Here is a 243049-nt window from a genome sequence, read left to right as displayed (position 1 = left end):
CATGTTCAATTAGTTACGATGGATTTTAACTTTGAGCTTCCATGTGTTTACTTCATCCAAGTCAGTGTAGGACTCTGTTTCCCCATTTTTCTTGACAGCGTGTTATTATTGGGGTGTAACAGCATTACCTCATTCGTTCTCTGACAGTTTGCTCCAAGCTTTCAGTGATTTCCAGAGATGTTCATGCAGGGTGTGTTGTGGCAGCTGAAGTTCACATGTTCAAACTATATCCCCCGGAGAATGCACATGCTGTTACGTTAGACTCTCTTTCAAAGAACTACCCTGTGTTGTCATGAAGCTTTTAAAACAGAGAGTGTGAATTGATATCTCGCTTCTACGTATGGCTCTTTGCAAAACACCAACATTTTGTACAGCATTGACTTGAAGGTGTTGCACACACATTCCACAGGATTGTAGGAAAAGCATGTGAACTATGATGGCAGTGTGAATGCTACAGTGGGGTCAGAGTGTCTCAAGAATCCCACTCAAGTGAGGGGTTTAATATAGCCGAGGTCGCTCTCACCCCCTGATGAGAGACCAGTTATTCCCACAGGGGCTTCCTCCTTCATGACACACTGCTCCACAGCCCCCTGGACCAAGTTCTCGTGCCTATTTCAGGGTTCACAGCTCAAGATAGGTTTGTTCAGGAGTGTCCAGTGTCAAATGTGTGAGAGGTGGCAGACAGACTGTCCACAGACAGACAAGAAAAGGGAAGAGACGTCTTTTTTGACAACTTGTTAATAACCTCAACACATGCAGACCGTCATGGAGGTTCTACATTTGTACCATGTGAATAAAGAAAGACAGAATAAAACACTTGAAGACAGAGTCAGAGAAGTTCACGAATATTTCAACCAGCCTGCAGTTCAAAGTGAGACCTCTGTGATGGCTGAAGTACACTCCCACTCTGTAGCAAGATGAATAACACTTGAGGAAAAATATATCTGAACATTCTTTTGAATGCTGCACTTGATTTGATTACTTGAGTGCATATAGCTTACTTTATTTATATTCAGCCAACCTTAAAATGTCTTTTTTTATTTTTTTTACATGGTCTCTTATTTAACGTTTCTGTAATGTTTAATGATTTTGACAAATTATTCACCAGTTTGGTGATTTGAAGTGTACAGCCAGCAATACCACACACTCAGCAAGAGCGGTAACTGTTAGGTACATGACAACATATGCATGAGAGTTAAGATGATGGGACTGATCCTGGACAACTGGACTTTTGCTTTACAACACACACTAAGACTTGTATAAATCTGATATTCTAATATGTGTCTTTTAACATCCATTTGTATGAAAGCTGACTTTTCGTGTCCTATTTCGTGGTTTATTTGCACCAACACACCCTGAGCCTCCCACCATGCATCAACCTTTTAAGGGTTTATTGGTAAAAAGCAATGATGATGTAACATCAGCTACCTTTTAATTACTTAAGCACTTTGATCAGTGAATACAGACACTGAACAACTTGAACAAGCAGCAATTCAATCACTACTACATTACTACATAATAGGTCCTTCTGAGACTATTTATGTTTTATCTTGAGGGTGAAAAGTTCTCATTGTGATAAGCTCTTTTCAATAGCCCCAATAAGCATTATTGACTTGATAGATGTAATTAAGTCACAACAGAATCAAAGTTATAATCATTAAAGTAACAGTTCCCCATAAAATCAGAAACACATACAGTGTTTTGATTCTTACATATTACTTCTTCTTAAGGTAAAATATGTATTCTGGATTTTAGGATGAACTGTCCCTTTAAGATTTTAGTCTCTGATTTGGCGACCCGCTCGGTTACTGTTGCAACAACAAAAGCAGTTTATTACTATAATGAAAGATAGCAGTTCTCGCCGGAGCCATTAAATGAGAATCTTTTTATAGGGCTATATTTACCGTTAACCTCAGTGACAAATACGGAGTATTTCCTTTTGATTTTCATAATAAAAGTTCACCCCAATTTCACCAGTTGAACACTTTTGATACAAAGAAGCAGCAGTAACTTAATACAGTTCTGACACGATGCAGAGAGCAAACAGTGATGTTATGCTGGATTACATTACTGCATTGTTTACTGTGAATCCCACCTTTGCATTGAAGGCAATTTAAATCCAGTGTGTGGATTGTGAAGTTTACCAATAACAATAAAAACTACTAGGCTCAAGCTGAATACATAAAAAAAAGCATCAAAACAAAGTATGATTTAATGAACACAACTTCAGAATTATTACTTAATTAGCAATAGTTGTTATTCCACTTTAATTGTGTTGTTGTACTCTGCTTCTTGGCAGGCCAACGGCGCACTGTATTACAGCTAATGTTGCTGTTTTCTTTTCACTTGGAAATGTGGAAATGTGTTCACGTCTGTGAAGGATATCCTCATTACATGGAGCTCGAAATGGCACTGACCCGTCAAGTTTCCTCTAAAGCTGCACTTTTAATCAGCATGGAAACCAGACCACCAAACACTTCATTGTTCTTGTGCCACTTTCTCCCTCGCAGAGCCTGCTGGTCATTTCCAGTTGTGTTGACAGACCTGTCCAGAACCACGGCATTCCTGCTTAATTCAATACCGATACATCTGTTAGAGTGTTGGGCATTATTGATAAACAAAAACATTAAGATATTTTCAAAGGCTAGTATTGAATTTTACTGAATTCAGCAAAGAACCAAATATTTCACATGCTTGTTGCTCCTTGTCCAGTTGAACACTTGCAAGATCGATACACCTCCCCAGAAGCAGAGAACAGCTTTTATGTCTTGTTCATCTGGGAGAGAAGACATTTCACTGAGGTTGTTGGTTTTCTATCCATCTCCAGTGCAAAGCTTTGATTTGGTGGATGGGAGGATGTAAGCCGTGCACCTGTAAGGGGTTTCTCCCCTGCTCCTTGAAAAGGAGAGTGTTTTGTAGCCCGAGGTGAGCGGCTAGCACAGGTGCTGCCTCTGTTTGATGAAAACCCTCAGACTGGGGGAAATCCACCCACCTGTATCCATCTGAGTTATTGAAAACTTTCTCTCTTCTGAATCTACGTGGACTTTAAGGTACCTTTTGACATCAAGGGTAAGTCTTTGGCACTTAAGTGAAGAGATAGATATTGTTCAGGGACATATCGCTGCAGTTTGAAAAGGGAATGAGATGTTAAACCATGGGTTTCTTTACTACAGGTGGCCTGAAGTGTCAGCTATATTTCATGGATTTTATACTTTATATCACAAAGGGTATTGGATTTTTTTTCAATAAACAACCTCACTCTGGCAAAACTACTCGTACATTGATTTAGCCAATCGATGAAATATTGACCATTTCTCTTCTTAAGTGGTTCTGTTGCAGTGGGAAGGCACACACATACTTAAAGAAGATTGCAATGTTGGTGTATTGTCCACAGTTAATAACAAACACATTTTTTTCTAGCGAGTTCTGTTGCAGTTAAGCTTTTCAACTGTAGTTTTTCAATACTTCAATACTTTGGAATACTGGAAAATGATCTCCGCCCTAGGTGTGCTGGGGCTGCACCACATGTCTCTGCAGTGGATATCTTAAAGTTTCAACAAATAAAAACAACACTTTCTGCATGGCTAACCCATATCCATATGTCGGAAAATATGCTTTTCTGTTGCAAATTTGGTGAACCTTTAATCAAGCTTTCTTGTTACGTTAAGGTCAAACAGATGACAACTGTTCATAACATTCAGATGCACTTGAAAAGAGATCTGGTCAGTGTCCAGTTCTTTATTGTTTCATAGATGTAGCAGGAGGAGAAAAGATGGTAAGAACTTGCAGCTGGCAAGTGAAGTGTCACAGAGGCCACATTTACCGCGTGGCAAAAAATATGGGATGGATCTTTGAACTGACTGAATACAGCTGTACTTCATTCTCAGGAGATCTCAAGTGTCTGAAGGAACTTGCACAACCTGTTGATACTATCATTCAGCTGTTAGTAGAGAAAAACAAAACTCTTTGGAAAGCTGCTTTGCAAAAACTACTTACATACTCTAATTTGTTAATTACCTTCCTTGAGTTTGAATTTTGCCGTCCCTTCTATTTCTGCAAACTTTTTAGATTTTTAGCTTTTTAGTAGACTTGAAAGAAAAGTTTCAAAGAGATAAACTGAACTTAAAACTGGACAGAAAAGGAAAAACTTTAACCTTACCAGCTCACATCAGTGAGAAGCTCATCCATTAGAAGTCATTAAAGCGTGACACATGGCCACTTACTCATATGTCACTGAGAAACATTCCCGTGTGATAGTTTCACAGATGCTTTAATGCATCAATTAAATCCCATCAGTTAAAGGTTATCTGGAACTGAGCGGGTCAAAAGATGAGCCTGGGATGAAGCTTAAGCACATCCTGTTAGCGGTGACTCACTTTAACACTGAAAGACCAATTGTATTCATTTAAGAGAAGCAATGGTCACATCTCCCTGACGCTACTGTGGGCAGTGATGGGTTCTTCTTCTTCTACTCTCTCAAAGGAGCTTTAATACAGGCGTTCTCAATCTAATGTTATTTATGGCCCACTTGGGATTGTTAAAAAATCTAAGAGAAACATTCAAATAAAGGAGAAAAAACATAACTTTACAACAAAAGGAAAAAAGTAAACTGGGCTGTCAGAATGTGTGAGGTCAGAGATGTTGTAAATGTCACTTTGGATGAAATAGGATTAAAACTGGCAACAAGAGAACTGTTTCTGCGATAAACCTTTTTTTTTCAGTTGCTTTTAGTAACAAATGTTTGAACATTCTGGGAAAAGTCTTTAGTATTTTTTGGAAAAGCATGTTTCTACAAATACTAATGAGTCAGATTTTTTTTTGATGTGACACGCCATGTGAATCAAGCTTTTGATTCATTGATTCAATCTCTTTCTTGCCTAGAGGCCTTTGGAGGACTGATACCACCTGCAAACTGCTCAGTATGTTTAGCTATAAATCAAGTCCAGATATGTATGCTTTGTTTTATGGATGGATAAGATTTTATTCATCTTTCCCATCAGTGTAAATTATTAATTAAGTTGGACTACAAGGAAGACACCCATTGAATATATCCCCTGACTGAAACATTCACCCATGATGTTATGGTATATCCATAAATTAAGGCATCCTGTAGAATTTGTAAGGTAAAAAAATTGTTTGCTTGTATTCAATATTAAAGCGGCACTAATTAATATTCTTTATATTAGAAATTAATCAAATTACAATGTGTAATATGAAAAGACCCTCATAGTCGCTATTCCACAGACGAATATCAAACCGATTTGGAGGTTTTTTTGCCTCTTATAGCTTTTCTTTTAGACAGGCAATGTTCATGGCTCCCTGGTGAACCTAGAGGAGTAATTAGAAGCTAAAGAGACACGTATTTTTTTCTTCTTCTTTTTTAAAGAGCTAAAAGGAGATGAAGTATTGGATTTACATTTGTCAGGTGTCCAGAAACAAAACTCCAAGTGAATCCCCTTAAGAATGCGTTTTAAACTGTCTTCTGAATGGGTAAGCACTCACCAACATTTCTGATTCCTTCTTTGTATCCTTCAGTATCGTCATCATAGACCAACAACGCTGCGAACCATAAATCATTTTCATAGTGCAGTATAATGTATAATCCCGTGCAAAATTGGAAGCAAACATGTGAGTTTGTACATCGTTATCCAGAAGACCAATAAGGCACCCAGGGATCTGCAAAAATCAAAGTTTTGGCATTAATAAGACATTGATTGGCAGAATGATGTTTAAATACAGGATATGACACATGTTTCTGGAAAAAGACTGTTTATTGTCATGGCCTCTGTCAGATGTTGCATCACATCCTTTCCTCCCCCTATGGGCTGAGCGGATTCATATGTGCTGGGACGGGCTTGGGTGTGCCGGACAGCAATGACTCTCCTACTTCTCAACAAGGTCAGAACTCAACGGTGTAAGAGTGTGTTTGTTGTCTGCTCTCTCTCCTGGCTCCCCTTCCTACTCCCTCTGTCTCTGTCTTTCTTCTCAGATGTGTCAGTCCTTTAATGATTGATGTCTCCCCCTCGGACTTGACTCATCTTTCACCTGCAGCCTGCCTCACAGCTGTTCAGTGAGCTCAGCACAGGCCCACATGCATGAACACACAGCTCTGCACAACATAAGCTCCTCGGAGGCTATGTGGTTTTTGGAGAGTCCGAGGCTGATGTATCACATGACTCTGCCTCCACATGAATCATCTCACATCCAGTATTTCTCTCCCCGCTGAGTTTCTTCCTCTGCATTCTTTGTTTTTTTTCTTTATACATTGGGAGGAGATTCGGGAGTGACAGATCAGTGAAGATGCTAGCTTTGCCTCCTTTTTGCCAGTTGCCTTCTTTGTATGAGAATCAATGCTATTATTCAATATGTGTCGCACCCTTATTGCCATTCCCAGGAGCACAGAAATAAAAAGCCACTTTTCAGAAGCAGAGGCTGTAATTCCATGTTGTCAGAGCCCATTGTATTGCAAAAGCTGCATCTGCTCTTGTCTTGTATTGTCTATTGATGGTGTGGGAGCGGCAGGCGCCTCGATGGGCACAATTATGCTCCCTCACAAACCAGCGAAACTGCATTTCCCTACACATGGATCAGCGTTTTCTTCAAGCCAAAGGTGAGGAAAAGCTGAATAAATGTATTTATCCGATGGACCTCGAAGCTTTATGCTAACGCTCAGCTCCACAGTGCCCACAGTAACATATTCAAATTCACATTTATATTCACAAATATGATGAGCAGGTCCTATACTCAGCAATGCCTCAGCCTCGGTATGGTTTCTGTCTGTTTGGCCTTGGTTTTTGCTTTAGGGCAGAGATTATGCTTGCAGAAAGTTTAAAACCAAAATCCTTGCTTTAAACAGACGACAGGCATGTGTTAGGAAAGAAGTCTGCAGAGATTTTGGAGGATGTGAATGCTATTGACAGCAAGTTTTTTTGTCTCTTAATACAATGTGCAGAGCTCAATGTTTTTGGTTGTTGTTGTATTGAAGTGAAGTCCACCAACTTAACAAATGTAAGTCTGTTTACAGGTCTTGGGAAGGACTACTGCAATATGTGAAAAAAAAGTTGTGTAAAGCCTTTTGTAGCTGCAGAGGGGGCGCTCCGTAGATAAATTGCCTCAGGTGATGTCACTTGACTCAGCATCAGTTAGGGATAAAGCCTGAAAGATGAATATGAAAAAAATCTTGGGCTGTGCAGTTAGAAATAAGTGATAATACCAGACTTCTACTGCGCACTCCTCGTTTCACATTATGGTAACATGTTCTCACAGAATCAGGTGAAATGAAAACGACTAAAAAGCATTAACAATGCATGCCAATTGAATTACGGTTCTACATGGCTGGTTCTGTATCAATTGCTTCCGAGAAAACTGACACAATCCTTTAGTCCAGCTGGGAAGAAATTACTGCTCTGACTGCTGTGCTCAGTCCCTGAAGCCAAATAAAAAATAAAACTCTACTTTACATTCTCACTAGACTTGTCATGTTAGTGTTTGTCTCAATTTTCTTTTTTCCTTTTATCCCCATAGCCTTTTGTATGCACAAGGAGAAGTATCCCTTTAATTAAAATGTTTGACATTGATAAATTCTGTTGTGGAAGAATAATCATTTCTAATTTTATTTATAACAAACTACTTATTTCTCCACTAATAAACCTCAAAAAGCTTTATTTTCCTTTTCAGTCTCTTTTTATTGAAGAAAATGCTGTTTAAGATAATGTCAGGGGGAAGTGAACAGAACAATAGAGGGAAGCTCTTGGAGCTATTATGACTGAATAGCGCTAGCCCGACAAGATAGCTAGCTCGTCAGTAAAACAGTTCATCCACTAGCCCTGCTAGCAGTCACTACGTCACCAATTTTTCTGCCCCATCTGTTTCACGTGGACGAGCACTTCTGTAGTCTGTCAGCAGGTGTTTTGGCATTCTCACCATTATAATGGGACAAGGTTTTTCATGTCACATATGCATGTTTTCTGATCTATTCGCTGCCTGAAACAGAATATTGGGACACAATGGAAATTTTGCAACAACTTCTTTTTTACTTGAAATAAAATTGTATCTGAACTTGTTAAAGCATCCACCCTCCTCTGCCAAATGCAGTATTGATTACATTCTTTCCCCGTGCACACATGTTCTGACAGTAGATGGAGAAAAGAGCCAAAACAAAGAAATTTGCTGGATGTTGACAGAGATTTTAATTTACTGCATACACCACAGTTCTGTTGGAATCATATTTGTAACTTGAATACTGCGTTACTAAGAAAAACAATGTGATTTCACTTGCACATTAATCCCAAGCGGCTGATCGATTCAATCTGTTCACTTATTGGCGATATTTGAAAGCATAGAAGAGGACGTCAACTTGCCAACATTACCAAACTGATTAAGTAATATACTTTTTTTTACATATTATATATTTTCTCTTTGAGGCGAAAAAAGTTATCCCATGTTATGAACTGAACAGATAATCATATTGGTTGGCAAATGTCTTTTGATGACTTTAATGCTGAAATGGTTAATAAACAGACCGTTTATAATTAACATTATATTAAGCATTTGAAATGAAAATGTTCCACCATTTGTCAACATATTAAATTGAGGAAAAAGTACAGCTGCCACAAAACTGAACTCACAATACCGATGTAAGAAAACTCTCCACCCTTGGTATAAAGTCAAAAGATTGTTTGAAAAGGCATACGCAGCCAAGAGCAGCCAGAATCTGTTCCCATTTACCAGGAGGAAGCTGACCTCATCAACATGAGAGTCGTCAGATGGCTGACATCACCACGGCACTAATAGTCCCCCTGTCACATCTCAAAGACTTTCCCTCCCCCCCTTGTTGGTGTGTTTAGTGCAGAATATATGTGTGTATTCATTCCTGGACTGGCCCTTGCACAAAACACTATTGAGAAGCATCAAGGGTGTCCACCTCAGGCTCCCCTTGACGTCACATTAGTTACAATAAGACAATCAATTGTACGGCCTTCCCCCACAGGGCTGTGAATGGACGTCTGCCACTGCTTGACAGGTCTTCTTGGTTCTTGGGAGTTTAATGCCCTTAACATTTAACCAGGCCTAATGTGGCCAAGCTGACATTTGCACAAGACTCTGGCAGATTATATACAGCCAATCACAGATGGGGGGGAACAATGAGGTTTTCATGGTGCTTTTTCCAATTGAATGGAAGATTTACTGTATATGATCTCTCTTGTTATTGGTGGCGAGTAGGGGGAGTTGAGGAAAACATGAACCAATGGAGTACGACTTCAGGATGTGCAGCAAACCTTTACACCAATAACACACAACTTAAAGGAACAGTGTTTAGGATTTCCGGGGATTCATTGGCAGAAATGGAATATAATATTCATAACTTTGTTTTCATCAGTGTATAATGAGCTGAAACTACGAATTGTACCCGGAGTGGACAAACCAAAAACTGGTTCTAGTGAGAGCTTTTTGTATTTTTTTTTACCGAAAGGCCACCGTCGTTTTTTAACATGCTTGGAAAGGGAGGGTTGAGCGGCTGGGAATTCAGTTGGATGCAACTTTACCACTAGATGCCACTGAATCCAACACACTGCTCCTTCACTTCATACAGGAACTCATTTTCACATTAATTAATTTGCTCATTCATTAATTTACAGCCAGCCAATTTCTTCCTCTCTGCAGTCCTGCTGAAGGGTGTAAAGTGCTTCAGATCTATGACAATATTTATCCTCATCGAAGGAAAACCTTTCGTCAGCTTTTTCGTCAGCTTTTTCCCCATTTCCTTTATGTTCCCAATATGTCATCAGTCTTGTGGATGACTGGCTCCCGAGCTGATTAATTGGCTGGCTGGCTGCTTTGCAGTCTGACCGTGATTGTGTGACTGACTGACTGGCAGACGTGCAGAATGAATGATTGACTAACTGTTCAATTAGTTGGCTCTTTTGCCTGATTGACCGCCAAGGTGACCAACTGGTTTGCTGGCTGACTCTCATCAGTTGCTTTCACTTATGACTCATAGATTGTCAACTGAGTTAAAGGAAAAGGATGGAGTGATTCTATATTTTACTTATTCTCAAATTTGAACAACAGTGTGTTAGTCTGTCCCTCAATACTTCCCCAGACTTCCCCAGCTCTCTGTGTCTCTCAGCACTAAACCAATTGGTCCCAACTGAACACATAATACTGTTAAAAATGGGTAATGAATGTACCTTCATGTTTTGAAACTGTAAAAAGAATTCCTTAAACAGCTGGGCGCTGTAGTTTTTAGAAGATGTTACTAAAACAGGAGTAAATAGAGTATTTGTTAGGTACTTATTTAAAGCAGCGGATTAGTATGGATTTCGTGCTATAGTGAGTTTTCCGGCAGCAGAACTGTGTGTGGGATTGACTCAAAATAAACTACTGTGTGTGTGTTAATGGTAATTAAGGAGTATGTCAGCTGTTGATATTTTTGGATTTGGTTTTTGTGCCCTCTTTGAAGTGGATGGAGGTCAATCGGAAGAAGGTTATAAATATTGCTTTGCAACATTAAAATAAAAATGTGTTGATGGTTGTCGGTTTATTTGAGGCTATTTGCTTGGTTTAGTAAACTGATTAAACCACACACACTCAGTCCTGATGAAGTAGATTAGATGAGATTTGTTAACACCTGATAAATTATACCTAAAGAGTTTTTTTATTCTGATCATTGATTGTTGCTTATATAGTAATAGAAAATGTACGATTTAAAACCATGTTTTCTGGAGCATTAAAACAAGGGAAACAAACTAGCTGACTAAAGTAATTTAAATTATGATATTTTCTATTGTGCTACCCACAAAAGGGAACAATCCGTGCATCCGTGGGCTAAGGGCCATAAACTAGATAATATCATGCAGGGATCAGGTTTAAGGAACCCATATAAGGTTTGGGAGCAAAGCTTGGGAGTTCTCAGTTGTTGTGAAAGATCTGTCAAGCTGGTGGAAGCAGATTAAAGAGGTCAGGAGGGGGCAGATTATCTCATTCTCACAAAGTTTTTACTTCAGCCATTGTTTGCATTTATGATTGATAAACTATCTAATTAGGTTACTCGAGCGATTTGTGTCTCTCATTGCCAGTGTCAACAAAAGCTGTTCCAGAGGATCTATCTGCCTTTCACCCGGGGCGGTCACACTCAGGGATCTCTCCAAGAAAACTCCATATTAGTCCCTTTGCTTTTCCTCCTCAGCTGCCTCATGAAACCGGGTTAAGTGATGGTAAAAGGCCAAGAGACATCCTGTTTCTGTCTCCATTACAATCTCTTTCACTCACTCAATCATTAAAACCAGTTAATGGTTCTGCGTCTGTATTGACTCTCACTGTATCTGGCAGCTGATAAATGCCGACTATTTGTTCAGAGTATTTGCATGCTCCAACTGACAACGGGTTTAATACACCAGTAACATGGCAGGTTAAACCCTTCAGTGTATTGTTTCTGAGATACAGGATGAACCTCAAGGTGCACCTGACTCTCTCATTCTTTGTCCTCCTAAGCTCTGAGAGGCCCTTGACCAGACAGACCATGAAACTGGAAGATCTTGTTAAGAACAGAACAATTTGTTCTGCCAAACGGGAGACACACACACACACGCTCACACACGCAAACACACACACCAAACAAGTAAAAGTTCCTTCAAGACAAAACCAGGCAATTAAGGCTGATGAGTTACAGCTGAGGAGACAAAGTGATAACCATTCTCTTGACACTTCATTAAATCATTGGAATCAGAGCATGGGAAAAGGCCCCTCGGCCTGTACGTATTTCATTGTATGGTGTTGATTTTCTGGTGAAATGGGACGACAACAACTGCCCTCCACTTGTCAACCTAACATCTCTTTATCTCTAGATTAAGTGTTTTGCTATCATAGTGCTTAAAAACCTGTGTTGTTTGTTTGAACACTGTGGCAGACAAGGTGTCTGTGCTCGGTTTTTTTCATTTTGCTTTTAAAGTTTACCAGATGGACAGTCTTTGTGTTTCCCGTTCTGTTCTGTTAGAAAATGTACTTGATGTCTTCACAGAGGAGAGCAGTTGACATCAGACTGCTGATGTTGCTTAAGTTATTGTGTCTGTTTGGGACCGAGCAGCAAGTCACAGGACGCAGGTTTTTGGATTTAAAAAAATTCAATAACATTGTTTACTCAAAAAAGGATAATTGGCAAAAGCAAATGTGATTATTTACTAAATTGGGCCCTAAAAGAAGTCAATGGAAGGGAGCTTGAATTAGATTACAGCAAACTGCACTGCAGCAGAATGGAGTGATATTTAATATACTGTATAAACTATATTATATCTCAGGGATCAGGAATAGGCATTTAACATCGTAATTGCATCCAACAATCTCTTACGGTGGAGGCCAGAGGTCCGCTGGACCAGCAGCATGCTAACTCAAAGGAAAGACCAATTATATTAATGAAACTTTAAAAGCTTTAAAAATTACATGTTGACAATAAAAAATCAACTAAACGTGTATGCTTGGTTTTCAGAAATTATAAATACAAAAACCAAATGCTAATAACCCTAAATGCACCTTATGAACTTTCTTTCTGTGAAACGGTTGAGAACATTGAGTAATTTCTATCTCTTCAATCTTCTCATCTAACTCTGAAAGAAAACAAATACGCTCATTTCCTGAAAATGTTTAACTATTCAAAGCTGAACCTTTTTGTCCTGCACAACAGTGGATGAAGACACAATGTCTGTCCTCACGCTTTATCGTAATGGACACTAATCTGAGACAACACATCATTGTATTCCTGTTCTCCGATCCGTTTGGGTTGGAACAGATTGCCCCTCTTTGACCTAAAACTCATGGGTGTTGAGCCTTAAAAGCATTTGACCTTTATGTCCTGGTTTTCAGAATATATGTGCAGTGCAGTGTTCGGCACCACATATATTTGCTCAGGCTTTATTCAGTGGAGCTATTTTTCCTGTTTCTGGTCATGCAGGTGTCTCAATGGGGGGGAGAAGAAAAAGGACAAGCATGTACCTTATCCTCTGCACAACCTCAGCGAGTCCTTCTTCAGCTGCTTGGGGGCAAGAACAGAAGTCCCTGTGTATCCAGAGAGAGTGAGGTCTGGCCGTAGGGTTGCCAAGGCAACAGGGAACAGTGCAGGCATGGTGGTGAAAGAAGAGGGGGTCTGCACTGATAGGGATAACTGGAGACGCCAGGGGACACCTTTGTGCATTAAGATACTCCACACTCCCGTTTGAGGGAGAAAGAGACAAGTTCCTATTAAAAAAAAAAAAAGAATGAAACCATAAATAGTGCTGCTTAGGCAGTGTCTGAAATTGAGGAGCCCAATATCAGGAAATGTGCCTCAGGGGCGGACACAGAGCATTTTCCGGTATCCAGACCACGGTGAAAGGATACTTTGATCTATTCTCACGTCTGTTTTATTAGATATATGGTCTCCAGTGCATTGAAAATGAACAAGATTGAAATTATGCAGTTATTGGTAACAGAGTAAAATACATCCCGTGAGAATTTTTAACTGATCATTCTATTTATCAATAATCAGATATATCTGCTGATGAACTGTTGTGTCTGTATGTAAATGTTTTGTGAATGAACTGCAATTGGTTGTCTTTTTCAAGGAAACAAATACAGACACATTTACATAAATGATTAACAAATGAGGATGTATTGGAATTATGTGGCTATTAAGAACCCCCTAATCTCATTGACAATAGATCTGCCACCATCTGGTGACCAAGATCTTTTAACTTTTATCTTTTAATATTGATGTTTTTGTCATAAATTATACTTTCAGAGGGATAAACCATTTCTGAAAATGTTTTTCCAACGGCAAGTTCTAACCTGGCCAAGTGGCTTAGTTTTTTTTAGACGTGTACCATGTATTTGCAACATCCCAGGTCAAATTCCAGCTGGGTACATATGTAATGTTGCATGTGTTCCCATTTACTCCCGACTCTATTCACCATGAGATTTCATATATAACCAAAATACCGTCAAAGTCATCTTAGATAAAAGAAAACGGGCACATGTCCATTGGACTTAAGTACACATACATTATGTATGTTACATTCCAGGTTTATATATCAAAAACATCTGTTCACTGTGCTATCTGACATCTTACTTGTGCCAAACATCTTCTCAAGGTGTTTGCAGGAAATGCTGGTAATTCTTATTGATCTAGCTGTGCCTTCACTGAGAGACAAAGCCACAGCTACATCAACTGTAGAACCACTGGATTCTATCTTTCCTTCGACCCAATTGTCCAAATGTCTGTGGAGGACTGTTTTCAGGTATGACACTTTATCGTACAAATGTTATGGTGTCTTTACAGTAGCCTTCATATTGCAGTGTAAATAATTGATAGACCTTTTTCACAGAAGACATTTTGACTACTGTCACAGTAGAAAAAGCACAGGTGTGAGTATTACAATGAATGATGGCTGAACTTGGTTTAGTTGATTAAACATTCAGGTTCCTGGTGCATGCTGGGTTTCTGGGACACTTGAATAAAACAAAGCCATTGTTATTGTTATGTACACTGTGCTATTTCTACTATGGAATCTCTGCTGTGAGAAAGGCCCATCAACACAGTCATTATCTGCACATACTGTAATTTCATTCATTTAATTGATTAACTGCACAGTAAACTATATGTCATACAGCCAGTGGAGCTTTGTATGTGCACATGCCGCATACAGTTTGGTCTGCCATTCACATGTCAGCAGTATTAATTAGTGCTTAGTTTCCAGAGCCTGGGAACCCTGCCACCATGTTGACTTTAGATGTGGCCCCTTCCCAACCGGGCATGATTTTGTTTTTGTAAGACCAGAAAGATACAGCTTTACTGGAACTTACAAAATACAAGCTGACCACTTAAGGCAAGAAATGAGCATTACTTTAAAGTAATTGAAACAGCCTTAGGGTGCTTTTTTTATATTTCAATTAAAGTGAAAATGTTACATACTTTTGCAGACTATACCAATCATTGAATAGCCATGAATTTTGCTTATTTGATCCAATATTCTGTCACCATAATCCTGACACTTAATTTCACACTGCGTTTATCTAGATTGAATGGATGTGTTAACTGTATAGTATATTAATGTCACTTTCAGTTCTTCACAGTGGTTTCTACAATAAACAGGCACCAGCCTAGAAAGTATACATATTATGGGCAAACATGAGTCACATCCACTTTGTCACATTTCATTAGTGAGTCAAGAGGATATCTAATGGGTTGTGACAAATAAAAGGTCAAACGTATTTAGAACATCCTCCCATGTTGATGTGACCAATTTAAAAAAAGATGTTGCTGAAATGAAAAGTCACATGGTGGTTACCTTTGATAATGACCAATGCTGTCAGTTTCCTTTTCATTCCGCATTGACTGACAAATGCCTTGAAATTAGAACAAAATTAGGCACTTTTCTGATCTTTTCAGCCCACTTCACAGAAGATTGATGAAGCATTCCAAGTCAGCAATTTCTGTGTGGGAGATGAGAGGACAGAGGCGTAAAAGGAGGAGATTCTTTAGCCAGTTACTGATTATGGACAAAATCTGCCTTAACTTGGAACATCAGCAAGAATCATTATGGGAAGGCTTGTGTGTGTGAATATATCCAATGCGGCATAAAATTATACTCACAAGAGAAGCGTGAGTGGCAGCACTTCTAAAAGCTGCAACAATAAATGTGCCAGAAATATGTTAAATAGAAAACAATCATCAATCATTTAGACTCAGTGGAACCTTTTATTGTTTATTTACTGTACTTTAAAAGTATGGCTACTGCGTTGTTGTCGCATTAAGCTGTGTCACTGCTGAGTGCTGAATCATTGTGCTTTTCTCTTTCAAACAAAGCCCCGCTGCCACTCCTGAGGTATTCACACGTAATGAACAAGTCTTTGGTCAGTAACATCTAAAGGCCTGTACACACCATAAAGGTGAAACTTGCACCATTCACCGACAACAAGCCGCCTTGACAATGCTAACATTTGAGGGGACAGAAAGCAGGAGAGTCCCAAATAGAGAAAGCCATGTTGTTAGCTTTGTTGCACTATTCATTTAATGTAGTCTGTTGGAGTAAAAACTGTTGCACAGCAGAGTCTGATTAAGATGAGATGGAATTTGATGGTACAAATAATATTTTTGAATAAAATCATTGTGCCATTAGCAACCAAGCTGACCTAACAAACCCTACCCAATATCCTCCTAATAGGACACATTAAGGAAATATTTTCAAAGATCTTATGTTCTCTGCAATGTTTTTTTCCTATACGTCAGATGTTCTATGTTTGTTTCCCGGGTCAATATGTTGTAATGATCCACCTATAACTTGTTGCCTACTGATGTTATACTCCTTGAAACCTACGCCCTAAAATTTGCTATCAAAACAGTTTTAATGATTTAAGACATTGATATCTCCACAGATGCTGAATGGATTTTTACCATTCAGACTGTATTTGAATCGTCCATCTCCATTCTTTTTCAGTTGTAACTGAATAGATAGCCCTTACCAAATGCTGATAATGCGTATTCTGGGAATTTAGGGATAACCCTGTGACTAGCCAGCACTAACCCCCCAGGCAGCCAAGGCTGTTTGCTCATCAGCTACAGTAGTTCACCAATGAGTAGTCACTGTGTGAGCAAGCTTTCTGCCCCACCTGCCTTGTGTTGCCACTTTGCAGTGTGACCGCCTCCAACAAGAAAAGACATGCCGTGGATGTAGCTGCATCCGGATTAAGAGTACACTATAAAGATGTGCTTTAAGTCACTCAAAGCAGAGATCAACACAGACCTTTATGGAAATTAACGACGACAGCTGGGAGGAAAGACTTCCTTATCAACGTGATTCTGCCACCTGCATCCCTCCTATCTCGTTTTCTGCCTGTCTGGTGCCAGATTGGTACAGACAGAGCAGAGGTGCAAGGATGACCCTGAGCTGTCTTTGTTTTCCTATACTGACGCCTTCCCCCCCTCTTTCTCTCCTTCTCCCTCTCTGTTCCTTTTTAGGGATGGCAGGCTGCACAAAGACAGGTGATTGCTGCTGCTATAAGGTGAAAGAAGGAGTGTGTGTATGTGTTTTTTCTCCTCCATTTAGAGTTGTGCTATGTCGCAGCCGGCAGAAAGTGTTTGAAATCACTCATCTGAAATGTCAGTGACTTCCTAACAGGGTGTCCATCAGTGCTTTTTCAAACTGACAAGGGAGCCATTAGTTTGTGTCTCTGGCTGTGTGGTGGGAAGGGGCAGGTTTGAGATTCTTTTTTTTTTTAATGTCTATCTGCAGCCAACTGTTAGCCTCTATGACATGGAAGTAATGGAAAAACAAGAAAGGAAAATCAGCATCTGGAACATATCTGGACATGAAAGCTGTGAGAATGCTTATTTATAGTTACCAGGAGGTATGGGTACATGATCTATGAAATGTGGTGTGATAATTATATATATCCTGATTATAGCTGTTGTATTTGTTTTTCTCAAATGTACACAACCACAAGCGCACATCACAGACACACACACACACAGGTGCAGCGACCGTGACGACACTGCACTGTATGCAGCATGGACACAATCTTTAATCATCCTGTGGTCCGCTGCAGAGGGAGAATATACAGTGATGGTGATGCAGACACAAACACAAACACAAACACAAGGACACACACACACACACACACACACACACACACACACACACACACACACACACACACACACACACACACACACACACACACCTTCCCCCACCCGTAGCCCCCCCACACCCCTCCTGCAAACCTACCCTTCCCTAGTCCATGATGTAATGCTATCAGACCCCTCCTCTGCTGCCTCTCCCTCCCTCCGTCTCTCACACACTCCTCTCTCTCTCCTTCTCCTCATTCTATTGGTGGCTCCCGCCTGCATCTGCTGGATCAGCTCTGACTCCTTGCACACACACACATACACACACACACACACACACACACACACACACACACACACACACACACACACACACACACACACACCCCCACTCCCTCTCACACACTTTTACACATACACTACCGGGGGATTCCTCCGCCACTGCAGCCTGTGCTCGCTCCACCTGCCTCCTGTCTTCCGCCGTGGGGAAAGCATGGTGAGTCCCTCCTTTTCTCTTATGACAGCAGGCGATAGTGGGTCACAATAAGACAATAGGATCAGAGAAAGCTAGGGGGGGGTTTCTGCAGAGAGTGGCGAACAAACACCGGGAGGCATTGCTGCCACTGCAGCCTGGGAGGAAGGGCTCGCAGCTGAGTTTGTGCGTGGAGTGATGGAGTGGTGTGAGGTTGCTCAGTTACTACAGATACCGGTCATCTAGGCGCCGGGTGCCATGGCAATAGATTGCATTCAGTCAGGGTCTTGGCTGATTGTGCGTCTGTGTCCTAGTAAGGTGCCGGCGAGGTGCACGTGTTTGTGTGTGTGTGTGTGTGTGTGTGTGTGTGTGTGTGTGTGTGTGTGTGTGTGTATGAATTATGAAAACTAAACATGCTCCAGGGTGTTGTGAGTTATCTGGTTGTACCTTGCTTTCAGATAACACAGGGAAGGAATGTCACAAATATAAACCAATGCTGCTCTTCCATTAAGTTCCTGTGATGGTTTAGTTTATTCTGACTCTTGCTTTCTAAATAGGGAGTTTATTTTGGCTACAATAAAGCCCTGACAGTCTCATTATGTATGTATAAATTGTTCCTGTTGTGTCACTGAAAAAAACAGGGTGTGTTCATGTGGTGTGAACTTGTGCACCTGTGACATTTGGACACTTGCAGTGCTCTCTCTGTCTTCTCCTCCACATTATTTGCCCTGGGCTCTTTCACTGTGAGGCTCAATGACATTGAGTCTAATAGGAAAAGTAATTCTATTATTGCCACGGCTTTTGACTGCTAAATGGCACATTAATGATAATGTAACTGAGGAGTTAAGTCACTGCTGCATTTTTCTTTCTTGAGGTTGACCAAATTGAATTTTGTGTATTCACTGTACTGCAACCTAACCTTTTATATCCAGTGTGTTGAAATGTTAATATTTTATAATGGTTGGTCTACTCCACATGTGGACACTCTCATAACTTATTCATCCAGATGTTTTTTCCATTTCTATATCACATGGATCTGAGAGGAAGCCAGACATGAGTCACTGCTTTTCCATTTCAAAATAAATGCCCTATTTTTTCATTCATTTTTAAGTATCTCCATCCTGTTTAGTTGATTAGTGCATCACAGGGATCCATAATTCAATCTAGTCAAATCTGTAAGGAATAATCCGTCAGAGTCATTGGCAGAACACCAAACAATATGTTTTCTATGCTAGCTAATCTGCATGCTGTTCTTCAATTAACCAACACACAAATTAGCAAAGGCTGCAATGCCTTTCAACTGGCTCATTATTATCATTGATTGCAGCTATAACCACATAGAAAGGATGAAACCCACAAAGATATTTTGGAAGTCAGCTGGCCTTGTTCAATTCCTCCACAGGCCCTCATGGAACAGTGTGTGCAAATATGTTGGTGGATTGTTTTTAATCAATGATTAGCACATGAAACAGCTCTTCCCCAAGGCTGTTTAACTCTGACATACTCTCTGTAGGCATAAATGGAAAGTAATTAGGATGGTGGTCCAAGAACAAACTAATAAACCATCGGGGATTGAGAAAGCACAGTGCAAAGCCAGTTCCCATTGGCTGTTAAAGCATTATTAGGGGGCTTAAAAGGTTAGTGTGTGGTCATACTGAGATAGTTTATTGATTTCTTACTGTTTGAATGCCGTTACAGCCGAAAAAACAGACATTGTGTTTCCCCACTGCCCCAAAGACCTTTAGAAGTAAGACTGGGAGCTAATCTTGCACTCATACGCTGCACCTTGTGACCCGGCAGAAAATCTAAATATTAATATTCTCCCTTAAGCAGTTCATCTCTGACTAGATCATCCTCTGATGGCGAGGAGTCTCTTCTCTCATCTGTTCTGTCACACAGTCTGGCTTTGTGAAGTTGAGGTTGCAGAACCTGTGCTGTTGCTTTTATTATGAATTAGAGGTGCTAGAGACGCTGACTGAACCTGTTCGTTTTTGTGAATGCCCTCACTGGGTGTGCTGACGTCAAACCAATCATCTGAAGTGAATATGAATATTTGAACTCATCTCAAAGTAGAATTGTGAAAGAGTGGGAGAGTAAAAAAGGTCGATTCAATCAATATTTCATCGGCTCTGCTGGCTGTGTGACCAATTTGGATCCTGAATACAGCACAGAAAAAGATTCACATACCTTTCAGTCACTGTTTTGTTGTACTCACATGAACACTGTCAGCTGTTAGAGAGTGTTTTGGGTTATTTTTCCGAATTGCTCTAAACAGAAACACCACAAGTATTCCCAAGAATAAAACATGTGATGATGTGGGGCTTTCTTGTGGAAAAAAACAGATCCAGGATAGCTGCTCTGGTTCTTATGAAAGCAATGAAAACATTGAAGATATTTTTCATCCAAACTGTCCACCAAATGTCAGGAATAATACCTAATCAGGAACAGATTTTTAACATAAAAACTTCTTCTAACTTTCAAAATCTAATTCAGTTCAATGTGTAACTGCATTGGAAAAAAAACAATAGATACTTCCAAACTAAACGGCTGTGTATCTGAAAATGGAGGTCAGTGGTTTAACAGTGAATAAATACAGAACACAAGGTTGAAAGCAAAGAAAAATATGGATGATCCCTGTTTAACGGATGAAAACTAGTTTGTTTCTGCGCTTTCAATTTGTGCAGTTGTCACTACTACAACTACCAAAATATCTGTTTTCAATAACATTCCACAAACCTCGACGGTGAAAATGGCGCAGGTTCAAATTTAAATTTTCTGGCTTTTCAATTTTTCAAATTTTTTTCAATTCATTTCAATTTTTAATGGATAAACCAGCCATTAGACCTAAGTAACACCAAGGCAATTTGTTACATTTAATGTTATTCCCCTTTAACGCTGTACTATATATTTAATGTCAAGATTAATCAAGTTCTTTGTGCTGATAAATTCATAAAAAAATCAGAAACCCATTAATTCATCCCTGTTGCCTGGAGGCTTTCTTCACACAGCCTTCCCCCTTCCGCTGTGCAGCTGTGCAGGACCTTCACCTATGGCCTCCTACTGCGGCGTCCATAGCCTCCCTGCTTCAAAAACCATGAAGAAAGAGCCAGACAAAGAAAATCCATGTATTGAGCAAACACTGACTTCTTCATTTTAACTGCACTGGCCGTCACTAACGTCACTTCCCCCCAAAGCCCTCAGGAGAAAACCGGACCACATTTATATGCAATAATCTCATAACATCTTCCCCCGGTGTCTGCACAGAAGCTGTCAGACAGCAGATATTGGTATTCATTCATTATGAAAGATAAAGATGCATCCAAACAGTTCAGCTAGCTCCAGTATCTCCTTGTGGCGTCAAGGGTTCAATACCATTTCTAAATCTTTGCCACATGTCAGGCTCTCTCTCTATCTGTTTTTCTATTTGTCTTTCTTTGTTTGTGTGTATTTCTGTCTGGAATTTTACCACCTCTGGTCTGTGGAGCAGAAATGATGCTTATCCTAAAATATTTGTGTCCTTCTTTCCTGCCACATCTTAAGATTCAGTCAAGTTTTTCCTTTTGTCAACTTTTACCAAGCAGGCCACCTTAAAGAACAATCAAACATTGGTCACAACATGACATATAACACAGTAAAATCAAGTATTTTCATTAGTTGTTTCAATCCATCAGTCTTAAGCTCTTACTCTGATGAACTGTGTTGACAAGTTAGCTGGTAAACCTCTAAGCTTTAATTACGTGGAGGAACCAAAAACCATTAAAAACTCACTCTGAAATTATTGAACATGTCAGGAACGAAAGAGCCAGTTAAAGCAGATGCAATGATTTGCATCTCCTGTTTAATTTGTTTCCCTGTCACTATAAACAAAGGGCTACTTGTGACATGTTTAAGATGGAGAAAGAGACAGGAGAGGTGGCTATGAGACTGCAGGGATGGATGGCTAAGGCTGTCTTTAATATGGACATGAGCTGCCACCTGCGGCAACAGTGTTTTACTCTCTTTTTCTTATTGATGCGGTCACACCAGCTGTTACCAACAACTCGACCACAGCATGAGTGCATTGTCTGGTTTCTTTAAGGGTCTGTTCATACAAATTACAAAAAAATAAAACATATTCTCTCACGCACTTCTAATGGTTTCTAGACATTCGTTCAGTTTTGTGTGCTCAGATCTCGGGTTAATTGGTCCTGATATTGCTGCCTTGACCCAAATACAATAAAGGTGAAAGGAATTTTATTTGTGGTGATCACAGCATGGAAAAATGACATTAGAAAAACTAATCTTTTTCAGCTGTGGGCTGCTCCTCCATTTCCTTTGTGAATTGCATTTGGGAAATTAGTCCTAAGGTTTAGGAACAGATCTTTGTTTGGGTTAAAAAAAATCCTAAATAAAATCATCAATCAAAATGTCATCATTGAACACAACTATCTGCATGACTAGATACTACAATAGGTAAGTGAGAAAAAAGAAAAAAAGAAAAAAGAAACATTAGTTTCCGTTGGTTTCCCAAATGTGCATAAAACAAATGGTCACAGCCAACAGCAGTTTCAGTTTGATTTAAAGATATCAAAACAGCAAGGCATTCCTATCCATGATATATGACCAACCTGTCAAAGTACTGGACTCAAGATCATTTATAGAGGAAGCAAATGGGACACTTTCAGACCGGTGTGCTGCATCAGTTGAATAGTCATGAATCATCAGGGTGAAGAGAGAAGGCCTCCTGCATAGAGAGAGAGAGATAGAGACACAGAGAGGGCAAGTAAGACGTGGGGACATTTTTGGGACTGTCAGAGTGGGACAAGGTGTGGACACGGGGATGAGTCACAGTGCTGTTAGCTCGATGGGAGGCACTGTGGCTTGGCGGCTCTGGCTTCACCACAGTCTGCAGGATTGGAGCCCACTAGTCAGGGGGAGAACACCTTACGCTCAAGGGAGTTCTCATCCCCTCTAAGAGATACTACTCGCATTACATACAGTTTTTGTACAATAACCTACTTTTCATTGTAGGTATAAAGGCATAAAATATGTCTATTAACATTCAGTTTACCACCAAATCAGTAATCAATGAAGATTAAGTCAGTCAACAGCCATGCTTCCACACTGTGAGGCTGTACTGTAGTAGCATAATGCTAACGTCAGCATGCTAACATGTTGATGTTTAGTGTAAGGTTTACTGATTTTACCATCTTAGCATGTTAGCATGCTAACAGCTGCTTAACATCACTCAACACAAAGTAGGCCTACAGAAAGCACTATATGAAAATCCAGAAGATCATCAAAGTAATTTGAATTTACCTCTTGGGACCATGAATCCATACCAGATTTCAAGGCATCCATCCAGTAGTTGTTGAGATATTTCAGACTTGGGACCAAAGCGGTGGACTGACCAACAGAACAACCGACCAACATTGCATAACCCTAAACCTACCATAGCTAAAAATTATACTTCATAACTACCTAACCAAGTAATTTTAAAAACCTCTCAATCTCAATTTTTACTTTTGCAAGTTTTATTTTTTGTTGCCCATGCAGTTGACACTAATCAATGCACACAATCAAGGTCATCTAACCTTAGAGTGCATTTGAGCTTCAAATGTAAAAAAAAAAAGAACCAATGACTTGATCTAATTGACAAAAGCTTATTGGGTGGATACATTCACAAAACACTCTCCAAATCTTGTGTTGTGTATTACTGAAAGAGTCTGTCATACACTTAACCCCAGTAAAAGCTCCACGGGGGGCTATGGCCTTAATATGATCCATGGTGCGTTCGCATGCCACCGCAAGAGGACATTATTTGTGTGCAGCGGCAGATTAAGGGTGATGTGATCAAGAACCACCGAAGCGTTTGTAAATTCAACCTTCAGGACTTAAAAACAGCTCTAATTGATGATTTTTCTCTTCTTCCTTTTCTAAGTCGTAAAATTATTTCTTCAAAGTGTAAAATGCTCCAAATAAACCTCGGCGTGCTCATTACCAGGAGGCCACTTAATTCTTATCAAAGTGCTTCACCCAGAGCTGCAGAGCTACTCAGCATCTTGTTTTCGCATCTTCCGTTTGGGAGAGCCAACGTCTGGCTGCATGCCACTTTATTTTTTTCTCCTTTTTTCAGTGTGAGATAGAGGCCAATTTGCACTTATAATTTTCCATTCATTTGTTTTTGAATAATTAAATCAATATTTGGAGGACTGGGTATCTTAATGTATTTGTATATTAATAAAACACAAATCACTGGAGAACAAATAGAAAAGCAATTGAGTAAATTCCCCCCATTTTTTGGGGAAGTCATACTGCTGAGTCATACTACCTCCCTTTTGTTGCAAACCTGACTTTTGTACAAGTTGGATGATTTTAATCTTCTCAGAAGTAATCCTTGATTGAATTTGAGGGATTACTGAGGGCTTGGCAGATAAAGGAGAGCAACCTTGATTTGGCGTCTGTCTATCAGAGAACATATAATAAAGAGAGAGAGAGAGAGAGAGAGAGAGAGAGAGACATGCCTATAGTCAAAGAAAAAGAAAGACAGGGCGAGACAGAATGAAGTGCCATTGATTTAACCCCCACCTGTCACATATTTTTCCAGTTGGGAGTGGTTGGCCTTTGCTTTATCCATGGCACAGTCAAGCAAAACCAGTCAGAGAGTGACAACATTCCCAGAATAAAGTGTCAGGGTTCTGTCAGACCGGGCCGTCACGATGCAGCCTCAAGCGCTCAGCGGCCGGCTGGGTTACTGTCATCGCATTTCTTGGTGTTAACAGTCAAAATATCTGACAAATTCTCACATTGTGGCATGTCACTGAAAGCAAGGAGCTAGAGACTAATTATTAATGTCATCTTCTCCCCTGCGGGTGTGAAGAGTGGTTGTGTGTTATGCATGATAATTTGTTTTGTGTAGTGATCATTTTGATTGGACGTCCAGAGCAGAAGTTGAGGCCAGGCTGTCTGTTCGTTTCGAGCTTTTGAAGGAGAAACTACATGACTAAGTGTCCACAGCTCTTATTATTCTTTAGGGGGCAAAAAAAAAGGAGATTACATGAATGGGCGAGTCTGGTTGTGTTCAAGTCTTTGCCTTCGTACATAATCCCTTGTAATTCTCTTTGTGGTGGACGCTCTCGGTTGTCATTCATTGTTTGATGACTGCGGGGTAGCCCTGAGAAAAGAGAAAAGGAACAACACTGACACCAAAGACAAGAGAGCAGGAGAAGTTTTTCTCAGAAAAGAAACCTATCACTGACAGAATCTGAGTGGCTATAAGATTTGAGTGTCTTTACTTCTCTTACGCCATATAATGCAAACCACATTTGATATATTCTTTATGAATTTCTTTCAAAACAAAGATGCATAGCTTGATCCACTACTCCTATACATTGTTGACAACGTACTGTCTGCTTTTACTTAACATATTATGCCTATTCACATTATTTTGTCCAGGAAAATTAATTTGTTGCATTTTTGGCCAACCTTTGCATTTGTGAACAGGCTTTTATTATGATGGGACATAAAACCCTCTGTGCCCCACTGTTATTTGGGGGCATTTTTACACTTGTATTAAGTGTAAAAAAAAACTATAATGCAATAAATAAATGAAAAAACAAACATCAAAACATGTTTTTTTTTCTCAAATTTCAAGTTTGGACGAGGGTCTTCACAATATTGACATAAATACTTGCAGCTCTTGGCAAAAAAATTGATTTCTAATAAGAAATTGTTACATTACCCATGATTTAAATACACACATATTGTTTCTGCTATTGTGTGTGTATTTTGACCTGCTATTGCATAGCTCACAAACACTTGTAGATTACTTTATGCTTTTTCTCTCCGACAAAAGAGGGAAAGCTGGACATATAATCAGAAACGTAGGTGATGTTTCCTCGCTTTGGTTCACTAGATGTCACTTTTGGAGGTAATGAGTGACCATGTGCGTGTCGGGCTCTTTATATATACAGTCTGCTGCTGCAGGCAGCGTGTGCTGTGGGAGGAGCTAAAGTTTAGCAGCTTGAAAGCGAGCAGCCTCTTCAGTCCGTAGTAAAAGAAGGCTCGTCTTCAAATGATCGGATGATGGACTTCACCTCACGCACACGCTGACGGACTCTACGCGCTCTCCTGAACGCACTTTGCGGATTGAAATGGTTTACGTTCCTGTTCGTCGACTGTTTGTTTTTTTCCCCTCAGCGATTGTGAAGACTTGATCGGTGACCGAGTTTTTTTTTTTTTTTTTTTATTGCGCTGCAGCTCGTGGATGGTAAGGTCTTTCTGCCTGCTCGGTGCTTTTCGGTTTCACATTTGAACACCTTTGTGAATGAATCACATCTAATTCTAGTGCATTCGTGTTTTTTTTGGTGGGGAAAGATTGCTTTGTGGGTGTCTTTATATGTATGGCATGTATGTAAATTATGGAATCAATCAATTTATTCCATTTTTTTTTTTTTTTTTTTTTTTTTTGAGAACCTGCTAGTGTTTCGTCTCATGATAGTCGATATGAACACATACATTTAATTTTTTCCTTCATAGGCTGCTCAGTTTGTGGTTTTCACCTCAGAGCTGCTTCCATGTCATTTCCATCAGGGATGGGCTGAATGGGGGTCTCATGTGCACACTGCCTGCTTGCATACTGAGCAAAATCTAATTTATAAATTTGAGTTTAAACTAATTAAATTGCAGCATTATCACTGATTTAAAGCAATGTTTGGAAGTAGGTCTGAATTACCTATGTGGGTAAACAGCTGCTATTTGCATTCAGCCCAAAGAAACTACAAACAAGAAACACTTCTGTTGCATTGGCTGTGCCTTTTTTTTTTTTTTTTTTTTTTTTTACACACCACACTTCAAGTAACATTGGCTTAATTGCTGCTGTTTCGTCCTGTTTAATCACACAGGTCTCTGAGCACCAAGTGGAGCCTTTTGGAATTGACTCTTTCCAACTTTACTCTTGCTTAATGACACCATGTTTGTTTTCTGTAATTCTCCTCCAAATAGCAACCTCCTCTTATCTCAGCTGGCATCTGTTATGCCTCCCATATCACTCTGCATTGCTATGAAACAAACACAGATCCACTTTGGATAAAGCGTCTTTTTTTCTCTCTCTTTCTCTGAGTGCTTCTAAAATTCGTACTTTATCCTAAACTGATGGACCAAAATCTGGAGGTTATGACGCGTGTGTGTGTGCCGAAGCCTGGTTCAGTGTTTTGGATGATGCTGATATGCTTTGCTGGAATCTGACTGCAAATGACCCGTGAAACTGTCTTACCCCTTTGGGCCTCTGCTGTTCTTCTGCTCCCCTTACCAGAGTGCGTGATGTTGTATCAGGAACACCAATAACACTGATAGTCCCCGCCTCCTCTTACTGTAAACAAACCTTTTCTCTGGAAGCACTTAAAAAAAGCATCTTGTATGCTTCCGCCCCATCCTCCCTCTCTTGCCCTGAAAAACACTCACAGACCCCCGCCCACACAATCACGCACACATTCAAACACTCAAAACAAACACACAGACTCCACCCAGCACTCCACCCACTGTAACAACTTCAGAGGAATGGTCAGCATGTGGAGAGGTTGTGGTGAAAGAGTTGGAAGGAGAAGGGGAGTACACTCTGGTTGTATTTAACCCCCAGAAGGTTAGTGATAGCCCATGTTTTGTCCAGAGGGGCTGGATGTGCTCAGTACAAACTGATGGGAACTTGAAACGTCCAGGGTCCCTGTGCTGCCTCCTATTTAGTGCCGAGATGTGGCAAAACAGTCAAAAGCCAGCCACACTGCCTTTTCTATCAGCTGAGTTGAGTGAATGCAGATGGGTCTCATAGGGTTTGTTGTCCATCCCAAATAAAATAAAAAAGCAACGTGTAAAATAAAATTGCATGTAGGTTTTGTTTCCTTCAACTATAACATTTAGCAGCTAAAGGTACGTCAGTCTGAGGAATCTGCAAGAATGCAACCTAAACTGTGAAAAGTCGCACCTTGCTTTTACACATGGGCGATAAGGTTTAATGGTTCCCATTTGCATTCACTAAAACCTGGCTGTAGCCAGTTTGCTACGCATAGCTTTGTCTGCCAGTTTGCAAGGCCATTCATATTCAGTATGACCTGCAGGTCCTGTGGAAGGGCTGGCCAGGCCTGCAGGGGTTTAGATGTTGGGCCAACAGAGGGCTCTGAGTGCAGGTGATACCCCTCTGGGGCCATGCAGATGAGCCTGAAATTTATTTCCCTAAATTGCCTTTTCTACCTTCCTCTGGTGCTTTTTTTTTTTTTAGCCCACTCTGGCATTACTTCATAAACAAATCTGTTTTTGATAGTTACAACATGTGTTCCACTTGCATTTGACTCATCTGTATGAGACTGCTGTCATGCCTGGTCATCACTGTTCACACACGACCGGAGACTGTAGCTGCAAGTCCACACACGCTCAACCACAGGATTATACGGGACCTGAAAGACACACTGTATATTTGCTTAACGCTATCCAGCGTGTGTGGAGAACAGATTGTCATTCACTGAGTGTGGTTTCTGCTCTGTTTAAACTGGAGACTCAACATGGTATCTATCTTAATATTGTTTGTATTCTTTATTTGGGCACCTTTTTCTTTTATAAAAGGTTAATGCAATAATCTACAGTAATCTAATAATGTTCAAGTACGTCTGATATTGAGCAGAGAAAAAAGGGTTGAGAGAACCAGAATATCAACTATAAACTTAAATTAGTGCAATTACATCTATTATTCCTGTAGTTGTGTGGTTATGGAGAAGCGTGTTCACACTCGCATAATAAAGGTGAGACGTGACAGACCTGTGTTTAACTGTATTTGGGAGCAGCCTGTAAGGCAGGTTTATATCCCTTCATGTGTCGGTCTGACAAGCGTTTAGTCAGAAGTGCCCTCTGCATCAACTTGGATCAGGCCTAAACTGAGGTGGCTGTCTTTGGATGGAAATATATTATGTAACATGTTCCTCTTCAGAGAGAAATGAACGTCTTACTCGTTTTCCTTCTCTTGTTTTGACAGAAATGTAGAGAAAAAGATAAACTGTGACATTTGTAATGGAAACCAGACTTTCTCTGTGCCTGGAATGTTTTTCCTTGTGAATTTTCCGATAACTATATAGTCTATTTCAATTTCAGTGGTATTGATTCAGTTATTGTGTTTTTTATTTTTGCCCACAAGATGGTCTTGAGATTCAGTATTTACATGGAAAATTACAAAATAAAACTGTTATTTTGCTATACAAACAAATAACTTGTATTCCTACATGTGGCAGGAGAGGGATATTATTATACACTTGAAGTTATAGACAAGGTGTCCTTTATTGCTTAGAAGAGATAAGCAAGTCATTTACTGAAGGGAATACAGCAGTTTTATTTATTTTTTAAACGTCCTTCTTAAAGTGACAGTTCAGCCCAAAATCAAAATGCATATTTTCTTTCTCTTACCTGTTGTGTTATTTATTAATCTAGTTTGTTTTGGTTTGAGTTGCCTATTTTTGGAGATATCTGCCATCTGTTGAACATAATGAGATTATATGGCTCACAGTTTGACCTTGTTGAGTTCCTACACGAAACTGCTCACAACAAGATCTGTGGAGTAACCAGGTCATGATTTCATACATAAACATGGCTGTGGAGTTTTTTTTTTTTTTGGCACCACACGTGCCTTATAGTCCCATTAAATTCAAAAGAAGGCAGACATGTCTATGACCAATATCTACAAACTATGCAACTCAATTCAAAACAATCTATATGGACAACAGGTGAGAGGAAAGTATCATTTTTATTTTATTTTCGGGTGGAAGCTTCTATTCTAACACATGAGCAAACTGTGTGCTTCCATCCATGTAACAACTTTGATTTCCTACTTGTTGGGCATCAGGTAATCAGTAATTTTATGTGAAGCAATATTAAACTACACACATGTCACTGCATGTGAAGAATACGTGCAGGCAGGTGGCCCATCCAACTATGATTTGACGGGCTTATAACAGTCATAACAGAACATTTGACTTATTGATTGCTGGCAGGGTGTAATGAGAATTTAAACAAAAAATATCAAAATGTTTTTGAAGATTACCAACCTTACCTTTTTAATGTTTGAATAAGGGTGGAGGATCAAATGAGTTGTACAGATTTAAAGTTTACAGTTTAGGTATCATGATTTATTTGGGGAGGGGAAATATTGCAATTTAATTATTCCATATTTCAGTATTCCCATTTCACAGAAGGATCAAAAGAAAATATTGACGCTGGGGAGGGAAACTTAATTACACTTCTATTGCATTTTCATTGGAAATCATTTCAGCACATTCTATCCATCTTTCTTATCATCTCCAATTATTTTATTAGCACGGTTAACTGTTGTAGGTGAATACGTTCATTATGATACTATTCCTTATCTGTTCTGTGTATCAGCTATTATCAGTGGGATTGTTGCCAGGAGGGACCACACTGTTGACTTATTACTTCCTTTATTGGCGGAGACTGGTCACAAAGACAAAGACGGAGCCCCCGACAGTAAACAAAGCAGAAGTGCTTCAGCTGTTCCTTTTGATGTTGACATATTTGTAGAGAGTAAACAGCCATGAGGCGGCAAACCAGACAAACGGCTCCAACAAACTGTGTCATGTTTCCACTTGTGAAGTGAGAAACAGTTTTGTGGTCAAGGCTTTGTCATTAAGATCATCTGCGTTTATACCTGAACACGTTGACGTGATTTCACTGTGTGGGGCTGACGAGGTGAACCAAGGGCCAGAAACTAAATATTGTCATCTGATACACTTTTAAATCCTATCACCCTGCTTGTCAACTCGAGTCAAGAAATGAGTCTTCACATCGGTTTAACTGCAGGGATTTATCGTGCCCTCCCCGACTCGATGTTTAAGTCATGAGAGGAACAGCCTACTATGGATCGCCAAGTCTCTGGGTTTGATGGCATAATTAGCAGATGAACTGTGATGCTAACACAGCGTGGTCCAGACCTCACAAAGGCCTCTATTGTGTGATTACATGATTGTAAATCTTCCACTCTTCTTTGTCACGCCACAGAGTTTGTTCACAGACAGGACTGACATCATCATCATCATCATTTCAGCAGATGAATGCGATGTTGTTCTCTGTTGTGGCCATTTGCAGCTTTGATGGCAACATTGTTCCCTTTACCTCTCTGCTAGAACATCACAAGGTGGCCAAAGTGGAATGGAAATAAATGCTTTTTCTTTTTTTCTCTCTCCTCACTGCTGACGCCTTTTTAGAAAGTCATTAAGTTGCAGTTTTTGGAGCTGTAGAGCTTTAAGCAAGTGGAAATCTAAATTCCTCTGTCTCTATGTTTTGTTCCCAGCGGAAGCAAAATGTTCGACTCTAATCATGAGGATTTCCTGACTGGTCAGCGCACTTCATTAGTCTTAATGGATCATCGGGTTAAAAGTGTTGAGAGCTTTTTCCAACCCAGACGCACATAATAAACAAAAGGAGATTAGTGAAATCTGTTTTCTGGTGAGTTTGTAGATTAATATCAACCATTTTTAGATGCAGAAGAGTGACTTTCCTTATAAGTGGCTTGCGCATCTCCAGAGATTCGCGTAGTTCCTGCAACCGGGTAGAGATCAAGTGAGACTCTGGGAAATCATGCCTCCTATCACACTGTATTCTGACTGACACGCAGAGCTCATTATTGACGCTTTGGGAGTTTTTCAAAGACCGATCTCCCACTGTTCCCCCACCAGGCTTGAATAATTCGAGGCAAGGGCAACTCTGTATCATAGGGAATAAGGTGACCCTAACTCAGCGTTAAGCACTTATCTCCTCTGCCAGTTCTGCTTCACTCGCTCGTTTGAAATGATAATTGCTCCTACCTGCGTGGCGACGATGAGCAGTATGTGCATAAATGTAAGAGGGAGTTGGAATATTCCTCAAAGCCTATTCCAGCTTTGGAGCAACCTTTAAGTGGCGTCACATCTCAATCTTTGTTCTTGATTTTAACTATGTGTGTATACAGCATTTATAGCAAACGTTGCAGAAAGTCAAGTCCCATTGCCAACCTGAGTGTAACACAGAGGGATGTAGAATCTGAGTTCATCGCTGCATTTTAATGAACGCCTTTGACTCAGAGACACGGGCACGATGGGATCATGGGAACAGTGCACGTAGTGTAGTTAAACAATTAACACAGACCTGTCTGGTGGCTCAGGGTCACACAAAGCCAATTAGGGCATATTCAATGTTCAGCCATGTACCTGATTATCAAAAGGAAGCTCGATGCAAAGAGGTGGAACAGAGAGTCAGTGCGGTAATATGCATTCAAATAACTTGGTTAGGAGCAGATTAACACCTACACCAGGCTGTCTTACTCGCATAAGGATTGGAATTTAAACATACCTTGATCTACTCTAGTTATTAAAACTGTTGTTTAAGTGAAAAATGGCATTCTGTTTTATTATTTGTATTTCCTGTTAGCATAGCGACCACACATCTTTCTGGACATTGATTCAGATCTTCGGGAAGCAGATCAAGCAATTGTACACATTGTCTGTTCCTAAAATAGCACCTTGAACATGCCATCACTGAGTGCTCTCTAGTTTAGTAAGTACACTTTGTCTCTGTTATTCTGAAAGGAAACTTTGATCCATATTGACTTTTACCGGATGGCAGTTTGAAACACCAGTGAGTGAGTCATTTTGAGGTTGTGGGAAGTGACTAGCTTATGACCGGAATTGCCATTAGCTTCTTAGAAAGTTCGATGCCTTTTGAGTAAAATCGTCATTAGTAATACAGCATTTTCCCATAATTTTGTTGTCATAATCATTTGAATGCACCAGGGACATACGGAAGCAGGATGCTTTACAGCCAGTCATCAATAGAAAGATGATCCAATGAATAATTGATAATACATTCAGGAAACATCAGTATCCTGATATTATCACACTGGGATCACACATGTGAATCAATTATTCAGTAAATGCTGTCGGTTTCAATTCTCAAACACTTTCGTATTACTGTCAAATAAATTCAGGATGGCAGATAATGATGTGTCCAGGAAATAAAGCCCACAATCTAAAGATTTCTGCCTCTTTTTTTTTTTTAAGCAAACCAACTATAAAGTATTTTAATGTGCATTCAGGAGTTGGTCATTTTGGCTGAATAAAAGGTCAAGACGTGTAATTTTTATTTGCATCAAAATATACAGTGAGTCTGATATCTGTCAAAAAGGTTTTGAGATATTTCTATTTTTAATCTGTCTTTATCTTTTTCTGTAAAACCCTATAGTAAAGAAGTGGGAAAGTGTGTTGCAACATACACATTATCAGCTGCTTGCTATCGTTAACAGAAACACATTTGCATAAAGGAAACAGAGAGGGATATGTTAAACTGATGGCTCTTGATTAGGTTTTTTTGTGCCATTTGTACAGATTTGTCTCTTTTACACAGTTTGCCTTCTGGCGTCAGGATAATAAATCTGTGCAGCTGCCCATATAAGAGACCTAAAGTTGGAGCATGCATAAATGTTTTTATTTTATCCTGGGTTAGAGTCTTGTCTGTTGAGTACTGACACACAGAGGCCTTGGCTGCTTTCTACCTGCAGGGTACAAATGATATTGAAGAGACACTAAATTAACAATTTTCTCTCTCTGGTTGTATTGTGTGTGTGTGTGTCTGTGTGTGTTTGTTATTTCTGTAACATGGGAGAAAAAGTGAAAGCAGAAAATGATCTGCTTTCGCTCAATTTGTAATAGTTGATGTCCTATTGATTCCTTCACTCCTGTTGACATTTTAAAGTAAAAAACTCTCTGTAAAATGTTAACTTTAGCATTTGATTTCCCGCTCTATATGAATTTGCTACAAGAAGCAAAATCAAAACAATGTCTGGCTGGAGAGATGTTTTCATAAGGGCTGTATTGTGTTCAGCTTGTTTTTACAAAGTAGTTCATATTAAAAACTACTCGCTGGCCTCTGTGAGAGGATATCCTGGAGATTTGTCTCTGATAGATGTATAACCTGTAAGCTTCTGTACATTCCTACGAAAGCATGAGCCGTTTTGGCACCAGTGTAGACAAACTTATACAGTTACGGTTTATTTTTAACCCGGTCGTGATTTATTTAGGAGTCTGCTTTCTTGGTGCTGGGAGCAGTCTCTCAGCTTAAACCTTCCTCTTTAATCCCCCCTGTCCCATTCCCAGGTGGGTTGGATGAGAGGAAATGATGTACCCCCATGTTCACACAAAGTACATAGCCCTTTATTTTATAGACTTGAAAATAACAGTACTACTTTACCTTCCCCTGACTAAGGAATACACTTTAAAGGTTTAGTTTAGTTAGTCTACAAAGCAAGAGTACCTGTTTTTGTTCTAAATCATCTTTTTATTTGATATTTATCAGATGGACTAAAATGTCTGCAAGTTTTGTTGTGGGGAAAAAAGACAATTTTGGAACTTATGATGCTGTAAAAATGGAATTTATTCCTCAAAACGTAGCGTATATCAAGCTATGTGAAGGGTTGTTGCACTGTGTCAGCAGATCGCTCTGTCTTTAGCATTGGACCCCTAATCGTCCCCTTGCCAGCATGCTGCTCCGAATGCAATTGAAACAATGCTTTCATGGAGCTTAATGAAAGTAAAACCGATTTCATGGAGCATGAGGCTCATTGCTTTTACTGTCTGTTTTTTTCCATTATTGAAATTTCCTATTGGAGCAGATGATACCAGCACAGCCCTACTGCTAGAAAAGACAATAATAAGCTGTATTTTCAACATATAACAGGTTCTATGTAATCTCTTGGACAGTTTCCTGGCCTTAATATACTTACATTAAAGTGTTGTACGCAGATTTACAGTCAGGTGTCACTGGTTGAAATCGGTTATCTGTGCGTTCAGTAGAGAGACCGGCCCAGGACATGCTAGCTAGCTTGGCTATTGGTGTAAAAAAGCCGATGTATGGCATCTACCAGAATGGTAGAATTTGGTTTATTTACATGTTGTGTATTTATTTACAGATTGCTTGCTATTGCGTTCCACTTTTAAACCCATATTTAGCACCTGGTTTCATTCAGAGTCTGGGTGAGTATGTGAACTCCTGTGAGGACAGGACTTCAAGCTAGCTGTTGATGTTCAGTATGATGAATGATGAAGGCTTCCAAACTCTTCCAAAAGCTGGACTAAGATGATTAAACACTTATGCTTGTGAGTTATTGTTAAAGTTTCAATGAGGAACACGAGATGAGTAATGGATTACATTTTTCTAGTGACATGGCCAACACTGCTTCATAATATCTTCTAGTAATAAATAAACAAACAAGTCAAAGTCTATGAAAAGCCAATCATTGATTCTTTGGGGGAGATGGTTTACCCCCCCCCCCGCCATCCCCCTTGGTTGAATTTAAACCAATCATGCACAGCTCACTCAGCTAAGCCGGCTGCTATAAGTGAGAGTTATAATGGCAGCTCAGAGGGCAGTCTCTGCCTTGTCAGTCACCTATTGAGGTCTTTTCTGCTCAACATAATGGCTCCATAAATCTCTCTGAATAGTGACCCACGTTGACCCATGTTGTTTTTAGGGTCAGACTTTGGGGGGGGGTAAACAATCAACCTAACATTATTGCAAGACAAGGACAAATATTTCACCCTCCAATAAATCCTGTTGATTCCTTTTTTTTTATATTTGTTTGGAGCAGGTACTGACTTTCAGATGCAGTCTTACAAAGTCACCCTTAAACCTGGAAAAAAAATCTGAGTGCTGCCTAATTAAATGCCAACGCTTTTATAGTTCTCTTTCTCTTTGGACTTTAGACATACTCATGATACCGTTAATGGATTGGACGTCGTCCTAATCTAGCCTCATGTCGAGCTCTGTGATAGCGCTCTCATCACAGGGTGCTGCCCAGCCGATGATTATCTCCATAAGTGCCTCCGTCTGTGCCAAAGACTAAATGAGAAACGAGTCACTTTGCCGGGATGAGTTATTGGGAGCTGGTTGCCGAGCACAAAGCCCAGTCGTTTACACAAAGCTAGCCAAATGGTTAGCATTCATCTGACTCCCTGTCCAGTGAACTTGCCATGACCTGGCCGAGTGTATCGTCCAATGTGTCTGTCACTTCCTTTCTCTCCCTCAACAGATGCAGGTATTAATACGGAGCCCGAGGGAGGTTCGAAAGGTTAATGAATCTGTAGCCTTAAGCAATATGGCACCAGATTCCCCCTTCATAGATACATGGAGCAGCAGACCTTCTCCTAGATGAGCAGATGGGTCCTGTGGCACCGAGCGTAGTGGGTCGCCTGTACTGTTACAGCTCCAGTTGAATAGAGCTCTGATCCTATAAGTGATATAATTGTTGCTTCTAATAAGATCACTTTCTTTGGTCGAGTACTTGCTGTCAAATATGATTTAATGCTTATTAATATTTAATTTCTCTTCAGATCCATGCCTAGTTTTTCTTCAGGATGGATTAGGACACTACATGATTAATTTGACAAAAATATTCATGTACTTGACATGGTATTCAAGGTAAAATAATGTAAAAGAAAACAGGATAAGTGTGTCATTATAGCCGTTTACCAAGCCTCTAAGCCTCTGCGGATTCGCCTCTTGGGTGTCGAACATCAGTCTTGTCCTCCTCAGGTGCCGGCCTTAGTTAAATGAATATTGTAGGCTTCACACCCGTGAGTCATCCTGTATTTTGGATTCCCCAGATACCTTAAGTTTCCCAGTCTGCTGCAGGGGCCTCTTCCTATTGACATAACTACGAGTAAGACTGAGAACTCCAACTTTTTTTGTTCTTGCTTCAAAGTACAATTTGTGTTTTCTGTGAATAGGCAGCTGAGAGCAGTTTTCAAATTCAAGAGGCTAGAAGGTATAAAACTATAGGATGAAGATGTATTGAATTTTTTACAAGACTTAGTTGTAGTAGTTTTAACTTTCACTAAGAAGCTCTGATTTGGTTTATACTACTTACTATTTTTTTTTTATATATATACATTTCTAAAAATACAAAGAGTAATGATTGTTATAGCAATTTGGACCAAATCAGACCTCAATATGTTTACCATTCATTCAGTTCTTTAACACTCTCTGTTAACTACTCGTTATCTTTTATCTAGTGCCCATAGTGACCATTTATAACCTGTGACTTTGCACGGCGACCACCATCAACCTTTTTGGTCACTGAAGGGTCAATGCAACAGTGTTGGGATATTTATTCTTATTCTTATAATTAGCCAAAAAGCGTCCTAATTTTGTGCCAGCAAACCCTCTGAGCAGCACCTCTTTTCTTTCCATTAAAATTTAAAGGACCTCTAGAGTTGCACAAGGATAAGCCCTGAGAACATGGAGACCTGGGGTGTGTGACACACGCTGGGCTGCCATGCTTGTTGTTGCCGTCTCAGCAGGTATGAGAGGCACCAGCCGAGGAGGAGGGAGATGCTACCGGATCAAGACTGGTGTTTTAGCCTCCCGCTCGGCTTGCTTCAGTGTAGCAGCAGGAGCCAAAGCAGGCTGCTAGTGAATTGAAAAGTGACACAGACATGTTGGTCCACTGGTTGAGACCAACGGACGGACAGAGACAAGGGGGAAGCACAGATAAAGATATAAGTGAAATAAGTTTTATGCAGTAAAACTACAGTAATCTGTATTGTCATAGCAAATGTGATACGGATGAGCCTTCACCTACCTACAAAAATGGCAGATACCCAGGCATTATGCAAGATGGGCAGCTTGCCAGCGAGCTACAATACAAGCCATAAACTCAACAAGCCATTCAGTTAGCAAGCTGCTAACGGTGCCGTTCTGTATGTGTGTTAACCAACTGGTCTGTCTAGTGGCGGTGAGAAAGGGTTGTAAATCTCAGTTTGTCCCTCAAATCTTTTTGTATGACCAAGTTGATCAGAAGTTTTAAAATGGTGCTGTCTCAGTAGACAACCTGGGGCCACTAACCGAGCCCCCCGGTCGTATGGATTTATTGGCGACTATAAATATTTGAATGAGGTCCTGTGGGAGTTGTAGCAGTGACGTAAGCTCTCGACCAGAAACTCTCCACTGTTTACTTTCTAAACGTCACCACCTAAGTGAGAGCTCAGGGGGGAGACATCCAGCGCTGTCGTGCAATAAATAGTAGTGAGTTGTGTTCGAATGTTACAGGAACAGGCTGTGCTTTGTTTACTGACTTAAGTATCTGTACTATTAAGATATCGGTAAAATCCTGAGAATCAAGTAACAATTTGTCCCCCATTCTCAGGGTGAATTTGAGTTATTTTGGTAATCTTCTCATTTCTCATTTAGCACCATCAACAGGTCAACGTATTGATTTGTCAGCACAAGCAAAACGTGTCATTCCCAACAGCCTTAACTATGCTTTGTCTTTAGTTTAGTACCGCCTCGCAGACATCTTAAGCATGGCTGATTTTAAACTATAATCAGTTTATTTACTTTATCATGGAAGGGCTGTGCAACATGAAAAGAGCCACCCGGAACAAACCCACATATAATTTAGACCGTACTCTCCACTCAGTGAGTTAGTTAGCAACTAGCTGGTGACCATAAAACATTTAGAAGCTTAAGAGACAGATATTTCCCTTAAGTGTTAGTGGAGACCAAAAACAGCTAAAAGAGTGTTTTTAGCTGAATGTGTAAATAAGCAGCTGTTTGCTAAAAAAAATCACCATACCAACCTAAAAGGTCCATTGACATGGTGTTTACAGCTTGTTCCCACCACCCCCAAGTGGCAAATTGTTTTTTTAATTGCTGTTAAAGAACTACAGTTTATTTTATTCATAGATATTTATGATTATTTTTGTATATTTATTTTAATCAAATGTCCTGTGTTTGTTTAGCAAAGAGGGGAGTAGTTTCTTATTTCAAATGTTTTCCAAGAAAGGCAACCCCCTACTAAATAAAAGATCTCAGCATAAATCTACATAACCGGGACCTTATCTGCACACTCATGCTGAGGCCAATAAAAGTCAGAGAGCAGATGTGTTCATTGCTCCTCTTTGAGACAAATTACAGACTTGTCTTGGGAGTCACTGTTCTTTCATTTATTTCCCAACATAGCCACAAAATTGGAGCCAAGCTGCCATATTATCTTCTCAGGGATCTCTCACCGATTGTTGATGACAGCAAAATTAAATACAGGGGTTAAAAAAGAGTCCAACATGTGTTTTATCTCTGAGAGAAACGCTGTGGGCTTCAGTGCAAATTGGACATTCACTTAGACTATACAGTTTGTAAAACCTTTAAGCTACCACATGATGTGTGTGTTCATTTAAGCTGGCTGGTGGTCTGAATGGTCTGTTTAGTTGAGTTTTTCTTTGGCAGTGTGGTGAAAGAGTGAACAGTAGGAGCATAAATATTTGTTTGTATCATTAAGGCTTTAGCTGAAGCCATCAGTGTGCTACATTTAGTCTAAAGACAGAGAGATGAAGTGTGATTTCTGGGTGATAAACACCTTAACTCTTGAATTCTCAATGCTTTGTTTGGAGTAAAATCTGTACCATCCGCCAGAATGAACCGCTTCCAAATGTATCAGTTCTTTTGCTTTTGTAGTTGTGGGTTATAGTGTCAGTAGTTGGATCTGGATCTGTTATTCTAGCCTGTGTTTCATCTTTTATTTTTATAATTTTTTTAATGTTCTTGGATCAAACATAAAGCAACAACTTCTCTCTCTTCTCTCCACAGATCCAAAATGACTTTTACTAAATGGCCGCTGGTTGGAGCTTAGTGCTGATCTATTGAAGAGCACTATGAGAAGATGACAACAAGCAGCCTTTAATCCAGGAAGAATTCCTCTTCTCTGTGTACAGAGTCTACTAACCGCGTGTAAGGACCACTGGGAGTACAAGAATCAAGTCAAGGACACGTTCACTCCTCCTCAGCCTGCAGGAAGATGGGAGTGAGAAAATAAAGCTCTGCGGATTCGAGGGAGGCTTAATGAATTCCGTGGAAATTTAAAACAAACGGTGTACATTTGTGTTTGTCCGTGTGAGAGGATCAGGCAACCATGTGGACATTAGCTGCGACTGTCCACTGTCTTCTGGCTGCTGCGCTGCTATTGGCTGGCTGCCTCCAATCACTGAAGGCCACTGAGGATGATGTCACACCACGCATCAGTTTCCCTTACAGTAAGTCGAAAATACTTACCTGACACCTTTTTCTATGTAATGACACTGCAAGAGACATGAGATTCCAGTGTTAAGTTTGTATTTTTTTGTTTAATTATTGATCGCTCACTGAACCCCTTCCCAAAAAGCAATTGTCAAATCATAGCTAAGCAACCAATACTAGGCTCGGCAGGTTTGTCAAGTTTAGGATTGCTAAAAAACTAGTGCAGATCGATAGCTTGGCCCGTGAAAGTCGTTCTTGCAATGTTGTTGAGAACAGCTCATTGCCTGTTGACTCCAGGGCAGTGAAGAAGATAAGTGTGTAAAGGTTGTAACAATATCATGGTCGACTCAGCCCACAAAGCGCCCTCACTGCTTCACAAAGCGCTGTCCCTTGTTTATTCAAAGTTTTTTAATACCAAATGTGTTACATGTCCAAATTGTACAAACTACATGTCCCCAGAAACACAACCGGCAGGTGTGAAGTAGATCCAGAAACACAACCGGCAGGTGTGAAGTAGATCAGATGAATGGTTCTCTAGATATGCGAAGGGCTTAACCAATAAGAGATTCTTCATTCTTTAGTCAGATGCTAAAGTGTTGTGTGTGGGGCTGTAAGACAGTACTCTGTATATAAAATGTTTGGTTGATGGTTTCTTCTTTTTATCCTTAAAAAAAAAAATACTTGAAAAACGTGCGGAATGGATTTAAGATTCTGTTTATCTGCTTTAATGTAACTAGTCAGAGAAAAATGTCAGACTGATCTTATGGTTTCTAATTCATACTAGGAACTAGAACTAACTACTTCCACACTGCAATAAAACAACTATTTCTTTATTTCAATGTCTTCAACATGGATTATTATCAGTTGAGGATCTTAACTTTTTGCCTCAGACATGCAGGTTTAGCTTTGGTCTTCGAGCACAATATCATGTATGTAGCCATCAAGTGCATACTTACGCCCTTTTAATAGGGTTAGCTAACGTTAGGTTAATTAGCTTGCTAAATTCAACTGAGAAACCGGCTACAGTACTTGTAATTTCAGCTGACGAAATGAACTGTCGCTACCTAGCAATTAGTATCCTGCTTTTGTCTACCCCTGTCGGCATCGGTAATTTAGGGCGATGGAGTTTAGCGATCTGTCAATTCCACACAAAATAACGTAATTTAGGTCAACCGTGAACAATGAAAACAAACACAGCAGCAAACAAGTGTGTGGTGAAGCAACCTTTGTAGCAATGTACTCACAGAGACATGTCACAGATCACAAGTGCTTGCAGGCTCAAATGTACGTGTGCCAACTTGAAGATGCCTGAAACTAAAAGCACCACTTCTCATAAATACATGCACTTATATGTTTGTACCCTGAAGGTCTTTTTTAATATTAGCTATCACTTGTGTGGCTCCTCAGAGTGATACTATTTTTGGCCTATGAAATATTGTGCAGTGCATATAGTCGTAGTTTTTAGTTTGTTACTTTAAAAGCACTTGGCTTTTCCTCCATTTTTTTGTTGCTAATTGACCTGTTTGTATTGTACAGCTGAATGCAACAGTTTATCTCACAAATATAAACTAAATGTCTCTCCTGGCAAATCCCCTGATTGAGACCTTTTTTGCACCTGACTTGCATGTAATTACTCACACCGCAGCGCTCCTCTTATTATAATGACTGTGGATTAAGCTTTTACAATACAAAGACATGGTGCTGTTTTTCCCTATTTGCTCAGCTAACAGCTTTTTGGTAATTGATTGATGCATTCTGGGAGTGTATGACAAATGAGGAGAGAGAAAAATAAGGATGCTGTTTAGAAAATTGCCTGCTATCGGGGAAGTGTTGCTTAACACCTATTATTCAACATCTTGTGTTGTAGCTGTTGGAAAAAGGAAAGTTTACAATTTGATTCTTAAAATTAGCTCCCTGGCTCCTACAATGTATTTTTCATCCTGTCCTCATCTTTGTTTTGCAACATTGCTCACACAGGCAAATATGCCGATCCAGCAGCAAGTAAAGTACAGGCTTGTGTGTATGCAGGGTGCGTCGGCTCCTGTAAACACTACCTGTCTGAAATTGATGTTCCTACCTCTGAAAACAACAATCTGATGTTTCTTTTCTTCACTCCTCAGCCAACTCAGCAAGGCTTCATGCGGTAATTCACATGCATCTCTAAATTGGCATCGCTCAAACCCCAGAACAACTTGAGCCATTTAACTTTTTCTCAAAGAATTAAATGGATTAAATTGGCCCAAGGCTGGTTCCCAGCAAAGTGTTTTGCAAACCACTGATGTTCCTTTTTCCCCTCGCTTTCTTTTGCTCCACTCAGCATTCATAATCTAAATTTCATGTATTTTGACGGTAGCAGTTGGTTAGTGAGATTTTCTCAACGGGAGAGCATAAGTAGTAGTGTGAGACAACATGCTTTTCAGCTGATAATAGGGCGTAGAAAATCGTATTTAAACGTCACTGACACTGATTGTGTCCTATTCATTAAGATTACAGCTTTGCATAAACAGCTTCACTGACATGCTAAACGTTTTGTATATAAACTAGCCTCAATTCAACTCGCGCCATTGATGCAAAATGTGTAAAGCAGGTCACTGTTTTAAACCTCCGTTCTGGTTTGTGTAGTCTGTAAGAAAGGGGGGACCAGGACTGTTTTCTCTCGAGAGGACCCTTGCCTCAACATGGCCTTTTTCCTGGAAAGGAGTCCCTGTTTCTTTTTGTCTTCCTTCCCTCTACTCTCGCTCCTTCCTTCTCTCCTAATGAGCAGGCTAATCTCTCATGTGTAGTGAGTGGAGGTTTTTGTGGTCGCTGCAGTTGGAGAGCCTTGTCTGTTTTTCATTACGGCTCTTGTGCAGAGAGACGGCACAAAGGATCATGGGACTTGAAGCAGCAAGCATCGGTTAGGCATGCGGCACGTATCACTGTTTAGTTATCAGAAACATCTCAGGCAGGATGTTACTGTCTCTCTCCAGATATGCGCTGAGGAGATGATTTATTTTTCCTCTTTTCTATTTCTTGCACTTGGAACATGAAGGAGAAATTCAAGTCATGCACTTAATAAGAACAGTTTACATTAATGCGCTGCCAAGGGGCATTTGGCAACTGGTTCGAGTGCATGAGCTGTATTGTATGTCACTCTTCTTCTTCTGTGATTCAGCAGTGTAGCTTATTTTATTGTATATGTTTATATGCAAGTTTTTCTTTTAAAGATTGGGGACAGATGCAGCCAAATCTTTTTGAATATCTTGTACATGCTGTATGCCATTTTTTTCTTCCCCCCCCCCATGAAAGGGAAATTAAGAACAACATGTGTCATTAGTCAGAAAGAATCATTGTCAAATCTGTGTCTTTTATCAGGTCAATTTAACATAGTGACAGGTTTCCTGGAAGAGAGAAGAAATTAAATACGACAAAGCTCACGTCGAACTGATTTTAAACCCAGCTTCACAAGTAGGCATCCAGAGACTCTGTCACTTACCATTTGGTTATACAAGGTTTGTAGGATATTAACTGAATGTATAACAAAGGAGATTTTCCGAATAGATTTTCCGTTTTAATACTTTCCCACAGTCTGCTAGTAAAGAAGCAAATCAAAATGCCCCTTTTTAAACGGAGCTACCCAGCATGCTGCGTGGGCTCTGTGTACCCGGTGTCCGTTCCTGTTTACGTTTGGTTCATGCTCTGCGAATATTGTGCGCTTTCTCTCATGCATGCTAATCCAGTGACCTTGGCAGTGTGTGGATCGCAGTGTAGAAACAGGGGAGGGGCGGGCGAGAGAGGGGGGTCAAGCCAAATGCTCGGTACATGCTCCGATGCCCACCTAAAAACCCGGCAAGGACACGCCTCTGATCCTGAAAGAAAAGCGGTCTGAGGCTTCCAGCAGAGGTGGCACTCACAAGTGCCTGCATATAATGCCATAACAGCCGCAACAATGCAACATAATTACAGCACATCAACTCGGTCTGTTTCAGACGCTTTAATGGCTTCATCACTTGCACGCTCCAGGGAATGTACAGAAAAGTTCCGTCTGAGCAGATTTCAACTAGGAACATTTGATTTGAAGACAATGGCAAGCAGCGAGGAATAACGGTGCAGCTGTTAATTAAGATGGACAGAGAGGAATGCGAGGTTAAGAAAGTCATTAGGTATTTTTTTGGGCTTACTGGGATGTAGTGTGGATTTGTCCAAAACCAAAATGTAGTTTTATCTCATCTTTCAGCAGAGATTTTTTCAGTTTTACAGTAACTGTGACACAAAAACCGCACCTACAATGGACTGAATTTAACTTTTCATAGCGTGATAAATAGCATTAATTATTGGTGCTTCTAGCTGTAAATCAAATAAGTAAATTAAGTCTTTATTATATCATACAAAAACAAATGTTTTCTGTCACACTTCAGTGTCCACATTGCTGTAAAAAATTACTTTCATTTTGGTTTCTATAAAATTCAAACCAAGTGTAAATGTATCTAAAAGGCATTCAAAACATATTAAAAACTATTGTACAAATCACCTCAAGAGGTCGAAAAGGTGTAAATGCATTCCTCGTTTCAAGAAGTAAATTTTCTTTGTATTGCAGAAGTAGTAATGCTGGAGTAGGTAAAAATACATGCTGGCAGTAATCATGTTTTTCTAAACTTATTTACGTAATTTTTATGACAAATGACTACGATGTTTTGGTAATTTGTAAAACTCAACAAACTAAGTTGATACGCATGATGAAAAATGAAATTAAATCTTTTTATGCACTTAAAAATACATCAGTACCATTCACCATCATAATCTGAAAACAACAACGCACTACATTTGAGTTGAAGCAGAACTTAAATGGTTAAAAGTAGTCATCTCATGTATCTTTCATTAAAAGTCAGAACTTTCCTGATTTGGTTCCAGTATGTTAATGCACTCCACATGCGTCTTATTCCGACTTGTGGGTGTATGTAAATGGAGAGAGTGAGGCTGACTGTATGTTATATAGACTGAGCTGAAGGATTCAGTTACAGTGTCTGATTTTACAGCTAGTAGCACTCCTGGATTCCTTGTCCTTATCAATATGATTGACACCAGTGACGGAAATAGATATGATTTTTTTTATTATTTCAAATTTTGTGAGGGCAGAATAACCATTATGAGCCAAAATATGGAGGCTAATGCAGCAGGTATGGAGGTCCTCACCCCACCAGGATCCTGATGGTAGCATGACGACATTAGATACATGTGACAGTGAGGAGGTGTGTGTGTGTGTGTGTGTGTGTGTGTGTGTGTGTGTGTGTGTGTGTGTGTGTGTGTGTGTGTGTGTGTGTGTGTGTGTGTGTGTGTGTGTGTGTGTGTGTGTGTGTGTGTGTGTGTGTGTGTGTGTGTGTGTGTGTGTGTGTGTGTGTGAAGAACCATTAGCAAGGAGCATAAAACCGATGTGCTTGACCACTTCTCGTCGTTACTACTTTACATTGTGGTGGATGAGTAGAGAGCAGCAGACTCTGTGCGCCTGCTCTTCTCATCAAGGGCCTCTGCAGAGACACGCACATGCACGCAGACACACATGCAGGGTAGAGGGTTGTGTCTTCATGCTGTGGTCCCACTTAAAGGCCTTTAACACATGCCAGTCCAAAGTGAGTGCACTTAGCAAACTGCACACAGCTCCACTGGTGCCCTAAAAATTGACAAGTGTGCAAGCTAGAAAATGGCAGAGGAGATTATCGAAGTGTACTTTGATGGGATTCTAGCTGTAGCAGAAACCATCTGTAAGCATGTGCAAGCCAGCTGGATTTGGCCATCTTTTATTTTTTTTATCTTCAAGTCCACTTGGCTGAGACATAGACATCATGTCATTCATCAAGGCAATCTTTCTTGGTGTTTTCTGTGAGGCCATAAGTACCAAAATAAAGAACACTTGAAGTAGAGGAAGGCGGTTTAGGATGTGGAGAGTCAGATACTTCATTAAAGTCACAATTTTGAAGATTATCAACAAAGAACGCTCCTCGAGCAGCTACTTTATAAGAAAGAGCAGCTAGTGTGTTCTAATCTGTTCAAAAGAATGCAGATATTACAGATGCATTTTTGACGAACGATCATGTCGGTGCTGATCTCAGTAACAAACACTATACTGCTTTACAATAAAAGTCCCTTTGTGTAGAAGTGTTGAGTTTGCATAAGCAGCAACTTAACACAGCTGTGATACAGCAGTGATGCAATCAGGAATTCTGGATTACACTCAGAATCCTTTCCTGTGGATCTCTCATTCGTGTGAATCCAATTTGAATTCCTCCCATGCGAGAATGGCGGACCTCCCCACTAACAAATAAAATCTACTATTTAAGGATGTTAATATCATATAAAACGTTAAACCATTAACTGCTAGAGGAAAGGGAGAACCAGAACCAGAACCAGGACTGACTGGAGTAGATTTCAGACCCTGTTCCAGTAAAATTAAATGTTTTCTAAAGGGATTCTGGTGTGCAGAAATTCTACTGCTTTCATCCACAGGGACTGTGGAAATTGACACAAATTGAAGTTCCTTGTAGTAACTTTTTTATAAGCTGTAAGAAGAATAACTGGTCCAACTTTAAGGTCGGCCAACCATAAGTTTGCCTGAGCCGGAGTTGTTGCTAACTTTGGAGCTAACCCCGTTCACTTTTATCAGCAGGTTGCAGGCGGCTGGCTAACACAAGGCTTGGTGGGAAGGCTTGGTTCTTGGTTGTTGAGTTATTCCTGGACAAATAAGCTGAACACACATTGCACTACTTAAAATTCAAAATGAACGTCCTTACAACTACTTTAGTAAAGCACAGAATGCAAATACACTGAATCACTTATGCTTTGAAAATGCTGACTATAAGTTACCTGAATTAATTCTAAGTTAAACCCCCCTTTAACACACTTTTTAATGAATAATGAGTTTTTGGTATTCAGAAGGTTGAACGAAAGTTGGCAGATTTATTTTCACTTTTAGAAGCCAAAGAATATGCATATCTTAAAATCTGAGTCTGTGTGCGTCAGATTCCTGTGACATCTACTGTCTTTAGTGAGAGGGTAGGAGGAGGATGGAGAGAGAGAGAGAGGTTGAAGAGGCATCCCACACATGACGAGCACAGGCACGTCTATTTTGAATTGTATGTGTGAGGAAATTATATCAACTCTCTCTCTCTCTCTCTCTCTCTCTCTCTCTCTCTCTCTCTCTCTCTCTCTCTCTCTCTCTCTGTATTTCAGCCTGTGTTTGAATAACCCACTCAGATACCACATAGAGTGTCTCGCCTAGCTAATATCCAGGATTTTGTAGGCTTTCAGCCATGATAGACCACTGCGCTCCATCGCTCCACTGCTTTGAGTGTTGGGTGGGTGCGTGCCAATCTAGAGTGCAGCAGGATGACACCTAAGAGCCAATAATTACAGGGCAGAGCACCATGCCTGTCAGCCCCTTGTTCTTTGCTTTTAGAGGTATGGCAGCGTTATATGCACTCGTGTTGTTTTTTCTTCAGAGGGTAAAGGGGATATTTTCCAGTATTTCATGGATTTTACAGTACACAAAAGTGATCGACATTGCTAACAAATATTCAATCATTTCATGGTTTTTCTGTTGTTCCCCTGATTCCGAGGCCACCTTTCTTTTGCTGCATAATCCTCACACACAGCAAACACTGCACTTACCCACTGTCAGGCTCTGGTTATTATCTGCAAGGTGCAGCTGTCCCTCAGTATGATGTGTACACTCCTGACTCATATACACAGCGTGTACAGTACACACAAAATAGCAGCAAAGCCACACCGTCATATCCAGTGATTACAAACAACACAACACATCTGTGAGCCCTCATTGCCCGGCCTTACAGATACTGTGGGTGTCACATTCAAACTGATTCAGTGCTGTTAGCTTTTATTTACAGCCTATTAAAGTGTGATTTTCTTAGCCCCAATTTCTCTCTGCCTTTGTCCTTGTCTTTATCAGCTTTTGTAGTTTTTACTTACAGTACCTTAATTTAGGAGTGTACCCTTTTAAATATAACAGAATCCACTCACATAACTATAGTGATTTCTTTGTTGACAGTTCAATAAAGATTGGGTAAACCATATAAAGGAATTATGTGAAGTTTGCTCCAACCTGTCTGTGTCCTCTAACTGTGCAGACAAACAGTGTTTCTGTGCAGACTTGGCTGGCATACTACATCATCTTGGTTGCCAGCAGTCACAGACAATGTAATAACCATCCTTTTGCCCAAATATCACGAGGTTCAGTGCTGCGATGACCTTGAAGCGACTCCTGTCGGCTTCTGTCAGGAGCTCCTGCGCGGCTATCAAGTCCATTGTCAAATCACGTCAAACAGAGAGCCTTGAAGCTGTGCGCTCTTGTGTAGCCTCAGCTTGCAAAGGGCAGAGATGGATAGTGTTTTTTGGGGGGGAGATAAATGTGTGTTGTGCATGTAAGATAAGCAGAACTCGCGGTGAGATTAATATCGGCTGTGCTGCACTCTCTTCGCCCGGCTGCAAGCGAACCCTTCTGTCCCCGTTGCCCCCTTGTCTTGTGACTTGGCTCACACTGCTTTAGCAAATCTGGGGCATGTTTACGGTCAGGGCTTTTAGGAGTGTCTTGGCAGGCGTATACCTACCAAGCAGCCAATCAATCGCTCCACCCTTGAAGTACTATTAAACCTGGGAAAAATAGTTTAATCCTGCTCCGGTTTCTGTGAAATATGATGCCTGCCAAAGCGCTGCCATGTATTTTATTTCTCAGTGACACTGTGTCTGCAAGCTGGCACCCTCTGATGATATCTTAGTTACCTCAATGGTGAGTAAGCACACACTGAACTCTCAGCTGTGATGTGAATGAAGGGGATTCAGAGAAAATCTAAATTGATGTCACTGAGCTATTTTGGAGGTCTCTCAACGCTCAGTGAGTTATCAAGAATCCTAAAAAAGATTTAATTGATGTGTCTGGAACATTTAGTATTTTGATGATTCATAAGCATTTTCCCTGACGATTACTCACTTTTATATCCACTCTCATTACAGCCACTTATTTGTCTCAAAGTATTAGAAAATAAATAGTAGTATGTACAGAAAAAGTGACGCTACAGCCAGCAGCCAGTTAGTTTAGCTTACAGTATATAAATAAAGACCTGGAAATGGCAAACCTGGCTCTGTCCAAAAGTAACACAATTTGGGTACCAACATCTCTAAAAGTCCCAAATGAAGATGATATATCTGGTTTAAATGTAAAAAATAACTATTTCTGCTTTTGGTCGATCTATGTGCTCGTCTATTTGGTGTTTTTTTTCGGCCTCTTATGCAAAATGATCGTGTGTATCCCAGCAGACAAGCACCTGTTTGAGTCATTGCATGTTGCATCATCAGTAAGGCAGCTCACATTAACACAAGCATCTGTAGGCCGTGACTATAACATACTGTACATATGGAAGAAGATGTAAGGCTTCCCCTTATGTGTGTCTGTTTTAATTCAAGAAGTTTGTAGCTGTTCATTGTTTGTTCACAGATTTAGTCTGAGTCTCTCACAAACATTGCTGTGATCACAGAGCGGTTGCTCTCTGAAATCCTCCGCACTATGATTTGTTCCTTCAATATTTACCTCAAAAACATCACAAACAATGAATACAATGAATACACTGCCAACATTGAATTTCAACCAATTAATTGCTGAGCAGTTATTCCCAGTGGTGAAAAGACATTCACTTTCTAAATGTCAGTATGTCATGCAGACCCTGATCTGTTCTCAAACAATGCATCTTTTGAATTGTGTCGCTGCGGTCTAGTTTGGACCATTGGCCAATTTTCTTTTGCAGCTTGTAAGCTTTCACAACCACAGAGACATGAGGGCAAATATACACAGTTTGTTTGCCTTCAAAGAACCTGTGCTACTGACTAATTCAGCGTGTTAAAAGTGGCAATAAAGCAGCCATATTGATGGGAGGTGTGATGTGATGAGCATTAGCCGAGGTTGAGGTTTTGGTGACAGCCAACTGATTAAACAGGCGGGTGATGAATGGACCTGGTGCCTGGCTGTGAAATGGCCTGCAGATGCCTGGCATTCTGCTGCAAGCATGTCAAAACACACAGCTGATCTGCAGCATTGGGAAGCGTAAAAAAAAAATCTCCCAAAGAACCAACTGCTTTAGATGAAAAAAGAGAGAGAAGTTTGACACAACTGACGTTTGTTACTGGCTTGACCTTCTGCTCTTATCAGAAATCCATCTCAGAGTGCTTTGAAAATAACATTTTCTTCCCGTTGTCTGCATGTTTCTTTATAGGTCAACATCTCAATCCAATCTTCCTGGTTACCACAACTCCCACTCAGTATAACGACCCCGTCACACACACACACACACACACACACACACACACGTACACACACGTGCACACTATCACTAAGTAGCCCCGGACCGCTCTCTGAGTAAAAGTTTCATGAGTTTGCTCTCCTTTGCTCGTTATTCCATTGTCTGTCTAAGAGGATGTCACTGTGATTTATGTCAGAGAGTTTTAATATGCTGAGGAAAGGCTGTTTTTGGTTCCAGTAAATGGCAAAAACTCAGGGGAGCCATGACAGTCAGGCTATGATATGTTCCCCTGTTGAGAGGAGGGATGGCACTCCTTTGTCTGCCATCGGCTGGGTCCACTGAGACCGAGTATAGCTCTCCTTATGAGCATTTAGGACATTTGTTAACAGACTTAATTCACATTGAATAAAACCAGTTTCTGCTTCTTGGAACTTTATTTTCTCCTGTCCTGAATGACTAAAGGAAGTATTTTTTTTATTTTGTATCCCCTCGCTGAAGTTTAAATCCAGGCCCTCCTCTTCATTGACTCCAGATGTCACAAAGTTTTAAACAGAAATAGGGCTGTTGATCTGGAAAGGGCCTTAGATTTGATTTTGGACAAGATTGGTTCTGTGCAGCTGGTTTTCACTCCCATAAGGGGAAAAGCGATCATCTGCCAAAAGTGCCTTGAGTGTTGGAGGAACCATTTGTTTGTGAGCATATTGGAAAGTTTAAGTCGTGGGCTGTAAACATTTATTGCTGTTTACTGGCTCCCTTTTGCATTATGCACCACCTGGAGTGTTGGAGATAAACTGACCGCTGATGTCTTTCTCTTACTGTCAGAAGTCTCTAAATTTGAAGTTTGCTGGTTATACACAAGGGAGATGCTGCAAACGGTTTAACTGCAGCAAATAGTCATGTTGACGACTCCAGAAACGAGACCCGTAGTCTTATTTGGAGTAGCAAATGTGTTTTGGCTTTGGGTAGCACATCAAGTGTGTTTAATATGTTTGGAATGAGAGGCAATAGATAAACATTTACAAAGATGGTCAAAAACTGCAAAGGTTAAGAAGTATGTGAGCAATGAACGCACAAATATTTGATTGCATAGATCCTGTGTCTTTGGTGACCTCAAGAAGATTGTTAGTCGTGTTGAAAGATATCAAGTGATAAGATCCTCCGGTCCAGATCCACATGGACACCAACTCGGCTATTATTTCTCAAAGGTCACAATAGTTGAAGGTCTTGAATAAACCAGAGTCCTGACTTCCTGGAAGCCTTTGTTGGCTTTTTTTATTGGGTCGTTTGAGCAAGTCATCACACAGTAGGTCAAACTGAAAATTGTACAATTGTCAGAGCCATTGCCTGTTACAAAAAAAAAATCAATCCAAACCTCTTGAAACTCCACTTTCACAGTGAAAAACAGTACCAAAAAAAACTGCTGCTGATGCCTCCGTAGTGGATGATCCTGACTCGTTTTTGATGCCAAGAGAATTGCCTTAAAGGGAGCAAAGTGTACATTGAATCTCTATTTAATCACTGTATCTATTTGAGGCTGCAGGGAAGGGAAAGACATAGGAAAAAAAACAACTAATTTGACTCGTGGCCCACTGCTAAAGAGATTCATTTGAAGAGGGTTGGCGAGCAGCAGAATGAAGGAGTTTTAGATTGGCATTGAGTGGAAGAGGCTTTTTTTTTTCTTTCTTTTTTTTTACACTGCTGCCAGTACAGCACAGAGCAAAGAGAGAGCCAGCCAGCACAGAACGGTTACAGACGTGGCTCACTGGCGTTCTCGTGGAGCTACAGTAGCTGCTAGAGGGATAAACAGAGAGGCGTTCAGAAATGACAACATGCTCAGTGAGAGCTTCCCCCCTTTGTATCATAAATCGATTTGACTGAGGCTCACCACTTTGTGTTGTGCTGCGCTGTGCGTCGGATGTAATGTGATGTCTGTCCACTTGATCTTGTTTCCTGCTAGATTTGTGGCTTTCTGTGAGGCCTTGACGGAGACTCACGGATTTCCTTGGAGTACTGGAAGTAGTAAAACATGTGTTTAGATGTTGTTACCTTTCCGATCGTATATTTGTGTTTGGTCAACACATTGGAGTGGGAGTTATTTTTGTGTTTATGTGGTACTCAGTTGTGGTCTTTCAGGGTTTAATAATGTGTGATTAATTAAAAGTAGTTTTTGGATTCAACATAAAACTAAACATCAGCATATGGTTAGTTCTTTCTTCATTCATTTATTTATATTAATCACTTTTATGTCTTCAGTTTAACTTGTGGCCTGATTATTGTAAAGCAGGAACTTGCATTCTCTCTTTTTTTTTTTAAGAATGATAATAATTTACATATGATGCATAGATCCAATTGATTAAAAATGATGACTTCATCCATTTGGCTAATTTACAAGTCAGACCCATAGACTTGCATACGATTCAGTTTATGGCACTTTGTCATATCTCTGCATTGGACAATCTCCCAGCAAGTTGTTGTACTTTTCTTCAAATATTTTAAGTTCTGTGAACCAATAATTATAAAGTAGTGATCTTATCACTTGAGAAAGCTTGGGCATTGTATGACAGTAACCAGATTAAATTAGTTTTTAACGTCACCATTTATGGCATGTCTGGTTGGATATGAAAAACTCATCATACTTATCATACAAAGACTGTTATCAGCATCATCTCAAAATGAATCCTTTTGCCAGGTATTTTGTGTAAAAAAACCAAAAAAAAAACAAGAATAAAAAACCTAAACCGTCATACAACATGTATCCTAAATCCTAGCACTGTAATATGGAAATCTCTGATTGTTTTTCTCCCTGCAGAAAGCAAAATCAACTTGATATTGTGAATTGTTTTAAATTGGGGACTATTTGTGTTAGTTCTTGTTCTTCCAGCATCAGGATATGTTCTGTTCCAGTCTGTCCTTCTCTGTTCTGTCCTGCTCTGTGATGATAATCTCCAGAGTGTGTTTTTTCCTGCTGTTTCACCAGATGCAAAGGAGAGGTCAGCCAAGAGATTCTCAGTGGACGGCGTCTTCAATTACACCTCCTTGCTGCTCAGCCAGGAGGACGACATGCTGTACGTCGGAGCCAGGGAGGCGCTGTTTGCCCTCAGCCTCTCGGACATCAGCAAGACCAAGCTCCAGAAGAACGTGAGTATGACAATACGACAGGTGGATTATCAGTGGATATATTGCAATAAAGAAGTGGCCGGGCAGATAATTTACTCTCACTTCTGTTTGTTAATGTTCTGTTGACATTTAAAGACATTTTAATGAGTCTTAAAATTAATTTTTCGGACTCATCAATAATGGTTTTATCTGAGTTAATAATGCAGTTTGTAAATACAAAATATTCAGAATAAAATACCCACATATCCTTTGCTGCATCATCAGAGGTAATTTTGTTTATTTCAATACCACACACCAGTTCTTTGTATACATTTTTGATATTAGAGAAACAGTCCTCAGCAGAATCAGCATGGTTCCCTGAATTTGTCATGACTTATTCAGGCTTTCTTTTTTCATCTTCAGCTGACGTGGGGCACTCCTGCTGGAAAAAGAGAGGAATGCAGCTTCAAAGGGAAGAACCTGGAGGTGAGAGGCAACTTTTTTTCTACTGCTCCAGCAAAAACGCCAAATAATGAAAATGCCTCAGGAAGGATACTTGCACGATGACAATATCCAGAAAATGGATTTCCTTTTTACAGGGTGTTTGTTCTTTCTTTGCAGTCGTCTCTGAATCGTTTCACTTGTGTTGTGAGACGATGAAATAAGCATTGAGTGCTGTGTTGACAAACCTTTTCAGCAGTTACAAATGGATTCATCAAGTGTGCAAACTCGCCAGGGAATTGCTCTTTTCTGTGCACTGCTACTTTCTCTCTGTCTGTCTGTTACCTTGTTGTCATACCAGATGTTGTATCCCTAGGCGACAAACCTTGGTAATCTTTATACTGCGGTGTACAACTCGGGTCCGTGTATTACAGAAAGCCCACCAGGCAACTGCTGTGTGATGCTGGGAGGTTTTCCCAACAACGTTTCAGGACATGTTTTTTTTTTTTTCTAACCATTTCTATCCAGTTTCACAGTTTCTGAAGTAATGTTGTTTTTTCTTTTTTGCTCTGACTGATTTACTTCTGGTTATGAGTTCCAGAAAAGCACATTCAGTTGTAAGAATATCTTGTGGACTCATGGACCTCACACTCTCTCCGTTTGTTCCCCATCCAGACTGATTGCTTCAATTACATCAAAATCCTCCTGCGGCTGAACAGCACTCATCTCTATGTGTGTGGCACCTATGCCTTCAGTCCTATTTGCGCCTACATAGTAAGTAATTACCTCTCAATCTACCCATTGTTCGCTTCCAAGAGTTGATTTTTCTTCTGCCTCTCTTGATTTTTCTTTCTCTCCACTCATTATCGAGCTTTAGACCTTTTTTGTGTGTGTGTTCTGGAGGAATCAAGCTCTTTTATCCACCATGTCAGTATTGGATCTGCTGTTATCCAAGCGTAACCAAATGCTGCTGAGGCACTTTAGCCAGACAACTCAACAGGGGGTACAAGAGCTGTATGGTTTCCAGCAAGAGGGACGCAGGAGAGCTGTTTATCTAGCGGAGGAGTACATCTGGAGTGACGGTAACATGCAGCAGGATGACATTGATTTCAGTGATAGAGGGCCAATCAAGCTTGGCGACAGCTCGGCCCTTAAAGCGGAGCATTAAACTCTCCCCGTTGACGTCAGAGTGAAAGAAAAACACGGGATGTCTCAGACTGTATATAACTTGGCAGGACTTTAGGCCATGAACTGGGATTCCAAGCAACTCTGAGCCCGGTTGGTCCGGGTGAACACTCATCATGTTGACTGAGACCAGAAGAGTGTGTGTTGTGTGTGTGTGTGTGTGTGTGTGTGTGTGTGTGTGTGTGTGTGTGTGTGTGTGTGTGTGTGTGTGTGTGTGTGTGTTGTGTGTGTGTGTGTGTGTGTGTGCCATCCAGAGCGGGCCAGACTCTTTCTGAGATGCATAATATTAACATTAATAAATGTTGTATTTTTATAGCTCTTCTCAAAACAGTCTCGGAGGGTTTAACGATAGAGTAACAGGACACTGAAGCCAAGAAGATACACTAAACAATCAGCTGACAGACGTGAATTAAAACAAGCACTGAGAATAATAACTCACAATGAAGAAGCTTGGGAAGATTTTTCTTGCAGCGGAGGCTTTTGACACTGTCCTGTTTGGTTTGATTTGATCTACAGAACAAGTTATTGCTATTGCTGAAAATGTCCACATCATTTTCATGTCTATATTAACTGAATACTCACTTTCCCATATATACGAGCGCTTTATTGCTCAATGTAATTGTTCCTCCTCTCTAAACTGGCTCCAAAGAGATCCCCTCTATCAGCAATTTCAATGCAAGTAATGGAGAACGAAATCTGTTGTCCCTGTTATGTGTTGAAAAATCCATTGATCTTAGCAGAAGCTAACATAAATCCGGAAATTATATATCTATTACGATATATCTATCTATAAAGTTTTGGTCTTTATTATTACCAAATCCCTACTCTTTCAAATATAGGCATGTCAGTTTTGTTTTAAGACCATATGAAAGGATAGATTCACATTTTTAAATTGCGTGACTCATTTGATCCTGCACTTTACAGTTGAAACGATTAGGCGATCACTCTTATTGTCTAAGAACATAATTAGTGACAATTATCGTGTTGGTCAAGTTTCCAGCTCTTCAAATGTGAGAATTTTCTGCTTTTCTATATTCTATGTCATCATAAATTGTTTTTAGGATTTGCACTTGTCGGACTAACATCACCCACGCTTTTATTTAAGCGATGTCATTGTTTCTCAGACTTGCCAAAGAAGACGTTGTACAACCGTTTTCAGAGGCTGAATATTGAGCCACATACTTGCCCATAGATCTGCGTGGCATATACACATGAGCAAACAATATTTTATGTCCATTTACTAGCCTAGAATTACATAAAGTATGTTCTGGGGCCTGTTAATTAACAAGGTCTGGAACAAAATCTCAGTTTGTATCATCAGTGATGTCCTATCATGAATCAAGTTTTTCGTCCTGCGTTAACCATTTAAACTGCCTGGAGCCAGATCGTATGAAAAATACCTTTTAACAGGCTAATTTAAAGGATCCCTTCTTTTTATTATTGTCAATAAATCCAATTAAGGACCGAAAACAACGGTACTTAAGTCCGTCCCTTAATACTTTCAGCTTGTCTCACTCAGCCCAAAGTCTATTTGTTCCCAATCATGACATACATCTTTGTAGAATTTCACTTTTTTTGTTCTTTCGTGAAGGCTTATCCGTTACAAAAAAATCATGAAACAGCTGGACGCTTTAGTTTTTAGCAAACTGTACTTAACTTAAGGAGTAAAGATTGAATTTCAGAGACTATTTTGAGCAAAGGATTAATACACATTAGCAAACATTTATGGCAACAGGACGGTGCATGCAGGGTTTACCCACAATAAACTGTAGCTGTGTTCATAAAAACAGTAAACAGTGAAGCTCAGTGATGTGTTTTTTAACAACAGCTTTATGGCAAACTTTTACTTCAATATCTGTTCAACAAGCCTAGTCCTTTTTAGAAGGATTTTCATAGTTGCCTATGAAGTACTGTATCCTGACAGACAGAGCTACTGTGTGTTCAAAGAGACCAAACTTAACTTAAAGTCAGTGCTCTGTCTATATTGTAATGGCGGAGTGGAGAGAACAAGCTTGAGGTCGCTGAGCTCCTTTTTTACTGTAAGTAGAATTTAATTGGACTGTGCCTGAGGGACATTTGCCTTTTTGTGTCTTGTCTCCAGAACACGTCAACATTCACACTGGAGAGAGATGACGTGGGTGAGGTCGTGATGGAAGATGGGCGCAGTCGCTGCCCCTTTAATCCAGAGTATAAATCCACTGCCATCATTGTTGGTATGTAGTTATACACTCATTTTTCCCCTCTTCATGTCACTTCAACATTTTGGCATGCAAAGGTATTATTATGAGCCGTTTATGAATGGGAGGTTTGATTTAATTTGATTTAGTAAGGAGTCATGATGTGCCTGCTAATGTTGTTTGTCTGCAGCTGTCCTTCTGATAAATAGCCAGGCACCAACAGACAACATTTGTGTTCGACTTCTTTAACAAGCAATTAATAAATCATTTGGCTGGATATGAATGGAAGAAATTGTTTGTCTAATCCCTTAACTCATTCTGCTCTGATGCTCTCATTTCACTCTAAACTACAACTGACATTATCTGTTATAAAAGCTTCCTGTACAACAATACTTTGAACCTTATTATATTTAATTCATAGAAAATCAAGTTCTTAATTTTAAATCTTGCAATTGTTTCCTCCGTTTTCTTCCAGATGGTGAATTGTACACTGGCACTGTCAGCAACTTCCAGGGGAATGAGCCAGTCATTTACAAGAGTTTGGGTCAGGGAACTGCTCTGAAGACAGAAAACTCTTTAAAATGGCTGCAAGGTAAACTCCATCAGATGGCAGACCGTTTTTCCCTCTACTCATTTTCCATTATGTACTCAACAGAGCAGATTAGCTCTAAAAAAGTAGCGTTCATTAGCGAGGCGCAGTGGCTAATGCAGCAGACGGAGAGCAAAGACAAGCCCTCTTAGATCGCATGAGCCCGGTCTTATCAGTCGCTGCACATGCATTTTTTAATTTACCACGATGGAAAAAGTTATACTAAAAAAATATTCCCTTACGTAGATTATGAATTGTCCCTCTAACCAAAATATTTTCTTTGTTTTTATTTCTATTTTTAACAGATCCAGTCTTTGTCGGGTCAGCTTACATAGAGGAGAGTCAGCCAATAGGAAACCCCGTGGGAGACGACGACAAAATTTACTTCTTCTTTAGCGAGGCGGGGAAAGAATTCGACTTCTTTGACAACACCATTGTGTCGAGGATTGCTCGCGTGTGTAAGGTAAGACACCTGGGGTTAGGGTGAGGTCAGTATAACAAGACGGCCATGCAAAAAAACTAAATATGAGGCGAAGCAGCGCGGCAAGCTTCCTCTCCTTAATCCTGATACAATTGCCTCAAAAACAAGGCGGGACGCTCCCATGTCAAAGCACGTTTGGCCACATGTAACTGTACGTCATGTTCGTGTCGATGCAATGGAAATTTGTCACTGGCACGTGAAAGCCTATTTACTACTTGACTGTGAAAACATGTTTTCAACAGATTTGGTTTCCCCCTTGCCTGAATCATCTGCTCCTCCTCACCACACCCCCCTCCCCTCCCCTCACCCTTTTCTCTGCAATGTCATCTCCCCCTCTCCCTCCTCCATCTCCCTCACAATGTCAGCTGCACTCGTCCATCCCTCCAGCTCTTTGCCTTTCTCCACCAGCGCCTTGAGCTTTGCAGGACATATTAGTATTCAAGGGTGCTTCGCAGCAATATGAAATGCTTTTTTCCACTCTACTATATGGCCTGTTTTTTGTTGCAGGCAAGGCACGCAAACTGTAGCAACTGCAGAATTTACTCGCATCATTTAAACTTCTGACGTCATTCCCCTCCTCCGCCTCCTCCTCCTCCTCCTCTTTCTTCTTCGAGAGTTCAGTTTGGTCGATCATCCTGAATAATCACCGGCAGACTTTATCCCTTTTCACCTGTAATCAGATCAATTAAACGGCTGCCTGATATACATGCACTCAGCATCCCTCCCTGACTGATGTCTCTTGTTCATGGAGGCAGTAATGTGAATAATCGTGGGGACAGCATGTAATCTTAAGTGACGGCTTAATGACTTAGTCCTGCTAGGCTCTGGCAGTCGGTGCTGCGACACCTCTCGCAGCGGGCGGAGCACCGCCTGGGTTCTATATATGGAAATCATTGACAGAAAGGCCCCAGACTGTGGCGACTTGCTGCAGACGAACTGTGCAATAGAGACAGAAGAATGGCTTTCTCTGCTCTATAAAGCGCCTTTATATATCTGGAATGCAGTAGCCCTCTTTTTCCTGACTGACATCTTTTCAGATGCTTTTCTGTGGCAGTACAGTAGTGATGCAGGTGGTTTGTTCGCCCAATTAACTGGGGAGTACTAATTAACTTTCCCAAATCAAGGTATTGAGACGAATGCTTAGGAAATTTTACATATTGAACAGCAGTTTTTTGCAAAGGGGGGAACACATGAGGGACAACACCCGTCATGTATTGTGCTTAACAGACATTCAGATATATTCAGATATATCATCTGTTGCACAAAGCTGTCTAGGTTCATAAGTAGGAGTAATTTTCCATGAATTATGGGTAAATTAAGACTTTAAAAAACAGACGTCAGTTATTGTTGCCATGGAAACATCAGAAATAGCCTGGGGGTAAGGTGGCTAACATAATTAGTCAGTTTTTATTCTTATGAAACTTGCATTATACGGACAGGTGGGCTGCCCCTTGGACAAAATTAAGACAACTATACCCCATCCCAAAACCACAATGTTTGGGGGATGCTTACAGGAAGTATAATGTTGCCATGGATTCAGTAAGTTATGCTGTGGTCTACAACTTGAACCCTGTTTTCATAAGCTCAAATTTGTTTACATTTGGGAAATTGGTACCATTAAAAGTATGCCGAATTAACTACCAGTAGTCTCTGTTTGCAATATGCTCCTGAATGTACAGAAAACTATCCCCGGATTACGTTGATAATTAAGACATTTTAAAAATATGAGAGACAAGAATTCTAAGAGGCATCTTCTAATGATTTATAAGCAGATTTATGGACGTTTATGTTTGATGGACATCACAGAAAATGACATCCTCTGAATGTGCATCTTAAAATATGCGTATCATGTCTGTGTTTTTAGATTTGACTGAGTTATGACTCAGAGAACGAGACACAAATTGCTGCAATCAGGCTCTAAGGGTTTTAAAGTACCATAATTGCCTCCGTGAGCTGTTTGACGCTGCTGATCATGTTGGTGAGCTGGCAAAACTACAATAACTAACTTCCTACATGCACCTGTCCACCTCTCACAGTATCCCTCCCTTCTCCAAAATTAGAAACTATTCGTGAGAAACCAGCCCCTCAGTTGCTGCAGGCTAACATCCCCCAAACTAGTACCATGTTCACCTCTTTTATTTTCTCAGTATGGTGTCTCACATCTGAACACGTACCCTGTGTACTCCTTCAGAGAGCAGAAAGTGCTGAACTCAGACAAGAGTTTAGGTAACAGCGAGGTATTCAGGCCTCTCCCTGTTAGTGGTTTATTATCTATTACACACTCTTGCAGACTGACAGAAAGCATGTACTCCCTTTTCTCTCTGTGTACCAGGCCAAGGACACAATTAGTTTGGATGTGCTTTAATTTTGATATCTGAAATATTTCAGACGTGTTGGTTGATCTTGCCAGACATTTTGCTACATTTTAAAGAGGACAAGTTTCTCGTATGATAAGATAAATCAAAGCCCTTTTTAGCTTTTTCATGCAGGTCTAACTACTGTTTTTACTTGGGTTCGCCAAGTAATTCTGCTTCCGAAGTTGTTCTTTCTCCCCCCTCTTTCCTTTCGGTCCCCCTCCCTTCTTCCACTCCCTCTTTCTTTTGTTTATTCAGGTGTGCACACTGAGGGACTGTGGAAAGCAGGCCGATTCCGAACATTTGTGTGGCACCGTTTTCTTTACTTATTTTTCATCTACTTCAGGTTGACAAAGACGAGGAGTTATGAAATGTGAAGTTCAGATAAAATGTGAGCGAGCGAAAGAACGAGTATGTTTTTGGAGGGCAGCTATCAGGATTGGGGGGGGGGGGGGTTGTGGTCGATGCTATTGAGAGTACAAGCGGTGCAGTGGAGCACAGCAACAACGGCGATGAACAGCTGAGAGAGCAGGAATGTGGTCTCCTCATTATGTGGACAGGCTACTACCACAGCCTAGTAATTGGCTCGCAGGCCCTGCATCTGTCCCGCACGGTTTCTCCTCACCGTCATTGAGCAACATGATTGTTTGTGTGTAACAGCGCACACAGAGGAGGAAATAGTTTTAGTTTTTTTTGCATTTTATTATCTCGTCAAGGGTGATTCAGTCCTTGTGCTGTTATGTAGGAGTTGTTCAGGGGTTTGGAGGCCATCCTGATGGGATAGTTGGGGTTTGAGGCAGGAAAAGTGTCTTGAGATTGGGCGAGACCACTTGTTTTGGTTGTGTTCTTCCTCTGCGTCCTCCTCCTCCTCCTCCTCCTCCTGTGTTTTTGAGCTTGCTTGCTGAATTTGGGAGGTCAGCAAAGTTGTCTGATAACTGTTTACGTGAATATTTAGTGACGGCCTTAAAAGGAGTAAATTCCTCCTCTGTATCTCGGAAGAGAAGCGAACCACGATTGCTGGTTTGAAAGCTGTAATTAATAAACAGCAATTGTTTATTTTCCATTTCACCATCTCCTCTCGTTCAAAGAGCAACAAGAATGTCGTGCTGAGGCGTCATTTTATGTGGACTTTTTTTGTTACCCACATTTTATTGTCAAAATGTCCTTTGTAGTTTAGTTTAAAGGCACCACACATATGCTGCACCAAAGGATTTCAATACTTGGATTTGCATCAGAACGTTAAAATCGTGGTTGGTTGTGATTACTTGTCCGGTTTATTTCATCTTTTAAAAAAAGGGATCATAACTGTCACAGCAACAACTTTCAGATTCCCTTACCTCAACAGTGTCCTCTAAAGCAAAGAGGAGGGATTGCAGCTGCAGGTCTTTTCTAACTTTTCTGACAGCTAAGAAATTGCAGCAAATGTAAAGTCCTCCTCCAAACAGAAAATGTATTTTGCTTATTGTTCCTTCTCTTGGATGTGAGAGCTCTGCTGTGCATAATGATATACGAGTTCCTTCTGCTGAAGGAGGAAAGTTTCTCTGTGCTCATCATAAATTTGAGTTTAACACGTGCGTGCGCCACTTGAAACCAAACCTCCAGTGCAAACACACTGACAGAAGAAGGAGACATCTTGTGTTCAGCAATACACATTTTGAAATGAAAATGATTTGCATATTAATTGAGACGGATGTTTTTGTAGTTGTATTATTAGTGTAGAGCATTTTTAAACAACTTAAACATGTCTGGAGGGGATCTTTAAGTGAATATATAGTTTGTTCTAATGAGACTGCAACTGTAAGAGAAATTTAAGGCGGCCTTTAAAATCTTCAAAAGCCGGGGGTTGTGTTCTGGTCTACTTCTTTCACCCTGTGAATGACATGTTCTGTTCTTCTTTTTACGATAACTGTAAAAAGGGAGTTAATAAATGATAGTTTAATGAGACATAAAGTCTTCTGTAACATAATATAACATACTTTGTTTGCAGGGTGATAAAGGCGGCGAACGGGTGCTGCAGAAAAAATGGACGACCTTCCTAAAGGCCCAGCTCCTGTGTTCCCTCCCCGATGACGGCTTCCCCTTCAACATCCTCCAGGACATGTTTGTCCTGAAGCCCATGGGAGACAGCTGGGAGAGCACCGTCTTTTACGGCGTCTTCACCTCGCAGTGGTAAGAAACCAAGGGAGGAGTTTGTTCAGATCGCCTCAACAGTGTCAGAGAAGCGTTTGAAATGGATCTGATTTATGGAGCTGTTTCAGTTTGTGGGTGTGCATGTTTATGCACAAACACACAGACACTGTAATCAACATAGCTCACACACACCATCTTGAGACGGGTTTTTATTTAATATCTGCACTCAAACTTGGCAAGTTGCCTTTTTCTTACTTGGCTCCTCTGAATTTGGAGCAGCTGTAATGAGCTTAAACACTAACACAAGCTCATGCAACCCCAATGTCTAATTAATGTTTCAACAAAATAAAGGTTTTAATATGGAGATCATTCAAGCACCCACTCAACAACTGTTCTTCAGTTAGAAGTTGCTGCTCCACTTCCTTGAATAAATTGACAGCTGCAGAAAGGATATGTTGGGTAAAAAAATGGTCACATGCATTTTGTTTGTGTTCACAGGTATAAAGGAGCATCAGGCAGCTCGGCTGTGTGCGCTTTCACCATGGCACAGGTGGAGAGGGCCTTCAACGGGCGCTACCGAGAGGTCAACCGGGAGACCCAGCAGTGGTACACATACAACCACCCAGTGCCAGAACCACGGCCAGGAGCGGTGAGTGGTGCAGGATATTATACAATATGTCTCTACTCTGTCCAGAAAAAACAGATAAAAAATACCAACAATGCAAATATCTGTTTCGTTATCACACGGACAAACAATGTATATTACTGTCTCCAGCAACACATTTCTTCTTCTAACCCTAAACTGATTTTCTTTCCAGTGCTGCTCAGCAAGTGAGCTTGATGTAAAGCAGATGTTCTCCTTTTATTTGCCAAAAGTTCTGTCTTGATAATGATCTGCTTAACTCTTCCCCCTGGAGCAAAACAAATGCCTAAAAGTAGAGATAACTTTAAGAAAAACATGGTTAAAACGTATATATCAGCAATGTCTGCTAGTGTACATACCATTTTGTTTAGTCTTTGTTTCCAATGATACCTCATCCCCAAAATGAATTCACTTCATAAGTAAAGAAAGGGTACATATAGGTCACTACGATATCCTGTCTTCTTGTATATTTGTTCTTCCAAGTCTACTTGAATAAGCAGAGATTAATTTTTCATTTCTTATTGACTCCCCACAGTGTGTGACCAACCACGCCAGGCAAATGGGTATCCAGTCGTCCTTGCACATGCCTGATAAAGTGCTCAACTTTGTCAAGGACCATTTCCTGATGGACAGCGTGATCCGTAGCGCTCCCCTGCTGCTGAAACGCAGCGTGCGCTACACACAGATCACCGTTCACAAGATCCAAGGCATGGAGAGGGCCTATGACGTGCTCTTCATCGGAACAGGTACGGCCCATTGCACAGAAGCAGCAAGTTATTTGTTATTTTGTGGGTCTCTCCATAAATCTTTAATGGAAAAAATAACATTACAAAAGCATACTCTTGCTTTTTTTAAACATAAACCAGCTTTTCTCATTGATACACTAGATGTTGCTTTTATCCCCCACAAACTGTCCCCTGCCTTCAGTAAAAGTCACTTCCACTTGTCCCCTGTGTCTTACAGATGATGGAAAGCTCCATAAGGCCATCAATGTCAACGATAAGATGCACATCATAGAGGAGATGATCCTGTTTCCTGAGCCTCAGCCAGTGCAACACATCGAACTCGATCCTCAGAGGGTAAATTGCAACTCGTTCATTTCAATAGACACTCATAACCATTATTGTCATACGGTTTCGTGTCGGTTTGTATTTAATGTCATGTTTACTGTTTTCATACTAATATTCAAGTAATAAAAATGTGGAAGAGACTAGATTTACCTTAGAACAAGTTGGCTACAGACATTTTATTTCCAGAGAATCTCTGTTGATTTTTTCTTTTAAGTTATGGAACAGTCTGGAAGAGTGTTTCTGATCCTCTCTGGCGTTTTCCCCAGAGCTGAATTTCATTACCTGTCCCTCTTTATTACATAATGGCCTCTCCCTGGGCCAAAGCAGCCAAACTGCAATCTTAAGATTATGTAATTCTAATAAAGTTATTGATATAGTTACACAGTTTTTGTGTGTATATTCTTAGCTCCAAATAGGGATATGAGAGACGGACATAATCCACATGATGTCTATCTAATAAAGTGGTAGATGGCCTAAATATAGACTGCACTTTTGGGAACACAGGGCTGTGCTGTACATCAGTATCAACGTCACATTCCTGGTAAACATGCATTTCTGGATAAAAGTTATTCTACACGATGATACATACTGTCTGAAAAGTGATGCAAATGCAAAAGAATGAATACAAATGGAGACAATGCTGTGTAGCAACCACTTTTTGTTATGTGTTTTTGACCTCAATCAAATTACTCAGCTGGCATCAAGTAAAAGAACAGCTGGCCAGAGTTAGAACTTTATTTAGGTTATATCTCTCTGTTTGTCTTCAGTAATTGTCTTAGCATGGTTTCCCCTTTTTGAAAAATCAGAAATAAGTAACCAAAAGCAGAAGTTGGGTTTGGCACTTCAACCTTTTTGATGAGAAATTTGTACCACACGGACTCACACACATTTCTTCTCTTCTGCAGGGTCTGTTGTTTGTGTCGTCCAACTCCGGGCTGGTGGAGGTTCCTGTGGCCAACTGCTCCAACTACCTCAGCTGTGGAGAGTGTGTGTTGTCCAGAGACCCGTACTGCGCCTGGACCGGACGTCTGTGTCGGGACGTCAGGATGGCTCCACCTGACAGGTGAGAGATCACACAGCCACAAATACATAACCTGTTCCTAAACATTCACTTTTAATTTGTTCTTCTGCTTTAGCCCACAGGCTGTATTTGTTCATCAATCCACCTTGATAGATTACATTTTACATTCCTTAATATCCCTAGATAAATGTGTTTTTGTTATGTCAGATGTACGGTTAAAACGGTCCTTGTTCCTTGTTGTTGTACCGTGAAAATCTCATACAATTACAACCCTTGTTTGTTGTAAACAAACTTGTAAAAAAAGCATGCAAAGCTCCTCATAACGTGCTTGAACAGAAGCTTTTGAAAAAAAGATCCTCTTAGTCATAGTGATGAAGCTATACTCATAGGTGTTACAATAACAGACCTTGGGAGAGTCAAATGAGTGCATCCATCCAAGGTTCCTCTCATTACAGCTGCTCTCCCTCACCCTGTTGTTTTGTTTGGTATGCTTTGTCTCAGTCACTGGCAGCAGGATGTGGAGGAGGCCGATACGTCAGCGATTTGTAACAAGACGTTCCCCAGCACCAGATCTGCCAGACCAGCAGCTTCTCGTAAGTGTGTTCTCTTTGTATAGTCAGTAATTAAAGTGTTGTCACCAAACAAACACCACAACAGCATGCACGTAGAGCGGTCAGAGAAGAATCAGTCACATGTTGTTGCAGTTTTCTATGACAGCAGGTAGATGCGAGCAGTTCTGAATGTTAGAATTCATGTGAATTATAGTTTGATTTCAAAATTGTACTTTATGCAGTGATCTAGTTGCTGTTCCCACACACAGACTTATGACTTATCCACCAACTCTTTTAAAGGACTTCCTTTTTGGCAAGAGTAACATTAGAGAGATGATCAATATAAATCTCACATGGGTGATTTTTACTTTTTACTTTTAATTTGTGAGCTTAGGTACTGGTAGGTGGATTTTGTTTCCTTAGGCATAGAAAGGCTAGCTGTTTTCCTCCATTTCCATTATTTTTGCTAAGCTAAGCTTGCGGTTTCCTAGCTCTACCTTCTTATTTAACAGACAGATGTGAGAGTAGTAACAGTCTCATTCCATATGCAATTAGTAAAATATTTCTTGAATTGAATCTTAAGTGTTTGAAGCAACATTGTTTTGTCTTTTTATATGTAGGTGTCTCCCAATGCAAGCTCATTATAATCCCAGCCAACACATTCAGAGTCCTGCCTTGTAAGCTGCGATCCAACCTAGCACAGAGAAGGTGGCGTTACAGTGACAGCGCCAGCCAGTTCCTCTACGCTACACCTGAGGGAAACCTGGTCGTGGTGGCGCAAGCCGACAGGATGGAGACCTACGAGTGCTGGTCAGAAGAGGAGGGTTTCAGCCAGCTGTTAGCCAACTACTGTGTGAGGGCGGAGCCCCGCCAGGAAAGCACCACTCTGATTGGTCACTCCCGCACACCGCACATTGAGCAAGAACAGTCCATCATCTTTCCCGGCGAGTCTCGTTCTGAGCAGCTCCACACGAAGACGTACTGGAACGAGCTGATTGTGGTGTGCGCCCTGCTGGCGTTCTCCCTGGTGGTGTTCTCCTTGTTCGTCATCTACAGGAACCGAGATCATATGAAGTCCATGCTGAAGCAGGGCGAGTGCCCCAACATGCAGCAGAAGAAGCCGAGGATTGTGGGAAAGCCAGCTGAGAGCTTGCCCCTCAACGGTAACACCATCCCTGTATCCACCTCTGATCACAAGGGCTACCAGACATTAAATGACAATTACATCTGCAGCACGCCCACCCACGAGTCCTCGCCGGACAACAGCAAGAGCTTCTCCGAGTCCTCCGACAGGCGGCCACTTAACGTGAAGGAGAGCCACGTGGAATACTCCCCGACCTGCCCTCGGCCCAGAGTGAGGCTAGGCTCCGAGATCAAAGACTCTATCGTTTGAGAGCACAGTATTTTGCTAAAAAGATGCCACCCTGTATCTCCATGAAGGATACAGGCCACTGAGCAAAGGAGAGGAGACCCTGACACCCCTCTACATCACAGCACATCTTTTTTTTTTTGTCATCTTTTGTTCTGTGATCAGTGCAGAGGTCATTTACATCCTTTAATCATTTCCGCTCCGAAGCCAGAGGTTGGTCTGGTTTGCTGCACAGGGCAGGAAGAGGAAGCAGCACTTTGGTTTCAACCAGGCTCAACCACCATGGCTGCTGCTCAGAATAGTTAGTTTATTTGAGTCATCCTCATGGCCACTAATGTGTGTGAGTGTAGGGCTGGGCAATATGAGGAACAAATAATGACACAATAAACAGAAGACCTTCTCCTGATATCAATATTCATCACAGTATCCAACGTTAAAATTTTTAGTTAATGTCTATCACATGATATGATTAAAAAAAAACAATAAATTATGAATATCAATAGGTTTCCCAGCCCTATTTGAGCATGTTACCTTCCACATGCTCTGCACAAGATGGATGCCACAGAGGCCACACTTCAGTTTTTCCAAGTTACAGCTACATGGTGACCTAGAGTTCAGGTTTAGGAGATTATATTATACATGCATTGCATATTCATTTTGATCCAAACATTATGGAGGCAAGTCAGAAGCACATTTGTTCCTTTTGCTGGATAAATGTCCTGACTGTATGAGGATAAAGCTGCTGAACGATGAGACCGACTGGGAGACGACGCCACCCGCGGTTGGAACAGGAATTAAAAGGAGTGAAGGAAAGATGATCAAAAAATGTGATCATAAATTATGCTCCAGGGCCTAAATACTGACATAAACCACCTGAATGTATGTTGTTCAAAGATTTCATTCACACGTCACTGTACCACGGACAATTTAGGGAACCCGTTGCTCCACAGCTCTGCTCATCTGAGACGGCCCTGTTCTTCAGTATTGACCTGCAGGAACTATGAAAAGGAGACACTGATGACCCTGGTTTTGGAGGTGAATATGGAAAAGAGACCTCAGATTATGTCTGTCAAGGTGGACATTATAAGCACAGAGAGCCAAGAAAAAAAGGAGGACGTCCACTCCTCTACCATCTTCAGGGCAGCACCGAAATCATCACGTGCACTGTGCCAAAACACAAAAACACGATTGTCTTATCTAAATGCAATAGTGCCATTCTGTTATGACCACTCCCATGCTTTGCAATAGCATTGATCACTGTCGAAGAGCACATGGTGACGGGCCCAGAGGTGGGTTTCACAAAGGGTTTAATGGCACTAATAATAAACAAATGTGAAGTGCAAGGTTGGAAATTTCTCTTAAGACTGTTAGCTCATAACAAAGACTGTGTTTCAGACTGTGTTGGGCAAAAATAATTGACTTTCAAAGGATATGGCATGGCGAATACTTCAAGTGAAAACTTGTCTTGTTGTAATCAGGTGAGAAAATATTCCAGTTTTCCTTCAGCCACCCTTAGAGGAGTCTAATATCTTCTTAGCATACACTGAAACAAACCGGTACAACCAGTTTTGAAACCTTTGAGCTTGATGAGCGCTAAAAACACAAACTATCTATTTAATTAATTGCTAATAACTCAATATGAAAAATCACAGAACAATCAATAACTGTCAGCATACTGGAGAGATAGTATTTAATATTATCTTATCCAGACTGCAGCTGCACTACGTAGTGATGTAGTTGCACAAAGCGCTGTATCGGCTTAATATAACCCCTCTCCACCAGGTTACATTTCTTACATTCATCGAGTTCCCCACACTCACTCGGCTGTCATTGCGACGTTAATGTGAAAGCACAAGTTATCAGGGTCTTGAATACTCACAGGTTTGCACACGTCAGTGAAATCGGCTCGTACTTTTAAGAAATGCAACTACTGAGAGACAGGTGTGGCTGCTGAGAAAAAATGATTTTTTTAAGAACGCTGTTATTACAGGGACCAGTGCAGCCATTACGAACACAAACTTGCACCCACATTGCTTCAACACTTGAGACTTAACAAGCAGAATTTCCCAAAGATGTAGGAAGCTGATGGTGTCGTGTTAATCGGAATGAGAAACATTTAAACCGCCATAGGGACTATATGGCACGACATGTCTTAGAATACTCCACCAACTCACTGTATTGATCAAATAAGCCTACAGTATACAGTATATTCCAGTATCCTACAGAATAAACATTTTGCTATTTCCAACGCTGAGCAGATGACGTAATGCTATGTAACTGCTACAAGTTGACAAAGTGCACAGCATACTGCGCAACAGTGGTCAGTGTTTCCTTTTGTTCATTATTTTATGTTGTGTATATACAGTATCTGTGCTAAATATTGTGTGTTTTTCAAGGGACCTTGTGCAAGATGTGTTGTAGAGATAGTCTTGAAACTAGAGAGTGAACACTGCTGATATTTTGTTTTCATAGTGCTTCAATGCCTACTTCAGCATACATTTCAAATCTTGCACAGAATACTGCGCATGTCTCACCATGCTGTCAGTTGAGCACCTGGACTGGTTTTTTTTATCAAGCATGTCCAAGCAGGAGGGGAAACTTGTTTTTATTTTCATGCGAAACTGAATTAGAGGGGTGGTTTGATCTTGTAGGAAATATGCTTATTCATTTGCCACTCATGACTGCACGCTTAATTTGAAGCTAACACCAGCAGCTGGCTAGATTCCCTTGAAGACTTCTCATTATGCTTGTCTTTGTGCTAAGCTAAGTGGTTGTTGGCTGTAGCTTATTCACCGTACAGACATGGGTGGTGTCAATCTTCTCATCTAACTCTTGGCAACAACAAACATAAGTGTATTTCCAAAAAGGTCTATCTATTCCTTTAATCTTGTTTGCTGAGACTAACCAAATAAACAAGAGTATAACATTTGCCAACAAATGTATAAATAGAATAAATCAGACTCTAAAAGCCTCGGTGCAAAGCATTGTTTGCCACCACTGCTAAGACAGATTTTCTAAACTATAAAATGTCTCTCTGGAGGCTGAAACCCCTGCTTCAGATGCTTGGTGGATAACCTCACAACATATTTTCAAAAAATGCCTTTAGGTTTCAAGTTGTTCTGCCTTTAGCCACGCGCCACATCGTACACTACCCAACAGAGATGTGGTGACCGGCGTGATTGTAGCCCTCCATGGGCACACTTAACTCCACAACACGGGTCAACAGTAGATTTACAGATTCATCCAAGCCATCAATAACTTTACCTGCAAACTACAATACTGGGAGCTGCTCAAAATTATATACCATTCTGCAGTCTTTGCTTGTGTCAGAAGTGATACTGTGCACATAGGAAACATCTTTCTGAAGTGGTCAATATTTAATAATAATAATATATGTAATAATGCTGAAGCTACAATACCATTAGACCTTCATAATTAATAATGCCAAAAAGGTAAATACTATAAATGCATATTTATTAATGACGTGCTTTTCATTTAAAAGCAGATAATGCCATGGTGATGATGCTTCATTTTGAGTGGCTCCTCAGTAATGCAACATACTGTACTGGACATGAATGTAGCCAACTATTACATATTTTGTAGAACATCTACCGCAGTCTATTTTCCTAAAACTGCTTAAGTAGGTAATCCATTGCAACATCTTTTTAGGATTTTGTTCAAAGGGTCATACTACAAAGAAATGACACAATAGAAGTATTTAATCATTTGTGCTACACAATGTAGTGCCGCAGTAGGATGCAAGCACAGCTCCAAATCCTCCATATCGTCTCAGCCATGAGATACACCAACAGCTTTGCCTCGGCATACTGAACACCATAAGCTTAGTTGACTGAATAACTATTAGACAAATGTGGTCTTGCCTGCATGATTTCCTTTTTTATTTGTTGTGTACAAATAACATTGTGAACTGTATTTTTTGTATCATTGAGATTGTGACTGTTGTTTTTATTATATTGTACATAAAAAGCACTTTATTTTAATTTTTTAAGATAAATGAATAAAATACATGTTTTGACACATGCATGTGTCGGCCTATTTTATGCTGTTATTTGCTGTTTAGGCCTGGAAATTTGCATAGAAGGCATGTTTTAGGGTAAAAAAGTGAAAATGGACAAAACGTTTTTTTGAATTAAGTTTTTAAAATTCATATATATATATATATATATACTGTATACATACACAATTCATTTTAGGGACTTTGGCTCAGGCCCATATTAGAAAATGACATGACCAGGATACACTTGTGAGATTTCTGCAGAGGTGTAAGGTGTAACACTGCATAAATTAAATATTTGATTGCCAAACAAAACTGTACAGTTTAACAGTTAATATCACTTTGGAATGACGCAATTGCAGCCCAAAATCTCTAGCAGACCATATCACAAGATCTGAGCTTTACCTGTGCACAGACTTATGCTAATAGAGTGAAGCAGAGCATAATAAAAGAGGTTTCAGTAGAGCCATGTTAAGGTGGAATCTTCACATTGGACATTTGGGTGCATAAATTGGGTACCATCTGTGCAATTTTTTTATTTCCCCAGGTAATAGTTTTTGGCTTTATTTTGAAAAAATCAATCAATCAGACCCTATACATGTTCCCATTCAGAGAAACAAAACAATAGCCCATTGCACTATGAGGACAGATCATGTCTTCATTGAAGGCTAATGCCTGAAGGAGGCGTACAGTACCACAAATCATCCACCACAAGGAGACACAGACCGTGATTTCACATGCAAGGCTGAAGACAAGCTGGTCGATGCTGGAGGAGTGCAAATGGATGCAAGTGAATGCAGACGGTTGGGTCAGACCCTAAAAACGATCCATCACATTAGCCAATAGCGTTAGAAGTGTTGACATTCCCTCTTTGATCACAAAACAGAAAAGATAAGACATAATTTATGATTATAGCTGTAAAAAAAAAAGTTAATTTTTTCTCCTCTTCGGCTGCTGGTTCAGTGAGTTTTGGTCGTAGACTGATAAACCCGTTGGAATCAGTTGAGTCTCAGCTTTCATAAACGACATTTTGTTTGTGTTGCAGTTAAGTAGCAACATCGCCAACACTGTTTTTTGCTGTGTGTCTTAGAAAGTTGCTTGGTGTTGGAATTGTGTTTCGTTTATGTTAAAAATGGTTACCATGAGCTTTCAGACAAACTTTTTCCCGTTGTGTGGGTGTGTAGGATGAATATGTAGCTTCATGTTAAATATGTCTTATCTGGTGTTTGTTGCCATGTGCTAAAATCAGGATCAAGAAAATTGATTTAGCCTATTGCTGCTTTTAAAATCCAATTAATCAAGTGATTGAGTACATTTGCATTTTTTAATTTAATTTGGCAGTTATTTATATATATATTTTTTATAATTATTGTTGTTGATTCAATGAAGATAAATCTAATTGTTCGCTGATTATGGTGATGAGATAGCCTCTTCCTCACAACACTAAAGATGATGGATATGAGAAAGGCCTTGAGCTCCTCACCCCCAGTTACAGCATATCCCTTTAGTGGCACACTGGTCATAAACACACACAGTTTGGGGCGGTCCTGTCATAAAAGTCAGCTGTGTGAATCAATACATAGTTATTTTTGGACAGTGTGTGTAGCTGCCAGCCAGTGCTGAATGATGTTTACTCCGTAGGGACAGTTAGAGCATGACACTGGGGCCGTGTGTCACACTGCTGCTCTGTTTGATTACAACCATACTGGTAAAGACTGGGTTTTGGTTTTCTTTCCAGTGTCAACCACCAGTACTGTCCTCCTATCAAACCATATGTCATCTGACGATTACCTGAATATCAAGCTCCTGGCCTTAAAAGAGGTCACTCTGCGAGATCTGTCGATGCCCTGACTCACAGTTCATACATCTTTAAATGTATTATTTCTACTTTTAACAACAGTCTATTATTATGTTTTCTTCATCTATTCCTGACCACAGCGGCTGCAAACAAAATTAAGCAACTCTTCTTTTCCTCAGACGCTTGTTTACTGCGTATCATTGACCAACATTTGCAAAAGACATTGCAAACATCCAGCCTGTTTTGGATGATTCACATTTTACTGTATTATATTAAGGCCAGGTTACAGATGGTCTCTGAAGATGAAATTGAATCATCTGTCATGGATTTTGTAATGACAGATGTTATCTGACCATTTGATGATCCTCTGGAAAATGCTAAAGTGCTTTTAAAGAAACCAGAGCGAGTGCAGTTTTTAATGCATTTTTTGTATCCATCTGGCCTCATAAACAAATACCAGACTCTCACAAGAACATGTTTTATTTTCAGTTCCTGACAACATCAGAACCAGGTTTATTACTCATCGTTCACAGATATTTACACATGAAGTCAAATGTAACACATTAGGCTCCCATGCGGTTTCTGAGACCTTCTTCTTTGTAAAAGCAACATTATAGACCTCTTCACTGTCTTACCATCATACCTTCATTCTCACATTCAAATTACTACATTTAATAAGTGTCTATCAAAAAAAATGGCTATGGTCAGAGCTATTGGGAGCCCACTCTGCTTCCACTCGTGCTTTAAACTTGCATTCTTTCTACTGGTCAGCAGGGGGCGACTCCTTTGGTTGCAAAAAGAAGTCCGGTTGTATAGAGGTCTATGATTCAGTCTTGATTTACTACCTCAGTAAACGTTTCAAGTCTTCTTCAATACAGCATGATGTGTATTTAGTAAATTATGGTCCCATTTAGAGTAAAATTGACGATAAAGCAGGGTATGATTTAGAGCATTTGTGATTAACTGGTTACTACCGCAGCGTTGTCCAGTCTGTGTTGTCTGTGTTTTCGTCTTACAACTTTAACCCTTTCACAGTGTGTTTTCAGTTGATGAAAGTTGATTGTAACATTTTTGGTCGCCAAAAAATAGGGTCAGATGGAGAGTAAAAACAAATGAGGAAGATGAGGGAGATGGAGTTCATGACATTGTCAGCAGCTCTTCTCTGTGTAAAGTGCTTGGCCCTGGTTTAATATTGTGTATTTGATTAGTGATAAACAGTCTTGATGAGAGATTTTCATCTCCTGATTTTCTTAATTTGTTTGGGACAGTTTAAATAAAGATGAATTGGGACTTTTTTTCCCAATATACTGTGCCAATTATCTAGACTAATTTGTTTAGCATTCATGTCTGCTGTTGAAAAGGGCAGGTGAGACCAGAGAGAAGAGAGCAAGCAATATTATTCATTTTTCTCTGCAGATGTGGTTCCCAAAGCAACAGTTTAATCATTGCACTTCAAACAGATAACTTTCTGCTTCTGTTTGCTGTTGACTCCCTCTATTGCTTGTGTGCCAAAGAAAAATGATGTATCACTTGTAGAAATTGGCAAGAAAATGTTTTGATGAATGTAGGTTTCACTCTGAATACATTCACTATGATACGTAAATGAGTCCAAAATAAAGTGAAAAAAATAAGGCCATAAAATATAAATGGTATTTAATTATGTCTTGCTGTATAAAGAAATGACAGATGCTCAAACTTACATCCAGACATTACTGACGGTCTGTCTATCCAAGTTAAAATCTTGTGGTGGATACAACTTTTCACATCCACCAGTTGTTTACCATGACGCCTTACCCTTGTAAACAAGCCTGGGAAATTACATCTTCACGTACTTGCATCAGGATTTGTAATTACAATTTATTTCACTTTATGCACTAATGACAAAGTGCACATTCGTGGCCAGGGTTCTGTCGAGCCTCCGACCCAAAACCAGACAAATGTTCTGCAGGAAACCCTGCTGAGACAGGACAGTACACCGTGAATAAATCACACCTTGTTGATGTCCCAACACTCCTGCTGAGACACGGATCAGTTGACAGCAGGAATAATGTAACAGTCTTTCCTCGCAGCCTGCCCATGTGTGTGAAAGCTCTGATGGTCTGGGATAGCACTGAGTGGATAACCAGAGCTGACTGGGTGAATATGTAGAGGACTCTGATCCAGCATCTCTCCTCAGAAGGACTCAGTGTTAATAAAAACAAAAATATTCTCTTTTTTCTCATACTTTCAGCCCATGTCTTTCTGTTTGTCAGTCTCTTCTGAATCCAGATAAATCTAGACATGTCCTCTCTCTTTTGATTGTGTGTGACAGATCCCATTGACTTCCAACACCAGCCGCTCGTCTGCTGTCACCGACCGTTTGATGAAGAGCAAAGATGGTAATTTGCTATTCATTATTAACAAATCACTGCGCTGTGAAAAAAAGCCTTTTTGTTTGCCTCAGCCGCGAAAACAATTACAGTCAGGTGCATTTCAGCTGTGATTGCATTGCATATTTCATGGCAACGCTTCGTTGATGGTGAAATTGAAAAGCAGATTAACTTTTTTCACAGTGAATGAAAGAAGCTGGAAGATCCTTTAAATCTGTCCAAACCTGACCTCCCGGGTCACACACCAACTCATCTCTCCAGAACTGGTTATTCACATGATAGTTCATTTTTATTGAATGGATGCTGATTTTAATTCATCTAGTAATAATTCAAAAACATTTCCTAATTAAAGAGAAACTTCATTCAGAAATAGTACAAATGTTCCCTCTCTGCCATTCATTATGGCTCAATGTAGATTTCAGAGTATAAGACATAGATTTTGTGGACACAATAGAATTAAAGACACTTTGAGTGTTTGTGTATAGTGTAGTGTTACATAGTAGGCCGGTTATGGATAGATCTTTAGTCTATATTGTCCCAGGGGGGATTTGTTTTCACAGCGTGCACAAGCTTTTGTCAATATACAAAAAAAATGTTTAGAGAGCAGTTCAAATTCCTCCTCTAATTTAGCTCCTTTTTATATTTGTCAAATAAGAGGAATATATATATTTTATATTTTGGGAAATATGCTTTTTTACTTACCCTCATGTCTGTTTGATAGACATAATTCTAGCTAAGCACAAAGATTGTTAACATTGGGAAACAGTCAGCCTGGCTCTCTCCAAAGCTATCAAAATCCACATACGAGCACCTCCAAATCTTACTTATTAAGATGTTATATCAAACAGTGTAAGTGTAAAAACGTAAACTAGACATTTTACAGGGGGTTATGTTCCGACAGATTCCTGGCAGTAACTTCCTGGAGTTACTAGACATACAGCGTAGGCCAGGAAATAAGCCGGCACATTTCCCAGAGTGTCAAACTATTCCTTTAAATTCCTATTTGATTCGGATAAGGACAGCTTTTTTTTTTTTTTTACTAATAACAGTTGAATAACAGTTGGAAAGAGGTTACCAAATATTGCATGAACTCTTAAAGTATAAGCCTTGTGTGTGAACTGTGTTTTCATATTTAATTCTTAAGCTCCAAAGTTCCACGATCAATTACAATTTTCATGTGGACTAATATATACACATATGCATTATACTGTTGGTGTGTACATGCACAAATTATTCTACGTGCATGCACACAATGATCTTACATGTGTGCAGGCATGTAGACATTTTGCATTTGCTTTCATGGAGCTGGCGGATTCTCTATTTCAGAAATATACATACAGCAGTTAAATGAGCTTCTGGGTTGCCGTCATAAGAAGCATTCATGTGTGCAAGGGTTAAGAGGTGCAAGACCATTAAAAAAGAGTGAAGCCGGGCAGGAAAAGCACATTTTCTTCATTCCTTCACAAACACACAGCATCGATTGAAACCGTGTTCTGTGAATGTGTTCTAGGTCACTACAGTCATTATCGTCTTGAAAGCATTTTATGAATTATTTTTCCTACTGTTCATTAAACTTTAAGTGCCAATATAGAATTATATAGACATTTGATATTAAAATTACAATTGTATTATTAAATATTAACAGACGTATCAAATTTAATTAGCGTTGGGTGAGTCAAAATGCAGCAGCCTGAGACATAAAATATAAAAAAAAGAACAGCATCTAATCGTTAACTTTGATGTATGTACCTCCTGCCAGATCATTATTTATTGCAGTACAACTACGAAGAGACAGTTTCTGTGATAAGGCGTTGTGTGTGTTCACACTGTGCCAGGAACATGTTTTATAACATCCATCACTCATTGTCTAAGTGGATGCAGCCGTGTCACAGATTTATTCTTTACAGAAAACAGGCATTATTAAAACACGTTGCTGCCTTCGCCATCAGCTTAATGAAACCAGTGCCTGTCCGAGGCTTTATTTAACAACCATATGAGGAACATGGTAGACAAGTCAGGCTTTATTGGATATTTAAAAAAATTGAGATGGTGAATCAGAATCAGTTTAATTGGCCGGTATGAGTACACATTACGGGAGTTTGACTGGTTATAAATTCCCTTATTATACACAGAAATAGAAATACTGCAACAAAAAGGACAAACATAAACATGTAGCTATTATGTAAATACCAGTGGGTGAAAGAAGATAAATATATAGACAAATGGGTCTGTGTTTGTTTATGTACTGTATATACATATATATACAGACACACACAATGTAAACAAAAATAGAGGAGTGCAAATTTGCTGAAATAAATATTTAATGACAAATGTAACTTAATATACATAACGAGTGGATTCGTGCAATACATGCATGTATATGTATCAGTATATACTATATGTCAGTTTACAGTATATTCATTATATACGTCAGCTTAGATTTCTATTTAGCAGTTATATGGACATGTCCCGTAGGAGTATACATGTAAAGGATAAACATATTAGATATATAGTGTAAGTTAACTGATGTTAAGTGTTCATCAGAGGGAGGGCCTGTGGGAATGAACTCAGATTGTTTTTGCGTACAGTGCTCTGTAGCGCCTACCAGAAGGGAAAAGTTGTAACAGGTTGTGTCCAGGGTGTGAAGGGTCTGCAGTGATTTTTTGTTGTCGTCTGTTCCTGTCCTGTTTGGTGGCAGATCCAAAGCACACAGTGATGGACATGCAGAGAACAGACTGGATTTTTGCAGTGTAGAACTTGAATGATCCAGTTTGCTTAGTACGTACAAAAAAAAGGCCCCAAACCCAAGACAAATAGTGTTATTGTTTATGCATTGGCTACAGATTCACCAGGATTCCCTACAGATTTAAATCCGTATCACAGCAGCAGCATGGTGGAGGTCTAATCTGGGGAAATTGGGTTTTTGACACTCTGAGACGTTTTAGTCAGCCCACGTGACAAAAGGTAGATCGATAGCAGTGTCTATCCAGAGACTCCTACCTGAGCTCCCCAGTACAACCGTAGTGTTACACTGTTGGCTACTGACCTTGTAATTATGGGGTAGCATGTTACACATTCTATCAGAGATAGACTAAATCAGAACAAGACATCTAACCTGTGGATTTATCCTGAACCATCATACAAATGTAATGTTCTTTTAAGTAGGTTTAGCACTGGATAGCATTCAGAATGTCTCATCAGACATGGACATTTTCTGGTGTCTTTGACCCAACTTTTTAATTCTCTCTGCTTTTTTAATTCAGATTTCACTAGAAGGTTATTTTGGATATACAATGACAGCTTCTATTTAACCTATACATCTATATTGTACCCTCGCCTACACAAAGTGCGTAGCTGACACTGACTGGATTTTTGAAGTTCAAGCGTAAATAGGATTACATTTTGCTTGGATTACATGACTACACCCATCGCTGCTGTGGGTAATTTTAAACTGTATTTAACGTGTAAGAAGCCAAACAGCTAGAGTACATTGTTGTCCATCTCCTCCCGAATTTGTTCTTTGACACTGGACTATTCAACATCTCAAATAACATAGCAACAGCTCTGCTACAACAATGCATTTTGACGCAGTCCTCCACTATTCAACAAATTCAGCAGAGAAGGCATAAAGAGACGAGGATTCTTGTATGAATTTAATTAGACAAGCTGACTCCCGTCTTCTCTTCGCATTCTGCGTCTCTCATTACCACTGAGCTCCTCTCTTGGTCTGTTTTTAAGAAAACTTGCCAAAATCCACAGACAAGTCTGTTGGGCCTTATGCTTGAATTTAAGTGAGATCTCCCCAAAGCTGCAAGCAGAGTATTACGGATGATAGCGGATAAGGTTGGAATTTTCTCGAATTTAAGCATTTGCTGATTCTGCATTTGTTCCTCATCACTATTCAACTCTTCAGCTACTTTCACTGCTATCTGAGATGGGGAAAAAGCTTAACTTTTGACTTAATTATAGGCCCTGTAATCTGAGAATTGAGGACACAAACTCACTAGATTTCAGTAAGTAGAGACACAGCTTATTGACTATAAATAGGCTGAGCTGTAGCTTACTGAAAACTATAAAAATATCAGAAATATGCACTTTGTGCTTATGCTGGAGAACAGTCATAATACAAATGTTCTGCAATAGCAAAAAATGTGTGTGCTCGCCTAATATCAATAGTAATAATGCCATGTTAATGAAAGGCCTTTTTCCACTTCAAAAGACCCTTTCAATCTAGAATTGACACATAACTCACGTACTGTATGTACTCTTATATCTGTAGCTATCATTCAGCAAGGTCCAATGTTCACCAGTAATAATACAGTTTCAAAAATATACCTTGGTGTGTGCTTCCACCTAGTGGTCAGAGTGCCACTAGAGTATTATCCCGTCTGCTGGAACACTTGGTCTAATAAAAGTCAATTTGACAGACTCCAGTGTTACACAACCCAGACCGAGCAGAGACAGAACACAGATGTTTCCTTTCATTAAACACAAGTTGTTAGGGCATGATGCTATATCGTGTGTTATTTATGGGAAACAGGGCCTTTGATAAGAGCTATTGTTTACTACTAATATTTTTTATTTTGCGTTTTATCTTATGTAGCAAAATGGGATTATCAATGGAATTTTTGGTTGTGCAACCCTGTTGTACAATGATAAATGAACTTTGTAGGGAAATCTATTGAATGTGATTATGTCCTGTTGTTTGCCACCTGTCAAAAAAACTATTTCAGAGTTCTTGAAGGCAGTTTCCTCTCAGGAGACTAAACTTTGATGGGCTGGTTAACTGTGCAACGTGTCTCGTTGCCCTCTTGACTATGATATGGGATGAATATCTTCTTGTGTGCTAAATTAGTTTTGCATTCATTTTTCTACTTAGTACTGTGCCCATAATGGCCACTGTACAATTTTTCTGGGATGCACACATCGCAGAGCCTGACACCAAAGACGGTTCATAATAAAACAGACAAATTATTGTCTATCTGTAAGTTAATTGGCTCTTTTGTCAGATTGTTGAATGCGTTGATGATTCCTTATCAGCTAAATGCCAAATTAGGATTCTGTGAGTTGCATGTCAATGTGGCGCCATCAAAAAAGATGCTACAAAATTAAGAAGTAAACGTCAACCCTTGATTGCAGAATTACAGATCATGGGAAAATAATTTTACACAAGCTGTCTTCAACGTTCATAATAACTCAAGCAAGCATGAACTAAAAAGATACACTTTATTTGAAACCAGCAGGGGACATTTTTGTACAAAAATACACAACTGTTAAGTAGGTGCTTGTGTCCAGAATTGTTCTTTCTCCTGCTGCTTACACACCACTGATGCTTCCATGCATGCAGCACCAACGTGGGACAACCGTTAACTTGCTCAGACAAAAGTAAAAATAACAAATCCAACAAGCAATGTCATTTGCCATAGGGAAGAATATGGGATCCTAGATTCTTGAGGCTAGACAAAAATGACCATTCTTATAAATATCAGGAAGAATGCTGAAAATGGGATGTTATTGAAGCGCTGAGTTGAATTTGTCTCCGACTTCATCCTTTACTTGGCGTCTTCTTTCCCCTTGGTTTCTTCTTTCCCCCCTCCACCCGCCTTTTTCTGCTTCTCTTGCATTATCTCGGCATCCCTTGGGGAGAAAGGGAAATTTAAAGAGAGGGAGAACAGACTCAGTACTTTAAAAACACACATAGACGCACCCAATATGTCCCTGCTTTGAAGAACACAGGTTTAAAAATCTGGTTTTATTTAGCTGGATTAGATTCTCCAGCAAAACAACTTGCCTTGCTTTTTTTTTTTTCTTTTTAACCAAATATGTACTGTAAAGTAGATTCTTGCAGCACTGGTAAAATCCAGAGTTATATAGATAATGTATAGCTGTATTATGAGGGGTTTCAAGAATGTGTTTCTATCTGACAAAAAAAGCGCAACTGCATGAGAGACCCAGGAGTGGAATAGTCCAGAGAGCCCTAAATTCAAGTCATGATAAAAACACAATTTGTTTTGATGCTGCAAAAATCTCCTGCTCAAGTTTTTTGGTGTACATCCCATGTCTTTATTCTCGTGCAGAGCTCTGCGTACCTCTGCTTCCGAGCAGCAGCAGACAGTCCATCATCGCCCCTCTTCCCTTTGCCGTGATCATTGTTTTTTTTAGCAGCCTTCAGACGTGCAAGCTCACGTTGGTTTCCTCCTGCATGACAGACAAAAAGGAAAAAAAACAAAAACAATTAACAGAACAAACTGCATTTAAATGAGCAACTCATCGGGGAATGTGAGCTACACCTTTAAAACACGTCCACAACAAATTCACAACTTTAAATATACAGTACCAGTCAAAAGTTTGGACACAACTTCTGAGTCAACTACTTTGAAGAATCTAAAATATAAAACATATTCTGGTTTGTTGAGCATTTGTTTGTTTACCACATAATTCCATATGTGTTCCTTCATAGTTTGGATGTCTTCAATATTAATCTACAATGTAGAAAAAAAATAAATAAATAAATAAAGAAAAACCATTGAATGAGAAGGCGTGTCCAAACTTTTGACTGGTACTGTACATAACATATTAAGACATTTTAAATTTCTTTTTAAAAAAATGTACAATTTGTTATTATCACATTGCCACGTATTTACATGATGTATTATTTACATTAATAAAGAAAAACCATTGAATGAGAAGGTGGGTCCAAACTTTTGACTGGTGCTGTACATTTTGTAACTGTCTCTCAAGACAAGATTTAAAGTGACACAAGGTCAGTTCACATTACAAGACTGTATGGTGGCAGAAATCCAAAAATGGTGCAAAAACAAAAAGCAGCCGACGTGGCAGGGGGGCGCTAGAGAGCCGCTCAGCCTCCTCCGCCGCAGTACGTCCACCACTAACAATCAAAGCACAGCAATGAAGTCAAGATGCCTCAAATAAAACAAAACGTTCATTCTTTCGTCAACAGGCCGCATTGATACACACATATCCGAGTTAAGTGTTGATTTAAAGCGCGGGCCCAGACTAACAGCTGGACAGTGATCGACCCATTGGCACATCGTTGTTGACAAACCTTCACCGCACGTCACATGGCGTTAAAAAGCCTTTTGAAACGCGCAGTAAACACCATCCCATCTACTCATTTCACCCCCTGCAAAAACAACACGTGTTTTTACAAAAACCAACGTGACGACACTGCCACGCATCCCGTGGATAGACGTAACCCGAGGTCGGCGGTGGCTAATAGTCGGTGTAAACAACGCGCACAGACTACACACAAGGCCAACAAAGTGCACGAGTGCCTTACAATCATAATATACGTCGATACCCACTGGTCATTTTATTGATAGCCGCTTCTTTCGCCCGAAATCCAAATAGTTCAGCTCAGCCAAAGGGCCGTCGGTTCCCTTCTCGTAGCTCCAGTCGCTGTTTCGTTGCGCCTATGTCTGAGGCTGCCAAATACACGCGAGACTTCCGAGCGAGAACCAGAACATTCCGTCTCTCTCATATTGTACTGCGCATGCGCAGAAGCGACTGGTGCACAATAATAAAGACTGAGGATGGAGGATAATTCATTCAAATCCTTTACATACAGTACCAGTCAAAAGTTTGGACACACCTTCTCATTCAATGTTTATTTATTTATTTATTTATTTATTTATTTATTTATTTATTTATTTATTTATTTATTTATTTATTTATTTATTTATTTATTTTGGAAGACATCCAAACTATGAAGGAACACATATGGAATGTCTTAATATGTTATGTACAGTACCAGTCAAAAGTTTGGACACACCTTCTCATTCAATGGTTTTTCTTTATTTTTATTTTTATTTTTTTCTACATTGTAGATTAATATTGAAGACATCCAAACTATGAAGGAACACATATGGAATTATGTGGTAAACAAACAAATGCTCAACAAACCAGAATATGTTTTGTATTTTAGATTCTTCAAAGTAGTTGAATGAGAAGTTGTGTCCAAACTTTTGACTGGTACTGTAAATAATACATCATGTAAATACGTGGCAATGTGATAATAACAAATTGTACATTTTTTAAAGAAATTTAAAATGTCTTAATATGTTATGTACAGTACCAGTCAAAAGTTTGGACACACCTTCTCATTCAATGGTTTTTCTTTATTTTTTTTTCATTTTTTTCTACATTGTAGATTAATATTGAAGACATCCAAACTATGAAGGAACACATATGGAATTATGTGGTAAACAAACAAATGCTCAACAAACCAGAATATGTTTTATATTTTAGATTCTTCAACCGTGATATAATATTAATAACTTTTTTCTATTTTTAACCAAATAAGTACATAGATTTGATACGTTTGACATACTTCCAAAGCTCAAAGCTATATAAAAAATACTATGCAGCAGAATACAATCATGACTGTAACTGCATAATTACAATTTCATAATTATTTACTTAGTTTGTTTTGTATCTATTACATTACATTACATTACATTACAGTCATTTAGCAGACGCTTTTATCCAAAGCGACTTACAATAAGTGTATTCAACATAGGTATTCAAGAGAACTACTAGTCACTAGAAGTCATAAGTGCATCTCCTTTCTTAAACAAGCATCTAAGAGCATAAACCAGAGCAAAAGTACAGTGCAGAAACAAACTAATACAAATACAATAAGTGCTACGAGGAAGGCTCAGGGTATTACTTCATGAAGAGGTGAGTTTTCAGCCTGCGCCAAAAGATGGGCAGCGACTCTGCTGTCCTGACGTCAGTGGGGAGTTCATTCCACCACTGTGGGGCCAGGACAGAAAAAAGCTGTGACCGGGTGGATCGGCCGCAGGGACCTCTGACCTACGGGGCAACCAATCGCCTCAAGGCAGCAGAGCGAAGTGGTCCGGCGGGGGTGTAGGGCTTGACCATGGCCTGTAGTATATTTGTTAGTGTTCTATGGCCATCACACACAGAGGGTTTGTCAAACTGTTATCAAGCCTACTGAGTGGAAAGCTTTGATTTTAGGACATGGAGCCTGGCACTGTCTTATCCTGGGTCAACGCCAGGGTGGGAGACCAATAAAGACAGACACATAGAGGCCAACATGCTTTGTACCCAGGCCACATTTGTAATGTAGATTCAATAAACGTAATTCAATGAGATCACAATCCAAAGCTATCTCCTTAAAAGTTTAGTACAAAAGAGCCAGCAGGTGGCAGACCATGCCAGAGTAAATTTAGAAATGAAGACACTGAGGCTGCCATCTACATTGACGTTCTTGACACAGAAGCTAGAACAACCAATTATTTGAAAAGTGTGTAATAATAAAAGTCAAATCAAATGCTAAAATAGAAGGAATACAATTAAAAATAACTGGTGATCAGTGATCAAGTGTGTTCCATTGTTGTGTATTACACCAGACAAACCTCACACTAGTTAAATAATAACTAAAATATCAGATTTTCTCACAGTTTAATACAAAATGCGTGGACAATTTACATAAATATGTATAACAATTTGAGTGAAAATATTGAATTATTGCCTTGCCCTGGGTTAAAGTGCGAAATGGAATGTTGTTAATTGTTTTATTTCTGTTCTACACTAAGAACCACATGATGTTTTCATTGCAGTTTTGGTACAGAGATTTTATGGACTGTCTGGCAATTAAATGAGCTAGATGACTGAGTCATGTCTGACCAAAACTGAACTACTACCCAGACACTGAAACTATTAATAGAAGACAACCTCCTGTGTGCCTAATGCAATAGACCATGCCGCTGTCAACAAAACAACTGCATAAGGAGGATTTTTTAAGTCAGCACACCTGTTTCATCTGGAGGGAATCTACTGATTGTCTGCAGCTCCATTTAGTTAAATGACATGACAGGTTTAAAAACAAGATATTTTTCTAAATGTCATCAGAATCAACAAAAACATCAAAAAGTGAATGTATGCTTTAAAGAAGGACTGGATACATAAGTTCACGGTTGTCGAGACGATAACAACTTTACAGCCTGCATATTGCATCTGAAATAGAAATCCTAAAATGTGTTCATAGTGGTGGAAGTGAGCTGTAGGGGGAGAAGGAAGACAGGGCTGTGTTTCTTTGCTGGAAGAAAAATACTGTATTTTAAGGACATAATTACTGTTTGAATACAATGAGCCGTCATGATTGTCTAGCCACCAGTCTATTTGGGTTAAGAAAAAGGTCTTCTTTGAATTTAATGATATGCTGTATGTTTATTCTGGCCTGCAGCACTTTGGATATTATTTATTTAAGGATGTTCAGCCCAAAACTTACTTTAACTGATAAAAGTAGAGCCCAAACACTTTTTTTGGTCATTTCTTTTATTAAAGAGGTCAAAACCATGTATCCTCAAACATAATGAGCAATCATTTATAAATGTCCTTTTGACAGGTGGTCACACATCCCTGACAGGAATGCACTATAAACACATTGTCGCTGAACATTTTGACCTACCAAAAGAGACTGGAGCTGAAACTGCTGTAAAAAGTAAGGAATGCAGTTAAATACTAGCAGCCACATGGTTGATAGGAGAAGGATGTATATAATAATCATCAACTTCTCTGAATTATTTGGTTTTAAACTAATCAATACTGAAACTCCTCTATGTCTTGTTATAAAGTGCAGGTACAAACAACATATTTTGTATGACTTGTTGGAAACTTAGATAATTCAGTATATATAAGCAAGACTTGGCGTCTAAAGCCATGCTAGTAGATCTGTGAGGCTTTACTCAGCTGCTCTTTGAGCTAAATGCTAACATCAGTATGCTAACATGCTTAACATGCCTATGCTAACATGCTAATGTTTAGCAGGTCAACATATCCTCATACAACGGTTCATGCAATATCTTACTTAAAAGTTACTCCACATTTGTAATGCTTTTTTTCTACAAAAGCAAGCAACACCTGTCAATTTCGTCTTTTTACATGCAGACAATCTTTTTTTTTTAAAAACTTCCATCTTCACAGGAAACTACTCAGTTAGGTTTTAGCCAAGAAAACTACTTGGTTATGTTTAGGAAAAGATTGTGAAATATTTAATAAGGTTAGGGTAACAAAACAGCTTTTTTATGTTTAGGAAAATATCGTCATTTGGGTTAAAATAACCACAGAAGTGCCGAAACTATATTAGGAAAGTTACGTGGAAAAAAAAATCAACATGACTTCTCGTTTCACGTGGGGAATGAACAGTGGTCTCCTAGAGGAAAGATCGTTGGTTATTTGAAGGAAACAACAACCAACACGCTGCTAGCATTTCTAAAAACATGACCTGCTTCCATTTCAATTGTTCAACAAATCATCATTGTTTTTAACAATTTCAAGAGTAGAATTATTCACCTTATAGATATCTAGTTTTTATGAAATATCTTTCTTTTGCAAAAATGATGACCCATCCAACAGCTAATTTCTAATTATGACCACTGACATCTGAGGCATAATCCCTTTCTGATTGCTCTGACTTGTCAGGACATTCATGATTTCCATTACCCATAAACAGCACTTTTATATTCTTGCATACATTTGATATTGTTTATTTGACACATTTTCTCAAAGGATTGTGAAAGGAACTTTACCAAGGATCTATTTCTGTGAAATAGACTCATATTACTCTCCTTCTAGTTTCAGTCATTCATAAGGGGTCAGCTATTCCTGACGACCTTGTATTTTAGAAATAGAGTGAGAAAGTGAGAACTTCAGTAAACCTACAGAGGATTGAGTGGATACAGAGCAATAGCTTTTCATACCACTTGCGTGCTGGAGCATGACGACTTTAACAGCGTGTTGAACAGCATGTCAAACACTGTGGTCAGTTTATTGGGCTGCTGGCGACACAGCACACCCTAGGATGTCTGCCTTTGACTTGTTTTTCCCCACAGCTGCTTTCAGTGACAAGCATCCTGCTTAAAGCTAACTATTTTGGTCTCCATGCACAATTATCACCACCTGGTAATTTTGACAATGTTGACTGCTTCTGCTTTTACAAAGCCTCCGAATGTTAATGCCGTCCTCGTGTGACTGCAGCTGCAGCTGCAGTTGTGTCTGCAATTTAATCAAATGGAGATGATGAGGAGGAAAAAAACGATGTTTTCCATTAATTTCATACTAAATTTAACAGGGAGATTTCATATTAACAGTAACAATCTAGACCCTCTCATTACCTCCAGCACTTTTCCATACTGACAACTTAGTGACAGACATTCACATGATCACATGGAAGTAAACCGTTCAGTTTGGCCCTACATGTGCGTGCATGTTTGACATAATTATCCCACAGCACATACTTAAAATTCAAAGTACTGAATCAAAAGCAAGGCGATTTGTTGTTTTAAGGATTATTGTGTTTGGACAGCTGCTTTTTTGTTTTCAGTCCAAACAGGAGCTCGATGATTCATGAAATAGTGGAGTTGTTGGGTGCTTATGATGCGAGGACAAGACAGCCATCATTAATTTCTCCTCCAACGTTTGATTGCACCGTCTTCATGAATAGGCGGCGCTGTTTGGAGCGGTCCTTGCTGACGTTGATCATGAAGTGGTTGAGGCACTGATGTGTGGCAGAATAGTGTGACAAGCTGGACGTATGGTGCATTCCTCTCTGTCTCATTTCACCGCTGTCATCCATCACGCTGCCAGAGTCCTGCCTGCTGTCATGAATGATTGATGGGACTTGCTGATCCCGTCTTCTGCATCGCCTTAATGTCCCTCGTGTCCTGATTGTTGGAGCTAATTTTGACATTCGCCTGTGAAATTATTATGTTGTCTGTTTTCTGTTTTGTGAACTACTGTACATGTATTTTTCTTCTCTACTGAAAACCTTTTTTTTTCTGACTGTTGGAGCTGTAAATGTGTTCAAAGGTATAGCGGTATTTGGTCTTTACATTCATTTTAACTGCATTTTTTAACCAAAGTAATCTGTTACTTTCATTTTTTTCACTTCTCAATATTTAGATATTTTAAAACCAATGACTGTGAGCATTGAATATGTTCAACATGAACATTTTCCTTAAAATGTTAATACAAGATGCAATGCAGGTGGTATTACCTTTGTATACCTTAAAATATACTTTGTGTACTCTGTATTGCAAAATACTGTAGTTGAATTTGAACATACTTAAATAAATAATTAAATAAACCAAGTCTACAGCCATGCAAGCAGCGCTGTGAGGTTATAGTTCACAACAGTGCTTTGAGCTAAATACTATCATCAGCAGGTTCAAATTCTCACAATTGCAATTGCTAAATGCTGATTTATAACAGGTATAATGTTTACCATGATGTTTACCATGGTTTAGTGTGTTTTTTGCTTAATGACTGATGGAAATGTCTCAAGTTTTGCAGGAATTTGGTCATAAACCAAAGTAAGTATTTCATAGCAGTCCATTCAGTATATATTGAGATATATTCATCCAAGGGTTTGGACAAACATTGCCATTCCTAGAGCCACAATACTAGCATGTCTAAAAAAATGTTCAGCTTCCCAACCACGAAAAGAGTTGTTTGGTTGTAGCTTTGGATCTTTGAATTTTCTAGTACATCTTAAGAAAGATCTTATGACGTGAGCCAAAGAAATTAAGGATAGCTAATTTTTCAGCTTCGTCATGCAAAATAAACACAAAACTGTAGATCATTGTATAGTTCAAAGTTGTCAGATTGCAGGCTCAGGTCAGTTTTTTTTTTTTTTCTTTCTTCATCTTTCTCCATAATCAAGCTGTAGATAAGCACATATATGACCTCATGAAAACACTAAATAAAAAAAACATATTCTGAGTTCAATCACTCAGCTCTCATGGGTATCATCCTCTATATTATGCAATGCAGGGATTCATTTCACCTGGCCTCTGTTTTCCTCTGCAATGAACATACCGTTATTAACAAAAAAACACAGTTCACATTGTGAAAATAAGAACATAAAAGTGGGTTAATGTTTTAATTTGTTAGTTGTAACGGGGCATGTTTGCAAGTGTGTTGGCTCTGCAGAATAAGGGAATTTCTTGACAAGATAGAGATTGGCTGATGTATGGGTGCACAGTGTGCGGGGATGGAGTTATTGATTACAAAAAATGTCTATAATCTTCAGTTAGATCATGTGATCAACTTTTCAGTTTTGTAGGCTTTTAGTTAACTCAAAACACAGTCCTTTCCTTTTGTTGTCTTTCAAGGCTAAGACATAACAGAAACATTACTGTAAATATTCAAGTGAACAATAAAAGGTTGTTGAGTCAGAAACACAAAGAAGCTTTACTCCACCTGTTTCTTGCACTGATTACATACTGATTAAAGAGGGAGGTGGATGAGGGAGGTTTTGATGTTTTGGAGCCAGACAAAATTACCTTCTCCCGTTTGTCTGCAGTATTTTCATTCCCTCTCTCGCCGTATTTACTAGAAGCCATTTCAGTAGACCCATTGTTTCACCTTTTATCTGAGGTCTAACGGGAACTAGTCAACTTGATCAAAAGTTATTTGGGGACAAAAGAAGACACGTGAGCGTCAAGGTAATTTTCTCCTGAAGTGCAGATGTTGCACTGGTTGACCCTGTGTGGTGAAAACACTAAAGCACAAGCCAGCAGGTTTTTTGAAATCAGTCTGGGTTGAATTTCACTGACAGAGCTATGGATGTAACTTGCTGAAAGCACAGAGAAAATGTCAGTCAGTTGCATGAGAACAAAGGAAATATGTGGAAAAAGGCTGGATTCTCACACACATGAATTTTACTCCTCTCTGTTTATCACAGCTGTCACAAATACAATGCCTTTGGTTGGAGCTGTGACACCGAGTGAACATTGTGAGATTAGCAGGAAAAGAGTAACAAATTCAATTTAATCTGCTCATTCACAAATCAGTTTTCCCTCATGTAAAAGATTTTACACCGCTACGTTGCAGTGTGAAGCTAAACGTGACAGCGTGTCCTTTTGATACGGCTTAATTAAATGTTCTTTCACTTGGCGCGGAACAATAGCATTCATCCAAGGGAGAAAATGATGGCTTTATTTCTCAAAATTGACACCAGACGTGCGTTCTGTCGTCTCCTGTGTGTGCCTTGTGTTTGTATCCTGTTTAAGTAACTGCAACCAAATGACGGGGAGGGCCAAATAAACTGTAAACACAACAGGCTATTGTTAACAAAGTCCTCGACATTGCTACTTTGATTCTTTGACTAAAAAGAAAAGAGAACAAAGCCTACAGACCAATCCATAATGCTGGTTTATGGATTTCCATTGCCCACGTCAAAACTGTTCTCATTACGATAATGAAATGAAATCATGACATTGTCCAGATGTTGTGTTTTCAAATGGTTGCCAAGGTAACAGCAATTTCTCTGTTTAATGCACATTGTCCAGAATATAGGGATGACTAGATAACAGTGGCTGATGTGCTGGATCATACCAAGTGCCTCTGACAAGGTTGCCTGGTCCAGCATCAAATTGAATTTGGAAATTGGATAAAGTTAGACACACACAAACATCATCAATTGTCAAAATACGACCATGTCTGCTTTTATTTATTTTTGCTTACATATTTTCTTAATTTTCTGCTTAAGAGGTCTCTGTTGTCATCTCCATCTCTACGTCCTCCTGCTGTGCATGAGCTCACCACTGTCTCCCGGGTGACTCGTCTTGGTCGGTTCCAGCAACAGGCTCCCACTCTGCATGTAAAGTACAGAGAATTATTCCATCTCTTGTAAAATCTGGAGGACGAGCAGTGACGACTCACTGAAAAAATACTCACATGAGATAGTACGCATGAGATGCCACTGATTCCACTGAGCTCATCAGTGCGTCTCTCACAACTTATTCTTATGGCTGACACAGTGTTCAGTACACACTGTGCAACACATACTGGGAGGACGTGACGTGACAGAACGTTATTTAAAATAAGACGTCACAAAATGTGTTGATCAATGCATTACATGTTGCTTCATGTGCTGCTCAAATTAAGGTAAAATAAAGTACGTAAGACAAATCGTTTTTGACTGGTGTTTTTTTTAGCGTCGCGAGCAGAGTGGCTTTTTATGAAATGAAATACTTTGGTTTAACTGAAATATCTCAACAACTATTGGATAAATTGGCATGCAATTTTGTACAGACATTCATGGTGCACAGATGATAAACCACTATGATGTTATGTTCCCCTGACTTTCCCTCTAGGGCCACTGTGAGGTTGACATTTATGGTTGAATGAAATGGCTTGAAACTATTGGATGGATTGCTGTGACATTAGGTGAATCAGGTCAAAATATTTTGGTCAGGTTTATGACCCAAAGTCTGTAAAACAAACACTATCTTCTCATCAGCCTCGGCTGTTTTCCTGTTTAGAGGATAGCAGTCGTCAAGCCGTTGCTGACCAAGGCAGCAGCAAAACGCATTTTAGCCACCTAAAGGAAAAGCCCACCTAAAAAACATCTATATCACTTGAAGTGTACGCTATCTTTAGAATATTTACACCTTTCCGGACGAACTTTAAAAAATCTGAGCTACTCCTTTAACAAGCCTTAGCATGCTAAAATGTTAAACTAAGATGGTGGACGTTGTAAACATAGCTGCTAACCATCAGCTTGTCATCATTATGAGCATGTTAACATGCTGACATTAGCATTTAGCTCACCACTGTGCTTAAGGGCCAGGTGTGTGTAACTGTTTCAATCAGCCACACCTGAAGGTGATGGGGAAAGTCTGCCGTCATGGAGAGGAACAAGATGCAATGATTGTTTAAATATGTGGAACATGCGTATTCTTCATATAATCTGCATTAGATAGGACATTCAGTGCCCTATCTAGTGCAGGGAAAAAAGAAAAGTGACAGAAGTAGTTTAGTAAAGAAAGAAAAAGAGCTGCTTACTCCTTGCCTCCACACCGGGCTAATCGCTGTGTGGAAGTGAAATTGTTGGATGCAATATGATCAGATAATGATTTTGAATATCAATCATGTCTCCAAACAAAGAGTTGCATATAAGTTCATATATGCCTTTGTCTATGCTTTTAGAAAAATGTGATTAATGTGAAGAAATAATTCAGACAAGAAAGGGAGAGTTTCTACTGTTCTTCTTTGCGCAAAATATAAATTAAAATGTTCATCATGAACTTACTAGTGTTCCCAAAAGAGCGAGACTATAAGTAGCATCCCATATGTGGGAGTCTCCTCCATGGCAACTTGCCTTCACCAGGCCTCAATTAGCTGAGTGGCAGGACACATGGGAACCCTTACCCATCCCGAGAGAGAGACCAGAGCAGAGGGAAGTGAGCACAGTAGACTGGTTCTGTACAGTAAAGCCCATTGCTGTTGGTCCAAGGAGTAACAAATATACACAGTGCCTTTTCCCTGAGAGGACACGTGGAGACAAATATTATGAAGGGTGGATAAGCTTTCTCCTTTCCTCTTGATCCTGCTCCCAGGGCTCTCCAGCTTTAAGTGTGTAATGTCGATAATGACGAATACTTAACACAGATTGTGTTGTGTGGGAGTTCATTTTTTAATGCCATTTTAACCATCGTTTGAATTCTACAAAGCAAATGTCAGACATGACATAGCTATCAGCATTTTAAGGATACCCAAAGTACATTTTGGTGTGACAGGTTAAATTATATAACACTGCACATCTGATTTAACTGGGAACTATATTCTGTGCACAAAACACTTTCTAATTATCACCTTGGAGTTGATAATGTATGGTGAGCTCAATCATTCATTTGGAGTTGTGTTTTTGTACACCTGATGAATACAAAGTTAATATTCACTCTCCTTTTTGCTCTGTTTTGGTGAGGAATATCCAACTCTTTGTTCACTAGCTAGTTGCTAACTCGGTAACACTATTGTTTGGTTCTTAACAGAAAGTGTACCGGTGGTTTTTAAAGCTTTTGAAATGGTAAACTGGAAACTAGGCTGATGAGAGTAAACCAAAACGGTAAAATTGTGAAAACAAAAACAATGTTTTGTTCTGTAGAGCTGAGGGGAACGACAGAGTCCTGTGATAATATTCTGTGGATTTGTCACTACCATGAATTATTAATATAAAAATATTGATTATTGCATCTTTATTTTGTATTCCTGACCACTTTCCAAAGCTTATATCATTTTTACTTTAGGTTTTCTAACTTTTCCAGGAATCTACAGTGTTATTTAAATGATGCATGACATATGCACATGAATCCATGTAATAATATTGTGTCAAAGCATGTCTTTTTAAACTGTTGTCCCGAGGTTACCATTCACTGTCTTCAGCTGAACTAATGCCAATATGAAATTTTGACTCAGATCCAAAACATTGACCTTCTGCTTCTGCTGATATGTGTCCCAGACTGACCCTTGGCACGAATAATGTGTGCTCCATCCAGCCTCAGAAATCCGCCAAACCCCTCTTAGCTGACAGTCACCCGCTGTCGTAATCATGTTGTGCTGCATGATGTCCTTTGTGCTTTGTGGCACAATAGCTTGTTCGTCATCAGCTGGATCTGATCTTTCACAAACATACACAGTGTGTTTCTTACATTGTTCAAGAAGCAATAATCCACAACCTAAATGACCTAAAGAAGATATATTTGCAAGATATGAGGCTGAACGTCCCCTTTGTTTCTCTGTCGTCTTCCTTTTTTTTTTGCAAATTCAATCTGTCGGTCTTCACACTCTCTCTCTCTCTCTCTATCTCTCTCTCTCTAAGTGTCATGCAGCTGTGGCAATACGAAGGCACCTGCTCTGAATAAGATGACGTCTGTGGCCCGAGTGAGTCATCGCGACCCTAAAGAGCTACGGGGAGACTAGTGGGCTGAATGAATGTAGCCTTCCACCCCCACGACCCCTCTCCCCCCATAAAGCTCAGGATGAGACAGCTCCAATCATCCAGATGAACAACATTGAAAGAGTGAGTAGGATATTAAACTCTGAGTTAAGACACTGTGCAACTCTTTTGTATGTCTCTAGTCCTTTGACTTTCAAGTGAGATTACCTGGTCACAGTACATAATACTGCTCTTGACAAGGCGAGGACTTTAATCAAGCTTCAAAGGAAAGTAGCATCATGTGGTGAATACACGCACACACACTCAAAGAACACGCTGATCTGTTTTTTTCTTGATCTTAAAAAACGCAGATGTGTGAGTCAGCCAGAAGGATTTGCTCAGTTGTTAAACTTGCTAACATACTGAACTAAGAAGGGGACATGGAATACGTTACCTACTAAACATCTGCACGTCAGCAATGTTTTTCTGAATTTCATAGCATGCTGACGTTAGCGTTTAGCTAAAGTAAAGTACTCAAAGTATCGCATAACAGAGTTGCCAGATATCTCAATCAAAAGTCAGCTGTTTCAATAAGACTAAATTGTGGCTCAAATTATGCCTGATCCAAGATTGAACCAGGTCAGACGTTTGAGTCAATAAATTCCCCAAAATGATATTGTAGATTTATAATAAAGTTACATCCTACTTGGATTTTAAAGACATTACATTGTAGTTGAGTGTAAAAGACTGGTCACTACATTATCCTGCTCCTTCAAAACCATAGACTGAGAACATAGTTGCCTTGACTTCAGCCATTGGTTTGTGAACTGGCGCTTTGAAGCCATCGAGTTCGGCATTTGACCCTCACCATCTTGGTTTTTGGTCGTCGCCATCTTGTTTTTTGTCAACCAGAAGTGACATGAGAGGGTGGAGTTAAGAATAACTGGACAACAAAAGGTTTCAATTAACTTTCATGAACTAAAAACGCACTGTGACAGGGTGAAAGTTATAAGACAAAAACTCTGTCAACACAAGTTAGCCACTCCCTAAATCATGACCCGCTTTATGCTCTGTTTTATTTCTAATGGGACCATCATTTACAAAATGGACATCATTTTGTATTGAAGAGGACTTGAAACTGGCGAATGAGTCCATAAACTCATCTTTACAATGTTTACTGAAGAAATAAATCAAGGAAGAAGTAGAGTCTTTTTCTCATAGACTTCTATACAGTCATGCAAGTTTAAGACACTTCCTCATTGGCTTTACTTTTCAGTCCCGTAGGTTGGCGTCTGGCCAAAACATGGTTTCATAGATAGCCCCTTCCTCATCCCTTGATAGAAAATGCTTCGGTAGTCTGGTGTCTGACTTTTATTGGATCGCTCTGTCACTGTGCCCCTGTGGTTATGGAAAATCAGCTCCTGCTCACAATTACCAAATCCTGCTCCAGTGGCAGGCGCCATTCATTGTTGTCTATTGTATGTGTGGTGGCAGAGGGCTGGTTAAGCCAGACCAGACTGATATTTGAATCAGAAATTGTGCAATTATGTCAATTATGCTGTAAAGACACAGACACAAACCTTCCAGTTACTTCTCAGACTTTGCTGTAAGCAAAGTGTGGTTGGTATTCACTGCTGGAGTGTTTGCACAAAACTGTTTGAAGACAGGGAAGAAAACAGAAATGGATGATATGCATGGGGAGAATCTTAATAACTGAATGATTATGTGATCATTGTTCAAACACAAACCATAAATAAAACCTTAATTCCAACAACTCTCGGAATAATTAAGTGTTGACTACATGGAGACACAAAGGCTCTGCAGATCACCAATGATGTGAGGATGTTTTCCAACACAGAGCAGTTCTTGTTTGACTGCTGTCTCTTTTCATGCGTGGAATGATCAGTCACACCTGTACAGTCACAGTAAAAGTGGTGTCTTTAAAGGTCCTGTGATCTCAATAAAAACACCAAACACCTGGGTCTGCTTATCAACGAGTGTATACATGCATGTGTGATGGCATAGTCACTACACACACACACACACACACACACACACACACACACACACACACACACACACACACACACACACACACACACACACACACACACACACACACACACACACACACACACACACACACACACACACACACACATTCAGCGGGAATGAAGTGCTGAATCCAAAGTCTGATTATTTTTCTTTGTGGGAAAGTTTGCACCCACCTTCACTTTGAAGACAGTGAAAATAAATGTGCAAATCTCAGATGTGAGCATAATCCACATACTTTGTTGAGTAAACCTGTAGCCTGTGTCCTTGGACCCAAGTTGAAGAGAACATGATTTGGATTTTGTTATGCTTAACAGAGCAAAAGATAAACTCTCATGCCGTCTCATCACATTCCTTAAAGGAGTAGTTTGACGTTTTGGGAAATTCAAGTGATCAGTTATTTAGTTATGTGTTCAAATAAGCAATCTGTTGCAAGAGCATTACAGTGAAATGCATATTGTGCCTCGGGTAAAAGCGTCTGTCACTCCTGCCTGCAGAGTTAAAAATGCCATAGACCAGTGGTTCTCAAACAAAGGTGAATTATTCATTGTCAATATAAGTCCATCCATAAGTAACACAATAACAAAATGTATGACTACTTTGGTCATTAGTTTCATACACTTTCTGTTATAAACATCTAAGATGAAAGACTTCAATCAGATGGGGAGACCTGGGACAAAACTTTTAGAATGTGGGTCTTTGTTTTGCCAGTTAAGGGGTCCTTGATATGAAAATGCCCTCTGGACAATATAACCAACATGTGCAAATAATCACAAGGGATTTTCATTTTTGTTGACGCAAAAGTAGCCTATTCTAACGAGTTTTTCTCAGTAGGAAACACTGTAACTTAACAATTTACATATTTATATATATTCTTTTATATTTACACAATTTGTGACATTTAGAGGTGCAGATTTGTGGATTTTAGAGCCATACTAGCTGTTTCCCCGATTCCAGTCTTTGTGCTAAGCTAAGCTAACTGGCTCCAGCTTCAAACCTACTGTACAGTATCAGATTTCTCATCTCTCATGTAATTTCCAGAATGTCAAACTTTTCTTTTAATCTAACAAATATTGATGAACTTTTTTCGTGTTTGTTCTGTGGAGCTTTCACAGATCTAACAGGAAAACACCCGGACTACTTAGTCAGACATAGAGAGGTCTTGTTGCCATTCTACTGCCAACATGCCTTGAAAGTAACACACTGTATTGAAATTCCTCCACCTCTGAATCACAGACGAGTGTGGCTGTATGCAACAATGTTAGGATTCCTAACTGATTTTAACCCTCAGGCTTTGCTCATATAAGTACTGCAACTTTGCATCCAACACAGTTATAAGTTACCTTCTTTCATCTGTTCAGTTAATTAAAATAAAATAAAAAGCTTTGATTTATAGATTTTTTAAATGTTCTTTTATATCTTAAACCAACATTTAACTTTGGGTTTCACCTTTGAGGGCACATTCCTGTGCGTGGGGTCATGAAGAGTCTACTAACAGTGCTCTCATGACCAGAAGCTATTGACCAATTCATGAAAACAAAAAAAAACACTTTAAGAAAATTCTGTAAAATACAACAAGACTGTTTAACCAAATACTCAGTAGTATACTTGATGAGTTGTAGTATTTACAAACTAAACTCGCCATTAAATTTCAATTATCAACCCCAGCTGATAAACTGGGTGTTAGGAAGAGAGTTTTTGTAGTTTTGCCAATATTTGAATGACATCAGCTTCACATCTTAGAATTAAAGCTCACCTTTAAGCATTGGATAACACCCTTGCTGTAATGTTTTCCTCTATAAGATGAACATTTATTTTTGTTAATCTTAAGTTTGGTGCACATAGATTTAAAAATAAGAAGCTAACTTAAATTATTTAACTGGTTTTAAATACAGTGGAGGCATTAGCTTAATACCGTATCTTGTCTTTCATAAAATGTGGTGTAAGATACACCGTACACAAATGGGTTTGTAGTTGTCTTGAAAGATTTAATAACGCGTACACATTTCTTTTGAAGTATCAGAGTAGACAATTTGATATATAGATCTCTCACGCGTCCTTTTGAACTTTTTGCTTCCTCTATAGGTAAAAGGAGGTCATTAAAATAAAGGAATACTTTATAGGACTTTATTTTCTCTTAACGCTGAGGTCTGTATGATTAAACTTAAATATTCTGATTAAGCAACTGCAAAAACAAGGAAATCCAAATTTTTGGCCGGGCGAAGTTTGACAACCATCAAAGTGTTAGTGTCTCACACAAAAGGCGTTAGCGTGTCTAACCCGATACCTTTCCCAGATTCGTAAGCACTTTCTCACTCTGCCAGATACACCATCTCTGCCAGCTGAAATAACAATGTGTGTATGTGCGTGTGTATGTGTGTGTGTGTGTGTGTGTGTGTGTGTGTGTGTGTGTGTGTGTGTGTGTGTGTGTGTGTGTGTGTGTGTGTGTGTGTGTGTGTGTGTGTGTGTATGCTTCAGCCTTTGAGTCATTTGTACCGTCTTTGTGGAAATCTTCACAGTAAAATGTGCAGTGATGAGTACTGCCTTCATCCTGTGTGTGCATGCTTTTTGTGTGTATCATTGAATGAAGAAAAACATATGTCATATGTGTTACAAATGCATGTCTGTTTGTGATGAAAACATATTCTATAGATGAACACTTCAAGTAGAAAAAGGTGACTTTCTCTCACTGACACAGAAACAGATGTAGATACAGAAGACCTTAAAGTTGGAATCTGTGATGTCTTTAATTAGAACACTATTCTTATGCATTTAGTGGAAAGTGACGGGAGCCACACATTTACTGTGCGCTCTCCGCAGTCTACTAACTAGAAACACTGATTAGTTTGTCAAGTCTCACCCGTCTGGTTGCGAATGCTAATGCCTTAAAACTTTATCATTTAAATTCTGAATTTGGTTGCACATAACATATTTTTTACTGTGTGCTTAACAACTTCAAATACTTAACCTTACTTTGTGTCATTTTTGCTACAGTTTTTGCATGTTTGAAAGTAACTCTATACAAGTCATAATGGAGAGGACGTACTGTAGATTAAGAGATGCAGATGCGTTAAAGTAGTCAGTTATACTTTGGGCAACCAACATGTAAATTCTGCAAAATATGATGATGTCCAATATCTTGAAGTCTGTTTACAGGTCGTGAGTATAACTTCTAGATGTGAGAAAAAAACTTGTATGAAGCCTTATGTGGCTCAAAGAATGATAAATTGCCCCAAGTGATGTCACCTGAGTCAGTGTCGGTTGATTGTGAAGACTACAAGCTTTACTAGCAAAACACACCCAACTACAGTGACCGAGCTGTTGGCGGCCACATTGCATTGTGGGTAATATAGGCATCAGGTTGTGATTAGGATAAATGCATGGAAATAAAAAGACAATATCTCTGGTCTGTTTTGATCCTTTTTTTTTTTTTTTTTACTGTCCATTGTGAGTCCAACAGTGTAAGAGGAGTGCTCTCACAGAATTTGACGGGTGCTGTAATCACATCCTACATGTAATGGCTTTACAGTTGCTACAAACTGCAGCTTTTTTTTTTTATCCCATTTTGTTCATTAAGTACACTGAAGTAGCTTAAACTCACGTTTGGAATAAACTCTTGAAGCTATACTCCATTCTTCTCTTTTGGATGCTGAGTAATAAATAGGTGGATCTATATTTACACTTATTGCCTGATGTTATCAGCAGCTTACTGTTATTAAGCTCACACCTCTCTGCACCAAAGAAGAGGAAACATGAGCGACAATAATACGATGTGAACAAGCTGCCTCTTACCAGTTGCAGGTGTCCTGGGAGTCACCGACCTCAGGTGTGAAGCGTCACTCCCAGGGGATCGGTGTGCATTAGCGGTTTCCCATGCAGCAGATGGCAAGCCACAGAGACAATGAGTGGATGAGGCAGACGAGCCAGGTAAAGAAGAGGGATGGGCTGACACGGGTTAATCTTGCACTGGCTTGGCTGTTGGAGGAGAGACTTCAAACCTTCATGCATTAGTGGGGGGAAGGACTGCTGTGTTAAGTACTACTACACAGTATGCAGTCACTTCTGGAGCTGAATTTTCATATATTTATTATAACAAAAGGTTTATTGGATGTTAGAGAATTACATGGTGGTCAGAAAATACAGATTCTCAGATTCATAGACATGAATGATGTAAAGATTCAGCACCACCTGTTCTCTGTTGACCTCCAGTCACCCCTCCCCCTCCTGTTATGTACTTTCATTCAGGGAGTAGCTTAGCAATTTAACTAAATAGGCTTACATGTCAGACTCATCTGCTTCGCCAACCTCCACCGTCACTTGTGCGCTTTCTCTCAGTTATGCAAACACTTAAGTTGCTCGGGTATGCCGTCATTCAGCTTGGTCATCGTTTGCTGGGCTGTGTGAGACACGTTAATTCAACAAGAGGATTTTTGTTAATGGATAACAGATCAACCCAGCAGTGGATTCAGTAGCAGTTTCAGGTGCTCCTGTTGATGTTGGTTCCAACAACCAACAAGGGAAATAATAGTTGGACAGACTGTCAAAAATTACGATAACTAAGCCCATTAACCCCTGAGGATAAGCATCTTTGGTGTCAAGGATTATTAGCAAACTGACCCACATTGTGTTTCCCTTTTTTTCTTTATTTTTTAGCTCCTCACATGGTTCACCACACACTTTAGAATTTGATTCAAACACTAAAAACGATAGATATTTGCAGTAATTATATGTCTATGTAAATATTGACATTGTTATTTACTATTGAACATGGCTGCTCCTGTCGGCCGTCAATAAATCACTGCATATAAATAAATACATTTTATTTATTGCTTTTCTGTCTATGAGTGTCTTATGACAACGATGCTTGGACATTTATCATCATCAGTTTGTACAACACTCTACATTCAGAATGTAAAATGAACTTTGACCTTTTACATTTGGTTATCACTATTATAGATCACTGAATGAGACTTCTAACACTGTTAATACTGGGTTTTAAACGAGTCTGTCTTTTCCCTGGAAGACAGCATTTTATAAGGTTTACAGGCAGAGGGGCCTTTGGCAGTAAATGTCCTCTACAGAGCAACTGACACACAATGTTAATACATGAAAGATCAACTGATGAGCTGAACACCATTAAAGCTCCCAGAAAACTCCTCCAACACACTCTTTTCATTTTCGTTAATGTGAAAAATGATATACAATCATAGTAACTTTTTTATTTTTGATGACGTAGATTGGTTGATAAATATTCCGTCATACCTAGAGAGGGTAACTTTAATACACACATAGTGTTACTATTGTGCTATGACTTGGATAAGATAGAAACAATCTCACTAACAGGCCACATTTGTAGGCTGGCAAGCTAGCCAAGCCTTGTCATTCTTTCATTAATAAATAATTATCCACTTAAATGTTGGCCTATCATTAAACACACAATCTGTCCCATTTTGATGGTTGGCACATTTACCATACACTGCTTGAGATGTTGATCAGCATGTTTGGTCGTTCCTAACCTAGTTAACTAGTCATTACATAACAGAGCCTGCACAATGTGGTGACACAGTTCTCACCATGTTTTACAAGCATCATATTGCATTTCCCAGGTTTTGCACAAGGAGATTCAAATCAATGGCAGGCCTCTGTCTACCTTACGAATCTAAATATCTCAATATTTACTCTCCCCTTAGCTTTGTTTTGGTCTCCGCTAAGAAAACGGCCAGGCTTTTTCTATGTTCACCATCTAGCTATTAACTTTATCTGCCTGCCGTTGGGCCCTGGGCAGGTATTGTAAAGTGGGCTTTTAGCACTTTTTCATTGAAAACAGCTGCCTGCTGCTGCTGGTAATGAGGTTAATGAGATTGGGGAGAACAAACCAAAACAGTTAAAAAACCAAAACAATGAGCTGAAAGAAGCTAAAATGCTCCGTAGAGCTCAGAAGAATAAGATAAGATAAGATAATCCTTTATTAGTCCCGCAGCGGGGAAATTTACAGGATTACAGCAGCATAGGGTATAGTGCAAAACAAGAGACATAGTAAAAGAAAAACAAGATAAAATAAGATGAAATAAAAAGTATTATAAATAAGCAATAAAAAACAGTAAAAAAATCCACAATAACTGAAATATTATGTTTGTCATCAGCCCTTTCACATAATATATTGTGATTTGACACATTGTTTGCAAGATTAAATCCTATAAAATAATCCTACAAATGATTTATCAAGGGACAAAACAAGAAACAAATACGGAGATCGCCTGAATAAATAATAAATGTATTTTTTCAGATTTTTCTAATGAAATAAATTATTCTTAAAATTATACATTGCCAGTAAATGTCATGTATAAATGCACTGTCCAGTCTGCTGTGCTGTGCTGTGCTGTTTCTGTGCCGTCGTGGCTCCGCCCACCCCGTGACGTATCAGGGAGAGTGTTGAGCCGAGAGAGGAAAGCAGCTTTAATTGCGGGGCAGAGAGAAAAGCCAGCGATGGCTTCGCTCAGGCAGGAGCACCACTACGGGCTCTCCTGTGGGAAAAACAACAAAAACAGCCCCAACAGGACGCTGTACCATGTCAAGCTCACGGACACGGCCATCAGAGCGCTGGAGGCTTACCAAAAACTCAAGGTACCTTAATCCTCGGGTGTTAGTGTGTGTGTGCGTGCGTGTGTGTGTGCGTGTGTGTGTGCGTGTGTGTGTGTGTGTATGCGCGTGTGTGTTTGGAGATGAATTTTACTCTTGTTAAAAGTTGTCGCTTGATCTTATTTGTGTGTTCAAAGTTGTGTCTCAGTGTCGATTTTTTTTTTTGTAGAATTACTTTTTTTTTCTATATATAAATAGCTTTTTCTATTTATTTTGTTTTGTAGGCTATAAATAAATAAATAAATAAATTAATTAATGAGAGTCGATCCAACTAGTTTATAGTCACCTCTGAATCAATTGGCTCCATGGCTGAGGAGCATACCAGGACTGAACCCTGTGACTGACGGGAAAGACGAGCCCGTCAGCTGTTTGCTGGGAAGCCTTCCCCTGTGCTTCAAAGTAAAGCAGAGAGCCTGCAGTCTGCCAAGTTAATTGACAAGTAGGCCAGGCTCGTAATTAGCTCCAGTGGATACCAATAACATTTTGACTGTGTATTGATTGTGTAACACACATGTAAACACATCACAGCATCATTTTTGTTGTTGTCTGGACTAATTAAGAACACAGAGCTCTGTTAATGCGTGCCACTAAGTCACAATTCATTCTTCTGTCTTTCTCTCAACTCAGATCTCTTTACCAAGTGAGCCATCGATTTGCTTCAAAGGAAACCAAGGGGTAAGTGTGTTACTGTTTTATAAGTTTAGCTCATTATGCGCAGTAAGTGTTATCTTGTTAAATCCAATCTAGCTTTTTTAAACCAAGGGATATTCATCAGCATACACCAAACCCTTAGCTCAGATGTTTAAATGGATGGTTTTGTTAAGAAGGCCACATATAACCGTGGCATTAAGTTAAAGCAAGAGCGTATGCCAACAAAAACATTTCTTATATTCTACACACTCAAAGAAGCTTTTGTTCGTCACCCCTGGCTGTTGACTCTCCCGTCCCACCATACTGCATTAGTGGGAGCGCTCAGATGGGAGCTTATAGCTGGACGGCTCCGGCAGATAGGAGGCATGCAGGTTACTGGGTCAGACTGGTGACTGTGGAGAGGCTTTGTTAGGTCAGTGAGCGGCGCTGAGAAAAGGACGGGTGAGGGGGAAGTGTGCGCACACACTGACAGAGTCAGAGTCTGCAGTAGAGAATGGAGTTATCGTAAGTCAAATGATATGACTCTTCAGTGAGATAAAAATTCTGCACCACATTGTTCTCATTTGGGGAAATACATTTTTACATGAGTGTGTATTCGCCAGTAATGCTCTCGTGCTCTTGAAACCGAACCATAATCTGCAGTTTCTAGCCTGAACTATGTGTGTTTTGACTAAAGTCAGGAGCAGCTGTGTCCTTGGGGAATACTTAACTTTTAAGTCAATTCTAATTGCATGGGCTGATTGTAAAGAGTTACAACCCCCCCGTCCTGTCACGACAAGATGAGCTGAGTGGTGGTGAGTTTTGTGAGGGGGGCTTGTGTGGTAAACAGACTGGAATAAACCTGTAAATGTGTGCGTGGTTTTGGAGTGTGTGTTGCTCCTACTTTGGCTGAACTTGATGCACTGAGGTACATTTTAGTCCACCATTATTATTAATATTATTATGATCTGGTGGGTTGGGCTTTCTAATTTAATCCAGGTAGTTTCTATAGAGTCTCGACACAAGCTCCTGCACAATCTGCCAAGATTCTGCCTAAGAATCTTTCCCTGCTCGGGGTGTTGGAGGTGAAAGGTCAGTTGGGTCAGCTGCTGTTTTTTTCGTGTTTTTTTTTCTGGCTCTGTAGATCCCATCTGCAAAGGCACGAGGCCTTGACAGGAATATGTGTGGCTTTAAATTAGGGGAAAAGCTGCAAATCCATTCCACAGCTTCACAGTTTGTGCCGAGAAGTATTCAGCCTTAAAACATGGCTTTTTGATTGGATCCAGAGCCATTTTATCAGAGGAACTAATGTACCTGTACAAAGAAGTGGTTTTGAATTGACACACATCAATCGAGTTTACTTAGCATGCAGTTTACTGGCATTGTCCTGCACCCCATGCAAACATTAAACAGATTGCATTGGTTATGTGGTTTTCGACAAGGACGAGACTAGTGAGCTAGTGAGATCAAATATAACACAGTGCTGTCTCAGAAACTGCATTGAAACATGTTTGGAGACCGGAGGCCTTTTATGTGAGGTTTTCCTGCTGCTGTCACCGTGATGGCTGAGGGGATTGCAGGGAATTTCACACCGCTCCCTGTATGTGGCACTAAGAGCTAAAGTTATTAGCCAAATGAATGTTTAGAGGTAATTACAGTAGGCATAATGCTCCTGATTACAGCGTGAGGCATCATGACTTCAATTTGCATTAGCTTTCCGTGTCTGTCTGACTCAGGCGTTCACAAATGTGTGTTTTTTAGTAAGTGGGAGTGTGTGTGTGTGTGTAGCGCTGGCACAGTTTTGCTGCAGTAATAGCTACGCAGATGACATGAACTCTGCCCTGCTAATTTTTCCTGGCCCCTTCCCAGGTTGGAGTCCCACTTTTTTTTTTTTTTTTTTGTGTGTAGACTATGTGTGTATTGAAATAGAGAGAGAGAGAGAGAGAGAGAGAGAGAGCACCTTATATGCCAAATTGGTGTGTGTGACTGACGCCACTGCATGCTGTGCACGTATGCATGCATTTTTATGCGTTAAATGTGTGCATTCGTTTGCTATCGCGTGGGTGTGGCAGGTTGTTTTTAAGTGTGTGTGTGTGTGTGTGTGTGTGTGTGTGTGTGTGTGTGTGTGTGTGTGTGTGTGTGTGTGTGTGTGTGTGTGTGTGTGTGTGTGTGTGTGTGTGTGTGTGTGTGTCTAAAGGCATGATTTATTCATGTCCCACCTCCCTTTTCCTGTCCTGCCTCCTCTGCCCATTGTGCAGCAGTATTTTTGCCTGGCAGGCCTGGAGTGGATCCCCCCAAGGACTCTCTCTCTCTCTCTCTCTCTCTCTCTCTCTCTCTCTCTCTCTCTCTCTCTCTCTCTGTGTGTGTGTGAGAAAGAGAGAGGGAATCTCTGGCACTTGCTTTTTCTATGAGTGTCTGCATTTGAGTGTATTTTTTTTTTATGTGTGTTTAAGCTGTCTATGCTGAGATCCCCAGAGTCCCCCTCTGATTGTGTGCTGTCTCCTCTGATTTGAATAACAATGAGCGGGGGAATGCAGGCTGTGTGTTGTCAACCTCTTTGGATCACCCAAATTGAATCGACTACAGTCAGCCCAGATGTGTTGTGGCCTGCCTTCAGGGTTTGTTTGTGCCCAACATAATAGAAACTTCCCCTGCTGTGGATCTAATGGAGTGGAGACTAAAATGGAGAGCACTACAAACATGTTCCATCATAAAACATCCAGTTACTTACCCATGACCAAAGTTTGAAGTCGAGACTTGAATCTGACATCTGACATACTTTTATTTCCTTTGCAGTAGGCTTTAAATTGTCTAAGACATAGGTATATAAATTGGACGATTATCTACATTACCGCAATATAATGCTCTGTAAAAAAAGCTTCTCTATGCATAAATCATCTTGACACTTAAAATCAAGGTACTTAACACATGGATAAAATGTAGGGCAATTAAGTATGTAGGCAAACTTTTTTTTTTTGGAACATTGCTAAAGAGCTTTCACGGCAGTTGTTTTCTCTCAGATCACGTTAATCGGTGTGTGTGCCCACAAAGGGGGGGATTGTTGAGTGATTATGATGTTTTTAAACACTGGTGGTTCTAGCTTGCTACTTTCTATAAAAAGCCAAGAATGGAAATCTTGTGCACTGGCCGGATTACATATTTATTTAGCAAACGTGTGAGTGCAGGGCAGGGACAAGCGGCCCCTCAGAGATCCAGCAGTGGCGGCTCTAGAAAAATGTGCTCTCTGTCCGATTGAGCAGCTTGAAGACATGGAGCACATCTTGGCTCGCTGAGGAAGGTGTCCTGTGACACTGTGAGCTAATGAGGCATAAAAGGCCACTTGTCATCCCCCCCCCCCCACACACACACACACACACACACGTGTGTCATGGTACAGCCCTGTATGTGTGAAAACATAGCGTTCTCTGGAAGAACCCACCTTGCTCGGGGAGGTGAGAAGGAGGCGCTTTTGTCAAAAACAGTGACCCACAATTTGTTGACGTGTTTGGCCCTGTGGCACCTGCCAGAGACTTATCGTTCTTGGCATTGGAGGGGAGGGGGACCTCGGGGGATGCTCATGGCACAGCACCCTTCCTTTCGCCCGCCTCCTCATTTATGCCCGACCTCCTCTCCCCCAAAATACTGGAGCTTGCAGCCCTGGCAGTAGCTCTGTCCCTCTGTGAAATTTCAAATGAAAAGGAATGGAAGGCGATTACAGGCTGGGGCTTGATTACATGCACTGTTTCCCACTAAAGGCAGCCACATTAATCACCCAGTGCCAGCATGTGGAACTCGGCAAGGGAGAAGACACTGCGTAGCTCCAAGCGTTGACTGATGGACTGTGGGATCATAAACACACACACGAAAGCACGCAAAATCTCTAGTTTCTCTCTTTGTATGTCCTTCTCTTCTGCTGCCCCCCCCCCCCGTCCTTTGCTCCTCCACTCAGCTGGAGAGACACAGACACACATTGTGTTTTGTACGGCCGTCCTCCTATTGGGGAGGGGACTCTTCTTAAATGGCATGTGTCAACTTGTGGCCCTGGGAACGATTCGTCTCTTTTGTTTGTGATGAGATGATGAGAAGTTGTGTTTAGTGTGGATGAGGGTGGTGGCTGGCTGGCTGGCTGGCTGGCTGGCTGGCTGGCTGGCTGGCTGGCTGGCTGGCTGGCTGGCTGGCTGGCTGGCTGGCTGTCTGAGCGTATGTATGCGTCTGTGTCTGTCCTTGTGTGTCTCTTAGCCAGTGGTGGAGATTTTTGGCTGATGGCTACACTTTGGCCTTTCTTCCTCCTCAGCTTTATGAGTGGCAGTAATGCTGATTACACCCTGGTGAGAGGAGCTGGAGCTGAGCCTCTCTTTGCTCACGCTGGATTAACACACACACACACACACACACACACACACACACACACACACACACACACACACACACACACACACACACACACACACACACACACACACACACACACACGTACATACACATGCACAAGGTTTGCATTAGCAGCGGACCCAGCAGAGTGACTTGCCTCCTGCTGATAACAGACAGCGGTGTTGGCGACAGGTTTCACTCCCTCCTCCTCCTCCTCCTCCTCATGCACCTCCTCCTCCCTCTCCTCCTATCAACCAGAAAGGGGAAGCAGTGCCATGGCATCCCACTCTGGAGCCGAGGAGGCCAGAACAAAAGACGGCCTGTTTTCAGAGGGCCATTACTCAGACTGCAGAGGATGTGGAAACAATAGCCTGCATGAGATCTACACCCAGACCCCACATTCAACCAGAAGCTAGCAGGAAACATAAGCCCTGTGCACCGACAGCAGTCTCTCACAGTTTTTGTTCAATCGACTTTATAGTTTGATAAAGACAGGAAAATGAGCCTCTCCCGTCCTGCGTCTTTTATGACAGTCGAGAGTGAACTCATTAAAATACTGTCGCCACACATACTGACTGTCTTTACTTTTATTGCTTAAAACTTAAGCTGCTGATTTTTTAAATAGCAGTGTGGTTTTCTGTGTTACTCTGATGCAGATCACTGGAGAAGTCTTGTGATTATAGACCACAGTAAGTAATTATCAGTCAGTTAACTCAGCAGGCTTGTGTAAAGCAGTGATAAGAAAATTAAAAACACAAAGACCAGAGGAGAAACATTTTACAAGAGTACTATCATAATAATAAGAATATAAGTCATGTGAAATGGTGTTTAAAACTAATTGTAAAGACTTGTCTGCTCTCAGTTTAACATATTTCCACTACATGTTTCTGCTCTGCTGTTTTGATACCACCTGTTTCTCTCGATTTCACTTTCTACTGCATATAGTACCCCCTTAATGTGACTCATAGCTGATTGTCATAGCAACGTCACATGAATTTACCCTGACATCATCTTCCACGCGAGACGAGTCGTGCCATTCCATGCAGCCAAAATGCAGCATTAGTGTGTGTTTATGCAAACTAATCATTAAAATTAACCATATTGAGGGAATACTCTAATCATTGTAACTGACAGTAAACATATCTTTGAAACAAGGTTTTCAAATTGATGTTACCATAACCAAGTTAACCATTAACTCTTATTAACTTGTATGACAACAGTCACATACACACAGGTACATACATGTCATTTGACCTCTGTATTTAACCCACCCTAAGCATTTAGGAGCACAGGGTTGCTGTTAACTTGGGGTTCAGTTTCTTTCTCATGGACACTTTAACATGCGGATGCTTGGAGCCAGGGATCGAACAGCCAACCCTGTGGTTATAGGACGACCCAATAAAGTGATTGTTTGTCAGTCTTGTAGTACATTGAAGTTGCTTTCTAGTGCTTGTATTAGACGTCACAGAGATTAGAGTGAGGCAGAGAAGTAGTTACTAGTAAGGGTTTAGAGTTTCCCTCTTTTCTCTTTTTATATCTTCATAAAACCAGGGTCAACCTGAGTTGTTGTTTTTTTTTTTGGGGGGGGGGGGTCAGGGAAAAATGGAGCCACTACATTTTATGTGTCCAATGATTAAGATAAAAACATTTTCCTTAAATTATCTTCATCTTAAAAAAGATTGCATTATTATGTTGTGTTCATGTGAAGGGACATGAATACCACAGACGTATTTTAGAAATGCACAGACACACACACCCACATGCAGGCGCACAATTGCAGAATGTGTAAACACACAATCATAGACGGCAATGTACATACTAGTATTTCTGTTTTTTGCGCAGAGGTGCCTTTCAGAACTGCAGGTAACGACTCACCAGACCTTAAACAGCTGCAACGCTCTCTTGCGTAAGCTGGTGGGGTGAAAAGTTGAATTCTCTTCACATTTGTTGCTCTTTTCCAACATGGTTAATATAACTGTGTGAAATAGAGGCAGTGTCCTGTTTAGTCAGTATAGACTTAACTTAATTTGGCTAATTGGAGTTTGATTGCCATTTGATTGATTCCCACCAACATTTGAAACCGCGACATCTCATAACATAAATGATTGATTTGCTTGAATTTGTATGTGCATAAAGAATAAGCCTTCAGATAATTTTCCTGTGCTCTAAAATTCTAAAACTTGAAAGGAGTCTGTCAGACCGACATAAACAACTAAACAGCTGAATTGTAGCAAAAAGTTGTGAAGCTTGCAGACGGAGAAAGCAGATGGACTCACAGGCGTACGCCAAAAGTAATACCTTCAAAGAGATTGATGGCACAGAACAAAAATGAGAAAGTTTTCACTTTCACTTTTTTTTTGGCTGACGAAGGCAGAGGAGAAAATTAAGACAAGATCAGTCTGGGGGAGACTGTCCTAGTTATCCTTATTATAATAACAATGGGGAATGTTAAGAGAGACAGAGGCAGGTTTTGGGTTAAGACTGGAGTGTCTGGGGTTGAGTATGTGAAGCTAGTCGGCACCAGGGGCCATGATTTTTGTTCAAAGAATGTATTATATGTTGAAACACACTTCTCTAGGTACGCCTCTTTGCCCTTTGGCCTTTCAGGGTCACTGAGGATAACTGAGGTCGTAAGTCACTCCCAAGTGTAGGGCAATACTTATATTCACTACTTATGCATGGATCCTTTGCCAGCGAGTGTGTTTTCCACCTTGGTAACTTTATTAGTGCTTCTTTTGTTGCTTTAGTTTTCTTTTGCTTCATTCAAGCATCCCAAAGATCAGGATTCCCTGAATATTTCTCTTGAAAGGAAGACAATAAATATTTCATTATTCATGGTCAGTTGAATTCTTTTAAGTCCTTTTGTGAGAGCTTCTCTCTGTGTTTGAATTGCCATGTGTGCCTCTCAGTAGAATGCACCAGGCACTGATGCGGGCCCCAGCGTCTGGGAGCGAGAGTACTTGTTGTAGTTTGCATAGTGGGGGTCTTTTAGTCGGGCCCCCAGAGGTCATACGAGCAGCCACCACTGGATTAATGCCAGTCAGTGCTCCTGGGAGCGATGCATGACTGGGCATTTGCTACAGCTGAAATCCTGTGACGGCACACAGCACAATCCAGTGAACACAGAGTCCATACATTATTAATTGATGTTACTGTGGAGGAAGATTGGAGGATGATCTCCTCCCTGATTGATACAGGCTTTGTATCAAAATGGAATTAATATAAAACTTATTTTAAACATTTCATTTTTACCTAGAAGGGCTTTACCTCTGCAGCTCTTACCGGCATCCTCAAATAAGGATGTGTGAACTCACAGGATTTCCCGCTCTGACAAAAACTTTCAACTGCGTTGACTTCCTAAATCTTACAATTGGCTCCCATTGGCACTCAGCCATACTTAACCTTTCAACTATCCCAATACTTGCTCACACTTGAACGCTGGATTTCACTGAAAGTGGAATTCAAACAAGCAACAAGGCTCTTTCCCATCGGTCTGGGCTGTTTCAATCAATCAATCCACATGAGCAGCATTTGCTAGGTGGACAGTGAATCTTTCATTTAGTAAATTGTACTTTCTCAATACAACAGCCAAAAAGACACTAACCTTAGCCTTAACGCTGTTTCTCCTCATTTTTTTGGAGCGATAAGAGCTGCAACTAACGATTATCATAATTGTAGGTAGTTGGAAGATATTTTTCAAATTGCTTGTTTGACCAAAAGCCCCAAAAGTGATACAATCAATTAAAAAAGATATAAACCTTAAAAACAGCAATAAATGATCACATTCAGAAGCTGGAGTGAGTGATGGTTTGGCATGTGTGCTTTATAAATGACTATAACCTGCATTTTATTTCATTACTATGTAGTTAATGTGGCTAAGTGGTCATTAAGTGCTTTTATCATTTGTGAAATGTTAACAAAACTGTCTCATGGTGAGAAATGACTCCTTCGACTTGCTCTCTACTGTGATCACATATTTTCTTTTTAACCTCAGTCTCTTACAAACAGTGAGACATTAGCCCTAAGCATTTGAGTGTGTACCATTGATGGGATACACAGGCATATATTACATAATCTGGAACTAATTCGATCATAACTAATGTCACACATGCTACAAGCAAGCTGGTCTGTATCTCTCAGTGCTATCAGAGCTCAGCTGTATATAGTGAGTATGAATTCCTGTGGTGAAAGCCTGCGTGTAAAGACATGTGCAGCGTGCTGATAAGAGAGGAAAGCCAACGTCTGTGTTGTTTTGTTGCACACTTTCATCAAAACATCTGATGGGACTTTTAAGGACAACACAAGAGCAAAAGGCCACCCTGCTTAATGTGGGCCGCACAGCATTCACTAACTTGTTAGTTCAGATTGAGGTCACAGCCTTTTAAAATTATTTAAATGATAACCAATTTGCAACATGTGAAGTTAAACATTAAATCTAATGCAAATTTGGCAAACCAAATCTTTAAAAATAAACTTTAATTGCCTCTTGATTTGGACATCGAGCATTGTGCACACACATTAAAACAAACTTTCTTAAAAGCAGCATGAGGATTCTTGCTACTTTTAGTAAAAAAAATAAAAACATGATGAGTATGAGGAATATTTTAGTGTAAGTTGTCCTTAAACCTGCTGTTATTTTTGTTGCTATTTTGGGGCAGCAGGAAAAAGCTATAAACACAACAACAACATATTTAATGTGACGAATGTGCTAGCAAACTTGCAAATTCACACATTCACTGGACAAAGAGAACCATACGCTTTCATTTGGTGTTTATGTTCATCTAAATGTTAATCCAATAATTACTTTCTGTCTTAAGTTGTTAAATGTTTGGCTTTGTTCACCAGATAGTCGCTTACTTTCTCTACATGCTGCGTGGTACTGCGCAGGTATCATAAAGTGGTTTTATATTACACTGTACCTGGCATAAATATACATTTTAAACTGCATTGCATTTAAAAAAACTTTTACTGTTCAATGTTGAATATTCAAACATGAACTGTATACCATAAATTTCAGGACATACAGTCTACCCCTCTAGCTCATGTGGATGCCATCATCACACACACACACACACACACACACACACACACACACACACACACACACACACACACACACACACACACACACACACACACACACAGGTGGACATGGTTGACTGAGTGGCTTGGTATCATGTGGGAGCAGAGGGACACAGCAGGAGAAAGTGGAGGAAATCCCCCAGGATAACTTTACGCTTAAAGCTGCTTCCCAGCCCCCCCAAAAAAGATAGCACAGCTGCCTGCAGTGTGAAGAAAGGGATTGCTGGGTAACTGCTGACCTCGTCGCAGCAGTTAGGAGGCAGTGAAGAATACTTGTGATGACGGTGTGGATCTCCTCTGCACACAGACCGTTCACTCTGAGGTTTAACGCACTATATTCACTGAAGTTTCCTGACTAGCTGGAGTCTTTCTCTGTTGCCATTTCTCTCTTACTCTCTTACTCTCACTCATGTGCCCCCTCAAAGTGCCTCTGTAGTGTAGTGCTGAAAATTTTCCCATAAAGCTAAATGAAAATACCAGTGAAGTAGAGAAGTATTTCAGAATTTTGCTCCCACAAACGTGCAATTACATCTTTTTTTCAGTGGTCAAGTCAGTGTAGATTCTTTATTTTTTATTTTTATATATATATATCCTCATTTTTCCTGATCTGTTATTATATGTGTGTGCGTGTGTGTTCATGTGTGCATTTGTCTGCCCTGGAGGTTGCAGCTTTGGCCCTGCTGCGCTCCACTGAGTCTGCCAGGAGATCTCATGGACGCCTCAGTGGAGCGGACTCTTAAAAACACTGTTTACCCAAGGAGATTTATTTAAAGTTACAGAGCGGCACAAAGTCTCACTCTAGATCCTGTGTGTGTGCGTGTGTGTGTGTTACTCATTTGCACATGCAAGTCTGCGTTTAGATGCGATGAAAACAAGATGTGCAAGTGGTGGATCGCCTTTAGTTTCCCAAAGGCATATATGACATTTAATTTTATTGTAACATTTCTTCACAGATCATCCATTGTGAACGAAGTACTTTGTAGTCCAACTGCTGTACTACATGTCAACAAGTTCTCATTATCTCACAGATTGTTTCCAGTGACAATTATCAGGTCATGCGTGTACTTTCTTCAAGTACTCTGAAGGAAGACTTGAATGCATGTCATCTGTATTCAGTACGCTTTTTCCAACATACTGGACTGATTTTTTTCTTGTGTCATAATGCTCATGGATTTTTCTGTGGATATTCACTTGCCTCGGTAGAACGACTTCAATGTTTCAGTGAACCCCAGATGTTTCATATTGTGCTATCATCAGACCAAATTTTCCACCAAAGGAATATCTAAATGTGATTGTCAGATTCAATCCTGTCCTTTTTTGAAACGAATGAGCTTTTTCCATGTGATCGGCACACAATATATCCAATGATCTACTGGGCTTACTGCCATTACAATTGTTGAGTACATTCATGCTCCCAAGAGAATCTGTTAAATTTCAATGGCCATGTTACCTTTTTTGTTTTACAAGCTGTGTGTTTATTGTTAGCTGCACTTCTGGTATGTCAGTTTGTTCCATTTAACAGTGCAGCATCTAGTAGATACTAGCAGGCTTTTAGACCAAGTGTTATCTTAGGATGAACTATTTATTTAGGAGCTTTTAGCTACATATGTCAGTGTCTTGTCTTTGCTGTGGGCTGTTTTAGTTGTAAAAAAAATAAAAATTGATTGATTTATGTTGATTGCATAAACCTTGCATTTGGATGGCTCTGTGCTCTTGGCTAAAATGCATTTGGCAGCAGAGTTTGTCTCTGAAATCCTGCTGAGTAGATAATTGCTTTCCCTTAAATATACTGACAGTTTGAAAGATAACCGAAGATGCATGAACTTGAGAGGTCTTAAGAAAACACTGCCAGGTTTGAATAAGTGGTCGGTATTATTCTATTCAGTCATGTGTTATTATGGACACGTACACACTAAACATGTTTATACAGACAAAAGCCTTATAAAAACAGAAAAGAAAACCTGGCATACGGGTGACTGTATTTGTTTTTTCGCTAATACAACATTTTGCCAAACATCTGCCTGTATGTTTTTTAGGTAAAATCTGATTTTTTTTTTCTGTTCTTCTGCTTAGTACATCAAGATCCCAGCTCCCACACCAGAGTCACCTTCTGCTCTTCGCGTCTTTTCCTTCTACTTATCCAGCGACAGCAAAGACCAACCTCAAGCCAGCTTCGACTGCATCCATCAATATGTTTCAAGGTATGGAGTTAATCAAGTGAACGTTGTTGTTTCACCTACTGTATGTTCATTCATTAAAGTTTAATTAATTCTTTCTGAAAACATTACCCTTCTTCTATCCTCATTCACAATCCTGTCTTAGGCTGCAGATCTATCAGTTACAACAATTTTAGATGCATGTGTTTGGTTTGATCTGATCAGGCGGTACCTTGCTGTCATCTTCATAGGTCGTCGGTCTTTCCGCTCTCTGTGTGCAAACGTCTCTGAGGGCATCGCGAGAGACAGTTAGCTCTCTGCTTGTATAACACAGGATGGGGCAATTTAAATGTCCTGTATACTTCTGGGCTGACCCCCTCATTACCGAGACCTGCGATGCCTTGTTTATGGAGTGGATATGCCTGGAAACTGAGAGTTATACTCTGTTGCTGCCTCCTGCTGCCAGATGGTTAACTGTGGTCTGAACTCAAAGTCGTCGTGGCTCCAGTCAGCTGCTGGAGCCAAGACAAACGAGATCCTGCTCTCTCTGCCTTCACATTAGTTTGATATTTAGAGGATGAAGAGGATAAATCATCACTGGTCAGTCCTGTTTAGTATTGTTTTAATAAAATAAACATGGGATAAGGGTGAAAAGGTCCCTATTTTTTAAATATGAAAAAAAAGACTTTGGCATCATAGTAAATCCTTGATTTATTGACCGCATTAATGCAAACCAGGTTCATGCATTAAACCTTTTTTTACTTTTGTCCAAGTCGAACTTTTGTCCAAGTGGATCTTTGCAAGTGTGCTGGCAGGAGCCAAACTAATGCTGGTTGTTTTCCACAGGCTCTATCCTGCTTTGAACCAGTATATCTGGCTTTCTCACAGGCAGCAGACTGCAGAGCTATATCTAGTGTGTGACATAACATACAGTAACCATAGACCTGTCGTAGCCAACTCTCACCACAAAGCCACTTATACTGCATGGCGTCCATGTTGGTATGCTGCCCTGAGATAGCTTATAGGCCTATGTCTTTACAGTGTTTACTGTACTGCCGGCAGAAAGCCCTGCGGTTCAATGGCTCTGTGTTTTTGTTTCACAGTGACGGCCGTGAGCAGCTGGAAGGTCAAGGCATCATCCAGGACAAGATCACAGTGTGCGCCACCGACGACTCCTACCAGATGACCCGTGAGAGGATGTCTCAGGTGGAGAAGGACAGCTGGAGCCGCTCGGCCATTGAGATCAAACCCGGAGCCACACATCCAAGTAAGAATAGACCACAGGGCTCTAAGGAGCAAAAGCACTGGATCATAGGATGACACATCTGCAGATTTTCATGGGGGAGAGGCCAAACAGCTTCAAGCTTGGAGAGGGATCAACAAACTGAATGTGGATTCAATGATGTCAAATAAAAACAAAAATAGAAATATAATAGCACCAATAAAAGCAAAAGGGATATGTGCCTCTCATGAGAAAATAATGCTGTGTTCATTGCTTGAAGCTGAAAACCAGATATTTTCCTATTTTGATGTGTAATGAAACCAGATGTGCAGGCTGCATTTAAGGTCATAGAAATGAGACTCAAAGCTAACTCTCCTTTTATTAGATTTATTTTGTAGCATTTTATGATGTTTGTTTGTCAGATTGTTGTTAAGTCCTACTTAGTTCCATCTTTACATCTGGCTTTGAAAAGAGTGTTGGCAAAATGGAAGTTTTGAAATGGTCAAAGTCAGCATCTGTTTTTAACCGTCATTTCAGAGGTAGAAGGCCAATTCAAGGATTCAAAGCCAGGTTCTTCCTGTTTTTGCTGTTGAAACATAGTTTGTTGGGGATTGTATCTCTTAAACTTGGCTTACGAAGATAAAACATTAGCTCCTTAGGGCTCTAAATGGTTATTTGTTTTAGCAACAACTTAATTCTTGTGCAGAAATGTCTCACTGTTGCAAAACATAGCAAAAGCCTCTTGTAAATCAAAAAAGGTTACCTAGAGGTTTGCCACGAAACTGAATCGCAAAAAATTCACAGGGGACAGTTTGACGCTGCACCATTTCAATTTTGTCTTATAACACATATCATGCAGCGTTTGCCAAATACTTGGTGTGTCTCAGATCTTTATCATCAATTATATCTTGCAAAATATTAATGATGTGACAAGAAACATGAACCAGGAAGCTACTTTCCTTCTCTCTTTCTCTTTCTTTCTCTCTTACCCAACCTTTGCCGTTGTTATGTAATGCTTCTTGGCTTGATTCTGGACCCCTGTGTCAGTGCTGGAGCTCCAGGGAAGATGAAACTCTGGGTGGTTCAGACCAAATTTAGGCCGTGTCGATTGTGTAACATCAGGCCATTAGCAACATGTATGGCCATAGGGAAACATTTAATAACTGCTGTCATTTTTCTACATTCTACATTTTTCCTTTTAGCCTGAGGAGGTGCTCATAAACACTGTACATATTACCCCACACCATAATTACCACATACTTCTGTGTATTTCTATCAGGATTAATGGCTGCTAGTAGAGTTATGGTCATGCATAGTGTTATTATCACTTGGCAGGACATACTTTTTGTGGTTGAGTGAAAAGCGTTCTTTTCCTGTAGCTCTGCCCCACTCTGACCTTCAAAGAGCAGATTAACCTGTAATGGGATTAGCACAGAGAGATAGCTTTCACTGCCTCGTCTGTCTGCAGCAGAGATGTAAGCAATGATCAACGGGGTGTTTACATCTGATGACAAAAAGCTGCAGGGCAACATGTACATGTGAGCTAGAGTTAAAGGTTAGTAGAGGATATTAAATGAATGTTGCCCCATTAGTAGAGTCAACCAGTTGTTAAAACCAGAGAGAATATGTTCAAACGTCTAACAGGTTAAAGCAATGGTGAGAACTGTAAAATATAGTTCTGTTCAACTCTTGTCTGCTCTTGTTTGACCTCCTAGATAAAAATGTGAAATGCATGACACATTACACTGAAGTCCTGTTGTAGCGTTTCCTTGCTCAGGGCTTACAAATCAGTTCCAATTAGCTTGAGTTTAAGTCTCTCTAAATGTCAGCAAATTCCTAAGATTAGATATCTTGTGACTCACTGAGATACATTTAAAGGTGAAGAAATGTTTTGGATGTAGAATGCATAGCAACAAATAGTTTCAAATAGTTCCTGATATTGTTTAGGGTTTGGGGGCGATGCAATAAAAACACGACTTAGGAATTATTCAGTATCACTTATACATCTTGTTCTCTCTATCTACTTTTTTTTTGTGTTCAGGTAAATGTGTCAAGTTCCACAAGAGGCCAGCTCCTCTGTCTGCATCAGACAGCAGCTTGCATAAGCAGTCTTCAAACACCAAGAAGAACGGCGCTATGGCCACGCCGACCCAGAAGCCCTTGAGGGAGCGCATCATCCACCTCCTGGCTCTCAAACCCTACAGGAAACCAGAGCTGCTGCTGTGGCTGGAGAGAGAAAGAGCCGGCTTAAAGGACAAGGCGGAGCTGGGTTCTACACTGGAGGAGGTACGCAGGAATTACTTGTGTGCACATATATACACATATTGTACTGTATATAAACACTTGCATGCATGGGAGATTGGCTGCTCATAGAGGTTTTGTACATTTATATGAAGTATGGAATCCAACTGGTCTTGTAAATGTCTTTAAAAACATTGTGGACGCTGTTGCCCAGTGTTAACCTATACATTTTCACACTGCATGTGCGTATTATGTATATAAATACTACAGCATTACAGCCAGCCCATAACACATTGTAAAATGCATTTAGCAACATTAAAAACAGCCTTTCAATAAAAAAAAAAAGAATACTGAAGTTTGGCCGCTGTGCTTTAATTAAACTTGAGCTCTAAACATTTACTTCATGTGACTTCCCTGTATACATTTTTGCGTAATTCTTAAATTATGTTTGTGTGTTTGTACTGTCAGCATTGGTGTGTGTGTGTGTGTGTGTGTGTGTGTGTGTGTGTGTGTGTGTGTGTGTGTGTGTGTGTGTGTGTGTGTGTGTGTGTGTGTGTGTGTGTGTGTGTGTGTGTGTGTGTGTGTGTGTGTTTGTGTGCCTGTCTGAGTATTTAATGCCCTTGTGCTTGTTGATGTGTGTGCCTGCATGTGGTTTTCGTGTCCGTGCATGTGTGTAATTAGGTCGGTGCTGTAATTGTCTCTGCTGAGATTGTGTTTGCAGTGGGGCGGGCCGTTCTGTCAGGCGGCCACAGAAAGATAGATGTCCTCTGAGAAAGTCAGTCTGATGAGATTAGAGAGGAGGTTAAAGCCCGAGACTCTCATTTGGGACCAGAAGCTCAGAAAAAGGATTTCGCTTTTTAGGAATGTGGATGTGCCACTTTTAGCACGTCCAGGACTCCAGTTAGTGACAGTGTTAATATTTCACTCACTTATTACAAATATGGGCAATATTGGTGGGCCCACTGGAGTGAAGGGAGGCACGGGAGAACCAGGACTGAGCGGGGCAGACTGTGAGACCCTTCTGCAGTAAAATCCATGCTCTGAAACCATAATGCTTTCGTCCACACAAAATTAAAGTTCCTCGTAGTACTTTACATTACTATAGTTTCTATAAATGTGGTGGTCGATTTATCCTGATAACACAAATTTGGGACGAAATAAAAGCTGGAGTATTACAAGTGTGAATTTTATTTTACACAGACCATCAAAATGTAAACTGGCCCATGCATATTTTTTATTCCTGACTGGATTCTGACAGATCACTGGTCATTTGCCATAAACTCCAGGACATTTATTCACATTATCTAAGATAATATCAAAGCAATGGATTTGAAATGTATTTTTTTTAAGAAATTTAATTAAATAAAGAAATGGAAGACTTAAATGGGAGTTTTAAGTAACATCATATGGTATATTTTATTTCAGGTGGCAAAAGTGAATCCCAAAGACAGCAGCTACCTGCTGAGGGACGACTTCTACAAGTATGTGCAGAGGGACTGGCCGGGCTACAGCGAGGAGGAGAGGCAGCAGATCAGCAGGCTGCTGGCCAGGTGGGTCAGAGGCACAAGCTGAACCAAACAGACCGGACATCCTTTCTATTACAACAAACTGATAATTAAATCTACCTCACACTGCACACTGAATATTCCTCTGTGAGGGTGTTGAGTTTACATACAAGTGGCTCTTCACTTTACGATATGTCTAGGAGGTTTTGTGCTGATTGAAGTGCTAATCAACAATAAGAAACCAAGAAAATGTTTCCTTATCATACTCAATTTTATTAGTTATCCTATTAATCTGAATAACTCTGCAGTGACTCTAGTTAAAGTTGAATCTTTGGTAATATTTTTTGTCTAACCTGTGAATTGTCTTTTTCTTTCTTTCTGTTTTAAACAGGAAGTTGCAGCCACACATCGGCCACCAATCAAGGAATCTTCAAGCAAATGTGCCAGTGCTGAAGACCTCGGAGGAGACGACGTTACATCACAGCCCAGCAAAAAATCCTGCAGTGGTAAATTTTATTTTTAGTAAACTTTAAACGTGTTAAAGTGACCAATCTGGGTTTTTGTTTGTTAGTTTTTTTTAAACAAATGTATTGTTTTTTACAGAAACAAAATGTATACATTTCACCATCATATCAAGAGCACACAAATAGAAATTAAAAAATAATTTTACAATAAAATAAAATAAGAATATTCAAAGTGAAATAGTGCCATCCATCCATCCTCTATCGAAAAATCTCTTTCTCTGACTGTCCCCCTCCCTCACCTTGGTGATAAAAACCAAAGCTTTCCTCCATACTGTCCTGCATACTGACACTTTATTGATTAGTGTAGCCATGTTTATAATTGTCACATCAACTTCAACATTTCACAATAGTACACAGTGATACATGAAGTAAAAATGAATACTTTTCATGACACGGTTTGTAGTATTTCAAGTATTCAATGCACGTATTTGTAAATAAGTATATATAAGTATATATATTATAGATTTTCTTTGGCTGGTTGGATTTTGATGACTGCTGACTTTTACACCGTACAGGTGAAGTCAGCTAGTAAAGGCTTTGAATGGTATTTTGTAAGTAGTTTGACATCAGCTCCACATGCTAGGTTGCAGGTTGTTTCTGTTGTTTTGTAGGGAAACATTAAGGTTCATTTCTGTCTTTTTTCCTTCCAGAAACGTCCTGTGCCTTTTGACTCTCTGGAAAGGCTAGCCGTTAAGAGACAAAGACCTGCGGACCAGAAGTTGCAACAGCAGCCCTCAGTAAACGAACTCTTGAACAATAAAGGACACGACATTGCAGCTCCTACCCTCAACCCCAGTTTCAACACAAAGACTGAGTTTCAACGGACAAGTAACCATAGTGGTAACCAAAACGGCTTACCAATGGGCCACAACGGCTTCCCTCTAATGCACAAACTGTCTAGCAGCTCTGACGCACCCGTCTCGGAGAGCAGAGACCAAGAACCCAAAGTAAACAGCCACCAGCCACCACAGGGTGACTCTGACTGTGCTCACCAGCAGCTCGCCAACAGCCAGCACAGGAAGAAGAAATCCAAAAAGCACAAAGACAAGGAGCGGGAGAGGTTAAAAGACAACAAGGGCAGTGAATGGTTGGAGACGAGTCCTGATCTCAAGCAGAACCTGGACAAACTTGACAGTAAGGCACTTTTTTACGTAGACTGTTCTTATGACTTATATTATCATTTATTCCATCTGAGCACAAATCCTGAAGGCCAAAACAGGGATGATGAGGGTTGTTGATAGATTTTAACCACATTTCATATTTCGTGATAATCTCAAGTTCGCAGATGTCACTTAATTGCTTCTCTGTCTATTTTTGTCTGAATATTACATCTGTTTTATGACAGTGGCCCCGTCTCCAAAACACTGTTGTCTCTCCTCTATACTTGCCTTCAAAATACCATGTTAACCACACAGACTGTGAGCTGATGACCAGTTGCGATTGTGTGTGATGTCCCTCTCTGAGCAGCCGTTTGTCTGACAGAGCCCACTGGTTCATTTATACATATTATCTCATAAGCATGACTGTGTTGGCTCCCTTGAGCCCATTCTCCTGGGTCCTCCGTGTGTTATGTGGCTGATTGACTCAACAACAGCCCGAGCAGTGCTTTGCGTCTCTAAGCTGACAGGTCTCCTGGTACCCACAAGCTCTTAGCCAGTCTCAGAGACTCACACACACACCTCATGCTGCGTTTTGCAAAACAAAAATACATTACTTAACATTCAGACAATGACAAAGTGTCATGTAAGTAACTGTACTGACTCAACTGGAGCTAATGTCATTTTCTTTATCCTGTGCTTTTATTCCAGATCTTGACATCACAAATGCTGTGGCCTCTGAGGAGAAGCCGGATTATGTGCTGTGAGTGTGAACATGTTTTAAAATCATTTTGTTGTACACATCATGCAAAGTCACAATCTTAACTATCCCATCTTTAACTCCACATTACGGATTCTTTTCAGCTACTAGAGCTTACAGTGATTGGTCTTGTTACAAGATAGTAGACAGACTTTACTTTGTATTTATTGCAACTGTTGACATGCATAACTGGTTCTACTGAAACATTCCATTTGAGTTGTCTCCAGTTGTGATAAATGGGTGCACCCATGGATCTTTTCTCCTGAGCTGTGTTCCAAATCACATATTTTTTTATTTAGTGTTTGATGCAGTTACCCTTACAAAGGACATACTGTTGCATATAGTATGCATTTAATTGGGACTTCATCATAATATTGCACCTTTGAACTTTGACCCTCTTTCTCATATATCCGCAGCACAATGGATTGTTTTTACAGAAAAGACAGAAAAGCATGCTGGCTTGCATACTGCAAAATTTGACTGAACACAATAATACTTCATGGTATTTTTTAGCAAACTGCATTTGCCTATGTATTGAGACATACTGAATCTTCTGGCATAGTATGGTAGTATGTGAATTGGAACGCACAGCCTATCTGTATGTTTATGCTGCCATCTTGTGTCTTAAAGAGGTACTACATGAAATGATCATTTGAGGAAATGGCCTTTCTTTTTAGGAAAACAAAACATTATTATATATAAGTTATCGTCTGTGTGTCTTCTTTTAGAACATACGGCGCCATCATGAGTTTGGAGCAACGTGCGAGGTACCAGGAGGATTTCTGTGCAGAGTATGATGAATACAAAGACCTCCACTCCCGGATCGCCACCATAACTCACATGTTTGTCCAGTTAGGATCCAAGATCAAGAACTTGTCCCCTGGCACACAAGAATACAAGGTACTGATCTGACACAAGGCATGCATGCAATCATTTCAATAGTATAGTTTTATGCAGCTCAATTAGTATTATGCATTTAAATAATCGATTGTGTTTTGTATCATTTAGATAATGGAAGACCAAATACAAGAAAAGTACAACAAGTATCGAAAGGTAGGTCAAACATTTAAGTGGTTTAAGTGATTTTGTTGGATTTGCTTCGTCACATTGGTGTCTCTTTTTTATGCAGTAGCTTCGTATCACATCAGTGTATTAAATGAAGTCTGCAATTTCCCTGCATTTTGCTTGATTTATTCCACCTCTTCCTCATCAGTTAAGATATTTCTCATCAGATCTCACCCTCAGATATTATCCTTCACTTGGCTGTGGGGCAAACTATTTATTTACTGGTAGAGAATAAGGGAATATATCAACTGGTGTGAAAACCTTTCTTTAAAAACTCTCTCTCTTCTCTCCGCAGAAGTTCCCAGGCTACCGGGAAGAGAAGAAACGCTGCGAATATCTCCATGAGAAACTATCCTACATCAAACAGCTCATCATAGACTATGATGTCTCTCAGGCTTCTTCATAGCATTGGCTCTCCCCTTTATCAGATTTTTTTTATATAAGGAACACTCTTCTTTGCAACAAAATTGTTTGTCATGGCAATTTACAAACAATTGCCCTAATGGTTTTTGTGAGGTTGTTCAAACCAGTGTCAGTGTAAGCCATTTTAATGGAAACATGTAAGAGGTAGCAAATATGACTTTTACTTATTCACTTTGTTTTTGACACATGTTGTCAAACATTGCTCTAGGCAATTTTATAGATTTAAAGAAATGCAGTGAAATTTTCAATTCCATATCAAAGTTGCCTCAACATTGATACTCAATTGAAGCAGCCCAGTGCAAAAAAACAGAAATGTTGGAAGTAATTTTATTTCAAGTGTAGCCTTCATGTTTTATTATATAAATGGTATGTTAATTACTCTTGCCCCTTAATGTTTCAGGAGATTATCTTGAAGGAAGACTAGTTTTAAGCCATTGCTGCATTTGCATCAAGATATTGAGACTTAACTTTTAATAAACTCTTCAAAAATAAGTTGATTTTGTAGAGGAAACAAGTGAAACATTTTTACTCCTCGGCATAAAATTATATTTTTAGGTTTTATATCAAGTAATTTATTAAAATGAGAATCTTTTTGCAATACAGCCAGTACGGGGCTCGTACTTTCCACCGGAATTCATCTGATTAGCTTGTTTCATGAGTGAAGCATATGGTCCTTACATTTTCAAATTCCTAAAATACTTGCTAACATTTGGAAAGCAGCTGATTCCATTGAGAGGAAAAAAAAAATATTCAAATGGTTTGACTTAGTTGATGCTATCTCCCAAATGCACTTGTGTTTAAAGTATTTATTCTCCAGACCTGTTTTTTTTTTTTTTTAATGACTGGTAAAGGGACCAACATGCTTGGCCTCGATTGCTGTTGCAATACTTTGGTGAAGAAGGACGATTTCCTCCCCAAAGACATTACTGACATTGTTTATCGGGCCCTAATTCTAGTTTAAAGTATTCTAACCCACTGGTAAGGAGCATCTTTCTCTCTTTTTTTTTTTCTTCCTTAGAACTACTGATGTATTTATTTTTAAGCCATCTGCCTTTATTCTGTGCTGTCTGTCTCCTCAGCTTGATGCGTCAGGTCTTGTTAGATCAAAGTGTTTGTTTGTTCCATGTAGCTGGATTGGAGATTTGTGAGCAGATCAAAGGTTTTGCCTAACATGTTATGTCACTGTCTGACCCGACACAGTTGTGGAGAGTGAATGGGATTATCATAAAAAAGTTGTGGTACTATTTCGAACTTTGGCCTGGAGGGTTTATATCCTTCAGTTTCCAGTTAATAATCATTTCCCATTTTTGTTGCACTAAACCCAGTCTGAAAAAGGTGACAGCAGACTAGTTAAATATCCGTGCAGATTGTAATTGTTCTTCGTGGTTTTTCTTCACGCGGTCAATGACATGGAAGCCTTAAGATTACACTTTTATAGGACAAAATCTTCAAACTGCCAATATCAACAAGGAGTCATAATCAACACATATCTGTTATCTGCCTTATATTACAGTTAGATGCAACATTTAAACCTGTCTTAGCCATTTCTCTGTTCAAATGAATGCCAACAGTGGCTTTCTCACAACTTTGAATATTACTTTCTAAAGGAAATGTTTCATAATGTCGTTTAAAAAAACTGTCTAATGCACAGTTTGATTGGCTACGACGGCATTGCTCATTCATCAGTTGCATTTGTAATTCTTCTGGTACTCTGTTTTTCATAATCATCATTGAGATGTATGGTCAGGTATTTATCATTTGGAATACTACTTTGGTTTATACGGCGGCTGATATTCCTGTTGGCGTTTGATTGGATGATTGTCTACAGTGATTCCTGCTATATTTCAAGCACAGAAAAAACATTGTTAAAATACTCCTTCCCAATCATGTAGTAGGTGGTAATTAATAGAAGGTTTCAGGGAGCGAACAGGTTTAATAGGGTCAAGTGGGTGATCGAAGACTATAATTATCTGTGGATTATTGAGTTTGATGGAGACCATAATTATTTGTGGGTTATGTGAGTAGGATGAATGAATCACTGGTCTTGAAGACAGAATATTTCTTCCAAATTCGCTAAATTAATTTTATTTATCTGTCTTAATCACAAGCTACAAGAAAATGTTCATAAAGTGTTGGTTTTTTTTGGACTGGAGCTGAATATTTACAAGGCTTTTTTGTTCTTGTACTTCATACCTGCTGAAGGGAAAGCGTCCGAGAAGAGAGTATATATGTTTTATGAACTGCTTTTTACAAATGTATACCTTCTCTTTTCTTGCTGTGCAAAGTTCAAAGGAATAAAAACATCAAAGTGATTTTATTTTGTTTTGAGCCTTTCTCTCTGAATTTTCTATGCAGGTAATCTGCATCATTAATTGATTATATAATTCATGTTTCCCTTTAATCACAATATTGTTTAGCTGTCTAGTCATCTGCAAATCTACTGCACTATGATGTTTTTCTGGTATATTGATTAAGTTCCTGAAACGACCAAAAATACAGTTATAGACACAAAAGAACATGCAATAATGCATAAAACTCAACATTGTAAACAAGATGGTACTGCTTTAAGTCTTGTTTCTAAATTTGAAATAATGACTTTAGTAAAAGTTAATGCATAATGTATTAATGTATAATGGACCTGTTATAAACCATTCTGTCATCTGACAGCAAGGTATTTCTAGCGCTTCGATTAATCTCGAAGGCTCTATAATTGGAGAATCTGGATTAAAATCCATGTATAACCCAATTATGAACTTTTGTAATTGCAAAAGTGATGCATTATTAGAAATCCTTTAACCAAAATATGTAAGTTATTAAGTTATATTTTAATGGGCAAGAGGAATTTTTCACAAACTGGGAACCCAGAAGTTGTTCTTCTTGATGAATTTGAATTATTCAACAGCAATTGTCCCATCACCTAATAATACACCGTTAGTTATGATGCATGAACCTTTTATGGACTTAAATGGACTAAAGGTGACTTATCAGTGAATGGTACCCTTGCAAAATGTCTATTTGAATCCTGTCTCCATAGCTTTTTACAAGCTTTTGTAGACCTATATATATATAAATAAATAAAAACAACTAACTATTGATTCTACTGCTTTTAAGGGCTGTGAGATCAAAAAACAAAGCCTCAAATTGTGCAAAATTGATCTTGTGAGATCAATAGAGGTGTTGATTGGTCTAAATTGGCCTATTCTACTACCAGACCTCCATGGCCGAATGCCCGGGGCAACAGTTGTCATGACGACCGTGATACACTTAGCACCTTTGCCGGTGTGACAAATTAAGGTAAGGCCGCTGGCTCGTGACGTGAAAGTAAAGGATATTTCGAGGTGACATATATATTTTTTTTAATTCCCAGCTAACCAAAGGTCACTGTGAGCTCCTATTTCCGTTCATGAAATTAGATAGCGTTAGTGTGTGGTGTGAAAAACAGCTAGCGTGGCTAATGAGCTAGTGTGCCTCTCTCTCATCCGGGTACTGACGGAGGCTTGATGACGTCATCGTAAAGAGAATTGATCTTTACTATGTTTGTATGCTGTAATGGTGCAGGGTCACTAAGGAGCCTAGTGCATTCACTGGTGCTACTCTTTACTGGAGCATTTCAATTCCATGCTACTTTATACAGTAACTTCACTACATTTATGAGGCAAATTTACTTTAATGTTGCATTGTTACAGACTACCAAATAGTATACAAAGCTATGACATAAAATACCTCCTGCTCATAAGTGAGTCAGTAATATTACTATGTGTAATGCAAAAGAAAACTGTGTGAGGAGTATTTTTAGTTTTTATAGATTAAGTGTATATTGATGACAATAGTTACTTCTGTCCTTTATTTGTGATGGGGTATTTTAATGTGGAACTGATCCTTTCCTTAACTAAAATAGTACAGTACTTCTTCAACCACTGCATTTATGTCTGGGACAAGGTCTGAATTGTGTGTACTCCTGCAACATTAAAACAGTTATAATGGTAACTTCTGTAGATTACTATGATCTCTTGCCCATCTTTTATAAATTCATCAGGTTACAGAAAAAAAAAAAAGAAGCTTTTTTTGTATTGGATTTTTGTATTTTTCATAGGATGTCCATGTACACAAGAGAAGGAACCCCAGACTCAGAAATGGAAGCAGCTTGCAAAACAAAGACATCCAGAAAGAAAACGCCTAGTTTGGAACCGTCCGGTGCAACACAGGTACAGATGGGTGGTTTATAGATATTTCTGTAAAAAGCTTAATGACAGAGATGTTAAACGTCAACTATTTGACAAACCATCTTGCAAATATATTCTTTAACTGTGTATTATTATGAATAATATCAAATACAGTCAAAGTTATTTGTGGAACCCAGTGACAAATATGTCCAAAATGCTGTACAGTCACATAAAGACCCTGCTTTTTGTTCCAGTGAAAATAAAGTTATTGAAAAAAAAAAAATCTGTGTTTTCAAAGGAAATATGGAAAATAATTTTTTCACTGTTCTGGCTTATCTGTCAGCTTCCAGTAGGCACCAACTGCCTGGCGTGCTCGGAAGACGGCAGGTACCTCAGCCTGGGTCACTCCCAGGGCTTGTCTGTGTGGTGCGCATCCTCTCTGATCTCTGCTGCAGAGTGGCAGCAGGACGGACTGGAAATCACATCTATTGAAATGAGCAGAATGTCTGAGACAGCCTATCTGCTTGGCACTGTTGATGATATGGGTGGGTAGTACACCTCTCTCATCCCCTCCTCGTAAAATGTGTGGATAGTTAGATTTTCACAAATTAACAAATACAGATTGACGCTTGACATGCTTGATCCGGTATTAATTAATTATTACTCTACTGCACTGAGACAATAACTCCTAGCTGTAAATTAGAGGAATGACAGGTTTGAACCGGAAACCCCCATGAGGTTTCCAGAAAGTGTTAAAAATGTCTCATCATAATGACATCAGTTGCTCTCATCTTCCACTGCAGGTGTTGCCAGAGTCTTTGCATATCACTGTGAAGGTATTCACCTCCTTAGTGTTATTAACATCATGGTGCGTATAGAAATCTTTTTTATTTATGTTAAAAAAAAAAGTTTAAATGTTTTTTTTATGTTTTGTTGATAAGGGTATCCAGAATGTTGAGGATAAATCAAGCTGTTTTTGTTCTTTTTGTGTGATGGTTTGCAAAATTATGTGTATATTAATAGGATATACAATTTCTATTGTAAGCCTTTTATGAATGATTTAATAAAAAAAATAACAGATTCAAAAAAATATTTCATCACCAGGAAAATATCAACAAAAGGAGCATTTGCTTGACATTCGACTTGTCCGAAGGGGGAGATTATGGAGCTGCTTCAATCAGCTGTAAGTAAGGACTTTACTTCCTGTTTGAGCTATTATTATTATACAATTTTAATTAAAGACCTCACATTTAAATGTTCATCCACATGAGTTTTACCTCTCCACCAGGTAACGGTGCCATTTGTCTCGAGGTTTATCACTTCCCCTCAGAAGCATGGCTGAAAGAGATAGAGATGGCAATATCACAAAAACAGGTAGTTTACTGAAATGTGATTTGAAGGCTGGTTTTAACATGATTGTTTATTAGGCATCAAATTAGGCATCTTACTAACAGGGGAATTTGATTGTCAACTATTATTATTATTATATTCCTTTATTGATCCCCATGGGGGAAATTCGGGTGTAGCATTTTAATCTGAAATTAGTGTGGTTTTATACAGTTTTTATTATAAAGAAAAAATGCTAAATATGTGAACAAATACAGGCATGTGATGGCATAAAGAATACAAAAGGCTTGGACCCAATGCTGCCTGAGGAAGAGCACTAACTTTGAAACCTGTTGCGATCCAGAATGGCTGCTCTTCTTTTGATGTTATTCATCTTTGTGCAAATATTTAGCATACAATACATTTTAATACATTTCTCCCTCCTTTCTTCACTGTGTTATTACAGGCTGGGTTTCGGGGTATTCCTACTATTTAATAGAATTAACGCCTGTTTAACTAATGCCGGATACTACTATGTCATCGAATTACAAGGTCAGGTTTATGCATTTGGATTATTTATTTTTTATCCTCAGGACCCAAACTCATCTGAAGATGTGGAGGTGAAATGGTCTCCAGTTGCAGTTGTGATTAAAATCAAGCCACCCATAATTCCAGCAGGTATAATTATATCTAGATCAACATTGTATTACATAATAGTGTGGTCTTACTGAACAGAACAGAAATCACATTTGTGTGTGTGGGTGTTTGTGGAAGTGGAGGTGATGGTGTAGATGCAGACATGTGTGTGTGCCTGTATGTGTCTCTGTCAGTGATTATTTACTGTATCTCTTGTTTTAATGACAACAGTTATTTCATTGTTTTGCTGTTACAAATAAAAGTAATAGATTAAGCACACATTGCAGTAAAGAATCAAAATCCTAGTATGTTTCTGCTGTTTTTATAGGGACGGGATTGGATGGTCCACTTGAGGTGTTCCAGATGACAGATTTTTTTACACACTGTTTGGCTCTGGATGTAGACACCAGCAGCAGTCGTCAACGGGAGGAGCAGTGTTTTAACAGAGATCCAGGACAAACAAAGGAAAAAAATGAAAGCCCAAGGTACAATAAAGTTTACACAAAAACATTCAGCATTTCACAGCTGAGCTGCTTTGATAACCTTTTTGTAGGTTTTATATATATATTAATAACACAGTCTTTGATTGAAGTCTTTGCATGAAATATTTTTGAGCCTTTAAGTTGCTTTTTAATAATTTGGTGGATTTATGTCACCCCGACTCCATTGGCACTTCTGAAACCAAAGTTGGCTGTTAGTAATATTGCCTGTGAATCCCGTAAATCCTTTAATGTAAGTGCATACGCTCAGCAATCTTCTTGTCTCATATCAGTTACATGGAATCTGTTTCAGACGTTGCACCCAGCACTTCCTTCTGCCTTGTGGTCAGTTTCCTGGTGGCAGTAAAGCAAAGTCTCAGCCAGGTTTGTATTTGAAGGGGGGAGGATTTGCTTTTTTTCTCCAGTATCTGTGATTTGAGTGTCGAATTTGTGATTTTTCCATGATTAGCTGCTGTTTCAGAGCCCTTTCAATTAAAAAACAATGCCAAAAGTAGTTGCCAGCTAATGAATCCCAATGGATTTCATCCCTCATATTCATTCAATCAAGGCATTTTGAAGACGGAAGTGGAAGGCCATGCACTAATTAATGTCACCTTTCATCTCTGACCTTTTCTCAGCAGAATTGCCTGTTGCTGTCTGTGTGTGGTGGAGTGGCAGCCATAATGTTCTTCAGTATTTCCTGCAAAAAGCACCCAAGAACAAAACAGGTGTGGTATAATCTGCTGGGTGCAATGGCTGTTGTTAATAGTTTTAGTCTACTGTATTTATTTCTTTGTACTATGATGATAGGCATACTCTGGTTTTGACCCTTCCCTTTTTGACACAGATGTGGAACCCATGCCAGATGTTTTGTGGCCAAATGCAAAGGAAATCCTCTGCTCTGATGTGAGCAGATGCAGCCGTTACATAGCTCTTGGGCTTGATGATGCTTTGGTGTGTGTGTGGGACAGGCAGTCTGGTGAGCAAATCTTACGTTGCTGTATCTCTAAAATGTTATCAAATCTGACCCCAGTGTCGTTTAGCTAAAGCACTACAATTTATTAAAATACTTTTGATTGAAAGCTCTTGATACTAATGTTGTAAATTTAGTTTTAAGAAAATCTGCAACATCATATTCTATAGTATAGTATAGTATAGTATAGTATAGTATAGTATAGTATAGTATAGTATAGTATAGTATAGTGTACACATGCTAAGAACATCATGATGGAAAAAAAGTTCAATGTAGTTTTATTGTATTATTTATACTTTCACACTTCCATGATTCAATGAATTCTATCAAGCTCTTCGTCTCAATTAGTTGCGATATATATTTAGGATTTCACAAAAATAAAACTTTACTGAAAAGCAATAATGAGGCTGAATCAGTTTGTGGAAAGACACAGTAACACTTTGGGTGTGTGTGTGTGTGGGTGTGTGAGAGTGTTTGCCCAGACACTTTTGCTTATTGAGGCTTTGAAATATAAACACGGTTATGGTTTGATTCTCTTATTCCTGTCTTTCCTTCAGGGTCTCCATTATCGGTTGTCTTAGTGTCAGCAGCAGACAGCGCCTTCTCCAGGATGCATTTTGTGGATAACTGTCCCGAGCCTGCTGATGTTTGCAAGACTTTTACTGCAGCAAATGTCTGTCTTTTGGTGTTGTGTAAAAGTGGAGCAATTCATACGGTCACCGCAGGAAGAGGGGCACAATCCTGCTCAGTGCAGCTCTCTAAAAGGTTACCTCAGTTTTACATATTTCCTTAGTTAATGGGTGCGTCATCATATTATATGAAACAAAACAGTTTCACACAATATTTTTCTGATATCTCTACAGGCCAAAAGACAGCGGGGACCTTCCAACTGTCACTGCATCAATGCCGTTCCTGCAGAGTTTGGTAAAAACACTGACTTTTTGTTTAAAAAGGTTAAAGCAGAGTTATTTTCTATACAACTTGCAGCATGATTATTTTCAACTCTTTGAGTCCTGCTGTCTTATTTTTCTTTCTTGAACTAGTCGCTTGTGGTGCAAAGAAATGGAACAATGTTCCTCCAAGATGTCATCAACAGAATCACTGTTTGCTCCTTGATTCTTCCCACATCTCATCTGATTGCCACTCCATGCAATCCTGTTTATGCTCTGAACACCAAACAGCAGACTCTGTTCATACAAGGTAAACCCAAAGCCACATTTTTGTTTTGCTGTGCGTTACACCATAGCAGGATAAAAAAATGTATTAGGGAATGACTGCTGTATTTCTGCAAGAGTATGACCTTTAGAAAATGAATATTGACATGGATATGTAAGCAAAAAAGCTGCACAAATGAAATTGAACTATTGTAACCAAAAGCTTTCATATTTCAATCAGGTGAACAAGACACCAGCTGCAGTGCGTCTTCTACAGTAGAAAGCCAGAGTCAGCTTTTCATCTTCCGTTTTGGACAGCCTGACATTATCAAGCGGTATATAGTTTCACTTCCAGAGTCTCCACGACAACTAAACACACTGAGCTCTGCAACTCTGGAGGAAACCTGCAATCTCTATCTCCAGCAAAGGTGGCAATCTTTATGTCATTATGCCACAATAATCTGAATATGTGATATGCAATTGTTTTTGAAAAGATATTCCCTACAAAAGTCAGATTGAATGTAGATTTCCATCCCAAGGACAAAGCACAAACAATTCATTGTTGAATGTTAAAGTAATGTCTTGTCATGTGTTTCCTATGTTTTCATGTGAAGAGCGCTGTCTGTGGATGAAAGGAACAAAGCTCTTATGCAGACATGGAAGCAGCTACAGGAAACTGCAGTAATGGTACAACAGAGACACAGCAGAGCTGCAGCCAGCTGAAGCAGCAGACATTTTTTTTGCACAAAGGTACTATTGTGCGTTTTATTTATGTGTATGTTCATTTTATGTCGGTTAAAAGCTTTTTCTAACTCCGACCACCTTATACAGTGCTCATTTACACACAGATGTCATTTTCCATGTGAAATCCCTGCAATCAGTGCAGTATAGTAATGGGGAATTCTGTTTATATTAATAACAAATGTATAAAGTAAGTGGAAAAAGATATACGCAAATGTATCTGAATCAGCATAAGACAAAGCCTTGAAAATAGTTTTGAAGACTGAATTTTCTGTTTTTTGAAATATTTCGGACAAATTTGAATTTCAGGCAGACATATTTTTTCAATAAACCATAGATGTTATAGGGTTTGGAGTAGCGTTGCATCCAGTTACTGATGCTTTGTAAATTGTCAAATATCATTTTTTTACCAGGGCTTTTAAAATATGTGGGCATTACACATCGCAACAAATGAGAGAATTCAACACTTTGACTCAGTGGCAACATAACCTAATCTCCAGTTTTCATTTTAAGTAAAATCAAACATACTTGATGCACTGAAACCTTATTTTGTCTTGCTGTTCGTGAGGGAATGACATTGTATATTTTGTTATATCTGTGGGGCTGGAAGGCCGTCACTCATATGTATGTTAAAAGGATGAGTGTATTCAGGCTGATTATGACTGGGTCGCATTCCGTCATAGCACGCAGGCTTTTTGTTGCCTTTGGGGTCCTTGAATGTTTCATAGGCCACGTTTTTAATGTCAGAAGACACAAAAAAAAAAAGGGCAGGGTGCAGAGATTTTGATTAATTAAATTAAATTAATGAAAATTGTGTAATCTGATTAGTTTGGGTTTATGCAGTAACAAAATAAGAGGTATGTTATTGTGCAGCTTGCCCGTCTCATGCCACTGATACAGTTTTTAATTTAATGGAAAGAAAAATAAACATTTGATTCAATTTATTTGACCCCTTTACTCTACTGAGAGGTTAGTTCAGTATGTAGTGAAACGTGAAGGGAAAAATATTACACAGTTTTAAAAGTATTTCTTTTTGACAATTCAAAGGCTCTGCTTTTCAGGTTCATGCACACATAAAAAAAATGGTTGATGTGCAGCATCAGTAGCTGGGTACTCTAGTTTTTAACTTCTAAACATTGTCCATCATTTTTGAGTACCAGGAATACAGAAAGTAAATTGAGAGTAAATCAGAAGATCTTAATCTATCAGAGACATCATATTGCTCATTTTATAACCTATCACCAATGTGTGTCTGTTGAATATTTCCTGACTTTTGAATTAGTTTAGATTGTCTGCAGAACAATTAAGTGAATTATTTTGCCAGAATGTGCATGTGGTGTTCATTTGATGGAGTGCTTTTTGGCTCATTTGTATGACGTCTCTCCCATTATTGTGCATCTACGTTATTGCATCATTTGCATCAATCTTCTCCAGCCATATCAGATCATACTGTGGTGTCTCTATGTGAAAAGGAACTGGTAGAACTGAAACAGATTTAAATATGTGCTTGAAAGCCTCATTTGAATTTCTAAAAAGATTTGCTGAGGGTTGATGCCAAAGAGCCAAACATCATTTAGAGCGTAATGAAGGCGCAGGTGTTGGATTCAAAGAGCCTGGCATGTGTTATTGTCAACATCAGACCGTAAACACAATGCAGCAATGGCCTCTCAAATCTAATGAAAGACTTTACTCTAATCGTTGTCGCTGCTGTTGGTTTGATTTGCTTTAGTAAATTGCTTGTGACATTTGTGCTTCATTATCATATCCTTTCACTATTACATGCAAAAACAAACCTGCCATCATTTCCAGCTTCATCTGCATTTTACCCACATCCTACCAACATATTTAACTTACAAGGACTACCGACTGAGGTTCCTGGGGACTCCAAGAATAAACTACTGTAAGAAAAAAAAAAATCATAGCATTATATATGTAGTGCAATTCCTGCATAAAAAATGTAACAAAAAGTGCTTAACATAAAAGCAGATAATCTTAACATTTATGATAAAACAATAAAATAAAGGAGAAAAAAAAGGAAATTAAATTGTATTTAAAGAGCTGAATAAGGCTTTTTTATTTGTATTAATTATGTGGTAGAGAGGTAACCAGTGTAAATATTTTAGGTTTGAAATAAATAATGGAAGATGGGTGACAAAGGCCAATTTAAAGAATGGATATGGAGTCTTTTATTTCAGTTTAAGGCCTACATAAGGCCTAAGTGCTGGAATACACCCTTGTGCCATAATTAAATAGTTTTTCTAGATAAATAATTTATTTTCTAAGACTTGGAAGAAGCGCAATATGCTGCAATTTTCACTGATTCAGATTGCCCTTTAGAATTATCTGTATTTGAAAAGCTGCTCAATTTATCATGTTTATTAGAAAACCTCATAAAGTTTTATTACTCTACTTCTAAAATGACATGTTATGACGGTCACGTGAATCTCTGCACCTTCTCCTCCCTCTCTCTCAATCATTCTGTGGTCTGAACAAAATAAGAAAAATTTATGGGTTTTTTTTTCCATTGAGCTGAGGAGGATTTGAAAGTTATTTGTTATCTCTGCCAAACAACAATTTGTCCCAATTATAGAGTAAAAATGTAATTTTCATTTGTGCACGGTGAGTCATCACTAATTAACAGCAGCAGTCCCCTCAGGGATCCTACTGTTACACATCACTACAGACATAGAGAAATGTTTGCATAAGACATCGCACAGAAATTGCATGCAGGAATTTGTGTCCTTAAAATTTTAGCTATATTTGAGATGGCTTATTGCAATTTCACCTCTGAAAATTGGCAACATTTCCAACAGCAATGGATTCACAAGAGACACTCCGAATCCAAGTGAAAACATTTAATTCAAGATGACCACAAATTACAATGTACAGAGCGCTAAACATTCCTTTATAACAGAAGCTCATTATGTTAGCTTTGTGTTTGATCTGCATATTTATTTTATCAAGGAAATACAAAATTCTGTGTTTAACTGCAGCTATGAATATTGGCTTTCCTGTCTTATACAGAAGCATGTTACGAGTGAAGTAAATCAAAATGACACACAGTATCCAAGGAATACAACAGACTGTCAGACACTGAATACATTGGAATAAATAAAACACTAGTAAAAAATTGTCAGGCAGCCTCCACCCTGTCCTCTCCTCATATGATGCTCTCAGGGCTGGACTGGTTTGGATCTCTCTCTGCGTCATTGTCCGCTGTTAAGAAGCTGCTTCTTGGTGACGTGGATTCTTCTTTGCTGTGATTATCACTGCACAACATGAACCTCTCATGGCTGGCGGGGCTCACCTCTCTTTTCAGTGTCAAAGAGTTGGCGGCACAAGTGAAAGATCCAGTTAGAACCGTGTTGTTGTCCAGGTCGGACACTGTGGTGGCGTTACAGTAAAACCTCCGGAGCCCCTTTCGGAAGTGAATGGTGAACAGGCCGTAGATGAGTGGGTCCAGGCAGGCGTTGACCAGCCCAAAGATGAACAGGATGTGGGTCAGTGAGTGGGAGACCTTCCCCTCCAGGTCGTTGGGGAGGAACCAGTACCACAGGCCCAGCAGATAGTATGGAGTCCAGCAGATAATGAACGACGAGACGATCACAATGCTCATTTTTAGAGTTCTCATCCGGGCTCGGGGGATGTTATTCTTCGAACAACGCAAATGCAATTCATTGGAGGGCACTTGGAGAGGAACAAATGACAGACACAAACACAGTACACATTATAAAAGGCTGAATGCAAACAAACAATACATAGTGTGAAATATATTTATTCCTAATGAGTAGGAGTGGTTCACTCTTACAGGGATGTATTAGAGAAAAGGTAGTGGAAGGTTTTGGTACAACTAGTTTCTCAATGTGACTTTTGTGACCAGATGATAACAGCTGAATTGAATTTAGTTTATGTACGGCACTCTCTAATTTATTTTAAAAGGTTGGTTCATGGTTCTAACTTATAATGCCGATAGTTTCAGTTTTATTGGGCCAGGTTTTAAGATTTCCATCTCACAGCATTGAAAAAGGACATTTAAATCAACAGTCACACTAGCATAGTTTTGAGGTAAATTAATGCTAAGGTCACCATGCTAACATGCTCTCTATAACAATGCTAGAGGTAAAGTCAGGGGATCATCCTCTTGGGAACATAAATTTTATTGCAATCCATCAGACAGTATTTCAGTCAGGACCAGAATGGTGGACTGACTGTTCTACCAACAGAGCTGCATTGCCATCCCTAAAGCACTGAACATCTGTTTCAAAAAAACATTGTCCCTGTTAAATAATCCATTATGTTTGTTTATGAACTAATCACTGTAGTGAACTGATTAACAGAGCTTCAGACACTATTTGAACTCACAGTTGTCCTTTTTCAGTCGTTTGGAGATCTCGCAGAAGATCCTTGTGTAGCAGGTGATCATGATGACCAGAGGCAGCAGGAACAGGCAGGAAAAAGAGAACATGTTGTAGGCCGTTTCATGCCAGTGAGTTACAAAACTTCCACGTGTGGTACACTGAGTGAAGTCCTCGGGAAGGTTGATGGTCACATTGTGAAAGAGGAACATCTGAGGAAGGAAAGGAGGATAATTAAAATGAATATATACATTGATACCTTCCCATGCTTTGGTTGATCTGCTGACACCCATTAAGGCTGTTTTAGGACATGAAGTTAGCAGTCTAATAGAAAACACATCTTTTATCACCTACCTTTTCTATAGGGAGGCCCTAGATATGCAGATAGTTTTGGTTTTATGTGCCAAGCTTTCTTAAATTAGTTAAGATTGTTAAGCTGTGGGACTGTTAGCTTCACTAGACAAAATACGAACAAAATGTCTTAATAAATAACTAATCAATAAATGTTAGTATTCAGAATCCAGCCTAATGGTAATTGAGCGACAGATGGCTCAGAAGGAATAACTACTAGCTATGTTTATTCAACTTTTTGGATAACATTACTATGTTGTATTTAGTTTGTTTACTTATTTTAAGCCCAACCATGATGTAAGAATTATATCAGACAATAAAGTGGCCATGTTCCTCTGTGCATGTTAAAGATGACATTTTCTTGACAGGCCATGTTTTATGAAAACCTGTTTATCTATTTAAAACCAGTCTTGACCTCTTGACCTCTTGACCTCTTGGCCCTTGCCGTCAGCGAGAACACCTGACTTTACCTGAGGAACTGACAGCACCACGCTCATACCCCAAGCCACAGTCAGCATCACTCTGTTCCTCTTTCTGGCTTTACAGATAGCCAGCGGGTTGAGTATGGCTGACTGCCTATCCAGACTGATCACCACGGTGACAAAGGCGCATGAGTACATCGCCTGCAGCTTAAGAAACATCAAAAGCCTGCAGGCAAAGTCCCCAGCAAGCCACTGGACTGTGATGTTCCACACGGCGTCCAGGGGCATCACGATGAAGGTGACCAGCAGATCAGCAACCGTCAGGTTGATTATCAGCACCTTGACGTGGGATTTGCGTTTCCCGTCGCTGCATGCCGCCCACAGCACAGCTAGGTTGCAAAAGGCCGAAATGCCACAGAGGATGCAGGTAATAATCACTCTGACTTTGGCTGCTGTGCTGAATGTTGGCAGCTGCAGGGATTCGTCCCCCGCCGTCCAGTTAGAAGAGGCCGAGGAGCAGTTGGCATTCAGTTGGTGGTCTGTTGTCAGGTGATACATGATCGCCGCAGAGTCACACAGAGTGGTGTTCATTTTCTGAGGCTTGCAGAGGAAGCAACATTCTGCTCATCCACCATGGAGATTAGCGCTGGGCAACAAGAGTAAAGCAAAAAGAGACAATAAACATAGTTAAAGATGAATGAGTCAGGGGGCCAGGAAGTGGGCGGCAGGCATCCAAACACATTTGTGTTACAAAAGAAACAAAAACATCCCATAAATGAATAATGCATTTCTTTACATCTCATCTAGAGGAAGTAATAATGTGTATATGGGGGTGTCATTCGCATTGCAAATCAGCGAGGTGGAAAGATGAAGCTCACAAACTGTAAGTAACATGGAAACTGTGAATATAATAGTGCTAATATGCAACTATAATTAACAAATGGCATGGGCTGTTCAGAATCCCTTACTCAGTAATCATAATAACATTGGAACAGGGAAGATTATATGTTTGGGGGTTTATTAATATTTTTTGGGATGTAATAAATAAAGATTATTATTATAGTATACCAACAATATTAATTCATAAATCAACTACAATTTGAAAACCAAACACATGGGGGTCACAATGTAATTAATCTTTGATGTGTGAGCCCAAACACAAATTGTTTCCCAATAAACTGCAAAAGTGTTAGTATTGTGTTGTCCACATCTGTACAGCAAAGCAGAGCTGCATCACTGACATTACACTGATTCTGTGAATAAAACTTATGGCATTTTTGAGTCCATTCAATGTATGAGTCACATGTTTACCATTTTCTCCTGACGTTAACTTTCATAAAAAAAAAAGGGAGCTTTAATCATACACAAATAATGACATGTTGGTTGAATAAACGACACATAACATGTTAACTATGTAAACGTCTTAAATGTGATATGCAAAGCACCTTCATTTTAGCATAATTACGCCCATTTTTTTGTCTTCTCTTAGAAATTTCCTTAATTTGATCGAGGGGAAAATAAGCAAAGATGAATTTAAATAATTGGACTAAACCCAACGTTTTCTATTAACAATCAATGTTCTTAAAAAAAAGAAAACCGCGCTCATGCAGACAACATTCAGATGTCATGAATGTGGATAACAGACAGACATATCCCGATAACGTTAAGCTGTTAACCTGCTCCACAGATGGCATTCTGTAAGAATTACCGATTCCATCCACTTACAGAAAAATAGTCATACTTTGAATGATTTGAAATACACCCAAATAAATACATTCAGAAAACAAATACAATGTTTCTTCTTTTTTTTTTCAAGTGCATGCACCCCCAAAACCAAATTAAAAACAAAACTATAATTGATCCACAGTATCGTGTCCCCTTGTCTGTGTAACCTAAAACTACAACAAGCTTTGTATGCAAAAAAAAAAAAAAACAAAAAACCAAAACAAACTTACGTTCATGTGCAGCGGCCAATTACCCTTAAGCGCAATTCTGGATCATCCCAGATGGTCTAGAATCACATCAGGATGGAGGCTGCTGTGAGTTTTGCACCTTCAACAACTGTCCAGCTCCTCTGTTACCCAGTGCGTCCAGCTGCTCCACCTTCATCCATCTTTACCAATCAGAGCCGTGCAACACGGACCCCGGGGCGGGGTCTCCATAGTCATTGACAGATTTGGTAGAAAAGAAAAGAAAGACATTCGGAGGGCGAATAAACTATGATTAATGATCACCATAAGGCAAAAATAAATAAATAAATAAAGCAATCATGTTTTTTTTCCAAAGTAAATGTCAGGAGGACATAAGTCGCATGACACCATAATGGATGAGTATTCTTTATTAAACAGCATTTTGGAACTTGCCACTGCTGTGTGAAATCCTCCACAAGCTGCCTCATTAGGCTACATAAGACATGATTCATACTGTAGGCGGCTGAGGCTCTGCTGACTGGAAAACATTATTCTCTTTGACCACGAGGAACAAGTCTGCAAACACCAGAACATCCAAGTCTTTCAGCTGAAGGTGAATTCAGCTCCTTTTCAAAGTTTTGAAATGGTATAATAAGTATAATTAATAACTTAATTATGGCCCTGTTCCATTTAGTCCGTCCAGGGCCCTGATGTTGTGCATGCCAGCTATTTGAAATGACTGTGACACTATAAATATAATTAGACCATTAATAATTTGATCAAATACCCCCAATGTATACTCTGCTATGACATGTCATATGGCTGCTGTGAAAAAGGACCTATTGGGACAGTTTTTGTCGTTATTGTGATCACATTCTTTTATTTTTTTTTTCCAATATGATACATACCTGAAGTTGTGAAGGTGTCTACTTTCTTTGTGTGAAGAAATTAAGTGTGTATGATATTTTTTTTAAAAGCATGGCTCCCGTTTCATTGCAGGCTAATTGACACAAAACAATTTTTCATGGTTGTCAGGCTAATTTGTAACAGCATGTTTGGTAATTTAAGATACACACAGTTTCATTAGTGTAGGATCTTGTTTTTCTTAACATTATATATGGCTATATATTTTATATCTGCAACTCATTCATATTTCATATGTCTAACGTACAACTATTATGTTAAAATCAATTTTCAAATCTGTTCCAATTGATGTGGTGGCTCTAATTAGGTTATTCTTGGCATAGTACACAATTAGAAGGGCAGCTGAATGGCTAATGGAGAAATACGCTGATCACTGTAATTAGGTAAAATCCTTAGTGTGGACATTCTAAGCAGGGTGTCTTTATACCACATATTAAAGGAATAAACTCGAATCACAACAAATATTTCATATCTACGTGGATCATAACTTTACAGTTGTGTTTCACTGGGAGAGGTTTGCCCTCTGAGAGGAATCTACTTAGTTTAATATAATGGTTGCAATTATGATTTAATAAATATGTAAGGGTACATCTAGTACTGGGCTCTGTTTCCATGGTAATGTTTCACAGAAAGTTAAACACAGGTCAAAGCAAGGCAGGAAGGTCGTTCAACTTCTTACAGAAGATTCCTCCTAATTATATATCAGTTTGAAAACCCTTGAAATACAAAAGGGAAACAGTGAGGGCCACGATCATGTCATAAGTACACTGTCAAAGGTCCATTACATGGTGCTTCTATAGTCCTGTGAGAGAAATTACAATAAAGTGAAAGCACATTTTGGCCTATAAGGTTGATGAATTAGCTGTCTCCTCTCTCTGGTATTATGGTTTGATGATTTCCTTAAAATGATAAAAGTCAAGTCAAAATATTTTATTGCAAGTGTATGTCAACTTGATTTCAGCTCAAGTAAATCCCCACACATTAAAAGAAAATACCACAAAATGAATTTGAGTGTTTGCAGTAGTGTGAAAAGAAACATATTCTGTCTCTTTGCAGAAAAAAGCATGACTATCTTTTATTGATACTTATTTTTAAATGTTAATTTAAAAACTACTTTTAATGGAGAGGCTACATTTAATCATAGTAGGGATAGTTGTGATCATTTTCATGTGTATGTGTGTATTGATACTGAGTGCTGAATTGTGATCTCATTTGGATGAGTTATTGGCTATTTTCCCTTGGGCTGTGTATGTCTGCATTAATGCAGGTAATCCTCCTAATTTATATAAATTTTACTGAAGTATTAAGCAAACAGTCTACTGCTGAATTATTGCATTTTTCACACTCAGTCCTCAGTGTTTGTCCAGAGATTTAAAGGAGACTTATTCTGCTTAACTTCAGGTTAATTCTCGTATTTTGGGCCAGAAGTTGTTTATATGCTTTAATGTTTGAAAAAAAATCATACTATCTTTCTGTATACCTGTATTCACCTTCGGTCTGATATATTTAGGCAACAAAAGTACTTTGTTCACAGGGGACACGAACAGCAGTCTCCCGCGGACTTTCACAGACTCATTTGAAACATATTTGTGATACGCCATAAGCAGCATAAATACTGTAACAGTATTGTAATGCTCATGGAGGAGCCATCAGGATTTCAGTGCGTTTGCGATGTCCCAGATATACACCATATAGACCATTTCCCAGTTTTAAATGTAAACATTCTAAATATGTCCCAGTTTGTAAATGATATCAGCTGACAGGAAGTAAACATGCACCAAAGAGTGTATTAGACAGAGGGTGAGTACAGGTATATTCAGACAGACAGTATGAGAAAAATAAAGAGTTTTTGGGACATTAAATAGGGTAAACATGTTCCAGTAGAAATTCAAAATACAAGAATGAACTTAAAAATGAATATGAAGTGTCTCCTTTATAGTGTGTCTTCTTATTTCGTCTTTTATTTTTACATTTTACATCATTTATGTTTCATTTTCTTGTATTTATTTTAATCTGCACACCTTGATATCCATTTAATGATATGAAGCTTCCTTGTGAAATAAAAATATATGTATAGCAATTTCTTTTTTTACATGCTAATGTATGTCACTCTTTTACAAATGTGCAATATGATCATGAAAAAAAAAAGATATATGTATTTTAATATATATATATATATATATATAAGGTGACATTTTCTCATTTGAAAGGCAACATCCTCTGGCTCCCAATGCAGAGTTGTAACTGGAGAGTAAATACGGACTTTGCCTGCAGATGTAGATTGAAAGGAAGCACTCAACATAACTGAAGTGCTCTGGTGGAAAGTAACTCTGGTCGCATTGTTCAAGGACTCTGCTGAAGTAGAGTGCTTTATGAGGGATCCTTTGCATTGACTGTGCCTGCCTATAGAGTTTTATTTATTTTCTTACTTACTTTGCTGCCTATATTTTCAACTGGCATTTTATTGAACCTTTCTGACTTTTGTTATGAACAGCTAAATATGCAGATATTAAATTTATAGAAGCATAGAAAAACAACATTCAAGAAACTCTGACATTTCTAGACGTATAATCTACCTACAAGGGTCAGGGAAATCACTAAATGCTCCCCTTCCTTTGTGATGTCCTTGTATGCATGTTGCAGGATTTGTTTTGATTTATTGGGATGGATTAATTTCCCTGGTTACAATTTAGAAAAGATAGTCATGTGATATTCAACTTACTGCCAGGAAGGAAGGGAACATTCTGACCCTAAACATGTTATTTGTCACCTTAGTCTTCCGGCTTCATGCATCACCAGCCCTTGAAGGGACGTCGGGTCACACAATACAACCCAGTACTCTCGATTCACTCAGTTGTGTTTTTAAGCTTCAAAAAAGAAAGGAGAGATATTGAACTATGTGTAGATTAAAGTTAGATGCAAGAAATCTAAATATGCATTAACTAAAGTGGTGTTGAATGGCCATTTGTCAAGAAAAGCTTTGTATTTTAAGATGTGATCATATTACAGTGTTGTTCCTAATGGTAACCTGAACACTACTCCATATCCCCACATAACAACATTCCCAACATCTATCAGTGCAATTTTGTACACAGTCCAAACATAAGGTTTTAAATTTGAACCTTGGAGTTTGTGTATAATGTTCTTCATGTCTTGCCAAGCTTATGCTCTGTGTCCTCCTTGCAACCAGTCTTTCTTTATTTCTTTATTTTCTACCAGATATTGATGCTAAATCGTTCACAGAAGAGCAGTTGTGCTCTTACAGTATTTCATCATGCTTAAGTCAGCAGCTCATTTACACTCCTTCATGATGTAATATATGATAGGAGAAAGGGACAATAGAATGAGACAGGATCACACTTTTTTGATTCACAAGAGGAAATTCACCCATTTTCAGTTGGATGTGACTCAAATGGGACACATGCCCTTTTCAAACTAGGCCACATTTAAGCCCAATAATGTTGTCTATATGTGGCGGCTGACTTTATTTGTGCCATGGCGATTTTGTGTGCCCTCGCACCGATGCACCACATTTTGGTAATGTAATTCAGTCTCATGTGCCGTGATGTTGGTGGATTAGGCATGCACTGCGAGGTTTGTTTTTCACTTCACACCGTGTCTGCTGAAGGGCACATGAAGTTTGAGAGAGTACTCTGAATCTGTTGAAAGTTAATTTCATATTTATGGCTAAAGTTTTGCTGCCACGCAATTCAACATCATCCAACATCTTCTGGCAGATTACCTTGTGTCTTGAACACCTTAGTTTTAACCTCACAATCGTTGATGGATAAAGACAGACTTTTCAGAGTTGTATAATCCTGTTTTTGTGTATTTCTTGAAGTATTCAGCCTTGAGATGCTGAAACAAAGCACCAAGGTGACTGATGGAACAAACAAAATGGTAGGATGTTTGCTTCAGTAGCATGAATTGTATCTCATGGTAATCTGAAGCTCATGAAGGGCATCTTTTGTTGTCTGCATTTCGAAACTCAATATGTCATAAAGGGTCAATGTAAATGAGGCCAGGTGTGCTTTACTCGCCTTTGATTTACAACCGTGATCAGTATGTCTCAATCCACTGGGCCTTGTCAGATATTTGCCTCTATTTGATTCTTCAAAACATTTAAAGGGTTTTGATTTGGTGCTTATATTAAAAAGTATTGATGTCATGCTGTCACGCCCCTGAGGCTCCACCATAATGAATCATATTCTGAGTTAACTCCCAAGCTTTTGGTTTTTGACCTACCTGTTAGAGATAAAACAAAAATCATCTATTCAACCCTTTTAAGTTGTTTTTTCTGGATATTATTACTTTCTTTAGACTTTTACTTACGATTAATGTACTACATTTTTCAAAAAATTTCCCAAAGATGTGTATTCGTTCTAGTTTTTCAAATCTCAAACGAGTTTCACACATCACATCACAAATAAATCCACTGCATGTTTTAACCAAGTTAAGTTGAAGGAATAGAACCAAACATGTTCACTGTGAGGGATTTACAGATCCAAAGCATGTAGATTTTCATTCAGTATCCTAAATAATGCCAGAGCTACAGTATTTTTACTCTATTTTTCATTTTAAGCATCCATCTTAACACTGACCAAACTAACGGAAAGTGACAAGTAACCAACAGAAATATGTCATAATCGCAAAGATTTTGTGAGCATGATAATACATATATTTATGCAAAATTATTATAGAAATAGAGCCCTTTCCATTTACATGTAAACAGCTTGATTTAACATGAAAGCTGTTCAACACTTGAATGAAAGTGCAGTGTTTAACTCCCTGCTGCACACAGGCAGGCCAAGCTGACACAAACATTTCAACTGGAACAGCATGGATTGTCTCCAACTGGAGCTAAAGCCTTCATCACAGTCCCCTCAGCTTGATGTGCCTGTCCTTTCTAAAGCATGCAGCAGAGAGCCGTTTGATCACCAGAATAAAAGGAACATTTTTCTTTTTTTTTTCTCAGTGGAGAGTTGGACACAAGTGAGAAATCCTGACAGGCATCGACCGTTCGCCAGCAGGGGCATAATTCTGTCTGTGTGTTCATTTATAGGAGGCTGGAGACTTTAACACACAAACACCACAGGGTACTACTTTTTCTGTCACCACCAGTGGCCCTCAGTCATTACATACTGAAGGAAAAAGCATTATTTCAGGAGATTCCAGTGTTTCTATGTTGACAACAATTTCAGAAATTGATAAGCTAATTCAAAATTCGATTTTTTTTCTTTCTCACTCTAAAAGTTTCAAAATGTTACGATGTGTTATGTCCAAGCAAATTGGCTTTTTTTGCTCATTGATTTTTCAGGGATTGAAGATATAATATGTCAGTAGTGAACTTTAAAGGTGCTGGTCAGAGTATTCAGTTACCTTTGCACTGAGCCTGTTTCACCTGTTTCACCTGTTTCCAGTCATTTGTGCTTAGCTAAGCGTCTGCTGGCTGGAGCTTCGTATTTTACAGACAAACATTCAACAGTGGTATCAATCTTCTCATCAAGTTAACTCTCAGAAAGAAAGCAAATTTCCTGGTTGAATGATTGTACAAGAAAGTTTCCTTTTTTAGTCCGTTTTCACTGATTAATATTTGGTTAATAATTAAGCAGAGGCACAGTGATTGGGTGGTTAATTATGGCAATGTTAATTCATTTTTTCTTCTGTAGAATAGATTTCTAGACACTTTGAAGCTGCAGCCAGAGGGAATCAGCGTAAATCATCGTGTGTGTGTGTGTGTGTGTGTGTGTGTGTGTGTGTGTGTGTGTGTGTGTGTGTGTGTGTGTGTGTGTGTGTGTGTGTGCGTGTGTGTGTGTGTCTGACACAGGCGAGCAGAGGGGCATGCATGTGTGGTTCTGAAGTCTAAACTGGGTTTGGTTTGGCAATCTATTAAGTATATAAATTCCTGTTCTGAAAATTAGTACCTTTGTTTGTAAAAACACAACTTTACATACAAATACACAATTTTGAATGCAGTTAATTTACGACACACTTTTCCCACAATTGATTCCAGCGAAATATCTATTCATAAATCAGTAAAGATTCATGTTGTGTCTTAAGGATGAAATATGAATTGCTTTGAAAGAAATCATCTAAAGAAGCAGTTGGCAGGCAATCAGAGTTTTCCTTTACAGCTTTAGTGAGACGGCAGTTTTCAAAGCAGTGCATAAAAACCCAGAGCTGTATAGTTGCAACAGCTTTGTACTCTGGTCGGGGTCATACAAGGCAAGGCAGCTGCTGTGTTAATCTCAAGTCTTGGTGCTTTGGACCTTCAGGGGTAAAGTCTCTATGAATACGCTTGAAAAACCCATCACCATATGGTAGTTGTATCTTCTCAGCCATGCAGTGACACATTAATCAGTCACAGATGAAATATTGCTCACTAACTCGTATAAAGATGAGGGGGAAATGAAAGACACACGGATAATATTTAAATCATGAAGAAATGTAAACAACTAGCATTGTTTTTGCTTTTTCTGTGAAACTGATGAATTTGAAATGTTCAGCATCTGATTACATCTCGGAAGAGCGAGCAGACTGGCTATTAGCTAATTGGTGCTGAGGAATACACTGGATGAAAAAGGATCAGCAATAATAACATGGTTGCATCTTCACCCACATTAAACGTAATGGGTAAATCACCCATTACGTTTAATGATTTTTATGTCTCATGCATGAGTCATAAATTGACAAGGCTAGAAGCAAAGCTAAAAGGAAAAAAGAGAAGAATATGGAGTGGCCTGGTCATTTAGAGATAATAAGCAGTGACTAGTGTACAGTGTGAGTGTCGTAATATATATATATATATATATATACTACACACTGCCATCCTATAGTAGGTCAAGAAGTGATGCATATAATAACATCATACTCCATGCTATCAGAGCCTATGTGACAAAAACAATAACTCTGATATTTAAAAAAAACATTTTTAGGAATTATTTTAGTGAAATTAACATTGGCAATAAAAAAAATAAGTCAATGATGAGTCAGTGATGTTCTGGATTGATTGATCTCCTATCTGTCCAACAGCTCCTGCTCTATTATGCTTTTAAAAAAAGCATAACAAAAAAAAAGCATCCTCTTCCTCTTGTGTTCCTCTTTTTTAGGGTCCCACAGCCCCAGGAGTCTATTCTGGGTCTCCTCTTATTTCTTATATTTATTGATGTCACCCATGGGACAAATCATGCACGGACCTGATTTTTTTTTGCTGCACCAATGACACATAACTGTTTGTCCCATTAAAGGTCCTGTGGGCAGGGCCTGACAGCATCTAGCAGTGAGGTTGCAGATTACAGACAACCAGCTGAAACATGTTGGTGTTTTTTTGGTGATTTGTCCTAAGTTAAATAAAGCAGGTCTGCTCATGGTGCAGACCTGCTTTATTCAGCTGAGACAGTTAACGAAGATCTTGTTCATTCATTTCATCTGCATCTTGAACTGGTCACGCACCATGCTTTGGTGCGGCTGTGGCTCAGGGTTAGAGTGATCCTCTTCCAATGGAAGATCGGCGGTTCAGTGTGTGATAGCTGGTATGAATGGGTCTGAATGGGTGAATGATGACATGTAGTTTGAAGTGCTTTGAGTGGTCGGAAGGCTAAAAGGTGCTCTACAATGCAAACCATCACATCCAAGTCTTGACTGTAGTGTATTTTATCATATTCTGCTATACCATGCTGTAATGAGGTCATGAAGTTGTTGCATGCTGTGTGATGTTGAGAGTCTGGGTTCTTCGGAGCTGCCCTAACAATGACCTCATGACCTGCATACGACGTGACAACCTTGTTTATAGTGATGTTTACACAGATGGAAGAATCTAGGTTCTCAGGAACGTATTTCAAAAAGTGTATGTTTTACGATGTCTGAATGATGTATGTACTGCTCAACATGTTTTCTGCCTTTGTGCACATTGAGGGGATGCACAACACAGATATAAGTCCAGCCTGAAGGCGGAGAGCCTCAGTCCATGCTGGATCTCTGTATGGGCTCCGTTCTGCGCAGAATGACTTCAGATGCAGTGATTCAAAAAAGAAATAGTTGAAACTGCATCGACGGACCTGGACATCTTCCTTTATCCTTTGATATCAAATGATATACTACATGACTATTATGATAATAAATCCTGCACCTGAACACACACACAAAGAAAGAAGAAAGAAAGAAATTCATCTGTGTGGAAGTAGGACTTAATTTCAAACATGAAAACTTGGTATATCTAAGAACCAGATGGACACTAATATTAGTAACACCATAAGCTACTTTTCTTCCTTATTGAGAACATAGACTATTTAATAATCTAAAACTGATTAAAGTAGCTTTAGACCCACTTAAACATTTTCACTGTATGATATTTTTGCTTATGTATAAGTTTTTTACTTCTTTATTATTCTGTTGCTGAGACGCCGTGAGGTGAAACAGAAACCAATGGGGAGCGTCCCATGTGGTCATGTGTCACTCACGAGCCGATACAGGAAGTGCAAGTCAGCTGCTGGCAAAGATGAACAAATCGCGATGAAGACACCAGAAACTTAAGCGAATAAAAGAAGTGTCTCCGTGTCGTAGAGACATCAATGAATGTGCGTCACAAACGAAGGTTACCAGAATGGAGAGAGCCGTCAGATTCATCTTCGTGTCGCTGGTTGTCTTTGTATCGAAGGTAAGTTGACGGACAACAACAACAACAACAGAAGCCGACAGCGACGGACGGGCCCTTAGAGCCTGACTTACCGTCGATTAAAACACGTCGGCTGCGGCTACGGTGAACCGTCTGAATTGTATTCTGAGTCTGTGACATTAGTCAACACACGGTGACGTCAGAAGCACCGTGTTATTCGGGTAAACGCGAGATAAATCGGTGCTGTCGCCGGGCTAGCGTTAGCCCTCCCGTTGGTCAGTTAGCCTCGTTTGGTTCTAAGCTGGGGGGGAGACGTTAGCGTTACTAGGCAACAGCTCCCCCGAACGGACGTTAATTCAAACCCCCCACACGTTGGCCGTTAGAATGTAGCTCAACTGACTGCAGTTAGTTTAATTTGACGTAGAGTGATTTCGTCATCTCCTACGTCACCAACAAGGAAGTAATTACATGTTTTATATCAGGAATGAGGAACCATGATGTACAGAGACAGGTGTGTTGATCACTTGAGGCCCTGTATGAGCTCAGATCAGCTCTTTTACAGCATGCATGTGTCACTGCTTTTAGATTGATATTGTTTTGTTATCAATTGGAATTTATTTTTAACTTAACTTTTAACTTTAACTTTTATTGGAGAAAAGATTATTCATGAAAGTAAGTCAATTGCTTCAAGTGAATCTGGTCTATATCTGAGTTGTAAGTGATGCTGAAATGACAGCATTTTAAATGACTATAGGGCCTAACTATACTTCAAATGCCATTGAGATTACTGGCTTGGGGTTAGGGTATTTTTCTTGTGTGGGACTCAAAACAATAACATTTATTGCCCAACAGATAAGCTGCCAAGAGGCGATCTTGCACATTTCAAATGGAAACATAGATAAGGAGTACTGTATCGTCCACAATCAGTCCTGGACCCCTCTGTCACAAACCCTTGATGCTGCTGTAAGTTTTTCAAACCTTTTTAAGCACTATTCTATTGTGAGATATTAGTATTAGGACAGGAAAATAACTCTGACTGTTATTGTCATCTTAAACCATTTGTTCCATTATCTGTCTATTTGTTTTATATTTGATATTTTATTTTATGTGACAGAACATCACAACAGAAATAGATGATAAATGGCCAGTGGACAAACTTGAGATGAACTTAAAAATGTAACCTCTTAAAACTTCACTTATACAGCCTCTATTTATAACCTGGTGGCTGTTGATGTTCTACCTCTCTGATTAATGTGAATCCAGAAGTAGAAGTATGCTCAGTAAGGGGTAATGCTAAAGACCTCGGATTACATTTATTTGCTGTGTTTACTGTACTTCTCTTATGTTTCCCAAAATTATGATGGGAAAACTCTAGGAAACATTCCACCTATCCTAATTATTGTCTTCACTTTCTCAGTTTCAGTTTCCACTGGTGAATATGACCTACACTGTCCTGTGTGACACCTCTGGGGTCAGTCCAGGTGTGCTAAAGGGCAAAGCGGTGGTTGTGATGAGGGGGGACTGTGAATTCAGCCAGAAAGCCCTGGTTGCTCAGAGCCTTGGAGCAACAACTCTGCTCATTGCCAGCAAAACATTATTGGTAGGACATGTACATCAAACTATATTTTTGTCAGTAGGCTATCAGGTGTTTTTGTTATCAACTAACTCTCATGGAGGACCAATTATATGTTTTATTTTTTCTGTTAATCTGTACATGATCACAATACTATCGACCAGATCTACAAATATAACATGGCAGTTGCACATGCAGAAGTGATTCAGAAATGAGGAAGCGACACACGATACCAGTGGTGTGGATGTGGGGATTTCCATTTAAAAATTAAAAAACAATTTCATCATGATTGGTTAACTGTGTCATCTTTTTCATACTTGTTGTTTGAAATTTGAACATGCATAAAATTACTCACCAAGACCTAGACAAGAAATTCTAAACAACTGCATTTCTGAAAATCTCTTTTTTACGTCTCGGCTTTTCAGATCACTCCATCAGCCAATGACTCAGAGTATTCAAAGATACATATTCCTCTGGCTCTCATGAGGGACAGGGACTTTCTTGAAGCACAGAAGGTCAGTCCTTACTTTTTCTGCTGCTTCTGAATTACGACCCCTGTTATAAAGGTCAATTTGATGAAGAATGTTAAACTGGAATTTTTTCTTTATGTATGTCCTCAGGTGTTTGGTGAAGGGATGCAGGCGAAGCTTTATGCTCCACCTCACTCAAAGATTGATCCAAGCATTGCAGTCATGCTACTGATTGCCATCGTCACAGTCGCCTTGGGCGGCTTCTGGAGCGGAGCGTGTGAGAGGTGGGACATGGCAGCTTCACATACAGTGCACTATCTTTAAATTTGAATAAAATCAAACTAAAGTTTATATATGCAGAAAATATAGTTGCTGCATTGTAAGCAGTGTTTCCCACCAAATTAGATTCTATTTTTTGCATTTTATTGGGGTTGGCACGTTTTCGTAAAATGCTAAAATGAGTCGCTTCAATCACTTGGGATTGCCGTTAATATACCTGTAAAATCTATGTGTGGAAACACTGGTAAGTATGCAGTTACAATGTAATTAAGTGTCAATGTGAATGTATTGTTTACTGAAATGTGAACATACAGTAGATGCCATTGTTAAGATAAGATAATCCTTTATTAGTCCCGCAGCGGGGAAATTTGCAAAGAGCAACACAAACTTTACCAAAGGTCACATTTATTGCAGTGCTATTATATCACATTGAATTCAACTGTTCGGTCCACTCTCTGTGTTTGAGTATTGGATGCTGCCTGCTCTTTTTTTTTGCCCTAAGAACCACCAGTTTTATAAACAATTTGCCTGAGATTAATTTAAAAAAATTAAGTATTTTCTGTTGTTTGCAGGGACCGGTTGAATGGTGCTGTTGCAGGGGGAGGAGGGGGAGAGAGCAAAGCAGACAGCGGAGATATTTTCCTGTACTCTCCTCTCAAAGTGGTCATCTTTGTTGCCATGATGTGTGGGATGCTGGTCCTCATGTACTTCTTCTACAACGTCCTTGGTAAGTGGGAATACACAGCTCTTATGTACTCCAAAGGAGTCAATGCTTGAAGTGGAACAGTACTCCTCTTATACACGTTTGCTTGCCTATCGGCCGGTATCAACAATGTCTTGCTTCTTATTCCTATTTATTCATTCATTCTGAAAACATGTTATATTGTGTCCGCCATAATCAGTGGTGTTTTTATTGTTATATTGCCATACCTTGGCTGTGCATCTTGTATAGTTGGCCTATAATATTCCAACTGAAACATTATAGCATTATGGTGGCGTGTTTGTATATTAAGCCATAGTGTTAATAATTAATGTTATTTCCTGTGTTATTTGTAGCCTATAGTATCTTATGATAGCCTGGAATCAACACCAACCAGTCAGGCAGGCAGGTTAGCATACAGAAGTGAAGCGTGTGAGCTATTGATTCAGGTTTTACAAGCAATGTCTCTGTCAAGATGCTCATACATGTTATGCAGCATTTTTGAGAGTCCTCCCCCAAGAGAATTTGAAAGGTTTTGACTTAAAACTATCCAATTGTACGTTATGGACTATTATTATTATAGATTAAGCCCATAAAGTTTAAAGATAAAACCTGCTTTAATTAAATACTTATTTTGTTAATTAAACATATCACAGTCTTCCTCTTAAAATGTAATTATTGTATTAATGTTTACCCTGGAAAATCATATTCTGTAAATCATAAAAGCAGTTTCAGAAAACGTTTAAATAATGTTTGATTCATTATGTTCAAAAAAACTGACAAACAGTTCACAATTTTCTTTACAAAAAGGATGTGAAAATTGTGTTGATAACTTTCAGCAGCTTAGCTCTCACTACCCTTTCCTCCGTGTGGTGCATCAGCTGTCTACATTATTTTAATGTATTTGCGGCTTGTGAGGCACAGTACAAAAACTCTGGCACTTCGCTGTTATGAATCGCCAATAAGAATTGCCCAGAGAACCTGATATGGAGAATGCAGAAAAGTGCACAAGAAAAACTCGCAGTATGTCAAAGACTAAAATGTAGAAGTGCCGGAAATGTCTACCCGTGGGAACTGGCCCACTTCAACCACTGGAAGTAGTGATTATATCTGGGGTTTTGTTAATGTGATCTGTGTTTCCTTTTTCTGCCAGTTTACGTCATTATTGCTATATTCTGCATGGCGTCTGCCTCTGCACTCTTCAGCTGTCTAGATGCAGTGATGGATTTAATTGGTTGTGGCACTGGGAGGTATGAGCATCACTCTTTCAAAAAAAAACCTTTCTAAACACACACACACACACACACACACACACACACACACACACACACACACACACACACACACACACTATTTATTTGTTTCTGTCTCTTTTTTTAGCTTCTCCATCCGAAATTACAACTTCTCTGTGAGGTCGCTCATTCTGGCTGCTGTGTGTATTAGCATTGCTGTGGTCTGGGGCGTCTACAGGAATGAAGACAGGTACTGTGAAGGCACACATGCACACAAAACACACAACCACAACACACTCGGACACGACTGCGGGAAATGCTTATTGGTTAAAATGATCTTGTAAACACTCACATTGCTGCAGCAGCAGCAGCCGTGCTTTTAACATTGCATCACCCAAGTCAGTTTTATTAAGTATCTTTATAGCTTATTGTTAAACTCATCAGAAAGGCGACTGTAAAGCTTTTTTATTCCCGTCACCATGGTATGAAAGACTAAATGTCTTAAGGGTGGAATGTGACATATACTTGTGAATGAAATAACTGAATAATTGTAGGAGCACAATCTCATTATGGTCAATGAGACATTAATGATGGTTTAAGTTTCAGTAAGTATTTTCTAATTATATGTTAATTTTCTTAAATGATCTCTCACTCACATTCAATTCAATTTGATGATAATGTCGACATTTTGTTGCAGCTTGAGTGTCTCATTGTATTTGTAGTGTTGGTCAGTGTTCTTAGAATAGTGGAGGATATTTTCAGCCTAACTGTCACAATATCCTGAACAGAAACTTGCTTGTGTTGCTGTTTTAATCTTATTCAGACAGCTCAGTCTGAGTGAAAGCCAAAAAACATTTAAATCCAAAGTCTCTTGGTAAATAATCAAACATATGGCTTCAAAAATAATATTCACTGATTCATGTTGCTCTAGACTATGTGTAATGTTTCTAGCAGAATTTCCTTCAGCAGGGTGTAATTTTTTATTTGGCCGGACTAACTTGTGCTCTATCTGAGTCTCAGCTAGACTGCTCTTGTTAAAGTTAAAAAAGGAAATGCTAAAGTTAAAACTCGAGGTAAAAGAGCTTTTTTTTGTCCTTGTAGATGGATCTGGATCTTGCAGGACCTCCTTGGCATTGCTTTCTGCCTCAACTTCATGAAGACCATTTCACTGTCCAACTTCAAGGTACCTCTTTACAGCCCCTCTTCTCTGAGGTCACACTCCCTTCTTTCATCATTTAATCTTAATCTAGACTTTGTGAGGCATAATGATTGTTTGTACTCTTAATTAATAATATTTGAAGTATATTTCTTATATTTATTGTCTTCTGTCATTAGTATGTCACACATTGTCCCAGATCTTGTTTTCTTAGATCAACAAGACAGAAGTCTGTACATTCACCCTCACTGGCTATTAATGCAATGCTGATAAAGCAGTGTTGAAATGTTAAAATATGTTTTTCTCAGTCAATCTTTGATTATTTTTTTTTGTTCCTGTTATGGCATAGATCTGTGTGATTCTGCTGAGCCTCCTGCTTGTGTATGACGTCTTCTTCGTTTTCATCACTCCTTTCTTCACCAAGGTATGAGTATATGTATTTATATTCTTGAAGATTCTCAGGCCTGACGCAGTAAACTTTTTCACATATGTAACTGCCACTTATATCGGTTTATGATGCCCTTCCTCAGTATTTCCTGCTTATATGTTAACCTCAAAGTGTGTTGACGTCCAATTAACATGTTTCACTTATGCACAAAAGCTTAATTTAAGTAAGGAAGTGATGCTTTGCAAAGAAAACCATACACACAACTACACACTGTCATCTTATATCATTGAATAGGAGATCTTTTTGCAGCTCAGGTGGTTTAGTGTGATGCATGGCGGTTTTACAAATGGACGAGTAACATAATATGAATGTCTTGCATCTCTTCTTTGTCGACAGAATGGAGTTAGCATTATGGTGCAGGTTGCCCTGGGCCCGGATGCTTCAGGAGAAAAGGTAAGGCCTCCTGCACTGCCTTCAAGGGGAACTTCACCAAATCAACAGGCATTTTATAAATATTTGTAAAATTACCAGATTCCACAGTCAGTCTTTTCATTGTTTTGATGAATTTTCAGATTTTAAATGGGTGAAAATTTTACAGACAGCATATTTTTGTACATTAGTTTAAATATCTGGAAATATGAAAAATGTATGTTTTATATTTGTGGGAAATCATCATTTTCTTTAAACCAACTCAGGCACTTTCATACTGACTTAGGGTAGTTTTTTGAGCGCTATTAGCCCAAAGTTTTTAACTTTATAGAGAGACTGAAGAAACGTCGTTCCATGAGTGAATTAATTTGGAGGAGTGAATGTTTGTTCAAGATGAGCAGTGTGTAGGAGTTTTATTACCTAAGTCCTGGACAGCAAACTGAAACCTACACTTGGTGGAATTCCTCTTCAACTTTGTACTGGCTTGATTAACATCCTGGCTGATCTGCACTGCTTGTTGTTTAATGCCCTATATAGCGTGATAGCGTGATAGACTGATTGACTAACTGTGCGTTGGGTTTGGGTGGGCTCTGTCGTAGACGCAAGGTAACATGGTGGAGGTCCCTGCTGAACCCCAGGCTCCCTCTGAGAAAGTAAGGCTTGACTTGTTAACCACCCACTCCTTTTCTTAATGCCACATCCTGCGGTGGGTGGGAAGGGATTGGGATTGTAGATGATTGGTCTCAAGATAGATTCTCATGAGTAAAACCCTGCTCTTATAAAGGCTCGCCAACCATGTGAGAAGAATATGATGAGGAAAGTTTTGTATTGGGCCTTTCTTTTGTTTTTTATATTATTCTATATACACACACAGACTGCCCAGATCCATCAAAACGTATTGTTAGAATTTGATTAACAGGAGAGTAAAAAACAACTCAAGCAAGCATTCTTTCAACCAAAAGTATAAAAGATAATATATAATAATGTCCTGGACATCCTGCCGTGTGTATTAGGCTTGTACTATAGTATACCAGGGAATTTCTCAACAGTATGATTTTCAATACTGTCATAATTACAGACGCTCTGCTTTTCATAATGTTGTATAATGTGACAGGTGTAGTACACAGAACACGCCATCAGAGGTCAGTCTCTACCTGTGATTTGGGATAATTTGGTTTCAGTCTTAATTTTAAAGCCACATAAAGCCCTCTGAGGCAAATTTGTGATTTTGGGCTAAATAAAAAAAAAAAAAAAATGAATTGAATTGACCAATAGACATAGACCCATACAGCCCGCCCAAGCCTGATCTAATCTATACGATTTATTACAATCTTGGCTTTTATCCTCCTTATAAAAACATGTTATTCTTACAGATATACTTAATGCTTTTAAATTACCTCTTTACAAAAGTGAAACATGAAGCATAGGAAAGAAACATACATGTCAGACTCTCACATGATTGCCAGGTGCTGTGTGCTGAAAAGTCACTTGAGTTTTTTAGGAATGTTAAGCCATTGCTGGATAACTGAAGCAGTGTTTCTCCCAGGACTTTTCCTGCAGCTTATCTTATGTTCTTGGATTTGTTTGGGGGGGGGGGGGTTCTTTTCATTGCAAAATTCAGCAGGTTATTTTGTGAAATTTTATATACCATGTTTGTGAGGATTTGTGCAAATATAAATAAACATACATGTAACTATTGTTTATAAACAACCTTTTGGTGTCCTATAATTATATGAAAAACAAGACAGACATATTATGTCAAATTTTGAAAGGAGTAGCTGAGGTGGCAATCTGCTGGGAGGAGTAAAATACTGCTTGAGATTCTAAAGCAATATACACCAAATCCATGCTTTGAGAAATTAATATTAAGAACAAATTGAGTCAGCATAACACAATGTACAGCTCACTGTATTTGGTCTCATATAACACAGTAATTCTGCTCTCACTTTTTTATAAATATATGAAATGTTTTTTCTTCTCAGCTGCCGGTCGTCATGCGTGTCCCTCGGTTCACAGCGTGGGCTCAGAACCTGTGTGGGATGCAGTTCTCCATTCTGGGTTACGGAGATATCATTGTTCCAGGTGAGGTTAAGGTGTCACCGTCAGTGTTTAAACTGGCTGCTGTCAGTTTAACTACAGTATATGAACACATATATACACACACACACACACATAGAGGAAGAATAAGGAAAGCCTAATACATGATGTGTACAGTTCACACAGGCAGTGTGGCCCAGGTCTCATGTGCCGCTTTCAATTTATTTTAAATGACCAAAACCAACTATGTTAAAAAAGCAGAAGTACAAATGGCAGTGCTGCTTCTGAGCTGAGAAACAATACATAAAAGGCTAGCATTTATAGTGTGATGTATCACTCAACCTCTGCATCCTCATTGGTCCAACAGGTCTCCTGGTTGCCTACTGCAGCAGATTTGATGTTTGGATCAACAGTCGCAAGAAGATCTACTTTGTCTGCTGCTGCATAGGTACATCACAGTTCAACTATCATTGTATTAATTGTATGCTGAATATATAGCCATTGTTGATACTGTAAGAATAAGTGTACAGTATGTCACTATCATAATAGAATAATGTGCTTCTGATGTTTTTATATATTCCCTGTAATCATATTAGCTTTGCTGCTCTTTACTGCTCGTCTGCACACTCTTCTTAATGAACTCCATACATTTTAGAATGTATTTGATTTAATTACCTTAATCATCAGTGTGGACATGCCTGATATATATCAGAACATATTTTGTGACAGACTTTTTAATACTTCTACTTATCAAGTCTCAGGTTAATTTTGTCTCCCTCATTCTGTGTCTGTATTTGTCCGTCTCTTATTCCTTGTAGCCTATCTGCTGGGAATGATTGTCACATTTGCAGTGATGCTGCTGTCAGGGATGGGCCAGCCCGCACTACTCTACCTGGTGCCCTTCACCCTGATAACCTCCGCCGTGGTGGCTGGGTGCCGGGGAGAGATGAGGCAGTTCTGGGCGGGAACCACCTATGAGGTGAGAGGACCGGTGAGAGAGAGTTTAATGTGATTCTATACAGGCATCTGTATTTCAAAGACTGAAGTACACAGCAAATCTAATTGCCAAGACGCACGCTCACAGCTCGTCACTAGGAGGATATTTCTAATATTTACTTATACAAGCAAGGCTTCCAAGCTTTAGTGCCCAGCTGCCTTTGTACAACATAATAAATGCTGTTCAGCCAATTCGTAATTTGCTCTGAGCAGCTTCATTATTGCAGACTTTCTGCAGCGAAAGGTATTTTGTTTTAAACAAAACTGTAAAAAAGTTTCAGTCTTTACAGTTGCAGCTACATAAGTTTCATCATTTCCAGTTTGCCAAACAACTCACTTGTCATGCAGGTGAACTGAGATTAGTCCACTTATTGAATGGCAGCTTCAAGGGAAATTATTCCAGCTAGTTTTCCTTGTTTCTTTACAGTTTCTTGTCCTGATTTTGAATAGTATGTGAACTCAGTTGTGAGTGTGAGTGTTTATATCTGTAGAGGTTTGATTCCTAGATGCTGCTGTCTTTTATTGACTGCATGGCCCTGGTATTATGAATCTAATCAGATAACCTGTAATAGAAGCTTCAGGTTTCTTGTATTACTAATTGCCCCTTTTGAATCTAACCTTCATTTTACATCAGCTCAGCTCTCTGCAGCTGGAGGTACCAAGTAAACGCAACAGCACCACTACACTGTCATTGCACTTACCATAATTCAGGCTTGCACTTCAGAAATCCCTGTGAGTCACCCACTTGTAGTGCATTGACCGACTCTATTCCAGGATATTGTGCTGTCTTTGAAGAACCGAATGTAATCGGCAATGAAAAGACAAATGTTTTTTACATGCTCCTTAGCCTGGCATGTGCCGTGACGGTGTGTGTCACACCCATTCGTTACTATTTAGTGACATCTCACACAATGAGTTAAATGTTGTGATAATTAAGAATGTTAAAAAAGAGTAAGGAAATGTGTTTGGGAATCGATCCTGATTGCCCTGCAGTGGCATAATGTAAAAAGTTAGGCATTCTCTATACAAATCAGCAAAAAATGTTAAAAATAAAGAGTAAAAAACAAGCTGTGTATCTTAAAAAAGTGTGCCACACTCAAGAGCAAATGGCAAATAAACATATAGTAAATAGGCACACAGACATAAATACACACACAGCATACAAACATGGAATTACAAATGACCACACTATTAAATATTCTAGTGAACAGGAACGTTTTCTAAAAATGTAAGTATTACAACATCTAATACTTTAAATTCACCTGCTGTTATATTTTAACAGAAACTATATAAAGCAGATAGACTCTGTAGTCTTTAAGGACCACAGCAGCTGTTTTATAATCTTTGAGCTTGTTTACTACAAATGTATGTTTTTCAAACCATTCGTTACATTTTTAGATAACTTTCGGAGCTTCCAGTCAGCCATTGGTAACAACTATTGCTTGTACTGTATCTATCAAAGTCACATTATTGTACGAGCACACTACCCATGTTTTTTTTTTGTGGTTTTTTTTTAAGTTTGCCAGTTTTCATCTGCAACTAGCATGAACTGAATCCATGGCTGCTTGGAAGTTATGAAATTTACTTCATATAGTACGTTTGTAGTTAAACAAAAATACTCTGAAGCTCGGAACATTCCTAACCTCGAGGTCCTAGATTGATTCAGAAATCCTGAGAGAAGGTTGCATGGATGTGTCGTGTGAATATACTTTTTGTGAGAGACAAAAAAAAAAGCAGAAAAAGATTCTGACCTGGCTTCATCTTCACCAGGTCTTGGACTCGTCAAGGGAACCTTTGCTACCAGGTTTGCTTCCTTCTAAACCTAGACCTCACGCCTATATCTCTCGCCATTTTTAAAGTGTTGCTTACTGCAGTGCCTTAATATTTTCTTAACAGCTTCCTTTGGTTCCCTTTATCTTTTCCTTTGGACATTTTAATCCCTGATTTCCAGGGTCAATGTGATATTTTAAAGACACAACAGATGGAATGCATTTTTTGAAATACAAACAACTTGGAGGACCTAGCTTTTGACAGTACATTGTTTTGTTTTAACTCACCACTAGGTGTCTCTAGTTGATTGAAATAAACTGAAATGTTCTCAGCAACACACCTTGTGTTAAAGTCATGGCCCTGGAATACCATTAACCTCATCTCTTTATTTCCGCAGTTTTGTTTTATCATTCTCTTTCTCAACTCATCCATCTTTTCCAACCAGCAGGAATTAATACTTCCATCACTCCATCCTTCGTACAGTTGCCAACATGTCCATGTTGCCCTCTGCATGTTGTTGCTTGCAGTTATTTCATCAGGATGCGTTATCTCTGTGGCTTGCTATATATGTAAAACGCACCGCTCGTCTATTGTTGTATATGCAATGCACATTGCAAATTAAAATGATATCTCTTCGTCTATCATTTGCATTTGGTGAACCCAAAAAAATATTAATTCTTCCTTTCTTTAGAGGGAAGAACTGACCGCTGCATAGGAGAAGAATGCTGACTCACAATGTTGAGAATGGACCCTGCTGCTGGATGCTTTTTTAAAAATTGTGATATAAAATTGTCAAAGCAAGGGAACACATGTTAATGATCAACAGATTCTTGAAACAGCAAGGGGTTCATTTGTCTGCTGCAAATGGCTAGAAGATTAATAAATATTGTGTTGGCTTGTTTAGTGCCTGAAAGGTTTGTTAGGCTCACGTTCAGAAAACTGTAATGACTTTGCCTTGGTGATGATTGCATACAACAAAATGAGGAAGCACTTTATAACACTCAGCTTGACAGTTGTTTCATCAGGGTTGGGGTGGGTTTTAAATTACTTGTAGCCAGAATACGATACATTTTTGATAACTGTTTTGGGATTTCTGTGTAACCTGTTTGTATGATGTGATTTCTTTCATCGCCTTATATTAAAGTGAACTTATATTTAATCTTGTTTTATCTGTATTTTGTTCCTTGTTGACACTTCCACATGGACACTTCAGGGAACGCAATCCTCCTGAAGTTTAACAGCTAATCAAGTCAAGTAGTGACTTATTGCCCTGTTTTGGGAAGAAATTCCACACAGCTATATTGGGTATGAACTGATATGATAGTTGACAGTTTATTAAATCACTTAGAGGGGCTTTTATGTTCTATGAGGTAGCCAGGGGGCAGAACGTGCCAAGCATCAATCAATAGGCTCTTTAAATGTATTGTGCAACAAAGGAGGTTGCCAGTGTGAGGAGGATAAAACAGTTGGTACAATGCCCTCTCTAAAAGAGTTCAGGATACATTTAAGCACTGAAATGAAGAGCGTCAGAACAATATTTGTGTCTCAAAGACTTAGTGCTTAGGAGAACATTGAAAACTGTTTTTGATTATAAATATGTTGAATGTTAAATGATAAAAGGCCTTTATTGTCCGGAGGTGGAGCAGAGTCCCTCAAACCTTTTTCTTCTGAACTCTGACTTTTACAGCCCTCTTCAGTATGTTTATAATGCTCATAAATCCTGCAATTTGACCCATGTTTGTACTTGTGTGATTAGCATGAGGAAAGAAATACTAAACTGACAGCTATGAAATATTATGTAGGAATGTTTATCAGTTGACTTAAAACTATAACCTGAGAGGTTAGCACTTTCTGGTAAGGCACCCTTGGCGTGGCCTTGTTAATGGTTAATTCCCTGATGCTTAACAAACCAGCTAGAAGCCATTAATAACAAGTTTAAGTGAACTAACCAAGGGTTTGGCCGGTTGTTATCTACTTGAATAAGGCATGTTATAAATGTCGGTAAACATTGATACATGTTAATGGCATTCTCACTTCTAACAAGTCCTAAAGTCTGCATTTACATAAGTCAATAAATCATGAATAAAATATATTTATAATAATTAAATCTGCTAATGTTAAAGTTCTTATATATTACTTGGGTTTTGGTCTGGGTGTCTGCATATTTTTCATCGGAGGGTAAGAGTCCACAGGAAAAGGTCTTGCTGATGAATTAAAGAGCTGTACAGATAATAATATATAACAAAGAATAATGAGGACAAGGATTAACACCACCCACAACGTTGTTCTTCATAATGACTCCTAATTGATTTATAAAACATTCCCGTCCGTAGGCTATATAATTAGTTAACCATTAATAAAGGCATTAGTAATAGAAGTATTTAAGATTTTTTTATCTGTAGTTGTTGCATTCATAGGGACTTGTAGCATTACTTTTGTGTAGGAATAAATGCAGGGGTACAAACCCAAATCCCCTTAATCAAAATCAAACCCGGCGTTTTCTCACACACATATGAACTTACACACACACACACACACACACACACACACACACACACACACACACACACACACACACACACACACACACACACACACACACACACACACTCATTCACATCTTGACTCATTGCAATTTTTTCCCCTTTGTTTTCTTGTTGTTTATAATGCATTGTTATTATAAATCATATCTTGTAAAAATGCTTTTTCAACAATATTTCATACCACATGTATTTTCTTTTTGTATTCGTTATAGTATTGTGATATTTAAAAAAATATTATATAGGTGGAGGCTTCAAATAAGCCTCTTCCTTCCCCTAAGGTCTTGGTAATTTAGATTGCTTGTGTTTGGGTGGTTGTTCAGTTTTAATAGATATTCTTAGATTTCATTATGATTAAATTAATTCATTTATTTAAATTCTTATTTTATTTTTTGTTTGTTTTTAGCGTTTTATTATTATATTTGATTATTGTGATTGTTCTACCCTGTGCAGCACCTTGAGATTTCTTTGTATTTTAAAGTGTGCTATATAAATAAAATCCATTATTATTATTATTCCTGCACTGTAATAGTAATGTTGTATAGTATGTGTATCTGTTGTATAGTATGTATTTATTGTCTGTGTCTGTGTAGTTGTATAGTATGTGTATTTATTGTCTGTGTCTGTGTAGTTGTATAGTATGTGTATTTATTGTCTGTGTAGTTGTATAGTATGTGTATTTATTGTCTGTGTAGTTGTATAGTATGTGTATTTATTGTCTGTGTCTGTGTAGTTGTATAGTATGTGTATTTATTGTCTGTGTAGTTGTATAGTATGTGTATTTATTGTCTGTGTAGTTGTATAGTATGTGTATTTATTGTGTAGTTGTATAGTATGTGTATTTATTGTCTGTGTAGTTGTATAGTATGTGTATTTATTGTCTGTGTCTGTGTAGTTGAGCTGCTGCAACACTTGAATTTCCCCCATGGGGATCAATAAAGGAATATAATAATAATAATATCATTTATCAATGTTATGTTTTTTTAATAATTTTTAAATTGTGCAAATAAACTAAACTAACCTAAGAACGGGTGCGTCATAATAAAGAGGAACAGTGCTTTGTTATGTGGGAGATCCTCTCATAGTGTCACCACATCATCAGACAGACCGGTCGGGGGGGGAAGTTAAATCAACGGATCCTGCTCGTTGCTCGTTAACCAGGAACTAAAACAAAGCGCACACGTGGCCGCTGGCTCCTCCTCGGCCACGTGACGCGGCGCTGGCTGAGTCAGCCGGCTCGTCACGCAGCGTCAGTCTGGAGTCGCACAATTATGAAAAAGCAACCTTCCGCTGGAGCTGCAGCCGAAGCGGATCTCTCCAACGTCCACCGGGCTTTCCTTCCAAGGCTAACCGAGAGCACCGCCGATAGATGGATCAAAGCCACGACGCAGCTCTTCCTGAGTCTCAACCGTGAAGAGAATGGTATGTGATGCGATCGGCGTGTTTTTTTGTTGTTTTATTACCGCGTTTGTCACGTTGGCGCTGATCGTCCGTCGTGACTGATCGGTGCCCTTTTGAGTGGCAGGTCCCCCCCCCCCTCGTCCGTCCCCCTCCGACCCCCCTCCATGCATGCTGCCTGTCAGGCTCCCAGCTGAGGCGGGGTGTTTTTTTTTGTTTTTGTTGACTCCTGTCTCACTATTCTGCTAAAACACTGCCTGTCACGTAGTGAGTGGAGTGAACAAGGTGGTACAACGTCTCGCAGGGGACGATCCCCACACCGGGGCGTAGTGTCAACGTTAGCTAGCTAAGCAGCTACATGCTAGCGCTACATGCTAGCTAGGTGCTGAACCGAAGCGAACGAGCTCGTCGGCTCCCGTAGCTGGCTGATGTGAGGTGTCTTTGACAGACAACAGACAACAATAACAACAACACAGAGACAATGGGGCCCTTCAGAGCAGCTGGCACTAGTTTGAGACACATTTCTACCAGCTGATTGCCAGTAACAAGTCAATGCAGCTTGAGTGGCTGCCAAGTCCTTTTAATGTGAATACTCTGTATTCTCAGTCATGTTTAAATAGTGCATTTATCATCTATAACCCATCTATAATGTGTCTACATGCCCACTCAGCTGTTTGGTTATCTGGTGATGGTTAAATGTTTTTAAGGCCCGTCTTAGGACAATGTTGAAGCCTTGTCTCAACATTTGTGTTTGTTTGGTGTAACTTTTTCCTCCTCCTCCTCCTCCTCCTCTTCTCCCAATGGTTTCCTGTCTAGTCTCCTCTCTAGAGCTCAGGGTGAATAGAGAGAGAGAATAGGACATGTCCTTATTGTTGTTATTACACTGTGTGAAGAAACGTGGCAATATTGACAACATCAGCCATCATAGTTTAACCAGTACTCAGATATTAAACATGTGATGGAGGTTTATATCAGGAATGAGCAGCGTGGATAAAACCTTTATCATGTATGTCATTTTAGATAATGATATTTATATATATTGTAATATAATACTGTATATGTAATAAATGTATAGTACAAATAACAGTTCTTCATCAAATTAATAAGTTCTGCTCATTCATTTGCAACATTTCCCACAATGACTTCATACACCCCGAGGTGGTAAAGTGCATCACTGACAGTATTCACATTTCTATCATTTCACATAGCTTTATTTTTGGTTTTGTTATTGGCACTTTAGAGAGCACTTTATTGCAGCTATAAAAAGACAGCCCCAGACTGTTTTAAAAGGAAAATTCATTTAAAAGGTGGATGTGATGGCCAAGCAGCAGCATGAGGTCATATTACCGATGATCTGTAATTTCACAAAGGGGTATTGATATATAGCCTTTATCTCTTAATAGCTGAGACGCCAGAGCAGCCATTGCTTTTTGCCTCAGTGCAAAACTGTCTTATTTCCCACAGTGCCGGACCGAGCCGGTCACATGCCCCAGCTTACATGATTGAAACTTCTGTGCTGCTGCTCTGAGCAGTCTGATAGCAGTCTAATTAACTAATGCTGATGCATCAAATGCAGGTCTTGTTCATCAGAGCGGCCAGCCCAATTTGATCTATATCATCAATCGGTATTAGAGCTTTATTACTGCAAGTCACAGTCTCTTATGTAACAGCGGATGGCTGGACTGGTCATGAGCTCGGGCTTTAGGGCTTTGTGAGATGGTAGAAAGTGGTCTTGCATCACTTTGTTGTGCTCCAGAATAGATACTAGCAGTACTAGTATGTGTGTGTGTGTGTCTGTGTGTGTGTGTGTGTGTGTGTGTGTGTGTGTGTGTGTGTGTGTACTGACAGTGTTTGTATGGGTGTAACTGTTTGCGGGTTTCAGCCTGTAGAGTGACTGTGGCATGCCTCCCTGAGCTGTGTCATCTCACGCTCTAAACCATTTGCACCATGCACACACACACACACACACACACACACACACACACACACACACACACACACACACACACACACACACAAGCCAATTTGAAGATGACTGATACAGTTTTTCCAGCGGCCCTGGATTGGGTATAAAAAAAATAAAAATAAAAAAAAAAAAAAAGGTCTCAGTTTGTTGGTTTTATGAATGGAGGGCTCCCCTGTAGCTCTTATCCAGCTGATCTCCCCCCCTCGCTTTGCAGAGCTGTAGCTCCTGGTCAGGCATGCAGCTGACTTGCATGTGCTTTGTACTACCCAAAGAACACTGGAGGGAATACCAGCTTAACATATGTTTTGTTGCAGTTATTATTATTATTTAATGTACCCAGACAGGTTTGGTATATTATTTTGTTTACACTCTTTTAGAAGTCCCTCCCTCTGTTATTAAAACATAGAGGTTAAGTAGCAGTAACCTTACACTGTTCCTGCTGCTCTCTCCTGTGCTGAGACTGGTATAACCTGGGTTAACCATGAGCTCCAAATGTTGAGATGAATGGCCATCACATGCTTTACGTTACTGGGTTATACAGCTGCTTGGAGCCAAGACTCGGGGTGGCATGCCAGCATGTTATCAGCTCGTGCTGTGTAGTCTGTCAGAGCTATGCCTACAGGGCACAATGGTAAGAGCTGGTCACATTTTGGTCTCATGACTGTATGAGCTGACTTTCCGTTCTTTATTGCAGCCGCTACACTTTGATACCAATTTCCTCCTTATCTAGAGGTTATAATTACTGAGATGTGGCAAGAATTGCAGATTGATACGATCAGTAAGGCCTGTAGGTGTTAAAATGTCTCACAATGTGATTTATATTCTCTTTTTAATCAAGCCATTACAAAGGCCTATTTTGATCCTGCCTTGGACCTATCAAAAATATTTACTAGTACTGTGACTTCAATATGAGCCAGGTTAACAAAATTGTGACTTAAAATCTGATTTGGATTTGCCTGTTGTGATGTATTGTAAAGTTTTCACACTTTTACATTGTTTCCTTAGAGGGTTAATGTGCAAATTTAGGGATTACTCTTTCATTCTTTTTGTTGCATGGATTCGTAGCAGAGCCTTTTTGCCAAATAAAGGTTCCATTGAAACACGGCCTCCACCATTGGGGGGAAAAAAAAAACCTATTGAAACAGCTTTGAAAGGAAAATGTTCAAATCCGGTAGAACGACTGCCATGTTACCAATGTCAATGGTCTTTATTCAGAGACATGATAGACCTGAGTTGTGACTTCCAGTTTGTTTAGGAAAACCAGACTTAAGACCTGCTCTGGTACAAGAAAGACTTGACTTTGGATCGTTGGTCTCAGATAACTTGGTCCTCCCCGAAATACTGACACCAGCATATTTGTTGATATTCTTTGCTTCCTGTTGTTCTGTATGGGCTGCAACAAACTATTAACTATCTGCCATTGAATTTCTAATATAATAGTTTGGTCTATACCAGAAAATAATGAACCATTTCCATCTCAATTTCCTAAAACCCAAGATGACATCTTCAATAGACTTGTTTTGTCAAACCAACAGTCAGATATTCAATTTACTGTTCTTTATAACTGAAAAACCAGCAAATCACATTTTTTTTTCTTTTATATTATTATATCATATTGATTGTCAACATTTTTGCAGATACATTTTCTGTAGATCATCTAATTGAATAGTCCTTTAATCCAAAGTGTAGAATGTCTGTGTCTATATCTCGATGTTTAGTACCTCTGGGGGTTGTGCTGTAAAACTGCAGTTCCCCTGTGATGTGACTTAATCCACAGAGAAACAGCGGTGAGGAATTAAGGTTATGTCTTGGAAACACTCATGACAGGAGTTCACTGTACTGTGGAGGTTGCCCTAGTTCTGGGTCCATGCTTATAACTAAAGCCATATATCAGTGGTTCAATTGAAATTCTTGTTATAAAAATGTATAATCAAATATGTATCTGACTGACTACTCTTATTTTACTTGTCCTTAAAAATTCTCTTTCTACTACCTTAGTAAGATAAGATAATCCTTTATTAGTCCCACAGCGGGGAAATTTACACGATTACAGCAGCAGAGAGGATAGTGCAAACAAAAGACATAAGTAAAAAAACAAAACAAGATCAAAACAATTATTATAAATAAGTAATAACACAGTAAAGAATTATAAATAAGAAAGGCATTTTTTTTTTTTTTTTTTTTTTTAAATCCACAATAACTAAAATATAATATAGACAGACAGAATTTTTTTTAGTATTGTACAGTGGATTGCACATATTTTCTATATTGTATAGTCGTTTTTTGGGATGTGTGGTCTACTGGAGCAGAGTTGGTTGTGCACTATTTTAGTGTCCTATTTTAAGTTATATATTTATATTGTTTTCCCTTTATTCCATCTGTGTATATTGCTTATTGAAACTCCTTTTAAGCCATAAGGCAGCTACTACACTTTCTCAAAATAAATAGGAGAGACAGCTTCTGTTGGTTCTCTGAGAACCAATCTTCTCTTTGGCTACTGCTCACGTTTAAGTGCCGACCCCATATCCTCCACTCTTTCTAATGGGTAATGGAATTGCTAAGCCAGATGTTATCTCACCCCGTATTACGTCAGGCGGGGTCAGAGGAATGATGGGTCGACCATCCAGCCTCGTTACATTGTTGGGAAAAAGAAGGAGGGGGAAGGAGGGGCTCAGTTGGCAAGGTTTCGTAGTTCACTGCTCCTCCACACACGCACATGCAGACGCACACAAACACAACTTTGAGCATCCTATATTATTGAACCCATAGAGATGGAAAGGTGCTGGGGTATATTTCCTGCAGGAACAAAGTAATCATAAAACCTGGAGCTCAGAGAGGAAGAGGGAGGGAGGGAGGAAGTGAGGAAGTGAGGAAGCGGCGTGTGTATGTGTGTTTTTGGCTCAGGCTCTGAAGTATTCAAGCCTTTTCTTGCATGACATTCTCAGGTACCATGGTTACAGGTTTTCAGGGCCCGGTCCTGCTTCATCTGCCTCGTTAACACTTTGTTAGATCAGGATGACAACACCAGAGTTTTTGTTGAAGGCTTTCTTCCACGGCGTAGGACAGACACTGATAAGGTCACTAATTCAATGAACAAGGGGGCACTGGAGAGTCAATCACCTGTAGCGTGTAATTACATGGCAGCATGTGATAATAACAACAACAAAGTGTAACTCACAATGATAGGTAGGCTACAGAGCAAAATATATGAACATGTATAAGCATAGTTGTAGCTGCTAAGTTTTAGGGCTTTAACGCATCATAATACTCACAGTTAGGATCAGACGCGAACAGTCGAAGATCCATATTGGCCTATACAGATTGTTTCTGTAGCCTTGTGTTGTTACAGCAGCTGGTAAACAAGGCTCCGGACTTTTTTTATTTCACCACCGACCCAAAAATAACTTCAAAAGCTCTGAGGTCAGTGTAAACTATCAGAAAAGAGTGAAGATAACCTAAGGATTTCATTGGTACCAAGCATGACATGCTAGCTTGTTTGGAAGGAGGCTAAATTTAGGCGAGTGGAAAAACTGGCATGGCTATGTCCACGGGGTCCATTTCCTCTAAAACCTCAAGATATCTAACTAAAATGGGTTCAATGGATGCCCACCAGTCACCCATTTGCAGACATGCCCACTACCGCCATGCAGTTTTGGGCAAAAACAAGGTGTTTTGGATTCAGTATAAATGTGTTATTTTCACCTATTCTTCAAATGGTTTCTGCACATGGCTCCCTAAACAGTCCTTGAATTACATTAATTGGATATGACTGAAATGCTGAGAGTTTTGTATGATGATGTTTGTCACCAAATTGTCCATTTCACATAGTGAGACCATTTTTTTTAAATTTTACATCACCATAGAAAATGACTTGGTGCGACCTCTAGCATAATCACAGCCTAATGACTAAACATTAGTCATGTAACTTTATATTTTTTTGGAGCCAAAACTATTTTAAATGTTAATATAACAATTGGTGTTTGAATTTTATTCTTTTTTTTTCTGTTAAAATTGTCATTATGTGGTCAAGGTCATAGTCAAGGAAAGAATCATAACATCAATATAACGGTTGACCCCAAACTTTTGAGTGGCAATCTATATTTACAAAAAGGAAAATGGTGTTCTTCAAATATGTTGGTGTCTTAATCTGGTATTTACATTATCGAGTCCATTATTAACGCAAAGTTTAACATAATTTCTCAACTCGTACATGTTCTCCAGCAGTGCTGCCAGAGAAGAATGGGTAATATATCAGGATTGCTCTGTGTGGACACACCCGATGCAGGTTTATTCCATATGTGGAAAAAAAAAACACTTCCGTATGAGCTCATGTTTTGGATTCCATGTTTCTTGAGTTCACAGAGTAAACTTTTGTTTGCTGCCCACAGTTTGATTAGGATTACGTTTTTTTTTAAATGCCGTTCTTTTGGAAATGGGTTTCAAAAAGAAGTGCGGGGCCTGTGTTGTTTGGGAGAGGTTTTTGTGTGTACTGCATTAGTCACAGTTGGTGGTTTGTCCTCAGTAGACAACTAGGTGTATATCATTGAGGCCTCTGCCCGTCCACTAATCCTCTCCCACACACCCCCGCCTCCCTCGTCTCTTTCTCCCCAGCCAAAGTATAATATCTAGTTGGTCCCAGACACATTCATCTGTCCCCCGAGTGGCTTCTTACAGATTAACCGTGGATGGAGTTTGGAGGCTGCAACCTCTCACTGATCACTCAGCTTTTAACTCAGGTTGATCTGCATGGTAACAGCATCGCTGTAGACTTTGAGACCCGTGTGGAAATCTTCTTTTGAGAGACGGAAACCGAGGAGAAGCATAGCGATTTGTTGCTGATGATCCAGGCTGTGGCGACTGTGGTTTGTCCAGGAGATGCATGAAGAAGCCTTGGCATGTTCCTGTACAAAGCCCTTAAACACAGAGATGAAGAGGAGTACATCCAGGTACAGGATCAGGGGATCGGTGTCACTGGTCAAGCGGTGGGATGACCTGTTGGTTCAGATGTTTCCGTAAAACCACCATTTGTTGTAAGCAGCGTAGAACCAAGGTCACTATGGATGTGAATCTTGCCACCAGAGATAAGTGACTTTCGAGAGGCATAAAATGATTGAAATTTAGACATGTTTCACTACATGGAATTGTCGACTAGTGAGGATAATTTGCTCCAGCAGAAAACATTTCTTTCCTGGAACTGCCTGTTTCAGAACATTTCCATCCGTGGTTGTTGCAATACTATTGTTTGAGTTTCAGGAATAGTTGAAACGCTTTGGTGGGAAGCAGGTGATGGTGTTTGCAGGTTTCCCTCTTTTGTGCTTGGAGGGATTAATGGTGCTAATCGCTCTGAGCCGCACTGGGGGAACAATAAGGCATGAGGCATTTAATTGAAAATTCCTGCGACATAAATCCTTGTTTTTAAGAATTATACTATTTAATTTTATAAAATTGGCAGGCACCTGTAGCTGATACGCCTCCTTAACTTTAGTTATCCTAATGTTAGATATATATTTTTTTAATGATTAAAACTTTTAATCCCTTTGATTTTCACAGACTAAATCCTGGATTAAGGGTGTTCAGGCCCCTTTCTAGGAGGATGTTCCATTATTTTCAGGAAAAACGGACAGCTTATCGCTTTTGATTCATCCCCATGTTTTTTTTTACATGCATTCCTTGTTTTGTGGATATAATGGCAGCACTCTTTGTAGGAGCACTCAGTAGCTTCACAGATGAGCATTGTTTTTAACATCCACAGCGGACAGTTTTCTGAGCATATTCAATTCTTAAAATGCAAACGAAATAAAGCCGTAAACACAAATAAGGAACATCAGTCCACTGCTCACAATATCAAACTGTTTTTCTTTCTTCACAGTCCCAGAAACCCTGGATAGAAAGCACTTTCACCAAGCGGGAATGTGTATACATACTTCCAGTGTCAAAGGACCCCCACAGGTATGTGCTTAGAGGTACTGTGCTGTGCCTTGTGTTTATTACCATGGAAACGATGTAATTGTATGGTGTGTTTTAAAGTGGGCCAAAACCCTAACCACTAGTCTCCAAAGAGTAAATGAGTCTGTTTCCAGACAATTTCGACGTTTATGTCTCACTGTAATTACAGCGTTAAGTGAGGGGGAAGACCAGTGATGATCCTGTGTGACATGTCGTTTTAGGAGTGTTGTTGTTTTCTTCTTATATGTCACTATTTTAGGAAGTTTGGAAGTCATCATTTAGTTTGGAGTTGTTGGATTAATTAAAATCTGAATCCGATTTCATGTTTACTGTTAAATTTTAATCATGATTGTTCATTTTAAATTGTAAAAAAGACATTTACTGTGTGCATACTCATGTCAAGCAGGATTTTCCTGCAGACTCACAGGAATCTTACAAAGCAGTGTTAAACTTGTATGCAGGCCACTCCTTCACAATGTACCATGTGTTCATGAGAAGCCCACATGAAATGGCTCAATTAAAGGTACAGCAGCTGGTCATAAATTCATCCAGCTATGAAGGAATAGGCAAAGAAAAAATGTTTGTAAAATTCTTTATTTAAAAAAAACAAAAAAAAAACATGAAGTAGTTTCCCACATTAATGTTTATTTTAACCAACTCATTGTGTGTAAGCCATTTCTGTTTTTAATTACACTTTCAAGAATGTGCAGTCTTAACGTTCTTCCTGTAAACTTATAATGATACTTGGTAACTCTTTTAACCGTGTTTTCTTTTAAATCAATTATTTGCCACTGGATTTTCTCCACTAACAACAGTACGTGCTGCTGCTCAAAGATGATTCAAAAGTGTTAGTGAACATAGACACATTTAACATTAGGCCGGAGGCCTGCATGTGACTGTGATGAAAGTGAGAGTCCCCTTGGCAGGTTTCACAACGCTCTCTTGGTTAAAGGCCAATCTAACTGGGCTGCCTGCCCAGCTAACAGATAACCTTCCTTTATGTCCTCAAACTTTGTCTAACAAGAGTTCGCTTCTCTCTAGGAGAGATCAGACTATTATAACTATCTTTGTATGTTTGCAAATGTTCTCCAAATTTTGGTGGTTTGTATTTATTTAAATTGAAATCAATGATTAATTATGTTGCTGTGAAATTCTTTCCAGGTGCCTTCCAGGATGCCAGATTTGCCAACAGCTAGTCCGGTAGGTATTTGTTTGGTCTTTGTTCCCCTCTTTCTTTGTGACCCGACAGGATTAGCCTGAGAGACTTTATGCTAACCAGTTACTTTACACCAGAGAAGGAATGCAGGTGAATTCTCTTACAGCGTAATCCCACGGAAACAATTGTCCTCCTGGCTTTATGTCAGGATGCACATTCTCACCTAAAGTCATTAAAGAAAAGTGTGAAAACTATAAAGCTCAAATTGGTCATTAATTGAAATGATAATACAATGAAGAGTCTTGATAAAAGTAAAGCTTGTTAAAGTCTGTCAAACCTTGTTATCATGGTTCGTTGTTAGGATAAAGGTCTTCTTTTTGTTTATATTATATTTCTGGGATATATTATGAGGAAGAAATTTTGCAGAGATTTGCATGTTTCAGATTCTCATGGAAATAGGGAAAATTTTGATTCAACATTCATATTCAATACTTAAATGCCATATCTTAAAAAAAGACAGAGAAAGCTAAAATACTAAAGCCATTCACTCATAAGGCACATGATACATTAAGCAAATAATACAGTTTCATATCATACAAGCATAAAACAAATGGTTATTTTTCAATAATATTATTTCCCTGTTTTTGAATGTTTCTTACAGTGATTTATGAATGTGCATAACTTGAATGTGCGACTGTAGATATTCTGTTTTATCTGCTGTGTTTTGCAGCATTTCTGCTAAGATTATGATATGAATGAAAAGTGATTCTGTTCACCTCCAAGATGCTGCTGTGGACGGCTCGTGCGCCAGCATGTTGGCTTCACAGCCAGCTTGGCCACGAAGTACTCGGACGTGAAGCTGGGTGATAACTCCAACCTGTCCATGCCCGAGCTGGAGGAGTGGTCGGTGGAAAAACACACAGAAGCGAGCCCCAGTGACGCCTATGGTGTCATCAATTTCCAGGGAGGGTCTCACTCGTACAGAGCCAAGGTAGGAGGGCAAATTCTTCTCTGCTGGAGGGCATGCTGTTCTTTTAAAATAATTGTGATATGGATCCAAACAGTCTTACACAGCATTTGAAGGTGTTTTCTTTATTGTAGATGTGCAACGACTCATTGTTAAAACATACATTTAACCCTGTGTGGTATTGTGATTACGTTTATATATTATGTTTCTATGCCATTGTTAACCGACAAACACAAAATAAAGAAAAGGAAAATGAAAGGATCATGTGAAAAGTATGTCCCCAGTCTTTATTACTGGTTATTATTAATTATCAAAATGTTGTGCCGACGCAATCGATCAATCAATTACTAATTATTCAACCAAACATTGTTATGCTAGCTTCCTCTGCTTTATGTGTTCATGTGAACATCCTTTTCTTGTGTCTGTTCAAACGTGTGCAGTATGTGCGTTTGTCCCACGACTCGCGGCCGGAGAGCATCCTGCGGCTGATGCTGAAGGAATGGCATATGGAGCTTCCTAAGATCCTCATCTCGGTCCATGGAGGAGTTCAGAACTTTGAGCTGCACCCGCGCCTCAAGCAAGTGGTGGGCAAGGGCCTTATCAAAGCCGCGGTCACCACCGGGGCCTGGATCCTCACTGGAGGGGTCAACACAGGTTTGTAGGCAGAGGGAGATTCATTTAGTCTTAATTAAAGTAAACGTTTAGGTCATGGGAAAATAATACAGCGCACGTGTGAATGTTAAACTGCTTGAGTGTAATAAAGAATTTGTATTGTTATTGAATAGTCATTGCAGCTAAATAACTCTTTTCACCCCTGCTCACTTATTCACATATTCTTTAAGGGATCACTCGCACACTTATATGGTACTCAAACCTGCACAAATACACACACACACACACACACCTAATCAGTGTGTGATGCGCTGATGTAGCAGAAGTTGTAATACCGGGCTCTAAGCGTGTCATTTGGCTGTGTGTCGTGGCCGAGGTGTGTCTGCAGCCACAGCGCGACGTTAAGATGGTGTGGTCTGATCATAGTGTTTAAGTCATTACTCACAGGGTCAATTACCCAGACCAGTGATTACTCCTAATGCCTCTGGCAGCCTGGCCAGTTGGGATTGTCTCCTGGATCACAAATTACTGCTGAATCCATGAGTTCCATTAGCAGAGGATTGTGGTTCACAAACAACCCCAGGACTAGTGTACTTGTTGAGGACTAGCCCCGTATGTGGCATTTTGGTCAGTGTCTCGGCTATATCTTTAAACATTTGACTGGTCATAGACTTAAGCCGAAATATATAAATGTTAAGGGGAATTTAACTGAGGTATGACAAAGGTTAAGTAGCTATAACAACTTTACAAATCTGTCAAAGAAAAAATGTATGGTTATTGATGTATCCTTCTTAAAGGTGTGGCGAAGCATGTGGGAGACGCTCTCAAAGAACACTGTTCAAGATCAGCAAAGAAAATTTGCACTATTGGAATCGCACCCTGGGGAGTCATTGAAAACCGGAATGATCTCATTGGCAGAGACGTAAGATACATCTCCTACAATCTCCTTTGTTATTATCTCAGAGATCGTCATATTTGGACAGCAAGTCCTAAGATACTTAATAACATCTCAATCTTTTTAATCTTGAGTCTGTTCATGACAGCATGGACTTTGTCATAGATTGGATTGTTTTAATAAAAACGCAGAAGTTATTATTATTTTTTATTATTAACTAAACTCTTTATTAACTAAACTCTCATAACCACTTCTCATGTCCCAACTGCAGATAATCGCTCCGTATCAGACGCTGCTGAACCCTCTAAGCAAACTAACCGTTCTCAACAACCTGCATTCCCATTTCCTCCTGGTGGACGATGGGACGGTGGGCAAGTACGGCGCTGAGGTCCAACTGCGGCGGGACCTGGAGAAGCACATCAACCTCCAAAGAATACACGCACGTAAGATAAACTGTAACTTCATTACAACAAGAGATTGTTGGTGATCAGTTTAGATCTAGAGCTCTCACTGCTTTTTCTCAGAAGAAGAGCCCAAGACTTTGTTTGTGTGTCTGGAAAGCAAAAAACATCTTATTACTGATAAACTCATCTAGTAAAAACACCACACTTGGTCCGTTAAAGGATTGAAGTCCATAGCATCATACAAAAAAACATTTGCCAACTTGAGGTTTCTTTTTTTGTCCCAAGGAACATTCTTTTATTATCATTTTGTTGTTTAAGGCTTTGAAGTTGAACACATGAAAGGTTCTGTAAGCAATTCAAATGTGTGCCAGTGCCTTAAATCCAAACTAACAGTGCCCCCTTCTTACAAGAAAAACTAAGTTAAATTCTATGTTATGCTTTCTCAAATACTTGCTAATGATGAGTGTTTAACATAGGAAACATTTTCTTGAAAATTCCCCTAATGCTCAGAAGTGCCTCCCACAGACTGGCACATAAGTAGTAGTAGGAGTTTCAGTGTCATCGGATAAATTAGGACTCGTTGGAAGAGACTGGCATTATTGTGGTAGTATCGAAAAAGTATTAGCTGTCTATTTAATATTTAAAGGACATTCATTTTTGCCCCATCATTTCCTGGATGTTATTCTTTATCAGTTAGATCTGGTTTACATAATACTGTAAGTGCAGGTAATTGTAGTGTATACTGAGGTGGGAATACCACTATGGTTCATGTTAAATACATCAGGGTAATTCTCCTGGTGTCAGATAAGCTGTTAGACTGTGAAATCTTAAACATCCTAACATTTCTGAAAGTCCTACATCACAAGTCGTAGGTCAAAAGAAATCCAAATGATAATTTGCATAGCTTTTTCACCAGTGAAGTAATACGTTGGTTTAGTTTGGATGCAACTAATAAAACTTGAGACAGATCACAGGGAAACAACCAAAACGTTGAGTGGTTATTTAGAATTATTAATTCCTATATTAGATATGTATATGTATAATATTAAATAGCCATTAAATACCCTTCTGACAAAACACCAAGTTGTACTTATTAAGAAGTCAGTTTGTCTTTGCCTGCTGGAAACTAAATGATAACAGTGAGCTGGCTTTATCACCTCAACCTCTCATTAACTGTCACTTGGGTGGAACTGTATTAGGGGGAACGTCAGTGAAGCTGAAACTAATAATGTAAAATAAACCAAATCATTAAACACACTCTTGGTCTTCCTTCTTGTAGGAATTGGTCAGGGTGTCCCTGTTGTGGCCCTGATCTTCGAGGGAGGTCCCAATGTGATCCTGACCGTGCTGGACTACCTTCAGGAGAGCCCTCCTGTCCCGGTGGTGGTGTGTGAGGGGACCGGCCGTGCTGCTGACATTTTGGCCTACGTCCACAAGCAGACCGAGGAGGGAGGGTAGGATACACACGCACACACGCACACACACACGCGCACACACACAAGGGCGCGCCCACACACACACTGCACACAGGATAGGGATGGGAAGGGAAGAAAAGGACAGCTGTGGTTGGCGTGCCAAAGCTAAATCTTTCCAAAAACAGTTTTAGTTATTCATTTAGTAATTAATTAAGAAGAAGTTGCCCACAGAGAATTAATCAAAATCAAGTTTTCAGCACTGGTTCTGCAGTATGAAGCTGTTGGTGATGAATCATTTAGTGTGCCAAAGACAGTGATGTTCCTTTTTTTTTTTTTTTTTTTTTGCCATTCCTTTGATGGCAGCGTCGTTGGTGGCTCTCATCTATTTCTGTCCCAGAAGGATTTCTATCAACCCAGCCGCAGCCCAGACTGCAGCACAGAGAGTTGAAAACAGTTGAACTTGTGAGAGCGTGCAGTTAAAAGTAATCTGCTGACAGGCTTAATTAGCCAATGAAATCTGCACATAGGGCTGCAACATGATGTGAGACAATCACACAAGACCATACTTTCTGTCTTTAATTAAAATGTGTCTGTCCGTGAACTTGAAATACATTCTCATCCTTTTGCAAATGTCCCCTCAGCCAACATTACTGCTGTATTTAGTTTGATTCATTGTTGGATTATCTTGGATAGTGATCCAGTATATAAAACAGTGATCTGGTTCAACTACCTATCTCTGTGCTGCTCCTATTAAAGATGTATCTTTTTGACAGCTGACATGCAAAGACTTAATTGACCAAAAGTCTCTATTAAATTAACTGTGATTATGAGCCCCATTGGTTCTTTCAAATCAATGTTATCCAATCCAGCTGTGAGCCAAAAAAAAGGAAGTGATCAGTCACAGGAAACATGCACTGATCTAGAATTGAAAAAGATTACGGTTTATCTTTTCATTTGAAGGTTAGTTGACAGCAAAAGGCTGATAGCATATAAAATAATCTACAAAAATGTACATCATTGAAAAAATGAAACCTTTTGAAAATCACAAAGGGATTGTACGGCTGCAGTATATAACCGTACTGCTGAAGCATTTAATGCTTGTACTACAGGAGAAGAACGCGCAGCATTGAAACCTTAACTTTTACATGCCTCTCTCCAAAAGTACATAGTATTAAACTGAATTATTATTATTATAAGCAATATACGGCCTCACATGCACTGCAGACATAGGAGTCTAGGTGCAGTATGTTACTCATCTTTGAATCCTGTTGGAAACATTCTCACAATGTGTTCCCCAGAGATCAAAGCACATTGTGCTGGAATCAAACCTATATTTTAAGTGTTTTTAAAGCTGTGTGGGTTTGAGCAGTGTGACCGTAACCATGTTATGCTGTAATTCTTCTACAGAAGTCTTCCCGATGGAGTGGAGACTGACATCATCGCAACCATCAAGAAAACCTTCAACTTCAGCCAGAGTGATGCCATCCACCTCTTTCAGACTCTGATGGAGTGCATGAAAAGCAAAGAATTGGTACATTCATGCATTTCTTTAATCACTTTCATACACTTCTTATCTTTCAGTTTTTATTTAAATACTCCCATTTAAATGAGTTAAGCAGTAAACTTGCAGGGATCAGAATCATTTAATAAAATTCCTGTAAACCAAACACAAAAGATTCTGGAGAAAAAAAGAGCAGCTTTCAACAAAATAAAGCCAACTGAAGCACTGCCACATAGAACAACTATGATGGTCCAACTGTTAGTTTTCATAAAAGTGATATATCACAAACCCTTGAGACATCTGGATGATCGCCTGTGGGAACATGTTGTTAAATGCTATCTTGTTTCTTGGAAAACAGATCACTGTGTTTCACATCAGCTCCGAGGAGCACCAGGACATTGACGTAGCCATTCTGAGGGCTTTACTCCAAGGTTAGTAGATGACTTCTCTCTGAACATTTTTGCTCCAACTTCTTTAACAAAGGAACAGAGTCACATGAAGTTGGTTCAGTCTGTTCGTATGCTGAGGTTGTTGGCATTGGTAGATAAAGATTTCAAGACTTTGTAATGTTTTCATTGTGATAAAGATATGCTTTGAGAACAGCGTTCCCCCTGTGTGCCCTTCTCTTTGTGTTCCTGAGGAGATCAGGTTGCTCACGTTCACAGAGCCTCCTTATTCAAACACTGTCCGTCACTGAGCTGCATGTCTCAGTCTTTTTCCTATCCTTCTCTACACTCTGTTAGAGGAAAAGAAAAAAGCTGGACATTCACTTTTTGTCACTATGCTGTAGAGAATCTATACCGTTTCTTATTTTGTTCGAATGCAGTTGGAATAAAAATACCATTTAATTCTTTTTTTAAAACTCTGAAAAGCTGTTGTGTGAACAAAGGCATTTTTCTTCTCAAGCATGGAACAAATTGTTCACCTGAAAGGAGTGTTTTGTACTGAATGTAGGTGGGTGCAGCACATTCTTATAATTCAAGTTGATTCAGACAAAAGCAAAGGCTTTGTGAGTGACTGCAGCTGATTGATAGTCTGCAGAAACTGGTTTCTGACAAACAGACTGTGACTGAAAAAGCCCACTCAGGCAAATATTTGTTTCCCAAAGGCGCAGTCTTCCTGGTGAAACAGTAACTCATCCTCAAAAGGACCCTTGAGTACAAAAGCTCTCAGGCCTGTTAGAGAATACAGAGTGTTTCTTTTAGATGTTTTTATCACTTTAACTATGATTCAATTAATTTAGCAGGCTGGATATGAGATGGGAAGCTGAATACATCCAATTTTATATCTGTGACTTTTTAAGTAGACAGACTACCTGAGAGCTCAGGTTATTTTATTTATTATCAATATAGTAATTTTATTCCAATCAAATTCCCACTGCGTTTCATATTTGAGAGCCACACAATCAATTCTGTGTCCAGTGATTGTGATCATTTGATTAATATGGCTCCTAGAGGACAATAAAGCAGATTAGTGTGGAAGAGAGCCGTAGACCGAACAGGGATTTACTTTGTAGTTGAGTCTGATGCGTTGCCGTATTAGTGTGTAATTGACTGTATTACTGCCCTGGCCCTGCTCTACTAACCCCCTCTAATCCTGCTAGCTGGCTAACAGGACATACACATTTAATAAGGCTTTACTCTCCTGGGAATTCATATCTGTGTATGTGTTGTTTACACACATCTGTACCTGTGTATTTCAGGCACAAACGCATCAGCCTTTGATCAGCTGGTCCTGACTCTGGCCTGGGACCGGGTAGACATAGCCAAGAATCACGTGTTTGTGTACGGACAGCAGCTCCTGGTATGTATGCGTGTTTATTTGTCTGTCTGTATGTGTGTGTTTTTTGTTCATGGATGTTTATTTAGCTCAGCATTAGCTCCAAATCGTTGGACTCGCCCCAAATGACCCCCAGAACCTCTGCTTACCACAATCTGCAGTGTGAGGAGCCGGAGGACTGGACTCGGCAGGCAGCCATGAACTGCTTGTCTTAACTGTAAAATGAACCCTTTTACAGTTGTCTTTATAAGCTGCCCTCAGTGCTTATGTTTGTTTTGAAACTTGGGGAAATCCTGGCTTATGCTTGAATGAGAAGATAGATGATATTTAATTCTGTTGCTTGTGTGTTTTTTTAGTAATGGACATATTTTTGGTCTCTTTCCTCCCTGTGTTTGTTTTATAAACGATCATTTTCTATTGAAATATGGTTCATAATACAATGTGTATCTTTGTGTGTGTATAGGTGAGCTCTCTTGAGCAGGCAATGCTGGATGCACTCGTGATGGACAGGGTGGATTTTGTCAAGTTGCTCATAGAAAACGGCGTGAGCATGCATCGATTCCTGACAATCAGTCGGCTAGAGGAGCTCTACAACACGGTAACATTACGAAACGCCTACCAGCCACTGAGAAGCGGAGATGGGCTGTGTTTTAACAATATATACATTAATGTTTTTTTATCTTCAATTGTAGAAACAACCTCCCAACAACCCAACTCTCCTCCACCTGGTTAGAGATGTTAAACAGGTAACGTCAGTCCCCATAGTATCATTCTCATCAATTGATGTTGAACCAAAGTCTGTTCATTCACCACCACTTTGCCTTCTTGCAGAGTCATCTGCCTCCAAACTACAAGATCACTTTGATTGATGTGGGCCTGGTAATTGAGTACCTGATGGGCGGGACTTACAGGTGCAACTACACAAGGAAACGCTTCCGAATCATTTACAACAATCTCCATGGCAACAATAGGGTGAGTTTTACACTGTTGTAACTCATCAAGTGTCTTAGTATCATCATCCAGACAGTCTTTTTATGGTTGTTATTTAAAACTCTGGTCTGCGTTTTAGCTTTATTTAAAGTTATACGATCCACTGGAGTGAAAATCTGTTGTGTGGATAATTAGTAGTAAAAATCTTCTCTAACATTTCATGCATTGTTTTACTGATGTTAGGCCTGAAACTATTATTGGATGCATTATGAACTATAATAAAAGTCAGCAGAGTAAAATCACCTAATCTTAAAATGTGTTCATGTTCTGCACAGCGGTCGGGGCGCCACACTGCAGGTCCAGGTTCTCATTTGAGGAAAAGTCACGAGTCTTTTAGCATGCAGGCTGACAAAAAGGAGAAGACGAGGCACAACCACTTCATCAAAACTGCACAGCCATACAAACCTAAGGTAAATATTTAAATAAAGGGAACAAGGCTTCCTTTAGACTGTAGCATCCCACATCCCTTAAAATGAAAAGGGCTAGTGATAAAGATCTGCATCTAATCACTGATGAATGGGGAACAGTTAAGTCAGTCCTCCTCTACTCTTCTCACTGCTTCTTCTCTGTCCTCCTAGCTTGAATCCTCCATCGAGCAGAACAAAAAAAGAAGCAAAGAGGAGATTGTGGACATAGACGACCCAGAGACGCGGCGGTTCCCCTACCCTTTCAATGAGCTTCTGGTGTGGGCTGTGCTGTTGAAGAGGCAGAAAATGTCACTCTTCTTCTGGCAGCACGGCGAGGAGAACATGGCAAAGGCACTGGTGGCCTGTAAGCTTTGCCGATCCATGGGCTACGAGGCCAAGAAGAGCGACGTGGTGGACGACACCTCGGAGGAGCTCAAGGAGTACTCAAAGTAAGTTTGATTCATGTCAGTTAGCTGTAAAAAGCGTCTCATTTTTTCTGTAAAAGTAAAAGGTGAGGAATAAACGAACTGTGCTGACGTGTTTCAGTGAGTTTGGGACGTTAGCAGTGGACCTGCTGGAGGAGTCGTTCAGGCAGGATGAGACCATGGCCATGAAGCTGCTCACTTACGAGCTGAAAAACTGGAGCAACTCCACCTGTTTGAAGCTGGCTGTCTCCTCCCATCTACGGCCCTTTGTGGCTCACACCTGCACCCAGTTTCTGCTGTCAGACATGTGGATGGGACGGCTGAACATGCGCAAGAACTCCTGGTACAAGGTTCATGTTCCATTTTGATTTTTAATTTTGTGCATTATGAATAAGTCTATGTGCAGCCTAATACAAATATTAAGCCACGATGTAGTTGTTTAGTATTTGTATATGTGTGGTGTTCTTGGGGCTTGAACAAAGGTCTGCTATCACATCTAATCCCAGTCTCATTACAAGTATTTTGTTGAGGTGTTTGTTTGACCTCCTACTAACTTTTCCTGAATTGAAAGTCAAAACCCATTCATAAAACTAGAAGAGCTATCTGCACTGTAGAAACACTACGTTGGTTTCAAATTCAAGTTCTGTTACAATTTTGTTTTTCTCCAAATATAAAATAAATAGTAAATATGCTACTTGAAAAAGTTATGATCCTATTTTCCCTAAATTTTGATTGGGATACTCAAAAATGATCATGCTGTCATTTTTGCATCAGTGTGGAGACTTTTGCAGCAGGGCTTGGCCTGTGTTATACTATATGTGCACTTGGGCAATAAAACACTTGGGATTCATTAGTGCATGTAATTCAAACAACGTTCTTATACAGACAAATAGAGAAACATCCACCCACCTGAATATGTATTTGTCTCTAGGTGATTCTGAGTATCTTGGTGCCTCCTGCCATCCTGCTGTTGGAGTACAAATCCAAGGCTGAGATGGCTCACATCCCTCAGAGTCAGGACGACCACCAGATGACCATGGAGGACAGCGAACACAACTTCCAGAACATGGCTGAAGAAATCCAAATGGTTCGATTTACTCAGTCCCTCAATTTTTGTATTTTTATAGGGTCATACAGTTTTCTTTTAAGACTTGAGATATTGTATCCCTCTAGCGTCAAAGCAGTCATTCATTGAAAAAAATCTAATAGAATGTCATGTCCAAATTCACAAGAGTCTTAAGAGGAAACGTCCATAATTTGGGTAAAAGGGTTAATGAGCTGTGACATGGTATGAGTTATGTTGTGTAATAACAAGTTGAGTGAGACAGATATTCACATAAAAAGATTGTTTATAAATACTTATCACTGTTATTTATTTGCTTACTTTCTTTCCCTCACATTCTTCTCTTTACTCTGCTTTCTCTCTCTTTCTCTCATTTTCTCTCCACATTGTGGCCTGCTGTTGTCTAATTTAGGCCTTTTTTTAACGTCTCTGCAGGATGTGTTTAAGGAGGCCAGATCCCAGGACCCTGTGGAGACAAAGAGTGACATGGAGACCCAAATTCGCCCCAGAAAGCTGCCCTTAACCAGGAAAATATATGCCTTCTACCACGCTCCCATTGTCAAGTTCTGGTCAAACACGGTATGGAGATTACAGAAGAGAATGCACACACACACACACACACACACACACACACACACATATTTACACATCCATCCAACCATCTAATTTATGGCTGTTTAGCTGTGTATGATTCTGGGTAAGACGATGTTGCTGCCCAGTAGCAGTCCCTTTACACAGATTGTTTAAATTTTTGCTCTGAAAAGGAGATAACTTGCCTGATCTTCATGGTTGAGATGTGGTGGAAATGCTAACATAAATGAGCAAAACTCCTTTTGCTCCTTAGGATCTGGAACAGTTCAGTCAAACGGATCTGTTAGAAATGTGGCCACAGGTGTTGTTGTAAAGCAACACAATCAACAATAAACTGAGAGCATTGCTAGATGTTTATGGTTTCCTCCACCTGCATTGTCTGACACAAAGCCCTGCACACTCGCTGTGATCGATAGTCTGACCATGAATACCACAAATAGTAGAAGGGGACAAGGTGCAACCTTGTCTTATCAGGAGCCCACACACAAAGTGGTGAGAGACTAAGAATGGAAACACAGCTCTCTCACTCTATGTATTTTAGCCTTGAATGGGCGGACAGATATTCCCAAAGTACCGGCCACAGGGAACACAGTCATACAGTTCACAATCCACAACATACATCTAATTAGACCCCTAAATTATTTGTCGGAAGTATTTGTCCAGTATTTTTAGTATTTAATCCAAAACTCAGAAATTCAGATCATCTCTTTCCAAGAGTGGCATAAGTTAAATTGGACTAACACCCTTTCCCCCCTTTTTTGTTTTTTTATTACATTTTTTTAATAAAATGAAAGCAACTACTTTATCTGCGCTCCATAAAACGTTATTTGAGCTGTTCACAAGTGGAAGGCAAATGAAGGACCATTTCCTTCACACTGCACCAGCACTCCTACTGGCTGGTTTGTGTTTTGAGGACAAATCTGACATCGATAGCATGAATTTATACTTATTTTTAGGAACACTGATTTATGGGCAACAGACAGAACAAAAAGGCAGTGGTAGCACTTAGCTCTTTTTTTAAAACACATTTTCTTTAATACACACTTACTCCTGTCACGTTCACACTACTGCACAGCATTATCACTCATCTTTTCTCGCTTGTTCCAATGTTTATTTACAAGCCTGAGGCCGGTTCTCAGGAGCTTGGGAGTTGTCATTGAGTGTTTTATTTCCAGGAACAGGGTCGTTTTTCAGGCTGTTTAAGACTGAGAGGTGCTGATACCATCACTGAGACTGCTATTCTACGTAATATAGCCTGTGCCCAAGCTTATCTACATCTGCTGTACCTGCTTCCATTCCTATTTTAACACATCAATGCAGCGCTCAACAATAGCTTACCGATCAGACAGGATAGTTAATGGCTGATTTTCCAGCAGTTCACACCTCGCGTCAAGGTTCAGCAATTTATTGTAGTCGAAGTTGTACCAAGAAAGTGTGTGTGTGTGTGTGTGTGTGTGTGTGTGTGTGTGTGTGTGTGTGTGTGTGTGTGTGTGTGTGTGTGTGTGTGTGTGTGTGTGTGTGTGTGTGTGTGTGTGTGTGTGTGTGTGTGTGTGTGTGTGTGTGTGTGTGTGTGTTTACCTTTACCTGCCTGGATGGACAAACTTTCCCACAGTCTGCAGTGTGGTTCTACAAGTGCAGGTCAAACTTCAGTGGGGAATACATTTACCTTTAGGAGACAATCATGTGGTTTGTACTTGTTTCTATACAGAAATAGATGAAAGCACAAGAGTTTTCATTTGAACTAAGCCAAGGTGTGCTAAGTACTTAAAGTACGTCACCTGAGCCTTGTTCAGGTCATCAATTTACACCACAAAGTAAAAAAAGCTAATAAATAACAGTACATGTAAATAGCATGTTATGTTAGTTGTGTATTTAAAAGCCAATTATGTAAAGAGCTAAACAAGAGTAAGTGTCCACAGCCATGCTAGAAGCTCTATGATGCTGTACTTTGGCACAGCGGTGCTCTGTCTTATTTAGTATTTGAGCATTATAACATTTTCTTAGTCCAATTACAGTCCAGTTACTTCCAGTAGCTTTATTCAGTGTAACGACAAAAATACACACTATTGCAGCTTTAAATTAGCGGATGGATAAATATTCCAGTCTCCATTTCTTATATAATCCCCTGAACCTCCCAGCCCTCCCTTCTGAGAGCAGACTTTGTTGGGAACTGTGATTTTCACTTGTGACGGAGAAGATCTCACACAGCTAACCGCCAGCTGAGCTCTGAGAGCTCAGAGGCCTCAGTTGAAATGGCAGACTATTTACTCCCGACTCAAAGTGCCATGATGAGGTTCAGCCCCTTCAGAGGGCCTCAACTGACCTCGTCTTAAAATATTCCGGCGAAGAAGCCCCTCTCGGGAGCTTTCTGTATTTAGAGGCTCTTTGTCAACACAGGCCAGTTATCATCTACGTCAAACATCTTTTATAAAATGTATCCACATTTCCCACATTTATGACATACAAAGTAAAAATAAATATAATGACTGCATTCCCATTTTGGCAGAATTAATCCTTTTCTAACATTCAATATAATGTTTTCCGAGTTGTTTCTGAGTATTATTGTTGTGTATCTCCAATTGTCAGCTCTTCTACCTGGGCTTCTTGATGTTCTACTCGTATGTGGTCCTGGTGAAAATGCCTGCTTGGCCTTCTTATCAAGAGTGGGTGGTCATCCTCTACATATTCACCTCTGCCATTGAGAAAATCCGAGAGGTATGTGCAACATACAAGTGTCAGGCACATATGTTTAGGCTCTATAATGTTTAAAAATAATGAGGGTAATGAAGATTTCATTTTTTTTGTAGTACTTTTAAATTCACCAAAGATTGCAAATTAACTTATCTCCTCCACATGTTGTTCCTTCTCTCTCTCCTCCTACTCCTTTTTCCCCCCCAGATGTTTATGTCTGAAGCAGGCAAAATAAGCCAGAAGGTAAAGGTGTGGTTCAGTGACTATTTCAATGTGTCGGACTTTCTGGCCATCGTTACCTTCTTTATCGGCTTTGGCTTGAGATTGGCTGGAGGTGAAGCCTTTGTCCCCGGGAGGACGGTGTATTGTCTCAATATCATCTTCTGGTACGTGCGACTCCTGGATATACTGGCTGTCAACCAGCAAGCTGGACCGTATGTCATGATGATCGCTAAAATGGTGAGTTCTTGTGAGAGTGAGAAGTCTCACCACTGCATAATGTAGAGCAAGCAGACCAGAATGTTTTTGTACACAGTGTTAAAGTTGTTTTACATTACTATTTACATTGTTATTTTTTCTAACCATGTTATTTCTGGTCTCAAAGATTCCATAAAACAGGAATATATTTTTTTTTTTTACGCATATACTACTTTGTGGATGCGAGTGACACTGTAATAAGCCAAGAACACTTCACAATGCCATGACAGTATAACAGACAACTTTAAATTATATGCAATTGTTTAGTAGCTTTTTAAGTTATTCTGTAGCCTGAACATATTATGAGAAAGTTGTTGCTATGTTTTTTTGCATTTACATTGTGCATTCTTTCATTAATATTTGTTTTAGTAATTTCAAACATTCATATTGAAACAGCATTAATCCTCTGCATGCTGTGACCAGGTATCGTTACCTACTGTGTTATCCTGAGCAGCCCCATCAGTTTTAGAATAGACTTTTGACCCGTCCTGCTATTATTTTGTGTATTTATTGTGCTCCATGTCGTAGTTTTCACAAAGTATTTATATAACCTCTGAGTGGGAAGCTTACCTTCAACAGATATTGGATGAAATATATATTAAGATTATGTGAAAAATGGGTTGTTTAATTTTGTTAAGGGAGTAGTTTGACAATTTATGTATGCATTCTTGCTTTCTTGCAGAGTTGCACTAAATATGAAGCTAGAATAAGCAGACAATTAGCTTAGCTTAGCATAATGACAGGAAGCGGGGGGAAACTGCTATCGTGGGTCTGTCCAAAGCTTATTAAATCTGCTTACCAGCACCTCTTAATTTAACCAAGTAACAAGTTATATCTTGTTTCTTTAATGCACACACAAACAATAGTTTGAGTTTTTTGAAAGATACAAGTAGGTTGTTTCATTGTTCGAGTAATTTACTTCCTGAAGTCTAATTAATGAACATGGTAAGTGTGTTTTTAACCTTTGGACAGAGCCAGGTAAGCCAATTCAACTGTTCTCAGTCTTTATGCTAATCTAAACTGAGCAGCTGCTGGCTGTACTTTTTTCTGCAGAGATGTTAAAGTGGTATTGTTCTCCTCATCCAGTTCACAGCATGAAAGCAAATAAGTGTATTTCCTTAAATATCAAACTCTTCCTGTAAGTCAATCTAGATTTAATCAGAACACAATCACGTTTCCATCATGTATACCTTCATAGCTGTTAGGTAGTCGTAAACCCTTTAACATTACTGTGTCTGCCCTGGGGATTTCAATACAGACATTATACCTTTTTTTTTTTTTTTTTTTTTACCCAGCAGCTACAATAATACTTGTTTTGAAAGAGGCAAATCCAAGCCAAACATGGCCTCTTTCTTTTTTTTCTTTAACAAGCTGCTGTATTAAAAGTTAAGGGACTTTTTTTTCAGTTTTAAAAGCAATAAAATAGGTCTGATTTTGTATTCCCAAGATAGACATTTTTTTGCACCTAAGAAACTCACTTGATGTCTTTAATTAGTCTTATCATTTAAAGTTGTGATAATGCCTTCAGTCTTGAGTTTCATCCGGTATGTTTGACATCTCTTTCAGGTGGCCAACATGTTCTATATTGTGGTAATAATGGCTATAGTCCTTCTGAGCTATGGCGTACCCAGGAAAGCCATTCTGTACCCACACGAGGAGCCCAGCTGGACTCTGGCTAAAGATGTGGTCTTTCAGCCATACTGGATGATGTACGGGGAAGTGTATGCTTATGAAATCGATGGTAAGGACGATGAGGATGGTAGGGGAGATTACGAGGGTAAGAACAGTTTTATTCAAAGCTTCTCACCACGGCATGAAGGCTGATTGTCACTTAAAACAAGCACTGTAAGAAAATCAAACCCACGATGCCCTAATCATTGCCTTCCCCTCACAACGTCTTTCACACAACATGGTTCACATGTAGAAGCAGCCAACGCAGGTATCCTTTGTGGGGGCAGGGCTTTTTGTTTCACCACAGCATTGACTGCCTCGACTCAGCTAAAACGGTCTGGCTAACAGGCTACGATTTAGTGATCATCACTTAAGTCGGGCGTATTTGACGCTTCGGTGGAACAAAACACCCGGCTGCGCTCCACAACCTGAGTTGGAATCCCGAGGTTTCACAGACCGTTGAAATTGATCACATGGTTCATCCCTGTTACAGTGACCTGGAAGTGGTAAATAGTCTGATATCAATTACAAAGTCTAAGTTCTTTTTGATTAAACATTCAAAATATTCCTCTGAACAAATCTTTGTTACAGTGCATTTTTCTCAAGTGCAAGCAGCTTATTTCTAGTACCTGTTAGTGTTGGAGTAAATATTTGTGTCATCCTTTTTGGGATTTACATTGTTACAGCTAATATAACAATTAATGCATCGGCATATCCACAGTTTAAACATTGAAATAAATATACAAATATAAACAGGATTTTATGTTTAAAGAAATAGCATTTCAAGGAAATTTCAAGTGACTATTGTCCTGTTTTGTTTTAGTATGTATTCATGCGTGGTATGGTTACATTTTAACCCACACAGGAAGGATAGTAAGTTACAGATTGTGAAAATAAACATGACTTGGATTATGATGTCTTTAGCATATTTGTGGGATTGGTACGTGCGTGCATACTTGCGGGTGTGTGCATGTTCTTAAAGTTTCCTCCTCTTCACAGTGTGTGCCAATAACACTGAACAATCAGTGAAGTCCCTGTGTGCGGCAGGAGTGTGGCTGACTCCTCTCCTTCAAGCAGTCTACCTCTTTGTACAGTATATACTAATGGTCAACCTCCTCATCGCCTTCTTCAAGTAAGTGCACAACATTTCAGTGCTAAATCCAGAAAAATGTGGGTTCTCATTAGCTTTGGGTTATGTGTTGAATCTTCAAGTATTGCTGGTATTCTCCCCGACATCATCATCCCCAGTGTAATTTCTGTTCTCTCTTTTTTCCAGCAATGTGTATCTGCAAGTTAAGTCCATTTCTAATCTGGTGTGGAAGTACCAGCGCTACCACTTCATTATGGCCTACCATGAGAAGCCTGTCCTCCCACCCCCTTTCATCCTCCTCTGCCATATCTACTCCCTCTTCTGTACATGTAGAAAGAGGAAGAAGGAGCATACCTACGGACCAAGTACGACCACACAACTGTCATTTTCTGGCAGAAACATGATGTCTCCTAACATTTACTACGATTACTAAAAACCTGCCATTCATATGTATTTTTTAGGAACAAACATCTGGGATTAAAATGATTTATGTGTACAAAACAAAACTATTGAACAAAGTGTTGCTTAACTGGACATCTGTAACAGTACCGCATGTCTGCCTTCTTTCTTTCTTTCTTTTAGAGCTGTTTCTCACAGAGGAAGACCAAAAGAAGCTTCATGATTTTGAGGAGCAATGTGTGGAGACGTACTTTCATGAAAAGGATGATCAGTTTCACTCTGGGAGTGAGGAGCGTATACGTCTTACCTCAGAAAGGTGGGGCTGTTTCTGGCCTTCTTAAAGGTGCACTGTGGAGTTTTATTGTAAATATACAACAGTTTGTTTAAAGTCAGCGTTACTCGCCAAAATGCACATAACAAACTTCTCCATAGTGCTTCTAGAGGTAAAAAACTCCACAGTCAAATGAGTAACATAGCCTACTGAATATATAGTTATTCTGAAAGGAAAACATTTCCTCAAAGGATTAAAAATTAGAAACCCAGACCATTTCATAATGAGTCGGTGAACATTTCGTTTAACACACAAGCTGAGCTGTGGGTAACTGAGTCTACTGTTTGTCATCTCCAGGGTTGAGACCATGTGTTTGCAGCTGAAGGAGGTTGGGAACAAGGTCAACTTTATAAAACGGTCTTTGCACACATTGGATTCCCAGATCGGCCACCTGCAGGACCTCTCAGCACTGACTGTGGACACCCTGAAGACCCTCACTGCTCAGAGGGCGTCGGAGGCCAGCAAGGTCCACAATCAGATCACGCGGGAGCTCAGCCTCTCTAAGAACTTGGTCCCCAGCAACGCCCCCGTGGCATCAGACACTGGCCCCCACTCCAAATCGTCCGCGATAGGAAAACGCAGTGTGGGGGCCTACTTCGGCTCCTCATTTCCCCAGGCTGGAGCCAACATTGCCGATTCTCTTTTTGGGATTGGTGTAGGGGGAGGGGCTGGTGCGGAAAGTATCCGGAGAGTCGGGCCCAGCCATGGAGCAGGACTGGGGCTGGACCCCAACCTCAACCCAGCGTTGAGTCCAGAGAGGAGGGGGTTATTTGGGCTGGGGCACTTTGCTGCAGAGGCCGGCTCCTCAGGCAGTGTCGGCTCCAGTGCCTTTGTCCAAAGTGCTGTGGCCATTTCCCCTCCGGAGCTGCGTCTCCGAGGCCACTCTCTCACCCAGAGTAAGCGGACCCGTCCACAAGAGCCGGCCCTGTTCGACTCCCCATCCAGCCTGCCCAATGTGCCCTCCCACGGGGCTCAGTTCCACATCAGCAGCACCCCTTCCCAGCCCAGTGGCTCCAGCCACCCAGAACTCGCCCTAGCTAGGCTTTACCAGCAGCCCCTCCAGCCAGACAGCACCACTGTAGAGTTTGGGGCGTTTGTGGGTAAGTACGAGACTGAGGTTGAATCTAGTGTTGATGAGGTAGAAGAGGAGGGTGAAAACTGTGTGTGTGTGTATCCTACTGTTGTCATTGTCTCTAAGACTTCGGGCTATGCTCGGCCTGCCTGCTTGCCTGCTTGCACTGCTAAGCCTAAGAACACAGGGGTAGTAGGAGGCGGGGGGAGGGAGAGGGAGGTGGGTGGGGGGTACGTGAACAAGGCATTCCTCGACGACGAAGGCAGATCAGACTCTCTGAGTGGACAGAGTACAGACACTGAAGCCCCTCTGGCTCCTGAAGCCGAGTCATCACTGAGAAGAAGCAGCCTGCCAGGTGGTGCTGATGCCCCTGCTGTGGCACCCCGGAGACCCCACCGACGAAGGAGCAGGGAAGGGAATGGGTCGGGACCTCCTGTCCCTCCAGAGTCCTGCTATGAGGATCAAAGTGGGTCAGAAATCCCGCTTGACAGGAGGAACACGGCAAGAGAGACAACGAGAGGTTTGAGATTCAGTCTTAGATTAGGTTGAGGACTACGTCTGCCGGGCCTCTCCATCTCCAGATCAGGGTCCCAGTAGACCTTAAGCTGGTGGCTTTTCTTCTCCTTTCCCTGCTCTGTCTGGACGTCTTGTCTGTCTTGTTAACTTTCTGCTTCTGGGTGGTTCTGAGGTCTTCGCATGGTTGAATGATTGGTTGACTGGTTGAGGTTTTCAAAGTTCTCTATGATTTTATGGATTTGTTTGGCAGGTGGAGGTGAGGAGTTTGTCATAAGAATCAAATGTTTGAACTGTGATTATTTGACGTTTGTGGCGATGATCACCGCATTTTTGTGTTCGTTTGTCTTGTTTTGAATGCATGTAGTAAAGTGATTGTTTTGGAGGAATATATTTACATGAGCCAAACATTAATTACTAGGAAAAATAAAAGTATTGTATTTTATAATATTACGGGCTAACGGGACAGTTTAAATGGGCCACTGACAATATTTTTTCTGGTTTTAGGGCATAAAGAGAGTTTGGACCTCCAGCACTCCACACCCAAAGAGACCTCCACCTCCAGCAGACAGCAAAGCCCGGTCCTACAGACCAGATTGCAGGTATGTGTTTGTGTATAAATATACAAATCGTTTTATGATTATTCATGGACTGTATATCATTTTTTTTTTTTATCTCTTTCTGTGTCTCTGTCTTCCACAGGCTCAGACTGAAGGTCACGGTCATATCAGAGCAGTCAACTCCTACGCTGGCTTCACAGAGTTTGATAGAAACCCTGCTCTCCTCCATCCTGACTGCAGTAATCTCACACAAATAATGTTAACAAAATATCTGCTAAGGAGGACATTTTTGAATATATGCGATCATTTTCTGCAGCCCAGAATCCAATAATCTGATGATTCTTAAATTGTAAGTGGCCCTACGGTTGTTGATTGTTCATTGTGTTTTGTTAGCTCTGACCAAGAAGGACAGGAGCAGAGTGTCAGCTGAAGACATCCTCATCCACGAGGACCCCCGGACTGCAGTACTGGTAAGAAATGTGTCTATGTATGTACTGTCATGAGTACAAAGTAAATAAATAAAAAAAATACAACAACACTTTTAGTTTAACTCTTGTTAACTTAATTAATGCTGGTTTCTCTCGCTGTTAACGACTCTTCGTTTCTCCAGCAGGAAAGAGTTCAGGTCAAATCAGCCCAAGCCAGCAGCCTGTAAGTGTCCTCCCAAAAGCCAAAAGATGTATACACATACACACAACAACACATACACACATGTACTTCTAGACCTGTGAGGAGGATCCTTATTAACATAACATGTTCCCAGCTCCTGAACCCTAACCATAAACATACAACTAAATGCCTAACCCCACCCCTTACTCGATATTTAGAGGAGTTAAAGTTATTTGACTTGTGGCTGTGTACCATGAGCTGAACCCTTGTGCTGTAGACCCCCTCTCGTTAAACCTAACCTAAACCTAATTCTAACCAAGTCTGAACACTCAAATAGGCCTTTGAAGTTCAGTCTGAAGGTGGAGACCCTTTAAAATGTCCTCAGTTTCCAAAATATCCTCATTCTCTAGGTCTAACTCTCCAATTGGTTCTCACAAAGATAGACGTGCAAGTAGGCTACGCACACACCTCTAAAATGTTTAGTGACATATATAAAAGTCAGACCAGTTAGTGTCTGATTTAAGTAGATTTTTGATGCATATTTCTCTCTACTTATTTAAAAACCAGCACTCAGTGATAAACACTTAATTCCCACCACCCTATGTAAATGCATTACACAAGCTCTTGTGCAGATTCAAGAACTAGACTGATATGCGTGTAATCTGTTTTGTTAAACTAATGTCTTTCTGTTGTCTTTCTTGCTCTCTTTCAGGCGAGCCCCTGGGGAAGATGCACCAAATGGTAACAACTGTTGTTTCACTGTAGTTCCTCCATCTTGCTTGGTTTTAGTTTGGTTTAGACTCGTTCTGTCTGGAACAGCTGGTCCAGCAGCATTTATATAGGCTCTGTTATCAAAGGGACATTCGACCTTCTCCCTATTTTGGCATCCAATGCATGTTTATGCGAGATAAAAATCCATACTGTAACATCATCACCTCTGGCTTTAGCAACAGAAAGGAGGATTTATCATTTACTTCCTGGACATTATAGAATTTGTATGAGGTTTATTCCAGACCAGGAAAGGATCATAGCAGCTAATAAAATATTTGAGGTAGGGGGGGAATATCCAAACTATTCCAAAAATATTTAGACTTCTACATTTGCATATATTGCATTAGTTTGTATTTCAGTTGAGATAAAAAAAAACCTGCCTGTTTTGCAAGTAAGTTTGGATCTTTGTTTATGGAAAAACCTAGAAAAGGGAGTGAACTCTGCTGTACAATACTGCATGTATGTCTACTCATATTTCTGGATGAAAGCGTCACTGTGCTTTTCTTCTTCTTCTGTGGTTACAGCCGCAGTTTCTCTCTACACGCCTCGACACTCCCTACTCGGAGCCAGAAAGGACTGTGAGTAACCCACACTGACTGAACAAACAGCACAACGAACTCAGAGCCACATAGCGGGGTTTAACAGTTTAAATGTTTAGTCCATTAATCGATTAGTTGATCAAGAGATGATTAAGCGGCGACTGTTTTGATAGTCAAAGTGCTGAAACATTCTCTAGATCCAGCTTCTCCCATGTGGCCATTTTTCTGCTTTTCTCCAAAAAAAATGTATTACAAATTGAATATCTTTGGCTTTTTGGATTGGACTGACAAAACAAGACATCTTGGGCTCCGAGAAATTGTGATGGGCATGGGGTTTGTCACTATTTCTTGTCACTTAGTGAACTTGGTATTTAATCATGTAATTTAGAAATAATCTGAATAAAAATATTCACTAGTTACAGTTTCACTCCCAATATTTCTCAATAAGATATATTGCTTTTTTTCCTTTTCTTTTTTTGCAAACTGATGATAATAAGACGGTTCTGGTTTAAATGATATCTGCAGTGATAACTATGGTCTGTTTTAACTTTAGTGTTGTACTTTTATAATTTATGAGAATAAAAGGAATATCCAAGAAGTTAAAATACATGTAAATACAAATATTAATTTATTTTTTTACCTAGCAACAGAAATGACTTGCAGGGAGGAAGTAAAACTGTCAAGTTTGATCTTTTGTTGTGAGGTCATACAGAGACATCTACTGGTGGATGCTGGAACAGCTCAGGGTGTTTTTGTTGCATTAATGTGCCCTAATGTTGTCCAGTGGTTATCATTGGCAAGTTTATTAAATTGATAAATTATCTAAAAAGATTTACTGTTCTTTTCTTTTCCTCCACAGCTATTGGCTCACCTTTCAAGCCCATGGAAAGCTACCAGTACTCAGGTGAGAAAGCGAGAATAATTTGTATGTGTTTTTTATGTAATTTGTTTCACTGAGTTTATTAATAATTCTACAAAGTTTTATCTGCAGTTGTTTCAACCTGTTTGTGTATTTACGTGTGCTTGCATACTTTTCCTCCTGTAGCTGTGGAGCGCAACAACTTGATGAGGCTGTCTCAGAGCATCCCCTTCACCCCTGTGCCCCCTAGAGGTAAGTCTGGATCACAGCGCATTCCCAGACATGTCGGCTCAGGTGAAAACACTGCGGATCATTCTGAGAAAAGACAGCAGACAGTTGGAGAATGAGGAAGTTAGGAGGGAGATAAGAGATGTGTTTTCTACATTGTTGTTGCCCCCTCACACCTGCAGCTGCTTGTTTCACAGTCATGAACAAGTTGTTGATGAGCAAAGTATATATGTTCTATCTTGTATGTATGTGTGTTGTATTTTTTTGTATGAATATTTTAGCTTCACAATTTAGGAGGTGGAGCTCTGCACTCTACTAGATGCACTCTTCTAGTTAGAATACGATTTAGCTCTCACCAACTATCCCAAAGCAGCCGGAGTGAATTCACTGCAGTTTTTTGTTTTTTTTAAACGCATTAATGGCTTAAAATATGCTAATGGTAAAAAAAGATCAGATTCTGGTCTTAACCCAATTCAGACTAAATATGTAATTACTGTGTTTTGGCTGTGTAGGTCAGTACAGACGATGTGCAAAAACACAGAAATAACTGACCAAAGTAAATATAGTGACAACTCACTTCTTAAAGAGGGTTTTTCATCAGCTGATATACAACAGCTTATATGCTGATATAAGCTTCTGAGGAACTGCAGCTGTTTTGAATCACCTACCCAAAGAAAACCATCTGTGTACCAGTTTCTCGCTGAACAGGAAGTAAAGACTTTGCTTGTTCACTGGAACAGAACTCTTGTTGGGCAATTTTTTTGTATGTCATCTCCCTCACTCTCAATATTTCCTGTCTGATTCTCTGTTGTACTCGATGCTAAAATGCCCAAATGATAATCAAAAGAAAAAGGACTGAAGATAAACGAATACCTGGCATGGTAAAATAAATCCCTGAATAAAGAGTTAATGGGACAAATCGCTACTAAAACACTAAACACCAATTGAATAGTAGAGCTACTGTATATGTATAATATGGTCATTAGAGTGTTTGTCTGCTGCACACGTAACATGTCAGCCAGAAACCCTTTAGAAACAGATGGTACATCAATTCTGTCTTGCTATAGCACAAGAGTTTTAAGTGTGTACAAAACTTCCAAATGTTTTCTCATCACCATTATGCATAATGTCCGTGCGACCGTCCTCGAGGAAAGTATTACTGAGGCTTTTCTCACCTTCTGCTCTGTGTTTCCTCAGGCGAGCCGGTGACTGTGTACCGTCTGGAGGAGAGCTCCCCCAACACCATCAACAACAGCATGTCTTCCTGGGCCCAGCGGGGCCTCTGTGCCAAAATAGAGTTTCTCAGCAAGGAGGAGATGGGAGGAGGCCTCCGACGGGCCCTGAAGGTGCTCTGCACATGGTCAGAGTACGACATCCTGAAACCAGGACATCTGTATATTGTCAAATCCTTCCTTCCTGAGGTGGTCCAGACCTGGCAGAGCATCTACAAGGAGGACACTGTGCTGCACCTTTGTCTCAGGGTAGGGAGCACAGACACACACACTAAAGACCCTCATATATTCACATATTACCTGTGCTGTCGGGCTGGGCTTCAAAGACCCATCTGATATTTAAAAAGTAGAATTTAGTTTGTTTTAATGTGGCACTTTTTGAAAGCATATTGTGTCAAACATTCAGGCTCTGCCTCGTTTAGATGACAAGTTGTAATCTCAAAAAGCATAAAGGTTTTTGGCTAGAAAGACTGGCTGTGACAAAAACATGTGTTTCTCTGCATCACTCCAGGAAATTCAACAACAACGAGCTGCTCAGAAGCTCACATTTGCCTTCAACCAAATCAGGCCGAAGACGATTCCCTATTCACCGAGGTAAGCACACATGCAAGAAGGGACGGCAGAACACAGACCCATAAAATCCCCCCAAATCTTAAAACGGCTTTAATTATATTTCTTTATACATATGCATTACTATAGATGTTATGAACAGCCAAGTCACAAATACGGCTTAGCTCATTGTTGTTTGGCACAGCTAGATTGGTATTTGCCTGTTTATATGAAGTGGATTGTACAACAGGTGTTTTACGCCCCAACATTAGACCTTTGTACACCCAACTAGGGGAAAACACCTCTGCTTTACAGCTGTTCTTTGATTCTCACAGTTTCCTGTCTTTATGCTAAACCAAGTGACAGCTAGTTTTATATTGAACAGACGGACAGTTTGTATTGATGTTTGTATTGATCAGCAAGAAAGCAAACAAGTGCATTTCCCAGAATGCCAAACTATTCCTTTAAAGGATCAAGACATTTGCTAACCTAAGACATTATCTGACCATGGTTTGTTTTCAAATCAATAATTCATACTTCCTTTTTCACAGTTCTAAATGCATTATAGGTTAAGACTCTTACGATGCAATACATTTTTTTAAAGATAGAATTCTTTCTTCACTGTTAACGCCTAAATATTTCGTTAACAATCAAGCCTTTTGGGAGGAAATGAAACCTGAGTCCTCCTTGTGTTCAGGTTTCTGGAGGTGTTTCTGCTCTACTGTCACTCTGCCGGACAGTGGTTTGCTATAGAGGAGTGCATTACTGGGGAGTTCAGGAAGTTCAACAACAACAACGGAGATGAGATCGTCCCCACCAACCTCCTGGAGGAAACCATGCTGGCCTTCAGCCACTGGACCTACGAGTACACCCGCGGAGAGCTGCTGGTGCTCGACCTGCAGGGTAAACACTCTCAACACTTTCACCATATCACAGCACAGAATTTTTTAAAAAGCAGACAAGTTTGTTGTTTGTTTTTGAAGGGCTTTTGGCTACATGGATTAAACGTTGATCAGTTATAGATTTGTTAGTTCCTCTGTTCCCTGAATGTGTTCATGTCACAGATGTGTTTACATTAATGTCTCCACTGAATAGCTGTGCACTTATCAGAGTTAATATCATGATGATGAAGCTTGTGTGTTTGTTGTGTGTCTCTCTGTAGGGGTCGGGGAGATTCTGACAGATCCATCAGTTATTAAGAGCGGTGAGAAAGGGTAAGAGAGCTCTATCAATGTTTTGCATTATTATTATTTTTGATCTTATTTTGGATCAATATTGTAAAGCTGAAATAATGAATTTATTGTTATTAATTATTCAGACATTGCATAGTTTCAGCTTCACAATAAATGCTGATTTTTTTATTTATTTTATTGTCTTTTTTTAATGTAATCTTAAACTGAATTTCTTTGGATTTTTTATAATGTAGACCAAACAATCAATAGAGGAAGTGGCCTCCAGATCAATAACAATTTGTTAATAGCAGCATTACAATATTGAACACGATTTCAAAGTTCACAGCAGCTTCTTCTAGTAATTTTGCACTAAGTGATGTGAGTGTGACTCTTGCAGATCCTATGATATGATATTTGGACCTGCCAACCTGGGGGATGATGCCATTAGGAACTTCCGAGCAAAACACCACTGCAACTCCTGCTGTCGGAAACTCAAACTTCCTGGTGAGGGATTTTGACCAGCTGCTGTTCAGTGACCCAATCATAAACTAAAGTACATCACAAATGTGCTCAAAATCTGCAGCCTTCAAGACATCATTTGGGTAATTTAAAGATCCCCTCCATAGTGTTTTAAGACATAAAAATACTCAATATTCAACAAACTCCTTAAACGTTCTATAAATATGGAGGTATTGTTTGTTTTAAAAGTTTCACTGTAAAGCTCTTTCTCAGTCAATGTGCACTTGAGGTATCCACCTCACATTTGTGTTGTTTGTGTACTGGACTTAAATTGACTGCCAGAGAAGTTCAAAATCTTGCTCTTGAGTTTAGCAAAGAAACTTTCCTCCATCTCCTTTTCATCTCCTAAATTTCAAACGCAAATCTAAGATGATATAAATTCTAATCTGGTGCAACATGTTGACTTCTTTCCTTCTTCTTCCAGATCTGAAGCGGAACGATTACACACCAGATAAGGTGACGTTCCCACAGGATGACCCTCCCAACTCGGGGGGCGGAGTCAAAGAGTCCCGCCAATCAATGAGGTTGATGCTGTGATCGGTTTGAAGCGAGAGAGAAAGAGAGAGAGAGAGAGAGAGAGAGAGTGAATGATCACGAGGCGACACTGTTCTGAACAATTTTAGTCAAAGCCAAGGAGCAGAGAGGCGCACCCAATCAACTGGAAGAATCACACCCCTTGTTTCCATGGAAACCAGTGCATGCAGAATGTGTGTCATGTTTTTGTTGATTCCACCAAAATGCTGTGTCGAACACAATTCAACCATCTTAACCTTTTTGTTTTTTAGTACATAAATGAGGAAAAGAAGATTTAAACATATTTTGTACACGTTTATGAATATATATATATATATATATATATATATATATATATATATATATATATATCTATGAACAGGATATATCGAAAGGTACATTATCATTGCAGAGGGTTTATTATTTATTACAAAGTTTGAGAAGTTGCCTTGTTTTAACAAAAAAAAAAAAAAAAAGGAACAAATCTAAGTGCATTGTTCCTCTGTTACAGCAGCTTCAGAGAGGACAGCCTGCTGAGATTCAGTCACTGCAACATTGCAGTTTGTCACCAGATCATTTTTTATAAATGTGTAAAGACTTGTATCACAACCTTTTATCTCTTAGTTAATGAACAGATATACATGAATTTGAAAATCTTGTAAAATATGGGCAGATTGCAATGCAACTTTTACAGAACAATGTATGTAATTTTATTGTATTGAAAGTGTGTCCACCAAAATATTGCTGATAGTTTTTATTGTTACAAAGGTACTATTGCTATATCTTTGTCATCAACTATTGTATGAGCAAATTACAATCTAGTGTATCTTATAGATACTGTTATCTGGCATGAGCTGAACAGATTAAAATATTTTATTCAGGGGAACTGACAGACTTAAGGGTATTACTGTATACATTTTGTACTGGACATCATTTTAAACAAATAAAAATGTAAAAAAAAAAAAGCTTTAGCAACATCGCTCAAGTCTTAAAAGAATGACTGTTTCAATACATGGACAATTTAATCTGATGGATATTTAGTAGTGGGCTATGAAGAAGAAACAACAGATGCTTATATCTGAAAGATTTTATTCCAAAGTGTTGATGGTTAATTTAATTAGAGCTGAAACGATAAATATTTCTGGTTATTTTGAAACCCTAATGCCAAATGTAACTAGGGCCCAATTTTGAGGATTTAATTCTGACTTCTCACTTATTTTGGATTTGGGCAGTTGATCGAGATATACAAATCAATTTGATTATGTAAATCATCGGGAAACATGTTCTTTTCTTTTTCACAAGCGTGGCTTTTACTATTAAGTTGATTTTAATTCAAGATGTTGCCATCATATTGAGCCCATCATCACTAGAGCAGTGCCCCTGTTGGGGCTGGTAGATTCTTGACCCTCTGCCTGCAGAAGGAGACAATTAGTTCGCTGTTTGAACAGAGGCCTCCGATTCTTCAGTTGAACAGCAGCTGCTGATATTTGAATCCCACACAACAGCTCCTGTTCAGCTGAACCAAACTGATAGACAGCTCACCTGTGAGATAGTGACGGTGCAGCTGAGGACACTGTGCTGGTTATCTGTTGGCTTGAGTATTGCTTTTTGTACAGACACTTTTTAACCTTCAAGTTCACATTTTCCAAGAGTATCTTTATAAAACACAAACTTGTCCATGTGTACATTGCTTCTTTGTTACTTTAACAACTTTCTACAGTGTTTCCTTGCTGAGCTACAGCAGTGTGTGTGAATTTTGCACACACTAAAAAAAACCTTCAGTCACTTTTTGAAGCCTCATATTACCTCTGTTCAAACTTTGTTATTGCACAGAAATAATGGCGGATTTTGTCCTCCATCTGCAACCAGAAAATATTTAAAAGTAGCTTCCTACTGCATGAGAGAGAAGGACAGACACGTTAATTATAGAGAGCAGTACTGGTAGACACAGTGAGCAATACTGGTAAGCCAAGTATGATTCATAAACTGCACGGACTGGTTTTTCCTCCCATTGGGTGTGTGTGTGTGTACTCGTATAACTGCCCCAACCGTCCTGGCTGCATTTTATTCAGCTCATCCTCGCACTGAAGGTTTGTTCACAGCTCTACATCATCTCCAGGCTGAGATACAGATCAGCTAAAGAACCATGGCGACAATTTTAGTTGAATATTGGTAAGTTTATTTTATAATATTATATTTTGGCTGATAACTGTTGTAGTTAGGACAGACTTATTTGAGGATAGGGTGTAGTCCTGGTGCAATGGAATGCGCAATAGTCCATATAAGTAAGCGACTGTAGCACACAGCTTCATTTAACAGCTTAACTATTAAGTTACATTCCCGAAAAAGTACAAGTAGAAGTAGAAGTAGTAGTAGTTCAGGTAGATTTGTTAGTTCATGTTGGCTAGAAATATACCACAATTTTTGCATTTGTCTCTGGCTTTAAATTCTGCACAGTTTTGATTTTGACCCGTATGGAAATCCTTCATGGGATTGAAAACAAGGTTTGAATGTATTTCATTTTGTGTTCCAGTCAAGGATGAGGGTATGCATACCGCTATCGGCAACTAGCCGAAGACCTCAAGAAGATTCCTGGTGTAAAGCAGGTGACTGGAAAAGTCGGGAACCCAGGTAACATTAAGCTGCTTTATTTCTTTAAAGATGATAAAATGATAAGAATAAAGTAACCTCATGGCTAATGAACTAGTGGAAAAACTGTTGTTTCAGTTATATCTTGTTATGTGCCAAACATAAATAATAACGTAAATAATTAACTATATTATATTGATTTGACACTGATGCATTTTCATTCTTCACCCCCACAGGAAGCTTTGAGGTGTTTGTGAATGGTCAGCTGATCTACTCCAAGCTTAGTAAGGGATCGTTTCCTGATCCTGCTCAGGTTAGTGTGTTAGTGAAATAGATATCTACTATATTTATTTTAAAAAGTTACATCTTAATTACAGTATGGTATAAATAAATGAACTGCTGAAGTTTATTTGAAGGGACCAGTGGTTATTTGTTCATGAAAAAGCATATTTAGTGTGGCTTTTATATTTTGGTGCTCTTCAACAACATTTTCCTTAATTGATGATTAACTGTTCAAATAATAACTAAGGGTTAGCTTCATAATAGCATTTATCTCAAGTAACAAAACATTCGACATCTAGAAAACTTTAAGCAGTGAACCAATACTTTCCATCAGACCCGTAACACCAGTGACTAACTGGAAGTTGTCTCGGTTTGGGTTCCATGCCCACATACTTTAGAGAAACCTTACGTAATAACCAGCCACAACAGAGATGACTTGTATTGTTTTCACACTGTGAGACTGCATGTGAGTCGTCATGGCAAGATCTGTTCCTGGAGACACCCACAGTAGTCGGAGAGGCGATCTTGAGGTCTATAGTTTAGCCTCTGTTTCGGTTTATAGTTACCATTTATCAGGGGGAACACCAGGATCAAGACTCTTTGGTCACCTTTCTGGCTATTCATGAGATACCCATGAATAGAATATACATCAGAATTTGACTAGATCAAATTAAAATCAACTTTATTTTCATAAAACTCTTGTTTATTTTCAATATACAAGAGTTTGCAGCCATGCTATTTAAAGGTCCAGCTGAGGCTCATTTAGCTGTAAACCAAAAATATTGATGGTGCTTAGATGAAGACGACCAAAGTGATGGGGACCGTGAGTGTGTGCAGCAAATTTCATGGCAATTCATCCATCAGTTGTTAAGATATTTCAGTTTGGACTAGAGCTACATTGCTAGCATGGCTAAAAATAAGTCAACAGATGAGAAAACACTTAAAAAATATATGTTTTTTGTTTCATGTGACCAGGTGGTGGAGATGGTGAAGAAGATCATTGGCCCTGACTGAGGAAAAGGGCGTAAACATTAATGATCTCTAACCGTTAGAAGATGGGGGTCAAAACATCAGCTGTATTCACACTGCAAGAACAATGGTTTGTTTCTTTTTATGGTTCAGAACACATTCGCTCACAGCTGCTAATCTGAATACAAAAGGATTTTCAAGCATTCAAATATGTATTAAAACTTTTATTTTTTTTAAATGTAATTTTGAACCAAAATCAAAACCCTAAAGTATCACCGTCAGCCATGAGAAGATCAGACCGTATGTCTTCACTGTGAATACAGACACAGACGAGAAGATGAGAGCAACTCTGAGGAGCCGGGCACTGATCTGCACTTCTGTTTATGAATGTGCACACTAAAAGTAATGCAGTGTGCACACGATGAAAGTCCAGAAGCTTTTCAGCTGACTGGAGCCTGAGGAACTGCTCTCGCCACGTCCGTCTGGCATTTACTCATTAATAAATCATATCTACCACTGCATTACTCAGGAATCTAAATCAAGCCACATACACGTTTTAATATTCAGCTTTTCTCTGTTTGGATAATTCCAAATGCTTCAGATCCCCTAATTGGGCACACATTTAAAGGAATAATTTGGTGTTTCTGGAAATTTGCTTTATTCCCCAAGAGTTGGATTTTAAAGCTATCACTAGCAGCTTGTTAGCTTAGCTTAGCATAAATAATGGAAAAGGGAAAATCAGCTATCCTTGTTTGGTCCTATCAACAAAATCTGCCTCCTATCACATCTAATCTCATTATTTTCTAACATATCGGATATGTTTTACATTCATACTTCCCCTTATATGCTCTACTTAAAAAAAAATACATACATGGACTATCACCTGGAAGATGTTTTGTAATAAAGAGTACTGCCATCTCTGTTATTATTCTAGCATTTACCAGCTAAGATAAACATTAAATCAATGACAAATGTTACATATTCGATATTTAATTTGACTCGGAGCATATATTTGAACCTTTTTGAAAACGACTTACAGTATTGTAATGCTGCTGGCAGCTGATTTGTAATCAATTCCAACAAAATGTAATTTCCTGAAATGCAATAAAAAATAATCAAATAAAAATCAATGATGCTTTCATACTACTTATTTAACAGTGCCAATTTTAAATTGCTTTTGTGTGGTGATCAGTGCCGAATGATACGACCGTCGTCCACCTCAACAGAGACCAGCCAGACTTCCTGTCCACCTCAACAGAGACCAGCCAGACTTCCTGTCCACCTCACTTTTCCCTCTGTTTTCCCCAGATAAAATCATATAAATCATTTTAAAGCATATATAAATATGGGATGGAAATGCATACGTAGCTTCCTGTTTTAACTATTTCATAATCAGTAATCTGGATTTTATATTTTATATACTCAATAAAGGTTTTTAAATGTGAATCTGCAAAGTAAGTAGTAACTATAGGTGTCAAAATAAAAGAAATTGAGTAAAAAGTATCTAATTTGCCTCTGAAATGTGGTAATAGAAAATGGAAGTTCAAAATCATTTCACTTTAGTATAGTACATGAATAAGTGTACTTGTTTACTTATCATCTGTGGAATCTTGATTATGCAATCTGAATGTTTCATGTGTTTTGTTTTTTTCTTACTACCAGGCTTCCTTTATCATATCTCCTCTTTCCTGTGTGAGGACATTGAGCAGTAATGTCTGATATGTGCACCAGCTGTCTTTTGTTGTGTTGGTTGGCACCGAGGTCACAGAGTTTAATATGTTCCTCATCACTCTTATGGGGTCATCCCCCGGCCTGTCTGTAGCCCGAAGCTTATTGGTTCATACTGAAAACATACATCTTTAGAAACGGGTCAGGGATTTATAGTTTAATTAATATTTTTTTGTAAAAAGAAAAAAAGGCTAACCAATTTTGTCAGCTGAGCAATGTAGTTTTTAACCAATGTTACTCAGAGAGGTACAAATGGGGTGTTTGTTGGGGACTATTTTCAGCTAATGAGTTGAAAGGATGAGTTTATGGAATGAAACAATAAAAAGCACATAATATTGTGGCTCTACACCTTGGCTTTTTAAACCCTCCAGATTAAGTTTTAAATCAGTTACAGAGGACTGCTCTCCGTGTAATCTCTGCACCGTATAATCCATATAATAAACAGATAGCGATAATAATAACAGGAGATTTGTCTGCTGTTTGCGACTCTCTATTTGGGTTTCACTGGTAGAGTAAAATCTATCAACAGGAAACATAGATCCCCACATCAGAAGTTGTTGTGGTTCTCTTTCTTGCAAACAATGTGACTGTGTGTTGTGATCGTAATGGAGACAATACTTGCCGTGGAAGAGTGAGTGTGTGTGTGAGAGAGCGTCTAATAGGGTAAATGATCAGTTTCAGGGCTCCAAGTGAATGAAAAGAGTGACACATGGGCTCTTTGTCTATGTTTGAGAAGTCAGAGAGATGCCGGCACAATGACCTCATTTAGTGTCATGGCGGGCGCGCGCACACACACACACACACACAAACTGTCACACACTTGTCTATAACAAATGAAGCATATCTCTTCTGTTAGTTAAACATATCTTGTATCTCTGTTTTTTTCCAGTCTGTATAAACACCGGGATACAAAACTTTCAATTAGTTTCAGGCTAGTCTATAAGTGAAACTTCACTTTCTCATTATTCTTCTATACTAGAAATCAATTTATAATTCATAGAAGATTATGTTGATACTTTAAATGTTACTATGTGCTAAACTGTGTCCCTGGTACATTTAAATATATCCTAACAGAATTACATCATGTTACCAAGGTAACAGACATGTTTTAAATGATCTCTTTGTTTATTGATATTTACAGTAAACTTAATATTTTGTCAATTTGGGGTTTTAATGTTCGATCTACATCCAGGCAATGAGTGAAAGCTGATTGATTCTGGTAAAATAACTGTTTTAGAGGTAACCAATCCTTGTTTGGTGGCTCTTATGTTCTTAAACATTATTTAGCATTGAAAGAAGTGTTTGAATACTTTTTACTTAAGTTAAAAAAAGAATACCCCAGTGTTAAAACCTGCAATATTTTGAAGCTATTGTAAGTAGAAGTATCAGGTACATATACATATATTGGCAATCCAGTGTAGATCATGTAACTCAAATTATTTAAGTTAAGTATGCAAACAAACGCACTATGCACAAAATTGTAAAAGTAGCTCAATGCGCAAGTTTCTGATGTAGAGGTCACTGTGGCCTGTTGACAAAATATAAGTTCCCAGCACAGCTTAATCATCTAAACTAACTCAAAAGGTCAGGACTTGCACTCCTATGATTCATTATTTTTAAGTTTCCCATAAATCAGCTAGTTGGGAGTACATTTTTTCCTTGGAATGCATTGCTCATGTGGCACTTTGCGTAACATGAGCACCGTTATGGTCAGAGGAGCACAGAGGCAGACAGCAGAACATATCTTATTTATGACAATATGTCTGCATATGAAAGGAGGGCAGATCCTTTTCTATTCATATTCCTCTATGCAGACATTTAAGGAAAAACAATGTTGTTAAAAAGGGGACATCACCACACTGGTTCACACTGAAGAAAGAGAACTCCACCGCACTCGATCACAAAGACCCACAAACTCAGTAATTTTTTTTAATTTTTTTTATTATAAAAACAGTGACAAATAAATAGACCAAAACAATGTAAAAATATAATGTTTAAGGGATTTGTGAAGGAGAAATGCCATAGCAACAGCTGGTTCGAATAGCAATATGTTTGAAGTCGGATTGGTCCCTGTTTTGTTAGATTGATATGAGAAACATTTCACAACATACGATAGCACCGTTGTGTTGCCTCGAGTGCTGATTCAGCCGTTGACCAATGTAAATCAGGTGTTTCACATGAACGCAGGACATATTGAAAACAATGAAATAACTGAATTAGCTGTGGAACAGTTAGAAGAAAAAAAAAAGAAAGGGCCACTGCTTACAGTTTCATTTCATATAAATATAATATATTAATTTATACATTGTACACTAGAATGGCTCTATATCACATACACAACTCAAGGTAAACACATGAATAAAAAGGCAGCAGACAATTTCAAAATCAAAAGCTGTGGAAAAAATTGAAATGAAGTCTTTTAGCTGCACAGTTGAAAATACAAAGAGAGCAAGACTATTCTGTCCACAAACCTGTGCTTTTTTAATTAAACTGTCTGATATGCTCACGTCACTTACTCCAACATTTCTGAAGGCATTGAGATCATTTTTTACAATCTTAAGGAGTGAGTGACTAAATGCCAGTATTAATATGTGTGTGTGTGTGTGTGTGTGTGTGTGTGTGTGTGTGTGTGTGTGTGTGTGTGTGTGTTCGGGGGGGGGGTCTGAGTATGTGCAAACATTCAGTTGATGACTTGAGAAACAACCCTGAATTCACTACAGATTAAGCCTGTTTTTGCAGCATCGATGTTAGAAATAAAATGTCTACTTAATTGTGCCAAACATGAAATGAGAACATGGATGAAGGTTTGTTAAGGATGGAGAAGGCTAGCTAGCGCACCAGGAGGAAGGTGAGTCCAGCGAGGCCCACACCGGCAGCAGCAAACAGCGCTGTCTTCATGGACGAGTCCGGACTGACTTCTCTGGCACTGCGAGAGAACTTGCAGAACCCCTCCTACAAGAAAAACGAAAAAACAAACAAGTAATGGTGAGAAACTTCTTGTTTACTAGTAAGATATCTACCCGCTACTTTCAGTTTTTCCTGCATAAACTGTAGGTTTTTGGAAACCAAAATACAAAGTATTAGCTGTCAAGATGAGTTCTAACCCACAGTGGCTTGGCTGACAGCTGGTGGCAATTATACTATATTTGGGGTAAAATATGTCAGTGTCACTGACAGCCCCGTGTTTCTACGCTGACAAAAATTTGCACTTGGGGTGCAACTTTTCAAATATCCTAACAGCACAGCAGTTCTTCAAAGTAACAAAATAAATCTCAACCGGAGGTTATAGAAATATGTGCCAGTTGTCTAGCTGTTTATACAGAATTTTGTTAACTTGGTAAGACGAATAATGGACTCATTCTAGCTTCATCTGCTCCATTAGCAAGACAATAAAAACTAGGTTAGGTCAGATTCTGTTCAGCCCAACCACCAGCCGTGTGTTTTTGCTTCATGTTTTCAAACTGCAGCCACAGACCCGACCAGCCAGTGCACCTGCTCTCGGCTCCAGGTGTTTCTCTGCTTTGCAGCTGCTTGTTTTTCTGGTCGTACCACGCTAACTTTCAATATGGCTTCAATGCCAAACTCAATACACAGAAGCTTTGACTGTTACTACAAAGTCCATCTGGCTGAGCTGGTTACGTGTCTGTTGAAACCAGCTGCCAGCTGAAGAAAGGAGGGGTGTGTGTGTGTGTGTGTGTGTGTGTGTGTGTGTGTGTGTGTGTGTGTGTGTGTGTGTGTGTGTGTGTGTGTGTGTGGGAGGAGGCCAGGGCAAACCCATTCACAAGAGCAGACATTCAACTTTAGTTGTGTTCGGTTTGGTGAGGCTTCTGGGGCCATAGTCTACCCAGAGTCCATCATAACTATCCCTTGAAGTTTTTCCAGTTGGAAAAGCCACAACAAGAAGGTTTAAAATGGTCTTTGTTCTTTTTGATTTCCAGAGGCTAAAAAAGTATATTGTAAAATTTGGCCTGACAACCCAGCTTTTGTTTCACCAATACAAAACACTCTGATAATCTAAAGCCCAACACTGTTTGATCATGGCTCTGAATATGCACTGCTGCGGGTTGTTTTCTTGTACACTACATTCCTCACAATCTGGCCTTTTGCTACTCCACAATTCATATAATCATAGCAGCCACATGAGACGTTTGAGTGCTCGTCTAATCGGCAAACGGGGAAGTAAAAGAATTCGGCTTCTAAACTGAGCCAAGGCCAGTTTTTTTTTTTAAGACACGTTTACACATTGATCTGAATATAAACCCAAGCAGGAAGCAAACATGATCCTATCAAACTAGGTGATTTCCAACGACAAAAGTTTGAAATAAATCACTTTCACTTTTAAGATGTACTGTGATTTTTTTTTTTAAATTAACAGTTCTGTTTCGAACTGGCTAACTGCCTTAGATACAATCAAAATACCTCTCTTATCTACTATGTTTGTGTTGACTCAGCTCTGCCGTATCAGTTTAGAAGCAGACGTGTTGTTAAAACCTACCCATCCGCCATTCTCCAGCAGCCAGTCTTTCTTCTCCTCTCCCAGGTAATCAGCTATGGTCTCTGCGAGTCCCCTGCAGTTTCCGTGCTCCTGCACCAGCTCCTGCCCAGGGTCCAGCCCCAGCTTCATGCTCTTCTGCTCCAGCAGCTGTCTGGCCAGCACCCCGGTAAAGGTGAAAAGGGAAACAACCCTCCCCCAGTTCAAGTGTCCGTCTCCCACCAGCTCCTCTATCACTTTCCTGAGGCTGGCGCAGGGGTCCGGCCCGCACTGCCTCAGGAAGGTCTGAGCGAGGGAGTGGAAGCGGGCCTGGTGCTGTGCCTCCATGTCCTGGGCCAGGTGCCTCATGGCAGCGGCTGACTCGCTGGGAGGTGGAGGGGCTGGCCGTGGGCTTCTGCAGCACAGGTACAGGTAGTCCTCTGCCAGAGCCAAGGTCTCTTTCCACAGCCCGCATGACATTTTCTGATAAGGGAAAAAAAAAAAAGTTTCCTTAATTTTCATAAATTAAGGAACTCTACTGACATGCGAGTATCAAGTCATTCTACTGCTACTAAAAAAAACAAGATTTGTTGATGTGATGGCAACATGGAGTAACCAGTCCAGGGCTGCCACATGATCAATTTATCAATCAATTACTTAATTATTGGTTGTGAAACTGTGAAAATCATCAGCATCATTTTTAAAGCCCAAAGTGACATCTTCAGATTCTTTGTTGAACAAACAGTTTGAAAATCCTATATTCAATAAAAAAAAAATAAAAATAAAAACATTTTGTGAAACACAGAAGGCATGCATTTGGCATTTTTACTTTGAAAACGATGAGTTAATTATTAAAACTGTTTAATTCAACTGTATGACTAATTCAATAATCACCTGTTAAACAACTACTGGCTATGCTTAGTGCAATGGAAATACCAGTGACGTTATTCTTACATCACTACCATGGCAACCACTATCAGTTCTTTTTTTTTTTTTTTTTTTTTTTTTTAAATAAATAAAAAAATATAAAAATCGTCCACCACTAGCATCTGAACCCAGTCCCTAACAATATATATTCAGCCAGGTGTAAAAAATAAAATTGCTATCATATGTTAGGTTAGCTCGGCCGCTAGCAGCCCCGGTGGCCGCGGCGGGCTGAGCGGCAGAGACGCCGCCAGTGCGGACGTCAGCTCTCCGGTTACCGTGAGCCGGATGACGCTGGAGGCGAAACACAGCTTTAACGCAGAGTCAAGTTAATGCACCGTCAACACGATACGAACACCACCGTCATGTGAAGGATGCATGACGTGAATTGTCCGTGTGTTAAGGGCTCTAAAATGGTGAACCTCTGATCTGTCACCGGAGCAATGGAGGACACAAAGAACCACATCCACACAGGCGGACCGACGAGCTCTCGCAGCTACCGCCGACACATAGGCGCATTTAGACGCCTTTGTGTGTCATTAAACGAGCCCCTCGGTGGTGTATGTCCATAAGCACACGTGTTTAAGCAGGTGAAATTGACGTTTTGAGTGCGTAAAAGAGACAAAAGCTTACCCTCCCAGCGATATCAGACTGCTCTCTGCACACACGGACAGCGGAAGGAGAACCTTGTTACACTCACGGTTTCCTTCTACGGGGCTGCTGCACATTTATGTCTGACTCCGCCTCCGGTTTATGCGTCTGCCCACCGCAGAAAAACCCAAGAAAGTCCCGTATTTTGAATGAGGAAAATAATAGTGAGTTTCAGCCCTTCTCGGCTATAGTATGGCCTATTTTTCAAAAGTTTTGAAGCAACAAATATCATAATCCCTGAAAATGTATTGTTATCACATCATAATCAAAATTAGAATCAGCTTTATTGGACATGCTTACATGGAATTTGACTCTTGTTTCCTCCACTCACTATCGTATATACACAGAAATAGAAAATAAACAAAAAAAGAAATAAATCAGAGAAGAACAAATGTAAGGATAAACATTCAACTATTATGTATACATAAATATACCATATATATATACAGTACCAGTCAAAAGTTTGGCCACACCTTCTCCTTCAATGGTTTTTCTATATTTTTATTTTTATTTTTTTCTACATTGTAGATTAATATTGAAGACATCCAAACTATGAAGGAACACATATGGAATTATGTGGTAAACAAACAAATGCTCAACAATTATGTTTTATATTTTAGATTCTTCAAAGTAGTTGAATGAGAAGGTGTGTCCAAACTTTTGACTGGTACTGTATATATATAGTATATATATGAACATAAAACACAAAAGCAATGATCAAACAGTTTTGAAGTGTATTGTTGGCTGGTTTCTTTGTTTTGTTCAACCAAGTCAAGTGACGCAGTCCCAGCCTGAGAGGATGTATAACAACACTAATAGTTGACTGTCACACTTTCATGTAAATTCATTGATGTCATCTTCATTTGACTTATCTAAACTAAATATATATCTCAGTGTGGGCAGACAGGTTTAACATCTGCTTTGAAAAGGCCTCAGGACTTTTTAGTTTCATTCATCACCAAACAGTCTCACTCCTCTCGCTCTATTTGTGATATAACTATTTGTGAACTACACACACAGACCAGTTCTGTGATCTTTATGAGGAAGTGAAAAATGCTTTGAGTTGTAATCAAATTATAGTCAGTCAAAGCAAATGGTTCAGGTAGTGTAGTGCAGCTGGTGATATTTGTGGGTACTTCCTCTGCAAGGTAAAACCCCTCCGTCCTCTCCTCCATCACTGTCGTTTCTCTCCTTGTCTCTCACCAACCTCTCTTTTTACGTTGGTGTTTCCCTCTGGGTGTTTCCCTCATTGAATTCCAGAAAACCTTTAATCCAGGGGAAAAAAAATGAAAAGATAAAGCTATAACCTTGAAAAACGAGGGAAACAAATTTGATGATCTGAAACGGAATATTCTTTTTTTTCCCAGGAGGAAGGAAGAAACGGGGATGCTGCAGTTCTTATAGTGGAGCCTCATCACTCATCATGCAGTTATTGACAAGTCAGTTTTGTTTTGGTGCCTTTCACCTCAGTTTATTGATATGTTTTAGTGATGATTTTGAGAAGGATGACTGACCTTTGACCATTTGTTTAAAAAAATTAAAGACGTGTAAGATGTAGTGACCATCAGATCAATAATGTTTTGAGGACACACTTGGACAAACAGTCACGAAAGCACAGAGACAAACACTATAATCTCCCACTTAGGAAAACAAAATTACATCAAGTGCTCGGAAAAATTGAGTGTCATATTGTAAACCTATCACAATTGTGTTATAAATTAAAGTTCATGTAGACTTGATGTTCACAAGTCTACTCAAGTTCATTTTTAGAGTCTTCTAATCTTTATTTTTTGGATTTAATTGGACGCCTGATTCATCGTGGTATGCAGTGAATAACACATGCAAAATCAAAAGGACCATTTACAGTTTGAGAATATCTACCAAACACAGTCCAAAGGGGACAGTTAAAATAGATTTTTCTAATCATTAGCACACGCCAGAGATGTGCTGTTCTCTCAGTATATGTATTCTTAAATGATGCAAGTGATTCCCTGAAAAAAACAATACAAACAGGACTTCTCATAGGAAAGACAGTCAGGCACTCCTGTTACAATTGGGATGAAGTGTAACGCCCCCTGGTGGCCTAGAGTGCAAGCTACAGTTTCCCTTGAGCCCATCTAGTTGTCTTTTTTAAATTTTAATTGAAAAGTCAGGATCAGTTTTTCTTGGCATATATTTTAAAGAATATTGTCTTAAAAACACACATACAGAATGGTTTGTGAAAATAACACGACCCTATTAACAATATCCTCAGGTCTCAGGATAAAAATTAGTAGAAATGCAAATGTGAGCTATTTGGATTGAATCTGGATCAACCTTCGTAAAGTTAAATGTGTGTCACAATCAGTTGACACACATTTAACAATCACAATCAGTCAAAATCTTTGAATATACCAACCATCTATTTGTATTTTGTTAACGCATAAACATGTCGGGTCACCTTAATCTGTTTTGACCAGTGAGGTTATCAGCACTGAGTGAATGGAAGGCAGAAGAGAAATCAAAGCCAAAAACAACAAAGAAACTTAAAATCTCTTTTATTTTTTTCACAAGTGATCGATCTAAGCCGTTATGACGTTTATTTCTATTGAAATAAAACAAATTGGTGGCTACATTAAATCTTCCTTCGGATAATCACATATATATCTACGGCAGAGTGCCACTGTAACAGTGTGTACACCTATAATGTGATTCTGGAGGGTTTGATTTTGGCAGGGAAGGTAACAGTTAACCAATGTTCATTATTTACAAGATAATCGTTGATATTGTCTGTAGATCTACCTGACAGAGCAGACACATGCAGCTCTTTCCTCTCACAACTATTTCCCGGGCGCTTCATTGCAGCCCACTGCTCCTCCGGGATGGGTTAAATGCAGAGAAATAATTTCCCCATTGTGGGACTAATAAAGGCTTAATTATTATTATTATTATTATTATTATTTCCCTCTACATCAGCATAAATTATTACATATTCATACAATCAGTCATCGAGCTAACAATAACAAATATCAGGAACCCCAAACTTGAATACTTCAATGAATACTCACACTACAGTTATGATATAATGATATATTCTCATTCAGAAGAGACATTTTAGGTGCTCCTGTGTGTGTTTGTACACACTGAAGGTTTGTATGTACACACTCCTGCAGTAGTGTTGGTTTCAGACTGGGACTTCTGGTGCTGTCGTCACTGGATCCCAACTGTGATATCAGCTCTAGGACCAAATCTGCATGAGGAAAGTGAGAAGAATCATATGGGTTAAAATATAAAACAGACATTTTTACGCACAAGTTACTAGCTAAATAACCTTAAAATATAACACTCTTTTAGTCCAACAAATCAAATGTGAGAAAATAAATGTACAATGTTAAAATATGGACATGGTTGACCAGACACATGACTCTCAAATATTTTAGACACAGGTAAGCAGCCCAACCTAACTTATTGATCAGGCTCAATATGATTTAAACACATATACAGGGCTGATTAGTTATAATCCTAACCCTTTTGACAAAAAAAGATCAGATCACAAATATATGTTAATATTATTCAAAAGCTAAATGTCATCCTCCAAATAATCAAACACAGCTGTAATGATGTTATTATATGCATGAAAATAAAGGTTATAAACAATTAAGGAGAAATGAACAACAGCGTAATGATAAAGTCATGTTGTGCAGGGAAACTCCAGATCACCCGTAAGGTGTTGTCCCAGGAGGCTGAGCAGAGCGCCGTGCCGTCAGGTGACACTCTCACTCTGCTGACGCGGTTCTCATGGCCAAACAGGATGGAGACACGAGTTCCCTTCAAAACGTCCCACAAGTTGATGGTGTAGTCGTTATATCCAGCGAAAAGCAGCCGACCTAGGGGGGGAGGCGAGGAAGAGAAAGTACATGAAAGAGGAAGTGGGGAATTCGGAATAAGGAGAAGTAGAGATGGACGAAGCATTGGTTGGAACTGTGAGATGGATAATTTTTTTCCCCATGAATTATTAAGAAATAGCTTTATTCATATGAAATTCTGCTAGCTTTTGGGACTTTAAACTCTCCCAGTAGATGCTGATGAGTAATGCATGTTATTCAATACACTATCAAATGGTTGATTCAACCTTAAGTGCTTTACAGACTCCTTACCGCTCAGAGAGAAGTCCACAGTGGAAGCACCAAATACGATGCTGTCCTTCTGGTAGACGGCTACCTCGCGGTCGGCTCGCAGGTCATAGAAACGGCACTGAGGAAGAACAGCAAACATTCAACACGCAGACACAGGCAGGACACACATGGGTGATTTGACAATGGTAATAATAGTCTACAGTAGGCACTATTACAGTATATAATAGAAATAGGGTCGGAGTTACTTTTGAGATGATATTTGTATGTTTTCTTTTTTTGTGTTGGCAGGTTTTACTCTGTTTTAAGTAAGCCTTCCAGTACCACAATCTGACAAATGTGTAGTTGTGATGAGAAATCAATTGACTTTCTACACATGTGTAGTGTCTTTACTTCTGCGTTGTGAATGTATTTTAGCGCAACAACAAAATACTACTACTACACATGCACATATTGACATGACCAGTAGACCCACATCACAACAAACTGATAAGCAGGTCATATGACGTGACTCACCGTGGCGTCGTCTGAAGCAGAAGCAAATGCATCTCCACTGGGGTAGTACCTGAACACACATGACCGAGAATAGAATGAGAAAGTTGTGATTTGGCAAACTCAAATCAACTTGAATGCCAGATTTAAGAGTTGATTTAGATCAGATTGGAAGCAGATTTTATTTGTTTTTCGTATTTAATCAAAGGGTCGAATTAAGTTTTCTCCAAATTGAAAACAAGATTTACAAAAAGTTTACTAAAGTCTCTCATTCATCAAAAAAAAAAATCAAAGGATAGCAGAGTGCCTCAGATGTCTATGATGAACATTTGTGCAGACACATGTAGGTAAAATGTCTTTGGTCATTCTGCATTTTGATGATCTGGGTAGGGATCATATAACTTAGGTTTCCATTATTTATAGTACCAGCAGAAGTGTGATGACAGTTACATGTCATGTCACACTGGTGGGCTTTAGTTTCTTATGTTAAGAGCTGGACTTACTTAACACAGTTGATGTCGGACTCGTGGCTCTCAAAAGACTGAATGTTCTGTCCAGAGCGCATGTCCCACACGTTGGCTTTCCTATCACAGCCCTGATGACACACACACACACACACACACACACACACACACACACACACACACACACACACACACACACACACACACACACACACACACACACACACACACACACACACACACACACACAATTAAGAGAATGAAAATGTTGCTGCTGTCCTGTTAAAAACAACAACCAGAATCTTCAAAATGTCAGTGTTTCATGAAAACTCTAAATCCAAACCGGACCATCAGTTACAGAGTTTTTTGCGACCACATGACAAACATAAAGACACACACTATCTCTCTCTCTCTTACCCCAGAGACAAAAGTGTTTCCTGTCTCAGAAGGAGCGAGGTCCAGGGACAGGACATCTGCTGTGTGACCATGGAAGCTCTGCAGCAGCTGCCCGCTCTCCACATCCCACAAGGCACATGTGCCGTCACCGCTGGAGGTCAAGAGCTGACAGAGACATGCACACATAAACACACATGGACAAGAGCCCTAATGCTATTTTTAGGATGTTTCGTACTGACACTTTTTTTAAATATACAATGAATAATTTCACATACTATACTACGACCTTTTTAAAATTAATTTATGACATACTTTACTATGACTTTTTATGGTATTCTTTACTATGACAATTTTACATATTTACTACAACCTTTTAACAACATTTTTTAATGATTTTTATTTTGATATGTGTTGTGTCCAAAGCTAATCTGCTATTCTGTTTGCTGTGTTTTGCAGATGATTTGGAAAAGCTCTCTCCATTATCTCCAGACTTCATGGCACCTGATGGTTGGCCTTAAAAATGCTGACAAGCTCAATCCAATATCTGTCTCTCAACCAAGACTTTTTTATGACATACTAAACTATGATCTTTTTTTTTACATTCCTATGATTTTCATGACATACAATACTGTCACTTTTTACGACATATTATGCTTTGACGTTTTTGACTTGCCATACTATGACTTTTGATGACATAATACACAATTACTTTTTAATGATATACTATACTCTGACTTTACACTACTTTATATCTTTTGACAACTCTTCATGTCACACAATAATACAATTTGTGATATTTTATTCAGACTTTTTTGTGACATGCTACATTTAGACTTTTTTATGCCTTTTCTCAACATACTATTCTTCATAATATATTAAACTATGACATTTTCCTGTTTTTTTCCGACAGACTATACAATGACTTTTTATGCCTATTTTCGATGTACTATACTATGACATTTTTTTCGTGATACTATGATTGTTTTCCACATACTATACTGTACTTAAACATGTTATGTCTATTTTCAACATACTATACAATTACATTCTTTTTGCGACATACTATACTATGACATTTTTAATGCTATTTTCGACATACTATACTATGACCTTTTTTCCACATACTATAAAAAGACTGAACTATATCTCTAAATTTGGGGATTATTTATAATATACTATAATATACATTTTTTGACATTCTATATTATGACTTTTTTTGACAAAATATACAATGACTTTTTTATGCCCCTCTTGAACAAACAAAACTATGACTATTTTATGCTCTTTTAACAATGACCTTTTTTGTAAAAATACTAAAAATACTATCTTATGAGATCTTTTGACATACTATATGACTTTAATTTATAAAAAACTATGCTATGAAATTCTTGACATAATATATTATGACTCTTTTGAGTAAATATACAATCACTTTTTCACAACATACTATACTATGCCTTTTATTTCACAACTTTTTAATCACATACTATTATATGACTTTTTATTATTTTGATGGCATACTATACTATGATTCTTTATCACATATAATTAAATTAGTTTTTTATGAAATACTTTATTATCACTTGTTCTTGCCTACTATACATGGGTTTTTTATGACAAAATATTATATGATGTTTTATGACTTATACTTATACTAAGACTTTTTAATGATTTTCTTTCTGATAAATGTTGTGTCCAAAGCTGATCTGCTGTTCTGTTAAATGTGTTTTGCAGGTCACTTGGAACAGCTCCCTCCATTATCCCCTGGCTTCCTGGCATCTGTTGGCTGGCCTTTAAAATGCTGTCCAGCTCATTCCACAATCTGTCCATCCAGAGTCAGCAGCATTGTTATGAGCATCCACTTTCTGTTTCTGTTTCTTTGTTGACTTCTGGTTAAATTTGTAAAGCAATAAACATTGAGTTGCAGACTAAAGTTGTTGTTGGTTTGACTCCAATTATACTACCCCGGAAAAAAACAACATGATATAATATGAAATTATATTTTTTTAAGGCATAGTTTGATATGATATTACTCATTTTTATGCCATACTATTCAATTACTTTTTTCTGACATACTAAACTATGATATTTTCATACATATGACTTTTTATTACATACAATACTTTCACTTTTTTACCAAATATTATGCATTTCATTTTTGACATGCTATACTATGATTTTTTATGATAAAAAACACAATTACTTTTTATGATAAAAAACACAATGACATTTTTATGACGTACTTTACTATGAATTTGCGACATCTACTATGATATTATTTAACAACTCTTCACTCACACAATATTAACACTTTTATGATATATTATTCCGTTTTTTGCCTTTTTTGATATACTATACTTTGACATTTGTATGCCTTATTTCAACATACAAAACTATAACAATTTCGTCATACTATACAAAGACTTATTTAAGGGCTGTTTCCGACATTCTTCACTACGACCTTTTAATGTCTTTTGTCGACACACTATGCTATGACACACCATAGTATGACATTTTTCACATTCTATACTATAACTTTTCCGACAAAATATACAAATTCATTTTAAATGACTTTTTTACAACATACTATACCATGTCTGTCATTTCAGGACTTTTTCATGACATACTATACTGACAAAATATACAATGACTTTTTAAATATATTTTCAATTACATACTATAGTATGACAATTGCTTTTTTCAATGTTCTATAATATAACATTTTATTCGACAAACTATACTATGACTTTTTTATGCCTTTTTTCAATAAACTATACATGACATTTTTTGCCTATTTTCGACATGCTATTCTATGACTTTTTATGACATAATATACCGACTTTTTATGTATACGATGACATTTGGTTTTACCTTTTTTGGACATACTATACTATGACATCTTTTGCCTTTTTTCAACATTCAATTTCTATGACTTTTTTCAACATACTATGCGATGACCTTTTTGACATACTATACTATGACTTTTTATGCTTATTTGCAAAGTACATACGTATTTTCAACAAGGTTTAGCCTATTTTCGACATGCTATACTATTGCTTTTTATGACAAAATATACCTTGGCTTTTTATGCCTCTTTTACACATAAAATACTATGACATTTTTTAAAACCTTTTTTGGACATACTATACTATGACGTTTGTTTTGCCTTTTTTCAACATACTTTTCTATGACCTTTTTTCGACATAATATTCAAAGATCCTTTAGCGATTTTTTTGAACCTACTAGACTGAGCCTTTTTTATGGCTTTTTACAACATACTTTGCTATATATAAAAAAAAAACTATACCATGACTTTTTTTGCCATGCTATACTATCACTTTTTTCAACGTACTATACTATGACCTTTTTTAATGCTTTTTTTAGACACACTATACTACGAATTTTTAGGAAAAACTATAGTATGACATTTCTGACATACTTTACTTTGCCCATTTATGACAAAATATACAGTACATGACCTTCATTTTTTATGACATAATATACAATTACATGTTCGACATACTATACTTTAACTTTCATATGCTTTTTTTCACATACTATACTATCACTTTTTCTTATATACTATACAAAATCTTTTCATGGCTTTTATCAACATACTTTTTTCGACATACTATACTATGTTTAAACAAATACTACATTTTGACTATATTATGACACTGTCATATGACATTTTTATCACATTCTTTACTTCTTTTACGACTGATTCATTACATGTCTTTTTTGTGACATAATATACTGTCACTTTTTTATGATTTTTTTCAAGACATACTACACTATGACTTTTTTTTACCATGACTTCTAGTGAGATACTATACTGTGACTTTTTGTTGCATACTTTAATAGGACTTTTAATGACATGCAATACAATGATTTTTTAATCACTTTTTTACTCTATGGGCCCATACCTACAAATGCATTCACACTGCAGGCAGGCAGACACACACAACAAAAGCCAAAGGTCAGCACCTCCTCACTCTCATTGTGCATAATGTTTCCACATACAAACAGGCACACAAAATTCCCAAATGTCAACGATCCCTCTGATGAAAACAGATTATGTGCATTTAGAGACACATGCAGACATCAGAGATCCGTGGATTAGAGAGCTCCTGCTGGATGACCTCAGGCACAACAACACACCACATCCTGCCTGCACTGAGAGGTAGCTCTAGCTTCAACATGAATGCAATTATCAGTAAGCCACAATTACTGACACACACACACACACACACACACACACAGATGGGAACCTCATTGATCTAACAGAGAGTCTTTGCATCAGTCTGATTCTTCTTACCACCACCTGCATGTTACCATTTATTAAATACTTGCAGGGGTTCATTAAATTACCCAGTGATCCCACATGTAAATGTCTTTAACGAGAAAGCCACACAACTCAGTCACTGCAACAGCAGATCTTACATATCAAAACTCATCATCTTAAAGCCAATGCAATACTTAAATGTTGCTCTCAGTTGGACACACACACACACACACACACACACACACACACACACACACACACACACACACACACACACACACACACACACACACACACACACACACACACACACACACACACACACACACACACACACACACACACACACACACACACTTTAGGTGCGAACAATACAAAGCAAAGTAGTCCTACTCAATTCTCAAGGATATAAGTAGCAACAACTCCACCATATATAGCAATTATAGCAGAGACAGCAGAGTACTTTGCAAGCCGTGTAGCCCCAAGATATTGCTGTCCTCTCATGACCAACCTGTGAGTGTGTCCTAGGCAGCCAAATATTAAAACAAGTAGTCTGCAAATAAAACCTAGTTCTGAGATGGTAGTTAGGACTAGTTGGTATATAACGACCTTAGTCATAAAGGTTTAATATAGGCTACAGTCAAAGGTGCAGGCCAGCTCTAAAACAAAAACTTTCTGGGACTCCTCATTGATAATCACAAAACCTGGTATATTGGCAGAGCAGATGTGAAAAAGTACACACACAAACAAGCATCCACCGAGATACAACAACACAAACGGTGTTTCATCCTAACTCTCCTGTTCGGAGACTTTAAGACTGCTTAAAAATGTGGAACAAGTCTTTCAAATAAAATGAATAGTAACACGCTTTCTGAGCCCTAAATGTAGTCCACTGCCATGGTCTATTTCAATGGTACAGTATAAAGGCTGCGAGCGTTACAGTGTGCTCATGTGCACGCATATGTCTTTGTGTGTGAGATGCAGTATGAAAGAAGTATTCAGGAAGAACACATGCATGTGCGTGTCTGTGTGTTAAATGTTCTGCCCTCAGGTCCGTGTGCTCCACTCTTTTCCTAGATAACGGCCTCTTTCCTTGATAAGAACCACTCAAGTGTCTATTAATACGCTGAGGACAGAGGACCATCACCACCCCTCCAGTCTGTTTTCTGTCCTCTTCTCAGCCCTGCCATCCATCTCCCTGTGCTCTGTCATTGTGACCCTCTGCCTTGCTGAGGGCCAGAGAGTAGTGCATTATTAAAGCCAAATGTCTCAGGCCCTTTTCTTTCATGTTCTCCTTTTGAGTCTGGTCACTAACTTCTTTCGATCCTACTGGAGTCAAAGGCACAGCCAACAAAAAAAATAAATCTAGTTGATGCTGACTCATTAACCTATTTGACACATGTAGTACATCGATTAGGGATGGGCAATTTTTTTGTATTTTTTTGTCTTTCAATGGAATCATATTTTAATGAAATCATATATCCAGATAGCCATAACTACGTCATCTAAATTGATAATAACAACCACATATTAACTCAAATTTCTCAGGAAATCTGAATTGTAGTAATATCAAATTATTGTCTTAATCTGATTACTCTGTGTTTGTGTGCATGCTTATAGTCACAGTATATAACTGTACATATTTATTAATTTTTCTCTGTCATTTTAATTGAAACATATGTTCATTTTGCTCTAAAGCTCTTCATTAAAAGAGAAAATACTCTGTACACAGGAATAAAGAAAATAAGGCTTTACCATGTGGTTATTTCATATAGACTATGTATTATATTTATATGAAAGTTTCATCTATAAAATGCTCTTATTTTCAGTTTTCTCGGAAGGCATTGAACTGGTACTCACCTGCATGTCAGAGGTGGTGAAGGTGCACCCGGATACGTAGTTGGTGTGCATGGCAACAGCCTTCTTCTTTGCAGCCAAATTCTCGTTTTTGTCAAGCGACAGCGGGAACACTGAGCACTTGTTATCCAATCCGCTTCGGAAGGAGATAAAACACAAGAAGTTAGATTGCGGGTCACTGATGAAATAGTAGACAATAATAACACAGGGTCTGGGTATGGATATCGCCTAATGATCCAGGCTGACAGAGAAATGATGACTGAGTATTGAATGAACTTTTTCTACAGTATCTGTCGGATTCAGAATATTGAATAAAACATATTTCCAGTAGGATCTACTTTACTTCCACTGAGCAATAGCAGTAGCAGTCACCGAAACATACACATTTACAAACAATTGAAATAGCCACTGTATACAGTATTTACTTATATAATATAATTATTATTATTATACCATGTCTTTGCAAAGTTACATTTGAACACAATAAGATATAATCTTTAAAATACATATACATTTTCTTTCACAATATCGATAACTTTTTCTTAAAACAACTCTAAATATTTAAATTAACTTTAGTGTTTTGTTGTGGATATTTGATTATTGGAAAGAGTAGATGTTTTTTATTAAATCTAGGCAATAAAAAGATAAATTCTCTGTACTCACCCACATGCCACAGCACAACCTGAGGGGGCATAAGCACACGCCATGACCCATGTACACGGCAGGGTAACTCCATGTTCCTGTAATACATGTTTGTGGTAGTTCATTATTGGTAGGAAGATACATTCTCTTAAATAAGCATAAACCAACTATTCTCTTACACATAAACAAAGACAGCCACACATACACACAGCTGCAGTAAACCTGAATTAACAAGGATTATGTTGAGTGTGGTAATGTCTGGTCAAATCAGGCTGAATCCTCCTGGCTGCCATTTAAGTGCACTCAGGAGCACACACACACATGCACAGTCATTATCTGGGACAGATGGATGGATAATCTTTAAAAGCATATTTCCGTGTGATCGGGTCGCGCCCTTTCTCTCAGAGGAGTAAGGCATCAGAGGACGACCTCCCCAATCAGTCAACACCAGCCCTTTTCTTACTTAAAGAAAAACAAACTTAGCCGTAAAAAACAGAGTGGAGAAGTATCTAAGGGCAACCAAGTTGGTGGTAGTAAAAGTCCCATTATTTTCTTCCTCCAAAGACATGTGATTGTCTTTTTGAGCATTTAATTTGCTTCTTTTACAGAAAATGTGTGAGAACCGCTTTACACTTTGCATTAAAATGCATCTCATAACAAGATTGTACCTCGATATCATTAAACCTGATTACATTTACATCGGTTATCAATATGTGTCTCCAGCAGCCACCTTGAGATATGATTGAGATCCGATTGCTCTGTCCAGTTCATACAACCGAACGTCACATCGTAAAAGGGATAGGAAGTTTAAAGGGTTAATCCATGTTTTTGTAGTTCCCAGGTAGGAGGTACAATTGTATTTTTGTTTCATGTATTCTGTCTATGACTTTTACAATTCTCTCCTGTTTTATAATGTATATGTATTTATATGTATTTTCTATCTCTGAAGGCATGGGAAAAATTTGACATGTTTTTCCACCTCTTCTTTTGGTTATACTGTGATGTCTGTTGGCTATGTTTTGTTTTATGTGGTTTGCAGCTGTGTGCAGCACTAGTGCCAATGAAAAATGTCCCCCTTTGGGGCAATAAAACATATTTTATCTTATCTTATTTTGTCTTATGTTGTCTTGTTTTGTCTTGTCTTGTCTTAGCCGACAGATTCTACTCACCTTATTAAGAGTAAACGCATCCCAGACGATCACTTTGCCATCCTAAATAAGAAATGAAAATCTGCATTACATAAAAAAATAAACAGAGCCCATATACTATAGTGATGCTCAGCATAAAAAGACAATTGACCTGTATTAGATAATACTGCACTATAGTTCTCTTAAATATTCATCTGTATGTGTGTACATAGTACACGCTGGTGTACAGTGTAGGTATACCTGTGAAGAGCTGACTAGACGACGTTTGTCTTTGCACCAGTCCATACACAGCACCTTGTTCCCATGACCCTTCATAACACGTCTGGTCTTTATGGAGAGGGCACCCAAGACCTCAATCTTCTCAGCCACCTGGTTCACTGAGGTACAATACACACAAACACACACGCACACACACACACACACACACACACACACACACACACACACACACACACACACACGCACACACACACACACACACAAAATCTAGTTGGTTTTGTGACGTTCATGAGAACTAATACACTGCTCACTACCTTTATTTAAGTACAAGTAGGAAAACATCAATCTAAAAATACTATATTTTACAAGTAGCTTACTTGAAGTATCAAAAGTAAAAAGTACTTATAATGCTGCCTGTATGTGTCGTATCATTACATGAGATATTGTTGGATTAATAAAAGAGATGAGTACACATATAAACAGCGATTCATGTTTGTAACTAGTCAAGTTGGAGCTGATTTGAACTATTTTATAAAGCCTAACGTTGGGCAGGTTAATATTTAACAATCCGTCATACTTGAAAGGTTTTGTATGAAAAAAATTATTCTGCAAAGTCATTATGGAAGCCCATTTCAAGATCCCGTAAGTCATTATAATGACAAAATTTCTCAAAATAATGACTACCCATCTCATAATTATGAGATAGTAAGTCATAATTATGATATAATTAGTCATAATAATAAGCTTTAAGTCATATTTATGAGATATAAAGTCATCATTTTGAGATGCTAATTGATAATTATGAGAAAGTAAGTCATAATGATGACATTAAGTCATCATTATGAGATGCTAAGTCATCATTATGAGATAGCAAGTCATAATTATGAGATATTAAGTCCGAATTTTTAGATGCTAAGTCATTATTTTGAGAAAGTTTCTCATTATAATGACTGACATGATCTTTATTTTTTTCATTATAGTGGCGGAAATGGGCTTCCATAAGTAACTGTAGCTGTCAGAGAAATATAGTTGAATAGAAAATAGCAAATAAAATACATTTCACTCTGAAATTTTGTAAATTTGAAGTATAAAATATAGCCAACCTCAAAATTGCACTGAAGTACAGTTCTTGAGTGAGAGTATTCACAGAAGATATGCACAGTCTCATCAGCATAACTTGACACAAACGTGATCAGACTGCAGACTGAAGGCTACTTCATGAAAACTTCCCCCAACTGAGCGATGCTTCTCCCGTTATAACCTGACATGTTAAGATCTGCAGCCTGTCAAGCTTCTAGTGGCCTACAGCAGGTGTAATAGTTATGTTGTTGTTGTTGTTGTTGTTGTTGTTGTTGTTGTTTGTCCCAGACACTTACACTCTATGTCGCTCAGCTTCCCCCGCTCCTCCTCCAGCTTCTTCTTCAGACTCTCGCTCTCCCTCTTTAGTGTCGCCACGGTTTCCCCTCCCTGGAACCCCTGACAAGCCATCTTTGGGAGAAAAACAAATAGAAAAACACTCAGGAAGGGAGGGAGCGAAAGGAGAAGAGAAATGGGGGGAAATTTGAGGTTTGTTAAATTCGTCCTCGATCGCGAAAGTGATGCTCCACCGCGCGTGTCACACTCACAGCTCGTGCCCTGCTTCGTTCTGTCAGTCCCCTCCTCCTCCTCCTCCTCCCTCCATCCTCCATCCTCCGCATTCATATTCATTTAACAGGCACCACATGCATTTAGACACGCTGACACCGGTGCAGGGTTTAGTCTTCCACATATTGCAATAGTTAAATTAGTGAGTTCAAAGTATTAAAAACAATTTGTAACTTTTTCTGACCCTTAAGGATATTCTTTTGCCCCTACTGCTGCATTTAATCAGTTTAAAATGCTATAAACACTTTACCGTTTTCATTTAACTAAAGTTGTGCTATTTTAACATCCCTTTAGCTTAATAATAACAGGTAGAAAAACACTTAAGATGTGTTACTGTGCAACCTTAATACTGAGGAAAGCATAAAACAAAGGCATTGTGAATAATGTTAGATTAAATGCTCAGTAATGTCACTGCAGCATTACCCAGTTGCCCTTTTCTGCAGGTTTATGTTTTCAATGACAATATTCCCTCTAAAATTAAAAACATGTATATGTAGACATAACCCCCCCCCCCCCCCCCCCGAAAAAAATAACAATAAAAATATAAAGAAATTTAAAAATAATCCATTTTCCCCTTACAGATTTAAGCATATTTAAATTTGATTGTCTCCTTTTGCCCAAGTGATCATTCATTAAATCAAAGCCTAGAGGCAATTTACAGAGGATACATTTTAAAAGTAGTTTAAATCAAACTTACTATTTCACTTTACTTTTGTTATTATTTTCTTGCAATTGTTTTTCAGTATTTTCCTTAACCACACAAAAACGCTCTAAACAAATTATTTTAGGATAGTTACTGGTATCAAGTGAGCTGACAAAGAGCCACAGATATGGAGGGGGCTCAGTGGCATGCATCTCTCTCTGCCAGGTCCTCATCACTTTCTCTCTGTGTGTGTGTGTGTGTGTGTGTGTGTGTGTGTGTGTGTGTGTGTGTGTGTGTGTGCGTGTGCGTGTGTCTGTGTGTTTACAATATTAATACAGTTGCATGTCAAAAGGTGCTGCTGAGTGGTGTGTCCTCAGTTAAACAGCAAGTGTTAGTGTGATCCTCATCAAACTAAAGATGCGTTTGTATGTAGAAGTTTTGCAGCCGCCTCACAGATTGCTGTTATCACATATGTTCATAGATAAACACAAGAGTAGGAGACGCCTGTAACTTCAGGTCCATAGGGTTGAACCAGTGTGCTAACCTATGTGAGTTTGTGGGGATTCTGTCTCTCTTTTTCTATTTTTTCCTTCAGCTGATACACATCTTGTTAGATCTACTCTACATCCACTGAAGTTAAATGATGCAAACATTGCCATAGTCTGCAATGCATTTATGTGTCAGCTGTTAAGTGCTGGGAAACAGATTGCAAAACATACCAATTCCACACAGAAGGAGCAGTAGTTGATGGCCTCCGACTTAATATAGATGTTCATAAGAGGACTGGCTTTCCCACAGCTTTCGCAGGGGCCAAAGGTGGCCGCCACGAACGTCTGGTCACACATGGCTGCAGATGATCACCAACAACGAGCCCTGTGGAAAACACAGACACAAACATACACATTCAGTCAATCAGCTATTTGACATTTTGGTTTATTGAGGCCCTTTTGATTTTTCTGTAACGTACTTGGCCTGTTTGTGTGTGGGTGTGTGTGTGTGTGTGTGTGTGTGTGTGTGTGTGGGTGTGTGTGTGTGTGTGTGTGTTGTGCTAGGAGATAAGTAGTTGGTAATCTACTCCGTCCTGATCCTTCTCTGACCTCCAGAGTAAAGGAGTGCAGCACAGCTATTCTGGGAACTCACGTCCAGTACACAATCTAAAACACACACAATTGAATATTCACTTTTCCCATCGCAAATCCTCAATATATCATCCACTGTACCGTTACTTGAATTAGTCACTTATTTTATAAAAGCCTTTTTTTCAATATAAACACTTTAATATACTGTATGACTAAACACACAGTAACGTCATGCATACTTATGTGTGCCGCTTCCTTCACTCTGTTATATTACATATTGTAAAAACAATCAGCAGACGTACATATTCAGAAAACTACAACCATATTAAGAGATTGTTAATCATCTTTATATTTTCAGTCCTAAGGGTATTATATGTACAGAATGTAGAATAAAATAATATGAGTTATGTAGCAATTTGAATTCAAACTGAGCTGCCTTTATGTTGGTACACATGTCAAAGACGGCTCTCGACTGTCAGCTGAAACTCAATTAACCATAAGTGAACTTGTCACTGTGGCTGCTATTGACGTTATCATCATGTACAATTCAACCATAGCAAAAACCAGTATAATTTACCAACGTCAAACATCCAAGCTGGTTTATCACAAGTCATAAACTCTACCCTCACTACTTAACTCTGCACATCAGGTTCCATAAATTGAACCCAAATGCAAACACAAAAAAACCCAATATCAGTTTGCCAAGATTATTTCATAAATTACAACCATATCAATGATAAAATCTTACCTCAAAAGACAATCTTTATTCCCCTCTGTACAGCGAGTATTTATTCCGGGAGAACTACGTTGAGTTTTTCCCAGTGAAGAGGATTGTCATTGAGGGAACTGTAAGCTTCTTAGTGAAGTGTTTAAGCTGTGACTGCTCTGCTCCATAAGTGCCTGCAGTATTACTGTACCTGTGAGGCCTGTAAAGTCACATTTACAGCCTAATCCAGTACACATTATAGGTTTAATATTTAAAAATCCCTTAAACTGCATGATGTGACATTACATCGCATCTTTGATGAAAGATTTAAAGTCAAAAGGGACCATCTGTGTTATAAAACAACCTTGACATTTTTTGCACCTTTTTGTTCGATATAGGATGTTAATGTTGTAGTCACATTTGTTTATTACCATCAAATGTAATATATTACTATCTATTTAGCTCCGATTACCTTCAGTCTTCAGTTATTGTGCTGTAAATGAAAGAGCAATAATTTAGACAGCTAAAATGAAGAGGCAGCTTCTCAAATAGAGATCAATAATGTATTGTCAGTTAATTTAATGGCTAGGTTTTCCTTCTTTACATGACTGAAAGAATCACACTTTCTTAAAGACTAAAGAATGAGAAAAAACACAGAAATAATCTCCAGAGACAATCCAACAGTGCTGAATCCTTTTATTTTACTTTTACAGATTTGACAATTTATTCCAAGTTTTTTAGTTTCTTAACGGTGAACACATTCACTAAGCACAGCTACCAGAAACTACAAACAGTCCAGTTTGTCAAATGTACACATGGGTCAGAGAGGAAACATGTGGTACTGGCTTCAGTGTTTTCACACCGGTACCATAAACAGCTGGGGTGATGATATATGTTCTGTTTGTTCACAATGTTTAAAATGGCACAATCAACGCTAGTGCTGATAAGAACAATGGTCATTTATAATGTCTACGTCGTATCTTACAACCAACTCTCCCCTTAATGTAAAAACACAGAGTGAAGGAATGACACTTTCTCCTGTTTGAGAGCCCAAGAGAAGCCCAGGGGAACAAGACCCTGCAGCTCTGCTCAACAAAATGAATGAATGTGTGGTTTTGTTTTTCTCCTCTGAAACTAGGCCAGCCTTTCCACTCTGCACTCTCAATACATCAGTTCACCAGGATACTATGAACAAGTGTGAGAAGGTTGCTGCTGCTGCAAGAAAACTGTGTTTTCTTGCTTGTGGCTCGCATTGATTCATAGATTTAATAAAACAAAAAAAATTGCTGATAAGAAAGTGAAGCCACTTGCAGAGGGAATGTGGTGGAGGAAGCTTAATGGGTCGCAGTTCAGTAGAAAGGTGGTGGGAGTATTTATTTTTACAATCCTTATCCATCTATCATTTATCTGACTTTCTCAGCAATGTCTAAAAAGTGCATCTGGACTGATGTCTAAATAGTCCGACCCATCTGTGACACCAAGTGTAGGACAAAAGGACACCTTATCAAAATAAAATAAATGACCACATTTAACAATTTATATTAATTTTAGAGTGGAGGAAAAAAAAAACTGCACTGACAGAACAAAACAATGCCACAATGTTGATCATGTGTTTAAGTCATTCAGATAGCAGATCATTCAGATAAGGCTTTGTCCAACAATGTGCAACTAAAAATCATGATACAGTTCATTAACAGTTTCAAACATTCATGTGGTTATTTCATTCCTTCAGTTACCGTCTTCATCGCCACAGAAATGTACTCTTCACACAAACCATACTTTAAACTACCTATGTATCCAAATGATATAACAGAAGGCAGACTGATAACATGTGGTCCCAATGGATATCAAACTGTTCTCAAATACTAGTGCAACACAAAACAACTTCACATACTAACTTCTCTTTACTCCACTTACAATTTGTTTTTGTCTGTAGTTTATATGGCATTTAATGAGATACTTCACCTTGGTAAAATATATTTATTTCTCAGCACATACTGTATCTTCACCAGCGAGTTCACTCATATTTCCTTTGTTGGTTGGTTTTAAAACTAAACAAGACATTAAATAAAAAAAAAGGTACTGAGTCCAGTTTTGGTGACCTTTCACAATCCCCTTTATATGTAAGCACCTTAAAAAATGAGAAAGTATTCATTGAAATGAGTTTGTGACAGGGTGAGGTCATTAGGCAAAAATAAGGTACACATGAGGGCAAGAGGCAAATTTCGGTTGACTGTTAATACTAATGGCACAACAGTAGTAGACGGGGCAAAAGTGCTGAACATGAGGCAGCGAGGACCATGTGAAAGGACTTTTTTGTAACAAAATTGGCAGATTCCCTGAAACTCATCCAACGACTCTCAGCTAGGTTTCTCTGTTCAAACAATAAAAAGAACAAAAGCATGCGGGTTCATTTCTTGTAACTGGTAATGATGGTAAAGCCAAGCCCATGCAGGTGTGATGAGGGCAGCAGCAGCAGCAGTGCATGCTGGGTAGTTGTTATACCACACTGAGGCCATGCTGACTGAGTATTTATTGGGTGTGGTGCAATATCACCCTCAGCCTATGAAAGCAAGTGCCAAATATGTCTGGATATCTGAACCAGAACAATCAGAGCACCAAACAGAAAAGACTAAAATATCTTTCTACATCAGTAACCCCATGCAATTGAGATGTGGGAAAAATGCAGTTCCACATATTCTATTGTTTTTTGGTTATAAAGGCCCATATTGTGCTTTCCTAGCCACAGGAAAGGCATAAACAGGAAGGCATGTGGGGCAGGAGAGGAATCGGGTTAGTGTGGGAATAAAGAAGAAGACGCTGGTGTAAAGCTGGACATATTTGAGACGAACCTTCCAAAAACCAACATCAGAGAAACCTTATTTGTCCATTCTGCTCAGTGATACATGGCTTCATGATATACATAGCTTTAATGGTTAAGAAAATGACAATACTGAAATAAATATTTCCACATTGATAATAGTAAAACAGCATCAAAGCACTGACTAGAGCTGTGACTAGAGCTGTGACCAGAGCGGCGAAAGTCGAGAGAGGAGGACAAACTCCCTGTGATACAGCAGTAAGCAGAGTGTAATGTGTGTGTGTGTGTGTGTGTGTGTGTGTGTGTGTGTGTGTGTGTGTGTGTGTGTGTGTGTGAGAGAGTTAAATATCTTTGTGCCAGTGTTTCCTGTGACGCTCAGCTCTGGTCTCAGCTGTAAACAGTGTAGATTGCAGCAGGTTAAACCCTTGTCAGAGCTTAAACCTTCGTACCTTCTAAATCTCTCCTCAGTTAAAACCTGTGCTACACTTCATCTGCCTGAAATGCAGGACAAACATGGTAAAGCGACATCTCTAACGTTAAGACGTGACCTAACAAATAATCATCTGTGCTGGCACTCTTTAAACTATAGTACATCATTTACCTGATATTGACATAAACAGCCTACAATGGACCTAAACAGTCCTTACAGAGCTGTGGGGGAAATGATGGTCCCAGCCTTCATATGTCGGACGTGTTTACTGCAAAGAGAAAGCTCCTAAATCTAAAAAAGGGAAGGGTGGGGACGGAGGTAAATGCAATAAATAAAATACATGATATATATTATTCATATTTATATATGTATAAATAATATAGTACAGAAGATGAGTTCTGTCTTGGCTTGACTGTGTTTCAGAGAGTGAAATGACGATGACAGAATGAAGGTTGCCTCAACATGGGGTGGAGAGAGAGCTAACTTTAGCGCGGTGTCACTCAGCTGGACTCCCTACTGGGACTCGGCATTCACTTTGCTTTACAAATATAGAGCCAACATTTAAAGCTAGACTTCTATTTGTCAAGTTATTCCTCTTTGTGAGGTCTCGACACCTCCTTTTGGGCCTGCTCCCGTGTATTGTAACGTACATTCTCACCGAAGAACGAGACTATGACAAGATTTAATATTTTACTTTTCTTCCAAAGTAATGGTCTGCAGGAAGAGACAATCTTAACAGCTAGTTGAATCACAAAGGAGGGGGCTGGGGTAAACCGGGGTCAGGACCGCTCAAACAGACCCAGGTGTGGATGCAGAGCGAGTACTGGAGGCATAGACCTGGTCCTGTGGCTTCTCTAAGAGGCAGGCGTTTTTACAAGCGAGTGGATGGACGATGACCTTTTACAGACGGATTCAAACCAGCGACGGCGACTGTGGGTGTCGTGTGTATTTGTGGATTTTGTAAGAGAGAAAGTGCACATGAGTGTAGGCGTGCATGTGTACGTTCAGAGAATGCAAGTATTGTACAGATGCATGTTGAAAGTTCAGTATGTGATTGGGTTTTCTTTGTGTCATGTTCAGGATCAGTCAAGGGATCTCTTAAGAGAACTTGAATCCATGTTTTGAATTGAAGCAATTAGATTTTTTTCTCTTAATTTTCTGGACATAATTGCTCAAACTGTGTCAATACAAATCTTAATTTTTTTTATATATACTTTTTTGACTTGCAATTACAACTGTGGCCACTACATCAAAATTGCCGCCCTCCTGTGGGGCCTCGGTTTAGACACGGGTGAGGAATCCCAGGTTCAGCGAGCTGGGGATCTGGATGGTCTCCAGGGCGAGGGAGGAAGGGCTGAACGGGAAAGTGACCGGGTAAATCATCTTGGTGTCCATCAACAACTGCGGACTCTCACAACGATCTCGCAAGCGAGTCTGAGTGGAAAAAGAAGAGAGCAAATGAGATGGAAATAATTAATATGCAGTCAAATTTAATTTGCTGTAGAACAAGAGCCCATTTTAATTTAGGAAAAAAATGTATACTTAAAAAATGAGGGTGCTGTAACAGTGTTTCTGCACATTCTAGTGCTTTGCATTGCTGTTACATTTTTTTTTCCCACCACCCAAGCAGTCATTTATTTTTCATTCCTTTTATTTAAGTCACAATGTGCAGAAATTCCCTCTGATGGGTTAAGCTTGTGTTTAAAAACTAGTGACTGTTGTGGATCAAGACATGCAAATATATAAGAACAGTGTTTAAGTTCTGTCAATGTGTCAACTGAGGATTGAAGTTATCATAATTAATTTAACAGTACTGGATTTAATTTGTGATATGGTTTGGAAGGTGTTACTTCTACAGGTGGTGTTTTCCAGGATCATTCATTTCCTTAATATTTATACTGTAGCCACATGAAACAGTATGTCAGTATGTCAGTGTTGTATTGATAGTAAATTACCTGTATGGTTCGTATGAACGAAACCGATACTCTCTCCTCAAATTCGTTGACTGGAGTGTAGAGGTTCAAGACCTTCACAATCTGGAAGAGACATAAAGCAGAGAGGTTATAAAAATATTTTACCTACAGTAGCTGGGGTTTCTTAGCTTTTAAACAGAGCGAGGTGGAGAACAATGATTTAAAAAGCTGGTCTGGTCCATTTGAATGTCGTAAATAAATGAGGTTACAGTTTACCTGAGCAGTGGTGAGGGCCAGGCACATGGAGCAGATGGCCTCGGCGTCCTCATCGGTCTTTTTCTTCACCTGCAGCAGCTGAGCGGCCTGAATCAGAGGCTCCAGAGTCTCCTTGGCTCCGCACATCATTAGACCTTTGTCCCTGAGCCACTCCTCCTGCTGACTTACATTGTACCTGCACACAGAGACACGTCATAGGTAAAGAAGCAACAAAAAAAACAGAAGGTAAAAACACCAGCCGGACTGTGTAGCTCCTCTCTGAGCAGCAACGTCTCCTACTGTACCTGATCTGCATGCCTTTGCTCCAGGAGCACATGTCCTTGCGTAGCAGCAGGTTGTTGAGGGTGACGGCTCCGATGATGTAGAACTGCTGCTTCACCACCTGCTTGATGAGCTCGGGGTCGGTGCCGTGCTGGCACATGGTGGAGTGGAAGGCGCTGAGCTGCCGCAGGATGGAGTCCAGGGTGTAGGTGCCCTCGTCTGCGATACTAGATGTTCGCTTACGGAGGCCTGTGGGCTTAACCCCCGACACTCCCTGGATGGTCTCGTGTTCCAGCATGCCAGAAACTGCAGAGAACACACACACGCGCTTTGTAAGTATTTGTATCATGCACATGAGCAAATCCCTTCAATACTACAGTATTAGTAGTAGTAGTAGTAACACACCTATCATGGGCTGGAGGATGTTCTCCATGCATTTGATCAGCTGCTGGTAGATCTGGATGGCCAGGTCACTGATCACCTGTCTGTACTCTGCCAGGTCGAAGTTGGACAGAGTGTGTTCATTCTGCCTCTGCGTGTTGTGCTTCATGAACGCCTAAAACACACACAGATAAAGGCAGATACAGGGTTTAAATAAAACCAAAGGATTTGTGCATGTGAGAGGATCAGAATTTTTTTTTAAACCTCTGTTTATCCTCAGCAACTCTGTTAAAAACACTTTTCCATTTCAATCAATTGTAATTTATATTCATGTCAGCTTTACACTTTCTTTCACTAGTAACACCATTTGCAATTACGAGAACAGTAAATTCATTTTCTACAAACAATACAAAAAACAATGTCAACTTTTTATATTTACTCGCTACTGGTTGTTAGATTTTTTCCAAGAAGAAACTAAACAAAACACAAAAAACAATCACAATTGCTAAATTGCCCAGACGTTTAACAAACAATATTTATGTATGTGTACATATTTGCGGAAGAACGTTTCTTTGTTGGTGTGCATTGTGTCAGCCTTACCTCGTCTCCGCTGTATTGTTTCAGACAGTGTAAGAAGCGGCAGGTGTTCGCCAGCCAGAAGGAGACCGTCTCAAAGTCGTCTCCTCGTTTCTGATAGGAAGGGACAAGAGGGAGAACAAATTGGAGTCATTAAACCAGCTGGTAACAGTCAAGTCTCTCTCCAAGTCAAACACTCCACAAATTACTGAAAACAGCTTTTAAAAAACATCAAAACTCTGTACAGGTCGCCCCAAAGTCCTACCATCCTTCCTTTGTAGGATTAACATTATACATTTATATGAGTACCACTGTCACACACACACACACACACACACACACACACACACACACACACACACACACACACACACACACACACACACACACACACACACACACACACACACACACACACACACTTACCTTTAGGATCTTCTTAATACTGTTGATGGTTGAGGTGAGAAGGGTGCGGACCTTCTGGTCATCGTTGACGTAGTCCGCATGTCTCAGACACATGAACAGGATGTAGGCCGGCAGACCTGGGATCAGATTCACGGCCACACCACGAGGCTTCAGCTCTGGAGAGACAAGAGGAGCAATTCAGAGTTCAGCGATGGACTGAGGATGAACATTAGGAGAGAAGTTTCATTTTCTACAGATGGTTTTAGATATCAGACTGTAGAAACTGTCAATGAAACCTTTATTTTTTACGTCTGCCTGCGTTATGATTTTTTAAAACAAATTTCCTTTTATGCATTAAAACGCCATAAATCAAAAGAAAACCAGTTCCATTTTAAGCTTAGTGGTTTGTTAAACTATAACCACAGAAGGAAACCAAAAGGTCTTTAAATAACCTCTTTAAAGTTTATAAATGTTTGATGACTATCTTTTATCTAATTATCCACCTGTTCATTCTTGCTCCTCATACTTAGCTCTTACCAAGGATGAGGTTCTTGACCAGTTTGAGCTCATCCTCCTTCTTGTACTCCAGCATCCCTTGGAAATCTTTCTCCCTGCGAGGAATGTTGACGGGATGAATCGGCTCGTCCACCATCTGTCCCGGGGACGTCTGTCCCTCGGTTTGACCCGCTGGCAGACACACAAGACACGACAGTCAGACAATATCCTGTCTCATTGCACTCAAACACATAATATGTACAGACTCTCAAGTCTTTGCTGATTGATCATTTCTCCCGTACCCCCCATCTCTCCGATCCTCTTGGAGTAAACCTTCAGCTGCTTCTTGAGCTTGCGGATGGTTCGGTCCTGCTTCTCCAGCTGCTCCATTAGATCCTGAAACGGGCCGAGGGGTTGGAGTGATGGAGAGAGAGACGGATGAAAAGAGAAAGAAAAGAGAATAGTGAGGACAAACGGCAAGCCTCTGACTTCTCAAGTTCACACTGTCCAGTGGTAAAAAGAAACACTCAAGCACTTCTGTAGAGCAGCTTTGCGTTGACTGACATCTTGGAAACAAATAGATAAAGAGGAGGGGTGGGGGGGGATTGAAAATCAACATGAGAGCTGCTGTGCTGATTGCTTTTTCAGAGGAAGAGAAGATACAGGACTTGCTGGCTGTTAGAAACAAGAAAAAGGGTGCTGAGCTGCTCTGCTGTGAGTTAGAAGACGCCGCTGTGGAGCGTTAGAGCGACATTCAGCGCTGCTTCATTCAAAACACACAACCTCAGTTAGTTCTGACACATGCAAGCACACATGCACGCACACACACACTCTACATACAACCATCCGTCGTAAAATGATGACTCGAGCCTCTCGGGATGCTGTGGGGTCTTCAGCCAGGAGTTCCTGTCAGGCGAAACCATCCACACAGATGAGTGTGTGTGACACTGTTTCCGATTTTTTTTTTGCGTGGCCCAAATGGGGAATGAAACGACCAACCCGAACAAGCTGCCATTCCTGCAACGCCTTGTAGTGTGCAAGAACGGGGCTCAAACGTAGCAAAAAAAAAAAGAGGTTTTGGTTATGTAATGTTTCCAATTGTTGTTTTTTTTGGTTACATCGGATAGATCTATTATGTGGAGCATGTATATTGTAACTTGAAATGTCGATGTTACTATATATTAAAAAACCTTTTGACTATTTGAATATAAAAGTCATGTTCAGTCGGAGAAGACAATGCTTACAAATTTAGGCTTTAAACCAATCATGATATGGTCTCTCCAAGGGCTAAACATACATATTTATTTCATATACATATCTCAGATGTTACCGTTGTAATGTAAACGTTTTTATTTCTTAACCTCAATCTTGTATAAATCATTGTTACCTTAAAAGAAAAAGATTCTGCCGTGTGTGGTTATTCGTAGATGTGGAGTCGCTCGGTTTTGTGAGCTGAGATTCTCTAATGTGCACTTGAAATTCACTGCAGTTGAAGTTACTTCTCTTCTTTAACCTGTATGCATCGTTGTGTGTGCTGCAGCGTACCAGGTTCTCGTTGGTGAGCCGGGTGATCTCGTGTTGCAGACTGGCTTCGATTCGGGCCTCTGGAGGCAGCTGCAGGTTTTGGGCCAAGAGCTGCTGCTGACGGTTGTTCTCCTCCTTGACATTCTGCAGCTCGCCGCGCAACGACTCCACCTCGTTGTCGTATCCTCTCCGCTGAGTCTGCAGCTGGTGCTCCAGGAGCCTGGGGAGCGGAGGGAGGTGGGGAAGGAGATGAGACCAGGGGGGGGGGGGACAAGGAAGGAAGTGAGATTGAAGATGAAGGGAGGAGGGAAAAGGAAGAGGTGTGTGGCAGGTGATAAAAGGAAGTGAGGGAAGACAGGAAGATGAAGTGGGATAACAAGAGAAAGGGCATCAATGGAAGAAGGAGAGGAAAATAAATCAGCATTATAGTGCGAGTAAAAGAACAAGAAACAGTCAGAGAATGAGCTTTTCACCACAGTGTGGTGACGCAGGACAGCAGCATGCTGAGCAGACACTACCAGCAGCCCGGAGCCCAGCCTTTCTCAACACAAAATATGCTGACTTATTAAGTTTCACTTGGTTGAAAAGTTGAACCGAGCCAGCTCTGTGGTCAGAGGTCAGGCTTGGTAAGGTAGAGCTGATAGAGTTTCTTGCGTCAGAGGGAGATAGGATCTGCTTCTCAAACTGTTCATGGATCTCTTCATTCTAGTTTGGTAACTTCCAACTCTGTCTGTGAGTTATACGAGTTAAATGTCATAAACATGACTTCTTTCACTGTGTTTCAACTGCTTGTACATAAGATGTTAGTTATGAAGCACAACTGATCAGTTAGCCAATCTAATCCATCTAGCAAAATAAAGGCATTTTACAATGCAAAACAAAGCCAGCTCTGGAGTGAATATTAAAGTCAACAGACTGTCATTACAAGTGAGTAAAACAAGGTAAGTTGCAGGATGAGGACAAGTTCTGCAGCACTTATTATAAATAAAATCTGAAATTCAAACCAAAACCTTGAATAAATGACTAAACATTATGAAACATCTGTGGAGAAATGTTAATATAACATTTATAGAGCACACAACCCTGTAAAGTACTGTGTAGGAAGAGTAGGACAAAAACAACTGGAAAAATCTTAGCAATCTTAGCACCCAAATAGAATACATGATTAACTCTATAACACAACACCAAACGTATTCACGTTGGTAGTCGTCTTCCCACTGAGAGCCCATCTAATGAGGTCTGGGGCCAAATGCATTAAACATGAACTATGCTTAGAGTAGCTGTTCCTATTAGTCTGTAGGACTCCTTAGTAACAACAACGAAATCTAAAGCAGTCTTACAAATCCTATGAATAACATCAAAGACGTGAGAGACAAAGCGTGAGAGAGAGAAAAGAAAGAGGTGAATGAAAGTAAAAAACAGCAGCACACATTCTTTCCTGTGAAAAGGACAAACGTATCATGCTAATAAAACGACACTCGTGTTAAAAACACAGTTCCACCTGATGGTTTCCTTTAAGCCCTGATTAACCAGCCACAGCTCTCCGTCCTCATTCAGCTTATGGAAGTCTGGAGCGGCAGATCTGACCGACAAACAACACAAAAGGAACACGGACAACACAATGACAAAAAGAAAAATGCGGGATGGTTTGGTTGGGGACGAAGATGTGCAAGACAACAGTAATAGGCCTTTCTGCTCTTTATCTGAGATGTCTGTATATGTACATGTAAAAACTCTGTCCGATTTGATTCAATATCATCTGGAGTTACTGAATGTGTCTGTGGAGGAAAAGCTATGTCCATCTCTTAAAGTTGGTACGAGGAACTTTTAAAGAAACAGTCTCAATTTAATACCGATGCCTCTACATGACGTACAAATGGAAATCCTAACACTTTTGTCCACCGCCAAAATCAACACAAAATAAAAGTTCCTCTTTGTATCTTAATAAGTATGATTTATTAACTTTTTATGCCATTAGGATTTAGACTGTGATGTTAATTTATCTGTAATTTTAAATTACTTCCAAAACTGATTTAAATAATTTTGATTTGACAGATTCAGGTTTTTTCTGTTTTAAGTTGTGCTGATTGCAACATTAATTGTCTTAATGTAGAGTAATGCTGTGTACTAAATACTCTCCACTGTACTCTCTAATGTCAGTGTGTGAACAAAGAAGGTCACAAGCAACAGAGGAAGCAACATGGGAGAAAAAAGGTATGAAGGCGTTGATGCACAGCACAGAGTTTTGGGCAACTCTAATAAGTAACAATGTGAAGAGTTTCCCTCAACACTGGTACTTTAAATATATAATATAATATGTGCTGTGCATCTCTGCTTCAACAAACAAAGAAAACGAGTGGGCTTTCATGCAGGAGTTATGCCAAACTCATTCCATAAAGCTGAGACAGGAGGCCTCCCACAACATCCAACATATGCTGAGTCAGTGTAAGAGGAAGTTGTGTTGTAAATCTAAGTGTTAATAAAGGTTAAACTACAACTGAAAATTACTTGTATACCTTTTTAGCTCAGACATCTCCATGCTTTCATGCCGCATATTTTGTAAACACTGCACTGTAAATATAGAGTTCTGCAGCACCTCCAAAAACAGCATCTTTTAAAAAAAACATCCTTGTATCTTTGTTTTGCGCCCAAACAGAAACTACCTTCAGTTTAAGAGACTCTACTCTCCTACATGCTGATTCATGAAATCCCATGCAGACCTATGAATCCTAGAACTTGACTCCAAAAGCCAAGCACACATTCCTTGAATTCAAATACTGGTTAGAGCTCAAGTGAGACCTTTAACTGTAACTAGAGCTGCTACATTATTCGACATGCAGTTAGGGCAGAAAAACGCCACGCAAAGCTATCCAAGCTTTCATCATCAGCACTACAACGTAGAGTCAGCTGTGTCAGCTTCAGTTATATCAGTTCCATTTTTTTTTAAACTCGGTTTGGCGTCAGCGTGGCCATGCATGCTCTGCTCCATGATGCATAGGCCACTTCTCATTGGTTACCTCAGCCTACTCAGGAGATCACTGACTTCCAACGGCTTACGCATGAACCTAGGAGATCTGCACAGGACAAGGCAGCGTTCACAAACACACATTTCACGGTGACATCAATAATGGAGGGAGAGCTCAGTAAGATACAAACTTTGGACAAAAGATTGGGGTTGGGTGCTTGGGGTGAATTTAACACTGATGCATGGGGAGACCTGGAGATATGGAGGAGAACTGGCTGTAACAAAGTACCTGTTGGTGTCTTTGAGGCCTACGTAAGCTTGCTTGAGTTCACCAGCGTCCTTCAGTTTGGACACATCCTCGACATAGACTGAAGGCTCGGTCATGGTCTCCTATAGAAAGGTAAATAAAGGAAAGAGGGATAAATGAGAAAAAGACTTACAGCACATTTAAAAAGAGCGACCTGGCTGCTACAACCGCTTGCTAAGCTGCATCATGAACCAGTTTCATACAGTTTAGGTGTATGAATGAAGACAAGCGGAATAGATGGTTTCATGGATGTGAGTTCACACTGCTGCGGGCATGCAGCATGTGTGC

The 243049-nt window shown here is 39.3% G+C and overlaps 10 protein-coding genes and 1 long non-coding RNA gene across 20 annotated transcripts in view; 6 read left to right on the top strand and 5 right to left on the bottom strand.

Moving 5' to 3' along the window:
- Positions 1 to 26053: 26053 nt before the first annotated feature.
- sema4bb (sema domain, immunoglobulin domain (Ig), transmembrane domain (TM) and short cytoplasmic domain, (semaphorin) 4Bb) lies at positions 26054 to 71552 on the top strand. Its single transcript, XM_054614799.1, has 15 exons — positions 26054 to 26313; positions 39708 to 40150; positions 53391 to 53551; positions 53933 to 53995; positions 54626 to 54724; positions 57237 to 57348; positions 57788 to 57904; positions 58207 to 58364; positions 62724 to 62905; positions 63365 to 63515; positions 64045 to 64255; positions 64473 to 64588; positions 65485 to 65642; positions 66102 to 66193; positions 66772 to 71552. Exons 2-15 carry the CDS (start codon positions 40030 to 40032, stop codon positions 67542 to 67544), a joined length of 2514 nt encoding a protein of 837 aa, XP_054470774.1. The 5' UTR covers positions 26054 to 26313; positions 39708 to 40029; the 3' UTR covers positions 67545 to 71552.
- Positions 71553 to 80914: 9362 nt separating this feature from the next.
- serf2b (small EDRK-rich factor 2b) lies at positions 80915 to 83164 on the bottom strand. The gene is made up of 3 exons (XM_054615810.1): positions 83028 to 83164; positions 81792 to 81900; positions 80915 to 81339 (listed from the first exon to the last, which is right to left on the bottom strand). The coding sequence occupies exons 1-3, from the start codon at positions 83032 to 83034 to the stop codon at positions 81255 to 81257; spliced, it is 201 nt and encodes a 66-aa protein (XP_054471785.1). The 5' UTR covers positions 83035 to 83164; the 3' UTR covers positions 80915 to 81254.
- Positions 83165 to 102930: 19766 nt separating this feature from the next.
- Positions 102931 to 126467, top strand: LOC129102262 (RNA polymerase II elongation factor ELL2-like). Of its 2 annotated transcripts, none has more exons than XM_054612334.1 (12): positions 102931 to 103087; positions 103730 to 103777; positions 115330 to 115386; positions 116445 to 116608; positions 118605 to 118849; positions 120230 to 120354; positions 120701 to 120815; positions 121484 to 121967; positions 122642 to 122693; positions 123419 to 123590; positions 123699 to 123743; positions 124051 to 126467. In XM_054612334.1, the coding sequence occupies exons 1-12, from the start codon at positions 103032 to 103034 to the stop codon at positions 124159 to 124161; spliced, it is 1674 nt and encodes a 557-aa protein (XP_054468309.1). In that variant the 5' UTR covers positions 102931 to 103031; the 3' UTR covers positions 124162 to 126467. The 2 variants fall into 2 exon arrangements, with proteins under 2 accessions (XP_054468309.1, XP_054468301.1); XM_054612326.1 differs by having other exon boundaries at positions 115259 to 115386.
- A 1805-nt stretch (positions 126468 to 128272) lies between these two features.
- Positions 128273 to 133632, top strand: wdr93 (WD repeat domain 93). The gene is made up of 15 exons (XM_054620997.1): positions 128273 to 128383; positions 128685 to 128886; positions 129145 to 129209; positions 129446 to 129524; positions 129630 to 129715; positions 130261 to 130345; positions 130632 to 130788; positions 131096 to 131166; positions 131421 to 131510; positions 131630 to 131761; positions 132313 to 132520; positions 132619 to 132679; positions 132799 to 132955; positions 133151 to 133337; positions 133524 to 133632. The coding sequence occupies exons 1-15, from the start codon at positions 128273 to 128275 to the stop codon at positions 133630 to 133632; spliced, it is 1800 nt and encodes a 599-aa protein (XP_054476972.1).
- Positions 133633 to 136810: 3178 nt separating this feature from the next.
- On the bottom strand, positions 136811 to 139492 carry LOC129100251 (putative gonadotropin-releasing hormone II receptor). Its single transcript, XM_054609841.1, has 3 exons — positions 138827 to 139492; positions 138013 to 138217; positions 136811 to 137337 (listed from the first exon to the last, which is right to left on the bottom strand). The coding sequence occupies exons 1-3, from the start codon at positions 139367 to 139369 to the stop codon at positions 136811 to 136813; spliced, it is 1275 nt and encodes a 424-aa protein (XP_054465816.1). The 5' UTR covers positions 139370 to 139492.
- Positions 139493 to 150070: 10578 nt separating this feature from the next.
- On the top strand, positions 150071 to 162415 carry zgc:123258 (uncharacterized protein LOC641502 homolog). 4 transcript variants are annotated; one of them, XM_054616647.1, is made up of 17 exons: positions 150071 to 150268; positions 151079 to 151189; positions 151644 to 151826; positions 152225 to 152314; positions 152420 to 152553; positions 153121 to 153275; positions 154402 to 154498; positions 154629 to 154730; positions 155582 to 155663; positions 155986 to 156060; positions 156421 to 156477; positions 157053 to 157106; positions 158436 to 158535; positions 158858 to 158938; positions 159309 to 159469; positions 161257 to 161290; positions 161948 to 162415. In XM_054616647.1, exons 1-17 carry the CDS (start codon positions 150215 to 150217, stop codon positions 161983 to 161985), a joined length of 1608 nt encoding a protein of 535 aa, XP_054472622.1. In that variant the 5' UTR covers positions 150071 to 150214; the 3' UTR covers positions 161986 to 162415. The 4 variants fall into 4 exon arrangements, with proteins under 4 accessions (XP_054472622.1, XP_054472612.1, XP_054472631.1 ...); XM_054616637.1 differs by having other exon boundaries at positions 159309 to 159481; XM_054616656.1 differs by lacking the exon at positions 157053 to 157106 and having other exon boundaries at positions 159309 to 159481.
- Positions 162416 to 165035: 2620 nt separating this feature from the next.
- trpm7 (transient receptor potential cation channel, subfamily M, member 7) lies at positions 165036 to 202119 on the top strand. 4 transcript variants are annotated; one of them, XM_054619564.1, is made up of 40 exons: positions 165036 to 165218; positions 173030 to 173109; positions 174268 to 174306; positions 175046 to 175253; positions 175670 to 175883; positions 176639 to 176763; positions 177008 to 177179; positions 178420 to 178594; positions 179963 to 180086; positions 180415 to 180487; positions 181759 to 181859; positions 182299 to 182433; positions 182528 to 182581; positions 182667 to 182807; positions 183101 to 183235; positions 183404 to 183681; positions 183779 to 184007; positions 184589 to 184744; positions 185156 to 185299; positions 187898 to 188026; positions 188210 to 188461; positions 190046 to 190220; positions 191150 to 191282; positions 191427 to 191605; positions 191823 to 191955; positions 192268 to 193070; positions 194063 to 194157; positions 194258 to 194354; positions 194509 to 194585; positions 194726 to 194766; positions 195437 to 195465; positions 196020 to 196073; positions 196894 to 196938; positions 197080 to 197145; positions 198319 to 198602; positions 198865 to 198947; positions 199600 to 199805; positions 200065 to 200116; positions 200472 to 200578; positions 201018 to 202119. In XM_054619564.1, exons 1-40 carry the CDS (start codon positions 165216 to 165218, stop codon positions 201128 to 201130), a joined length of 5739 nt encoding a protein of 1912 aa, XP_054475539.1. In that variant the 5' UTR covers positions 165036 to 165215; the 3' UTR covers positions 201131 to 202119. The 4 variants fall into 4 exon arrangements, with proteins under 4 accessions (XP_054475539.1, XP_054475546.1, XP_054475532.1 ...); XM_054619557.1 differs by lacking the exon at positions 165036 to 165218 and adding an exon at positions 171918 to 172106 and having other exon boundaries at positions 194729 to 194766; XM_054619549.1 differs by lacking the exon at positions 165036 to 165218 and adding an exon at positions 171918 to 172106.
- A 1067-nt stretch (positions 202120 to 203186) lies between these two features.
- LOC129107510 (uncharacterized) lies at positions 203187 to 206057 on the top strand. The gene is made up of 4 exons (XR_008531879.1): positions 203187 to 203278; positions 203640 to 203737; positions 203932 to 204008; positions 204953 to 206057. It is a non-coding gene; the product is annotated as an uncharacterized LOC129107510 (long non-coding RNA).
- A 2551-nt stretch (positions 206058 to 208608) lies between these two features.
- On the bottom strand, positions 208609 to 212805 carry bcl2l10 (BCL2 like 10). Its single transcript, XM_054616966.1, has 3 exons — positions 212703 to 212805; positions 211170 to 211628; positions 208609 to 209626 (listed from the first exon to the last, which is right to left on the bottom strand). The coding sequence occupies exons 2-3, from the start codon at positions 211623 to 211625 to the stop codon at positions 209504 to 209506; spliced, it is 579 nt and encodes a 192-aa protein (XP_054472941.1). The 5' UTR covers positions 211626 to 211628; positions 212703 to 212805; the 3' UTR covers positions 208609 to 209503.
- A 2455-nt stretch (positions 212806 to 215260) lies between these two features.
- On the bottom strand, positions 215261 to 227911 carry LOC129108840 (guanine nucleotide-binding protein subunit beta-5b-like). 2 transcript variants are annotated; one of them, XM_054620771.1, is made up of 11 exons: positions 227712 to 227908; positions 226357 to 226493; positions 226138 to 226179; positions 224990 to 225066; positions 224330 to 224462; positions 218206 to 218349; positions 217828 to 217919; positions 217349 to 217397; positions 216857 to 216953; positions 216420 to 216586; positions 215261 to 215949 (listed from the first exon to the last, which is right to left on the bottom strand). In XM_054620771.1, the coding sequence occupies exons 1-11, from the start codon at positions 227821 to 227823 to the stop codon at positions 215938 to 215940; spliced, it is 1062 nt and encodes a 353-aa protein (XP_054476746.1). In that variant the 5' UTR covers positions 227824 to 227908; the 3' UTR covers positions 215261 to 215937. The 2 variants fall into 2 exon arrangements, with proteins under 2 accessions (XP_054476746.1, XP_054476737.1); XM_054620762.1 differs by lacking the exon at positions 215261 to 215949 and having other exon boundaries at positions 215971 to 216586; positions 227712 to 227911.
- Positions 227912 to 231098: 3187 nt separating this feature from the next.
- Positions 231099 to 243049, bottom strand: part of myo5aa (myosin VAa) — a 52557-nt gene continuing 40606 nt past the window's right edge. The window contains exons 29-40 of one of the 2 annotated variants that reach the window (XM_054620744.1): positions 242744 to 242844; positions 239511 to 239709; positions 238806 to 238871; positions 238268 to 238361; positions 238008 to 238157; positions 237492 to 237646; positions 237090 to 237179; positions 236514 to 236664; positions 236132 to 236414; positions 235848 to 236022; positions 235614 to 235694; positions 231099 to 235092 (exon numbers count right to left, since the gene is read on the bottom strand). In XM_054620744.1, coding sequence (XP_054476719.1) covers positions 234940 to 235092; positions 235614 to 235694; positions 235848 to 236022; positions 236132 to 236414; positions 236514 to 236664; positions 237090 to 237179; positions 237492 to 237646; positions 238008 to 238157; positions 238268 to 238361; positions 238806 to 238871; positions 239511 to 239709; positions 242744 to 242844 — 1698 coding nt within the window. In that variant the 3' untranslated portion in view covers positions 231099 to 234939. The remainder of the gene's footprint in view (positions 235093 to 235613; positions 235695 to 235847; positions 236023 to 236131; positions 236415 to 236513; positions 236665 to 237089; positions 237180 to 237491; positions 237647 to 238007; positions 238158 to 238267; positions 238362 to 238805; positions 238872 to 239510; positions 239710 to 242743; positions 242845 to 243049) is intronic. The other variant, XM_054620751.1, reaches the window with a different exon arrangement.

The sequence above is a fragment of the Anoplopoma fimbria genome, chromosome 2 (assembly GCF_027596085.1).
Source record: "Anoplopoma fimbria isolate UVic2021 breed Golden Eagle Sablefish chromosome 2, Afim_UVic_2022, whole genome shotgun sequence".
Taxonomy (NCBI): domain Eukaryota; kingdom Metazoa; phylum Chordata; class Actinopteri; order Perciformes; family Anoplopomatidae; genus Anoplopoma; species Anoplopoma fimbria.
The sequence above is the reverse complement of the archived record's forward strand: the minus strand, read 5'-3'. Positions and strand labels throughout refer to the sequence as shown.

What these genes read in the sequence shown, in the direction of transcription:
- sema4bb (XM_054614799.1), top strand. Translation starts at nt 40,030, where the DNA reads ATGTGGACATTAGCTGCGACTGTCCACTGTCTTCTGGCTGCTGCGCTG. An exon ending in ACGCATCAGTTTCCCTTACA is followed by an intron (nt 40,151 to 53,390) that starts GTAAGTCGAAAA and finishes CTGTTTCACCAG; the next exon opens with ATGCAAAGGAGAGGTCAGCC. An exon ending in CTCTTTAAAATGGCTGCAAG is followed by an intron (nt 57,905 to 58,206) that starts GTAAACTCCATC and finishes TATTTTTAACAG; the next exon opens with ATCCAGTCTTTGTCGGGTCA.
- serf2b (XM_054615810.1), bottom strand. An exon ending in GCTGCTGCTCGGAAGCAGAG is followed by an intron (nt 81,340 to 81,791) that starts GTACGCAGAGCT and finishes TTTCTCCCCAAG; the next exon opens with GGATGCCGAGATAATGCAAG.
- LOC129102262 (XM_054612326.1), top strand. Translation starts at nt 102,950, where the DNA reads ATGGCTTCGCTCAGGCAGGAGCACCACTACGGGCTCTCCTGTGGGAAA. An exon ending in AGGCTTACCAAAAACTCAAG is followed by an intron (nt 103,088 to 103,729) that starts GTACCTTAATCC and finishes CTCTCAACTCAG; the next exon opens with ATCTCTTTACCAAGTGAGCC. An exon ending in TGGGTTCTACACTGGAGGAG is followed by an intron (nt 118,850 to 120,229) that starts GTACGCAGGAAT and finishes ATTTTATTTCAG; the next exon opens with GTGGCAAAAGTGAATCCCAA.
- wdr93 (XM_054620997.1), top strand. Translation starts at nt 128,273, where the DNA reads ATGTCCATGTACACAAGAGAAGGAACCCCAGACTCAGAAATGGAAGCA. An exon ending in GAAAAAAATGAAAGCCCAAG is followed by an intron (nt 130,789 to 131,095) that starts GTACAATAAAGT and finishes AATCTGTTTCAG; the next exon opens with ACGTTGCACCCAGCACTTCC. An exon ending in AATCTCTATCTCCAGCAAAG is followed by an intron (nt 133,338 to 133,523) that starts GTGGCAATCTTT and finishes TTTCATGTGAAG; the next exon opens with AGCGCTGTCTGTGGATGAAA.
- LOC129100251 (XM_054609841.1), bottom strand. Translation starts at nt 139,369, where the DNA reads ATGAACACCACTCTGTGTGACTCTGCGGCGATCATGTATCACCTGACA. An exon ending in TGGTGCTGTCAGTTCCTCAG is followed by an intron (nt 138,218 to 138,826) that starts GTAAAGTCAGGT and finishes TTCCTTCCTCAG; the next exon opens with ATGTTCCTCTTTCACAATGT. An exon ending in ACGACTGAAAAAGGACAACT is followed by an intron (nt 137,338 to 138,012) that starts GTGAGTTCAAAT and finishes TTCCTCTCCAAG; the next exon opens with TGCCCTCCAATGAATTGCAT.
- zgc:123258 (XM_054616637.1), top strand. Translation starts at nt 150,215, where the DNA reads ATGGAGAGAGCCGTCAGATTCATCTTCGTGTCGCTGGTTGTCTTTGTA. An exon ending in TGGTTGTCTTTGTATCGAAG is followed by an intron (nt 150,269 to 151,078) that starts GTAAGTTGACGG and finishes ATTGCCCAACAG; the next exon opens with ATAAGCTGCCAAGAGGCGAT. An exon ending in TTTCACTGTCCAACTTCAAG is followed by an intron (nt 155,664 to 155,985) that starts GTACCTCTTTAC and finishes GTTATGGCATAG; the next exon opens with ATCTGTGTGATTCTGCTGAG.
- trpm7 (XM_054619549.1), top strand. Translation starts at nt 172,056, where the DNA reads ATGTTCCTGTACAAAGCCCTTAAACACAGAGATGAAGAGGAGTACATC. An exon ending in GCAAGAACTCCTGGTACAAG is followed by an intron (nt 184,008 to 184,588) that starts GTTCATGTTCCA and finishes ATTTGTCTCTAG; the next exon opens with GTGATTCTGAGTATCTTGGT. An exon ending in TCGGAAACTCAAACTTCCTG is followed by an intron (nt 200,579 to 201,017) that starts GTGAGGGATTTT and finishes TTCTTCTTCCAG; the next exon opens with ATCTGAAGCGGAACGATTAC.
- bcl2l10 (XM_054616966.1), bottom strand. Translation starts at nt 211,625, where the DNA reads ATGTCATGCGGGCTGTGGAAAGAGACCTTGGCTCTGGCAGAGGACTAC. An exon ending in TGCTGGAGAATGGCGGATGG is followed by an intron (nt 209,627 to 211,169) that starts GTAGGTTTTAAC and finishes TTTTTCTTGTAG; the next exon opens with GAGGGGTTCTGCAAGTTCTC.
- LOC129108840 (XM_054620762.1), bottom strand. Translation starts at nt 227,823, where the DNA reads ATGGCTTGTCAGGGGTTCCAGGGAGGGGAAACCGTGGCGACACTAAAG. An exon ending in CTGCTTCAGACGACGCCACG is followed by an intron (nt 216,954 to 217,348) that starts GTGAGTCACGTC and finishes GTTCTTCCTCAG; the next exon opens with TGCCGTTTCTATGACCTGCG. An exon ending in TGTGGACTTCTCTCTGAGCG is followed by an intron (nt 216,587 to 216,856) that starts GTAAGGAGTCTG and finishes CTCCCCCCCTAG; the next exon opens with GTCGGCTGCTTTTCGCTGGA.